This window comes from Leopardus geoffroyi, chromosome B2 (assembly GCF_018350155.1).
Source record: "Leopardus geoffroyi isolate Oge1 chromosome B2, O.geoffroyi_Oge1_pat1.0, whole genome shotgun sequence".
Taxonomy (NCBI): Eukaryota; Metazoa; Chordata; class Mammalia; order Carnivora; family Felidae; genus Leopardus; species Leopardus geoffroyi.
The window spans coordinates 69,979,207-70,267,564 of record NC_059332.1 but is presented as its reverse complement, the minus strand read 5'-3'; the positions used below and the strand labels follow the sequence as shown (position 1 = coordinate 70,267,564).

The following is a 288,358-nucleotide window of genomic DNA, read 5'->3' as shown; positions in this document are numbered from 1 at the left end:
CTGGACCTGAATTTACCCAGCTTAGGAAGTTTTCAGTTGTTATTTCTTCAAATGAATTTTTTTGCTCCTTTCTTTCTCTCTTCTCCTTCTGAGAGCCCTATAATGTGAATGTTAGTACACTTGATAATATCTCAGAAGTCTCTTAGTCTTTTTTTAAAAAAAATTCTTTTTCCTTTTTGCTGTTCAGCTTGGATGATTTCTGCTATTGTGTTTTCCAGATCACTGATCCATTCTTCTGCATCCTTTAATCTGCTGTTGATTCCCTCTACTGTATTTTTCCTTTAGCTCCTATATTCTTCGGCTCTAATTGGTTCTTTTTTAATATTCTGTGTCTTTTGTGGAAGTTCCTACTGAATTCATCCACTTCTCTCAACTTTAGTGAAGATTTTTATGACAATTACTTTGAACCTTTTATCAGGCAGATTGGGTCTCTCCATTTCATTTAGTTCTTTTTCTGAGGTTTGTTGTCTTCTTTCATTTGTAACATTTCACTTTTTCCTCATTTTGTTTGATTTTCTATGTTTTATCCTATGAATTAGGTAGACTAGCTACCTCTCCCAGTCTTGAAGGAGTGGTCTTGTGTAGGAATGTCCCCACTGTTGACTGCATATCCTTAATGGCTTTGGCTGATTGGCTGGAGCTGGAGTATGTGCAGGCTAGGAATCCTGGGGTGTTTTGCTGTGTCACCACACTGATGGGATGGCCAGACCTTCATTGGCCTTTGGCCAGATGGTCCCAGGCACTCTGCACCAGAACTGTCTTGGTGATGTGGCGTAAACTAGAGCAAATGTGGGCCAGGGGGCTTCCAGGATGCTCTGGCCAGGGTTACTCTGTATAGAGCTGGGGTGGACATACTCAGTCTGTTTTGTGCAGGGGGTACCTTGGTGGGATGGATGGGGCTTTCCTAGTGCATACCATTTTAGAGCTACTTTAGTGGGATGGATATAATTAGGGCAGAGGCCACCTTTTGGGGGATGGCTGGAGCTGGTGTGGGCTAGGGGCCCAAAGCTCGCTACAGTGGCTCTAGCAGGTAGGCTAGAGCACCTAGATAGACCTGTCCTGCGTGCACTATCAAGGTGAAGGGGAAATGTAAACCATGGCACTAACCAGCACCTTTGACCCCAAAGAGAGTTACAGCGGTTTTTCCACCACTTGGCGTATGCTCTAGGGTAAGTCATTTATAATAGTTGCCCTTTAAACTACTGTTTGTTTGTTCATTGTGCCTCAGGTTGGGCAAATCTTTGTGCAGACTCTCTAGTGATATCCCTCCTTTCTGTGGGTTGTGGCATGGGGGTTCCATGGTTACTGTGTTTCTGTCTCTCCTATCTTTAGCTATGTGGTCCTTCTATCCTTTGTTGTACAGAAACTGTTTAATAAGCCCTCAGTTCTTCAAGTGGAATTGCTCTATGTATAGGTGTAGATCGGTTGTGTCCATGGAAGTATGTGAGTTCAGAATCTTCCTATGCCCACTGTCTTGGGCTCAGAAACCCTGGAAATTAGGTTTGAGGAAGTATGATAACTTCCGATGTTCTGACTGCTGACATTGGTGTGAGTAGTAAGTTCCTTTGTCTCTAATCTAGGTGTCTTGTGTCTGTTGGTAGCATCCACAAAACGGACAGGCTGACTTGTTAACTTACAAGTAGGGTGAAACCCTTCAAAAGTTCTCTCCTGCTTTCTGATTTTTCTCTAAGTTCAAAAAGTAGCAAAATTCACTTATTGATACTTTTACCTCTTTTTTATTCCCACCAGATAGTGCTAAGGGCAGATGGAGATGAATATGAAAGAATATAAAAGGGCTCAAGAATGACAACTTGGCCAAAAAAAGACGCACAAATATAGACTTTAGGTGCTTTGGGTGTCTTACTCTATCACATGCTCTTGGAGCATTTGAGACTAATTAACCTGCTAACAAGACCCATATTCCTCTGAAAAGTTCATCTATCCCACATTCTTTCTCTAGCAAGGTCTTGAATATTTCCCCCCTAAAGCACAAGCTGACAGCATGAATATAGTTCAGTCATAGAAAATCAGGTCTTTAAAAGAGCTCTTCTGTTGAAGGATAGCAATTCCCTGGAAACCAGGTAATAAACTCTGGCTTATTTTTAGTGGCAACTGAAAATGATCTCCTTCTTAAACCTTTCTTTCATAATCCTAGATGTATTATAAAATGATACTCCTAACAGTGATCACAGTTTTTAGGTTTATATCTATAATAGCAAGTGTATTCTATAATCATGTAAATATTATTTTACCAACACCAAAACATCACTATGATTTTTAAAAGGGATAACAATCTTTATGTAAGCCAATTTGATAATAAATTATCTTAAAAATAAAAAATATAATTAAAATAAAGATCATGCTAAATAAAAATGGATCTATTTTGCTGTAGGAAACAAATAGTTAAAACATTTAGAAAAATTCTATAGTAACTTTCATGGGTTTTACATTTATACCCAAGACAACTGGTTTATTTGGGATTTGTTTGTATGGCTTTATTTAACTGTCAGAATTAAAGGCTAGTGCTCAAGTTTTCTGCACCCTCTGCACATCCAGACTATCTTGGACTTGCAAAGCAGTCCATTATGTTTCTGGAAGTTCAGTAAAGTATGCCTTTGCTGTGTGAGGTGGGGTAATGCTTGCTATTTTAACAAACCAATTCCCAGATTTTAACAAACCAATTTAACAAACCAATTCAGTGCCCTAATATAGTAAATGCTTATTTTTCACTATGCTGTGAAGGTGCTTTTGGTTACTGGGTTAGAGAATTCTACTTCATGTAGTCATTTAGACACCCAGGATATTGGAGGTTATAACATCATCAAACAAATGTCTTCCAAGATCATCTTGAATTCATATTCAGCTGGCAGAGGGAAAGAGAACATAGTAAACTATTTCCACTTCAAAACTACCTTGACCTGAAAGTGTCACATATTACTTCTGCTCACATTCCATTGGCAGGAATCAAGTACAAGCCCTACTGAGATACAAGGATGACTGGCAAGTATAATCTATGACTGAGTGGTCACTTCTTAAAGATAACTTCAAACTACTGAAGTAGGTCATGAATATCCAGTAGAGTAGCTAGCATCATTTTCCACTGTTAACCATTACTCTCCAAGCCACCTTTAGAGACCTCTCAGTATCTCAATAATATACTCATTTATTCTTATAAAATATTATAAATGAACCTGAAAATAATTGTGTAGCTATATGGAGCCACTGATTCATTATACTACAAATAAGGTAGTATAAACTTGTTCACACTTATGCTGTTATGACCAGTGTAGTCACAATGGAGCAATCTGTACAAGATAGGATGAAAATAGTAGCTCATCTTCCTCTCTGTCACAGATGGCTTTAAGTGCAATGAGATGATTTAAAGAAATAAAAATTGACAATTTTTAAAAAGTGTTTTTTAAAAATCAAAAGTGATCCGTATATTTATTATAGCCAAATATTACATTAAACTCAGTCAAACACAATTCAAACTGTGAAAATATAATCCTTAATATATGCTAAGGTCAGTGAGACACATGAGAAATTCTCAGTAAATGTTAGTTATGTAAAGTGAAGCTGTTCATACAGCTTTCATTTATTTGTACTTCTGTTCCCATGGTGAAAACATTTGATATTTATAAGTAAGTGTAACTTTTCTATTTTAATCAGATTTTCTTTGGGAGCCAGGGCCATCTTGTATTTTCACTTCCAACATGGTTATTATGTTATCTTTACAGAACTCACATGAGGAAAGGATTATTTTACTAAAATTGACTTTGAAAAGGTATTTTGTGTTGTTTTCCCATTTAAATATGGTTAAAGCTAAGTTATTTCAAGGAAAAAGCTGAGAAGCATATAGCCCCAAATCCCAGTTATAAAGCAGACATTAGTTTAGTGGGAGAAGTTCATTGGTATTCTATGTAAACAGTATCACTAAGTGAGATTAGATCTGTTAGATTATACATTTTAAAAATTCTGTAGGTGCTGATTTTTCCATTTGCATCCACAGGATACTGTCCCTTTGGAAGTAGACTTGTGGCCCAGTGAGTGTCATTTCTGTCTATAGAATTCTTTTTTTCTCATGCAAATGGCTTGCACTAATAAAAAGCAAGGCAGTTCTAAAAGACAAAAAAAGGCAGCTCTACTTCTATCTAGTAGTGAAATAGGACTTTTCTAGGGACATGACAGGGGGAGAGGAGGGAGGGAGAATCATTTTAATTGTGGCAAATCTTAATAGAAGCAGAGAGAAGCTATTATGAAGGAAAAGACATACTACGGCCTGTCCGAATCAGAAGTTTCATTTTTAGGCCAGAATCTGCAGAGTATAGAAATAGTGCTTATGTTTGTTGAAAGGTCAACATTGAAAAAGGACTTTTTCAGGCATATCTAGATTTGTCAAATAAATGCTTATAATTTTTCATTTATTCTTTTTTTTTTAAATTTTTTTTTCAACGTTTATTTATTTTTTTGGGGACAGAGAGAGACAGAGCATGAACGGGGGAGGGGCAGAGAGAGGGAGACACAGAGTCGGAAACAGGCTCCAGGCTCCGAGCCATCAGCCCAGAGCCTGACGTGGGGCTCGAACTCACGAACCGCGAGATCGTGACCTGGCTGAAGTCGGACGCTTAACCGACTGCGCCACCCAGGCGCCCCTATAATTTTTCATTTATTCTTGATGTGATCCTTTTGTGGGTTTTAAAAGCTGTGGTGTTACCAGTTACCCCAACTATTTGGCCAGAGTCCTTTTAGTAGATAAAATATTGTCTAAGGTCATGTTCACACTGCTCTTTGTTAATCCATAGTTATGTTCTTGCTATTTAATCAAGCTATTGTCTCAACATATCAAGCATTTAGCATATGCAAAAATAAATATAAAAATTATTACATCCAGTCCCTACATATATGTATCCAATCTTATTACTTATGCCATTTTAAGCTGCATGTCTTTCAGTCATAAACCTTTTTTCAAACTGAAGACTTTAGTAAAACATCAATAAATAGCATAAACATGGAAGAAGAGAAATGAAAGTAGAAAATAGGGGATACAGAAAATACTTGCTCAGTTTTTTAATAGGCATTTTATTTTAATAGTTCTAGATTTACAGAAGTTATGAAGAGTACAGAGAGTTCCCAGATATCCTACACCCAGGTTTCTCTATCATTAACGTCTCGTATTACTATAGTTAGTAATTTGTCACAGCTAATGAACCAATGTTATTATGTTATTAAATGAAGTCCATACTTTATTCAGATTTTCTTTATTTTTACCAAATAACCTTTTTCTATTCCAGGATCCCATTCCGGATACCACATCCATTTATTTGTGATGTGTCCTACTTCCTCTTGGCTGTGTTAGTTTCTCAGTGATGGGTTTTGGGGAGAAAACCCACAAGTTAAAGTACCATACTCATCATGATCAAGTGTATCTTATCAATATGACTTATCACTTTTGGTTCCCTTGAACTCCTGGCTGAGGAAGTATTTGTCATATTTCTCCACCATATTATTCTTTTTTCCTTTTTTTCCATACTATACTCTTTGGAAGGAAGTAACTGTATGCAACTCACACTAAGGAATGGGGAATTGTGTTTTACCTCTGTGAATAAGGAATATTATATAAACTATTTGGAATTCTTCTGAGTAAGAAATTTATCTATTCTCCTGATTTATTTATCCAGTCACTCATTTATATTAGTATAGACTCATCAATAATTATTTTACATTTTGTATTATCATCCAATAGAAGTGCTTTTTTGTTGTTCAAATTGTTCTAGCATTGGCTATTGAGAACTCTTTCAGTTGACTCCTGTATCTCTTTGACATAGCATCATTATGTATTTTTTTTGTTTGTATGTTTGGTTTCTGTTTTTCAGAGGGTGTTTTTTTAGCATTACAAGATGTTCCAAGTGCGTCTTTTTTTTAGTTTTTATTTAAATTCTAGCTAGTTAGCATACAGTGAATATTAGTTTCAAGTGTACAATTTAGTGATTCAACACTTCCATACATTACCCAGTGCTCATTATAACAAGTGCACTCTTAATCCCCATCACCTATTTAACCCATGCCCCCACCCATTGAGATATCACCTCACACCTAACAGAATAGCTAAAATTAACAACACAAGAAACAACAGGTGTTGGCGAGGATGCAGAGAGAGGGAAACTGTCTTGCACTGTCAGTGGGAATGCAAATGGGTGTAGGCACTCTGGAAAATAGTACGGATGTTCCCCAAAAAGTTAAAAATAGAACTAACTACCCTATAATTCAGCAGTCACATTACTAGGTATTTACCCAAAGAATACAAAACTACTAATTCAAAGGGATGTTTGCACCCTGACGTTTATAGCAGTATTATCCAAGTGCATCTTGTATATCCACTGACAGCCTTCTAGGTCATTTTGTTAAGGAGCCCTACTTCCTTTTATTGTATTAGAATCCAAGATCTGTGCCTTAGTTGTGCTATTTGCTACCTGGGTGTCAGCATTACTAGGCCCTGTCAGCTGACAGAGCAAACTATATGTATACATATTTTTATAATACATATATATGTTTATAATAATACTTATACATGCACATATCTATACATATTTATATTAAGCTACACATGAGTTCATACTGATGTCTTTACCTCATTGGTCATTCTGGACTTCTCCCCCTGCTTGTCCATAACTTCCTACTCCAACACTGAGAAACCTGGCTCCTAACATATGCCATCTGCCATTCTCTTGACTACTGTAGATTCACAAGTCTTAAAATCAAATACTGTGAGTCCTCCAGTGTTACCACTCTTCAATATTTTATTGACTTTTCTATATCCTTTGTCTTTCCATATAAATTTTAGACAGTATGTTGATATCTGTGAAATGGCTTGCTCAGATTTTAATAGTGATTATGTTGACTAAACAATTTGGGGAAAATTGTCATCATAAGAATATTGAGTCTCATTCTGGAAACATGGAATATCTCTCAATTTATTTAAATCTTTGATGTCACCCATCAATGTTTTGTAGATTTCTGAATACAGTTTTGTACATGTTGTTACATTGATACCTAAGCATTTCCCTTTTTTGTGCTATTGAAAATAGTACTTTTTGGAATTTCAAATTTCAATTATTCATATTGGTATATGGGAAAGCAACTGTGTTTTGTATACTGATGTTGTATAGTGTGATATTGCTATTATTTCCAAGACTGTTTTCTACAGATCCTTTGGGTATTTCTATACACTCATGTCATCTACAAATAAAGACAGTTTTCTTTCTTTCTTTCTAGTCTAATTTTCCCTTCTTATTTTATTGTACTAGCTAGGGCTTTCAGTAGGAAATGGTAAGATGCTCTCTTTTTCTCAACTCTTTTATCATTAACTATGATATGAAGTATAGGGTTTTTTGTAAGTATTCTTTATCAAGTTGCAGAAGTTCCCCTCTATTCTAGAGTACTGAGAGTTTTAATCATGGATGTTGGATTGTGTCAAATGTATTTTCAGCATATTTCTTTTTCATCTTTGCCTGCTTACATGGTGGGTTACAGTGGTAGATTTCCAAATGTTAAGCAAGTTTTAAGTGTCTGGGATAAATCTCACTTGTTCCTGGTGTGTAAATTTTTTTTACATATTGATGGATTTTATTACTGGTGTTTTATGGAAGATTTTTGCATCTGTGCTCATGAGAGATATTTTTCTGATGTTTTCTTCCTTGTAATGCCATCTGTTTTACATATTAAAGTAATTCTGGCTTCCGAGAATAAATTAGAACATACTTTCTCTGCTTATATTTTCCCGGAAAAGATTGTAGAGAATAGGTACATTTTTTCCTTAAATATTTGGTGGAATCCATCACTGAAAACATCTGAGTCTGGTAACTAATTTTTAAAAGGTTTTAAAATACTGATTCAGGGGCTCCTGAGTGGCTCAGCCAGTTGAGTGTCTGACTTTGGATCAGGTGATGATCCACAGTTTGGGAGTTCAAGCCCCACATTGGGCTCGCTATGGTCAGTGCAGAGTCTGCTTCAGATCCTCTGTCCCCTGTCTCTCCCAAAAACAAAAACAAATGAACATTTAAAATACTGATTCAGTTTTAATAGTAACTTCAGGCTATTTAGGTTTTCTGTGTCTTTTTGCATGAATCTTGGTAGTTTGTGTTTTTCAAGGAATTTGTTTATTTTAATGACATCAAATTTGCAAAAATAAAGTCTTTTGTAGTATTTTATTATTAGTAGTGTTGATCCCTTTTTTTGATTCTGATTTTGGTAATTTGTGTCTTGTCTCATTTTTTCTTGATGGATTAATTAGATGTTCATTAATTTTGTTAATATTTTTAAAGAACCAGATTTTTAAAACAGTCTTCTCTATTGGTTTCTTGTTTTCAATTTCATCAATTTATATTCTAATTTGTATTACTTCTTTTTTTCTCCTGACAAATTAGGATTAAAGTACCCTTCTTTCTCTAACTTCCTAAAGTTAAATCTTAGGTTTTTGATTTTATATCTTTCTTATTTTCTAAGTACTGAAAGCTATAAACTTCTTTCTATGCCCTGCTGTTGCTTCATCCCACCAATTTTGATGTTGTGGTTTAATTTTAATTTAGTAAAAAATATTTTAAGATTTATTTGGGGATTTTTGAGTCATCAATTATTTAGAAGTATGTTATTTAATTTCTAAATATTTGGGCATTTTCTAGCTCTCTATAATTTACTTCTAATTTAATTCCATTGAGGTCTGGGAACATACATTGTATGATTTCTATTCTTTTAAGTTTATTAACATGTGTTTTATGGCCTAAAATGTGGTGTATTTTGCTGAATGTTGCATGTAATTTTGAAAAAAATAAAAGCTCTGCTATTGAATGAAGTGTTCTATAAATGTCAATTAGATCAAGTTGATTGGTAGTGCTATTTAGGTCACCTATATTCTTACTGATTTTCTGTCTGCTTGATCTACCAAATAATGAAAGAGGTGTTAAAATCTTTAATTAAGTATGAATCTGTTTAGGGAGGAGGGGCCAAGATGACAGAACAGCATGGACGTTCTCTGTTTCTCTCATCCCTGAAATGCAACTAGATCAGCAGCAAACCATTTTCCATACCTGGAAAATTGATCTGAGGAATAGCATAACAATCTGCATAACTTGAGCCACAGAACTTGACCGTACACAGTGATAGGTTAACTGGGGGAGAGAGAAGCTGCAGAAGGTAGTGATCTGTGTTTGATTGTGGAGAGAGAACAGAGATGGGGGAGAGTACAGGAAAAGCACTCCTCTGAAAGCAGATGAAGAGAAAGAGTGGAAACACCCACAAGGGTCTGAACAAGAAAGGGAAAAGGAGAGGGTTTAAATACCATTAGGACTCTATAACAGGGAAATACAGAGTCAGAGATTCTGCAGCTTGATACCTGGTGGTGCTCTGGTGGAAAGGGCAAATCCCCAGGAGCAGAGAGTGAGGTCCTCAGGGTCCTGGGACCACACAGGGAGAGGAGGTTCCCCTGATGGGAGGACATTTGGTAGAAGTCATGTGGTTTGGTTCAGATTTTTCAGAAGTCATCTGGTCGGTTCAGATTTTTGTTTCTTTCTTATTCAGTTTTGGAAGATTGTATTTTTTCTAAGAATTTATCCATTTCATCTAAATAGTCCAATTTACTGGCATATAGTTATTCAGAGTAGTCTCTTACAATTTTTTGAATTTCTTTATTGTCAGCTGTTACTTCTCTTTTGTTTTGGGTTTTATTTGTTTGGCTCCTCTCGGTTTTTTCTTAATGAGTCCAGCTAAAAGTTTATCTTTAACTTTACAAAGAACCCACTCTTGGGGCACTGTGCAGGTTGAGCATCCAACTTCAGCTCAGGTCATGATCTCATGGTTGGTGATTTTGAACCCTAAATCAGACTCGCTGCTGTCAGCCTGTCAGTGCAGAGCCTACTGTGCATCCTCTGTCCCTCTCTTTTTGCCCCTCCCCCATTTGCACTATCCCAAAAATAAATATTACAAAAACAAAACAAAACAAAGAAATTGCTCTTGGTTTCATTGATTTTTTTCTATTGTTTTAAGTCACTGTTTCATTTATTTCTGTTCTAATCTTCATTATTTACTTTTTCTACTAACATTGGGCTTTGTTTCCTCTTCTTTTTCTAGTTCTTTGAGATATAAAGTTAAAATGTTTATTTGAGATGTTCCTGTTTTGAGATAGACCTCAAATTTCCTCAAATTGTTATAATTTTCCATCTTAGAACTTTCCTGGATCCTAAATATTTTTGACTCCTGTGTTTTCATTTTCATTTTTTTACATGTATTTTATTTTCTTTTTAATTTCTTCATTGATCCATTTGATGTTTAGTAGCATTTTGTTTAGCCTCTACATGTTTTTTCTAGTTTTTCTCTTGTGATTGATTTCTACTTCCATACTGTTGAGTTCAGAAAAGGTGTTTTATGTGCTTTCAATCTTTTTGAATTTATTGAGACTTCTTTTGTGACCGATTACGTGATCTATCTTGGAGAATGTTCCACGTGCACTTGAAAAGAATGTATATTCGGTTGTTTTTGGATGAAATGTTCTGCATATATCTATAAAGTCTATGTGGTTTAATGTGTTTTTCAAAGACACTGTTTTATTATTGATTTTTTGCCTATTGGATTGTAATGGGTATTAAAATCCCTTACTATTATTGTATTTTATATTTTGTATATTGTATTGTATATTATGTATATTAATATTTGCTCTATGTATTTAGGTGCCACAATGTTAGGTGCATAGGTATTTACAACTGTTATATTCTCTTGTTGGATTGATCCTTTTCTCATTATGTTATGTCTGTCTTTTTCTCTTTTTGCAAGCTCTGTTTTGAAGACTATCTTGTCTAATATAAATATATAAGAATTTCTATCCAAGCTTTTTTTTTTTTTACTTTTGTTTACATGGAATATCTTTTTCTATCCTCTTTCAGTCTTTATGTGTCTTTAGGTCTGAAGTGAGTTTCTTGTAGGCAGCCTATAGATACATGTTTTTTGTTTATTGCTTTTTTTTTTTTAAATTCAATCCCTCTGTTTTCTGATTTGAGCATTAAGACCATTTACATTTAAAACAATTATCAGTAGGTATGTACTTATGACATTTTAAAAATTGTTTTCTCTGCTGTTTGTAGCTTTTCTCTGTTCCTTTCTTCTCTTGTCCTTCTTCCTTGTGGTTATTGACTTTCTATATTGTTATGCTTGGACTTATCTTTATTTTTTATATGTATCTATTATAAGTTTGGGGTGTATGGTTACCATGAGTTTCATATATAACAGCCTAAGTGTGTAGCAGTCTGTATTATGTTGCTAGTCACTTAAAACACATTATAAAATAACATTTTTACTCACTCCACATTTTATGTATATGTTGTCATATTTTACATCTTTTTACTCATAATTTTCTTCTAATGAAGGCCTTTGCTGCTTATAGAAGTCCCTTTAATGTTTCTTTTAAGGCCAGTTCAGTGGTTATGAATTCCTTTAACTTTTCTTTGTCCAGGACATTCTTTATCTCCCCTTCAGTTCTAAATGATAACCTTGACAGGTAGAGTATTTCTGGCCTGCAAAGTTTTTAATAAAAGAATCAGCTGATAGCCTTATGGAGTTGCCATTGTATGTAACTTTTTACTGCTTTTCTTTTGCTGCTTTTAAAATTCTCTCTTTATCTTTAATTTGAAACATTTTAATTTTTGTGTTTCTTGGTGGGTGTGAACATCCTTCGGTTCATCTTGTTTGGGACTTTCTGTGATTCCTGATCCTGGATGTCTTTTCCCTTCCCTACACTAGGAAATTTTTAGCTATCATTCCCTCAGATAAGCTTTCTGCCCTTATATCCTTCTTCCTCTAGGACTTCTATAATGTGAATGTTTTTTCACTTGATGTTGTCCAGGAGATCCCTTAAAGAATCCTCATTTTTTTTTTTTCCTTTTTGCTATTCAGCTAGAGTTCTTTCCATTACCCTGTCTTCCAGATTGCTAATCCATTCTTCTGCCTCCATTAATCTACTGTTGATTCCATCTAGTGCATTTTTCATTTCAGTTACATATTCTTCAATTCTTGTTCTTTTTATATACTTTATTCCTTTGTTGAAGTTCTGAGTTTTTTTCACTCTTCTCTCCAATCTGGTGAACATCTTCATGATCATTACATTCAACTCTTTATCAGGCATACTACTTATCTCCACTGCATTTAGTTTTTTATCTGATGTTTTTTCTTGTTCTTTCATTTGGAACATATTTCTCTGTCTCCTTATTTTGCCCAAATTTCTGTGTTTGTTTCTATGAATTAGCAGAAACAGCTACCTGTAAACTTGAAAATAAGGTCTTGTGTATTTTTGTCCACTTTGTAGGCTATGTGCGCCTGGTGACTTTGGCTGACTAAAGCTGTGGCTAGTGTGGGTGGGGGTCTTAAGTCACTCCATGCTGAGGCTGCCCTTGGGAAATGGCCAGAGCTGTGGTGGACATTGGCCAGAGTGGTCCTGGAGTTCTCCATAAAGAGAATACTCTGGCAGAACAGCTAAAACTGAAGTGAATGCAAGCAAGTGGGTCCCAGGTCTCTCCACAGAGGGTGGTCTAGCAGGACAGCTAAAACTAACATGGGTGAGAGCTGGAGTTGTCCCTGGGCTCTTGATGTAGAAGGTACCCTGGCATGACAGCTGAAGCTAACATGGGTCCAAGCCTGGGTGTCCCAGAGTGCTTAGCACAGTGGGTACCCTGGCAACTGGTGCCAAGGTGGGATGTGGGCATAGGGTCTTAGTGTGCTCTACACAGGGGTGTTCTGGCAGGGCTGAAACAAAGGCAGGCACAGTCCAAGGATTCCCAGGTCACTCAGTGCAAGGAACACCCTGGTGGGGTGACTGAAGCCAAATCAGGCATGAGTCAGGAGGTCTCAGAGCTCTCTTAGCCAGGGGTGCTTTAGCAAGCCATCTGGAGCTTAAGTGGTGTGGGCCAGAAGTGTTCTGGGGTCTATACATCTGTGTCACCTTGGAAAGATGGCTGGAGCTGTAGCAAAGGCTGACCAGGAGTGTCCCAATATGTGCCACGATAGGGGTGCATTTGCAGGATGGCAGGGGCTGCCTTGGTGGAATGGCTGGGGTTGGAGTGGGCTAGGGGCCTGGGTTTCCCAAGGAAGTAGGCTGGCTGGGGCACCCAGACCCTGTTCCCATGCATGCTTTCAAGGTGGAGGGGCAGCATAAACCATGGTACTCCTCAGTCCCTCTGACTGAATGATTTCTACTAGCTTCCCCACCATTTGGCAGGGTTCTAGGGCTGGTTCCTTTGTATTGTAATTGCCCTTTAAACCTTGGCCTTTTTTTCTGTGCCTCAGGACAAACAGATCTGCTCATTATCTCTTAGAACTATCCTTCCCCACTGTAGTTTGTAGTGTATGGAGTGGGGGTTCCCTGCATTACAGTGTCTCTCTCTTGCCATTCTTTATGTAGTCTCTCTATCTTTTGTTGTGTTGTTCAGTCAGCCCTCATTTCTTCTTTAGGAGAAATTTCTCTGTATGTAGGTGTAGATTTGGTGTGTCTGTGGAGTTTAGGGTCTTCCTACGTTGCCACCTTGAACCCTACTGAAAAACTCTGTCTCTTGTATTTTCACACTCTTTTATTACATGCACACACCTTTAGGATTCTTATGTTTTCTTGGACAATTGATTCTTTATCATGTTATAATGCTCCTATTTATCTCTCAATCTTTTCTTTCTTCTGAAGTCCTTTTGGTCTGAAATCAATATTGCAACTCCAGATTTATTTTGATTAGCGTTTAGCATGGTGTCTCTTTTTCTCATTCATTTACTCTTAAAATATTAGAATCATTATATTTAAAGTGGGCTTTTACAGACAACAGATAGTTGGGTCACTTCTAATTTTAAATCTCCTACCTCCCCTCCCACATTCCTCCTCATTATCTTTGCTACTGCTTCTCTTCTTTCTCCTCTCTTCATCCTTCATTTTTTTTCTCTCCCTCCTCCTTATCTTCATCATCCTGTTTTTTTTTCTCTTCTCCTAAAAACTAAAGCACTGAATCTTCTTACCTTGGATTTAACTAACAAGATATCAAGTAGAATAGGAAGATATACCTTTGTGGCAAGACTATGAAGTTGCCATATGGGAATAAATAAAGTAAAGGCAAATGAAATAAATTAGTCAGCTGTTTACACGTGTGCTTTATTGGTGGGTGGAGTATAGTTGTTTCAAGGCAGTGGGTGAATTGGAACAGGTTTGGCAAATGTTATGCCCAGAATTCGTGATCCCCAAAGACCACTAGGGAGCTGAGTCAGATGCAAAAGCAAAAGAGCCTTTATTCGAGCTAGCTCGAGCTCAATCCCCTACCTGCACCGACGCAGTGGTGATGGGGGGTGAGGGGGAGCGAGTTTCAAAAGGGCAAAAAGGACAAAGGTTTTATTGGGGCCTAGGGGCAGTTGGTGAGGTAATGGCTGTGGCCTCAGCTGATTGGCTGGGGAAGGGTCCAAGTCCTGTTAGGCAGGTGAGCGGGAGGTTACTCAAGGGGAGGAGGCGTGGTCAAGGTGAAGGACACAGAACAAGATGGAGTCGGCAGTCGTAGGCCCGCCTTTTCAGCAAATAAGCTGTCTCTGATGCAAACAGAATTTTGAATTTTGTCAACATGTCTGGATTTATGGTTTTTAGATGATCTCTTATTGGCCTGTTATTCTTTCTAAGAGTTCCAGCTTGCTTCCAAAGGGAAAGGACACAAAGTTGAGCCAAAGTGCTGGAGGTGGGATGAGGGCAGTGTTTTTGTAGGGCCCAGACATGTGGTACGGGCATTATAGTAAAAAATGATACAATTCTAAAGAGCAGGTGAATCTCAGAGTGCCGAGTCAGAGATACTTAGCAACCTAAACACGTTTCTGTTTCTGCTAATTTTAGGAGGGTGGGTTTGGTTTCATAGTGAGTAACCCCTTACAGGAAGCAAGGAACACTACCTCAAATCCATGTTTGAATTCTGGACCACAAATAGCATTTTTATCCTTCTGAAATTACAGATATGGAAAAAATGAGTGAGCTTCTTAAAGTGATGGGATTTGAATACAAGCATGTTTAGAGAATGATGGGCATGTTTTCTTTGCACCTTAGTTACTCAAATTTTAATATGCTCCAATGCAGTACGTTTCATAGACACTTGTTACTTCACACTGGTGTTCTCAACTTTAACTGTATGTTAGCGTCACCTGAGAAATTTTTGAAAAGTGCCAGTTCTCAAGCTAATTTAATTGTTCTGGAGCTTGGTAATTTTTAAAACTTTTAAGTGAAATATACACTTAGGTATATGATTTACTATTTTAGACACTTAGAGATGTATTCCCATGTTTCATTGGAATTTCAGCCTATTGTTTGTTGGTTTGCCCTTCACAGTAATGGAGGACAACTGGTCACTAGTATCTTAGAACAGTGCTCCAAATGTTTGAAAGTATATCAACCCCTCAGGCTCTTTTCTGAGCTAAATGAACTTAGTGTCTTTTACCCTGCCTCTTAGAAGACTTTCATTATTTGTGTACTTCTTATGAGGAATTATCGCAATTTTAAATGTCTTCAAAGGTGAAAAACAAAGGTTTTTTTTTGGGAAAAAAAGACTTTAATTATAATGACAAAATTTATTACCATTTCCTGCCCATTATTCCCTTGTCAAAACAGTCTTACATTACAGTATATTAATATTTCCTATTTTTGAAGTAATTATTATCTATTCAACACCTATTATTGGTGTTCAGCTTACATTCTGATATAATTATCTGTTTCTCAAAGCTTATATTGTAGATTTTTCTAGTTTTTTTGAAGTCTTCTGCTGAAAGGAAACAACTTATGTATTTCATTAAACTTATTGGGATAAGAGAGGGCACTGTTGAGCAGTAAGTTTTAAGGAAAGATTCTGTGGAAAAAACATTTCTATCTTATTACTGTAACATTTAGGTATATTGGATTCCTGCTTTAAATTCTGCCTGAAGCTTGTCAAATGGAAGGAAAAGCAAGGGAGAAAAAGGTATCTTAAATATAAACTATTGAGCAAGCTGTAAAATTTTCCCCAAAGCAATGAAGCATTTAATTTCTACCAGTGTTATCTGGGAAATAAAATATATCAGTAGAAGAAACTTAGAAATCAGAATAAGCACTCAGCCTACAGAGATTCCAAAGAGTCTGTTTCAGGGAAATCAGAATAGAAATCTGCCTCTCAAAACAACCTTGAATGATTTTTTTTCCTTTTATTTACAAATTAAACTAAATTTGCCAAAAGAGTGACAAGAATACACAGTTCTTTGGGATTTCACAATCTATTCCAAATCAATTTAGCACTATATCTGTTTGGCAAGATTTGTATAATGAAGGGGTAAAGAAGCTTATCCTAAAATAAAGAATGGATAATATTTTAAGATGTCAAACAAATGATACTTAAAACTTACTGTATTTGCTTCTGTTAGGTTTAAAGGGAAAGAGAAAATATGCATTCACACATGTTAGCATGAGCATGTGCACACTTAGAAATATATTTTTATTATTTTTCAGATCAACCCTAAAATAAAACTTTCAGACACTGGTGAGGTGGTGAGGCAATAAGGATCAAGGAGTCACAGTAATGTTTTACCGTTAATGTTAAAATATCTAGTCACAAAGAAATATTGACCACATAATAAAAACATATTAAAATAGTCTAAATCCATTTTTTTATGTCTAGGAAATTTTATCTTGGTTGGATCATGAGTAGTAGATGAACCGGAAGAGGATTCTATTTAATGTGAGGTCTGGGTAACTTGGGGGAATGGAGAAAGTACATTAATGTTTATATAATTTATAAAATTGTAAAAGTTACTGAGATCAATATTGACTAAAGATTAGTTTGAGAATTATCCAAGATTAATTATCATATCAGTAACCTGCCATTTGACTTTAAAGAATTATTGACCTTCATATTGATGATTAAAGAGTAAAAAAAAAAATTATCATCTAACTAGAGTATCGCCATTGTGTGATATCATAACTGGTGTTAATGTCAAATCTTGTTTTAGACACACTGGGATTTAAAGTTTCCATAGATACTTTGTGGGGATCTTTCTTGTTTTTTTTCTCTAAGAACAGTCTACCCATCCATAATGGTGAGGCCACAGGAACCATAGTTTTATCACATCATACTGGTTCTCTAGCAATATATAACTGGACTGAGATGAACATCTGACAAACACTTGGTTAGTCATGTATTCCTTAGAGGATGTGAACTGAGGTACATAGAGCCTGGGACTTGGATGTCGGTCACTTTAATGATGGAACTCTAGTGAAAGGCCCTCAAACTTTTGATTCTATTAAGCCCTACATCCAGTTTCATACATTCTTAAGAGTTGCTTCTTCAATATATAAAAAATTTTGTAAAATCCCCAGTATTCTTACCATAAACTCTCTTTTAATGGTGAAGCCTTCCTCATATTCGTGTTGTTACTTAAAAAAAAATTACTAAATAAGCAGTTATGGCAGTGGAGCTTAACAAAAGGCCTTAAGGAATCAGCTAATATAGTTTCATCACTGCAGAAGAAGAAACTGACAGAGTTTGAGTCAATTGTCTAACATATAGAAGAAGTAGGGGTATGGGATAAAAACTTAGTTTTTACCTTTTCTAGGTGTTCCATTCTAGTTTCTAAGGTTTACCTAAGTTATAACTAAGGATCAGGGAATTCAAGCCTCTTGGTTTAGTAACCTCTAACCTTTATTAGAGACATAATAAACCTGTGAGTTTATTATGCTTCCTTTCCTCCTGCTAAATTTCATGCTCTTCATATTTCTGATATTTTTTATTCCTTTCACTTTATGACTGAAGGCAAAGGACCAAGGGTTTTCACAAATGCTCTATATGGCCCAAACCCTAAATTAGGCCTTCTAGATTATGATTTATAAACAAAATTTATTTGGATAAGGATAATCCAAAATAATAAACAAATCAAGTGATTCATTCAACAAATATATATTGAATCCTCAATATGGGCACTGTTCTAGTTGCTAGGGATATAATAGTAAACATAGAAAAAAAGCTGTACCCTCTTGGAGCTTCTATTCTAGTTGGGGAAAAGACAAGATATGTAAAAGATATGTAAGATATATAGTCTATTATGTTGGAATGAATACCAGTAAGAAAATACAACAGAAAAGAGAGATCATGTGTGGTGTTATATTGTAATTTTAGAGAGGGTGGCCAAACTGAGTGTGTGATATTTCAATAAAATCATGAAAGAGATAAAGTAGTGGACCGTACAAATGCCTGGAGACAAACACTTCAGAAAGAGAACAGCACATACAAAGGTCCTAAGGCAAGGGTATATCTGGTTTATGCCAGAGATGACGAAGATATCAGTATGGCTGATGCAGACAAAGTGAATAAGGGGGAAATCGTAGGAGATGAGGTTAGAAAGGTAATAGGGTCTTGATGACACCGATCACACAGGGCCATATATCCTTTTGACTTTGTCTTTTATTCTGATAGCAAACCACCATGGAAATGTGAGGAGAGGAGGGATATAGTACAACTTCTGTTTTAATTGCATCCCAGTGGTCGCTGAGGGGGACCACTAGGGTAGAAGCAGGTAGACAAGTTAAGAAGCTTTTGCAATAATCCAGGAGAGAGATAATGATGGCAATGGAGGGATGAGAAGTAGGAAGATTCTGGATACATTTTTAAGGCATTGCTGACAGGATTTATTGATGAATTAGATGTGGAGTATGTGAGTTAAATAGGAATTAAAGAGACCCAATGTTTTCCACCTGAACAACTCAAAAATAGAATTGCCGTTTACCAACAAATACTCTTAAGATTAAAACAGATCCCACAAAGTAATGTAAAAATAAGACTGTGAAATAAGGTGCCAAGGGTTAAGGATATTCCAAGTGGAAGTTTCCTAAATGTTTATCCCATGCTCAGACATCTCTAAATGTGCACTTTAAGCCTATGTCTGAGTGTGAGTATGTTTTTATCCCCAACTTCTGAGATGTTTCAGCCATTTGAAATTACTTATCAGGATGTTCTTACCACATTTCTAGGCAAGGTGAATCACATGCTTTAATTTTTTTTTTTAATTTTACAGCATAACCCAGTGACTCAGACACAGTGACATCAGCCCATTTTTCCTGATTGTCCTATCCAAGAGATTGATTCATGAGTGAAACTGATCCAATGTTAAATTTCTTGTGTCAGGGCCTGAATTGGGGTTGTTAAATGAAGTACCAAACACAATCGTGCTTAAAATGCTTTTGGGATGATTAATAATTGTGTTTAAGATTAAAGTTTATTCTTCATTGTGATTTTGCCAAATACAGCAGAAAAGCATTTGACTAATGCTTTAACAGTTAACAGAAAACATAAGGGATCAGAGAAATTGATTTAAATTCAACATGTTCTCTTTTTTGTGCCAATTTCAAGTACATCTGTGAAAGTGAAAATTTTCTTCCCAAATTAAACTATTATCAGATGACAGATTTGTCTTGTTTTATTCTACCCCAGTAATGGACCATCTGCTCCATGACCTTGACTTTCTGAAAGCCCAAGAGAGCACAGTGCCACCCACTAAGGGAGAAGATGGAGATAACTATCTCTCTTATTAAAGACATACCCATCTCCAATAAATATAAGCCATTTTTCCTTCTTGTTTCCTATAAACAATTGGTTTCTTAAAACCAACTGGTCAGTCTTTGCAAAATAAAGCCTTCTTCATGATTGTATATTCATTTAGTGTTAGGACATGAGTAGGATCTAACATTTTCAATTTTTGAATATAAAAACAAATTTGTTTCACTAAAAAAAAAAATGAAGCCTTTTCTTTTGTACTGCTGCTTGAAAAGAGGAATGCTTTCTCATCTGTTCCTTTTAACTAGATTCAAGAATCCTAAAACCCATTATCTGCTTATTATTTACCATCCCTTCCTTTCTTCTCCCCCTTCCTTCCATAAGCACATATTGAACATCTAGTATACACCAGGCATTTGCTAGAATTGAAAATAAAAAATGAATATATCAAAGTGCACCTTTAAGCACTTTACAGTAAAAAATAAATGAATAAATATAAAAAGTAAGTGCCACCATTATCTCTCAGCGGTACTAATCTCCTCTCAACCCGTCTTGCTGCTTCCACTCCTGCCCCTACTATCTATTCTGTACAGAGCAGACACATTAATCTTGCAGTATTAGACCATGCCATTCTTGTGTCCAAACCTCTCTGTGGCTTCTCTACACTTACAATAACTTTCAAAGTCCTTACCATAGTAAGGTCATCACCTGGAAGACCCTACATGATTTGACTCAATTCTGTCTCACTGCTCTCCCCACCATCACATTGTTCAGGACACATTGACTTACTTGCTCTTCTTAGAGCTCCCAAACATGTTCTTGCCTCAGGGCCTTTGCAAGTGTTTCTGTTTGAAGTAATTTTCCACTAGATTTTTTTTTTATGATCCACTCTCTTCAAGTCTCTGCTCAAATGCCATTTCCTCAGAGTCCTTTCTGTCTACTCCATCCCGTCTATAGTAATAGGGACATCAGGGAAAGAGTCTGTGATATTGTGCCACTTTATTTTTCATAGCATATATCACCATTTGATAACGTATTTCTTTCTTTCTTTTTTTTTTTTTTTCAACGTTTATTTATTTTTGGGACAGAGAGAGACAGCATGAATGGGGGAGGGGCAGAGAGAGAGAGGGAGACACAGAATCGGAAACAGGCTCCAGGCTCTGAGCCATCAGCCCAGAGCCTGACGCGGGGCTCGAACTCACGGACCGCGAGATCGTGACCTGGCTGAAGTCGGACGCTTAACCGACTGCGCCACCCAGGCGCCCCTTTCAACGTTTTTTTTTTTTTTTTTTTTTTTTTTTTTTCATATTTATTTCTTTATGGCACAATCCACTTCCTAGATTTTAAATTTCGGGCAGGAAGGGACTTTTCTTGTTGTTTTCTTTACATTGACATTCCCAAGCTTCTAGAAATGGGCCACAGAGGAAGTACTCAACTAATACTAGTTAAATGATTTCACAAATTATGAAAGCACAGATGGGCAAGTGGAGTGACTGACAAGCTGGGGAATTCAGGGAATAATTCACAGAGGTAACATGTGAATAGGGTAGGAAAGATAAACAGCGGTTTGATTGATAAGGAAGGGAAGAAAGGGAATTTCATGAAAGTTAGGTTCCCAATAATGTGATAAATTAAATTAACTCAGGGCCTGGTGTGCTTGGGGAAAATTAAATTCAGTATACCTGGAAGGTACATGTATGGTAATCACTGATGTTAGAGGACTGAGTTACAGCAGTGGAGTTTCTTTGAGGGTAAGCAGTAGGGGAAAAAAATAACAAGAATTGTCCTAATACCAAGTAATGCTTTACTTTATAGCAATCTGTGCTTTCTCCTAAACCTCTTATTGGTGACAAGTATTCCTCCATAAGGAATTTACATTCCTTTTTAAGGAGTTTATGATAAGTAATTTTAAGGTATGAAATCTTTTGTCATTTTATTAAAATTATTCATGAGCAGACAGGTGTACTCTCTACTACAAGCTTGAGATTCATTCCTCTTTATCCTTGTATCCCAGCTCCAAGCACAGTGCCTGACACATGGTGAGAAACTCAGGAAATGAAGACTAGAGCAACGAGTTTAAAATTTTTTGTTTCAAATCTAATTTTTTTATATAAATCAGGAACACTATTTAGAGAATCTCTACAGAATTTTTATAAGAGTAATCTTTAAGGTATCCATCTGAATTTTGAATCGCTGTGAATATTTAACATGGGGCTATATCTGGCAGATCTGAATGCCCGTTTATCATATTTGCAATGGTTTCATGTCTTTGCCGTCCTTCAGTGACCAGGAGAGGTGCTCCCTCCTCTGAGAGATAGTGACATTTTGTTTTCAGTCGTTGGAGCTCTCAATGTCATTGACACCATGACTTTGGTATCAGTCACCCTTCCTCCTAATAATGTAGATTTATAAATGTGTGTTGAAGATAAAGGGATAATTAAAACATTTGTTCTACCGCTTACCTGTATTTTGGATTTCTCTAAGGAGAGTAATAGCTACTCAGTCTTAACTGTATTTAAAGTATCTAGCACAGTGTTTTCACTTATTCAATTAAACACATATTTCTGAAGCTTATATAAGTCAGGCACCATTTAGCATGCTTTATATGCTAAGGAACATAAAACGTAAGACAAAGAACAAAAAGACAAAAACTCTTGTACTGTGTCATATATTCTAGTGGCAGTAGATAGGAAATAATAACATACATAAGATATGTGATGTGTAAAAAGTTGATAAATGTTAAGAATAATAAAGCAGGGAAGAAAGTTAGTGATGTTTATCACAGGGAAGCCTGCAAGTTGATGTAGGGTGGTCTGAGCAGGCCTCAGAGAGAAAATGGCATTTGTGAAGACCTCAGAAATGTAGAGCTGTGTGTTTGTCTCTAGCCATTTTCAGTTATCTGGGTACAGATAGATATTTAAGAAGAGAATGCTCAGATATGGAGAGCAACAGTGGAGAAGACCTGAGGCAAGGGCATACTCAGAATACTCTAGAACAATGAGGACAGAGTGGCTATAGCAGAGGAAGTGAGGAGGACAGGAAAAGAAATGGGGTCAGACAGACAATGGGCATCCAGAGAGCAGAGCACCTTATAGGTGATGTAAGGGTATTATCTTTTATACCAGTATATATGGGACACTGGAGAATTCTGAGCAGAGGAGTGACATGACTTGATTTATGAGCTTACTCTGACTTCTTTGCTGAGAATAAAGTGTAGGTGGCTCGGGTAGGATATATTTTATGAAGTGCTCACAGGAAGTTCATCAAACCTGGAGATCTTCACTGAAGATTGGTAAAAACGAGTGTGAGAGCCTTTGTTATTGGCTTCTGAGTTCCAGAAATCTCTTAAATTTAGACTTTTGAACACTGAGTTGCCTGCTTCTTTCATATCACCAGCCTTTAATCTATCCTGAGAGCTGAGTTCTGGCCAAGTTTTACCTCATATGGATAAGACATTTTTTACTTTACCATTTTTTCCCTTTGAGTGAGGGTAAGGCACACTAGATTAGCAAATCAAAATGTGCCAATAATAAAATATCTGTTCTAATAAAAACAGATGTTTGTTTATTAAAAAAGAATTATTTTATGAAAATATGAAATTGTGAATGAGGAAATATCTGGAGATAATATAATGCCAAGGTTGGGCCTTATGTAAAATTGTGAAACTGTCAGAAGAGTAACTAAATGAGGGTATCTTCATTTTTCATATTCCTCCAGTCAATCCCCTGGCTGCTCAGCATTCTCATTTCAGCATATTTCTATCTTCTTCACTCATATATAAGCCTACATGTTACAGCCCACTCTCTTCTAGATGCTTAAGAGTAGAGATGAGGAGGTTGAGCACAATTTGATTTAGGAAACTCGTTGACACCTTTCAAACCAGCCAGAGTGTAAATGCTCACTCAGACCAAAATAAATGACCATTATTATCCCTGGGAATATTATGCAATCTGGGATATTATTTTTAAACATAGGATTTGTTATTATTCCAGTAAGGTGAGGCCAACACATCACAGAACAACTGCTCTTGAAAAGATAGTTTATTGACAGATCCCAAGAGGGCAGAGGGCATACCATGCCATGGAGGGCTGCTTGGGGAAGCACCTGGGTCAGATAGAAAGCAGAAGGAGTAGGGGAAAACATGGGTGATAATCTTTATTGTGGTTTCCATAGTAAGAAACTGGTGAATCAGGATAAGCAGATTTAGGATTGGCTAGTTTGAACAATGTCAACAGGTTTATGGCATAGAGTATCTAGCCCTGAGTGATTGGGGCAGGTAGATAGTGAGTGGCCTGGAATGGGAGAGCCTTGTGAGAGCCCCATAAAGGAGGTGGAAGGAATATGAGCTCTCAATTAGTTGGTTTGCATAGAAAAGATGTGTTCTGAGGCAAATGATTCACTATCTCTAAGAATTGGCTAGCCATGGGATGGGCAGTCTCTCCAGGGTCCACAAGTCCCCAGAAGTCAAAGAATCAGAGATATATAGTTAATACAGGTATTGAGACATATATCCTGTCTCTAGAAGAGTTTATGTCTCTGGGTAATGGCACATATCTCAACAGAAAAAGCACAAAATGGATCTTCCTTGAGTGTAAACAGCAATAAGCAAAGCAGATATACTGGTGAGATTTTAAATTTCTTTCAATAGATGAAAGGTTTTAAGAGATTTCTGATTATAACTCTAATACCATGGAGCAAGACAGGCTGCAACCCTCTTTACCTGAAATAAAATCCTTAAAGAGATCTTTGACCTGGGTATGATGGTAGACAAGATGTGTTGCCCACAATAAACATCCAAGTAGTGTCCAAATCATATATTTGCCCCTAAAAGTTGTGTGTCATCTGAAATTCTTTATATATGTAGAAAAAATCATTGCAGATCATTCTTTAATTATACCAGTGCTCTTTTAAAACGTGCCAGAAGACTATATTGCAATTGCGTTTTAAGTTTTCTTCCTTGCTGTTTGCCACGATGCTTGTTATTTCTTTATTTCTCTGAACAATATCCAGGCAGCTTCAAGGGAAGATCCATTAATGCTTCTAAATTTGCATTTGTATAGTTTTCTCAGTTCTTCAACATAGTATGAGAAAACCTATTTATGACAGCCCCCATGCACCCTTCAAAGAAACACTGTGATGAAAGGTAAGAGCGATCTATGGAGAATTTGGACGCATTTAAAAAAAAATCACCTGTGGGATCTGCCAAATTGCTACTATCTATCCCAAACACGGTGCTCATTAACAAACCCCAATGGCTCATGATTTATTGATTGGAGACCAAATATCCTGGAAGACTCATAAATTACTCTTTGAATAGGCTTTTAAATATCCTCTCCTACATTCCATCAATGGATTATGCTTCAGATCCATATGCACCAACTTAATCTATATGAAAATTTACCTGTTCTCCTTTCTATCACATTACTTAGATTGTTATATAAATAGATCATGTACTTGGATTTATTTATATAATGGTTATTATTAACAGGATATTATCAGTCATATTAAATACTAAAAGTGATTTTCAAATAGATGTTATTTCAAGTCTAGGTTTTAATATTTGTGTAATTTTCTGAAGTGCTTTCTGTATGTAAGGGTTAGTATATTCTCATGGATTAAGCTGCAGATATTTTAAATCCAAAAGGTTTCCTTTTAATTTGAAGGGGGAAAAACCCAAGTATCAGAATTTTTGGTTTTCTTCTGTACCTCCCCAGATATAGAGGACTTTTAATAGTTTGTGTAAATACCTGAATCCAAAAAAAATATCAGCATTCTGTGCCAGCATGAGGTATGAAAAATAAACAGACCAACTCCTGGTTTCCAAACAATTAAGAAGATTGAAACTAAAATGCTTCTCAATGAAAGCAATAAGCTGAATATAAGTAGAATAAATGGAAAAAAAAAGAACAGATGGGCAGATAATGTGATGTAAACATCAAACAACAGGGCATTTTTTAATTTTTGAAAAAGCTAAACATAAACTTAGGTTAGTAGAACAATCAACAAAAAAACAGAAGTATGGTAAGGATGTGAAAGCATCTTCTAGGAGTCATTCATTCATTTACTCAACTTCAGACCCTCATTCAAAAAAATGTCACCAATTACATACATTTTGTTAGGCATCAAAGAAACAATGGCAGACAAGCCAATGTTTTCTTCATCTGGGACCTTAAACACTATTTTGGGAAAGCAAACCTCAAATGAATTATAACAAAAGGAGGATAAGAGTGAATAATAAGTGTGACCTTCTTTGGGAGAATGTAATTGGAGGATTAAAGAATAGAGGCATGTTTCCTAAGGCAGTGGTGTTAAGCAAAGATGTAAGGAATGCATGGGCATTAGAAAGGAGAGTGGGTGGATATAGCAAGATAGTGGTGGTCACAGTAGAAATGGGTGTAATGGAGTAGTTAGAGAAGAGTCTAAAGATTGAGGAAACAACAGCAGGAACATAAGCTATAAGGTAGGAAAGAGGATAGCACATCTTAAGAATGGAATGCCAGTCAGCACTTCTGGAGAAAAGAGTAAAGTTATGATGAGCAAAAGACTAGACCATGAAGAACCTTTAAGATCTCAATCAGAAGCCTCAACTTTATGCTAAGCGAAATGAGAAGTCATTGATGGTTTTAATGAGGAAATTTTAAATATTGAATAATATATTGAAAAATGAAAACATATTAGCTATAGTGTGGAGGCTAGGTTATAAGGCAGTGATAAATATGCATAAGTAGATATGAGGCTATTTCATTAAATCGTGTAAGAGTTGATCGTTTTTTGGATTGGCTATTGAAAGTGGGGTTCAGGACTATAGAAATAGAGGAACTGAAAACCATAGTACTTGGAAGTTGACAGTATATGAGTAATAGAAAACGGGAAAACTCAGGAAAGATTCTTATGTTTTTAGATTGAGCAAACACGTGATTGTCGGATTTACTAAGGCAGGAAACGCTGGAGGAAGAATAGTTTATAGAAGTGCTCATGAGTTCAATTTTGGATATATTGAATTAAGTGCTTTTGCGATAACCTTGTGTCATGACTTGTAAGCTGTTATGTATATACAATATAAAAAGTACAATTGAAGAAAGATCTGAGATTCTATCAGTCAGCATGAACATGTCACAGCAAAATTTCAGGGAATTAGAATCAGTTTCATTTCTTGCTTTTGCTACATGCCCATTACAGGTCAAGAGGGAACTTTTTCAGATTATCAATTCAGATACCCAAACTGATTGAGACCTTACTTTGTTATGATGCTACCATATCTATTGGGGGATTCAGTGTTCCCTATGGCAGCGCAAGAGAGTATTTAAAAGGCATATCAGCTCGAAAAGATTCTGTCCTGAAATGACAACTGTCACTTCCATTTACACTTCATCAGCTGAGGTAAGTTATTTGACCTCTGCTGAATTCTAGAGGGAGGTAAATGTAGTTTCCAATTATTACCTCAGAAGCGAAAGAGATCCAAAAACACTGGTGAGTAAAGTAATGACTATTACTGGATTGATGATATCATTTTAGGTGATTTTAACATATGGCTCATGTTGTAGATATTTATTGTTCATTGTGGCCCAGTATTTTCTCTACATTTTGGCAATTTTTCACGTTATAAATCTTTCTTTCCAAGGCTGAGGACAGAATAATTATATTCCCAACTTTCTTGCAGTTTTATTTATTTTTTTTTCAACATTTTTTATTTATTTTTGGGACAAAGAGAGACAGAGCATGAACGTGGGAGGGGCAGAGAGAGAGGGAGACACAGAATCGGAAACAGGCTCCAAGCTCTGAGCCATCAGCCCAAAGCCTGATGCAGGGCTCGAACTCACGGACCGCGAGATCGTGACCTGGCTGAAGTTGGACGCTCAACCAACTGTGCCACCCAGGCGCCCCTTTTCTTGCAGTTTTAGATGCAGGTATGTGACTTTATTTTCTCCAAATATTTGAATCCACTTGATATTTACACTAGAAAGCTAGCATTGTGAAAAGGTGACCATGAAAAAGGGAATACACACACTGGCACATGTAATGACAGAGACTTTGTTTTTTTCCGATGTTTGAGGGAAGGAAGGGAGTGGAGCATCAGGCATCCAATCCTAAGGGCAAGCAGTTCCAAGGGGCATGACCATGATATCTTTTCTTCAGAGCAGCCTCTATAGTGTGGTGTCATGGATCCTGTATCTTCAGAATCTTGCCCTCTGGCTCTTCTCTAATTTATATGAGCTTCCTAAGATCCCTTTAAACATTAATTTTCCCCTCAATTAGAATATTTCCTAATGTTTGCAGTGAAGAATCCTGACCAATATGGTATTTGGTGCCAGGAAAGGCAACAAGCCATGAAGAAAATAAAAATTTGTGAAATAAGCCAGGTAGAGAAAAACGAATACCATATGATTTTTGTCATATGTGAATAGATTGTTTATGCTCGTTGGGTTTGAAGACACTGAAGACACAGTACAGAACTGGGAACTCTGGTAGTTAATGGCACAGCATGTGAAAGAGTTACTTAAATTATCTTCTAAAATGAAATGGCTACTGAAGACAAGATTTTGAAAAAAAAAAACATGTAGCTGTTGATAGGAAAAACTAGGGATTACAAGGAAGAAAAGGAACGGGCTTCAACTATACTGCAGAGGTTAGCAACAGCAAATGATAATATCAAAGTTTTAAGTTCTTGGCCCAAGGCATAGTAGGAGAACTGGGGACTTCCTATGTCTGAGTCAAAAGTGTTACAACAGTACTGACATAGCCAAAAATAAAACATTCTATCTGATGCTCTGGCTTGCTGAATTGCATATTAGTCTGAATTCACATCTTTGGCAGATTTCTTAGTAACAGGATGTTGAGTAGAAAAGAGCACAACACCAGAATTAAAAAGCCATTTGGGAGAACCCCTAAACACCCTAACTTCCTGGAGTGTCTTTGCAGCAAAACAGAACTTTCCCAGTTCAGGCCTTGCCTCAAGACCCCTAAGATTAGAACCTTGCAAGGGAACCCATTTTTCTTGTGCCCTTTGCTGTTGCTTCTTTTTGCGTTCAGTCAACAGCAAATTGTAGTTGCTTTCTTGGTTGCTTGACTGAAACTTATACATAAGGTTGACCTATGCTGAATGAGGTAAATATGCCATAAAATTTCTTGAGTTAATAAAATAAATATAAAGCCAATAAATTATGGAAATTTTTGTAGTGAATTATCATAGATGGTTCTAACTCCTAAACTGATTCCCTGGTAGAACCCACAAGCCTGGAGTGCAGCTATTGATCAAAATAATTGGGAAGGAGAGACTCAGAGTTATTTAAAAGCATGGTAATGACTTTTCTTGATAGATCTTTGAAGACCTTTGAGACACTGCTTTTGGAAGGAGTTCCCTGGGGCACCTGGGTGGCTCAGTCGGTTAAACATCCAACTCTTTTTTTTTTTTTTTTATTTTTATTTTTTTAATTTTTTTTTTCAGCGTTTATTTATTTTTGGGACAGAGAGAGACAGAGCATGAACGGGGGAGGGGCAGAGAGAGAGGGAGACACAGAATCGGAAACAGGCTCCAGGCTCTGAGCCATCAGCCCAGAGCCTGACGCGGGGCTCGAACTCACGGACCGCGAGATCGTGACCTGGCTGAAGTCGGACGCTTAACCGACTGCGCCGCCCAGGCGCCCCTAAACATCCAACTCTTGATTTCAGCTTAGGTCACGAACTTACAGTCCATGAGATCGAGACCCGGGAGGGACTCTGCACTGATTGCGCAGTGGGATTCTCCCTCCCTCTCCCTATATCTGCACTCCTTCAAATTAATCAATAAACTTAATTTAAAAAAAAGAAATGAGTTTTCTGATTCCAGTGGAGCTTATATGATCACTGGATAAGGTGATAAAATAAATTAATATACGTAAAGCACTAGAAAATTGCCTTATACATATTAAGCAGTCAATAAACTCTGGCTATTGCTCCTCTTCTCCTAAGAAGCTTGTGCTATTTACAAGGCCAACTGTATACTAAAAGAAGAGAAATACCTAGACATTTCATTAAGTCTTAGACACCAATTCCAGGTTAATACTACTGGCTGAACCTAAACCATTTCTGTAATTTACTAACAATGCTGGAGTTATTAGATGCCAGGTGATTAATAATTGTCTTAGCTCAGCTTGGTTGCTATAAGAAAGTACCATAGACTGGGTAGTTTAAATAAGATAAAATTTACTTCTTACAGTTCTGGAAGCCAGGATGTCCAAGATCAAGGTGCCAGCAGATTAGCCCACCTTCATGACATCTAGACCTAATTGTTTCCCAAAGGTCCCACCTCCAAATACCATTACATTGGGGGAGTTAGCTCTTCAACATTTGAATTTTGGGAAGGATACATTCTGTCCATAACAATGGAAGCTTAGTGTGAGTCTACTCAAAGTAGGACACATCCTACTTTACAGTGGTTTACAGACACATCCTGTTGCTATTTTCTTAGTTCCTACTGATAGTTGAAATGATTATAATCAGTAACTGGAATGATTCACAGATTGGATTCATAACCCAAGGACAAAATTCTATCATGTCAGGCTAAATATATGGTCCTGGCAATCTTCAGTTGTAGGAGATACATGTATATCTCAGAGGGACAGAGGAAGGATTCACAATGGTAAGGCTTTGTTAGTAAATGCTTTAACAAAGGAAAGTCAGAGGCCTACTTGATGTACTGGCTAGAAATGGTAAAAATTATTTTGGCAGCCTTGAGATTTATTTCAGGCAACCACTTTAAAAGGGTTTGGGTCATCCGAGGGATGCAACTTTGAGCTGTTAGAAATTATGCTAGTGCTTGTTTAAGTCTTTTAATGTGGGATCTGTCTCTGTCTCTCTGTCTCTCTCTCTGTCTCTCTCTGTCTCTCTCTGTCTCTCTCTCTCTCTCTGTGTGTGTGTGTGTGTGTGTGTGTGTGTGTGTGTGTGTGTGTGTGTGTAGTGGGTGGACAAAATAATTTGTCCTGAGAGTTTATAGTCTTTGTCACCAAAGTTGAGGCCTTATCAAGAAGAGGGCTCAGAGGAGCCCAACTAGATTTTCTCTGCTACTTCTCTGTCAATTCACATGTGTGACTCTTGAGGAGGTCCTATAACAAATGGACTGAGAAGGAAATAATTTGACTCTAATTTAAGTTTACTTGGCATGAAATGCCAGCACTAATCAGAACTGGACTGTCACATTAAACCCATGCAATGGTGGCCATAAGGGCCAGTAGAAAAAGAGAATCCTCTCAAAATGTAGAAGTTCAAGGGGGGCATGTTTTGGTTTCTGCTTAGTCTAGAGACAGGTGGCTGAAAGCTAGTTCTGTACTGATTCATGAGTAATAACCAATAGTTTGATCAAGTGGTCTGAATCCAGATGGAACAAACTCAGAGGAGATTTGGGATTAGATTTATGGACCCCGTACTCAAAATGGGCTGAGATGTTGACAATATTTGCATCCCACATGAATACTCTGTAAAAGATTCCCGTTGTGGAGCAAGCTCTCAATAATCAGTTGAACAAAATGACCTGATAAATGGATGAAAGTCTGATTCCTTGACAGTCACCACAATACTTGCCCAGGACACTCAGGAATAAAATGGCCCTGGTGACAAGGATGGCAGATTTACATGGATTTCCCACAACAGGGCTGACTTGGACACCGCGACAGCTGATTACCCAATTTACTTGCAGCAGGAAACAATCCTCAGCCATCAGTAGGGTTCAATGCCTCAGGGAAAGTATCTGATTTTTGGTGGTAAATTAATTACATGGGGATAATTTCATTATGGAGTAGAAGTAGATTGTTCTTAGTAGGATAAATGCCTTCTTTGGATTTATATTTGCCTCTATGTTCATCTTACTTCCTACAGCAACATCATTCACAGACTTTATGGAATATCGTATTCATTGTTAAGACAATTCATGCAACATTTTTGCCTTTTTGAGAGTTCTTTTTTCAGTAAAAGAAATAAATCAGTGGGCCAGCTGTCATGAAATTCATTGGTCCTACCATCGGGACTATGATTAAATGGTTTCTTCTTGAGCAGGTGATGATATATTTGTTTATAGGTCATTGCAATAGGATAGGTGGAGCATGTTGCTATTTGAAAGATTATATTGGAAAGAAAGATATATATTAATGTCAAGTAGATACGAGTGACTGCAGTGGATTTTTGCCATTTCTGATCACCTGTATCTTAGAATACTCTCCCTATTTTCTGTAATCTCTGTACTATAAATCCTGTCTTCCCTTACTAAGAATCAGAAAACTCAACATTTGTTAACTCTTTGCAGTCTGAGTGAGGACAGACACATGACTTAAGTTCCTCTAATCAGACACAATTTTGAGAGACTTGGATGTATACATGAGAAATGTGAGATGCCTATGTGTAGGGGATGAAGCATAGCCGCAGGGCCTCCTGTTCTTCCAGAGTTAGCCACAGTGTTTTCATTAACACATCTTCCTAGTACAGATACTGTTTCCAAGATTTGCTTTAGAGCCTCTCAAATCTTTGTTAAGATTTTGTGAGCATCCTAATATGAACTAGCTCTTCTGGTTAAGCTAGTTTGTACACAGGTGTTTTCAACTAGATTCTCTGACCTATACAGCAAAGTTATGGTCAGTGAAACCATGGGCAATAAATATTTCTCATAGAGGGTGTACCAAAGAGAGCACCTAAGAACAGACCCCTGAGGAACTTCACATTGACTCATCAGCTGGCATAAGAAAAGTCAACAAGAGAGCAGGAGAAACAGGCATCAGAGAGGTAGGGAAACAATACAGAGAATATGCACCATTATATCCAAAAGGAACTGTTTCAGGAGGAGAGTGGTCATTCCATTGAATGCTTCTGAAACAGCAATGGGTGAATAATAGTTACCTTTTATTGTGCTTGTTACTTGATTAATTCATCTCATCATTATAAAACTTAATCAGAGAGGTATTGCCATGAATTGAGAAGATGAGGATGGTAGAAACAGTAGTAGAAATAATAGTAGGCACTATTGACAACTATTTAATTTTGATTAGAAGTGGAATATCGGCTGGAGGAAGATGTGGGGTTCAGGGAGCCTTTTGTTTGTATATGGAAAATTGGGAAAGCTTAAAGTTAAAGGAGTGAAAGTGTGGGTCAAGTTTCTTGTAGACATAGGATGTGGTACAAAGTTTAGATAGCCTCATCACCATTGATAAGAGGAGGCAAACACCTTTTTATTATAAAGTTGGTAAAGAGAAGAAAATGCTTATAGGTGATAGACAGCTTTATGTTTGGTAGCAGGAATTTAAGATACTTCCCATATTTTCTAATTTCTATGTAAGGTACAGGACAAGTTTATCTGCTGACAGTGAGAGGAAATGAGGAGACCTCAGAGATCTGAGGACAGAAGAGGTGGTTTGAACAAGTTCTTGCAGAGATGAGATTAAAGTGAGAAAACCAGAAAAGGCTCAGTGATATGGCTATGCTGAAATTGATAACAATGAATATATAATGGTACAATTAGGTCTTCCTTTGTGATTTTTCTCAGGAATGTTCAGCAAGTGGTTGTAGGATGCAGAAGATGGGTTACTGCACTCATTCTGAGTCACAGAACTGGAGATATAAGATATCTGCCACTGTATTTGTCAGTGGGACTTACATATGCACACACTCTATTAGAACTCAGTACGGGCCATGAGGGGGCAAGAACAGGAAGTGATCAGCCCTAGTGGAAGATGTTTCATAGAGAAGGTGTCCCTTGATTGAGTGCTTGGAAGACTTCAGGATTGGGATATATGTGAAGTAGAAGAGTACTCAGGACAAAGGCAGAGCTGTGGGAAAGTGTCTTGGTTTTGATAATCCACTCCGTGCATTCTGAGTAATGTAGGAAAATGGTTCATAAATATTTCTTGCAAAATAATTATTAACCTGAGTTTTCAAATTCAATTAAAATCATTTAGTAATCTTGTATTATCATCTTGTCATTATAACCAAGTGGGGAGTCTAGGCTAATTTTTCAAGACATTACATTTTAGCTATGTCAAGGAATAACAAGCACCTTGATATGATTAACAAATAAAGTTTTACTGTGCTCATAGAGACCAAGGCAGACAATAGTCATCGTGGTTACAAACCAAACAAATGAACAAATGAAAATGATGTTTCTCTGCCTATGCTGCGACTTTACTTTTCAGTGTTAGGCTAGTGCTGAGCATATCAGTATTTTACTTTCATATGGTGTTTTCCTGTATCTAAAGCAAATGAACAAGGGTATCATTTATGTTATCTGGAAAGTGGTCAAAATTTAATGTGATGGAGGTAAAAGAGAGAAAGTAAAATAGTTTTCAACAGATATTAAGTTATATTTGCAAAAACATACACAGGTTGTGAGATCATGTCTGATATATTTTCATCCATGTAGTTTTGAATGTATCCTATATTTTCACACTTAGGTTTTTTTTTCTTTTATGAACAATGAGAATAAATCTTATTTACTGTTAGGATTTAAGAAATATTTATGAGTACTTTACCAGAAGGTTAATGGACTTTAAATGTAAATGTTACAATTTCTTTTACTTTTTAACTTTAAAAATTTTTTTGTTCATTTTACTTAAACAAAAGAAAAAATGTAAAGTTTATCCATTTTTTTCCCCTGCTACCTTCCACCTCTGGTAGCCACTAATAGTTACAATTCTGTTCTCTGTATCTATGAACTTAGAAATATGTATTTAGATTGCATATATAAGAGAGATTGCATGGTATTTGTCTTTCTCTGACATATTTCACTAAGCATAATGCCCTCAGGATCTATCCTTATTTTTTATGTGGTTGAATAATATTCATGTGTGTGTGTGTGTGTGTGTGTGTGTGTGTGTGTGTGTGTGTGTGTGATGGCCACCTAGATTATTTTCATGTCTTGGCCATTATGAATAATGCTGCATTGAGTACAGGGATTGTATATATCTTTTGGAATTAGTGTTTCTGTTTTCTTTGGAGTGGAATTGCTGATCACAGGGTTAGTTTTCAATTTTTTTTAGAAATTTACTCCTTACTGTTTTCAATAGTGGCTGCATCAATTAACATTTCCTTCAATAGTGTCAAGGGTTCTTTTCCCCCCACATCCTTGCCAACACTTCCTATATCTAGTCTTTTTTGATAATAACCATTCTAACAGGTATGAAGCAATATCTCATTGTGGTTTTTTTTGAATTTGTATTTAAATTCCAGTTAGATAATATACAGTGTAATATTACTTTTGGTTGTACAATATAGTGATTCAACACTTGCATACAATGCCGGGTGCTCATCATAAGTGCGTTCCCTAATCCCCATCACCAATTTAACCCATCCCCTCCCTCTCCTTACCTCTGGTAACCATCCGTTTGTTCTCTATAGTTAAGAGCCTGTTTCTTGGTTTACCTCTCTCTCTCTCTTTTTTCCCTCTGCTCATTTGTTTTTGTCCTAAATTCCACATATGAGTAAAATCATAAGGTATTTGTCTTTCTCTTATTTCTCTTAGCATTATACTCTCTAGTTTCATCCATGTCATTGCAACTGGCAAGATTTCATTCTTTTTTATGACTAATATTCCATTATATGTGTGTATATATATATACATATGTGTATATATTTATATGTATGTATGTGCGTATATATATATATATATATATATACACATGTGTGTGTGTGTGTGTGTGTGTGTGTGTGTACACATACTATATCTTTATATCTTCTTGGTCCACTCATCAGTTGATGGACACTTGGGCTGTTTCCATATTTGACTATTATAGATAGTGTTGCTATAAATATTGGGGAGCATGTAACTCATTGAATTAGTATTTATGTATTCTTTGGATAAATACCTAGTAGTGCAATTGCTGGATTATAGGGTAGTTCTATGTTTAACTTTTTGAGGAGGCTCCATAGTGTTTTCCACAGTGGCCACACCAGTTTGCATTCCCACCAACAGTGCAAGAGGGTTCCCATTTCCCTGCAGCCTCATCAACATCTGTTGTTTCCTGTGTTGTTAATTTTAGTCATTCTGACAGGTGTGAGGTGATATCTTATTGTAGTTTTTGTTTATATTTCACTGATGATGAATGATGTCGAGCATCATTTTATGTGTTTGTTAGCCATCTATATGTCCTTGGGAAAATGTATATTCATGTCTTCTGCCCATTTTAAACTTGATTATTTGTTTTTGGGGTATTGAGTTTGATAAGTTCCTTATATAGTTTGGATACTAACCTCTTATCAGATACATCATTTGCAAATATGTCATTCCATAGGTTGCCTTTGTTTTATTGATTGTTTCTTTAGCTGTGCAGAAGCTTTTATTTTTATGAAGTCCCAATAGTTTATCTTTGCTTTTGTTTTCCTTGCCTTGGGAGACATATGTAGAAAGAAGTTGCTACAGGCAATGTGAAAGAAGTTAGTTCCTGTGTTCCCCTCTAGGATTTTCAGTGTTTCATGTCTCACACTTAGGTCTCTCATCCATTTTGAATTTATTTTTGTGTATGGTGTAAGAAAGAAGTCCAGTTTCATTCTTTTGCAAATAGTTTTCCAGTTTTCCCAGTAGCATTTGTTGAATAGACTGTCTTTTTTCCATTGGGTATTCTTTCCTGCTTTGTCAAAGATCAATTAACCAGATGGTTGTAGGTCCATCTGAGTTTTCTTTTCTATTCCATTGATCTCTGTGTCTGTTTTGTGTCAGTACCATTCTATTTTGATAACTACAGCTTTATAGTATAACTTGAAGTCCAGAATTGTGATGCTTCCAGCTTTTCTTTTCTTTTTTAAGGTTGCTTTTGGTTATTTGAGTCTTTTGTGGTTCCATACAAATTTTAGGATTATTTGTTCTAGCTTTGTGAAAACTCTTGGTGGTATTTTGATAGGTATTGCATTAAATGTGTTGATTGCTTTGGATAGTATGGACATTTTAACAATGTTCATTCTTCCAATCCATGAGCATGGAATATCTTCCCAGTTCTTTGTGTCAACTTCAATTTTTTTCATCAGTGTTTTCGTACAGACTTTTTACCTCTTTGGTTAGGTTTATTCCTAGGTATCTTACTGTTTTTGGTGCAATTGTAAATGGGATTGATTCCTTAATATCTCTTTCTGCTGCTTCATTATTGGTGTATAGAAATGCAGCAGATTTCTGTATGTTTATTTTGTATCCTGTGACTTTGCTGAATTCGTGTATCAGTTCTGGCAGTTTTTTTGGTGGAGTGTTTCAAGTTCTCTATATAGAGTATCGTGTCATAGGCAAATAGTAAAAGTTTTACTTCTTCCTTGCTGATTTGGATGCATTTTATTTCTTGCTCTGGCTTGGAATTCCATTATTATGTTAAATAACAGTGGTGAGGGTGACATCCCTGTCTTGTTCCTAACCATAGAGGAAAAAGCTCTCACTCTTTCCTCATTGATGATAATAATAGCTGTGGGTTTTCGTATATGGACTTTATGATGTTGAGGCATGTTCCATCTAACCTCACTTTGTTGAGGATTTTTATCATGAATGAATGTTGTACTTCATCAAATGCTTTTTCTGCATCTGTTGAAAGGATCCTATCATTCTTTTATTAATGTGGTGTATCACCTTGGTTAATTTATGAATATTGAAACACCCTTGGAGCCCAGGAATAAGTACCACTTGATTGTAGTGAATGATTCTTTTAATGTTCTGTTCGATTGGATTTGCCAGTATTTTATTGAGAAAATTTGTATTCATCAGAGCTATTGGCCTGTACTTACTTTTTTTTTTTTTTTTTTAGTTTTTGGCTTGTTTTACTATCAGACTAATGCTGGCCTCATTGAATAAACTTGGAAGTTTTCCTTGCCTTTCTATTTTTTGAAATAGTTTGAGAAAAATAGGTATTAACTCTTCTTTAAATGTTTCATAGAATTCACCTGTGAAGCTGTCTGGTCCTGGACTTTTGTTTTTTGGGAAATTTTGATTACTGATTCACTTTCTTTGCTGGTTATCAGTCTGTTCCAGTTTTCTATTTCTTCCTGTTTCAGTTTTGGTAGTTTATCTGTTTCTAGGAAATTATCAATTTCTTCCAGGTTTTTCAATTTGTTGGCATAGTTTTTTATAATATTCTCTTATAATTGTATTTCTGTAGTTTTGGTTGTTTTTTTCTCTTCTCTCATTTGTGATTTTATTTATTTGGGTCCTTCTCTTTTCCTCTTGATAAGTCTGGCTGGACATTTATCCATTTTATTAATTTTTGTGAAGAATCAGCTATGAAACCAGCTATGGTTTTGCAGTGAAACTAGCTATGGTTTCATTGATCTGTTCTTTTGTTTCTTTAGTTTCTAAAACTCTAATATTTCTTTCCTTCTGCTGGTTTTAGGCTTTGTTCTTTTTCTGGCTTCTTTAGGAGTTAGATTAGGTTGTTTATTTGAGGGCTTTCTTACTTCTTGATGTAGGCCTGTATTGCTAAATACTTCCCTCTTGGGACTGCTTTTACTGCCTCCCAAATGTTTTGGACTGTTGCATTTTTATTTTCATTTGTTTCTATGTATTTTTTAAATTTTGTCTTTGATTTCCTGTTTGACCTATTCATTGTTTAGTAGCATGTTGTTTAACCTCCATGTATTATGGTCTTTCCAAATTTTTTCTTGTGGTTGGCTTCTAGTTTCGTAGCTTTGTGGCCAGAAAAGTTGCATGGTATCATGTCAGTCTTTCTGTATTTGTTGAGGGCTGATTTGTGACCTAAAATGTGATCTATTCTGGATATTGTTTTATAGGCACTTAAAAAGAATATGGATTCTGCTGTTTCAGGATGGAATGTACTGAATATATGTTAAGTCCATCTGGTCTAGCATGTCATTTAAAGCCATTATTTCTTTGTTGATTTTCTGTTTAGATGATCTGTCCATTGATGTAAAATGGATGTTAAACTCCCCTAGTACCACTGTGTTGTTATCAATTGGTTCTTTTATGTTATTAATTGTTTTATATATTCAGGTGTCACTAAGTTGGGTGTATAAATATTTATAATTGTTAGATATTTTCATTGGATTGTTCCCTTTATGATTATAAAATGCCCTTCCTGGACTGTTTTTACAGTCTTTGTTTTAAAGTCTCATTTTTCTTATACAAATATTGCTACTCTGGCTTTCTTTTCACATCCATTAGTGTGATAAATTTTTCTCCATTCCCTCACTTTCAGTCTGCAGATAACTTAGGTCTGAAATGAGTCTCTTGTAAGCAGCATATAAATGGGTCTTGTTTTTTTCTCCATTCTGACATCCTGTGTTTTTGATTGGAACATTTCATCCATTTACATTAGAAGTAATTATTGATAGATATGTATTTGTTGTCATTTTATTACTTATTTTGTCATTGTCCTTTGAGATTTTTTCTGCTCCTTGTCTTTGTGACGCTGGTCTCTCCTTTGCACTCAAAAAGTCCTCTTTAATATTTCTTGCAGGGATGGTTTAATGGTCATCAATTCCTTTATTGTTTATTTGTCTGGGAAACTCTTTATCTTTCTATTCTGAATGATAGCCTTGCTGGATAGATTACGCTTGGCTGCAGATTTTCCCAGTCAGCCTTTGAATATATCATACCACTCCCTTCTGGTTTGCAATGTTTCTGTTGAGAATTCTCCAGCTAACCTTATGGGTGTTCCCTTGTAAATTAAGGACTTCTGTTGCCTTTCTCCTTTGAAGATTTTTATTTATTACTATATTTTGCAAATTTAATTACACTATGTCTTGGTGTTGGCCTGATTTTGTTGATTTTAATGGGAGTTCTCTGTGCCTCCTGGATCTGGATATCTGGTTTCTTCTCCAGATTAGGGAAGTTTTCAGCTATTTTTTTCTCAGATCAATTTCCTGCCCCCTTTTATCTCTCTTCTTTTCTGGACTAATATAATATGAATATTTTTATGTTTGATGAACATCTTCTGTTCAGCTTCATTATTTTCTCTTCTCCATTACTAATTCATTCTTCATTCCTCTGCTTCTTCCAGGCTCTGTTCATTGCATCAATCCTGTTTCCAATATCATTTAATACATTCTCTATCTCTGATTAATTCTTTTTTAACTCTTGTTATCTCTGTGGTAAGGGTTTCACCGATGTCAACTATTCTGTTCTTAAGCCTAGTGAGTATTACGATTGTTTAAATTCTCCATCAGGCATACAACTTATATCTGTTTAACTTAGATCTCTGACTGTGGCCTTATCTTGTTCTTTCATTTGGGATAAATTCCTCCATCCAGGCTTTTTGTCTAAATCTCTGCCTTCTTTTCTGTGTTGGAAAAACCAGTTTTGTCTCCCACTCCTGAAATTTATGGCCTTATGAAGAAGATGTCAAGTAGTGCCCAGGGCCTGATGCTTCAGAGAGTATCTCCAATGTGTGCTGCATGCATTCTGCTGTTGTGTTGTGGCTGCTCTCTCCTTCAAGCCAGTCATTTGTAGGAGCTCTCATTGCCTGCTGTGGGCAGTGTTTGGTCCCTGGCCTGAATGTGGCAAGTTTTAACTAGGTGTGCTCCGGTATGCTTGTGAAAGGAGACCTGACACCAGTTCCATCAGAACTGAGGCCCTGCAAAGCTCTATGGTTGGGAGACATGGTGTGGACAGGGGTTTATATTGGTTTTCTGGGGGAGGAGCCCTCCACACTGAGACAGAGGCAAGCTTGACTGAGGACAGTTCTGCTAGAGTGCAGTAGGATAGCACTTGGTGTACCCAAATTAGGCAGCCAGTGTCAGTGCTGTGCTGCTTCCCACTGGTGGCCCTATGTTTATTCTGAGGGGCAGAGAGGGAAATGGCACCAGCCAGTTCCTTTGTTCTGGAGGGGCATCTCCGTGAATATTACCTCTCAGAGACACACTCTAAGAACAGTGAAGAGTGCCCCCTCTGTGTGCCCCATGCATTCCCCAGATTACCATTTTTATGTTGTTCACCCCTCGGTTATTTGCTTGCCCTCTCTCCAGGAGCAGCACAGTGCCCTCTGAGCTCTATTCCAGTCAAGCCTGCTGACCATTAAAACTCAAGTCTTTAAGCCCTGCTGGCTGCAAGAATCATTGTTTGTGGTTTTGATTTGAATTTTCCTAATGGCTAATGACATCATATTTTCATACAGCTATCTTCTTTGGAAAAATATCTATTTTTCTTCCCATTTTAAAATCGGATTCTTCAGGTGGTTTTTTTTTTTTTTTTTTTTTGCTACTGAGTTCTATTAGTTTTTATATATTTTAGTTTTTAGCCCTTTATCGCATAAATGATTTGCAAATATTTTCTCACATTCCGTAGGTTGCCTTTTCATTTTGTTGATAATGGTTTTGGCTGTGTGAAAGTTTTTTACTTTGATGTAGTCTCACTTGTTCATTTTTGCTTTTGTTGTTTTTGCTGTAGGTGTCACGTTCAAACAATCATTGCCAACATCTATGTCAGGGAGCTTACTGCATATTTGCTCTTCTAGGAGTTTTATGGTTCATGTCTTAACTTCAAGTCTAATCCATTTTGAGTTCATCTTTGTGTATGTATAAAATAGTAATCCAGTTTCATTCTTTTGCATGTGGGTGTTCAATTTCCCCAACATTATTTATTGAAGAGACTGTTTTTTCCTTATTGTTCTTTTCCACTGACGTATGTGTCTGTTTCTATGCCAATACTATACTGTTTTAGTTGCCAGAGGTTTGTGATATACTTTGAAATCAAGGAGGATGATACCTCCAGCTTTGTTCTTCTTTCTCAAGATTGCTTTGGCTATTCTATCTGTTATGAATTCATACAAGTTTTAGGAAACTTGTGAAAAATGTGATGGGAATATTGATCGGGATTGCAGTGACTGTGTAGATTTCTCAGTAATATGAAAATTTTTAAAATAATAATTTTGATCCATGAAAATGGGATATCTTTTTATTTTTGTATTCTTCCATTTCTCTTATCAAAGTCTTGAAGTTTTCAATATACAGTCTTTTACTTCATTGGTTAAATTTATTTTTAGGTATTTTATTCTTTATGATGTAATTGTAAATGAGATTGTTTTCTTAATTTCTCTTTTTGATAATTCATTATTAGTGTATAAAGACACAACATGCCTTTGTGTATTGATTTTGTTATTTGCATTTTTATTTAATTCATTTATTTTAATCGTTTTTGATGTGGTCAAAACGTTTAGGATTTTCTGTATATAATATGTCATCTGCAAAGAGTGACAGTTTTATTTCTTCCTTTCAAATTGGGATGACTTTCTTCCTTTCTTTCTTTCCTTCCTTCCTTTCTTTCTTTCTTTCTTTCTTTTTCTTTCTTTCTAAGTATAGCTCTGGCTAGATTGTTTAATACCATTGAATAAAAGTAGTGTAGTAGAAGGAAGGAAATAACAAACATCAGAGCTGAAATAAATGACAAGAAGACTAAAAACACCACTGAAAAACCAATTACACTGAGGGCTGTTTCTTTGAAAAGATAAGGAAAATTCTCATACCTTATCTAGACTCACCAAAAAAACTGCCTCAAATACATACAATCAGAAATGAAAGAAGAGATGTTACAATTGATACCAAATAAATACAAAGGATCATAAGAGACTACTTTGAACAGTTATGTACTAGCAAATTGGACAACCTAGAAGAAATACATAGGTTCCTAGAAACATAAACCTACCAAGACTGAATCCTGATGAAATAAGAAACATGAAAAAAATCAATTACTAAAAAAGGTTGAATTACTAATCTAAAACCTCCCAACAAACAAAATTCCAGGACCAGATAACTTCACTGGAGAATTCTATTAAAACATTCAAAGAATAATTAATATTAATCCATCTCAAACTCTTACCAAAAAACAGAAGAGGAGAGAACTCTTCCAAACTCATTTTACAAGGCCAGTACTATCCTGATGCCAAAATCAGTCAAATATGTCAAAAGAAAGAAAATTACAGGTCAATATCCCTTATAAACATAGATGTAAAAATCCTCAAAATATTAGCAAATCAAATTTAACAATAAATTAAAAACATAAATTATTATCAAGTTGGATTTGTTTCAGGGACATAAATATTTGATTTCTAGTTTCATACCATTGTTGGAAAGATACTTGATATGATTTCAGTCCTCTCAAATTTATTAAGATGTATTGTGGCCTAATGTATGATCTATCTTGGAGTATTCCATGTCCACTTGAGAAAAATGAGTATTCTGTTGCCTTTGGGTGGAATGTTCTGTAAATATCCGTTAAGTCCATTTGGTTTAATGTGCTGTTTAAGGCTGATGTTTCCTTATTGATTTTCTGTCTAGATGATCTATCCATTGATATAAGTGGGACATTAAAGTCCTCTATTATTTTATTGCTGTCATTTACTCCCTTTAGGTCTATTAATATTTACTGTACATCATTAGGTGCTTTCATGTTGGGTACATAAATATGTACAATTATTCTATCTTTTTGTTGGATTGACACCTTTTTCAGTATGTAATGCCCATCTCTTTTTGTACAGTCTTTATTTTGAAGTCTGTTTTCATCCTCTATAAGTGTAGGTTCTACAGTTTTCTTTTGGTTTTCACTACATAGAATAGCTTTTTCCATCCTTTCACTTTCAGTCTGTGGGTATACTAACATCAAAAATGAGTTTCTTGTAGGCCTTATATACATGGGTTTTGTGTTTTTATCCATTCAGCCGCTCTATGAATAAAATACTTGGGAATGAACTTAGCTGAGGTGGTGAAATATCTATACTTCAAAAGCTATAAAACCACTGATAAGAGAAATTAAAGATGACATAAACAAATGAAAAGTTATTCTGTGCTCATGACTGGAATAACAAATATTGTTAAAATGTCCCTACTACCCAAAGCAATCTACAGATTTAATGCAATCCCTATCAAAATACCAACAACATTTTTCACAGAACTGGAACAAATAATATTAAAATTTATACAGAACCACTAAAGGCCCAAAGTAACCAAAGCAATCTTGATAAAGAAGAATAAAGGTGGAGGTATCACAATCCAAGATTTCAAGATATACTGCAAAGCTATAGCAATCCAAACAGTACTGGCACAAGAAAGGAAGGAAGGAAGGAAGGAAGGAAGGAAGGAAGGAAGGAAAGAAGGAAGGAAGAAAGGACACATAGATCAGTGGAACAGAATAGAGAGCCCAGAAATAAACCCATGCTAATATGATCAATTAAACTATGTGAAAATAGGCAAGAATATCCAATGGGAAAAGGACAGTCTCTTCTATGAGCGTATGAGCTCTTTTCTGTGTGATACTGGCAAGCTGGAGCAAGGAAGAGGGAGAACGCCAAGATGAGTGTCCACAGCCTACATTCCTTACAGTAGTCCATAGGTCACTAAAGGTGTGCCAAATCTGAGGCCTACTTTTTAGGCAAAAGCTCCAGGACAAGCAAACAGTTCTCCTTTACAGGATAGGAACAACTCTCTATATATAGATAATTTGCTTTTTAGTTCTATTGTTGTTTTTGTATGTTTCTTTGTTTTTGTTCTGCAGAAGCACAGAATTAAATCAATCGTGATTCTGGGGTTATGGTACCCTGTCACTGTGGGCCCATTCATAGCCTGTGCCCTTCCTTCCTTCATTTATTTCATTAGTTATCTTTTTTTTTAAATAACAGAATAACCATTGACAAATCTAAAACAAACCCTAGAAAGTCTGCATCTAACCATTTGGTTTATTTTGGCTAATGCATTTCTCTGCCTTCTGCTAACTTGAATTTAGGATTGTTCTGAATTCTATTTCATTATTTGTTACATTTCCTTTTTATATAGTTTATCATATCTATATGCATTTATAAAATATATATTTTATATTTTAATTATTTTTAAGTCTTTAAAAAGGCTTCATGTTATGTAGAATCATTACCATTGATTGATGAATCAGTTGACTTTCTTTCATATGTATTAGTACATATTATTATATTTCTTTTATTTTAACTGCTGGATAATATTTCATTAAGTGAATATAACACTGTTTACCCACTTTCTGATTTAGGAACATTTGGGTTTTTGCTATTTATTACAAGCAGTGATAATATGAACATTCTTGAATTAATAAGTGTTCCCTCTTACAGCAAATACAGTGGTTTGTTTTGGGTATATACTTAGGAATATTATTAATATATCATAGAATACTTATAGTTGTTTATATTTATTATGAATATTTGTCAGGTTTTAGTTTTTATGATTTAAAACTACCAAACTAAAACAAAGGGATTGAAAGATGGTTTCTTCTTCAATGGTGTTTTGAAAATAATATGATCTATATTTAGCTTGAAAGAGTTCAATTATAGGTGAATATAGAAAAAATTGCTCATAAATGGGCCTTCTTGTACTTTGAGAATCTCATTTTGTCATGATGCTCTTTATTTCTTTGTAGTCACTGAGAAATAAATTATCTTAATTGTAAATCAAGTGGTACATTGACACAGTTATAACCCAACTTTTGGCAGGTAAATGATACTATAAGGAGATAAAGATCAATTATATCTGGAAATATTTAAAATGCTTACTCCATTATAAAGAACAACTTTCAGGGAAAATGACCTCTGTGTTCATAACTATCCTTCTTCTTTCCTTATTACCATTTATTTTAGCATTTTAGATTTTCAGTGTTTTCTAAAATGTTATAAACTATATGCTTTTATATTATTTCTACCCATTTAATCACTTTCACAATTGCTAGGATGCCAGTGATTTTATTTTCAAATTGAAGTTGTTGAAATTCAAATTATGTTGAATCTTCTAGCAGTAGGGATCAAATCTAGTTCTTGTTATGTAATTGCCTATTCAGAAGTATACCCTTGTAAACGTTGCCTCTACAATATATGCTTTTTGACATTCTAATGGATTTTCCATATTACCTCTTAAGTAGCAGCTTGAATTGATGATAGTCCTTTGGACTATTAATAAATTCTGCCATTATTCTGCCATAATTGATCACATTTACTACTATGCTTTCCTTGCCCCATTTTGAGGAGAAAATATAGATAAAATATTTTTGCATATAATCCCTTTTAATGCACATTAACATTTGCTATAAATTTTCCTTTGTACTGTCAGCAAAAGTATCCATGAGCAAAAAAGGGCTTATCTGTTCTTTGAATGATTAAAAGGTTGAAGCAGCCACAGTAAACAGTGATTGTAGAAAGTGAAGCAAAAGTAAACTAAGCCCTTTTTCATACTCCTGATTTTCATATAGTGATGGTTTTCCCTATTTTGGTAACCACTTTTAATTCTCTTGAGCTAGTAAGAGCCATAATGTACTTTCAAATGTGTAAAATTATGTAGGAATCAGTATTAGTCTGCATTGGCTTCCTGGTCCCTTTTCCTTACCACCAAAATTACCTCATAGGAAATAATAAATGAAATCCCACCATTTTGTTCACTCATGTATTCAGTAGTAAATGAGCCCAACATGTAAGTTCTACATCCTTCTTTTCACTATGTATCACCATTTTATATATATATATATATATATATATATATATATATATATATATATATATATATAAAACTTCCTTTAAGGCATTCTTTAACAGTATTTTTAGAAAAAGATATACATGATACTTTTATCATTGATAGCTGTCCGACCCTTGATGCAGAAGTGTTCTTTAGTAACCTAGTTAAAAACTGTAATAAGTGATTGGTTGTCAAGGGCGGAAATGTTTGAAGTTCTTAGTGACAGTCTATATAATAGAAATATGTTGGGACACAAAATCTCACTTATTAGGTTAAGTAGAAAGTGAATTTATTTTGCATAAAAATTATGTTATAGATGGAGATAAGGTTTTTCATCAGGACAAAAGTCCTCTTAATCCAAGATTAATCTATTGTAGTATGTACTGTTGTTTGGCTTATAACTACTTGCAATTGGTAATATTCTTTTTTTCCCCTAAGGAAAACTTTCTGAATTTCAGCTCATTTTCTACCTGGGCAACAGCATTTGAACATAAGATAGCTGCATAAGAGAATACATCTGCCTACATAGCTAGATTGCAGATCTGCATTAGGTCATCACTTCTGTGAAGTGAAGGGCAGTTGCCTGGACTGAAAGTGGTAGTGAGTGCTTTAGACTTATATTCAAGCCTACTTGAGTGTACATCGTTCACAATTTGGGACACTGACCGTCGTTGTAGAATATTCTCCTAGGCTTCTAACTCGCATGTGTGAGAGGGAATGAAGAAATCAATAGCTATTCATGGATTAATATAGCAATGTAGTCAGTAATTATTGATCACTTACTATGTGCCAGAAACATTATTTAACTCTGCTACACATCAGGGTCAGTGTTTTGAAGGACTCTTCCAAAGTGTTCAAAGTGTAGTGGTCAGACATCAAACCCACCTACATTAATTATTTTAAAAAAGTAGTTCTAGGTTAGCCAATCAACTACGTGTGACTTGGGGTCACTGCTTAATTTTTCTGGCATGTATTTTGTCATCTATAAAATGAGTGCAATAACTAGATATTATCAAGATTCTTTTAAGTTACATTTTTTTTGATATTTTAAAATACACAAACCAGAAAGTATGAATAATGGCCCAGTGAAGGTAATGGTGCATTTCTGTAATAAGGTCTTCTGTGTTCATAAATTGCTGGATTCATGGGTAAAAGGCAGCACAACTGATGTCTGTCCACAGTTGGGGGAAGTGGACTGCCAATGAAGTTGTCACCATTTGGAATCACAAGGTCCAAGAGTCATGCAGAATTTAAACTCAATCCAGGCAGATTAGATTGGAAAATGATGTGTGCCTGGGTAGCTTCTGCTTCAAAGAGCAGTGGTCTTTAGTGCAAGGTGACTAACAAAGTGATAGTTCACAGGAACTCTTGTGATTGATGCAGGTATCCGCTAGCCAGAATGTCGTTAGATGCTAGAACTGTAAGAGAAAACTGCGGGAAGAATGGTCCAGCCATGTTATGGGGAGCATTCATAGGAACAAACAAGGGTAACAGGACCACAGTTTTATGGGCATATTAGTTAGGGATCAGCAGTTCTAAGCTACAGAAGTCATCTCTGATTAACAGAAACAGAAAAGCAATGCCATTAAAGAAAGTCTGTTAGCTCACACATTGAACTGGAAAGCTGAAGGGTCAGGTTTAGAAAAAGGTAGAAAGCAGGTAGTCTGGGAGGCTGGCAGCAAAAATTGCTCAGTAGTACCACTAGTGTGTTGCTGCTATAATGAATAAACTACAGCTAGTTTCAGTGATTCTGCACAGGATTCAGACTTTCGAGAGGGAATTTCCAAATGGCTTAACTAGTGTCATGTGAACACCTTTCAGCTAGGAATAAAGGCATTTTGATTTTTTAGTATTAAAAAAGACTGTGCACAATGGGGTAGGGACATAGGACGCAAAAGGAAATTAAGATGTTATTTCCAAAAGGAGAACTATTGTCCACTGCCCTGGTAGCATTCAGGATGAAGATCCAGATTCAATGGGGAATGAGAATGACAATCAGGAGCCAGGGCAAAAAGTCTGGCATGTGAACAATGTGCAAAGAATTTGTTTGCTGAGGGTTCAGTCAGGTGAAATCCATTCCTGAGCTCTCTGGTTGGTAGAAAGATGTCTCCTAAATATACCACTATATCTCTCTGAATCAAGAGCTCAAAGGGCTGATTTGTCTATGGCAGGACAGCAAATTAAATTATCTAATAAAGCATGTTACATAGTTTCTAGCACACAGACTTATGGCTAACATTTATTGATTATCATAATCATCATAGTCACCCTTAAATTTAAGTTGAGTAGGAAGAGATTCAGGCAGGGGTTGAATTTCTGTATGACTCAACTATGAGTTCACTTATAATTAATGTAAAAGTCTTGGAACAGCAGGAAATAAGAATAAATAACTGTTTAACACTATCTCTGTTCCTGTTTGTATGACTCCGTACCAGTCACTTAACCTTTCTGTGCCTCTTTCCTCCTTTGTAAAATGAGACTAAAGAAATGATAGTATTGCCTATTTTGGAGTTAGCTATGAGGATTGAATGAAAAAGTAACATGTAAAGCACTGAGAGGAGTGGTTGGTGCATAAAAGACACTATCTAAGTGCTCGTTTTCTTAGTTTTTATTTATTTATTTATTTATTTATTTATTTATTTATTTATTTATTTATATTTTAGTTAACATGCAGTGCAATATTGGTGCACTGATAAGAGTAGAAACTATTATTTTTTTTTACTTTGCAGTTCATAAAGTGTTTCATATTTTTATTTCATTCACATAAATAATACTGTGGTGAGATTAATCTTTTTAAAATTAACAATGAAGAAATGGAGGTTTTATTTATATAACAGGGATATAGTGATATCCTCATCTTTTAACTCTCAATTACTGGACCTTGTAAACTGTGTAAAAAAGTTTATCACTGCAGGACCTTCAGCAAAGAGACAAAACCCCCTGTGCTTGGCAATAACATTCAGTAATAATGGGTAGTTGCATTTAACGTTGTTGATCTAATCATCAATGCACACATTCTGAAGAAACACATTTCCCGAGCAGAAATACAGATACTCTTTGTTCTCTATACTTTAAAACTGAAAAACAAATGTTCTATATTATAATGAGGAAGTGAGGGTGTTGAATTACTTGTCAGGTCACAGTATGGCTTGGCCACGATGGCCCTCTGTTCTCTGTTCTTCCATTACCCCACAAGCTACAACCTGCCTTTTCATCTCTGCCTTCTACAATGTATTCTTTTCTGGGCTTCACTGTTATTTCTGTGTATTTCTGTATGGTAAAAACAGAAAGCCTCTCAAATGGAACTGGATGTAGTGCTGATTGACAAGACAGAGTGCAAGGAACAGTCCTCACATCTCTTTTCCCCAGACTGAAGGAAAATGACTAAACAAGAACTGCCTAAACTTTCTTTGAGAACATATCACTGAGATGTTTTTAATTCATTACTTATTAATATGTTTTCCCCTGTGATGTAAAGAGTTATGAAGACATTTTCTTTCTACTTCATAAGATGCTTTAGAAATGTCAAATATTGTCAACAGGATTATACTGATCAATTCTAATCATGAAATAGGGATATTTTTCTTTATAGTCACAACAAAAAAGTATGATTTTGGAGCCAGTATAGAGAAATTATGCTTCATGTGTATTATTTGTTTCCATGTCTAAGACTTAGGAATTAACTCTAATCCATACATGGTTGTCTGATCTTGATCCTTGCATTTTGGAAGATTTAACTTGCGTTTCCTTAGAAAGTGTTATACTGGCTTACAAAACAATCAGATACCAGAGTTGAATTTATATCTGTTTCAAATGCGACCAACTGGAAACCTCTTACCACACTTCTTTTATGTTTCCAAACATGACAAGATGCTTTCAATCATCTGATTTTACTTAATAGAGTGTAAATTTCCTACTACTATAATTCTCATAAGTGCATGAAGCATATGTCTAAGAACTTTTTTTAATGTTTATTTATTTATTTATGAGAGAGAGAGAGAGAGAGAGAGAGAAGGGGAGGGGCAGAGAAAGAGAGAATCCCAAGTAGGCTCCATGATGTCAGTGCAGAGCCTGATGTGGGGCTTGAACTCGTGAACCATGAGATCATGCATGACCTGAGCCAAAAATCAAGAGCCAGACACCCTACTGAGTCATCCAGGTGCCCCTAAGAAGAACTCTAAAAAGAATGAAAACTGGAGTTTTACTTCCGGGGTAACTATTGTCTGCACTCAATTTCTATTTTTGCACAGTTAGAGTGTGGCAGCTGTGGATAGTTGAGTGCTGAGAGTGAACACTGTTGACTCAGTGGCTTGTTGCTATTTTTTTTTTTAATTTTTTTTTCCAACGTTTATTTATTTTTGGGACAGAGAGAGACAGAGCATGAACGGGGGAGGGGCAGAGAGAGAGGGAGACACAGAATCGGAAACAGGCTCCAGGCTCTGAGCCATCAGCCCAGAGCCCGACGCGGGGCTCGAACTCACGGACCGCGAGATCGTGACCTGGCTGAAGTCGGACGCTTGACCGACTGCGCCACCCAGGCGCCCCATTGCTATTTTAATCATGGCTCTGGTTTCTGTTTCCAGTCCTGTGACTATGGGCAAATTGCTTACATGCTCTGTGCTTGCTTCCTCATCTAACTGGGGATAATAATATACTTAAATCAAAGATTGTTAGAAGGCTTAAGCAAAACAATAAATTTAAAGAACTTGGTGGAGTGCCTAACACATGCCAAGGGTTTATTATGCTGGGTATTACTACCAGCCTTAATAAAGTGACAGTATAAAGGCACATGGCTTATATGATATGTGTGGAACAGAATCTGTTTAAAAGCAAAGTACCTCATGAGCCAAGATCATACTAACTTCAGAAATTATTATTAAATTTTTACATAGGAATAATATCAGTATATTTATTTGGAATTGGAGTCATCCTCACATTTCTAGAGAGTTATTTCCAGCTGTTTTTTTGTTTTTGTTTGTTTTTTTAATAATTGGGAGTAACCATATTCTCTCAGTCTAGTCTCTGATGTGCTCTTTCTAGACTATATTAAGTTGCAAGATAAGGTGCATGGTCATATCCGGTAAACCCTACTTCCTAGTCATGGGCCACTGTGGAAGGGAGTAAGCCACACATTTTAAAGGCCTGAGGTCCTTCTGTTCAGAGGAATGTCCTGACTGGAGTTCTAGAAAGGAAGGTCATGACAGGGCAGTTCTGAGGGCCTCTTCACATCCTTGATGCAAGTCAGGGCAAAAAGATAACAAAGGTGTAGCCACTCCTTGTGCTGGGACCCCTTAAAGAACACAAGGTAAAATAGAAGAAAGGAAACTTTTTTTCCCCCTCCAAACTTTAGAATTCGTTTGAAAAGATTTAGATCTCTTTTTTACAAAACAAATGTTGAATTTCAGTGTGTATGTGAGAGCAAAATAACAAATACATCCTTTTCCCTGATGGTTGAATGTCTGGCCTTTCTAATGCTCCTGAAATCATTAATCATTCATGAAAATGTCTTAATGGTTAAGTTGTTAAAGTTAAAGCAGTGATAGCTCTCTGTTCCTTCATTATGTCAAGGGTTCTGTCCTTAGGCAACTTGGAGCTCACAGTAATGTGGTAAGGATGCAGCGTGGTGGAAATAAACACAAGAGTTGAGAATAAGCAATCATTTATTAACTATTTATATCTCATCATATTCCAGAAGGATTTAAAGAAGGTAGAATTTCATCTCTATGGATGTGATATAGAATAATATATTCATAACTAGGCTATATTTACCTTATCTATAAAAACAGATCTCTGGGAATAAGATGAATATTCTGATATTTGGGGGTGCCCACTTAAGAGTGAAGTACCATCACATCTGCATCTCTCTGCATTTTATACCAAAGACTAATACAGAAAGCTATAGTTAATATATATCTCATAAAGTTGAATTATAATTTTTTAAATGCCACCAATAGGGAGTAATTTTAGTGAAGTAACTAAGAAATAAATGTAAAGATGGTAACTTTAAAGTGCTGTTCAGGTTGACTGATATGTTTGTAAATTTGTTACTCATTTTAAGTGAATTAGGAATAACTAAGTTTCCTCAAATCCTACTTTGGAATTTAAGGCACATACATAGAGGGAAAGCTAAAAATTTTTCAGTTAAATAACTTGGGATGATTGGATTTCTATTTTGTGAATGATTTTTTATGTATTAAGCCTTCCTGTTCAGTAAAATCCATGATTATAGCAATGGTTCTCTACCATTAGTGGGTATCAGAATTACCTAAAGGACTTGACAAAACAGATTTCTGGCTCCACCCTAGCCTTTCTGGTTCTGTAGTAGATCTGGAGCGGGACCCAAGGATTTGTGTTTCTAACATGTTTGAAAGTGTTGCTGATAATTCTGGCCTAGGGATGATATTTGAGAACCACTGCTTTACATATAGATCAGAGACAAATGAGGTTAATGTTATCTATAAATCTTGATGCCCCCGTGGATTGGCTATGGAACATTTGGAACTACTGACTGAAATACAGCAAAGTTCACCAACCTATAAGCAACTAAAACAAAAATTATATTAAAATATCCAAAGAAAATATTGCAATATATGTACATATATGAATTATAAAATTACTTCAGTGTCTTGAATGTTAGACTTATATTATCTTTATACAAGCTTTGTTTCCTATTAGTAATAGATTCTTAAAACTAAAGGACTTTCATTTTAAACAGAAAATAAAAAAAGAGGCCAACATCATTTCCTATATGTCAATCATACTCCATAATACTCAGGCAGTTCTTAAAAGAGCAGCCTATTCATTGACCAGATAAATTTAGTGCTGTCCAATTCTATAAATAATTTAAAAAGAATGAATTGGCTTTCGATAATAAAAATCTTTTTTTTCAAAAGCAGATAAATATTTTCACTCTGATTATCTCCTTCAGAAAATACAAGCTATTGATGCTGTTGCATCATTATAGTGACCACTAAAAGAAAGCTCTGCTTTATAAATTTGCTAGAAGCTAAAAGTATGTTTATTTTTCATATGTGCAGACAACCTGTTTGTACACAAAGTTGTTGCATAATATTTGATGAATAAATGAAACCAAGTTATCATGAGCTAGAAACATCAATAGTTCTTAAAAATCTACACATTTATATAAAATTCTGGAAATGTAAATGGCTTGTTTCCTTGTCCCTCTAGGATAGCTACTCTTATCTGTAGGATGCCAACAAATATGATGGAAAAGTACAAGTTTGTGAAAAAATTGCATTATACACCACCAATATCTATTTATAGATCCAAGGATAAAACAATCAGATTTGTTTTCTCTCCCCACCAGGTGGAGCACTGTAGCCTGACAGTTACTTAGCCCATCTTTAAAGAGAGCTTTGTATTTTTTAGAACATAATTGTTTGAAGATTATCTGTAACTTACCTAAAGAGTCTTTACTATTGTAAATGCTACTATAAAAAGAATAAGAATCTAGAAAAGAATAAATAAGCTGTTGCTCCAAGATGATGGTAGATAGAACAACTGCTCTGCAGAGGCTGAAGAATCCAAAATAAGCTCATCACTGCCATGGTGTAAGATTCGTAGTTGAAGGCACATAAGGCTTTGATGACAATTGCCAAGAAGTGGTATTTATGAAACTTTCACGAAGTGCTGGCACAATTTGTAATGAGAAGGAAGTGTAGTAGATTAATCAGGAGTGTGGACTGGGAAGATAGAATTCCTGGGGGTGAAACCTGACTAAGTCTTCCACACGTGGTGGTGTAAACTTGGGCAAGTTGCTGAACATTCCTTTGCTGAGTTCCTCATCTCTAAAGTGGAGATAATAAGGTTATCACATGGGTTGTTGGGAGAATTAAATGATAAATACAGGCAAAATGCTTAGCTAAGTGCTGGCTGGCACCTACTGTATCTCTCTACATGAGTGTTATACTATATGAATGTTGGCACTTATTATCATTTTTATCATTTCTTCCATTTTTAGTATTATGTGGTTCTCTTTATTTCCTATCCTATCCTAAAATCAATTTCAGCACTGCCTAATTTCTACTGTCTCCATTATTCTTATCCCCCAAATTTTAATTGTAAAGTTAGACATTAATCAAATCTTAATTGCTACAGTGTTCTTAAATAATTTTAATTCTAGTTTAAATTATTCATTCATTCTCTGTTACACCATCTTATTGAAACAGAGATACAGATGTCTCATTTTGTCTTCTTTTCACCAACATTTTTAGACCTCAATATTGGACAGTTAACACTGTTGGAAATTGAAACCCAGGATAATGATTAGGTATCATATAATTGATTAAAGTGAACTGTTTACATAAAATTAATACCAAATGGAAGTAAAATGTACCTCCATTCTGTACATTAAATGATGATCTCAACATCTTGTCTGTTCCTCTAAAATAAATACATTTTCTAGACTAATTTTCAGATAATGAAGCTTTGAAGACTACTGGAATTAAGAAATCTGTTCTAGTTACAAAAGGCTTCTTAGGAACATTGTGTTAGCTGACTGCAGTGGAAAAGGGCCACTGCTGTTGCTTATGTAATTACCAAACTTTGTCTAATCATTAAGAGTAAGGATGGGGAGATATCATGGGTAGTGGATTTTGTGTAGTGTCATCAACTATTCAAATCCCAGGAATCAAATATTAGAAAAAATCCTCCTAAATCAAGATATGGATTACACTTCTTGTGCTCAACTTGTATGTGTGGAGAACAATTTGCCCCAATTTTCCATCCTCTCCTATATCCATGCCCTTTGCCATGTAGCTTTGCAAGTTCTCCCACTCTGGGCAGAGGGTTCTCTGTGCTTGACCATTTGGTGTACTTTGGCTTATGAATGTAGACAGATTAGTGTCACTTTCTCAACCTAGCCCTTTCCTTTCACCAATCTGTCATTGCCACAGAAGACCTGAGTTGCTGCCCTGAGTAGCTGCCTCCCTCTTAACCTGGGCCCCAGAGTAGGAACAAATGGAAGAGACCAAAGTCCAATTTATAATAAATAACCTAGCCCAGTGGGGTCTGCAACTCAAGAAGAGCTTTCCAACAGAGCCCAGTTCAGATGAGGCGATCCCCAAATGACTGACCCACAGACACCTGAGAAATAAATATTTATTGTTGTATGCCACTGAGATTTTGTAGTAGTTTGTTTCATAACAATAGGTGAATGGTACATACGTTGAGTTTCAGTATAAAAAAACAGTTTTCTACAAAGCTAGAAATAATTCCAAAAATAACTATGGTAGATGATGATATGCTTTTCTATACATTGTTTTTTTTTTTAAGACCAGTGGCATTTAAGAATGGCAATTAACTTATGAAGCAGTATCACACATAATTAAGAAAGCAAATTTGTATCTGTTGTGCCCTAAATTGCACCATAGGAAAGTGCATAATGTGTACTTGTTAAGCTAGTTGGTTATGATTTTAATAATTGAAATAAAGTCAATGTAACTGGAAAATTCAAATAAAACTTTTAATAAGTATAAATATACTTTCAGTAAGTATAAAGTATATTTCTGGACAGATGTTAGATTTGTAAAAATTTGTAAAATATTAATGACTTAAAAATACATGGTTTAACTACATTTTAATAACAGGAATATTAATATACAGTAAACAAAATGAAAACAACATTTTAAGCAATGAGTTAGTACTTTCAGATGACTTGACAGGTATGTTGATTTTATGATACTGAGGGTCATTAGGTTTATAAATGTAAAAGACTCTTCTTCTACATGACTCCCTCTAAGATGATAGACAATGATGTAAGAGAAACTATGTAAAAAAATGTTTAAAATTTTCACTTATAACCACTTAAAGACTGTGTTGATAAAGCAGCAAAACTTTTAAGATCTGTTCCCTTTTAGTATCTATTACATATAAATCTTTTAAAATGTAAATATCACTTATGAGATAGGCAATTAATGTCCACTATAGAGAATAATAGAGCTAGACTATATTGAGTAATATATTGTAAAATACAGTTACATGGAAATAAGGGCATTCTCAACTGAAACTGGCTGATTTTAGTATAGAAATAGGACTCATAATCTTTTATACACAATTTAAAACTATTGAATTAATGATTATGTTTAGAGATCCATTTAAAATGTTCATTTAAAAAACATTACTGAAAATATTTTAAGCAGAAGATCTTCATACTTCAGTATGCTTCTGACATTTAGTAAATTGCTAAGGAGGTGAGTTATTTTCAACAGTTTCAACTGAGTTCAAGAGAATGCCTAGTCTCCATAAATAAAAGGTAAATAAAGGAAATGCATCAGAGAGTTGGAAAATAGTTTCATCATGCTTTTGAAGAAATTTCTGGATTTCTTGGTCTTCAGGCCCTATACCTGAAGTGTTGCCTTCTTTGGTTTCCTTTTGAAGAAGCTGCTCCAGAACCCAGAACAGGGAGAAGATATTTTCATAGTGTGTCACATAACTGGCTTGCACCTACAAAGAAACAACAAACTCCTTTAAAAAACATATTGGTTGTAGCTCAGCTCAGACAAAGCCAAATAAAGATATTAAATTTTCAGACAAAAAGTAAATACTTGATATATTTAAAACTGTCTTCCTGTCCTTTAATTGGGATGGAGAGAGAGAGAACAAGGGAGGACATTCTTTATTTTTCAAAAACTTTATGATTTTGGTGAATGATTTCTCTTAATGGCTTACAAAGCTCCAAACCCCTTGTCTGTATTACTCCTATAATTCATTACTCAGATGAATCTGAGAATATTTGACAATGTCTTGTGTGTTGAATTCAGTGTTGTGATAAAGACTTCCGATGCATGCGAACCTTGCCAATGATAACACAAAGATGCTTATGGGTAGGGTTTAAGAACACATTTCAATGTATAACTCAGTCCTAGAACAGTTATATCTGTAAGAGACTAGACATGATCTCATTCTACACAAATCAAGGAGGAATAGGATTAGACTGTGTGGAATTGGATACATGGTCATGAGGAAAAATGTGGATGTGTCTTGTAGAAGTTATTACTTGACTCTAGATGGTTGAAAGTGGGATGAGTCAAAGTGAGGCCTAAAAGCACAATGGAAAGCATAACATGAGGGAAGACAGGAATCAGTTTTAAGATATCAACTGGCTTTATCATTTGCTTATTGAGACATGTGTTGGAAACATTCCCCAAATCTACCCACTCTAATAATAAATAAAAGAGACATTCTCTTAGAGTTCAGAGGAATGTATTCTTCAACAAGGGGGGGGGGGGTCCTTAAACAATTAAATATATACAGATATCTGATACTTTCTTTTATTGAGGTGCAATTGACATAACATGTTTCAGGCATAAGGTAATGATTTGATATTTATATACATTGCAAAATGGTAAATCTAGTTAACATCTGTCACTATACATAGTTACCAATTTTTTCCCTTGTGATGAGAACTTTCAAGATCCACTCTCCTAGCTACTTTAAAATATGCAATACAGTATTATTAACTACAGTCACCATGCTGTACATTATATTTCTATGACTTAGATTAATTTTGTAACTGGAAATTTGTACCTTTTCATTCCATTCACCCATTTCAGCCACCTCCCAACCCCTACCTCAGGCAGCTACCACTCTGTTCTGTATATCCATGAGCTTGGTTTTGGTTTTGGTTTAATTTTGTTTTGTTTTTAAATATCCCACATATAACTGCATTATATGCTATTTACCTTTGTTCTGTCTGGCTTATGTCACCTACCATACTGCCCTCAAGGTACACACATGGCACAAACGGCAAGATTTCATTATTTTTCGATAGCTGAATAACAATCCATTATGTGTATGTATGTGCATGCATGTGCACGCACACGTGTGTGCACACACTCACATACACATGTATTCTCCCTTCTGACAAAGGCCATAGCATCCCAGGCAATTTAAGGGCAAGAGTGTAAAGCAGTGAGAGTGTCTTTGTACCTTTCCATTGGTTTTGGGACTCTTACTTGGGGCATGTTCAACTTTACTTACAGGTGGACTGGGATCCCCACTGTCATGTTGTTTTGGACTTTGCTCTTACTCTCACCAGGATTTATCTGTCTTGGGTTCTACCTACATCCTAAATGCCTATACTAAATCATTTGATACATTCCTTTAAGATATTGACAGTTATAGAATATTATTTTGAAACGAACTCCTCTCTGTAGGGACAGCATGCACTTACCTAACATGCCTTAGCGGCCTTTCCTCTCAACACAACTAAAAGGGCATGTCTGTCAGGGAGGTCTTTCCTGTAGTTCCCAAATTTCATCACACTGGCAGCTGCCTGTTTTGCTTAATCATGTGCTCAGGCATTTTCTGAATTAGTGTCTAAACTGAATGAAAACTAAAATAAATGCTATTAAGACGACAATCTACTATATTTTGATGTAATTTTTGTACTCTCAGCATTAAACTGGACTGAGTCACATCAGTGTTGGAAAATACCCAACACAGGTGGGGCTCGCCCACTAGGAAAATACTCAAGTGTTTTGCCTGAAATCCTGCCAAAAGACTGAATGACCCCAGTACAGAATCAAAATGGCTGTGTGTATCTGATAAAATGCTATCAGTCTGTCTTTCTATCCAGGTCTTTTAGAATTAAGAAGCCTTGAAAGGAAGCTTTGAGAGTCCCATGACTACTTCTTAATCCCATTTTATATAATAGGAGACATTCCAAAGGGAAAATACCTTGCTGGTAGAAAAAAATCACCAGATATTTTTGCAGAGTATTTTCAGAATTAAAACAATTCTTATATTTATTTTTCTATCCTTGAGCTGGGCTTAAGAAAGCTCAAGTCTCTAAATATTTTTTCTAGTGGTAAAAAATATTAATTTTCTTTATATGCTGCTAAATTTCACTTCAAAATGTAGATTCTGAAGTTAGGCTATAGACACTAAGGGCAGTTTCTTTTTTTTTTTTTTTTCATTTTTTTTTTCAACGTTTATTTATTTTTTGGGACAGAGAGAGACAGAGCATGAACGGGGGAGGCGCAGAGAGAGAGGGAGACACAGAATCGGAAACAGGCTCCAGGCTCTGAGCCATCAGCCCAGAGCCTGACGGGGCTCGAACTCACGGACCGCGAGATCGTGACCTGGCTGAAGTCGGACGCTTCACCGACTGCGCCACCCAGGCGCCCCTAAGGCCAGTTTCTTAATTATTGTTTTAGTTGGAATTCAGTCAAGGTTAACCTGTTTTTGTAGAGACTAACTATTCTTGAAGCAGACACTGCTATTTGCTTATAAAATAGCCCTTTTACCCTTCCTTTTCATCAACAGAACCCCAGTTTTACTCAGAGTGGCAATGGATCACCTAAAAATGCATATTTTCCCAGTCTCTTTTAAGGCTAATTCTGTTCAAAGAGATGTAAATATAAGTAATAGGGTGGAGCTTCTGGGAAAGCTCTTTAATAGAAGGCAAAGTCTGGTAGAAGGCAGCTTTGCTTCCCTCTTCACCATTGTTCCTGCTTGGAAATACCCATGCAGTGCTTGGAGGCAGAGTGGCCATCTTGTAAGCTTGAGGATGAGGGTCACCCATGGATCAGTAAGAAGGGGCAGATTCTGGAGGCACGGTGCAGCTCAATACCCCTGGCAGGATGGCTGTACCTTCCTGCACTATGCTGGGGTCCCCTTCTTCCATTTTGATCTTTTAAAATTGGAACCTTGAGACTTCATTTAGGAAGGAAGGGAGCTCTGAAGGTCTCTTTGCCTTGAGTAGGCCCTGCTTTCTGCTGTCTCTGACACAGAAAGGACAGAGTTACCTAAGGGGGCAATAACAAAGTCACAGTTCTTGACAGCAGATGATGTAACAAAATGTGCTGTGTATGTGAGGTGTGGCTCACAGTTTGGATGTTTATATTTAATACTGAAAATATGAAAATGTAATAGTTCATTAAATGCAGCATATGATAATTTATGTGTGCTAGTCAAAGGTATGCAGAGGTGAAGTCTCACACTATCAGAAATAAACATGCTGTTACGTACGGAAGGGGTGAAAACACAACACAATGGTTTTCTTATTGCTACAAGCACAAGAGGTGAAGAAAACTGATCATTACAGAGCAGAAAATCAAGTCAAAGAGTACAGGCAAGTAACTAAAATGTTAAATTAAATGTTCATTGAATATAAATATACCATTGGCTCTGTATCCTTCATGCCAGAATTTATTAGACGCAATAAGTAAGGTACAACTAAAATTGGTAGTCTCCAACAGACTGAATTAAACATAATACTTTGGAGGAAAAGGTCAGTTGTCACCATGGATAATTAAGTGGGAAACTTATCCTTGAGTTTTAATAACTTAGCCTTTTTTATCTACTAGAAAGCAAAAAAGACAGTAGGTTTCAGTGAAGGAGATGAGGAGAATGAAGTTAACCCTCTATCAACAGTTTACTAAGCAGCTTGCAGCTTCTGAAGAGCAGGAGAACGTACCGGAAGAGCTGACAAATAAGCCGGTGCTTAGCTAGGGGCCCAGCACAATCCTGAGTCTCACCGTGCTAGCCAACAGTGCTTGAGAACAGAGGAGGAGAACCACGTGCACAGTATATATAATGTATGTACATATAAAATCAATGCACTCATGATTGCAGTAGAAGCACACATTCACTTAAAACTTTGTCTCCGTAAAAACTGTGTTATATGCTTTTCTGTTCCCTACAAGCTAGGTGCCAGACCGAACTGAAAGTGTATAAAGCAAAAAGGCTGATCAGAACAGAGTATAGTTAATTAGGGAAGATTTCCTAGAGATGAATTGTGAGCCAGGGCTCAAAAGGAATGAGGGTACAGATCGGTGAATCATCTTTTGATCAGATTGCCAGGTAAAGAAGAGTAAAAAGGATACAATAGGTATTAATCCAGTTTGCTTTATTCAGATAATGGTGTGACTGTCTGCCTAAAATGTTGAATCCTGGAGACTGGTTTTAAGGGCCTATTTCTAATTTTGGGAGTAATAGATAAAAAGCTCTAAACTATTAAAACTATCATCATTTGCAATCTTGCTTTTTGCCTTGTTTCCCATGGGAAATAGTCCACGTATGCAAGGTTTATACGTAAAGCTACTTAGGGGGGCACTTGGGTGGTTCAGTGGGTTGGGCGTCCCACTTCAGCTCAGGTCATGGTCTCACTGTCAGTGGGTTTGAGCCCCGCATTGGGGTCTGTGCTGCCAGCTCAGAGCCTGAAGCCTGCTTTGGATTCTGTGTCTGACTCTCTCTCTGCTTCTCCTCCACTCATGCTCTGTCTCTCTCTGTCTCTCAAAAAAAAATGAATAAATGTTAAAAAAAATCTTTAAAGCTACTTATGAATTTCATATACATAACAAAAATTAAATTATGTCATGAGCCTTATTTAAAAATGATTTTCTCATTAACCAATTGTACCTGCTTTTCTCAAATATGTTTCTTAAGGTTGAAATTATATAATAAAGTAATAGCAAAATGAACAGACTGAAAAAGAAGATGGCCCACAGTGTACAAGGAATCTGGACAAGAATCACAGAAAGGGGAAGGATGATTTGTATTTGTTTGACAAAAAGATCTAGGCTGACTCCAAACAAGAATAGATATGGCAAAGGCCCCTATGGGTTGAGATCTTTGAGAACATAGAATCTTATCAAGCAAGACTTTTTTTTTTTTGATAAAGGAAGACCATCAATTGAAAACATATTCATTGCTTATTAAATTTCAATTCTGCCATTTATGAGCTATGTGAGCTGGGAAAGTTATTTAATCTCACTAAACCTCACTTTCCTCATCTAAAACTTGGAAATAACCAGGGTAACTCCTCCCTGGGGTTGCTGAGAGAGTAGATTAAATTACATATTTAAAACACAGCACAGGACACACACGCATACTTACGTATTTAAAACAGATTTTCAAATCCGTATTATCTATTATCTGTTATCTTCACCATCATTATTATTATGTTTTTACCCAAAGTGAAAAAGAAACAGTCCCTATCTATAAGGTACTTTGCACCTGGAAGAAGGCTACTGGTATTACTCAAGTACTGTACTGTGATCAATTTTTGGAAGCATTTCAAATTGTTCATCTAGGGCTATGTAAAGAACCTAAGGATGTGTCTTCATCTACTTTCCTCTATGAAGAAAGTTGTTCATCGACAATTGTAGCAGAGCATTCCTTTTTGCATAGAAGGGTGATGCTGAGGAACCAAAATGTGTGATAATTATTTTAAAGCCTTTCTGATATTAGAAGGCCCTGAGGAAGGGTAAGTATGGGTTAAATGCAGTCTTATGGGATATGAACAACTGTAAAAAAGCCCATCAGCCCAATCCCTTACCTCTATCTAGTTCCCTAACAAGACATGATATTTAAGCACCCAGCTTGATGGTCTTTTTGAAAATGTTATATTCTCCAATTATCTGACTAGTGTGAAATAGATCAACTTGTTCAAGTCTATCCTAGAGGCAAGTTGGTAAAAATGAGTTTCTGATTCCTAATAATTTTCCCTTCTAGTGAATAACCCAATAACATCATAGATTAAATCCGAGGTACTAAAAATTTTATATTTGCACTTTTCGCTGGGGAAATATCCTGTGATTTGACTCTGATTTATCACTTTCTTGGCCATCAGAATAAGCATATTGATAGATATGATAAGATAGATTCCACATAGATTTTATTTCTCAGATTTCTTCACATAAAGAATACAGAATTCTTGGGATGCCTGGGTGGCTCAGTCGGTAAGCGTCTGACTTCAGCTTAGGTCATGATCTCGCGGTTCCTGAGTTCGACCCTACATAGGGCTCTGTGCTGACAGCTCAGAGCCTGGAGCCTGCTTCAGATTCTGGGTCTCCTTCTCTCTCTGCTCCTCCGCCACTCACACTCTGTCTCTCTCTCAAGAATAAACATTTTAAAAAAATTTAAAAAAAATACAGAATTCCTGATATATGGAGATGGCATTTTTCTGTTCTAACAGATTTCCTGAATCAACTTTAAATACTTTTACATTGAATCTTCACTGCTTTCTCAGGCTCTTTCCCTTAATTATGGGGTCATCAATCCCACTCATAGGAAAGTTGTCACCATTTTATGCCATAATATTAAACTTAATCTAAGGCTGGAAATCTCTTTCAAGTACATTTGAGAGGCAAATAGATCATTTACTATTTGGACTTCTATCACAGTAGTTTCTGACAAAGCAGAACAAACCAGACAATTTGGTTATTAATAGAAGAGTCTATTAAGTGAAAGAACAGGGTTCAGAGACTGGGATAAAAGCAGCTAAATTCTTTAAGGACTAATTCAGCTGGGAGTACTTAGCACTTTACAATTTTGTTTCTGCTTGCTTTGCACGCCTCCCTCTCTTCTGTCAGTCCTATTGCAGTTATTGCGTTCTCTCAAGTGCCATACCCTATAATAAGTGCTGCGGATACAGAGATGAATAAGACAAGATGCCTACCTCTACAGAAATTCCTAGTATGCCCCTAGGGAGACAAAGAAGTAAATAAATAATTCCAATGCAGAGTTCATGCTGTAAGGGATATTAAAAAAAAAAAAAAAACACTCTAAAGACAACTGAGTCACATGGTATGAGAAGACGCTGAACGTCAGGAAATGAGTTTAGTCGTGATGATGTTGTAGGCTCACTTCCTCCTAAGAGGATGGCAGGATTCTTTTGGAGAGATGACTTGAAAGTTATTATCAGCATAGGTAAAACACCTGTTTGGCTACTACCACAGGGGCCTCTGTTTTTGGCTGGTGAATATGTATTGAAGCCAGGGAGAGGCAGAAAGCTTAAAGGGGTGTGGGGAAAAGATGTCATTAATCTCTGCAGAATCCCTATACTTCAGCCTTCTCTAAGGCAGTGGAACCAGACTAGACTAACTGGTGTGTACAGTCAAGGGCCAAATCAGTTCTCTATGTTAACAAAATCTTAAACAGTGTATTTGGTTCCTTGAGGTCTACTGTCACTTAAATGCTTTATACTTAGCTTCATGAAGGAAGGCACAGATAAAGAAGCACATAAGTAGTATTCTTGGCAGACAATGCACTGTTTCACCAAGATAAGCCATTTTCATCATGTAATTAAGATAGAGCTTGAGAAAAAGAAATCAAAATTGGTGAAGTGTCCGATATATATTAAAAATGGATGGCCATTACTGATGTAAAACAAATGTCCAAATTGCCAGCGGGGGTAAAATCAACAAGAAACATTCTTCTTTAGGAGTCTAAATAAAGATTATCCAAGACAGCATCAACACCTACCCAACTAGGCAGAAGGCAGGGGGAGCCAGATTTGTTGGAGTAGCATCAATGACTGCCTAGCCAGGACAAACAAAGCCAGAGGCAAAAATAGTTTCCTAGAGGCTGCTTATCTAAGCTTTGATACATTAGCCAAAGTAAGCAAGAAATGTGTGTGCATGTGTGTGTGTGTGTGCGCATGCGTGTGTGTATTTAAGAGCACTGGATCCAAAGCCCAAGACCAATGACAACAAGAAGATGGGCTCATAGTGACCAGATCCTTTGCAATAATTTTGTTTGTAAACTGAAAGCCAAATCTGATTGGCCTCAGGTGATCTACTAATTATCTACCAAAGGCCAACTGAACAGGGTTGGAATCACAGAAATTAAAAGTCAACACATTCATCCCTTTTTCCTTCCTATTTTCAATATGTATCACCACTAATTCACTGAAGTGTTTATCAGAACTTGATATCGAAGGTTAAGTGAAACTGGACAACACACAGAAAAGTTTGGAAACACAATGGAGGAAAAACTATGTATTCTTAAGAACACTTTACATCGTTGAAGTGGAGCCTGGGCCTAGAGCAAAGTAATACATTCTTGTTCTTTTCTTTTCCTTACTTTTCTTTTTCTTCTTTCTTTCTTTCTTTCTTTCTTTCTTTCTTTCTTTCTTTCTTTCTTTCTTTCTTTCTTTCTTTCTTTCTTTCTTTCTTTCTTTCTTTCTTTCTTTCCTTCCTTCCTTCCTTCCTTCCTTCCTTCCTTCCTTCCTTCCTTCCTTCCTTCCTTCCTTCCTTCCTTCCTTCCTTCCTTCCTTCCTTCCTTCCTTCCTTCCTTCCTTCCTTCCTTCCTTCCTTCCTTCCTTCCTTCCTTCCTTCCTTCCTTCCTTCCTTCCTTCCTTCCTTCCTTCCTTCCTTCCTTCCTTCCTTCCTTCCTTCCTTCCTTCCTTCCTTCCTTCCTTCCTTCCTTCCTTCCTTCCTTCCTTTCTTTCTTTCTTTCTTTCTTTCCAACTCCTTTTTTTAAAATAAGGCTTTTTGGGGCGCCTGGGTGGCGCAGTCGGTTAAGCGTCCGACTTCAGCCAGGTCACGATCTCGCGGTCCGTGAGTTCGAGCCCCGCGTCGGGCTCTGGGCTGATGGCTCAGAGCCTGGAGCCTGTTTCCGATTCTGTGTCTCCCTCTCTCTCTGCCCCTCCCCCGTTCATGCTCTGTCTCTCTCTGTCCCAAAAATAAATAAACGTTGAAAAAAAAAATTTTAAATAAGGCTTTTTGAGATATATTGACCTACATAAAAATTTATTCCTTTTAAGTATGTTTATGAATGTGATAAATTACTTGTAAGAACAGAGAAATGTCATAATAGAAATAATCTCTGAATAAAGAAACAGCAGTCATGCTACAACCATGTGATATTGTTTAATAACATTTTAAATGTTACCTTATATCTAGTTGATTTTTATTAATATATATATTCATTTACTGTTATTTTCTCTACTACATGAAATACTTCTCCACACTCAACTGTAATTTTGTTATCTGATGATACTCTAGAGAAATTTTTGAAAAGAAAAGATCCACATGTAATGCAGAACGCTTAGAAGAAGGAACTAGATTTCAAACTATGAGATAGCTTTTCTGGTTTAACTATTTTCATAATCTTCGTGGTGAGATGCTGCTGGGGAAATTTATCTGTCATAAAAATGCTAGGTGACCCTATAGGAAGCCTTCTTATGTTAGGAGCATGTGAGAGTCACTATCTAATGACAGATGGGGGGTGTGTGTGAAGTACAGAACCAGAGAACTTAGGCTTCCAATGGCTCTCTTGTTCAAATAACTTTTCCTCAGTAACTACTGCCAACCACAATATGGATGGAATTTACAAAAAATGACAGGAAATATGGCTTCATATCCTTTGGGCATCACAATTCAAGGTGGAGTTAAATACATAAACAATCACAATATAATGTGATATAGAGTATAAGAGTGTTAGGTCCACAGCATTATCATAGTGGCATTGATGTTAAGTAGATTACAGTAAAAAACAAGGTGAAGAATGCACTCAGCAAATAATCTTAATGGAGAATTATAAATGCTACTGCTTGGAAAATTAAATAGCAATGGCTTACAAGGAAAATGAAATACACGATGGGAAATTCACATAGTTACTTAAATGCAGTGGAAATAAAATAAGTAGTAGAATAATTTACTATGCATATAATATGCAGGTGTGTAAAGTGTTTCTTGTCTTTTTCAGATACATATTACAAAATTAAAATCAAATATTCTGGGGAGATACTTGTATTTAGAAGATGTATCAATTAGCATACTTAACCAATAATGTAGGGACTTGGATACATGCTTTATAAGCAATTATTTTCAGAGAAAAATAATGTTCCCAATAAGTTGACTATCATTGGTTGATTTCAAAGACTTGTTTAAAATAAACACTGACTACATTTTAAATGTAATTATATTTTTTAGTTTGAATCTGAAATTCCAATAAATTTTACCTTTTTTAGGAACTATGCTGCTAACATTAGAAGAGTGATAAATTCTTTATTCAAATTCAAATGGATCTGATATAACACTGACATTAAAGCTTTAAGATGATATATTTACTAATACAACAAAACCCTCCAAATATGTAAAGAAAGGGGCTTCAGAAAGAAAAAAAATGAGTATTTTATTCAAAAGCTTTTTAGTACTCTAATTCACAACGTCTCATAAATAAGGGAATACACAGGTTCTCATAAAATGCTCCACTTTTTGGGAATAAAGCCCCACTTATCAGGATGTCTAATTTCCAAACAACAAAAATCCTGGAATTTGCAGTCCCTGAGCCAGTGAAACAGCTACCAAGAAACTATTCCTGGTAGACTGTGCATGTGACTCTGCAGGAGGGTCACTGGCTCCTCACTTGGATCTTCTCAATTCATACCATGAGCTAATTCTCAAGGTTACAAGGGCAGAGCAGGAAATGCTGCCAGAGGAAATTCAAAAATTTAAAAAGTATCTTGTTCATGTGGGAAAATTTTCTTATGCAGAATACTTAATTTTTCTAATGATCTTAGATGATATGATGTGCCATCAAATAACATCTATTTTAGCCTAACTTTAATATGTTTCTGGGATTACCCAGAGAAAATTACTATAAAAGTTACTCTTCTCAAGTATACTAGAAAGTTTATTGGTATTATCTTTTTAAAGATACAGTTTTAAGAAAACTCATTTAGAGACAAAGAGTACCCAAAGTATATATACAACTATTTTAGGAAAATGTGTGTATATACATACACACATGCATAAATATATTTGTATGTGTATACAACTGCATATAATTAATATGAACATAATTACATACTTTAATGATCCATGAGAGTATATATAATATCTTGGCAACAATACCATTTTATGTACATAGTTTTGAAGCAATTATGGGAAAACCTGTATAGGCTCTCATAAAAAAAAGAACTTTGGCTTAAAGATACGTTATTTTTCATAAAAACATAGTAAAACAATTTGGTAAGCATGTATTATAAAATGAAGAATTTGGTCTTTGTACCTCATTCCTGGAAGACATCCTATAAATCCTCACAATTTCCTTACCGATAGGTGTGTTTTTGTTTTTTATAGTGGGCCTACAGCTCACACTTGAGATTACGCTAACAAGAAGGGGCTATCACCTGAAACACCAACCATGTATTTAGAGAACTGGGGCATGAAGCCAGCCTGGCCTTTGTGGAGGGGAGCGGATGGAGACTGAATTCAGTCATGTGTCCAGTGAGTCAATCATTCATTACATAATGACTCTCCAGTAAAAACTCTGGAAAATGATACTAGGTGGATCTTCCTTATTGGCGAACACACTGATCTACCAAAAGGGTGCTGCACCTGTATTCCATGAAAAGAGAGCACATAAGCTCTGTGTTCAGGATTCTCCTAGACCTTGTGCTATGTGTCTCCACAATTGACCCGATTTGTATCCTTTGTAATTAAAATGAAATTTCCTGAGTTTTGTGAGTTATTCTAGTAAATTATTGAATCTTAAGGAGGTAGTAGGAATTCATCCACATTTGTAGCAAGTTGGTCAGAAGTACAGATAGCCTGGAGGCCCATGAACTTGGGGCTGGCATCTGAAGTGAGGGCAGCCTTGATGGGGACTATACCTCTAACCCATGGGGTTTACAGTAATTCCAGGTAATTAGCACCAGAATTGAACTGAATTGGAATATACTAGTTTGTCTTGAAGTTAAGCCACATTATGTGAAGGTATGCATAAGATCTAAGGAGGTCACAAAAATATAAACATAAATTTCACAGGATTTCCCCCTCATATTTCACACTTTTATAAATTGAGGTATAACTGGCATATAACATTATATTTGTTTCACGTGTACAATGTAATATGATTTTTATATATGAAAAATCACAATAAGTCTAGTTAACATCCATCCATATACAGTTACAGAAAATTTTTTTTCTTTGATGAGAACTTCTAAGATTTGCTCTCTTAGCAACAGTCAAATATGCAATATTGTATTTATTATAAACTTTAGCCAACATGCTATCCATTACATCCCTGGGACTCATCTATTTTACAACTAGAAGTTTATACTTTGGACCCGCTTTTCCCATTTTACCAACTCACCACCTCATGCTTCTGTCAAGCACTAATTTGTTCTCTATATCTGTGAGATTTTGTTTTTTAAATTCCACATGTAAGTGAGATCATATGGTATTTGTCTTTCTTCGGCTCAATTACTTCACTTACCATAATGTCTTCAAGGTCTATCCAGGTTACTGCAAATGGCAAGATTTTTTTAATGGCTAAATGGTATTTCTGTGTGTGTGTGTGTGTGTGTGTGTGTGTGTGTGTGTGCGCGCGCGCGCTCATGTGTGCATGCCTGTCTATATATCTCACATCTTCTTCCTCTTCTTTATGCATTTATCCATCAATGAACACTTAGGTTGTTTCCATACCTTGACTATTGTATATAATTCTGCAGTGAACATGAAGCTGCATATACCTTTTCAAATTCATGTTTTCATTTTCTCTAGATAAATACACAGAAGTGGAATTGCTGGGTCACATGGTAGTTCTACAGTTTACGTTTACGCCAAGAATGCACTAAGCATTCCCTTTTCTCTACATTCTTGGTAACACTTGTTATTTTTGTCTTTTTGGTAATAGTCATTCTGACAGGTGTGAAGAGACATCCCATTAAGATTTTATTTTGCATTTCCCTGATAATTAGTGATGTTGAGCATCTTTTCATTTACCTATAGGCCATGTGTACGTCTTCTTTGAAAAACATCTATTCAGATACTCTATCCATTTTTACTTGGACTATTTGCATTTTTTTTTCCTATTGAGTTGTCTGAGTTCTTTGTATATTTTGGACCTTAATCCCTTATCAGGTATATTTTTTGTGAATATTTTACCCCATTCATTAGATTGTCTTTTCATTTTATTGATGGTTTCCTTTACTGTGCAGAGGCTTTTTAGTTTTATGTAGTCCCATTTGTTTATTTTTGCTTTTGTTGCTTTTGTTTGAGGTGTCAGATTCAAAAACTCATTCCCAAGGCTGTGTCAGGGAGCTTACTACATAATTCTTCTTCTAAGAGTTATATGGTTCAGGTCTGATGTTCAAGTTTTTAATTCACTTTGAATTAATTTCTGTGTACGGTGTAAGATAGTGGTCCAGTTTCATTCTTCTGCATGTGGCTGTCCAGTTTTTCCAAAGCACTTAAGAGACTCTTCTTTCCCCATTGTATATTCTTGGCTCCTTTATATAACAAATATATCCATGCACATATTCATGGATTTATTTCTGGACACCCTATTCTGTTCCATTCATATAGTATCTATTTTATGCCAATACCATACTGTTTCGATTACTATAGCTTTGTAATATGGTTTGAAATCAGGAAGCATGATACCTCCAGCTTTGTTTGTATTTCTAAAGATTGCTTTGGTTATTTGAGGTTTTTTGTTGTTCTATACAAAATTCAGAATTATTTGCTCTAGTCCTGTGAAAAATGCCATTGGAATTTTGATAGGGATTACACTGAATCTGTAGATTGTTTTGGGTAGTATGGATATTTTGAAAATACTAATTCTTCTAATCCATGAGCATGGAGTATTCTATTTATTTGTGCCATCTGCAATTTCCTTCATCAGTGTCTTAGAGTTTTAAATGTATAGGTCTTTCCCTCATTTAAATTTATCCTAGGTATTTTATTCTTTTTGATGCAATTGTAAATGGGATTGTTATCTAAATTTCTCTAATAGTTCATGTTAGTGTATAGAAATGCAACAGATTTCTGCATATTAATTTTGCATCTTGCAACACTACCTAATTCATTTATTATTCTAACAGTTTTGGTTTCTGTTTGTTTTTGGTGGAGTCGTTAGTGTTTTCTGTATATGGTATCATGTGACCTGCAAATAGTGACAGTTTTAGCTTCTTTATTTCCAATTCGAATGCTTTTATTTTTTTCTTGTCTAACTGCTCTGGCTAGAACTTCCTGTATTATGTTAAATAAAACTAGCAAGAATGGGCAAAGCTTTTCAGGGAAAAGCTTTTAGCTTTTCACCACTGAGTATGATGTTTGCTGTGGATTTGTTATATATGGCCCTTATTATGTTGAGGTATGTTTTCTTTATATTCAGTGTTGAGAGGTTTTTTTTTTCCCATAAATGGATGGTGAATTTTGTCATCTAAACTGATCACAAGATTTTTACCCTTCATTTGATTAATGTGATATATCACATTGATTTATAGATGCTGAACCACCTTGCATGGCTGGAATAAATCCCACTTGATCCTAGTGTATGATCTTGTTAATATGTTATTGAATTCAGTTTGCCAATATATTTATTGAGAACTTCTGTATCTAATTTCCTAAGGGATATGGGCCTCTAATTTGTGGCATGTGGTATCCTCGTCTGGTTTTAATCTTGTAAGGTGAGTCTGGAAGAGCAACAATACGGATGGAGTTAGAGAATATATTGCTAAGTGAAGTAAATCAGAGAAAGACAAATACCATATGATTTCACTCATGTGGAACGAAAGAAACAAAACAAATGAACAAAGGGAAAAAAGAGACAAACCAAGGAACAGACTCTTAACTATAGAGAACAAACTAATGGTTACCAGAGGGAGGTAGAAGGGGGGATGGGTGAAATAGGGGATAGGGACTAAAGAGTACACTTACCACAATAAGCACTGTGTATAGAACTGTTGAATCACTATATTGTTTAAAAAAAAGAAAAAAAGGGGTGCCTGAGTGGCTCAGTCGGTTAAGCGGCCGACTTCGGCTCAGGTCATGATCTCGTGGTCCATGAGTTCGAGCCCCACATCAGGCTCTGTGCTGACAGCTCAGAGCCTGGAGCCTGCTTCTGTTTCTATGTCTCCCTCTCTCTCTGCCCCTCCCCCATTCGCATTCTGTCTCTCTCTGCCTTTCAAAAATGAATAAATGTTAAAAAAATTTTTTTAAAGAAAAAAAGAGAAGAAAAGAAAGAAAAGAAAAAAAAACAAAAAGAAAAAATGAGTCTGGAAGAGTTCCCTCCTCTTCTATTTTTTTGGAAGAGTCTGAGAAGGATTAGTATTAATCATTCTTTGAAAATTTTGTAGTATTCACCACTGAAGCTGTCTGGTCCTGGACTTTTGCTTGTTTGGAGGTTTTGATTACTGATTCAATCCTCTTACTAATAATTAGTCTTTTCAGATTTTCTATTTCTTTGTGATTCAGTCTTAGAAGACTGTATATTTTTAGAAATTTATCTATTTCTTTTAGGTGGTCCAATTTGTTGCTGTGTAATTGTTCATAGCAGTCTCTTATTATCCTTTGTATATCTGTAGTATCAGTTGTAACTTTCTTTCATTTCTGATGTTATTTATTTGAACTCTCTCTTTTTTCTTGGTGAGCCTAGTTAAAGGTTTGTTAATTTGTTTATCTTTTCGAAGAACCAGGTTTAATTTTCATTCATCTTTTCTATTATTTTATTTTGTCTCAATTTCATTTATTTTCTGTCTGATCTTTATTATTCACTTAATTTTACTAATTTTGGGCTTCATTTGTTATTTTTTTTCTAGCACTTTTAGTTGTGAAGTTAGATTGTTAATGTGAGATTCTTTTTTTAACATTTATTTTTTATTTAATTTCACCCTGTTTATTTATTTAAATCATCAATAATTATGATAATTATTTTGTCCTACATTGGCCTCAGAACTACAAAAAGTAAAGACAACTAGAACAACAGCAATGTTTTGCCTCAAAATATTTTTTTTTAAGTCAGGACCATCTTTATTAAGATAAATTTTTTTTAACTTTACTTTTTATTTTTTAAAATTTATATCCAAATTAGTTAGCATATAGTGAAGCAATGATTTCAGGAGTAGATTCCTTAATCCCCTTTACCCATTTAGCACATCCCCCTTCCCACAACCCCTCCAGCAACCCTCAGTTTGTTCTCCATATTTATGAGTCTCTTCTATTTTATCCCCCTCCCTGTTTTTATATTATTTTTGTTTCCCTTCCCTTATGTTCATCTGTTTTGTCTCTGAAAGTCCTTATAAGAGTGAAGTCATATGATTTTTGTCTTTCTCTGACTAATTTCACTTAGCATAATACCCTCCAGTTCCATCCACATAGTTGCAAATGGCAAGATTTCATTCTTTTTGATTGTTGAGTAATACTCCATTGTATACATATATACCACATCTTCTTTATCCATTCATCCATCGACGGACATTTGGGCTCTTTCCATACTTTGGCTATTGTTGATAGTGCTGCTATAAACATGGGGGTGCATGTGCCTAGTAGTGCAATTGCTGGGTCGTAGGGTAGTTCTATTTTTAGTTTTTTGAGGAACCTCCATACTGTTTTCCAGAGTGGTTGCATCAGCTTGCATTCCCACCAACAATGCAAAAGAGATCCTCTTTCTCTGCATCCTCACCAACATCTGTTGTTGCCTGAATTGTTAATGTTAGCCATTCTGACAGGTGTGAGGTGGTATCTCATTGTGGTTTTGATTTGTATTTTCCTGATGATAAGTGATGTTGAGCATTTTTTCCTGTGTTGGCTGGCCATGTGGATGTCTTCTTTGGAGAAGTGTCTATTCATGTCTTTTGCCCATTTCTTCACTAGATTATTTGTTTTTTGTCTGTTGAGTTTGATAAGTTCTTTGTAGATTTTGGATAATAACCCTTTATATGATATGTCATTTACAAATATCTTCTCCCATTCAGTCAGTTGCCTTTTAGTTTTGCTGATTGCTTCCTTTGCTGTGCAGAAGTTTTTATTTTGACAAAGTCCCCAGTAGTTCATTTTTGCTTTTGTTTCCCTTCCCTCTGGAGACGTGTTGAGTAAGAAGGTGCTGCAGGAAAAATCAGAGAGGTTTTTGCCTGCTTTCTCCTCGAGGATTTTGATGGCTTCCTGTCTTACATTTAGGTCTTTCATCCATTTTTAGTTTATTTTTGTGTATGGTGTAAGAAAGTGGTCCAGGTTCATTTTTCTGCATGTCACATCCAGTTTTCTCAGCACCATTTGCTGAAGAGACTGTCTTTATTCCATTGGATATTCTTTTCTGCTTTGTCAAAGATGAGTTGGCCATACATTTGTGGGACCAATTCTGGGTTCTCTATTCTATTCTAGTGGTCTATGTGTTTGTTTTTGTGCCAATACCATACTGTCTTGATGATGACAGCTTTGTAGCAGAGGCTAAAGTCTGGGATTGTAACATCTCCCACTTTGTTTTTCTTTTTCAAGATTGCTCTGGATATTTGGGGTCTTTTGTGGTTCCATACAAATTTTAGGATTGTTTGTTCTAGCTTTGAGAAGAATGTCGGTACAATTTTGATTGGGATTGCATTGAATGTGTAGGTTGCTTTGGATAGTATTGACATTTTAATAATATTTATTCTTCTAATCCATGAGTATGGAATGTTTTTTCCATTTCTTTGTGTTTTCTTCAATTTCCTTCATAAGCTTTCTATATTTTTCAGCACACAGGTCTTTTACATTTTGGTTAGGTTTATTCCTAGGTATTTTATGGTTCTTGGTGCAATTATAAATGGGATCAGTTTCCTGATTTCTCTTTTTCTTCATTATTGGTGTATAAAAATGCAACCAACTTCTGTACATTGATTTTGTACCCTGGAACTTTGCTGAATTCATGTTTCAGTTATAGCAGTATTTTGGTGAAGTCTTTCAGGTTTTCCATGTAGAGAATCATGTCATCTGTGAAAAGTGAATGTTTGACTTGTTTGACAATTTTGATGCCTTTTATTTCATTTTGTTGTCTGAGTGCTCAGGATAGGACTTCCAACACTATGTTAAACAACAGTGGTGAAAGTGGACATCCCTGTCATGTTCCTGATCTCAGGGTGAAAGCTCTCCATTTTTCCCAATTGAGAATGATATTAGCTGTGGGCTTATCATATATGGCTTTTATGATGTTTAGGTATGTTCCTTCTACGCCGACTTTCTGGAAGGTTTTATTAAGAAAGGATGTTGTATTTTGCCAAATGCTTTTTTGCATTTATTGACAGGATCATATGGTTCTTATCCTTTCTTTTGTTAATGTGATGTATCACATTGATTGATCTGCAAATAGCGAACCAGCCCTGCAGCCCAGGAATGAATCTCACTTGATCATGGTGAATAATTCTTTTTATATGCTGTTGAATTTAATTTGCTAATATCTTGTTGAGAATTTCTGCATTGATGTTCATCAGGGATCTTGCCCTGTAATTCTCCTTTTTTGTAGGGTGTCTATCTGGTTTGGGAATCAAGGTAATGTTGGCTTCATAGAATGAGTCCAGAATTTTTCCTTATGTTTCTATTTTTTTGAGCAGCTTGAGAAGGATAGGTATTTACCCTGCTTTAAATGTCTGGTAGAATTCCCCTGGGAAGTCATCTGGCCCAGGACTCATTTGTTGGGGGATTTTTGAATACTGATTCAATTTTTTCACTAGTTATGGGTCTGTTCATATTTTCTATTTCTTCCCATTTGAGTTTTGGTAGTGTGTGGATGTCTAGGAATTTGTCCATTTCTTCCAGGTTGTCCAGTTTGTTGGCATATAATTTTTCACAGTATTGTCTGATATTGCTCATGTTTCTGAGGGATTGGTTGTGATAAATCCATCTTCATTCATGATTTTATCTATTTGGGTCAGTTCTCTTTTCTTTTTGAGAAGTCTGGCTAAGGGTTTATCAATTTCATTTTTTCAAAAAAAACCCCAGCTCTTAGTTTTATTGATCTGTTCTACTGGTTTTTGGGTTTTTTTTTTATTCTATATTATTTCTGCTCTGATCTTTATTATTTCTCTTCTTCTGATGGCTTTGGGGTTCCTTTCTTGTTCTGTTTCTAGTTCCTTTAGGTGTGCTGTTAGATTTTGTATTTGGGATTTTTCTTATTTCTTGAGATAGGCCAGGATTGCAATGTATTTTTCTCTTAGGACTACCTTTGCTGCATCCCGAAGTGTTTGGACTGTCATGTTTTCATTTTCATTTGTTTCCCTATATTTTTAAATTTCTTCTCTAATTGCCTGGTTGACCCACTCATTCTTTAGTAGGATGTTCTTTAACCTCCATACATTTGGAAGTTTTCTAAACTTTTTCCTGTGGTTGATTTCAAGTTTCATAGCACTGTGATCTGAAAGTGTGCATGGTATGATCTCAATTCTTTTATGTTTATTGAGGGGTATTTTGTGTCCCAGTATGTGATCTATCTTTGAGAATGTTCCATGTGCACTTGAGAAGAATGTGTATTATGCTGCTTTAGGATGAAAAGTTCTGAATATATCTGTCAAGTCCTCTGGTCCAGTGTATCATTCAGGGCTACTGTTTCTTAATTAATTTTCTGTCTAGATGATCCGTCCACTGCTATAAGTGGAGTATTAAAGTCCCCTGCAATTATTACATTCTTACCAATAAAAGATTGCTTACATTTGTAATTAATTGTTTTATATATTTGGGTGCCTCTGTATTCAGTGCATAGATATTTATAATTGTTAGCTCTTCTTCATGGATAGACCCTGTAATTATGATACAATGTTCTTTTTCACCTCTTGTTACAGCCTTTAGTTTAAAGTCTAGTTTGTCTGATATAAGTATGGCTACTCCATCTTTATTTTGACTTCCAGTAGCATGATAGATGGTTCTCCATCCCCTCACTTTCAATCTGAAGGTGTCCACAGGTCTAAAATGAGTCTCTTGTAGACAGCAAATAGATGGGGCTTGTTTTTTTTTTTTCTTTTTTTTTTTTATCCATTCTGATACCCTATGTCTTTTGATTGGAGCATTTGGTCCATTTATATTCAGTGTTATTATTGAAAGATAGGGATTTAGAATCATTGTGTTATCTCTAGGTTTCATGCTTGTAGTGATGTCTCTTGTCCTTTGTGTTTTTGTAACATTCCACTCACAGAGTCCCCCTTAGGATCTCTTGTAGGGCTGATTTAGTGGTGATGAATTCCTTCAGTTTTTGTTTGTCTGGGAGAACCTTTATCTCTCCTTTTATTCTGAATGACAGGCTTGCTGGATAAAGGAGTCATGGCTGCATATTTTTCCTATTCAGCACATTGAAAATTTCCTGCCACTCCTTTATGACCTGCCAAGTTTCAGTAGATTGGTCTGCTTCTACCCTTATGTGTCTACCCTTGTAGGTTAAGCCCTGTTTGCTGCTCTCAGAATTCTCCCTTTATCTTTGTATTTTGCCACTTTCACTATGATATTTCATGCAGAAAATTGATTCAAGTTACATCTGAAGGGAGTTCTCTGTGCCTCCTGGATTTTGATGTCTGTTTCTTTTCCCAGATTGGGGAAATTCTCAGCTATTGTTTGTTGAAGTACACCTTCTGCCCCTTTCTCTCTCTCTTCTTCTTCTTCTGGAACTCTCTAATTCTCCCCTTGTGGTGTAGAATTTTTTTATCTTTTTCTCAGCTTCCTCTTTTTCCATAATTTTATCTTCTATTTAACCTATTCTCCCCTCTGCCTCTTCATTTCTCACTGTCATTGCCTCTAGTTTATTTTGCACCTCATTTATAACATTTTTTTAATTCATCCTATTTTTTAGTTCCTTGATCTCTGCAGCAATAGATTCTCTGCTGTCTTCTATGCTTTTTCAAGCCCAGTGATTAATGTTATGATTATTATCCTAAATTCTTGTTCAGTTATATTGTTTATATCTGTTTTGATCAATTCTTTAGCTGTCATTCTTCCTGGAATTTCTTTTGAGGAGAATTCTTCGCTTTTGTCATTTTGGCTAGTTTTCTGTCCCTTATGTGTTTTAAAACTTCTTATGTGTCCTGCACCTGTGAACACTACTTTATTAAAGAGGGGTCACTGTCCTCTTTAATATACACTGTCTAGGGCCTGGCCCTTCAGGAGGTGTTTTTTGGGAGTGTGTTATTTGCTCTCTGTTGTTGTGACTTTGGTTACTTTCTCTCCTTGTAGTGATGTTTTGGACCCTCCACCAGGTGTGCTTTGATTTGCTCGTTGAAGTAGCCCTGGAAAGGAAGACAAACACACACACACACACACACACACACACACACACAAAGTAATTAAAAAAACACCCCAAACCCCCAGTTAACATCAGCTACAAGTAAATAACAGGCTGGAGGTGGTGCCGATGGAAGAGGCCTTGTCCCATACAAAGAGAGAAATGACAGAGGCGGAGAAAAAGAAAAAAGAAAATTGACCAGATAAATGATATGGCTTGATCCAGTGAGAGAGAAAGGAAAATAAAGAAGGAGGTGTAGAACATGTATAAAGACAATAGATTAAATATGTCTGCTTAAACAAACTGACAACCAGAATAACCAGACTAGAGGAGGGATGAGAGAAGAAGGAGAAAAGGAAGGAAGAGTATATTATATATATAATAAGAATTGTCTGAGAGTTAAATCAGGCAATGCAGCAGCGCTGGTCTGGAGGAGGGGCTGTCTGTTCCTCGGCATCAATCCCGCTCCTGTGGATACACAGTTACCAGGCACAGAGGGGAGTGATTCCTTGTAGGTAGCAGCTTTTAAAGTGTGCAAACATGCAAAGTTCTATGGAACCGCAATCTGATGACCTCCAGGTCTCCTGGACTCTCCTCTGAGTGACAGTTGCAGGAAACAGGGCTTTAGTCGAGTATAAGCTCCTTTCTGTGAGATACCAGTGAACTGTGACAAGGATAATAGAGGACACAAAGATGGTGTCTCTCTGCCTACATTCCCTGAGAGTGCCTCTGTAGCCTCTAAATGTGCAGCAAAGCTGAAGCATGTTCCTGAAACTGAAACTCCAGGACAAAGAAACACACCTTTTTCAAAGGCAGACTGGGGATGTTTCTGTTGCTGTCTGTGTATTGTCCTGGTGTTGTAACTTGCCCAGAACTGTCTTTCCAATTGTTAGTCCCATGCAGCCCAGGAATACAAGCCCCTCTGGCTACCAGAGCCAGGTAATTGAGGGGCATCCCATGTATGGACTATGCTTTCCCATTAGCCTTAGCAATACTGCAGAAGAGTGTTGAGGACAGGGCATGTCTACAGCTTTTGTGATGCAGGGGAAGAGCACTCAGGTGAAGCACACTTGGGGTTTTAGCAAGGCCAGGAAAGAGTGCTAGGAGTAGGGCACACCCATGGCTTTAGTGAAGCCAAGAAAGAACACTGGGGGCTGGCAAGACTGTGGCTTTAGCAGTATAGGGAAAGGATGTTGGGAGCAGGGCACATCCTTGGCTTTAGCAAATCTGTTTCCATGTACACCTGCCAGCACTAGCATGGTAGAAGGAGAGTGCAAAAAGGATGCTCACTAGCACCTCTTTTCCCAAAGTAAGTCCCACCTGGTTGCTGCCTTTCTGGCATATGCTTTAAGAACAGCAAATAAATCTCCTTCACATATATTCTAGTCACCTCTCAAGTTTCTGCCTTTGTGCTGGGTCCCAGGAAATTGAGTCCAAGCATGAGCCCCCTCAGAAGCATCTGAGATCCCCAGGGCCCCCTGAGTCCCCTGGATGTAAACTTTGTTTCTAAAGCTAGACATTTTTTGGTCTTCCTCTTTCTGGTACAGGTCCCAAGAGTTGTGACATTCAAACTGGGACACAAACCCTTCTTCTTAGGCAGAAGCTCCGTAGTGTGGTTTGCCATGCCCAGAGTAGGGTTTTTGGTGAGCATGTGCCTCTGCCTCACCTACTCATCTCAAGGTGGCCTTTCTATCCCTTGTTGTATTGGGAGTTGTTCAGCTAGTTTTCAGTTTTTTTTCCCTGTGGGAATTATTCCATATGTAGCTACAGATCTGATTGGTCAGTAGGAGGAGGTGAGTTCAAGTTCTTCCTGTGCCATCATCTTGGACTGCTTCCACGATGCAGTTTTCAGAAAAGTCATACAATGGATTATCTTTTCCAAGCAATCTTTTTGTTCTCACTTAAATAATTCTTTAATTTAATTTAATTTATTTAATTAATTTAATTTATTTAAAACATTAAATAAATGTTTATGTGTTTGTGTCTCAAGAGATTTGGGATTTTTGAGAGGAGAAGCATTCTCACAACTTCCATGGTCTTTTCTAGTATTCAATACTCAGGGAGTTTTCCAAATAAGACTGTTGGCTACTTGGTTCCTGGAGCACAACATTTTTACCCTCTCTAAAATAAAACCACTAGGAAAATAGACTTAACCAAACTTCTATCAGTCACAACACCTGATATTTTAAAAACACTCATTTTTCAAATAGCTAGAGTTTGACATTTCTGGTTAATCAATATTTAATATGGTTATTCAAGTTTGAACTATGAGCCATCCATCCATTTGAGTATGGATGTGAACGAAAAAGTTTGGCAAATCTAAGTGGGTGAGGAAATCTTCCCTTGTCAGCCACCACCAACTGGATAACACTTAGGGAAAATGGCCAGATAGACAGATAGATAGATAACCCTTGAACAATGATGGTGTTAGGGATGTTGATCCCCTGCTCAATGTTAAATCCATGTATAACTTTTTGCTCACCCCAAGTTTAACTACTAATAGCCTAGTATTGATGGGAAGCCTTACTGATAACATAAACATTTGAGTAACATATATTTTATATGTTGAATGTATTATACTCTGTATTCTTATAATAAAGTAAGTTAGAGAAAAGAAAACGTTAAGATCATAAGGAAGAGAAGATACATTTAAAGTACCATACTGTATTTGTTGAAAACTATACATAAGTGGACCCATGCAGTTCAAACCTGTGTTGTTCAAAGGTTTTATATATATTATACATATATAATATATATATAATATATATATATATATAAACTGTATATAATATATATATATAAGCTCCTGTTTGTAGCTAGTAACACTAAGAATTTTTTTTTTAATTTTTTTTCAACGTTTATTTATTTTTGGGACAGAGAGAGACAGAGCATGAACGGGGGAGGGGCAGAGAGAGAGGGAGACACAGAATTGGAAACAGGCTCCAGGCTCTGAGCCATCAGCCCAGAGCCCGACGCGGGGCTCGAACTCACGGACCGCGAGATCGTGACCTGGCTGAAGTCGGACGCTTAACCGACTGCGCCACCCAGGCGCCCCAGTAACACTAAGAATTAAGAGGAATTATATTTTATGCTAACATTTGAAATTTTCATTCTGCATTTCCCATTTTCTTTTCTTTCTTTCCCTCCCTGTTTTCCCTCTATTTCACACTTACTTTACGTCTCTAATTTGAGAAGCATTCACTAAGACATTTTGTCACTTGAGTTGTGGTAATACTTTGTCTTATATTTTTCTAAGTCATGATAATTGACATTTTAATAGCTTTAATTGATCAATAAACAGATTGTCTTGGCAGCAACACTATGGATTCCCTATTATATTGGACATTATATCAAGAGAGGTGACATTTAAGGAAAGGTAGAGGATACTAATATTTATTGAATACCAGTTATGGTTCGCACACTATGCTAAAAACTTGACATAGGAATTCTTATTTAAATGACAATGGATTAGGTGGTTGTACTATTGCTATTTTATAAAGAAACCATCAAACTGACCTGGATCATGAGGGAGCTATGATTCCCTCCAGGTCCCTATGGCCCTGAAGCCTGTGTTCTATTATCCTAAATTCCAGCATCTGGTGTTATAAATTTAGAGAAGTCAGTTATATATTGATTTATATCATCACATTCCAGAAAAAGGATGTGAAATAGATATATCACCTAATCTCTCTGGATTACAGTTTGTCAAAAATGAGGCTCTCAATTTCATTTTAATACTCTGCTTTGATAGCTTCCATATGGACTAGAGCTCCCCCCAAATGCACAGATTAAGTGTTCATGCATCTCTCGTGCTGTATAATGTGAATTTTATCATAAATATGTATTTCACATTCATAAAATCTGTTAAATTCTGTTGCCACAAAACTTTATTAAGATGTTGATTTAGCATGAAACAATATGAAACAGTATTAATTCAGTGTTTGTTGGGGCGCCTGGGTGGCTCAGTCGGTTAAGCGGCCGACTTCGGCTCAGGTCACGATCTCGCGGTCCATGAGTTCGAGCCCCGCGTCGGGCTCTGTGCTGACAGCTCAGAGCCTGGAGCCTGTTTCGGATTCTGTGTCTCCCTCTCTCTGACCCTCCCCCATTCATGCTCTCTCTCTGTCTCAAAAATAAATAAACGTTAAAAAAATTAAAAAAAAATTCAGTGTTTGTTATTAAAGAAAATTCCTTCCCAAGATTTCAGAATTTCTGATCTTTTGAAACACTACAAATCACTAAATATGGCTAAAACTACTCTTTGTCCAGTTGACAGACTTTTTCAAGGCTTGTTCCACAATTTCAGAGAGTTACAGTGTGTCATGAAGGATTCTACATCTTTTACAGTTGTGTCAAATATAGTAGAAAGCTAAAGCCATAGCTAAACTACACTTTGATCACAAACAACTCCTTCAAACTTAATCACATAGCCGTTTATTCATGAAGTCACTTATTCACATAACATTTCCTAGGTGCCTACTATATGTAACAAAAACCACAGGGCCTCTTATGGAATAGTGAACCAAAAAGATACAGAAAATGCCTTGCTTGAGTTTACAGTCTAGTAAGTAAGGAAGAAAATAAATAACTAAACACACAGTCTCTCTCCCTCTCTCTCTCTCACACACACACACACGCATACACAGTGCAATGAATATTATGAAGAAAATAAATGGAATCAAATCAGGAGATGGGAGCTATGCATGATTCTGCCATCAGGGGAGTAGAGAGCCTATGGAGGAGCCACCTTTGTGAAGGGAAGTAAGCAGATCACTCCAGACAGAGAGAATAACATGAATTGGGCCGGATAACTGGGTCCATGTGGACACTTGGATAATCTGAACCCCCATCCTTTAGCTAAAAGCCCTTCAGCTTTTAAAGCAATTAAATTAAAAATAAGCAAGACCTCTACCTTCCAGCCTTCTTCAGGGCTCACAAAAGACAATTTTGCTTTTTTATATAAACATTTCTACTGAAAGTAAGTTTTTATAGCATTTTGGGGCATCTTTATTTAAATCTACCAAATTAAATTCAAAATGAACATATTCTATGGGAGCATTATAAAATTTCAAGAATCTTTTCTGAAAGACTTATGATTGTTTCTCTCTTTCTTTTTCTCTTCTTTTTGTTTTTTAATAGGACAAAAGAACAACAGAGGCCAAAAGCTTCCAGTCCTAGTCCTGTCTTTGTCACCTGCTCTATTACCCTGAAAAAGTCCTTGCTCTCCCTTGAGTTCTGTTTATCTGTAAAAAGAAAGACTGGTGGGGAGGTAAGTAAATACTATAAACCAACTCCAGCTAAAAATTCTGTCATGATCAAAAAATAAGGTAAGGCTCATGGTACTAAGTATACAAATAGAAAAATATGCACAGGAGATGTGCTATTATTACTATAGAAGTTTTCTTTAAACATAACTCATAAATATTTGCCAAAAAAAAATGATAAATTAACTGATGAAACCTTAACCAAACCTAGTGTTCAAATTCTAATCTAAAACAATTATATTGTCATCATTATATTAAAAGGAAGAACTAGTTACAATAATTTATTACCAGAATGCAATATGATGATCAGATATTCATTACAAATTCAAGACACAAGCTTCTTTTAGAAACTACACTTCTTTGCCTTAAAAAACTTTTAATAATGCAACTATTGCAAACCAGCATATCACAGCTTCGCTCAGCGTAATTACGGTTATGCTAGCTCTGTAACATTCGTGTTTGTAAACAGTTTGAATGGCATGTAATTATCTGTTTTCTTCTAATACTCTTCCTGACCCTCTGTGTTAAATGCCTAAAAAAGTCATTCCAGAGTTAAAGAAAGTCAAAGCTATATCCATTTAGCTTTATAGTTTGGACATATCGCTTTATGAAGTAAAGTGACATTTAGCAGCATTGTATAACTATTCAAAACTTAATTGATGATTCTTTTGTTCATTCTCCTTGGAATTCAAAATGTGGATTGCAAATGCATCACTGAAATGTTTACATTTGAAGAGGACCAGTTTACCCATATCCTTTCTGTCTTTCCTCATCCCATCGGTTCCTCTCCTTGTGATTAGATCCATACTGTAGCACTCGCTCCATCTCCTCTCCAGTGGATGATGGGGTTGCCCTGAGAACTGCCCTCTCCATAAAGCAGTGCCACATTTATGCCCAACCTACCCTCCAGAGCCCTGAAAAGATGGAGTGTCCAGGAGTGGTGGAGAGTTGTTGGCCAGTTCATTCATCCACATACCTCCCAATTCAACAGATAGTTCCTTTATACCCTCTTCTACCCTCCCAATCAGTCATTCATGCATTTACTAATTATTTATTCCAAGCACTCTGTAGCCTCAAGACCTTTTCCTTCTGCCTTCTTTCCCTAAAGTCTTCTTCAACTACCCAGAGTCCATTTCCTTACTTTATCCAGGCTAGTATTCAAATGTCCCCTCCTCAGAGGTCCACCATGTCCACCCTACCTAATGACATGGCTCCATAATATTCCATCTCTTCACTGCAACTTATTGTCTTCATAGAACTTATTATTTGACATTATTTATATGTATTTGCTTTTTTTCCCCCCACTGGCTCCCTACACAGGAATATAAGATCTAAGAAATAATTTGTTTTGCTTACTGCAGTATTTCCACCATGTAAACCAGTCTCTGACACAGGGTTGCCATTCAGTATATAAATGCCGAATGAGCGAGTAACTTTTCTGAGGATCTCTTCTGCATCACACACTGGGCTGGGCCAAGCAGGAGATGCATCCAAGAACAAGTCACATTCCAAGAGTGAGGGAGCAGACTCCAAGCAAGGGCATGGGCTGTATGAAGTTCAGGTGTTGTTCTTCCAATTGCTAATCCCCTCTTTCCCACTCCAGTGGCCTTGCTGTGCTTCATTTGAGCACTGCTGGTTGTAATCTCTCTTAGGGATGATCACAGGATCACTACTACTGCATAGCTAGACTAGATTATCTATATAGTTAGATTCATTCTCTGCAGAGTTTTGCTCAAGAGCTTTGTCTGCTTTTGACTTAAGGACAGGGGACAACAACTTTACAGGTGCATTCTTATCTTCATTTCTCATTATCCTCAACATCTACAGAAGTAAGGGGCACGAGGTTGGTATCAGACAGACCTGGGTTTTAATTCCCATCTGATACTTGTAACATTTTACTCTTGGTCAAGTTATTTATTTTCATTAAGCCTCAACTTTAGTATCTGTAAAATGGGGATGATGATAAGATAAATGAGAAAATGCTTATGAATCATTTAGTCTAATGCAAAAAACCTTACAACTGATATGTACTTCCTAGGAATTAGGGATTTCTCCCATTTCTGTCCTATGTGTGTCTAACCCACACACACAAATCAGAAAGAGAAGCTTCACCTATAAAGCACAGTTGTTAACATACCATAGGCTCAGCCTTCCTTAAAGTAAACATCTCGGGATGTCAATATGGCAACACAAATCATGTACATAGCTCCCTAATTCTCCCAAGCTCCATTTCTAGGTAAATAGTAAATGAGGCATATCCTCACATAAGTAGCATGATAGAGAGGGACCGTGGAAGGCTTGGAGAGGTCCAACCGACAGATGGTGAGGCAAGCTTTGGATGGAGTAATGAAGAAATCAAACCAAAGAAAGCTGTAGAGAATGTGAATATTATGAAATTGCATGGCTGTTTTAACAATTACAGAATGTCAACCTATAGAAAATACAGTATTTATTCAATTGTCTATTAAGTATTTATTAAAGCTGATCCTACATATGATATATGACTCAATATAGTAAGTAAACATTAAAAAAATATGTGGGCCCCATGATCTAACCAGAATGCAACAGAAATAGTAATTGATTATAAAAATATAAATAATAACCAAAGAATAATAGTTAGGATTAACTACGTACTACAAACATGGCTTTAGGCATTTTACTTGTATTTGTTAATTTAACGCTGCCAACCAGACCTTGAAGTACTTATTGTTATTGTCTGCATATCATAGTTGAAGAGGACAAGTGAAGCCCAGTTAATCAGAGGTGATGCCAGCACTGAATTCAGGAAGTCTTATGCCAAAACTTCCAGCTTAGCCTCTATCCTGTATTGCCTCCTGAACTCTTGGAAATGAACTTTTCTTATTCAGAAAGAAAGTTTAAAATCCAAAGACATGTAATTCAAGCAAGAAGAAAAAGTCAAAAGTTGAAATTAATGAATTAAAGAATGAAAACCAATATACTTACTAAAGCTTTAACATTCTTTTTTTGAAGTGTGAACAATAACAACTGTATAGTTAATTATAAAATAATGATGATTAGCAATATTACTTCTAGTAAAAATAGTAACAATGCAAGAGCTAACTGTCATACAGAATTTACTGTGGGCTAGCCTGTGGACTAAACATTTCATATGTACTATATCACCAATTAATCCTTGCAATAAACTTTTATGATAAATACTCTAGGAGTACTCATTTCACAGATGAAGAAACCAGGTCTTACAGAAATTAATTAACTTGCTTAAGTTCACCCAATTACTAAGTGCCTCCATCAAGTTTTGATATCATGTCTGCTTGACTCCGGAACCCAAATTTGTAATGATTATATACGCAGCTGCTCAGAGAAAACAAATATCTAAAACTAAGAATTAAAAGACATATATAACAAAATACATGAAGAATATTAAAATTTGCAAGAGAATATTAAAATTTTTGTGGCACAAGTTTAAATTTCTATTAAATGAGCGATGTTTGCAGGAAAATGTAATTGACACAAGTTGACATAAAAAGTAGTTTAAAAACCCAACAGCCATGAAAAAAGTAGGAGCTGCTGTTTAAAAACAAAATGAAAGCAAAGCCTTAAATGAAAGAACCAGGCTTAGACAGTATTATGGGCAAATTTTGTTGAGCTTTAAGAAGCAGATAATTCAGTTACCATGCCTTTGCAACCAATCAAACAGGCATTATGGAATAAGACAGACAAATGGAGATAGCATTATGGAAGAGCAAGGCCATTTCAAAAAGTAACAATGACTGTATGTAAAGATGACTTCGGCTAAGTTCTACATGGGTGATGGGGTTGAGAGGAATTCTGTTTTAGATGCTACGGCCAGGATAGCCTTCTCTAAGCAGGTGATACTGTTACTAGAGTAATACCATGTAAAATAAGCAGCAGCTGGACATGATAAAATATGGAGAAACAGCATTCAAGGCACAGAGAATAACAAGGAAAATGGTGAGGCAGGAATGCATACAGCATGAGCAAGAAAGAGAAGAACAGAAAAAAAAATATTCACAGTGAAATGCAAAGAACACGTATAAGAAAACTGAAGGAACCGAAAAAAAAAAAATTGTAGTGAAGGGGGAGACAGTATGAGATCATCTTGGAGGGGCAAATTCAGTAATCCAAGTGACACATGGTGGTAGGTGTGATGGTGATAACAGAGAAGATGGTGAGATGTAGAAAGGTTTGAACTGGATCTGGAGATACTCATATTCAGTATACATGTATAATACGTATACTGTATACATGTGTCTATATGTATATTACTCAACTCATTATAGTCAAAGAAGTATAATTAATTGTAAAATAAAATTCTTATTCTATAAGTAGTTTGATATGATGTCACTGTTAGAAACTAAGCCTGGGATAAGAGATATGGTTATTATTAAAAATTTTTTTAACGTTTACTTATTTTGAGACAGAGAGATAGAGTGTGAGCAGAGGAGGGGCAGAGAGAAAGGGAGACACAGAATCCAAGACAGGCTCAAGGCTCTGAAATGTCAGCACAGAGCCCTATGTGGGGCTTAAATCCACAAACTGCAAGATCATGACCTGTGCCCAAGTTGGACCCTTAACTGACTGAGCCACAGGCGCCCTGGTTATTATCAATGAAAAGATGCTTCTTTATGAAGTAAAATAATCATATAGCATTTCAATCCACCTTGATGATCTCCATTAGCACTTAGCTGAGCATGAACAGGTTTTTTAATAAAGTACATCGACCAAAATGCTTGGTCAATCTTTCTAAACAACATTATGGCTCCATTTTCCACTGGAATCATAAACCAGCATTTAGGTACACACAGCAGCTGCTATCAACTCTCCCCTCTGACTTTATTCAAATTTAATTTCATTTCACAGATTTTTCACAATCATTTTTTGAGAAGCATATATTATAGTAGAGAGCAGTGGGATAGGGTCAGAAACTCCAGATCCACATTACCTCTCCTGCTAATCAGTAAGGGATGCAGAGTCTAGTTTATTCATCTGTAAAGTGAGATCCCAATGCCTGTTCTACAGGTGGCCACATTATTATGAGAAGAAAATTAGTTAAGTGGCGTGAAAGGAATTTTTGGAAATTTTAAGATGTTAGGATTTGGTTATTCTGTAATAAGTTTTTCTTCTTGGAAGTACAGGAGTTTAATAATGCACTGATATCTAATGGAATAAAAGTCAGTAGAGTCAATTCATGTTTATAGGATCTGCGTCACCTTCTGAGCAAGGGCGAGTCTGTGATGTAATGATCAGCCTGGATCACAACTAAACTGCTGCCAACACACAGATGGGCCCAACAGCCTCCTCTCTAAAACGTGGGTATAGGATCTTTACGTCTTGCAGTTCAAATGGATCTTTGAGCACATGAGATCAGTAACTCAGAGGAAATCAAGAGACTGCTTTTTCCATGATTCATTGTTTTGTGTGGGTAACCTCAATAAAAATTCTTCTCTCATCTAAGTCTACTAAAATTCTACTTATTTCCCATTAGGGTTGTTTCAGAATTCAGAAAACCAGATTAGAAGGGATTACCAAAAACTGAAAAACCATCCCGCTTAAACTGTATCCAATTATATAAATTATAGGCATTTCCTTTCAGTAGGACAGGAAGAAAGGCACTGTTAGAAACTCAAAAATAACTAGTGATGGAAATATACAGAAAGGAATTAAAAAGAAAGAAATATATGCTAGACCAAATCTTACCAGCTAAAGATGTTACTTGTTTCTTAGGTTTGAATTAGACTTTTTAAAAGATACTTATATTGAGTAAATGTTTCTTCCTAACCACAGTGAAGTCCTTTAAAGGCCCTCCTCAATTTCTTTAAAAAGGTGATTGATGTTTTTTGAACACTGCAGTTAGTCAATAAGTGTTCATGGAAATCTGACCTAGCAGGATCATTCAGTATTATAATTAAATGAAAAAGAAAAAAATTCCCAGTTACTATGTGCTTATATAAATTTATTGCTTTAAAATAGGTTTAAACTGTTTATACAAATAATTAAACTGTTAATACATAATTTTTGGCATTATAGTTATTTTTCAAATAATATTACCAAAATGCTGAAAATTTTAAAAGTTCTGGACAATTGTATACATGCCTCTGACCATTAGTAAGCATATTATTCATTTGTGGGAAAGTTTTGTGTGTTATCTAACATCAGCATTTATCAGGTGACATATTTATTTTATTATGCCTTGATGGTAAAAGGGAAAAATTAGATCTTCAGATTTTTTTAAAAAGAGTTCATGGTCACATAAAATCACCATTAATCCAGTCTTTTTAATAAAGCTCAAGTCCAGTGAGAAGGGACATTCACAAGCATCATACTCTCCAAGATTGTCTAGAAAATATTTAATTATGTTGAACTAACTCGTAAACAGAAAATCTAATTAACAATTAACCATAATAGCCTGTTATTTGGATATTCCAACAAAATGTTGCATAATCTTTGAAGAATGAAAGTCATCAAAAACAGATCTTCTCTAACATAGTTATCTTTTAGATTATACTCTCTAAGCCTCTCATTATTTCAATCTGTCATCTTCTAACACAACCTAATTTATATCCTGATGCAGAAAATTCATGAGACACATGCAAGGATTCAGGTCATGTTTTGGGCTTAACTCTTCTGGAAAACACTGAACGTTAGTATTTTCCCAGAGAAAAAGAATTCTCCAGACCTTGATCTGTCATAGAGTTTCAGTATAGCTTTCAAAGCACGCTGAGCCCACTTTCATATGCTTTTCCTAGCCCTCTAAGTTATGGAGTCCATGTACATATTGTTATCTTTGACTTACAGCAAGGAATCTGAGATTCAGAGAGATCAGATGTCTTTTTTTCCTAAGGACACAAAACTGAAATTGCAGAGCCAGTTCAGCACTGGTATTTTTGTGATTAAAATGAGCAATCTCAGGCTAGTCACAGAACTCCTTGGAGTCTTTCACTAGGAAAAAATGCAGGGGTCAGTCAAGATGATCTTCCTCTTCCCCTGTAGCTCTATTATTCTATGAGCTACAACTCTCTAGAGCACACTGCTATATCCCTAATACTTAGGTATTAGGGTATCTTGTTTTGTTAGCATGAACCTTTCTTATTGGATTTACTGATCCCTATTCTTCTCCTCCATGAGCAGTTCTTAAAGTATGGTTCATAAACTGCTGGGGGCCTAAAGCCTATTCTGAAGCTAAACTACCAGAATACAATTTTAAAATTATTTGTCTTTGGGGTGCTTGGGTGGCTCAGTAGGTTAAGCGTCTGACTCTTGATTTCAGATCAGGTCATGACCTCACAGTTTGTGAGACAGAGCTCCTCATCCGGCTCTGCACTGACCACCAGGGCCTACTTGGGGCTATCTCTCTCCCTCTTTGCCTGTATGCACTTCACACACATGCACGCATCTTCTCTCTCTCAAAATAAATAAATATTTTCAAAAGCTATTTGTGTTTTTCACTGTGTTTGTGAAAAAGACAAATAATTTGTACTGATTGAATGAAAGCAATAATGGATCAATCAATCATGGGCACCTTAGCACCAAATCAAAGCAATACAAGAAACACAAGAAAGCATTATTTTCTTCATCACCTAGCATGACCATACAAACAAAAGTAATAATACAAATTAACAACAAAATTCCAGTTTCAAGAATGTCCTTGATGGAGCAGTAAAAAATATTAATTTTCTTAAATAGCAATTCTCGAGTGCACATTTTTTAATAGTCTGTGACAAAATTCAAAGTATGGATAAAGCACTCTGTTGTATGCTTAAGTATAATGGTTTCCACAAGAAAAATGACTTGGGTGATTGAATTGTGAGCCAAATTAATTTCTTTTTTTTACACGGAACACCATTTCTACTTGGAAGCTAGCTAACAGAAAACTATGAAGTGAAACTGTCATTTCAAAGAAAAAAAATACAGTATTTGTTACCAATGATAAATTGAAGCTTTTAAGTAAAAATCGGAAGTCTGAAAAACTTGTATCCACCACAGTGGGCTGGAAAGTTTCCTAATATTTAAAGACTTTTCTGATGAGATCAGTGGTAATATTAACAGATGTAATTCTTTTTAAATATTGTGCGATGAAATGTATCAACATTTAGAATATTTTTGTAACTCACTGAGCCAATATTTTCCAATTGACGAATGCATGAGTAAAAGAGCCATTCAAAGTGCAAGATAAACCAATGGATTTTAAGATAAGAGAGTATGAAAAGTTCATTATTGTGGTTTCAAACCAGTGGACACCCAGAATAATTTCTCATTTGTTTTGCTCATGTTCTTTCCCATTTCTACAATTCTCTCCCATTTTCTTTGTGTCTCTATACTGTTTTCATTCTTTAAAGTTGATCAAATCTTGGATATAGGAGGTACTAAGAAATATGCATTCATTTGTGTTATAAGCCAAATCTTTCAAATCTCAACTCGAGAAATAAGCGTTTATTGGCCATTTCCTATAAGAGGTTCAGAGGTGCATGGAAAATACTTTCTCTCTGGAGGATACAGATGCCTCCTGCACACTCTCTACCTGGAAAGGCTCTGTGGCATCCCAATTGCCTGTGTTCTTTTGCCCCACACTGTGCGCTGAATTTACTTGAAGCCTATCAGTTATTATATACTTTACAGCTCAGGAAGACTGCAAGCCCTTTGAACACCTGCCAGATTGAACACCTGCTAGGTTCTAGCACAAGGAAGAATTCACTTGCTTCCCTGCCTATAGTTTAAGAAAGAACATTTTAAAATTTCTTAGTTGTTTTTATGTAAATTTTTGCATTTATTTGTATTCCATCTTTATTCAAAAAGTTATCGAAACATAAAAAAATAGGGCAGTATATATGCTTTACTATATTTACAGTATTATGTACTATATACATAATACTGCTTATGAATGAATTAGCTGACTCATAATGAGTAGGGCTTGCTCTGCTTTTCTATATCAACATGAAAAAAATGATAGCAACTTGGATAATTCATAAGTTTCTTCAAAATGCACGAATGATACCTGCTAGAAATGCAAATAGCAATGAACTTTTTGATCCCCTGACCACAGTGGGTGGGTCTATTTTTTTGCTTTGTGAATCGCAAACATCTGATTTAGATCATTGCAGATAGGACGTACTAAATATTTGCTGATTTGGGCTCAATTCTAAAACACATATACTAGAAGCCAAATCTAAACTTGTCTCTACCTGGAGCTATTCATATTAGTTTATTTTCAAAAAAGAGAAAGCACTATGCCAGCTTTTTATGAATAAAAATATATCTTAAAAGCTTTCTTTCTGCTTTCCAGCATGAATATTTTAAGTAATAAAGTTGTCCTTAGGATGAGTATAACACCACTTGAAGACAGAAGATTAAAGTAAGATTTAATTTATGCATTTTCATTTTTAAAGCTTTTTTTTTTTTTTTTTTAACACTCGCCATATCCCATGAACTTTTGCGATTTTCTGATACAGGGAAGCGGACAGCTTCCTAACAGAGGGAGATTTCAACAACATAACCAAGCTCAGAAGGCATTTTTTATTTCTACAAAAAAGAAAACAATATTACTTAAGCTAAAGGAGCGAACTTGACTAAAATTCTACAAATGGAACTTTATTACATATTTGAATCCTTAATCTGGTCCACTTACATATAGAACTTAGTTAGATGTTGTTCTTTTTAAAAAATATCCTTTTTGCAATAAGCAAGTTAAGTTATATTTGCAAATAAGCAAGTTAAGTTATATTTGAATTGGAATGTATGTTTAGCCTATTAAAGGGTTAACCAGTTGCTATTTAATAATAATAATAATAATAATAATAATAATAATAACAAAATCTCATTGTTTTAGAAGCTATCAGCATTTTCTCCTTTCCCAAATCCCTACTTTCAACTTCCGTAGGTGCTTTTCAGTATATTCGTCCTTTAGAGGCTAGATGAAATGGAATATATAATATAGTTATCTCCTCAGATGCTTAACCATATTGTACATGTTTAAGATGAAAATGGAAATAAAATTGCTATTACTTTTTACTAAATTCTGTCACTGCTTTCACATTTTAGTATCAGATGTGCTCATCGGTGAAGGGTTTAAAATCAATCAGCCACATGGGATGAATGTTTATGGAAACACCGCCTCAAATGTTAATGTAACATTGTGTAAAAGAGCAATTCCACAAAAATGCCAGACTCTTAGGAATAAACACACACTGAGAGTCAAAGAGGTTTTCCTGTACTGCTAGAGAATCACATGAAATGATCGCTTCGGCATGCCAAGCACCACCGAATCCCCAGTCGATTCTGTATTACGCACTACGGATCTATAATCACCAGGACTATAAAGGAGAGGCCTTTCTTCATGAATTTCTTTGGCGTTAGCTTTTTCCCCTACTTGCATTCTTTGAACATCTAAGCACTTTCAGGAAAATATTTATAAAAAGCCATAAACCATGGGTTACGGTTAAAATTATAATCTCCAAGGAAGGCATTAGCAAAGACATCAAGTGTGATTTTTCCCACGGCGTACAGGAATGCACTTCTGATTTTGCCAATCCATCCTTCTGACATACCCAGGCCTCGTGCTGTGCTGTCAGTACCCTCAGCTGACCTGAAATGTTCTCCTTCAGTCCGTCCTCACTTCAGTGCCTTAAATCCTTTCTCCCCTATGAGACTGTCAGGGCAGTGCCCAGCCGACACAGTTTTATTTTTTCTTAAATCTTTTTGGACTTGCTCTCCGTATTAAAATATTAACATTATCTCTCTCTATAAATCTAAATATATTAAATGATATGAGACCTGTTCCTTCAACAATTGTTTTATTTATGTGCTCCTTCAAAATACTTATTCATGACCTGTTTTGGTTTGGATGTCACAGCAAGCATTTATCTGTCCAGTTAAACTGTAAGTGTTCCACACGTTTCACCCTCCAGGGCGTTCAGTACCAAGACTTGCCTCATGGTAAGAACGCAATAAATATTAGATTAATAATATTGACAGCAATAAAGCTGTGAAAGAAGCTACAGTTCATGTTCAAAATAATGTGCTTAATAAATGAGAGCAGAAGTACGACGGTATTCTGATTAGTAGTGCAAATCATGATTATAGAGACTAACTTCTGCCCCCGTGACCTCACAGAAACCTGGCTCTGCACTTAACTGTGGCAACTCTAGAGTTTCCTTTAAAGAGGAGCTCAGATGGTGCCAATCTATTTGGGAAGGGGGTTGGACAATATGGCAGAAGAGAGGAGCATGCTGTATCACAACCATCAAACACAGCTTCCCAGAGATTGTGGGAGAGTTGAGCCCATTGCCCACAGCAGGGACTTTAATAATAAATCTTTATACCAGTGTTTTTCTTCTCTACCTCTCATCCAAATAATTCATTCTTTCATTCATTTGTTGACATAATATATGCCCTACACTCCTGTAGGCACTAAGTGTCAGGCATCTTTCTCTTAGGCCCCTTTCCTTCTGCCTAACATGCTGCTGTCATCTTGAATGATTCTTATGCCCCTTGGATGAACCATCCAAGGCCCCTGACAATGTCTTGTCCTATTCAACTGCACTGAACTTGACACCCACTCCATAACCAACAGCTAAAAGGGCCTCAATTCTAAAATCTTAAATTCCAAACTTCCACAGACAGAATACAGCTTTCCTTCTGTCTTTCTTTTATTCACTGGACTTGTCATTTGACAGCTCTACGCTATCCAGAACAACTCTATCACTATACCTTTTAGTAGCTTTTATTCCCCCTCCCCCCATGTTATGGCAATATAATTGACATTCAACTTTGTATTGGTTTAAGGTGTTTAGCAAAATGATTTGATAGATGTATATATTGTAACAGGATTACCAGAATAAGTTAACATCCATTACCTCACATAGCTATAAATGTTTTTTTTCTTATGATAAGAACTTTTAAAGTCTACTCTCTCAGCAACTTTCAAATATACAATGTAGTATTGTTAACTAGAGTCACCATGCTATACAGTATGTCCTTAGAATTTATTTACCTTGTAACTGGAATTCTGTACCTTTTGATCACCTCACTTATTTCCCCCACCCTCTACCCCCATCTCTGGCAATCATGTTTTCTGTGAGTTCAGTTTTCTCAGATTCCACATATAAGTTATGGGTATTGGTCTTTCTCTATACGACTTATTTCACATAGCATAATGCCCTCCAGGTCCAACCACGTTGTTGCAAATGGCAAAATTTCTTTTTTATGGCTAAATAATATTCCAGTGTGTGTGTGCACGTGCACAAGTATGTGTGTATCATGTTTTCTTTATTCATCCATTGATAGACACTTAGGTTGTTTCCATGCCTTGGCTATTGTGAATGAATAATGTTGCAATAAACATAGGGGTGTAGGTATTTCTTTAAGATCCTGATTTCATTTCCTTTGGGTATATACCCAGAAGTGGATTGCTGAATCATACAGTAGTTCTATTTTTAATTTTTTTGGGGACCTCCATACCCATAGTAGCTACACCAATTTACATTCTTACTAATAGTGCACAAGAATTCTTTTTTCTCTACCTCCTTACCAACACTGTTACCTCTAGTCTTTTTTATGATAAGTCATTCTAACAGGTCTGAGGTGATCTCTCCTGATTGTGTTGATTTGCATTTCCCAGAAGATTAGTGATGTTGAAAATTTTTTCATGTACCCATTGTCTATTTGTAGATATCCTTTGGAAAAATATCTATTCAGTTTCCCTGCCCATTTATTATGATTTTTTATTAATTTTATTTTTTTAATATACACCCAAATTAGTTAGCATACAGTGCAATGATTTCAGGAGTAGATTCCTTAATGCCCCTTCCCCATTTAGCCCACCCATCCCTCCCACAACCCCTCCAGTAACCTGTTTGTTTTCCACATTTAAGAGTCTCTTATGTTTTGTCCCCGTCCCTGTTTTTATATTATTTTTGCTTCCCTTCCCTTATGTTCATCTGTTTTGTATCTTAAAGTCCTCATAGGAGTGATGAAATGAAGTCATATGATATTTGTCTTTCTCTGACTAATTTTTCTTGGCATAATACCCTCTAATTCCATCCAGGTAGCTGTAAATGGCAAGATTTCATTCTTTTTGATTGCCAAGTAATACTCCATTGTATATATAAATCACATCTTTTTTATCCATTCATCCATTGATGGACATTTGGGCTCTTTCCATACTTTGGCTATTGTTGTCCCAGCCCATTTTTTAATTGGATTGTTTGTATTTTTATTATTAAGTTGTATGAGTTCCTTATATATTTTGGATATGAACCCCCTAGCAGATATATAATTTGCAAATATTTTCTCCCATCCCATTTCATTTTGTTAGTTTCCTTTGCTGTCCAGAAGCTTTTTAGTTTTATGCAGTCCCATTTATTTATTTTTTCTTTTGTTGTCAAATTGTTGTTTTCCATTCCTCCAGTAAGTGCTTTTTAATGTAACAAATTTGTGCCATACACATCCCACCTTCTTAGAAAAATATCGAGAGCCAACCATTCATCTTTTTCCTGGAATCATTCTTTTGAGGCACTCAAGAATTTGTGCATAAAGTGGACATGGTGAAGAGGTGTAAATTCCAATGATCTTTTCTTCCCCTTTTTCCTTTTCAATTCTGAGAAAGAGTTTACGAAAGAAGTGATGTGAGTTTCAGGGTCATGACAGTTGTTCACTGTGGCTTGCTTCCTTTATATTTTTTTACAAATTGATTTTTAAAAAATGTTTATTTATTTATTTTGAAAGAGAGAGAGAAAGAGTGAGAGAAAGCACATGAGCAGGGGAAGGGCAGAGAGAGACAGCAAGAGAGAGAATCCCAAGCAGGCTCTATGCTCAGAGCATAGCCCAATGTGGGTCTTAATCTCACAACTGTGAGATCATGACCTGAGCAGAAATCAAGAGTCGGAGGCCTGACTAAGCCACCCAGGGCCCCTGGGTTGCTTCCTTTCTGTTTAAAGTGAAAAGTTCTCATTCAGTCAACACACATCTTTTTTTCATAAGTGAGTTATAGAAATAAAACTATGGATAAGACATTTTTCACTAGCCTTGGTCCAAAGAAAAACACATGAAAACAATACTGGATTATAATTATTTCCAATAAAATGTGTGAATATCTCCCAAAGGTAGATTCAGTAAGGACATGGGTGTTCCTGCCGTGGTGATTAGGTTACAGAAGGCATTAGATTTTAATTGCGTCAGAAAATTGTTCAGAACAAATATAGTTTTACTTGCCACAGGGAGCAAAAGAAAAGCAATCAGGAAAAGATACCTTATTGAAATACATGTGGAATTTTCTCAGGACACCACAGTGACTCTGATGATTTCTTTCAGTACCAATAGACCTCATCATGACAGCCATTAAAACTGCAGCAACACAAGGGGCGCCTGGGTGGCTCAGTCTGTTAAGCGTCCGACTTCGTGATCTCGCGGTCGGTGAGGTCGGGCTCTGTGCTGACCGCTCAGAGCCTGGAGCCTGTTTCAGATTCTGTGTCTCCCTCTCTCTGACCCTCCCTCATTCATGCTCTGTCTCTCTCTGTCTCAAAAATAAATAAACATTAAAAAAAATTAAAAAAAAAAAACTGCAGCAACACAATCTCATGCTTGTTGAAAAAAAATAAAGATTAATCATCCTTAATTGACATTTTGTTGTTACCATAGCCAAATACAGAGGGAATAATTGGCTTTATTTTCTGTACTTAATCAAAACTTCTCCTAAATTAAATATAAGCTAAGGCACAGAACTGTGACAGCAACTGTGCACCTGGCTCCCCCACTATTTGCTCCTGTACGTAATGATTCTGTGCACCATTTCACAACTTGTAAAGAGAATACCACTGATTCTTTTATTTAGGCACATTTTTCATTTTTCATTAACTCACCAAATTAAATAAATAAGGAAATGTTCCCTAACTCCTTTCAACTTCTAGTAAGAGCACAGAAACCTTAAAGGTGACAGGAATTCTTGTTAAAAATGATTTTCCTAAGAGTCCTCCAGTTTCTCAGAGGAACTCTGAGCCAGAGGCTGATTGAAGTGGATAGAAAAACATAATTCAGAGCCCTCCGCAAATTCTCCTGTTGTTGCCAAACAACAGGATGGGGGATCAAGGAACACTGATGGAGCAAAAGCTTTGGAAACTGTCAATGTTTAGCGCTCTGATCTTACTGTATCTCATAAGCTCATCTAAGCTCAATGACAGGCTTCCATGTTGAGGTGAAGAGAAAAGTGCTGGACACAGGTGCCACAGTCTCTCCACCAGAATAGTGGAATGGGAGGGGTATTATCACCTGAGAGCACAATGACCAGGAGCAGAGACAACTGACATGGGCATGTGGGGAAATCTCAGTCAGATCCAATAATTTTCTCATTAGGAGATAAAGGCAAAGACAGGGCGCTTGGATGATTCACTTGGTTAGCATCTGACTTTGGCTCAGGTCATGAATTCATGGTTTGTGGGTTCAAGCCCCGCGTCATGCTCTGTGTTGACAGCCCAGAGCCTGGAGCCTGCTTCGGATTCTGTGTCTCCCTCTCTCTTTGCCCCTCCCCTGCTCGCTTTCTCTGTCTCTGTCTCTCTCTCTCTCTCTCTCTCTCTCTCTCAAAAAAAGGTAAACATTAAAAAAAGGAAGATAAAGGCAAAGGGAAAAGGCAATTAAACAAACAAAAACACAGGTACCATGAGAAACACAGATGATACAAGAAAAAGACTAGTGTTCTAAATATGAGGAAGACTGAAACTGACTTACTAAAGAAACCAGAATTAACAGAGGGAAGATGGTTCGGCCAGTTTGGTGCATGTCCATTACAAAAAGGTGAAAGCCAAGAAAAGATAAAAAGACAAGCATATTGAATTCTAAAAAAACATAAAGAGTGAAATGAAAGTGAAATGTGGTCAAATGAGGAAAAATCAAAAGATAACTAAAATCCCCAAAGAAAAACTGAAGTCCACACTGAAGATAAACTGAAGAAGAAGCATTGCACAAAACTGCATGAAGAGCTTGAGAAGTTTGCATATACAATGGGTAGGGACAAAGGGATGGGAATGATGATAAAATATTATAGCATAGAGAATGTGAGCTATAAACCACAATCACTGGTCCTTTTGAACAAATAATTTTATTTTATTTTTTTAATTTTTTTTTCAACATTTATTCATTTTTGGGACAGAGAGAGACAGAGCATGAACGGGGGAGGGGCAGAGAGAGAGGGAGACACAGAATCGGAAACAGGTTCCAGGCTCTGAGCCATCAGCCCAGAGCCCGACGCAGGGCTCAAACTCACGGACCGCGAGGTCGTGACCTGGCTGAAGTCGGACGCCTAACCGACTGCGCCACCCAGGCGCCCCTTGAACAAATAATTTTAAAAGATGTTTCCTCAGGAAAAAAAAAATGCTGTTTTAAGGGCTCATAGCATTCAACAAAAATTATCAAAATGTATACGGTTTTATTTTTGAACTTGAAAACATTATTAAAGGCATTCATGAGTATAAACAGGAAGAACACCTAATAAAAGGCAGTTATGACAATCAGGCATTACAATATATAACTTAATGCTAAAATAACTCGTGTGGTAGCAGTGTGAGAACTGACAGGGAGGTTAATGAACAAACAACATACACGTGAAAACTAAATACATAATGAAGCATCACGAAGGAACTGAAGGAAAAGAGTCAGAGATACTCCATAAACACTGGGAAGTTGGTTTTTTTTCCACATAGAGCCTCACCTCACTCCATGCACCAATATCCTTTCCAAATATCCTGAATAAGTGTAGAAAATTGAGGTATAAATTGATATTGATTCCCAGCAATATGATGAACCGGGTGACCAAATAAGCCCTCATGCTACAGGATACCTAAAAGTATTAAGTAAACACACTCCCCCTCACAGACTCATGAAGACACGCAGACCTAAAATTGACAAGAGTAGAAGTACTGAGCTGTCTGGAAGATAACGATCATCTCAGACTCAGGAATCAGAAAGGCTGAATACAAAGAGATGATCTGTTTGACAGGGCTGGAGCTGTCCCCTCAGGAGAATTTGCCAGTCCTTGCTGAGCAACATCTTGGGTTTCACCTGGCTACCTCTACACAGGGTGGAAGACAAAGTCCGAGGCCTGGATAAGGTCCAATTTTGGAACTGAGGCACCCATGTAAGGCTGAAGCCATCAAAAGTCACTGCGAGTAGACAAACTGCAAGAAAAAGCCCACAAACTCAAAGAGCAAAAGTGAATTCCCACCTGCTTCACCTGGTTCCCAGTGGATAAGGAAAAGGGCAGGTACTTTCTAAACATTTGGAGTCAGAAACCTACACACGATGGAGATGCAGCTCAAATCTATTGTAAAAATTTTAAGATGGTCTTATTAAGCTACGTAGTCATAGGTAATAAAGCCATTTTGTATATGACACATTTTTCTGAGAGGCTAGGGAAAGGGTATAGAGATCTCAGACTCCCTTTCATTTTCTATTATCCATATAATACAAATATATAAATTATATTACATTGTGGTCATATATATATTTATATATTTATAAATAATCACTTATGCTCATCACAAGTGCACTCCTTAATCCCCATATATTTTATATATAAAATTAAAGCCATTGCCTTTAACTTCTTTTCTCAAATGTGGCAAGAACTGGGGGATGCATTCAGGCATGGTCACTGATAAAAATGTAACAAAAAATATACTCTGATATGCTCACTGCATAATTTAAATTTTGGAATCAAAACATTTACCAAATTACTGACTTCTGTGTATTTATTTAGTGGTTTGTATTCACCCCTTCAGTCTTTAATATAAAGATATCAATTGGCAATACAAACTTCTGAATTCATAAAGTAGAAATTTAGAGAGCTGAAAAAGTTTAATCAATTCATGGAGAAATAACTAGATCTTCAAGATGAAGATGCACGCTGCATTCACTGCATTCACGCATTGCTGGAAGGTTTCTGTTATGTTTTTAACACTTTGGAAGATGTTTTGCTGCGACTTTTCAAGGTAGCAGAGAGTCTTTGCTTGCAGGTATAAAAATAGTCAGGAATTCCAAATCCAAATTTTAGGACATGCTTCGTGATCACAAACTGTTCTTAAAGAGTTATTCATATCATGATTCACAAACCTACAGATAGTGACTGTGTCAAGAAAAAGGCAAACACAAACAGATTCATGAACCATTCAAACAAATACCAGTAATGTTGCTATGCTTTGTGTGGTCATCTGCTCTACGTTACCCGTGAGACATTCTCCAAACTAAAATGGTAAAAAGGCCAGAAAAGTGGGTTGATCATGATGCAATATGTGTGAAGAGTACCCATAAACCGCATGTTGGATTGTCTGCCATCCTAAATCTTTGATTCAATTGCCTGGGATAAAAAAAATATACTTCCCATCATATAGCAGCTGCATGGCTCAGAGTGGTGGATTTTCCAAAGCCACTAAACTAGTTAACAATAACTAGAATAGTGGGAAGCCTCAGTTGCTCAGTCGGTTAAGCATCTGACTTTGGCTCAGGTCATGATCTCATGGTTCTTTAGCTTGAGCCCTGTGGACTCCCTGCTGTCAGCACAGAGCCTGCTTGGGACTATCTTTCTCCCTCTCTCACAAAAATAAACACCAACAAAAAAATAATAATAACTAGAAAAGAACCCAGGGTTTCCAACTGGCGCTCGATTCTCTTTCTAACCATTTTGCCAATTCTATTATATCTCTGTTTTCAGCCATGATCAAATCATGAATTAATTACTTTAGACTGTCAGCTTATCGTTTTTAAGAAATCATAAAATAATTCATTTTCATATTTTGTGTTGCCTTGTCACAGCCTTTTCAGATATGGCTTCTGAAATTAGGGCACAGGGACCATTATAATACAAGTATACAGTAATGTATGGCCTTTAGTGAGAAATCATCCTGTTCTTTATCTTTGATTGATTATGCCCTCTAGCATGAACTAGGTAGAGATTCAAATGGTTGGTCTGAACCACCTGTTCTTTAATAGCTTTGAAAAAGAATAGCCTGACTATATCTTTACAACTTTCTCCTTGGTTGTTTTTTCTCAACAAGGGTGTAGCTTTGAACTGAAACAGAAAAAAAAGGGTAATTAAAATCACCAAACATTTAGTGAGAATATTATGGTAATAGAGAAACTTTTGCAAAGTAAGTATTTTTAATTGATCTAAAGATATTTGCTTTTAGGCAAAAATAAAACTAAACTTCCAGTGTTAACTTCTCAGCAAAATCATCTAAGTGGAAGCTTAGTATTTCCACAGAAATACTGTGATGGTGTTTTACTTTTTGTATTTTTTAAGTTAATTTATTAATTTCCAGAAGCCAGAGCAAGTGGAGAAAGGGCAGAGAGAGAGAGAGAGAGAGAGAGAGAGAGAATCCCAAGCAAGCTCCACACTGCCAGCACAGAGCACAATGTGGGGCTGGAATTCGCAGAACACACAAGACCATGATGGGATTCGAAACCAAGAACTGGAGGCTCAACTGACTGAGTCACCCAGGTGCCCCATTATTCTGTTTTTTTTTTAAGTTTTTATTTAAATACCAATTAGTTAACATACAGTGTAATGTTAGTTTCAGGTGTACAACACAGGGATTCAACACTTCCATACAACACCTGGTGCTCATTGCAAGTTCCCTCCTTAATCCCCATCACCTATTTCACCCATCCCCCCACCCACCTCCTCTCTGGTAACCATCCATTTGTTCTCTACAGTTAAGAATCTGTTTCTTGGTTTCCCCCTCTATGTCTCTTTTTTTTCCCCTTTGATCGTTCGTTTGTTTCTTAAATTCCACACACGAGTGAAATCATATGGTATGTGTCTTTCTCTGATGAATTATTTCTCTTAGTATTATACTCTCTAGCTCCATTCACATCATTGCAAATGGCAAGATCTCATTCTTTTTTATGGCTTCATAATATTCCATTGTATGTATATATAACATTTTCTTTACCTATTCTTTAGTTCATGGACACTTGGGCTGTGTCCATAATTTGGCTATTGTAGATGATGCTGCTATAAACATCAGGGTGCATGTTGTCCCTTTGAATTAGTATTTTTCTAATTTTGAGGCAAATACCTAGTAATGCAATTGCTGGAATTGCATTACTACATGCCACTGACATGCCATTCAACCTTAAAGCATTTATCTGAACTAAGCATAGTGTCCAAAATATCAATAGATTTCTAAAAGGCTGTTTTTTAAAAATTTTTTAATGTTTATTTATTTATTTTGAGAGAGAGAGAGAGAGCGCAAGTGGGGGAAGAGCAGAGAGAGAGGGTGAGAGAGAATCCTAAGCAGGCTCCGGGTGTCAGCAAGGAGCCCAATGCAGGGATCCAACTCACTAACTGTGAGATCATGACCTGAGGTGAAATCAAGAGTTGGATGCTTAACTGAGTCATCCAGGCACCCCAAAGGCTAAGTAATTTTTTAAATCAACATCCCACCACCCCAGAAACTTGCGATAGTCAATTTTGTGAAAATCGACCACAAAACAGAAAAGAACATGATGCCTATGTCTCTAAAAGATAATCAGAATTTATATATCCCCACCCCTATCCTCTCTTCTTTTTCCTCTTCTTCTTGCCAAAAAGGCTTAGGTTTCTCTCAGAATTTTAACCATTCCAGCTACTCATGCACAGTTCAATGACCATGACCCCTACTGAAGGGCCTGGAGAAAACAAAAGCAAAAATGAACATCTTAAGGATTCCTGCTATAGTCTCCAGCTCACAAAGGCTCATTTCCCAGTTTGCTTGCCAGAAGACCTGTTTCTGTGCAAGCTCTTGTTATTCTCAAGCACTGTATACTTCCTTGAGTGGGGCTGCTCTTGGATCAAATCTGGGAGATAAGAGAGAAAAAAAAGGAAACATATTCCATACATTTTTTCCTTCAAGTTTTGTCCTACTTAACAATTCACATACTATTGTTTGTACATTTCAGAGTCCTCAGGTAGTTATTTATTGTATTTCTTTTCAAAATTTTAAGTTTTAATCAGTGGGAGATAGCCTGTAATGATGTATACCATTTCATCCAGCATCGTAAGTCACATTTTGGAAGGCAGCTATGCTCACACTATACCACCAATGCAAAGTAAGTCACATTTTAGATTATGAACTTTAAGAATTTCAAATATAATTCATTATGCAAAAGCAAAATCATAAAGCAAGAAAAATTTATTTTCTGACCTCCCATGACAAATCTTTCAGCCCTCTTCATTTTCTCAGTGCCATAGCCAACACAAGGAAATTCAGACATTAGCAGACTAATTTGGCACCTCTTCAAAGTGTTTCTTAAATTTTTGTCCAATGTTTATATTGAGCAGAAAGAGTAAACAACAATATTTATGGTTACCCATGCCTGTCTTCCACAGAAGATGGTTTAAAGACCATGAGGTGTCAAACATAATACTTGAAACACTGCCCTTGAAGATGATTCTAATATCATTCATTTTTATAAATGCAAATTAATATCAGAGGATTTTTGTTATTTTAGGCTTTATATAATAGCCACTGGACACTAAATGCAAATATGGATTCTTTAACGAGACCCACAAAAACTATATGTGATAGATACTATTGCTGTCAATACTTAAAAGAAGAAAAATTCAGGTTTAAAGCATTATTATTTTTATGTTATTTAATCCTTAAATATTTAAAATTTATTTCTACAAGATAAGGACTTTTTTTTTTTTTTTTAAATTTTTTTTTCAACGTTTATTTTTTTTGGGACAGAGAGAAACAGAGCATGAACGGGGGAGGGGCAGAGAGAGAGGGAGACACAGAATCGGAAACAGGCTCCAGGCTCTGAGCCATCAGCCCAGAGCCCGACGCGGGGCTCGAACTCACAGACCGCAAGATCGTGACCTGGCTGAAGTCGGACGCTTAACCGACTGCGCCACCCAGGCGCCCCAAGATAAGGACTTTTAAAAAACATTACCACAATAATATTCCCACATTTAAAAATTTAACAATTCCTTAGTATCTTCATATACAGTATTCAACTTTCCCCAAGTGTTTCATAATTTATTATATTTTCTAGCTTGTTCAAATCAGTTCTACAAATAAGATTCATATGTAGCAGGTATTGGCAAACCCTTTTGGTATAGTACCAGATGGTAAATATTTGATGTTTTATAGGCCATATGGTCTCCGCTGCAACTACCCGACTCTGCTGTTTGGGTGCAAAAGCAGCCATAGACTAATCATAAATGAATAAAGATGGCTGTGTTACAATAAAACTTTATTTACAAAAGCAGGTGGCAGGCCATATTTGGCCCACAGGCCACAGTTCATTAATCTCTCATATACAGCAATAGGTTAATATGCCTCTTTACTCTCTTAAAATATAGGCTCCTTCTCCCCCAACGCACTACTTTCTCATTATAATGCAGTCTATCTGTTGAAGATGATATGATGAGTTATTTTTCCTATATAGTCTGGATTTTACTGACTGCATCCTCATGGCTAATTTAACATGTTCCTCTCTTCTGTATTGTCTTAGTTTGTCATTCATTCTAAGGGCCTTTGGGTTTGATTTGTTGACAAAAGAAACTACTTCGGAGATCACATGCCATTTTAACCAGGCATCTGATTCCAAAGCTCATGCTCTTAGCCACAATGATTTAGCTTACTCTTGGAGACTTCTGTTAAAAAGATCTAGCCTATGTGTGGCAAATGCCCTAGCGAACTTTCAACTTTGTTGCCTGCTGAGCTCACAGATAGAACTTTTTTTTTAAATTTTTTTTAACGTTTATTTATTTTTGAGACAGAGAGAGACAGAGCATGAACAGGGGAGGGGCAGAGAGAGAGGGAGACACAGAATCTGAAACAGGCTCCAGGCTCTGAGCTGTCAGCACAGAGCCCGACGCGGGGCTCGAACTCACGGACCGCGAGATCGTGACCTGAGCCGAAGTCGGCCGCTTAACCGACTGAGCCACCCAGGCGCCCCGAGATAGAACTTTTTCTTAATAAGCATCAGCTTCAAAAAGTCATTCAGCAACATAGAAGTATTTAGGTCAATAGTGTATTTTGGAGAATTTTACAGCTTGCTTCATCCATACCTAGTATTTGCATCAAAACACCAGTAAAGGAGAAACAGCACTAATTTAAAATAGAGCTCATTATCATGAATTTCTCATAAGTTCTTGTTAAACAATCCAAAATAAAAAGGGAAAAGCCGGTGCTGAGAGCCCCTAATCTCTATATTGTCCACTTGAGCAGTTTGCTACAAACTGCGATCCCTAATGGATTGACTGCTGACAGCCAGGCTTCCTAGATCTTAGATATGATCGAAATATGCATAATTTCAGAAAATAATATGGTTCCCCCCTTAACTGAAATAGGTCAGCTGTTTCTTGCTCAGAGCTATGATTACTTTTCTCTTCTTATTAAAAAATGCTTATTTTGTTGTTATGTTTTGCCCTGATATAGAATATTAGTTTACTTTGGAAAAAGTATGTACAAACTCATTCAAATTCAGAATGTTTAATTTGCATGTTCTATTTTTATAAATGAATTGATTAGCTTTTATTTTATTTAACAAGTTAGTTAAACAGACATCTGAATAATAAAACTGCTCCCTGATGTAGGCAGCAAAGTTTTTGAGTTTTCTTCTGCTAATATGCTTTTCTTCCAATTCAAAAAAAATCCATTTTCATGTAGAAATTTCATCTACTTTGTAAACATTAGGTTTCTGAAGTATTTAATGTGAATATGTATAGGATACTCTAAATTCAGATTTCACCCCATCCTTATTATTCATTTTTAATAGCTTGGCTACTATACCCCAAAACATGCTGATTTGACAGAAGTATGAACTGTATCTAAGGAAAATATATTTCTGTAAGGAAGCCATTAAACACTGAGGCTTCACTTTAAATCAATATAGTTCTGGGGCGCCTGGGTGGCGCAGTCGGTTAAGCGTCCGACTTCAGCCAGGTCACGATCTCGCGGTCCAGGAGTTCGAGCCCCGCGTCAGGCTCTGGGCTGATGGCTCGGAGCCTGTTTCCAACTCTGTGTCTCCCTCTCTCTCTGCCCCTCCCCCGTTCATGCTCTGTCTCTCTCTGTCCCAAAAATAAATAAACGTTGAAAAAAAAAATTTAAATCAATATAGTTCTTATACCCAGGGAGACTTTTTATTTTAGAATCTGTTTTACATTTTTAATTCTTAAATATTTTTCAACATAAAATATTTCACATGTGCAAAAATAATACATAGCATTTGAGTCTACATACTGTAAATTTTCAATGCTCGTTAATAGTTTCTCACATTCACTTCAGATTCTGTGTCTTTACAAGACATTTTAAAAGTAGGGACTCGGGGCGCCTGGGTGGCGCAGTCGGTTAAGCGTCCGACTTCAGCCAGGTCACGATCTCGCGGTCCGTGAGTTCGAGCCCCGCGTCAGGCTCTGGGCTGATGGCTCAGAGCCTGGAGCCTGTTTCCGATTCTGTGTCTCCCTCTCTCTCTGCCCCTCCCCCGTTCATGCTCTGTCTCTCTCTGTCCCAAAAATAAATAAACGTTGAAAAAAAAAAAAAAAAAGTAGGGACTATATTCGCAAATCTATGTGATATATCACATTAAAAGAAGAAAGCATAAGAACCATATGATCCTGTCAATAGATGCAGAAAAGGCATTTGACAAAATACAGCATCCTTTCTTAATAAAAACCCTCAAGAAAGTCGGGATAGAAGAAACATCTTAATATCATAAAGACCATATATGAAAGGCCCACAGCTAACATCATCCTCATTGGGGAAAACCTGAGAGCTTTCCCCCTGAGATCAGGAGCACGACAGAGATGTCCACTCTCACCACTGTTGTTTAACATAGTGTTGGAAGTCCTAGCCTCAGCAATCAGACAACAAAAACGAGATAAAAGGCATCCAAATTAGCAAAGAAGTCAAACTTTCACTCTTCACAGATGACATGATACTCTACATGGAAAAACTGAAAGACTCCACCAAAAAACTGCTAGAGCTGATACATGAATTCAGCAGTCACAGGATATAAAATCAATGTACAGAAATCGGCTGCATTTCTATACACCGATAGAGCAGCAACAGAAAGAGATATCAAGGAATCGATCCAATTTACAATTGCAACAGAAATCATAAAACACCTGGGAATAAACCTAACCAAAGAGGTAAAAGATCTGTGTCCTGAAATCTATAGAAAGCTTATGAAGGAAACTGAAGTAGACACAAAGAAATGGAAAAATATTCCATGTTCATGGATTGGGAGAACAAATATTGTTAAAATGTCAATACTACCCAAAGCAATCTACACATTTAATTCAATCCCTATCCTTATAACCCCAGCATTCTTCACAGAGCTAGAACAAACAATCCTAAAATTTGTATGGAGCCACAAAAGACCCTGAATAGCCAAAGCAATCCTGAAAAAGAAAACCAAAGCAGAAAGCATCACAATCCCAGACTTTAGCCTCTACTACAAAGCTGTAATCATCAAGACAGTATTCTATTGGTACAAAAACAGATACATAGATCAATGGAACAGAATAGAGAACCCAGAAATGGACCCAAAAATATATGGCCAACTAATCTATGACAAAGCAGGAAAGAGTATCCCATGGAAGAAGACAGTCTCTTTAGCAAATGGTGCTGGGAGAACTGGACAGCAACATGCAGAAAAATGAACCTGGACCACTTTCTTTCACCATAGACAAAAATAAATTGAAAATGGATGAAAAACCTAAATATGTGACAGGAAACCATCAAAATCCTACAGGAGAAAACAGGCAGCAACCTCTTTGACCTTGGCTGCAGCAACTTCTTACTTGACATGTGTCAGAGGCAAGGGAAACAAAAGCAGAAATGAACTATTGGGATCTCATCAAGATAAAAAGCTTCTGCATGGTGAAGGAAACAATCAAAACTAAAGGCAACCGATGAGAATGGGAGAAGGTATTTGCAAATGACATATTAGATAAAGGGTTAGTATCAAAAATATATAAAGAACTTACCAAATTCAACAGCCAAAAAAAAACAAAAAAACACCAAATAATCCAGTGAAGAAACAAGCAGAAGACATGAATAGACACTTTTCCAAAGAACACATCCAGATGGCAAACAGATGCATAAAAAGATGCTCAACATCGCTCATCGTCAGGGAAATCCAAATCAAAACCAAAATGAAATACTACCTCATACCTGTCAGAATGGCTAAAATTAACAACTCAGGAAACAACAGATATTGGTGAGGATGTGGAGAAAGGGGAACCCTTTTGCAAACTCGTGCAGCCGCTCTGGAAAACACGTAGAGGTTCCTTAAAAAATTAAAAATAGAACTACCCTACAACCCAGCAATTGTACTACTAGGAATTTATTCAAAGGATACAAAAATGCTGATTTGAAATGGCACATGAACACCAATGTTTATAACCATGCTATCAACAATAGCCAAATTATGGAAAGAGCCCAAATGTCCATCGACTGATGAATGGATTAGGATGTGGTGTATGTACCCATATATAGGTATATACATAATGGAATACTACTCATTGATGAAAAAGAATGAAATCTTGCCATTTGCAACAACATGGATGGAACTAGAGGATATTATGCTAAGTGAAATAAGTCAGAGAAAGATATCATATGATTTCACACATATGTGAAATTTGAGAAATTCCAGATGAACATATAGGAAGGGAAGAAAAAATAAGATAAAAACAGAGAGGGAAGCAAACCATAAGAGACTCTTAAATACCGAGAACAAACTGAGGGTTGATGGAGGTGGGGATGGTGGATGGGTTAAATGTGCGACAGGCATTAAGGAGGGCACTTTATGGGACGAGCACGGGGTGTCATATGTAAGAGATGAATCACTGGGTTCTACTCCTGAAACCAAGACTACAATATATGTTAACTAACTTAAGAGTAAAGAAATAAAATAAAAAATAATAACTAACTAACTAAATAAATAAAAGTAGGGATTTACTGAAAGAGTGTCTCATGTGGGGGGTGTGTGTGTAAAATTTTTTGTATATATAATTTTCAAACTTGGCATATTTGGGTAGCTTTATTACTTCAATACTTTGTTTTTACTTCTAACTCAACATTACAGTTTTCAAAATTTATCACCGTTAATACATGAAAACCTGATTTATTCACTTTAACTGCTAGAGAATATTCATATTTAATATACCACAGCCAGCCATCTTTTATAAATGGACACTGTTATTTCCAATTTTTAGTTATTATAAAAATGTTAAAATGAGTACAGATCTCCTTTGTCTAGTAGCCCTGTTTAATATCCTAGAAAATACACATCTTTAGTTTTACTCAGTGATAAATTCCATTTCCTCACATAATCACTACCACCTGATATTGTTGTTAACTTTTTTAGCTTATGTCAATATAATCAGTATGAAACATCCTATTGCTTTTTAAATTTGCATTTCCCTGTTACTGCTGAAGTTGAATATCATTCATGTCAATTTATTTTTCATGTTTCCTCTCCTATTAAACTGCCTTTTCATGTTGTTAGCTCACTTTTCTATTGGATTGTTTGTCTCCTTTTCCTGTGGGTGTGTGCTGCATTATATAATCTTAGGATTCATCTTTTATTTATTATAAATTATACAGACTTTTTGAGGGAAATATCATAAACCTATTCATCATGTCAAAAGCTGAAATACACCTTTATAAAGAATTTTCTTTCTTAGGTGACTCACGTTCATAAACAATTCTCCTAGCATAATGAGGCCTCAGGAACTTGACAGCAAGTTTAGAGGAAGAAATAAAGCCCCTGGTACTAACTGGGAATATGCCACAGGGTAACAAAAAGGCTGATGACCAGGCCTATCTCCTCAAGTGGACCTCCTGGGATTTACTATCAGGAGGAAATTTTATCTATTCAATGTCCTTAGAAAGTTCCTATCTAGAGGCACCTGGGTGGCTCAGTTGGTTAAGTATCTGACTTCGGCTCAGGTCATGATCCTGTGGTTTGGGAGTTCAAGCCCCTAATGGGGCTCGCTGCTGTCAGTGCAGAGCCCCCTTCAGATCCTCTGTCTCCCTCTCTGCCCCTCCCCCGATCACTCTCTCTCTCTCTCTCTCAAAAATAAATAATAATAAAAAAAGTTAAGACAAACTTCCTAGCCAAAGAATAACTTACATTAAAAAGACTCAGAATCTATGATACATGGCTCCTTGTATATTCTAAGCTCCTTCTATTCTAAGCTATAGAATTCTCTGGGTTATGAAATGGAGATACTTAACAACTTAAAACTCCCTCCCTGTGAAAAACCCTGCAGAATCTCACTTGGGGGACCTCATCTGTCATTTAAGGATGGAGAGACACGTCTCAAACAAGGACCCTGGGAGCCAAACTGATGTCCCATATCCCTTTCTACTTCATTTGTGCCCTTTGATTATCTATCTCTTTAAAATTTTACTGAAGCTGGTATTGAATAATATCTCTCTGATTCATAGAATTCAATTTGACAATTCAAGTGTAAGTTTCACAAGTGTTGGCAACTATTTTGCCAGGGCTAAGAATGATCCCCACTGAACCTCTACATTGTCTGCCTCTTGTCTTGCTTCTGCATTGTCTGCCCATCCTGTTTTACTTGACGCTCTACAGAAACTGTTTTTTTCTATTGATTTAAGCTTCTTTATAAAATCTTATGTTTGCTACCTTCCTACTTCTCATCTCAAGGTGAGTTGTTGGCTAATAGGGCCCAGATTGGAGCTAGATTTGAGTTAGTATTCTTTGACATTCATATAAAGTATGAACTAAACATCTATACTTCTTTTTTTTTTTTTTAGTTTTTATTTAAATTACAGTTATTGGGGCACCTGGGTGGCTTAATTAGTTAAGCTTCTGACTTCGGCTCAGGTCATGATCTCATGGTTTGTGAGTTCAGGGCCCTGTGCTGACAGCTCAGAGTTGGGACCCTGCTTTGGATTCTGTGACTCCCCTCTCTCTCTGCCCTCCTCCACTTGTGCACTGTCTCTCAAAAATAACCAAATATTAAAAAATAAAAATAAATACCAGTTAGTTAACATACACGTAATAGTAGTTTCTACTGTAGAATTTGGTGATTCAACACTCACATACAATACCTGGTTCTCATCACAAGTGCCCTCCTTAATCCCCATCACCTGTTTAACTCCAACCCCTACCCCCCCCCACCCCCACTGTCCACCTCCTCTCTGGTAATGATCAGTTCTTTCTCCATAGTTAAGGGTCTGTTTCTTGAATTTCCTTTTTTTTCCCTCCTATGTTCATTTGTTGTTGTTGTTGTTTTTTAAATTACACATATGGGTGAAATCATATGGTATTTGTCTTTCTCTGACTTATTTCACTTAGCACAATATTCACTAGCTCCATCAATGTTCTTGCAAATGGCAAGGTTTCATTCTTTTTGATGGCTGAATAATATTCCATTGTATGGATGTATACCACATCTTCCTTATCCATTCATCAGTCTATGGACATTTGGGATCTTTCCACAAATATAGACACATAGATCAATGGAACAGAGTAGAAAACCCAGAAATTAACTCACAACTATATGGTCAATTAATCTTTGACAATGTAGGGAAGAATACCCAGTGGAAAAAAGTCTCTTCAACAAATGGTGTTGGGAAAACTGGACAGAAACATGCAAAAGAATGAAACTGGACCACTTCCTTACACCATACACAAAAATCAATTCAAAATGGATGAAAGACCTAAATGAGAGACAATGGTCTCTAGAGGAGAACACAGGCAGTAAGCTCTTTGACACTGGCTATAACAACTTCTTAATAGATATGTTTCCTGAGGCAACAGAAACAAAAACAAAAATAAATTATTGGGACTTCATCAAAATAAAACACTTCTGCACAGCAAAGGAAACAATCAGCAAAACTAAAAGGCAACCTAAGGAATGACATATTTGCAAAAGACATATTGGATAAAAGGTTAGTATGCAAAATATATAAGGAACTTATACAATTCAACACCCAAAAACAAATAATCCAGTTAAAAAATGGGCAGTAGATGTGAATACTTTCCCAAAGAAGACATACAGATGGCAAAGACCCATGAAAAGGTGCTCAACATCACTTATCATCAGAGAAATATAAATAAAAAACTACAATGAGATATCACCGCCCACCAGTCAGAATGGCTAAAGTTAACAACACAAGAAACAACAGGTGTTGGCAAGGATTCAGAGAAAGGAGAACACTCTTACCATGTTGGTAGGAATGAAAACTGGTACAGCCATTGTGGAAAACAGTATGGAGGTTCTTCAAAAAGTTAAAAATAGAACTATCTTACTATCTAGCAATTGTACTACTAGGTATTTACCCAAGGAAATGTATGTACCCACGGAATACAAAAAATATAATTTCAAGGGACACATGCATGCTGATGTTTACAGCAGCATTAGCAACAATAGTTGTGCTTGTTTTTCCATGTCACCTTTCCACATAAACACTCTACTTTTGTTAAAATTTAAAAATAAAATATATTGGGGCACCTGGGTGGCTCAGTCGGTTAAGCTAGGGTCATGATCTCACGGTTCGTGAGTTCAAGCCCCACATCCGGCTCTGTGCTGACAGCTCAGAGCCTGGAGCCTGCTTCAGATTCTGTGTCTCCCTCTATCTTTGCCCCTCACATGCTCATGCTCTGTTTCTCACTGTCTCTCAATAATAAATAAACGTTAAAAAATGAAAAATAAAAATAAAATATATTGATAAATCAGCTTTCAGCAGTATAACATTTTAGTAATGACTGACCAAAAGGTTAATTCTATGAAATTTAGTAAAGGCTAATTCTATGAAAATCACAAAACATCTAGATATCCAGAGAAACCGGTAAACTTATTAACACAATTCTTATAAATAAAGCAGAAAATTTACTAGAACCATGTCTGTTGCTTTTGATGGAGATATTTACCCCATGGATGCTTTGTAACTATTTGTTTACTGACTGGCTTTTCCTAGATGACAGCTGCTTGAAGAGGAAAAAAGTCATTCAAAGGAGTTGCTCACAAAGCTCTCCAACACAAGGTCCCAATGGCATAATGATTGAAAAATGAAAATCAATATCTTGATTTTGTTCTCAGTTTTGAAAAGCCAAACAATTCAGGCCCTTAGAAACTCAGTATGTCAGCAGTCTACGGAATCCTACAGAAGCCACTTTTTAAAAGTCATTTTCAAAATAAATATAAGCCAAGGTAATTGTGTTGCAAGATGGTAAATCTACAATAACTGTGATGAGAAAATTCTGTCACTCCAAACAAATAAATACTCTTAATTCTAATCCGTTGATAAAGAAAATACTCCAAACAGGTGTATACAAAATACACATCTCTCAAGATATTGGGAAAGTGTTATCCTTAGCATCATATAAATGATTTTTTCAAGACCCAAGAAAACTTCATTTAAATAAGTATAGCTATGGAAAAGGATGATAAGATAGAGGATACAAACCTGCTTTCTCAAACATCCGGTTCAGTTGATTATGGAAGAATATATTAAAACTGACACAAATATATTATCTACTATAATTTTACTTATATAAGAAATAACTGGAACAATATACATATGAGTTGCAGAGGACAAATTAAAAGATAAAACAATGTCAGTTAAATATAAAGAATTAAGGTGGTCAGTCAGTAACAGAAAATACTGCATAGTTCATCATCCAGACTCTGGAGTCAGACTTCCTGAGTCCAATAACCTGGTGCTGTGCTTACTGTGACCGTGGACTGGTTACTTAAAGCCTCTAGTCCTAATTGTTTTGTAAAATGGCAGCAATACTACTTAACAGTGTAGTTGGGAGAATTAAGTGACATAGCCAAAAAATCAAAATTAGTAAATATCTACTGTAAACAAACAAAAAAATATATATAAAAGCCTTGGAGAAGTCGAAAATGTTTACAACAGTGTTTGCCACATAAAGCCACATTATTACTTATGGCAAAAATGATGAGATTTCTCACTTATTTTTATAAAATAGGATCCCTCCTGCATCGTTAGAGATTGAATCAGATCCATATGTATTATATTATTGTACTATATGTTCTTTTTGACTTAGTGATTATTTACAAAGCTTTCCATCATTAAAAACTTTTTCTGAAACTCCACATATGAGCGAAATCATATGGTTTTGTCTTTCTCTGACTGACTTATTTTGCTTAGCATAATACACTCTATCTAGCTTCACCCACATTGTTACAAATGGCAAGATTTCATTCTTGAAATGAAAGATTTGATGGCTGAGTAATACTATTCCATTGTATATACACACCACATCTTCTTTATCCATTCTGAATTCTACTCCTGAAACCAATATTGCACTGTATGTCAATTACAAGTTAAATACAAATGTAAAAAACCCTGTTTTCATACAGTTCTTGATGACATGTTAGCATTCATTATGATATGAACAAAAAATAGTCTTTAAAGTGAGCTAAAAAATACAGTATAAAATCAGTAAGAAAAATTATATCATTATATTTATTTGGGGTTCAGATAAAAAAATACTTAGATTTCAAAGCATATATTTTAAGTGAGGTATAATTCACACACAATGGAATGCCCAGATTGTCAGTGTACATTTGGATAAATAGTTACAATTGTATACACTCATAAACACACACCCCAACCCTGTTTGCCCCTTTCTAGTCTCTCCCAGGCCCACTCCCTAAGTCAACCACTACTGCAGTATCTTTCACCATACATTAGTTTTGTCTAATTTTAGAACTTCATAGAAATTTAATTATATCATGTATATTCTTTTGCGTCTGGCTTATTTTTCTTAGCCTAGTATTTTTCAGGTTCATCCATGCTGTTGTATGTATCATTGATTCAATACATTTTACAGTATTCTACTGAAAAGGTAGAAGATAACTTGCTTATTGATTCTCCTGTCAATGGAGATATGAGTTACTTCCAGATTGATACTCAAAATTAAAAATGCTATGTACATTCCTGAACAGCTGTTTATGTCAACATAGTTGTTGAATTGCTCAGCCATATGGTAAGTGTATAATTAACTTTCTGAGAAACTGCCAGTCTGCTTTACGTTCCCAGTAGCAATTTATGAGCTCCTGCAACCCCACCAAAATTTAGTATTAGTCTTTGTAATTTTAGCCATTCTGGCCAGTGTTCGTTCAGTGCGTTTCTCTGATGACTGATGATATTGTGTGTTATTCATGTATTTATTGGCCATTAAAATATCTTCTTTTCTGTGTTCAAATCTTTTGCTTATTCAGTTGTTTTTGGTCCATACTTTCTCAATTGGATTACCTTAGCTATGTCTAAAATTCATTAACCATATGTGGGTGGTTCTATTTCAATATTATCTATTTGGTAGCTTTCTGTAAACTAAGATTTTCTATATTCCTGATCATGTTGACTGTAAATATAGTTCTACTTCGTCCTTCCTAAAAGTACATTAGCCTAACTGAAATGGCTGGGATCTCTAGCACAGTGCTACATAGAAGTGATGAGAGAGACTATCCATACCTGATTTACAGTTTTGGAAGAAAAACATTCAGTCTTTTTTACCACTGGGTATTTCTGGAGGTTTCTCATAGAAAAAAACTTTGATCATGTTTAGAAATTTTCCTTCTATTCTTATATGTTTTGTTTTTGTTTTTGTTTTTTTAAGTCATAAAAGGGTGGTGAATTTTGCCAAGTGCCTTTTCTGCATATACTGAGATCACATGAATTTTCTTGGTAAGTCTGTTAATACTGTGGATTATATTCATTGTTTTATGAATGTGAAAACAACATTTAATTCCTGGGATAAATCCCACCTGATCATCATGTATTATTCTTTTTATATGTTGCTGGATTCTGTTTACTAATATGCAGTAAGGCTTTTACTTCTATGAATATAGAAGATACTGGTCTGAGTTTGTGTTTTTCTTGTGATGTCTTTCTTTTTGATACTGAGGCAATGCTGATCTCATAAGGAGTTAGGAAATCTTCCCTACTCTCTCTTGTAAAAAGTTTGTGTAAGAGTGCTATTATTTCTTCTTCAAATGTATGATGGCAGAATACATTTGGCACTAGAGTTGTATTTGTGGCAAGGTTTATAATTTTAAATACAATATTTAATTAGAATAGGGTAATTTATGTTTTCTACTACCAGTTTTGGGAATTTTAATCTTTCAAGGAATGTGTATGTTAACCTAAATTATTGATTACTGGCAAAGATTTTTTTCATATTTATACTGACCTGTTATGTTTTTAATAGCTTTATCAATATATACTGCTCTTATTTTTATATTTAAATTTCCTGTTTTTCCCCTTATTATTCATGTTTTCTTCTAACATATTTATAAGAGCTGTTGGGACCTGTATGCCAATTCTAGTATTTCTGTCCTTTCTGGTTCTATTTCAATTAACTGATTTTTTTTTCTCATGGCTGTGGGTTATACATTCTTCTTCACATGTTTAAATTTCTGAATGGATGCTAGACATTAATGATATCATGTTGTCGACTAGCTGTGAATCAGCAAGATCCTTTTCAAAGTTTGTTTCTAAGCTTTGTTAGAATCATTCTACCATAGCTTTTATCCTACGGCTATACATTACCATATGGTTAAGTTGTAAACTTTTAGGGTCTCTACTCAACGCCCAGAGTATTAAATAAGGTCTTGCCATTATGGCTGGATAGAATGTGGATGGTCCCAACCACTTGTGTGTTGTTCAGTTCACAGCTTCTTGGCAGTAGTTCTTTTCTCAGCAGTTTTTCCTTCTTTGGCCTTGTGGAATGTCTTCCTGCACAGGTGCAACTTAGTAGTCAACGAATAATCAAGAAAGCCTCTATGTAAATTTCTCGAGCTCTTCTTCACAATTTTCTTCTCTCCATGACCATGACCCAGAAATAATACCTACATCAGTACTCCTGAACAGTTCAACTCCATACTGGGCTAAAACTTATAAACCATGAGATCATGACCTGAGCCAAAGTTGGACAGTTAACCAACTGAGCCACCCAGAAGTCCCTCACATTCTCTTTTAGAACCTCCAAGAAATTATATTTGTTTTAAATAATTAGGTATTTTGATAGCTATGCTTTTCAAAAAAAAGAGATATGCTTTTTTTTTTTAATTTTTTTTTAACGTTTATTTATTTTTGAGACAGAGGGAGACAGAGCATGAATGGGGGAGGGGCAGAGAGAGAGGGAGACACAGAATCCGAAACAGGCTCCAGGCTCTGAGCAGTCAGCACAAAGCCCGACGCGGGGCTCGAACTCACATACCACAAGATCGTGACCTGAGCTGAAGTCGGACGTTTAACCGACTGAGCCACCCAGGCGCCCCAAAAGAGATATGCTTTTTTAAAAAATCACCTTAATATGCAAGTTTGGGGGGCAAATCACCAGTTAAGAGTCGCATGCAGTTAAGACTAAATAAATGAAGAATGTGAATAGCATAAAATACTATTGAGTCACTAAAAATCACATTACTTTAGGCAATCAAAATCATGAACAGTGTTAATGATATACTTTTACACAAGAAAGCAGAATACAAAACTATGTGCTGTATGATACAAATATTTTGGGGACCAAAAACTCTTAAGAGTTAAAAAGAAAACTGGAAAGACATAAAATGTGTAGTGTGGTATTAACATTAATATTTTTACTTATGGATTTTCTGCATAATCCACATTATATGAAATAAATATATATTACTGTATATTTGACAACAATTTTATTTTACTTTACATTTATTTTGAGAGACACAGAGAAAGAGAGAGAGAGAGAGAGAGAGAACGTGTTCACATGAGCATGGGTAGAGCAGAAAGAGAGGGAGAGAGAGAATCCCAAGTAGGCTCCACTCTAAGCCCCAACATGGGGCTCCATCTCATGAATCTCAAGATCACGACCTGAGCTGAAATCAAGAGTTGGACGCTCAACTGATGAGCCACCCAGAGGCTCCTGACAAATATTTTAAACCACTTAAGTCTGACATTTAACAGCCATCTAACATACATATTGAAATAAAGCTTGTCTTCTTTTCTTTGTTCATATATTCTTTCCCATTCCACCTTACTTTTCTCTGAGACCCTGTTCTCTTTCTGACTTCATGATTGCCATATATTTGTGGTATTTCCCAAATTTTTAGGTATGCCCCTTTCCTTTCTTTCAAATTTTAATTTCATATTTCCCTGTGCCTACATTTAGATTAATTCAGTTTTTCCTCAAATTCAATATATCTAAACTAAACTTATTCTCTTCACGAATAAACATTCCTTCCTGATTACCTAATTCTTCTCAACAACATCATTTTTCTTATCTCTTAGTTTTACAGTATTAACTTTTCCAGTGATTCTCCTCTCTCCTTCACATTAAATTTCTCCTCAAGTCCCTTTGGATAACACCACTTATATACAGTGGTTATCTCTTTTGCTGCTTGTGGAAGCTTTATTGTATTGACAGTCCCAAATAAATGGCTTCCCTCTATTCACACCCTTTGCCCTGTGTTCTGTGTTCTGCCCTGTGTCCTACTCTGATTCCATCTCTTAAAAGAATCTTACTGAATCTCTGAACCTTATATATGGACTTATATACTGGACTGACTATATCAATAGCCATTCTGTCATCTTTTTAGAGTAACAAAGCTGAAAAAGCATAAACTACATTATCTTTTTTAGTTGAATTATAATAGACAAACAATGGTATATTAATTTCAGATAAACAAGACAGTGATTTGATATTTTTTTTCATTAGGAAATGATCATCATGATAGGTCTAGTTACCATCTATTACTACATAAAATTTATAATATTATTGACTATATTCTCTATGTTATACATTACATTCCCATGACAAATTTATTTCATAACTGGAAGTTTGTATCTCTTAGTCCCCTTCACCCATTTTTCCTGTCCTCTCACCTCCCTTCATTCTGGTAACTGCCAGTTCTCTAAGAGTCTGTTTTTGTTTTGTTTGTCCATTTGTTTTGTTTTAGGTTCCATATATAAGTTAAATCATACTTATATGATTTTATCTGTCTCATTTGTTTCACTTAGCATGATACCTTCTACCACCCTCCCTGTTGTCACGAATGACAAGATTTCATTCTTTTATTTTTTCCCGCTGAGCAATATTCCGTTGTGTGTGCTGTGTGTATACCAGCTCTTCCTTATCAATTCATTTATCAATTGACACATATGCGGTGTTCATATCTTGGCTATTGTAAATAATGCTGCAATGAACACAGGGATATATATATCTTTTCAAATTAGTGTTATCATTTTGTTCAAATAAATACTCAGAAGTGACACTGCTATTCATACAGTAATTCTATTTTTAATTTTTTGAAGACCCTTGATACTTCTATCCATAGGCGTTGCACCAACTTATATTCTTACCATCAGTATGAGAGAGTCCCCTGCTTATATTCTCAGCAACACCTGTTATTTCTTATCTTTTTGATACCAGCCATTCTGATAGGTGTGAGGTGATATCTCACTGTGGTTTTGATTTGCATTTCCCCAATGATTAGTAATGCTGAGTTTCTTTTCATGTTGTTGTTGGCTATCTGTATGCCTTTTTTGCAAAAATATTTATTCAGATCCTATGCCCATTTTTAAGTGAGTATTTTATTGTTGCTATTGAGTTGTGGGAGTTCTTTTGATATTAACACCTTAGCCAATATATCATTTACAAGTATCTTTTCCCATTCAGTAGGTTGTTTTTTCATTTTGTTAATGGTTTCTTTCACTGTGCACAAGCTTTTTGTTTGATGTCGTACCATTTATTTTTTCTTTTATTGTGCATGAGGAGACATATCCAAGAGAAAACTTCTTAGACTGATGTCAAAGCAGAAATACGTATATTTTCTTTTAGAAGCTTATTTTTTCAGGTCTTACATTTAAGTCTTTAAACCATTTTGAGCTTATTTTTGTGTATGGTGTAAGAAAGAGATCTAGTTTCATTTTTATTAATTTATTTATTTTTGAGAGGGAGAGTGAGCACAAGCTGGGGAGGGGCAGAGTGAAAGGAGACAGAGAATCCCAAGCAGGCTCTGTGTTGTTAGCATAGAGTCCAATACAGAACTCAAACTCATGAACTGTGAGATCATGACCTGAGCCGAAATCAAGAGTCTGACACTTAACTGACTGACCCACACAGGAGCCCCTAGCTTCATTATTTTGCATGTAGTTGTCCAGTTTTCTCAACACCATTTATTGAAGAGACTGTCTTTTCCCCATTGCATATTCTTGTCTCCTTTGTGGTAGATTAATTGATCATATAAGTGTGAGTTTATTTCTGGGCTCCCTATCCTGTTCCATTGATCTATGTGTTGCTTTTTATACAAGTACTATAACTATTTTGATTATTATAGCTTTGTTAGTACAGTTTGAAATCTGGGAGTGTGACACCTTCACATATTTTTATTTCTTGAGACTACTTTGGCCTTTTGGGGGTCTTTTGTGGTTCCATACAAATTTTATGATTACTTATTCTAGTTCTGTGAAAAAATTCATTAGAATTCTGATAGGGATTCCATTGAGTCTACAGTTTGCTTTGAGTAGTATGGATATTTTAACAATATTAGTTCTTCTAACCTATGGACACAATATATCTTTCCATTTATTTCTGTCACTTTCAATTTCTTTCACCAGTGACTTATATTTTCAGTGTACTGGTCTTTCACCTCCTCGGTTAAATTTACTCCTTGATATTGTATTCTTTTTGATGCAATTTTTAAATGAGATTGTTTTCTTAATTTCTCTCTCTGATACTTCATTATAATTATATAGAAACACAGCAGATTTTTGTTTATTGATTTTGTATCCTACAACTTTACTGAATTCATTCTAATAGTTTTTTGGTAGAGTCTTTAGGGTTTTCTATCTATAATATCATGTCATCTGCAAATAGCAACAGTTTTACTTTTCCAGCTCTAAGTTGGATGTATTTTATTTCTTTTCTTGCCTAATTGCTAGAGATATAACATCCTACAGTATGTTGAAAGAAGTGAATAATGGGTATCCTTGTTCCTGATCTTAGAGGAATAGCTTAGTAGCTTTCAGCTTTTCACCTTTAGGTATGTTAGCTGTGGTTTGTCATACATGGCCTTTATTATGTTGCAATGCATTCCCTCTGCACCTACCTTTGTTGAAAGTTTTTAATCATAAATGATGATGAATTTTGTCAAATGCTTTTTCTGCATCTATTGAGATGATACGATTTTTATACTTTGTTTGTTAATGTGGTGTATCCCATTGATTGATTTGTGGATGTTACACCATCCTTGCATCCCTGGAATGAATCCCAGTTGGCCATGGAGTATGATATTTTTAATGTATTGTTGAGTTTGGTTTGCTAACATTTTGTTGAGGATTTTTGCATCTATGTTCATTAGGAATATTGGCCTGTAATTTTCTTTTTCATGTGTCTTTGTGGTTTTGGTATCAGGGTAATGCTGGCCTTGTAAAATGAGTTTAGAAGTGTTCCATCTTCCTCAATTTTTGTAATAATTTGAGAATATGTATTAACTCTTCTTTAAATGTTTGGTAGAATTCACCTGTGAAGCTATCTGGTCCTAGACTTTTGTTTGTTGAGAGCTCTAATGACTAGTTTCGTTTTGTTACTAACAATTGGTCTGTTCAGATATTCTGTTTCTTCCTGATTTAGTCTTGGAAGATTGTATGTTTCTAGGAATTTAGGCATTTCTTCTAGTTTGTGTAAATTGTTGGTATATAATTGTTCATAGTATTATCTTATGACCCTTTGTATTTCTGTGGTACTGGTTGTAATTTCTCTTCTGTCTGTTTTTATTTATTTGAGCTCTCACTCTTTTTCTTGACGAATCTGGGTTAAGGTTTGCTAATTTTATCTTTTAAAAAATGAACTCTTAGTTTTATTGATGTTTTCTCTTGTGTTTTCTTTTGTATCTATTTAATTTATTTCTATTTTTATTTTTATTATTCCCTTCCTTCTACTGACTTTGGGCTTTTTTGGCTGTTTGGTTCTTCTTTTTCTAGTTCCTTTAGCTGTAACGTTAACATTGTTTTTTGAGATTTTTTTTTCATTTCTTGAGGTAGGCCTGTATCATTATGAACTTGCCTCTTAAAACTGTCCTAAATATTTTAGAGCATTGCATTCCCATTGTCATTTGTCTCTATGTACTTTATTTCCTCTTAATTTCTTCATTGACACATTGGTTGTTTAGTAGTATGTTGTTTAACATCCACAGGTGTGTTTTTTCACCTTTTACTTAAAATTGATTTCGTTTCATACTGTTTTGGTAAAAAAAAAAAAAAAGATGTTTGATATAACTTCAATCTTCTTAAATTTATTAAGATTTGTTTTGTGGCCTAACATGTGATCTGTCCTGGAGAATGCTCCATGAGCACCTGAAAATAATGTGTTTTGGATGGTGTGTTCTGTATATGTCTATTAAGTCCATCTGGTCCAAAGTGTCATTTAGATCCTCTGCCTCCTGATTAATTTTCTGTCTGTATGATCTATCCATTGAAGTAAGTGGTCTCTTAAATTTTGTTGTTCAGTTTGTATGATTTATACTACCCTGTCTTTCAGATTGCTGGTCCATTCTTTTCCATCCTCTAATCTGCTGTTGATTCCATCTAGTGTATTTTTCATTTCAGTTATTGCATTTTTCAGCCCTGATTGGTTCCTTTTTATATTGTTTGTCTCTTTGTTAAAGATTTCACTGTGTTTATCCATTCTTCCCCCAAGTTCAGTGAGCACCTTTGTGACTCTTACTTTGAACTCTTTATAAAATGGAGACTGCTTATGTTAATTTTACTTAGTTTTTTCCCCTGAGGTTTTGTCTTGTTCTTTCATTTGGAACATATTCCTCTGTTTCCTCATTTTGCTTGGCTCTCTGCATTTGTTTCTATGTCTTAGGTAGTCAGCTATACTTCCTGGTTTTGAAAGTAGTGTACTGATGTTCAAGGCATTCTTTGGGGCACAGAAATGCAATACTTCCTGTTCTTCAGAATAAGGCACTCCAGTGGGTGTCGTCTGTGTGGACTGTGTGTGGTCCCCAGTGGCTGGTTAAGAGTCCCAGCTGCAGCTGCTGTGGGCATACTGATGGGTGGGTTTAGTTCTTGGTGTTGCTGGCTGGGATGCCTGTCGGCAAGTGTTGTGGATTTGTTGCTGGGTAGGGCTCTTCCTTCCTTCTCTGAGGCAGAAGTTGCTTTGAAGGAGTCCTGATCCTGGATAAGGCTGCCCACCATGTATGGCAGGGTGGGAGCCACGTTGGAAGGACAGCTGCCAGGGTAGGTGGGTTTGGTCAGGGCAGCCACAGAACACCAGGGTGGGTCACACAGTGCTATCAAGGTTGATGGAGAGTGTTCAGAACTGGCATGGGCCAACTAGGCTGAAGAAGGATAAGAAAAATTGTGCCTGCCAATACTTCTGTCCCCAGAGGACGTTCCTACAGATCCCTGACCCTTCAGCATGCCCTAAAAGTAGTCGATAAATGTCCTTCACTTAAGGCCCAGGTACTTTACAAACTGCTGCCTCTGTGTTGGGTCCAAGAATGAGTAAGATTGTCTGTAGGCCAATCCTACAGGCCTCCAGCTCTCCTGAAGCTAAGCCCTACTGATTTTCAAAGCCAGATATTAAGGGAACTTACCTTTTTGGTACATATCCTTGAAGGGAGGAGGTGCTCAATGTGGACTTTAACTTCACTCCAGGAAGGACCTCCACACCTGTGATATCTCTCCCATTTGTGGGATGGTGTGCTGGGGGTCTGGGTCCCAACCAGACTACCTCTCTGCCCCTATTCTTCTTGATGTGGCTTTTTCTTTATATCTTTAGCTGTGTTAAAGTTGTTCTGATAATCTTCAGTTTCTTCTCCAACACAGTTGCTCTATATGTAGTTATTGCCTGGTGTGTCCATGAGAGGAGGTAAGCTCAGGATCTTCCTATCTTGACATCTTGAACCTTCTCCTCTGTATTTTGTTAAACTATATTTCCTATACTCTCTTGCTGGTAGGGTTATGAATATAAAGTTGGTTTAGAAACAAATTCACTCACAAAAACTTTGTAGTTCAAACTGAATCACATAGTGAGACAGGTACAGCACAGGTCACACATTTGTCTGTTGTACATTCTGGCAGGACTGTTTTCTGGAACCTGTGACTGTAGCAGCATCTCCTTGATTTATTAAGAAGCTTCCTGGTCATGATGGCAAAGGCAGCAACTCCTTTGGTAGTCAAGTTCTGCTGTGTGATTATGGGAGTCATTCATGAAAGTACAGCCTGAAATTTCTTTCCTCAGCCCTCTCAACAATCCATAGCTACTCATGCATCCTTTCTGCTTAAAATGGCTAAAGTGGATATTGTCATATACTATAAGAATACCAACTAATGGTTTCCTTGTCTTTAAACAAGGAAACCAACTAATTGTTTCCTTACCAACTAATAGTTTCTTTGTCTCCTTGATGGAGAAAATTTATGTAAAGCATGTTAATACCCTATTTATCACCTGCCATAAAGTAGTTATTGTTCCATTGTTATCCTTCTTCCCAAGTGACTTAACAATCAAGATGCCTGGGTTTGAATTACGGCTTTAGCATATGTTCTTTCTGCAATCTTGGTCAAGTTGCTTAACCACTCTAAGGTTTTATTTCTTTATCTATATATTAGGTAAAAGGTACAATTACTTCATGGAGATTCGTGAAAATTAAATGAGAATATGTAAATAAAAATTTCTTGTCTGTACTTCGTTATTTTCCATACAAGCAATCTAATTTCATCAAGTCATTTCCCACAAGGCTTCCTGTTTTTAAATTCCATGACCTTACCTTGCACTTTCAGAATGCTGGGCACACATTTTAAAAAGTACAGCCAGTGCCTCTATTTTCTGTTATCTTCTGCTTTTCAAATACATTTTTCAAGTTGTTCCTTTTCCATGACATCTTTTCAGGGACCTGCAACCTACCTTGATCACTTCCTTGATGTTGGAGCTTCTACAAACACCAGCAAGTGTTTTAGCACTTCACTGTTTTTTTTCATTTAGTAAATGTGTCTTCTTTCTTTCTCAAATGCACTTTTAGCCCCTTAATACCAGTAACAATTACTTAAAAAAATCTAACAGAGCACTTAAGAGAGTTTACCATTTAGTAGTCATCTAGATGATTTATCATGTCACTCACCGAATTCAATTAGATTAAATGGTATTTTTGGAATATATTATTAAATGTAGGGAACTTAGACGTAAGCAATTGGTGAAATATTATGTAAAATTATATACATATTTTTCTAATTAAATTTTTTCTTTTTTACCCAAACGTTTCTTCCTGTCTCTGATTTCCTTTAATTGTGCTTCATTCTATCACAGAAACAGTAATGGTATTAAAAATTGGCAAAGTGAACACATGATATACCAGTGTCAACATGAAAATAAAGGAATGACTTCTGTTCCTTAGACACGTTTGTCAGCATTGATGTAAGAGTTTGCACAGATAAGAGAGCTGAGAGCACGGGTTTTCAACCCTGGCTGCAAATTGGGATGCCTGAAGAGCTTTAATAATACCAATACCTGCATCTTAAATCCAGATACTTCCTTTTGACCAAACTAGCATATGGCTTAACAATAGGGTATTTAAAAGTTAACCAGATGATTCTCATGAGCAATTAGAAATAAAAACCACTGGTTAGAGGCTGTTCTTCATACAGCATCCTTTCCTATTCACTTTCCTCTCAATGTTTTGCTCTAGGAACATGATGCCTGATTAGAGAGATTTAAGGCCATTCATCTAAGCATTCCTTGTCACCAGTGGTACCTTTGGCACATATATGCATGTAAGGGTGATAAGATGGTATTATTTTGAAAACTATTTTCTGAAAATATCTTTACAATTTTAGTAGACAGTAATTTTATTCACATACTTTGGGGAAAAAAGGTAATGAAACTAAAATATCAGCCGGGCAAGAAGAATAGAGAGGAGAAAAGGAAAGAAAAGTCTATAGCTGTATTAAATAAATAAGAGTTACAGTTTCGGGTTACATGTACCTGATTGATGGTACCCAGAATGTCAGTGAAGCTGTTTACTTCTGATAAAAGCTGAGATATTATAGATTTTCTCAACAAGCTGCAACTTCCCAGGGTTACCAGACTCTGAGACACATGGTGCTGCACCTGAAACTAAAGATAAAAATGAATAGGTTTCTACTTTCTATCAAGTCAAGTCAAAATATATTTAGTGGGCATTTTCTAAGACTTCATTACTGAATTCATACTGTCAGGAGTATAAAAAGTGTCAACATAATTCTGGGTCAGTCTTAAGCGAAATTATGAAATAGACACATTATAACTATATAAGTAATAACATCTTCTATAGCAGTTAATATTTTGAAATGTATGACAAAGTGCTGAAATATAAGTTTTAGCTGAAATATCAAAATAAATAATTATATTTTGATGATAGACCATATATAGAATGAATGAATAAAAAAATAAAAGAGATGATAAAAGTCTTAAGTGCTTATCTATTAGATATAAGGATAGGTATAGATATATATAAAAAGTGAAAGAATGGAGTTTGAAAATGTCTTTTGGGATAGCTGTTGGTGCACTGAATCCTAACTCCACACTGGAGAGACAGGTAGAAGGACTTCTCTATTCTCCATAAGTCAGGAGAGAGGCATTTGACAGAGAGGAGAAAAATGTAGAACTATAAATTTTCATCCAGAGGCAGCAAAAAGTACTCACGACTAAACAAATATAAAAGGACATTAGGAGACAACAAACTATATCCCATACAATTATTAAGAGAAAGGCCATCTGATTATAAATCACATTAAAGTTATATATAAATCATAGCTGGAACTTCATTAAATATACCCTTTAATATATTTTGGAGAAAGGAAGCTTCAGAAGTATCTTAAAGAAATAGCACATACCTTGTCATGTTAAAATCATATTAAGGAGACATTGCTTTTGTATATAAAATGTTTAAATGATAATGTTAAGTAAATAATGGTCTATGAAATTAGGAAATATCACCTGTGTCCTTTAAGATAAACACTTAATGTAGATATTTCTCAAATAGATATTTTAATAATATACCTTAAAATTTAATCAATGACAGTAAATGGTGAACATATTAGAGTTCAAAAGAAATTTCTATTATAAATACAGATTTATGTAACTAGTTCTTAGTAATAGTTTCCTAAGTCAACTTGTCAACTCAATACTAAAACCACATTGATTTGTTACCATAAGAAATCATAGTTATTTATCATTATTATTTCTTAATAATGTAACTGGCTAAGACACCCTCTGTAGCTCTCCACTGCCAGTTTTTTGCAGATTTTTCACATTTTTGTTTGTACCTGAAAAAAGAATACTCCTATATAAACTCTAAAAAAATATTCGGTTGAGTATTCCACTGATGCTTTAGTTGTACTTATGTCTTTTCTTAATATTTAATTCTTTAGGAGATAAAGTGCAGAAAAAATTCACAGTAAAATAAAAGATACTTTAGACAGTGGGAATGAAATTACGAGGGTATTAACAAGGTTAGGTTTGTGGACTCTGGAACCTAACTGCCTGAGTCAAATGTCACCTCTACTGCTTATTAACTTTTACTAGCAAGTTACCTTTTTTAATGTTTGAGCTTCCACACCTGCAAAATAATGATTGTGATAGCACCCACTTCAGCTGTTGTGCATATTAATTTAGACAGTAAAAATGGCTAACACAGTGCCAGGCATTTAATAAGTGTTCAATAAGTGTCACATGTTATAATGTAAAAGCACTGAAGGATACAGAAATTTAATTTATTGAACCCGGAAAAGTTAAATACTAGTAATAAAATAAAAATAAATGTTTTTTCTAGAGTTAATACAATCCTATTAGAGAACACTGATAAGAAGAAAAATTCATCATAAACACCTTTTCCAGAATCTAGATAGGAATTGTTACTGTCTCCCCAATATGACTGAGGTTTGTAAGAGAACAAAGACTAAGTATATAACGGTTAAGGTAATGTAAAATTCTGTTAACGTTTTATAAAAATGGCTTCTATACTTCTTTACATTTTAATTGACACTTGCCCTTTTGAAAACACAGTGGAACTTTGAAAGAGGCTGGCATGGAGGCTAGGGCTTACATCATACAATATACAAGTGGCTACTGTGGTGGAAAACATGGAAGGTCTCACTCAATACTTACGCTATCTTTTTCTACTCTAGCACATCTTCCTGTATTTCAGGGACTGGAAAGTTATTAATAATTTCCCCCAGATTCCTGTGCAGTTAGAATTTTGGATATTATTTGAGTTCTGCCCATCGGAAGTACTCACTTGAGATTTTTATTTAGAAGAACATTACGGAAGAAGAGAAGCAGGGCAGCATGCATTCTGTTAGTGACGACTGGCAGAGGGGACATCGTTTTGGCTCATCCTGCAGCTGGTTCAAAGCTTCCTACTTTTGCAAATTCTTAATCCTGATGGAAGCAGTAGGATGCTACCTTGGTGGCTTAGTGGTTTGGGAGTCATTCCGGTAAACTCAGCCTTCTCAAATAATTGTGAACTCAGCCAAATCAAACGTGCGTTGATCTACATATTCCACTGGAGGATTCACACAACCCAGTGCTGACATTTAAGTCTTGAAATATGCAGAGGCGGAAATTCCTACCACATGTTCAATACATTTGCCTATCTGATCTGTGTAAAAGATAGAAGGATCTTGGAGAATGGCAGTGAATTAGCACAGATTTCATCAGGGGTAGTTCTACTGTTCCAGTTGTAGTTTCTTTCTTAGCACAATCAACACTGCTTCTGATATTGTTAGACAGGTCTTAATCTGGGAATATATTTTATTATCCCAATAAGGATAGAATGAAGCAGCTTGCATTCACCTAATGAGACATTCAGTATAATTTTTCTGTCCTATTTAAGGCCATGTCAACTTGCTGGGCTCTGTGTCATTACTTAGTTCATAGGACTGTGATCATGAAAACATTCCACAGAACATCATGCTGGTGTACTGTATTGATATCATGCTGATATGGCAATTGTTTTAAAGTCCCTGGTAAAAAAAAACATGCATTACAAGAGTGGACCCCAGGATTCAGGTACCTGATACACCTGGGACGTTTCTGGGTCTGATGCATGTTAGAATACCCCTTCAAAGTGAAAAAACAGATTGCTTTTGTATGTATTTCCTATCAGTAATAAAAACATATTAATACTTGATGGGAATTTGTGGATATTTGGGGCAGCATATATTCATTTAGGCTTACCATTTGGATGGAAACACTGAGTAAATCCTGTCTATAAACTTTGAGAAGAGCCCAGAGTCATATAAAGATCTCTAGCTGGTCTAAGTTGAGGAACAGGAAGCTCTGCCACTTGGGCCTTACGACAATAATATCTAACGTTCTTGGAGTTCATCAGTAACTTTATGAAGCCTGTAGCTGATTGTAATAAGAAAATCACAAAGAAAATTACACTTGGTTTGGGAAGAAAGTCAAACCTTTCTTGGCAAATAAGTATAATCTTACACACGCACACACACACATACATACATATAACTATTTGGTCCTACAAGAGATTAAATAACTGCCTGATCATGGGACACCGATTAGTCACATATGCCCAAAGCTGCTCATTTGAACAGTGGTACCTAAAGTCAGTTATACACAGCATCACTCTGCCATCAAGTAGCTACACTATATATAAAATCATGATCAAGCAGGAAATAAAAGCAGAAGTGGTACTTGAACAGTTAGTTCCAACTAGAATACCACTCCTTATAAGGTTGAGTTATAAGAAATTTATGTTCTAAACCAGTGACAAATATATGATGCTCTTTCTCTGATACCCAGAATACATGAGTTCAGGAACCAAGGTATGAAAGAGACTGAGAACTCTCAATATTACATCTAATGATTCATTGGTAAAGTATTCTTTACACCCTTGTGACTGGATTCTGGTTTAGAAGTCTAAATAAACAAGTAAGAATGGTTTCTACTAAAGAACGCCACAGGGGCGCCTGGGTGGCACAGTCGGTTAAGCGTCCGACTTCAGCCAGGTCACGATCTCGCGGTCCGGGAGTTCGAGCCCCGCGTCAGGCTCTGGGCTGATGGCTCAGAGACTGGAGCCTGTTTCCGATTCTGTGTCTCCCTCTCTCTCTGCCCCTACCCTGTTCATGCTCTGTCTCTCTCTGTCCCAAAAATAAATAAACGTTGAAAAAAAAAAAAAAAAGAACGCCACAATTGTTTCATGAATTGCAGGCTGAAATTTCCACCTGGCTATATGAAGTTCTTTGTGCCACCCTATCAATAGCAAATAGGACATTCCTATGTTGGCTAGAGCAATTGATCTCTGGTTGAGGAAAACAGGCATTTAAAACACAATGGCAGCAGGGAAGATTGTATTTGGAAGCCAGGCGTTACCTGGTATGAATGTCCAAGTAATATAAGCAAATAGAATATTATAGCAACCTCATGAGGCAAGACCACCAAAAGGCCAGATCCTTCAGAGATGAAACTGTGGGTAAATCCAATTAATTGAGGTTCTGGCTAAGGACAAGTGGAGGGTATAACTTCAGTGGAGGAAGAAAGTCAATATAAATCGTAGATTTATAACTAGTTGTACAACTGAAGGCCATAGAGGGTTACTTTTCTCTTCATGTGTGTGTGTGTGTGTGTGTGTAGGTATGGCATTTTGGCAGTGGCTCACTTTATAATTTAGTCCATGAACTGCAACCTATTGTGATGGAACTGGCATAGGCATGATTATCACATCATCACATAAAATCACATCACATCACCTCATATCACATGAAATGATTGACTCTTTGTATCTTTCCTTTTGAGAAGAGGTCTACAGATTTTTGTTTCTATAGAGAATTGGTACATTATGTCTTCCAAGTACAGTTTTTGCTATTGATAGTTTGGGGAAGTTTGAACAAGGGAAAAAGCTTTATTGAATTCATATGTAAGTAAGTATATAAATAAATAAACCTAAATCTCTCTTGTTTGCACATGCTCTATCTCTATATATATAGATATACACATATTACATAAAAGAGATCAGACTCTGAGGCCAGACTGCCTGTTCAAAACCTAACTCAGCAGTTTACTACCTATGTGACCACTAGTAATTTACTATACTTCTCTGTAGCTTAGTTTTCTCACCTGTAAAAGGAGGGTAAGAATAGCTACTATTTCCCAGGCTTGTTCTGAAAAATAAATGAGTTAATACATGGAAATATTTGTAATGAATGTTAGCTATTTTTAACTCTAAGGAAAGAAGATAACCAAATAGAAAGATCTCTCTCTCTCTCTCTCTCTCTCTCTCTCTTTCTCTCTCTTTTTCCATCACATCTGCAGGAGAGCTCATACCTCCTCCACCCCATTGTTTCTTTCAAGGAGAAGCACAGGTATGACTGAGGTCTGGACTAACATGCCAGAGGGAAAACACTATAGGTAAAGACTGGCAGAATCTTTCCTTAGGCTTTAGTTGCCAAAGAATTTAATCTCTTTGTGACTACAGTGATAAGAGACTCTAAGAGTGTGCCTATCTTCTAAGAATACTTCTCAGTTTAAAAAAGAAAAAAAAATAAGTGAAAATTAGGAAAAACAAGGCATTGACCAAGAATGCTTAGATCAATCTCTATTGTTGGTCAAAACTATGACTGACACATGGTACAGTCCAATTCTTTAAGGCAAAATTCCAAGTAGGCCTGTATTATACTAGGGTTTTGCTCTAAAACGATGTATAAAACCAGGGGCAGTATTCCAGAAATCTTCTCAAAGGTGTCATTAAGTGGAAATCTACAAACTAGAGAGCTTGGCAGTTTCCAAAGGGAAGACCTGGGCTTTAAAAACACAGGGAGGAACTCCTACGAAGTGTGTTTGGAAAGACAACAATAGTAGACAAGTTCAGCCCACATCAGAAGAACAGCAAGAAGTAACAGGCTCCCTGGCAAGGGAGTACAACAGAAGAAAGGAGGCTCTGAGAAAAGGTCACGTTTGAAGACCCATGATCTGTCTGTAGACAGCAGGGTCTCAGTTTTAAGTAGCTGGTAAGAAACTGGGAAGGCAGACAATGCAGAGAAGCAAGAAAATGGAAATAAGACAGGAACTCTGTTTCCATGCCTGCCAGATAGGGAACAAGGCACAGAAAACATTTGTTGGGACTAGAATGTAAGGTAGGTCAAACTTTTTAGACGCATTACTAATCTGCTAATTTGTAATGAAATTATCCATGGCCCTTTGAATCATTGCCATGGTACAGGTGAGAGCCCAGAGCCTGAGAAAGAGTTGAGCACACACGTATGGGTCAACTGACTGCTGGAAAAAGAGGTATAAGGGGAAAAATTAAACTATGTAAGGCACTGATATACATCAGGATATATTTATCATTGAGCTTCAAAACAAAGCAAGACTTAAAAAATCAAAAGGCAAACAAATATTTGCTTAGGTTTAGAGCAAGGACGAGATAGAGCAGTCTCATGAAAAAAAATGATATGGAGTTAACACATGACAAAAAAAAATCTATTTTATTCTCACTTTTCCCATTCAAAGGAATGATCTTCAGTCTGGAGATAATAAACATAATAAATATAAACGATAAAGCAGAATTAAAGGTTCAAATTCAATGAGTATGTAAGAATCTAGTTACCTGAACTGAACTTAAAGTTGGAAGAAATTTATCCTAAAGTACACAAAGTACTTGTAGATGTAATTAATAATATATTCCATTATAATTACTGAGAAACCATACAAAAGGCAACAAAGGAATGGAAGTAGGAAGGGCTATGTGAATTTTTTAAAAATGAAAGTAGTTGTCTCAACCCACGGAATAATATATGTGGATTCTAGCACAATTTTAGGATGCTGCTGTGCAGAAAATTTGTCAGAAGAGCATACAGAGTCATTAGGAAGGTGCATCAATTAAAGAATAACATCAGGCCACACTAACTTTAATTCCTGTCCTATTATGATAGAGTTGCTATGTTTTATCAAAAGAAGTCCCAGACATAGAATCCGTTGATTTCAACAAGAACTCTGAGCAAGCCCTTAGGATTTCTTTTAGATACAGTAGGGACCACGTAAGTTTCAGGATGAGTGAATCAACTGCTCCTAAAGAGAATGGATTATAATTTGCATGGGTTCTTCTAATAGCAGATCATAGTACTTGGCTCTATAGAGTAACAGAAAAGAGGTGAGTGCTCGGAAGGTCACAAGTGAATTCTGTGAAATAAATGTTAAGAAAACACTTTCAGATCAAAGGTATATAATCATGACAGAACAAGTGACAGAAACTGGTCATGTGGAAGGGCTGCCTAGGGACACGCCTTGGAAAGTTCATGCATTCCCTCTGTTTCTATTGTTATTTACTCATCGCACTCTACTAATGAACAAAATCAAGTAAAACCAACTAAAAACTATGGGGACAGTAAGAATTATGTGCTTTCTTCTGCCTAGACAAAAGAGTTGGGACACTCCATCTAGTATCCCAACAACCTGGATAATTACATTTCTCATTTTTTAAATGGAAGGAAATAACACTCAGACATGTTAAGTTCACATGGTGAGGGGCAGAGTCTAGTGTTAGGTTCAGATTTTTTTTAACTTGAATGCCTATTATCTCTTCTGCCAGTGAAGTAAAACTTACAGGAAAACATGGCAACAGAGGAGCAGAAAACAGTATCAATATAAATATACTATGATTCATTAATATAATATGGTTTATTTTGCCTTGTGTATAATTCTTAGTGTTTATATATCGTATCACTGAATCCTTAAAATAACCCTATGAGGAGGTATAATCTCAATTTAAATAACAGGGACCCAGGTATAGAGAGAGTAAGTAACTTGTTCAAAGTTAGACCAAATATACATAAGAATCAGAATTCCCTTGTGCTGTTAACCATTATATATCCAAAGCCATCACATCCCGATCTCTCTGAAAGCCCCCAGGAACACTTATGGAAAATTTCCAACCACTTGCCAGATTCTGATTACAATGTTTATCGACTGCCACAGTAAATGAAGGAAACACAATTGCTAGACGGTGCACCATCAATTTCTGTTAGTGAAGCAGCACTGGAAGCAAACTGAACAGGAGGGGAAAAGAGACTCAGATATACAGGGACAGATGGTACCAGCCCTAAATCTGGGTAGACAACGCACTAAGTGTTCTCTACTTTCTTTTTTTTTTTCCAATATATGAAGTTTATTGTCAAATTGGTTTCCATACAACACCCAGTGCTCATCCCAAAAGGTGCCCTCCTCAATACCCATCACCCACCCTCCCCTCCCTCCCACCCCCCATCAACCCTCAGTTAGTGTTTCCTACTTTCAAAAGCATCTAACGTATTCCACCCCTTTATTTTCCTATTATTCTATAATTAATATTAATTAATTGTATAAAGAAAACCAAAGTACTTAGGACAAGGAAACAATATTTTAGGGGATGTTACTTCTGGGAAGTGGGTAAATAGATAGGTATGAAAACCCTTTTCCCATAAATGCTATAAGTGCACCTAAAAACTTCTGAAACAACCCAAATCTTCAGCAATATCAATCATAGCTATTAATTAAATCTGGCTTATCAGAATGTAGATGATCACAGTAGGCAAGCAATTAGCAGACAGTAATGTCCAGAAAATTGACCTCTGGAACTAATCACGGCTTTAAGCAAACCAGCATGAGTAAGGGGCTGGGCCACTCCCCTAGCTCTCCGGATCAGAGCAGTGCCAATCTGTGCTGTAGAACAGAAACTGTTGTACAAAGATCTTAAAACTTCAGTGCATTAAAGTTAAAAGTAAATTATCCAGACTCAATTGAAAGTGAATCAGGAAAAAACCAAAAAACAAACAAACAAACAAACAAAACGCTTTTTAAAAGCTCTCACTCAGGTGAAAAAATATATACTACAAAAGTAAATATGTTACATAGTTTAGAGTAAAAGTTACTGTTGCAATTACTTACATAAAATGTTTTAAAAATAACTAGATGTATTAAGATTCTTATAAGGTAGGCAATCATTCATGAACAAAACATGATTCTAAAGAATAGGACACAATAAAATTAAAGCTATCAGAGCCAAATGTAAATGGTTCTACATTCATTCATTCTTTATGGCAAATATTGACTGAGTATGGTCCATGTGCCAGTGACTGTGCTAGACCCCATTATCACTTAGATTCAACGAAGAATAAAATAAGATTACTTTTGCTTCAGTAGTTACTTCTGCTTATGGTTGGCAAGATACTTTAAAACGCTATCAAAATGCAATTCAGCTAGATCCTGATGTGAAAGAATACTTTCCAAAAAGTTAAAAATGTGACTCTCATACAAATTTAGAGTAAATACATGTCAATGGTGTATTTATATTATCAGTGAGGGTAAAGAACACTTAGGAATTGAGTACTGGATTTAAAGAAAAACGCTGAAATAATACTGTTAAGTTAGATACACAACTGGTTAGTATCTGACAGGATAAACCCCTAACATAACCTTTGGGGATGCCTGTGTGTGTGTGTACACAGAATTTTTTTTAAAGGTATTTTTAATGTGTTCTTTAGTTTTGAGAGAGAGAGTGAACGAGTGTGAGCAGGGGAGGGGCAGAGGGAGACACAAATCCGAAGCAGGCTCTATGCTCTCAGCTTTCAGCACAGAGCCCGACACAGGGCTCGAACCCATGAACTGCAAGATCATGACCTGAGCCAAAGTCAGATACTTAACCCACTGAGCCACCCAGGTGCCCCCAGAATTTTTATATATAGAAATAGTTTACATCTATACCAGATAAGAATTATGGGTTAATCTGGAACTTCACAGAGTCCAAATAAGTCTGACAAAATACACCCCCAGACATTTAAATAATCCTTGGGTTAGCCTGCTAAATAATGGCTTACAGTGTCAGAGAGGATAAGTTACCAACATCTTGCCTTAGTTATAGGATCACGATAATGTATTGTAACACTAGATAAAGTAACATATATTAGTGTATCACTGAATTCTTAAGAAAAAAAAGGAAATCCTCAGAAGCCAAAAGAAATAGAAGAAATAAAAATATGATGAAATCAAACAATTAACTTTCAGGGATGGATAAGCAGGGGTTGCCTTGTCGGCAAATAATATTAGCAGCACAGAACCCTCAACTAAGGCCTGGACCCTTCCAAAGTGGCAAATTGTCTAATTTCCCTCAGGTTAATCTTACAGAGCTAAAGTACTAATGGAAGACAGGCTGATAAACATCTGTGTGCCAGCAAAAGGAAGGAACGTCCAAGTTAGTAAGAATGGTACCAACAGCAGAACAAATCATAGTCACCCGTGAGAATGTGCAAAGTCAGCCATGTCTCCGTTGGGTCTGCAATTCAAATTTACACTACTGAATACGCCAGGACCCCAAGCTGAGAAAGTAAGCTTTTCTGGAAACTAGAAGATGCAAATCTAAAACCACTCTTCTCTTTTCAGCTTTATTGAGATATAATTGACATATGACATTAAGTTTAAGATGTACACTGTAATGATTTGATAACTTACATGTTGTAAAATGATTACCACAACAGGGTTAGTTAAAACATCCATTGCTTCCAATAATTTCTTCTTTGTGGTAAGAATGTTTCAGATCTACTCTTAGTATCTTTAAGTATATAATACTGTATGATTTTTTAAATTTATTTTTTATTAATTAATTTATTAATTTACATCCAAGTTAGTTAGCATATAGTACAAAAGTGATTTCAGGAGTAGATTCCTTAATGCCGCTTACCCATTTAGCCCATCTCCCCTCCCACAAACCCTACAGCAAGTTTGTTCTCTATATTTAAGACTCTCTTATGTTTTGTCCCCCTGCCTTGTCTTTATATTCTTTGCTTCCCTTCCCTTATGTTCATCTGTTTAGTATCTTAAATTCCTCATATGAGTGAAGCCATACGAGATTTGTCTTTCTCTGGCTAATTTCACTTAGCATAATACCCTCTAGTTTCATCTACGTAGTTGCAAATGGCAAGATTTCATTCTTTTTGATTGCTGGGTAATACTCCATTGTATGTATATATGTATGTATGTATGTATAGATAGATACCACATCTTCTTTATCCACTCATCTGTCGATGGACATTTGGACTCTTTCCATACTTTGGCTATTGTCAATAGTGCTGCTGTAAACATTGGGGAGCATGTGCCCCTTCAAAACAGCACACCTGTATCCCTTGGGTAAATACCTAATAGTGCAATTGCTGGGTCATATAATACTGTATGATTAACTGTAATTGCCAAGCAGTACATTAGATCCCCAGGATTTATTCGTCTTCTAACTGGAACTTTGTATACTTTGACGAGTATCTCCCCATTTCCTATACCCTACAGCTCTTGGTAAACACCATTCTATTATGTGTTCAGCTTTTTAAGACTCCACATATAAGTAACATCAATAGTATTTTTCTTTCTCTCACTTAATTCACTTTACTTAATGCTCTCAGAGGTCCATTTATGTTTTGTAAATGTCAGGATTTCCTTCTTTCTCATGTTTCAATAACATTCCACTGTATTTATATATACCGTATCATCTTTATTCAACTACAGATAGACACAGGTTGTTTTGATATCTTGGCTATTATGAATATGCTGCAATGAACATGGGAGTATAGCTATCTCTACAAGATCCTGATTATCATTTCCTTTGGAGATATATACATACGTGTGTGTGTGTATATATATGTATATATATACATACACACACACACACACACACACACACACACATACATACATACATACATACCTAGAAGTTGAACTGCTGAATCCTATGATAGTTCTATTTTTAATTTTCTGAGGAACCTCCATTCCATATCCTGTTGTGACTGTACTGACTGATGTTCCCAGTGCTCAACAGCTCCTTTTTCTCTATATCCTCACAATGCTTGTTATCTCCTCTTTTTGATGACAGCTCTTCTGACAGGTATGAGGTGGTATCTCAGTGTGGTGTTGATTTGCATTTCCTTGATGCTGAGTGATGTTCAGCATCTTTTCACACACCTGTTGGCCATGTGTATACCTTCTTTGGAAAAGTGTTTATTCAGTTCCTCTGACCATTTTTTAACTGGACTGTTTGTATTTTTGATACAGCTGTAAGAGCTCTTTTTCTATCCCATTCTGGAGGCTGCCTTTTCATTTTATGGATAGTTTCTTTTGCTGTGCAGTTTTTCCGTATGATGGTCCCATTTGTTGAATTTTGCTTCTGTTGCTTGGGCCTTGTTTTTGTTTGCATGCTTTGCAAGTGCTCAGTTCCAGGTTCATCTCTACATGTCTTTTGTTATCAAAGAATAACCAATCTACAATATTATATTAGTTTCAATTATGTCATCTATATTATACTACTTATTTATATTATATACTCTACTATATATAGTTATAATCATTATATTGAACACAGTGATTTGACATTTATACACACCGTGCAATGATCACCATGATAAGTCTAGTTACCATTTGTCACCACCCAGGTCTTTAAAATATTATTGACTATAATCACTGTGCTATACATTACATTCCTGTAACTTATTTATGTTATAAATGAAGATTGTACCTCTTAATCACTTTCACCTATTTTTTCCAGCCCCCAACCCTCATCCCTGCTGACAACCATCAGTTTGTTGTCTGTATCTATGAATCTTAGATACAGATAAACAATAGTATTATAGTTTATAATCCCCATGTTGTACTTCCCAACCCAGTGACTTATTTATAACTGGAAGTTTGTACTTCTTAATCTCCTTTATTTCCCCCAAATCCCTCAACTCTGGAAATGAGCAGTTTGTTCTCTATATTTATAATTCTGTTTCTGTTTTTGTTAGTTTGCTTGGTTGTTTACCTGTTCTTTTGTTTTAGAGCCCTCATAAAAGTGAAATCATATGGTATTTGTCTTAGACTTATTCCACGTAGTATAATGTCCTCTAAGCCTATCCATGTGGTCACAAATGAAAATATTTCACTCTTTTTATGGCTCAGTAATATTCCATTATATTTATACACCACATCTTCCTTATCCATTCACCATCAGTGAGCCTTTTGGCTGCTTCCATATATTGGCTATGATAATTAATGCTGCAATAAACATAGGGGTGCATGTATCTTTTTGTTTTTTTAATTTTTATTTAAATTACAGTTATTTTATACATATATATATACACACACGTATACATATATACATATATATACATATATATACACACACATATATATACATATATGTGTGTGTATATATATGTATATATATTGTAATATTAATTTCTAGCATACAGAATACTGATTCAGCACTTCCACACAATACTTGGTGTTCATCAACGTGTGCTCCTTCATCCCCATAACCTATTTAACTCATCCCCCTGCCCACCTCCCTCTGGTAACCATCAGTTTGTTTTCTGTAGTTAAAAGAATAGGGAAAAAAAGAGAAGGGGGTATGCCACATATTCTTTATCCATTTATTAGTCTATGGACACTTGGGCTGTTTCCCTAATTGGGCTATTGTGGATAATGCTGCTATAAACATTGGGATGCATGTATCCCTTTGAATTAGTATTTTTTTACTTTGGGGGTAAATACCTAATAGTTCAATTGCTGGATCACAGGGTAGTTCTATTTTTAACTTTTTGAGGAACTTCCATGTTTCCCACAGTGGTTGCACCAGTTTACATTCCCACCAACAGTACACAGGGTCCCTGTTTTTCCACATCCTTGCCAACACCTTTTTTTCTCACGTTGCTGATTTTAGACATTCTGATAGGTGTGAGGTGATATCTCACTGTGGTTTTGATTTGTATTTCCCTAATGATCAGTGGTGTTGAGCATCTTTTCATGTGTCTGCTGGCCATGTCTTCTTTTGGAAAAATGTCTATTCACATCTTCTGCACAATTTTTAATTGGATTAGTTGTTTTTTGAGTGTTGATTTTATAAGTTCTTTATCTATTTTGGATACTAACCCTTTATCAAATATGTCATTTAATAAATACCTTCTCCCATTCTGTAGGTTTACCTTTAATTGCCTCTTAGTTTTGTCAATGGTTTCCTTCCCTGTGCAGAAGCTTTTTTATTTTAATGAAATCACAATAGTTTATTCTTTCCTTTTGTTTCCCTGTCTCAGGAGACACACCTAGAAAGAAGTTGCTAAAGTAACGCCTGTATTCTCCTCTAGGATTTTGATGGTTTCAGGTCTCACATTTAGGTCTTTAATCCATTTTGAGTTTGGTGTAAGAAAGTGATCCAGTTTCATTCTTTTGCATGTTGCTGTCCAGTTTTCTGACATCATTTGTTGAAGATACTATCTTTTTCCCATTGGATATTCTTTCCTGCTTTGTCAAAGATTAATTGACCATATAGTTATGGGCACATTTCTGGGTTTTCTATTCTCTGCATCTATTTTTGTGCCAATAACATATGTTTTGATCACTACAACTTTGTAATATAACTTTAAGTCTGGAATTGTGAGGTCTCCAACTTTGCTTCCCTTTTTCAAAGTTGTTTTGACTCTTCGGGTTTGTGTGTGTGTGTGTGTGTGTGTGTGTGTGTGTGTGTGGTTCCATACAAATTTTAGGATTGTTTGTTCTAGCTCTGTGAAAACTACCAGTGGTATTTTGATAGGGATTGCATTGAATATGTAGATTGCTTTGGGTATTATTGATATTTTAACAGTATTTGTTCTTATCTGTGAGCACGGAATGTTTTTCCATTTCTTTGTGTCATCTTTAATTTCATCAGTATTTTAATTTTATCAGAAATTTAATTTCATCAGTATTTTATAGTTTTCAAAGTACAGGTCATTCACAAACTCTTTGGTTAGGTTTATTGCTAGGTATCTTATTGTTTTTCATGCAATTGTAAATGGAATTGATTCCTTAATTTCTCTTTCTGCTGCTTCATATTGGTGTATAGATGTGCAACAGATGTCTGTATGTTGATTTTGTACCCCGTGTCTTTACTGAATTCATTGACCAGTTCTAACAGTTTTTTGGTGGAATCTTTTTTTTTAGTTTTTAAAAAAAAATTAATGTTTATTTATTTTTGACAGAGAGAGAGAGAGAGAGAGAGCGAGCATGAGTGGGGGAGGGTCAGAGAGAGAGGGAGACACAGAATCCGAAGTAGGCTCCAGGCTCTGAGCTGTCAGCATAGAGCCCCATGCAGGGCTCGAACTCACAAGTGGTGAGATCATGACTTGAGCCAAAGTCTGAGGCTTAACAGACTGAGCCACCCAGGCGCCCCCCACCCCCGCCCCGCCACTTTTTTTTTTTAATTTATTTTTTTTTCTGGTTTTCTATATAGAGTATCATGTCATCTACAAATAGTGGAAGTTTCATTTCTTCCTTGACTATTTGGATGCCTTTATTTCTTCCTGTTGTCTGCTGTGGTTAGGACTTCTAGTACTATGTTATATAATAGTGGTGAGAGTAAACATCCCTTTTTCCTGACCATAGAGGAGAAGCTCTCAATTTTCCCCATTGAGGATTAGCTGTGGATTTTTCATATATAGCCTTTATTATGTTAAGGTATGTTCCCTCTAAACCTACTTTGTTGAGGGTTTTTATCATGAATGGACGTTGTGCTTTGTCAAATGCTTTCTCTGCATCTACTAAAATTAGAAGTTACTGTGTCCTCTAGGTTGCTCATTCATTCTTCTGCTTCCTACTGTTTATTCTATCTAGTGTGTTTTTAATTTAATTCATTGTGTTCTTCATCTCTGGTTCTTTTTAATATCTTTGTGAAGGGTCTCACTGATGTCCTCCAGTCTTTTCTCAAGTCTAGTGAGAATCTTTATGATTATTACTTTTAAATGCTCTATCAGGCATATTACTTATCTCTGTTTTGCTTAGGTCTCCTGCTCTGATTTGGCCCTGTTCTTTCACTTGGGACATATTCTTCAGTCTCCTCATTTTGTCTAACTCTGAGTCTTTTTTCTGTGTGTTACACATGTCAGCTATGTCACTTGCTCTTAAATGTAGGGGCATTATTTAGAAGAGGTGCTGTAGTGCCCTGCAGTGCAGTGTCCCCTGTTCACCAGAGCCTCGTGTTTCAGGGCTATCTTCTATGTGTTCTGTGTGCACACTGCTATTGTGGCTGAGTCACTTTTTCCTTCGGTCCAGTGGTCAGCAGTGGCTCTCTTTGCTTGCTGTGGGCAGTGTTATGTCCTTGTATAAGTGAGACAGTCTACGGGTCCACGTTAGGCTTCAGTTGAATTAGACCAGGCTTTGCCAGAGATGCAGTATCACCCAGCTACAGGGTGTTGTCCTGGGAAAAGCTTTCATTGTTAGGTGGGGCCTGTTGTCAGCCCAGCTGTCTGCCTCCATCCCACAGCTGGGGTTGCAGTCTTACTGGTGTGTTTGGTTATCATTCCCTCTCCCCAGTGCAGAGTCATTCTGGAGTAGTGCTGACCCTTGTCAGAGCTCCTTGCACACTGCCAGGCTTGTGGTAGCACTTTAGATGGTCTCTGGTCAACAGTGCGTTAGAAAAAGTGAACCCACAGTGTGCACAAGGGGCTGGGCTCACATTGTTAGCAAAGATTGCATGCAGATACTTTGCAAGAGGGGACCCACTGCAGTAGCCAGGACCAACGCTGTCCAGGTTGTAAGGGATGGATCCACAAAGTGTGCACTGCAAGGATCTCTCCCCCTCCAAGCTGTGCTCTGAGATAAGTAAACTACTCTCCCTCACATATGCTCCAAGCATTTTTCAAACTGCTGCTTCTATGCTGTATCTCTGAAGGCTTTTTGTTGTGCCGTGTCTTTAATGGCTGAGACTCAGTTTCCTCTCACCCTCCTGGCTCTCCCAGAGCTGAGCCCACCGTTTTTTAATATTCTGGGTTTTAAGTTCCACTGGTTGTAAGAACTCATGAAATTCAGCCCCTCTGGATTTCAAAGCCAATATTATGGGGATTTGTCTTCCCTGTATGGGGTCCCTGGTGCAACAATCTGTTTCTCTCCCCTTTCTGTGCCCCTAAGTCCCTCCCTCTCGAGGACAGTCCCACAGGTGTGTTTAGCTCCTGACCTGTCTCTGCCCATCCTACTCTCTTTTTTCTTTCCTACATGTTTTTTTCTGCAAGTGTGGAGTTTTTTCCATGCAAGGCTTTGGGTTGTTTTCTGGGTTATTTACACTGATATATTATCTAGTTTTATCTGTGGGGTGAAGTGAAATTAGGGTCCTCCTCCACCATCTTCCCAGTGATTCTGACTTTACTACTTTTGTCCTTTAATCTTCATACAAGCTTTAGACATGATTGCTCTACTAACTTTGTTTTCTTTTATCCTTGAAATTTTTTCCTTTCATAATTTTCTTCTAATTTGGCCTTTTCTTTTCCACCTAAAGTAGCCTCTTTAACATTTCTTTTGAGGCCAGTTTAGTGGTGATTAAACCCTTTAGCTTTTCTTTGGGAAACTCTTTATCTCTCCTTCAATTCTGAAATCAGTTCACCTGGTCCTCTCCAGGGCAATGAGGATCTTTGTTACTATTACTTTGAACTCTTCATTTTTCTGAGGTTTTGTCTTGATTTTTCATTTGAAGCATATTCCTCTGCCTCCTCATTTTGATTGACTTTTTGTGTTTGTTTATATGAATCAGATACAACTACTTCTGAACTTGAAAGAATGATCTTGTGTATGATCATCTCCTATGTAGACTGTGTGACTGGTGACTTTGGCTAGCTGATCACAGCTGAAGTGGATGTGGGCCAGGGCAGTCCTGAGGCTTTCCATGCAACAGGTGCCTTAGCTGGACGGCTGTAGTAAAGAGGGTGCAAGCCATGGGGTCCGAGGGTGCTCCATGCAAGGGGTGCCTTGATAGGGCAGGTAGAGCTGAGGCAGGAGCACACCAGGGGGTACTGGGACACTCTGGTCAGGGGCAGCCTGACTGGAGCTGAGGTGGTCATGGGCCATGGAGTGTCTGGGTGCTCTACTCCAGAGGTGCTCTGGCAACTTATCTGGAGCAGAAATGGTATAAGCCTTGAGTGTTTGAGTGTTCTGAGGTTCTCTGTACCCATGTCACCTGAGTGAGACAGCTGTAGCTGTAGTGAGCACTGATTTGGGGTATCCCTGTATAGGCTATGCTGGGCATGTGTGGGTTAGAGCCCCAGGGATCACTGAAGTAGTATCCCACTTAGGGTGACCAGATCCTGCTCCTATCCACGCTATCAAGGAAGAGGAGAAATGTAAACCATGGTACTTGCCAACCCCTCCAATCCAGAGAATGTTTAAGCAGCTTTCCTAGAGTTCTAGGGCTGTATCCTTTATATCCTAGGTATTCTTTCAAACCGTGTTTTTTGCTTGTTTTTTCTAAGCTCAGGATATCTGGAGTTGGTGTGGGCTAGTGACCTGATGCTCACTGAGGTGGCAGGATGTTTATGGCACCTGGAACCTGTTCACATCTGAGCTATCAAGACAGAGGGGGTACATAAGCAGTGGCAATTGTCAGCCCCTCTGACCCACAGAGTTTCAATAGTTCCCCCACCATTTGGCAGGGTTCTGTGGCTGGTTCCTTTACATACTACTGCTCTGTTAAAACATGGCTTTTTTTTCCTTTTCTCCAGGGTCCTTCAGTACCATCTTTCCCCACTGCAGTTCCCAGCATCAAGGATCTCTCTCGTAATTAAAACAAAAATGTTGTTTTTTGTTTGTTTGCTTTTTAATTTTAGGGAGAGAGAGACAGAGAGGGGCAGAGTGAAGAAGACAGAAAGGGAGAGACAAAGAATCCCAAGGAGGTTCTGGCAGTCAGCACAAAGCCCAATGCTGGCCTCTAAGCCACAACCCTGGGATCATGACCCAAACCAAAATCAAGAGTCTGATGCTCAACCGCCTGAGCCACCCAGGAGCCCCTCTCTTGTCATTCTTTTTATGTAGCTTTACTTTTGTTGTGCAGAACCTTTTCAGTCAGACCTCAGTTCTTCAGGAGGAACTATTTTACATATATATATATGTGTGTGTGTGTGTGTGTGTGTGTGTATACATATATATACATATATATATATTTATTTAAGTATAGATGTATACTTTATATATATATATATATATATATATATATATATATATATATATATATATAAAGTATAGATTTGGTGTGTCCATGAAGAAAGTGAGTTTAGGGTCTTCCTACATTGCCCTCTTGGTTGGGTACCTCATTCAGAGCCCTCTTTTGCTCCAAACAAATATTATTTGTTGTAGTTCTGTGAAACATGCCACTGGAATTTTGGGAGAGATTTTGTCGAATCTGTAGATTGCTTTAGGCTGTATGGACATTTTAACAATATTAGCTCTTCCAATCCATGAACACAGTATTTCTTTCCAGTTGTTTGTGTTGTCCTCAATTGCTTTCATCATATCTTATAGTTTTTAGAGTACAGGTCTTTCACCTCCGAGGTTAAATTTATTCCTATGTATTTTATTATCTTTGTTTCTGTTCTGAATGGGATTGTTTTCTTAATTTATCTGATGGTTTTTATTATGTATAGAAACACAACAGATTTCTATATATTAATTTTGTGCCCTATAATTTTACTGAATTTATGACTTCTAATAGTTTTGGTGGAGTCTTTAGGGTTTTCTATGTATAGTATTATGTTATCTGCAAATAGCTTCACTTCCTGCTTTTTAATTTGGATGGCTTTGTTTCTTCCTCCTGCTGCTTTGGTTATGACTTCTGATACTCTGGTGCATATAAGTGAGGAGAGAGGGCATCCATGACTTGTTCCTGATCTTAGAAGAAAAGCTTTTAGCTTTTCACCATTGAATATGATGTTAGGTGTGGGCTTGTCATATATGGCCATTATTACATTGAGGTATGTACTCTGTATACCCACTTTGTTGATAGTTTTTTTCATAAATGGATGTTGAATTTTGTCATATGCATTTTCTGTATCTATTACAATGCTAATAGGATTTTTATATTCTGTTTTATGTATGTGATATATCATGTTAATGACTTACAGAGATTAAACAATCCTTATATCACTGGAATGAATACTACTTGATCATGGTGTGCGATCCTTTTAACATATTGTTTGATTTTGTTTGCTAATATTTGTTGAAAATTTCTGCATCTATGTTAATCAGGGATATTCAATATAATTTTTTCTTTACTTTTTTTTTTTTGTAGTTTGTCCTTTTGGTTCTTTTTGTGTGTGTGTTTTCCTGTGTTTTGTATCAAGGCAATGCTGGCCATGTAAAGTGAGTTTGGAAGCGTTCCTTCGTCTTCAATTTTTTGGAATAATTTGAGGATACATGTTAACTTTTCTTTAAATGTTTGGTGTAATTCACCTGTGATACCACCCAGACCTAGACTTTTATTTGTTGGGAGGTTTTTGATAACTAATTCAATTTCATTGTTAGTAATTGGTCTATTCAGGTTTTCTACTTCTCTATGATCCAATCCTTCTCTAGGATCCAACATTCCTATATGTTTATAGGAATTTACCCATTTCTGCTAGGTTATCCAATTTGTCAGTACGTAATTTTTCTTAGTAGTCTTTTATATTTTTCTGGCATTGGTGGTAATATCTCTCTCACTTCTGATTTTATATATTTGAGCCATCTCTTTTTCTTGATGAGTCTAATGGTTTATCCATTTCGTTTATCTTTTCAAAGAGGCAGTTCTTAGCTTCACTGATCGTTTATTGTTTTTTGGTGTGTGTGTGTGTGTGTGTGTATGTGTGTGTGTTAGTCTCTGCTTTATTTATTTCTATTCTAATATTTATTTGCTTCCCCCCCTTTGTGTTTTATGTTTTTGATATAATACTTGACACCTTTTTATATTGTATGTCCCTTAACTAATTATAATAGTTACAGTTGATTTTTACTACCTTTGTCTTTTAATCTTCATACTAGTTTTATAAGTGGTTGATCCTCCTATATTTATCAGTGAGATTTCTTTTATATATTTTTTATTTCTAGTTAAGATCTCTTCTGTTCAAAATCTATTTAATATTTCTTATAATGTTAGTTTTGTGGTGATGAATTCCTTTATCTTTTGCTTGTCTGGAAAACTCTATCTTTTCTTCAATTTTGAATGATAACCTTACTAGGTAGAGTACTATTGATTTTACGTTTTTTTCCTTTCAGCACTTTATATATACAATGTCACTCCTTTCAGGCCTACACAGTTTCTGCTGAGAAATCAGCTAATAGCCTGACAGAGGTTGCCTTGTACATAACTAGTTGTTTCTCTCTTGCTCCTTGTAAGAGTCTCTCTTTAATTTTTGACATTTAATTATAATGTGTCTTGTTATCAATATCTTTGGGCTCATCTTCTTTGGAATTCCCTGTACTTCCCAGACATGCACATGTTGTCTTCCCTAGGTTAAGAAAATTTTTAGCCACTACTCATTTCTTCAAATAACTTTTCTTCCCTTTTTACTCTCTTTCTCTCCTTCTGGACACATGCAGTACAAATATTAACATGCTTGATGCTGTCCCAGAGATAATGCAATGGCAGAGGCTGTGGAGTGGCTGAGGGTGGGGCTTTCTCCCCAGCTGGGATGCTTGATTTACCACAGCTGTAGCTGGGACTACAGAGATGGGAGGTGCTTGGTTGCACCTGTCACAGCAACTGTAGCACTGGGCAGGGCTCTCCCCTCTCTCTGTCTAGTGCTGTGGCAGTGGATATGGCTTTCTTCCAGCTCAGCTGGAAGAGCTCTGTGACTGCCACCAGGGACCAATGTAGTGGACAGAGCTCTCCCCGACCCACCCACACATACAACAGGCTGGTGGAGGTGCTGTGGTGGCTACTGCAGCTATGGTAGCTGGTGGGACTTTTAATGGACTGTGCCTGCCAGCATTAATAGGTAAAGGGAGAATACCAAAATGGTGCTTGCCAGTGTCAGAACTAGCAAGGTAAAATGTAATCACAAAAATGGCATCCAACTGTGTCTCCATTCCCAGACAGTGTCTCAGCAGTTTCTTGCCCTCTTGAAGATACCCGAGGACTAGTAATTGGGTCTCTTCACCTATATTTTTGGCAACTTTCCAACTGGAGTCTTATCATTGGGTCTCAGGTGAGTGAGACTGTGCTTAAGCTCTTTAACAGCAGTTTCTCAATTCCTATAGCTCTGTGGTTTTTCTGAATGTAATCACTGTTAGTTTTCATAGCCTGGCTTTTGGGGGACTCATCTCTTCGCAGGATCTAAAGGTTGGAGTGCCTGCTATGGAGCTTCAACCTCTTATTATTTAGGGAGAAGTTCCATATTTTTGAGAGCCCTCCCAATCTTGGATAGCTGTGCCTGGGGTAGGGCTTTTCTTTTTTTGGAAAGACGTTGTCTTTATCGCTCATTTGTGGATGCTCTGTTCATCCAGATTTCAGGGCTTTTAATGAAGACATTATTCCATATTTAGTTGTGTATTTCTTGTTTCTGTGGGAGGAAGTGAGCTCATGATCCTCTTTGCTGCCATCTTGAAACCCCTTCTGTTGCTTGTGCTTCTGGTGTAATCTCCAAAAACTCACTGCCAAAACCAATGTCAAAAAGCTTCTTCCTTATGTTTTCTTCAGGGAGTTTTACAATATCAGATACTTTCTTTAATTGTTTCATCCATTTCAGTTAATTTTTGAGAGTGGTTTAAGAGAGGAGTCTAATTTTATTTTTCTGCATGTGGTTATCCAGTTTTCCCAGTATCATTTGTTAAAGAGATTATCTTTTCTCCATTGAATGTTCTGGCTCCCTCATTAAATACTAGTTTACGTATAGGTGGGGGGTTATTTCTGAGCTCAGTATTCTGTTCCATTGATATACATATCTGTTTTTATGCCAGAAACATAGTGTTTTAATTACCATAACTTTTTAGTATTTGAAGTTTGAAATCAGGAAGTGTGATGACTCCAGCTTTGTTCTTTATCAAGATCGCTTTGGCTACTCAGGATCTTTTGTGGATCCATACGAATTTTAAGATTTTTTTTCCTATATCTGTGAAAAATACCATTGGAATTTTATAGGGATTACACTGAATGTATAGATGGCTTTTAACAATAATTCTCCCACTCCACCCAAACAGCCAAACATCTTTTAGAAAGAAGAACAAAGCTAGAGGTATTACAATCCCAGATTTCAAGCTATATTGCAAAGATACGGTAATCAAAAAAGTATAGTACTAGTTAAAAAAACCAAAAACAGGTACATAGGTGTACAGAATAAAATAAAAAGCCCAGAAATAAAGTCATGCTTACATGGTCAATCAACAAAACAGGCAAGAATACACAATGGGGGGAAAGACACTGTCTTCAATACATTATCTTGGGAAAACTGGACAACTACATGCAACAGGATGAAACTGGACCACTTTCTTACATCATATACAAAAACACCCTCAAAACGTATTAAAGACCTACATGTGAAACCCAAAACTATTAAAGTCCTTAAAGAAAATATAGGCAGTAGACTCCTGGACATTGGCCTTTGCAACATGTTTCCAAATATGTCTCCTGAGTCAAGGGAAATAAAACCAAAGGAAACTATTGGGATTACACCAAAATAAAAAGTTTGCACAGCAAAGGAAACAATCAACAATACAAAAAGGCAACCTCCTAAATGGGAAAAGATATTAATATCCAAAATATTAAAGAACTTATATAGTCCAACACCAAAAAAGAAAAACAAAACAAAAAACAAAATAAAAACAATCTGACTAAAAATGGGTAGAGGACTTTAATAGACATTTTTCCAAAGAAGACACACAGGTGGCCAACAGGCACATAAAAAGATGCTCAACATCACTACTCATCAGAGAAATGTAACTCAAAACCACAATGAGACATCATCTTATACCTGTCAGACTGGCTAACATCAAAAAGAAGAAATAACAAGTTGTGTTAAGGATGTGGAAAAAAGGGAACCCTCATGCACTGTTGGTAGGAATGCAAATTGGTCCCATCACAATGGAAAACAGTATGGAGGTTCCTCAAAATATTACAAATATAAATACCATATGATCTAGTAACTCCACTACTGGATATTTACCCAAAGAAAATGAAAACACAAATTTGAAAAGATACACACACCACTATGTTTTTGCAGAATTATTTATAATAGCCAAGATATGGGAGCAACCTAAGTGTCCACTGATAGATAAATGGATAAACAAGACGTGGTACATACAATGAAACATTACTCAGGTATAAAAAAAGAATGTGATCTTTCCATTTGCCACAACATGGATGGACCTCAAGGATATTATCCTAAGTGAAATGAGTCACACAGGGAAAAAGACCACATGATTCCACTTATATGTGGAATCTAAAACAAGATCCATAAATACAGAGAACAAACTGGTGGTTGCGGGGGAGCAGGGAAGGGCAGAATGAGTGGAATAAAAAAAAAAAGTCTTCCTATCATTGAACATGGGATATTTTCTCATTTATTTTTATCTTCATTTTTTTCATCAAGGTTTATACTTTTCAGTGTACAGACCTTTCACTTCATCGGTTAAATTTATTCCTGAGTATTTTGTTTTTAATGCTATTGTGAATGGGACTCTTTTCTTTATTGCTTTTTTAGATATTTTGTTAGTGTAGAAATGCATCTGATTTCTGTATGTTGATAACATACCCTATGACTTTTGAAAATTCATTGATTAGTACTATTTTAGTGGAGTCTTAAGGATTTTCTAAATAGAAGATTATTTCACATCCAAACATAGAATATTTCTTTCTTTCTTTCCCATTTGGGTGCCTTTTATTTCTGTTTCTTATCTACTTGCTCTGCCTAGGATTTCCAGTACTTTTGAACAGCAATGATTGGAGTTTACACTTTTATCTTGTTCCTGATTTTAGAAAAACTTTCAAACTTTTACCATTAAGTGTGTTGTTAGCTGTGGACTATCATATGTGGCTTTTATTATATTTGAGATATGTTCCTTCTATACCCAATTTTTTGAAGTTTTTAAGATGAAATGATGTGTTTGTCAAATGCTTTTTCAGCATCTGTTGAGATGATTACATTGTATCCTTAGTTCTATTAATGTATCACATTTACTGATTTGTGTATGTTGAACCATTCTAGCATCACAGGGGTAAATACCATTTGATCATGGTGTATGATCCTTTTTTTTTTAAGTTTATTTTGAGAGTGAGCAGGGGAGAGCAGAGAGAGAGAGGGGAAGAGAGGATCCCAAGCAGGCTCTGTGCTGCCAGCGCAGAGCCCAATGCATGGCTCAAACTCATGAACCTGAGATCCTAACTTGAGTAGAAACCAGGAGCTGGATGCTTAACTGACTGAGCCACCCAGGCGTCCCCATGGTGTATGATCTTTTTAATGTGCTATTGAATTCAATCTGGTAATATTTTGTTGCGAATTGCTGCATATTTATAACAATTACATTTAATTTTTTTTAATGTTTTAATTTACATTTAAGAGAGAGTGAGAGACAAAGCATGAGCAGGGAGGGGCAGAAAGATGGAGACAGAATCTGAAGCAGGCTCCAGGCTCTCAGCTGTCAGCACAGAGCCCAATGAGGAGCTCGAACTCACCACCAGTGAGATCATGGCCTGCAGACTCAACCGACTGAGACACTCAGGCACCCCTTAAAATTTTTTTTTAATGTTTATTTATTTTTGAGAGAGAGCGCATGAGCAGGGGAGGGGCAGAAAGAGAGGGAGACACAGAATCAAGAGCAGGCTCCAGGCTCTGAGTTGATGGCACAGAGCCCGACGCAGGGCTTGAACCCACGAACCATGAGATCATGACCTGAGCTGCAGTCTGACACTTAACCAACTGAGCTACCTAGGCACCCCTAGAATTTTTGCATTTTTAATTATCAGTGATGTTGGTCTGTAGTTTTCTTCTATTGTAGTGTCTTTGGTGTCAGGGTAATGGTGGCCTTGTATAAGTCTGAAAGTGTTCCTTTCTCTTCATTTTTTTTGAATACTTTGAGACAGCCTGACATTAATTTTTCTTTAAATATTTGGCAGAATTCTCCAGGAAAGCCCTTGCAAACCATCCTTGATGAAAACATTCCAAGTTCAGTTTTTCAGAATATCCACAGATAAAATTCAGAGAAACATGGGATAATTAAACTTGAAAATAACAAACCTGGATCTCCAAATACTTCAGCTATTAATTAGGCTTATCAAATAGCTATGATAAGCTGATATATGTATATATGTATTATTTTCTGGCATTATCAGAAATGATAAGATTTGAAAAAAAAAGCAAATGGAACTGAGAAATAAAAAATCAAAATTAAAACCTCTATGAATGGGAGAATATCTGATTAGTGACAAGTAAGGGGAAAAGTAGTAAGCTGGAAATGGATATAAAGAAATCACCCATAATGTAGGAAAGAGACAAGATGTGTAATACATAAATAGAAGAGACTTAGAAAATAGAATGAGAAGGTATAATATGTGTTTATATACAGTTTGTTTTTTAAAGAGAGACATCTGGAGAACAGTGTAGGAAAACATAAAGGACAAAAGTATTCCAGGCATAAGACAAAAGAAAAATTCACAGATAAAGGAAGCATAATGTATAACTAACAAAAGAAAAATTCAACTGGCAGCATAATTCCTCAATAGCAACAACAAAAGCCATAAGTCTTTACTATATTATCATCAAAATATTTAGAGAAAATATTTATTAATCTAAAATTATATAGCTAGTAGAACTATTCTTAAAGAGCAAAGAGAAAATAAGACATTTTTGTAATGAATAAAAAATGAGTTAGTTCGACACTTGGAAAGCCGTACCAATGAGGCCTCTAAAAGACTTAAAGAAAAATGGATCTAGGAATCTTTTATTGTTTAGTACTGAGAAGAGGCCTGGTTCCCTTTTCTAATGTCTGTTTTAAAGTTTTTTTTTTAGATATACTTTTATATTTCATGTTAATCTGCATCAAAAGAATTCAAATCCTGATACTGACATTTGTTGGATGTGTTAGTACAACTACAGAGTGCATAGCGAGGAAAGAAAAAAAACATACGGAAAATGAATAACATTTGCTCTCCATAATAATAAAAAGCTAACTCAAATGTAATCAGTGCATGGAGGCAATAAATGCGGGAAAGAAAATAAGAAACACAGGCACACATAAAAGTGAGATATTGTGAAAATCAGAGCTTCTTGAAGAAGAAAGTTGAACAAATGAATCAGAATAAATCTTCAGAGTTCAAAGTAATCTTCCTTGAACCAACAGAAGATCAGATATAGGAAACAGAAGGACTTCTTCAGGTTTTAAACAAAACTGATACATTGAAACCAACACCATGATATATATAGGAAATACTAAATCCCAATTAAAAAAAGGGCTCTTATTATTTCCTAAGTCATTAACTGGTAGATGTCTTTATAACCCAGTAAAGCTACGAGCCAAATTTCAGTTCTACATCATCACTTACAAGAATTTCCCATATCAGAGGGAATCTACTCACTGGGGGAAGAAAAAGGCAAAGTGAAGAAAACTTTGCATGGAAAGAATTTGGGGTGTTCACAGGTTAATCATAATATTCACATCAAATTGAATTAAAAGTAGATTAAAAGGGGTTAAGTTTTGTTGTTGTTTTTTAATCCTAGGAAAAAATGCCAGAAAATAATACATATATACATTAGAGTTCTGTACAGGTCATAATTTTTCTAAGTTTTGGGAAGTAAAATGAATAAGACAAAAAATATGAAAAGATTAAGCTACGATACCAAAACTTTAAGTAAACTGAAAGTGAAAAAAGCATTGTGAGGGAAAAACCTATTAAATATGACAAAAAAGAGTCAATGATAGTGATCAAAAAATGTTAAGCCAGTTAAAACATTACTGAGCATCCAACAGATTAATAGCAAAAAAAATTAATAGGTAATTCACAAAGTAAACAGAAATAGTAAATAAATATATGAAAAAAAATGCTCTACATCTCAAAATAACCAAATCAAAAATTTTAAGAAGGTATCACCTTATACTCATTCAATTAGAACATAATATTTAAATAATGTGAAAGAATAAAAAATACTGTATGTTTACATTGAAATTGTATTTTTTCAAACAGCTAAATATCCAACAGTGTGTAAATAGGTAAAAGTGGGTTGCATCCACTAAATACATATCACAAACATCACAATTATGTAATAACATAGAACACTTAACATTATAATACACATTAAAAAGTATTAAAATATAAAGATATAAAAGAAAACAAGTGATGGTTTTACAAATTTTACAAAGAGCAGGAAGGAAATTTTAGGTTTCGGAAGAAGAAGGATCATGAAAATTAATTCCACTTAATTTTAGAGTTGTATTGATATTGGTATTTGTTTAAAAAGCTTAAGAAAACATGAATATAAGAAACCAATTAGATTGATACGTAACTCATGTACTGTTATACTTTAATGGGACACCTGATTTTTTACCTTATGAAAGATTTGCAAAGTAAAGCTCCTATTTTGAAAGATCCTCTAATGCTTTCCAGATATGATCTAAAGGAAAATTAGATACAAAAGAAACTTTTCCAGGGACACTAATTTTAAACATTAGTTTCAAATGAAAAGGCAACAAACACACAAGTACCAAAATACATTGAAAATTCTGAAACAGAGGCTATGGAGCAATATAAATTGTCCAGACTTACAAGGGTAGATGGCAGCAATCATATTAAAAAACAAAAACCAAAAAACCCAATTTAATAACACTTTGAAAAAGCCCTGTTCTATTGGCATCTGATTCTAATCTGCTGTAATCATTTACGGATTCTAACAAGTAGGTTCTTATACACTGGCTAAGATATCTGCAGTCCGTGAACAATGCACTTCAAGTCAGTGTCAATACAGCAAGGACAGTGAGCCGATCATAGACACGGCCGGAGTGAGAGAGAAGCAATGCAGAATGCTGCACTTAAAGGCATGGTAAGCTGAGGGAAGCATGGGGTCTTTCTCTCCAGGCCTGGGCCCTAAAAGCTAGTCTGTCTGTATCATTCTGGCCTACCAAAAAAAAAAAAAAAAAAAAAGGAGAGAAAGTAAAATAATTTTTGAAGAAAAAAAAATTCTGAGAGTAATAAGAGTGAGATTAGAGAAATAAGATTTTAGGGTCTATAAAGGCTAGTTATTGCTTTCTCTGTGATACGTGGCAAACTTCCTTCAAGATGGTACCGGGGTGCTGCGTGGCTTAGGCAGCTGAGCATCTGACTCTTGGTTTCAGCTCAGGTCATGATCTCAGGGTTTGTGAGTTAAAGCCCCCCATCAGGCTCTGCGCTGTCAATGTGGAATCTGGTTGGGATTCTCCCTCTCTCTCTCTCTCTGCCCCTCCTCTCCTCATACACACACACACACACACACACTCTCTCTCTCTCTCTCTCTCTCAAAATAATAATTAAAAAAAAAAAAGATGGTACGGATTTATGGGGAATGAAAAGAGCACACGCAAAGTCTAGAGACAACCTGATGTGCCATCAGCGACAGTCAGAACTGGGGTCAATAGAGGTATGAGCAGAGACAACCCTGATGAGGATTCAGGATCAGGCAGTTCAGGTCACCCTGGATATAAGAAGTGAAATCCAGAGCCTCTAAACTCAAGGATGGTCCTTGCCACTCAGGGAACTTTGTAGCACAAAGAGCTACATCTTTCAACAGAGTAGAGTACAGCAGAGAAGGACAGCTTCTGTCAAATTTCTGGTTTCTGGGGACTTCTCTGAACCTAACCTGTAGAGTGGAGAAATGTTGTCTTTATTGACTTTTTTTCCACCCCAGTATCTCACTTATACCAAGATAACATATGTACAATCAGAACAGAATTGAGCTAAAGATAAAATGCTGATAAGCATGAGTATTTAAGAAAGTGGGGGGTGGAGGGAAGAAACACATATATACACAGACCTTGGTGTCATTCAGCAATGAATACAGGACAAATCACAGCTTTACTCAATCTGATTGTATCTTACAGATAGAACACTGAGCAAAGCAAGACACTAAAGAATATTTGCGATTCTAAAGTGAAAATACGATCTTTAGGGACACATACACACAGGTGATATAACTAGTTCAAAAAAGGGAGTTATCAACATAAAAGCTAGAAAAGTGTTTAGAGAGAGAGTTACACGGAGTTTATTTGTTAACCATTTGTTAAAATACGATGTGTGTATGTATAACAAGGCACTTTTCTGTGTATGAGTTATATTCTGCAATAAAGAGGTCTAAAGAGTCATCCTACTCTTGCAAACACATAAGGAAATGACAGAAATTGAGCTTAGGAATGTATGGGTCATTATAAAAAGGGTAATCAATAAGACATTTGGTAGAAGATTCAGGCCTTTACCGCATTCAGTAATGGGTTTTCTGGCAATGTGATACTGAGTTTTGTCCTGAGGAGGAGAATAAAAATAGGGATCCTGTCTAGGAGTAGAATCAAGTAAGAAACCATATGGGAAAAAAACACGTATATGTTGGAAGTTTAGGGGCACGTTCTTTTGGATACCTCGAACACATTTTGCCTATGGTGTGAATCTAGAATTTTGGCAGGTATAGTGTTATTTCACCTCAGTACTCTGTTGCCCCTTCTCCACCCCACAGAGAATGGCAGCAATTGGGAATCTGTTTATAGCTGGACTGTGGTCTAGCTGTTTCCAAGAGCCTATATATCTTTTAATTAGCACTCCCTATATATGGTCCCTTATATTTTCACAGATGAGAAAACATAAGAAAATGGTGATTATAGGAAAGGAAGTAATGGAGGCTTCTCTAAAGTATCAATAACTTCTTTTATACATCGAGGATGCGGCAAAGACAGTCAGGGGTCAGGGGCTCCCGCAGTGTGTGAAGGTACTCAGTAGAGAATGGCCTGAGAGGCCGTGTCAGGAGAGTGGCATGAAAATGCCTCGAGATGATTTCCTTCTACTCTTGGGGCTTGATTTGATTTTGTTTCTCCTCCTCTGGGTCTTTACTTTTCTTTGGTCTGTGGGCTGATTTCTATGGAGCTGAGGCAGATTTATTGTCCACCAGAGGCCAAAACTAATTTCCAAATGTGTCTTACTATATACAGCACTGGCTAGGAGTCCTTTAGGGCGTCTCCTTAATACCTTTTATGTCACTTCTGTTGAACACTTGAAGTATGGAGCTAATATTTTATGACCAAGACGTTTTTATTAACAAAAAAGGGTTACTGATTCTTTTCTTATTGACATTTTAGACTAGGCAGTTCTCTTTTTCTTATTTATAAAAGAAGTTTGCTTTGTTTTGCCCTTCATTTCCACTTATTCTAGAGTAACAACTGATCACTTATTCTTTTCCTTCTTAATGTTCCTATAATTGATCTTGCTGTCTTCATCTAGGTAGCCTCCGTTTTGTTTTCTCTTCCTTACCCATACTTAGCTATATGTGTCGTTAGTCTCCTGTCTATAGACACTTAACTGTAAATACAATGTAACTTCCTAAACAATTTAAGTAGCTGAATTAAGCTGAAACACTGCCTTGCCTACATGTTTTAATTGTCTACCTGACTGGATTTTTATTCATTCTAAGTATATATTTTAAGTTAGCAGTAGTAGTAAACATTTAAACTATTACTGGCAATTTTTTAGCTTAAAGTTGATCATTTCAAAATTGACCCATACCTAATCCAATTTGATTCTGTTATTAAAAATACTAAGTCAGGGCCACCTGGGTGGCTCAGTTGGTTGAGCGTCCGACTTTGGCTCAGGTCACAATCTTGCAGTTTGTGAGTTCATCCGTGCTGACAGCTCAGAGCCTGGAGCCTGCTTCAGATTCTATGCCTCCCTCTCTCTCTGCCCCTCCCGCGCTTGCACCCTCTGTCTCTCAAAAATGAATAAACATTAATAAAAAATTTAAACAAATACTAATCAAAGCTTCAGATTAAATAAGAGCCAAAGATAGATTGCTAATGTAACTCTAACCTGACTTGAAGTAAACATTTGAACAATTTACTCCCTAAATGATGCTCTGAGCTGTAAGCTTATTGTAATTGTGAATCCACTGTTTGGAATACTCTGTGGCTTAATGTTCAATTCCATTGAACATTGGCCTGAGGAAATTCTTGCCATCACCTGAATGCCACCTTCATCGTATTTATCTTTTAAAGACTATATTTGCTTACCCTTTCAGGCAATAATTCATATTTTAGTTCTTTTTCATACAAAATCAAGGACACAACTTATTACCAGGCTAGAGACTACACAGAGTAAACAATAAATATTAACTTGCTATTCAGTGTAGATCCCTAGGCACCATTACACTTCTGGGCATTATTTTATGAATATAAAAGAATGTAATGATGAAGAATTCTGGGGCAGAAACTTCCTACCTGCTCACCACATCCCTTTTCTTTTTGTCCAAGCACAGAGACCATATTTGCCAACTTCCTCTGCAGTGGGGACGCTCTGGCCCATCAAACATGCCACATATCTCTCCACCTCCCTTCTGGCTGCATGCAGAGAATCTGGCAGAGGGCTCCAAGAACTGAGGGGATGTGAAAGCACAACAAAGAAGTTCAAGTTCCTAAAGAACCATCTGTAAAGCTGCTCAAACCTTCTGATTAGACACAAAGAATGCAAAGACACAAAGAACAATCTTGCACTGCACTAAACCACCAAGAGTTGAGGATTATTACACTAGTCAACCTATCCTAACATGAATTTTATCACATTTTCTCCACTCGGTTATGAAGAACTCTAACCAGATTATTATGGGTCTTTTCTTTTTTAATTAAGTTACTGAGGATTGCATTTGAATTTTAATTACATTACTGAATTGATGGACTTCCACAATAACTGTATTTTTGCAGCCTTTCACTTGAAATACAGATCATAACGCAAATAAAGACTGGCAATCCTGTAGGTGCTCAGATATCTAATTGCTGACAAGAATCTGCACCAAATTGGAAGGCTGAGGTGCCCTAAGTGACCTTATCTTTTAAAACTGATGAGTGTTTTCACTGGCACTAGCTTTTGCCATAACACTAGTAGCTGAGCAAAGGTAACCAAAACAGATACTGATCCATCAAATGCCTTTAGACTGATATACATCGGCCAGAATATCTAATATTTTTACTCAGCTATACTACTCAAAATTAATGCTCAGCAAGGCTGACTATACCAGGGTTTTGGTATCAAGTCTTTTTTTTTTTTTTTTTTTTTTTGGAATATAAAGGGGCATAGCAACATACTGTACTATCTATAAGTTTAGAGTTAAACTAAGGGGATAAGGGAGACAATAAAAAACAAAAGGTTCTGCCAGTGACTGCTGTTGAATTCTCTTCATTCTTTCTTATGCATCCTTAATTGAAAAGGTTCTAAGTGTGAGCCTCTTCCAGTTCCCAAGGAATTAACCCATGTTAAACATTATGCTGTAATCCTGTCCACCAACTCGCTTTAACAATTGCATAGAATTGCGTAGAATTGTGGAGGCTTAAAAAGATGGCCCCAAATTCTCTGAAATTCCTTCCACTGAGAGGCCAACTTCTGTGTCCCTTTCCCTGGAAACTGGGTAGGCTGTGTCTAGCCAATCAGTAAAGACAGTAATGCTATGTGAATCCAAAGGATAGATTTTAATACACCATGTAGCTTCTGCTTTGCTCACTGGAATACTTACTCTTGAAACCTTCAGCTACCATGTAAACAGTCCAACTGCCATTAAACCACAATGCTGTGAGAAAGCCCAAATGAGACTACACGCAGAATCCATATACAAACACTGAAGACAATATGAAAAGAGAGACTCCAAGATTATATGAAGAGCTAGTTACCATCTGTTCCATCTCCACATCATGTCTGATTGCAACTTCATGGAAGGCCTCAGAAACTGTGTGAGATACTACAAGGATGACTATTGTTTTAAGCCACAAAGTTAGGGTGTTTTGTTAAGCAGCATTCATAACAGAAATAAGAATATCTAGTCATTGAAGAGAAAATCTCCACTGAATTCCAGCTATCAGTCACTAAGAAATCTTTTTAAATTTGATACTATCCTTTTAACACATGTTAGTTTTAGGAATTTCAATATATTTTATATAAAACCAGCTAGTTTTAAACATAACCACTAAAGATAACTAAGCAGAGCTTTATTTCACCATGAAAAAAAGCTAAACACAACAAAAGTATGGGGTTCTGGTTCAAGATGGCAACATAGGAAGATCCTGAACGTACTTTCTCCCATGGACACACTGAATCTGCAGCTATCTATGGAACAGCTTCCTCTAAAAAAACAAAAACAAAAACAAAAAACCTAAAAACAGGTGAAGCAACTCCTTCACATCAGGTGAATAAGAAGGAAACCATATTGAAACAGTAGGAAAGGTGGAGACACAATCTCACCATAAACCCCATACCTGCAACTATGAACCACAATCATAAGAGAACTCAAAACCTGGAGCTTCTCCCTGAAGAACAAAGGGCTCCTACCCTACATCAGACACCTCAACTTTTAAGGCTGTCACCTGAGAAAAAAGCCCCCAAAACATTCAGCTCTCAAGACCCATGGGGCTCCTGCTCACAAGACCCACAGGGCTGTGGGGAACTAAGAAACAGCTTGTAAAGGACACGCAGGACTCATTGGCTCCAGGGCCTGGTGCAGAAGCAACCCTTTGAAAAATGCCCAGACTTTATGTGATAGAGACTCATTTTCTAACCTGAAAGCATTGGTCTGAGGAACAGGGGTCTTCTGAGATATTCTCTTAGATGGAGGCTAGTGGATGCCACCTTCCTGCTCTCCCTCTGCCTTGCTAAGTCCAATGAATGCCTTATCTCCCCCTTTCCTTTTCCTCCCTTTTTTTCAGTGAGTGTTATTTTTGCAAACCCCTTATGCCACACTCCAGAGTACCAGTACCTGCCAGGGGGAGCTTCTACGCACAGTGGTGCCCCAGTATTTACATCTGGCTAACTGGCCTTTGTGGCTGCCACCCAGAGGACACCCCTTCACCATCTGGCTCTGGGTGCATGGGACTATAACAATCGGAAATTCAGCTCTTGGCAGACTACCACTCACTGGACATTATACAGATAACGGACTGAAACATGCCCCCAGCCTTTCTTAGAAAGAGGTCCATTTGCTACTTGTTCAGGACCTTTGGCCTGAGAGCAGGTTTCTGGCTTGGCACATGTGTAGGGACCTATGGACATGCTCTCCGAGAATGGAGGCCAATGGACACAATCTTTGTGCTGTCTGTATGCTTCACTCCAGCTAGCTGGTATCTTCCAGAAAGGATCTTACACCCATCTCTGGTGCCCTGATTCTAGCAGCTGCTGCCAGGAGAAACCTCTGCATTATCTGCCTCTTGGTGGACATTTAGGCTTATGCTCACAGGTCCCACAGGACTATAACCAACAGAGAAAGAGTTACCACACCCTGAACACTGTAAGAGGCAGCAGACCCAGGTGCTTAATCTTTCAGTGAAAGAGGCCTATTAGGTTATCTTCAGTAGTTGCAGCCAGAGGGGCAGGCTTCTAATTTAACACACATCAAAGGGCTGACTGAGACCCTTAGAGGGCTGGAACTGTTTTCACACTCTCCCTCTGCTCTGTGCCAGAGTGATAGCATCTCCCAGAGTGGAGCTTTTACATATGTCTGGGCCCCAGTTTTTAGTCTGCTGCCAGGGCATAACCCTTGACTGCCTTGCTCTGGTGGCCAGGAGGGTTGGCATTCCTGGGTCTCCAGGACTACAACAATCAGAAAGACAGTCCTTAGCAGGTACCAACCCCAGGGCACTAAGAGCAGACTCAAATACCATCAGTCTTTCTGTTTTAAAAACAAACATAAACAAAGAGAAACAGGTTCTGCTGGAACTATGAGTAGAAATGTTTAATGTCAACTGTGAAAAGAGAAATGTCAAGAGCAGAAAGAGAAAATCATTTGCAACACTCAAAATCAACCACTATTAGGTCTAGTTCAAAGGAAGGGATTCTTGGGGAACGGAGAAGGTTACCCTGATCATAAAGATTCCTGCATATTTTGAGGACATATTTCAAGGGCCCTGTCTGGTTTCAGAGTAGGTGGCCCCATAAGAATGTCCTAAGGACGGTACTGGGCCAACACCATTGGGAGAGTTAAGAGACAGAAAAAGGAAGAAGGGAAGAGTATAGTTGTTTTGTTTATTTGTTTGTCTTGGACACAGGTTTGTATCCATATGTGAATTTAAGCCAGAAAATGCAAGGAAACTCATCTCTAGGTTCATGTGGAAAACTAAGACCAAGAGTTAAGCAGCTAAGCAATACTGGGACCAGGCACAATTTCCTGACCCTATGGTAAACAACATGGTTACAAAGACTTCTTCTCTGTCCCTATATTAGAAAAAAAAAATACCAAGTCCAGTTATTAAAAAACTTAACTGCTTGCTCCAGAAAATAACTGTTTCCAGAAGATAAGATTGTGTTCAACCAAAATAATTTGCTTAAGAAGACTTGCTTAGGGGGCGCCTGGGTGGCGCAGTCGGTTAAGCGTCTGACTTCAGCCAGGTCACGATCTCGCGGTCCGTGAGTTCGAGCCCCGCGTCAGGCTTGGGCTGATGGCTCAGAGCCTGGAGCCTGTTTCTGATTCTGTGTCTCCCTCTCTCTCTGCCCCTCCCCCATTCATGCTCTGTCTCTCTCTGTCCCAAAAATAAATAAACATTGAAAAAAAAATTAAAAAAAAAAAAAAGAAGACTTGCTTTAGGATCCTCACCTGCCTATGCCCGAGAGTATAAAACTATTACATCACAGATACTTTCCAGTCCCAATCAGCTCCCCACTTGGCCAAGACCTACCTGAACATCACTGACTCAGGCTCTAAAGTTCCTTTAGAACTTCAGGAAATAACCTTCCTTAATTTTCCCATTTGGAAATACTACTATGACTCTGTCAAGAGGATGTTAGTAAAACTTCGCTTTGTTTTATCAATAGTTTTATTCTGGTGGTCTTTTAGGGATTTGAGAATCAACAGCCCATGTGCGTCTTGACCTGCTCTAATGAGTAGACACCACTACACAGAAAGATCCACGGACTAGGAAACACAAAGGCTCTCTTTTGCCATGCTCTGAGGAAATTACCAGAGATCTGCTCAATCTAGGCAACCTGATATTTACACCTTGCTAACCCAACTCACCCTCTACCTCCAGAGAGTCAAACTTTGTGTCACCACTGGATGCCCTACCTCAAGAACAGGTCATTTCCACTCCTCCTGACTACAGGAGAAATCAAGGACAGCAGCTTGCCACAATTCCATACAGCATAATGTATATAGAGACTTTAGTATAGTTATTTATTTTCTCCTTCACAAGTCCTACCTGCTTAATCTTTTCCTTGCCAAAATTAATATATTAATAATCACTGAGTGTTGTATGTGATAATCACTGAATTCTACTCCTGAAACTAATATTGCACTCTATGTTAACTAAATTTAAATAAATATAATAATAATCACTGAGAAGAATGAACTACATACTGAAAATAAATATTTAGTATTTTGCAAAAACTTGTGATAATTAAGGAATATAGAAAATTTTTCTTTGTGGATTCCCCAAAGAATAGTAATTGATATGAGTTCATGACAGTTTTTTATATATTCCAGTGTTGATCATTTCAAGAATCATTCATGAACATTAGCTCCAAATTAAAAAGCAACTACTCAGGAGAAAAACAAAAAATAGCAAAAGGTTTCAGCTGTAACTTCATAGAAAAAGATTGTTCAGCGGGTCTGACTCCCTCCTGCTGCCACACGGCCCCTCCTGAAGTGGATCACCTAAGGAGAAGCGAGCTAAGCCTGCCCCTCCTGCCCCCGTGCACCTTGCCTACCCACCCCAGCTAATACGCCAGATCCCCAGCATCACAAGCCTGGCAGTGTGCAAGTAGCCCAGATGGCCACGCCACCCCACGGTGAATCCCGCCCCTAGGAGAGGGGAAGAGAAGGCACACACCAGTCTGACTGTGGCCCCAGCGGTGGGCCGGGGGCAGACATCAGGTCTGACTGCAACTCCGCCCACCAATTCCAGTTATACACCACAGCACAGGGGAAGTGCCCTGCAGGTCCTCACCACGCCAGGGACTAGCCAAAATGACCCAACGGAAGAATTCCCCTCAAAAGAATCTCCAGGAAATAACAACAGCTAATGAACTGATCAAAAAGGATTTAAATAATATAACAGAAAGTGAATTTAGAATAATAGTCATAAAATTAACCGCTGGGCTTGAAAACAGTATAGAGGACAGCAGAGAATCTCTTGCTACAGAGATCAAGGGACTAAGGAACAGTCACGAGGAGCTGAAAAACGCATTAAACGAAATGCAAAACAAAATGGAAACAACGACGGCTCGGATTGAAGAGGCAGAGGAGAGAATAGGTGAACTAGAAGATAAAGTTATGGAAAAAGAGGAAGCTGAGAGAAAGAGAGATAAAAAAATCCAGGAGTATGAGGGGAAAATTAGAGAACTAAGTGACACACTAAAAAGAAATAATATACACATAATTGGTATCCCAGAGGAGGAAGAGAGAGGGAAAGGTGCTGAAGGGGTACTTGAAGAAATAATAGCTGAGAACTTCCCTGAACTGGGGAAGGAAAAAGGCATTGAAATCCAAGAGGCACAGAGAACTCCCTTCAGACGGAACTTGATTCGATCTTCTGCATGACATATCATAGTGAAACTGGCAAAATACAAGGATAAAGAGAAAATTCTGAAAGCAGCAAGGGGTAAACGTGCCCTCACATATAAAGGGAGACCTATAAGACTCGTGACTGATCTCTCTTTTGAAACTTGGCAGGCCAGAAAGAATTGGCACGAGATTTTCAGTGTGCTAGACAGAAAAAATATGCAGCCGAGAATCCTTTATCCAGCAAGTCTGTCATTTAGAATAGAAGGAGAGATAAAGGTCTTCCCAAACAAAAAAAAACTGAAGGAATTCGTCACCACTAAACCAGCCCTACAAGAGATCCTAAGGGGGATCCTGTTGGGCAAAGTACCAGAGACATCACTACAAGCATAAATCATACAGACATCACAATGACTCTAAACCCGTATCTTTCTATAATAACACTGAATGTAAATGGATTAAATGCGCCAACCAAAAGACATAGGGTATCAGAATGGATAAAAAAACAAGACCCATCTATTTGCTCTCTACAAGAGACTCATTTTAGATCTGAGGACACCTTTAGATTGAGAGTAAGGGGATGGAGAACTATTTATCATGCTACTGGAAGCCAAAAGAAAGCTGGAATAGCCATACTTATCAGACAAACTAGACTTTAAATTAAAGGCTGTAACAAGAGATGAAGAAGGGCATTATATAATAGTTACAGGGTCTATCCACCAGGAAGAGCTAACAATTATAAATGTCTATGCGCTGAGTACCGGAGCCCCCAAATATATAAAACAATTACTCACAAACATAAGCAACCTTATTGATAAGAATGTGGTAATTGCAGGGGACTTTAACACTCCACTTACAGAAATGGATAGATCATCTAGACACATGGTCAATAAAGAAACAAGGGCCCTGCATGACACATTGGATCAGATGGACTTGACAGATATATTTAGAACTCTGCATCCCAAAGCAACAGAATATACTTTCTACTCAAGTGCATATGGAACATTCTCCAAGATAGATCATATACTGGGTCACAAAACAGCCCTTCATAAGTATACAAGAATTGAAATTATACCATGCATACTTTCAGACCACAATGCTATGAAGCTTGAAATCAACCACAGGAAAAAGTCTGGAAAAACTCCAAAAGCATGGAGGTTAAAGAACACCCTACTAAAGAATGAGTGGGTGAACCAGGCAATTAGAGAAGAAATTAAAAAATATATGGAAACAAACGAAAATGAAAATACAACAATCCAAACGCTTTGGGATGCAGCGAAGGCAGTCCTGAGAGGAAAATACATCGCAATCCAGGCCAAATACAAAATCTAACAGCACACCTAAAGGAAATAGAAGCAGAACAGCAAAGGCAGCCTAAACCCAGCAGAAGAAGAGAAATAATAAGGATCAGAACAGAAATAAACAATATAGAATCTAAAAAAAACAGTAGAGCAGATCAACGGAACCAAGAGTTGGTTTTTTGAAAAAATAAACAAAATTGACAAACCTCTAGCCAGGCTTCTCAAAAAGAAAAGGGAGATGACCCAAATAGATAAAATCATGAATGAAAATGGAATTATTACAACCAATCCCTCAGAGATACAAACAATTATCAGGGAATACTATGAAAAATTATATGCCAACAAACTGGACAACCTGGAAGAAATGGACAAATTCCTGAACACCCACACTCTTCCAAAACTCGATCAGGAGGAAATAGAAAGCTTGAACAGACCCATAACCAGCGAAGAAATTGAATCGGTTTATCAAAAATCTCTCAACAAATAAGAGTCCAGGACCAGATGGCTTCCCAGGGGAGTTCTACCAGACGTTTAAAGCAGAGATAATACCTATTCTTCTCAAGCTATTCCAAGAAATAGAAAGGGAAGGAAAACTTCCAGACTCATTCTATGAAGCCAGTATTACTTTGATTCCTAAACCAGACAGAGACCCAGTAAAAAAAGAGAACTACAGGCCAATATCCCTGATGAATATGGATGCAAAAATTCTCAATAAGATACTAGCAAATCGAATTCAACAGCAAAGAAAAAGAATTATTCACCATGATCAAGTGGGATTCATTCCTGGGATGCAGGGCTGGTTCAACATTCGCAAATCAATCAACGTGATACCTCACATTAATAAAAGAAAAGGTAAGAACTATATGATCCTGTCAATCGATGCAGAAAAGGCCTTTGACAAAATCCAGCACCCTTTCTTAATAAAAACCCTTGAGAAAGTCGGGATAGAAGGAACATACTTAAAGATCATAAAAGCCATTTATGAAAAGCCCACAGCTAACATCATCCTCAACGGGGAAAAACTGAGAGCTTTTTCCCTGAGATCAGGAACACGACAGGGATGCCCACTCTCACCGCTGTTGTTAACATAGTGTTGGAAGTTCTAGCATCAGCAATCAGACAACAAAAGGAAATCAAAGGCATCAAAATTGGCAAAGATGAAGTCAAACTTTCGCTTTTTGCAGATGACATGATATTATACATGGAAAATCCGATAGACTCCACCAAAAGTCTGCTAGAACTGATATATGAATTCAGCAAAGTTGCAGGATACAAAATCAATGTACAGAAATCAGTTGCATTCTTATACACTAACAATGAAGCAACAGAAAGACAAATACAGAAACTGATCCCATTCACCATTGCACCAAGAAGCATAAAATACCTAGGAATAAATCTAACCAAAGATGTAAAAGATCTGTATGCTGAAAACTATAGAAAGCTTATGAAGGTAATTGAAGAAGATATAAAGAAATGGAAAGACATTCCCTGCTCATGGATTGGAAGAATAAATATTGTGAAAATGTCAATACTACCCAAAGCTATCTATACATTCAATGCAATCCCAATCAAAATTGCACCAGAATTCTTCTGAAAACTAGAACAAGCAATCCTAAAATTCATATGGAACCACAAAAGGCCCCGAATAGCCAAAGGAATTTTGAAGAAGAAGACCAAAGCAGGAGGCATCACAATCCCAGACTTTAGCCTCTACTACAAAGCTGTAATCATCAAGACAGCACAGTATTGGCACAAAAACAGACACATAGACCAATGGAATAGAATAAAAACCCCAGAACTAGACCCACAAACGTATGGCCAACTAATCTTTGACAAAGCAGGAAAGAACATCCAATGGAAAAAAGACAGTCTCTTTAACAAATGGTGCTGGGAGAACTGGACAGCAACATGCAGAAGGTTGAAACTAGACCACTTTCTCACATCATTCACAAAAATAAACTCAAAATGGATAAAGGACCCTAATGTGAGACAGGAAACCATCAAAACCCTAGAGGAGAAAGCAGGAAACGACCTCTCTGACCTCAGCCGTAGCAATCTCTTACTCGACACATCCCCAAAGGCAAGGGAATTACAAGCAAAAATGAACTACTGGGACCTTATGAAGATAAAAAGCTTCTGCACAGCAAAGGAAACAACCAAGAAAACTAACAGGCAACCAACGGAATGGGAACAGATATTTGCAAATGACATATCAGACAAAGGGCTAGTATCCAAAATCTATAAAGAGCTCACCAAACTCCACACCCAAAAAACAAATAACCCAGTGAAGAAATGGGCAGAAAACATGAATAGACACTTCTCTAAAGAAGACATCCGGATGGCCAACAGGCACATGAAAAGATGCTCAACATCGCTCCTCATCAGGGAAATACAAATCAAAACCACACTCAGATATCACCTCACGCCAGTCAGAGTGGCCAAAATGAACAATCAGGAGACTATAGATGCTGGCGAGGATGTGGAGAAATGGGAACCCTCTTGCGCTGTTGGTGGGAATGCAAATTGGTGCAGCCACTCTGGAAGGCAGTGTGGAGGTTCCTCAGAAAATTAAAAATAGACCTACCCTATGACCCAGCAGTAGCACTGCTAGGAATTTACCCAAGGGATACAGGAGTACTGATGCATATGGGCACTTGTACCTCAATGTTTATAGCAGCACTCTCAACAATAGCCAAATATGGAAAGGGCCTAAATGTCCATCAACTGATGAATGGATAAAGAAACCGTGGTTTTTATACACAATGGAGTACTACATGGCAATGAGAAAGAACGAAATATGGCCCTTTGTAGCAACGTGGATGGAACTGGAGAGTGTGATGCTAAGTGAAATAAGCCATACAGAGAAAGACAGATACCATATGTTTTCACTCTTATGTGGATCCTGAGAAACTTAACATAAACCCATGGAGGAGGGGAAGGAAAAAAAAAAAGAGGTTAGAGTGGGAGAGAGCCAAAGCATAAGAGACTCTTAAAAACTGAGAACAAACTGAGGGTTGATGGGAGGTGGGAGGGAGGGGAGGGTGGGTGATGGGTATTGAGGAGGGCACCTTTTGGGATGAACACTGGGTGTTGTATGGAAACCAATTTGACAATAAATTTCATATATCGAAAAAAAAAAGAAAAAGATTATTCATTACCATTATGTAAGTACCTTCATAAGATGTATTTCTCAGGATCCTAAAATACACAACTTCATATACTATAAGAGTTTATTAATTACCTGAAAAACGATCTTAGAAATCAAGTACACACACCAAATAGTTATTGCGAATGTCCAAAATTAGAAAAAAAATAGCTAATTGGTGCATATATTTATGTGTATACAAATACCTTCCTATTATCTATCAAAATGTTAAAATGTATTATTAAGACATACTTCTAAGATGATTATTTCAAATGTTATTTTATTAACTATTTCAAAATTACCTCATCATTTACAGAGGTATCAATCTTACCATAATTTTATGAACAGATAATAACAATAAAACATACTTTTTAGGGTTTATCATGCTAGACAGCATTCTAAATAAATTTTCACAATGACCTCACAAAGAAGGCATATTTATTCACCCTCTTTTACAAGATTAAGGAACTGAAGTTCAGGAGGGTGAAGTGACTTTCTCAAGGTCGCACAGCAAAGAAATAGGGAAGCCAGGACTAAACCTCAGACCATTTCACAAGCTGATACAAGTCTGCATTCTTAACTACATGCCAAACTACCAAATACACATGCAGGCTTAAACAAATTTGTTTTCCAAGACTGGAGATGCATATAAACAATGGAATGATGTCTCTGATATCTATTTACACAGTTTTAATCAATTGTTAAAAGAAAATTAGAGTACAACACAGCTTTAATTAAATACTCTTGAATATCCAATCATGCAATCAATTTCAATATAAGCAGTTCTGATTTTAAGTAGATTTTTTTCTTTCTCTTTCTCCTCCCAGCAAGAGATCTAATCAAGAAGATATATTCAAATGCATTAATCTGGAGACAGATCATGGATTCTTACAATATAAAAAGAAACCATTAAAACATCCAAAATACAAATAAGGATAGATAGTGCTGCTTATGTAACAGGAAAAAAAATGTATTTCATTTTTTGTGATCCTCTATATTTTGTGATCCATTTATTTATTAAACTTTGGTTAAGAACTCAGGGGGTCTATGACACATATTTTCCCTTTAATAGCAGTAAGATTCTATTTATAGGGCGAAATACTAAAAAAGTTCCCAAAGCCTCAGTTTTAATTACTTTTTACATTATTAAAATAACAGTTTAGGGGCTTAATATAAGCTTTACATGAACACTTCTATTACAACAAATGTTTGTGAAATGTATTGATGAACTTATCTTTACCTTTTATTCTCTGACACCAGGCAAATGCCTTCTTTACCTCTTGTCAAGCCCACAAACAGTTTTACTTCCATGATCAAATTCTTAAAAATGCCTTCTCTGGACAGCAGCTGGCCATGTCTAATCATGGTGAACTGGGACAAACTGCTCCTATTCCCTTTTTTCCAGAACATTTACCATTCTGAAGCCTAAGCAGGCTTCCAGAGTCCCCAACAGGTGGCCTAGAGGAAGATTTGAAGATCCATTCGAGTGTTAACTACACATTTTTGCTGCTTGGCACTACAAAACGCTAGACCATCTGCCAGACACACCTCTACACTCATTAAAACTATCTTGTCATGTCTCTTCTCTATGTGGGAAGATTGGGGTGGGTGTTAATGAGATTCCACATCTCAGGGTGGGCAACATATACCATATACACCAGACTTGCTCAGCACGTATTGGTTTAGCTCATTTTAACTTACATTCATTTATTCATGCCCATCAATATAGGTCTTACATTTGGCAGGTCAGGTCTTACAGTGTGGTCAACTGCACATGCTATCAGGGATTTTTTTTTTAAGCACCAACTATAAAGGAAGCTGAGACTCACTGTGTCACACAAGAGCTGCCAAATGTATGAGATTAAAATACAGGAAATACAGTTGATTTCAATGTAAGATAAACAATGAATAAGTTTTTAGTATAAGCATATCTCAGATATTTCATCTGGCAACTCTACATGCAATGTTATGATGATTTGAATTTGATAAAAGGTATTTAAGCCCTCCCTATTATTATCAACCATTTGGTTGGTCACCTTACTTGAAGGAAAGACCAGGGAAAGATATTGCAAAAGATGCGATTCTTAGCCTCATTTCACCTCCTACCACACTTTGACTGGTTATCCTCTAACCTTTGAAGTACCTCTTTCCAGTACCCTTACTTATAAAATGGGGATAATAACACTTTCCCTGTCAACCTTACAAGGCTGAGAATCAACTAAGTGAACAGAAGTGAAAGAATTCTAAAAACTGAATAGAAGACAACTTTATCTGTGAGTCATTATTAATCAGTATGTTTTTAATAAAGGAAGTTGATTCTATCTTTTCAAATAGAAAGAAATCACAACTTATGCATCTGAAAATAACATTATTACATTCATTGCTCAAATTACTCCAGTCTGTTTCTACATACGCCACTCCACTAAACTACTATTGTAAAGGTCACAAAGTCCTCTTTAAATAAGTAAATCTCAACTCTACATTCTCCATTACTTAACTGTTTGTGTAGTTCACGACACGTATTACAAGGTGTAACAGTTGTTTTACACATTTATCTACCAGCACTTAGTTCACTGCCTGGCACATTGTGATGTTCCGTAAGTATGTTGAGTAAGTAAACAAAGATCACTCATTGGTCCTCATATAGCTTCCCTGTGTGGTAGACACTACAATGGGCCACCCCAAATCCCTGTCCAATGAAGCACGTGCTGCCCAAGCTGCTAGGAGTGCTGTCAGCAGGATAGCCTTCAACTGCCAGCTCCTTCAGACATTTCCTCAGCTGCAGAGAGCCACCTTGGTCCAAGTCATACCCTTCCTTAGTGTGACCCACATTCCTGTGGGAATATAATGAGGGGGGCCTTTTGGTCCAACTCAGGACAGCTCCTAAGGACCATTCTATAGCTCCAGAGTCCCCTGGGGTGTCAGCTAACATTGCCACTGGGCTACACCACAGCCCCACTTCTCCCTCCAAACCTTTCTTCCACAGATGTTGATCCCAAAGGTCTTCTAGATAAACACCCTGCACATTACACTTCTTCCAAGAATCTGCTTCTCAGGGAATTCAACCTGTGACATCTTCACAAAAGTATTTACTAGAGATGAAACTCCCTCTTTGAAACAACCTCCTCTCATAGTTTTCATCCTTTGCCAGTCCTCTGCTTTTCCTATTACAAACATTAGATGCTAGACTGACTCACAGCCAGCCCTGGTCCTCTTCTTTTTTAATACTCCCTCAGTTGACTTCAGCCATGTCAGTACTTCTGGAAGCTAAGGGTTCCCATGGTGACTGCTGATGAATCCTACTCTCTGAATTTCACACTTAGATAGCCAACAGTTCATTTGAATGGCATCCCCATTTGGAAGCTGGGACACTGTTGTTGCCTTCAATCAATTCTTCATATCCTGGTCACTAATCTTTTATAAACATAAAATGAACCACATTAGTCTTCTGTCTCGGTGGCTTTCTGTTGTATTTTCAGACAAAAATTCAAATCCTTTTCCATGATCTAAAAGTCCACTGAAAACTCTTCATATTAGAGAATGTTCATTTTTCATATTCAATCATATCCATAATTACCAAAACTGGGATCCTTTTGAGAGTTAAACAGAGTGCTGTTAACAACTACTCCAGGACAACAGACAATAACCAGAACTAACCCAGGCAATGGGAGACATATGTTCATACTGTGTGTAAGGCATCCACTGCACTGTTTTCAAACTTTCTAAAGTTCCAGAAGGCCTACGCATAGTCTAATGTTCTAATGCTCACAGCCTTAGTATTGACAGGTCCCAAAATGATGTAATAGCCAAAAACTTAGCTACATTTTGTGAGACCCATAGAGACATCTCATGGTACTATGGTATTTGACTAACTTGGTGCTTCACAGCCTTTGGTGCTCATCAGCATTACCCCTGGGACATTTTCGAAATACATGACTGCAAGACTTTTCCAGAACCACAAAATCAGAATGTCTGGGGATAAATCCAGGAATTTGTATTTTGGAAAGCCTTCCCAGGGTGAGAACCATCATGCTATTCTATGACAAGCACTGTTGCAGCCACATTTTAAGTTAAATGAGCAAACTAACAATGACTATGTACCCTTACCTGCAGAAAAGTATCAATAGCCTTAGCATTATTGATTACCCTTAGATTTGCACTTATTTTTGATTTAGAATACTCCAGAAAAAAACAGTATTTTATTAGGAGGACAGAAAAACATGATTGGAAAATGTTGCTTACTGTTGAGATGAGGGAGTCACCACATGGTTGTTCATCCCTACTTTGGCATATATTTAAAAATTTCAACAGGGGTGCCTGGGTGGCTCAGTCGGTTAAGGGTCGAACTTCAGCTCAGGTCATGATCTCATGGTTTGTGAGTTTGAGCCCCACACTGGCTCTCTGCTGTCAGCGCAGAGCCGGCTTCAGATCCTCTGTACTACTTTCTCTCTCTGCCCATCCCCTCGCTTGTTCTCTCTCTCTCTAAATAAATAAATGAAAACTTTAAAAAATAATAAAAAACTAAAAAAAATTTGATAATAACAGATTAAAAATAAGAGTCATTGGTAAAACAAATAAATGACTGGTTTACTAAAATGATTAAGTCATGGCCAGCTAATTCTATTTTTTTTTTTTTAATTTTTTTTTTTCTACGTTTATTTATTTTTGGGACAGAGAGAGACAGAGCATGAACGGGGGAGGGGCAGAGAGAGAGGGAGACACAGAATCAGAAACAGGCTCCAGGCTCTGAGCCATCAGCCCAGAGCCCGACGCGGGGCTCGAACTCACGGACCGCGAGATCGTGACCTGGCTGAAGTCGGATGCTCAACCGACTGCGCCACCCAGGCGCCCCTCTATTTTTCAAATAACTTTCATTTAGACCCTCTCTTTACTATTTCTCTTGCTAATCTCCTTATTTCAGGACTTTATTATTTCTCACCTGAAATCTGAATTTAATTTTGACTGACTGTGCTATGCCCTAATGAATATATTCATTCGTTCACTCATTCATTCTTCAAAATATCTTTATGAAGTACATCTATTTGCAAAGAACTAGGATATGACAAGAAACCGGTGTCTTCTCTGTCTGCCAAAGCCAGTTTTGTAAGTCATAAATCTGATCAGACTATTCCCCAGGGAAAACAAAGCAAAATTATCATCTATGACAGAAGTGGTCAAACTTCTTCTGTAAAGGGTCATATAATAAATGTTAGGCTTTGTGGTCCATAAGGTCTCTGTTGCAACTACCCAATTCTGCCAGTGTAGTGCAAAGTAGCCACGGATAATACATAAAGAAACGTGTGTAGATATGTTCTATTTACAAAAACAGGTGACAGGATGGATATGACTAAATAGCACAGTTTTCCAATCGCTGAGCTATGTTAAAAACCAAATTCCTTTAAAATAGTAAAGCAAAGTACTTAATATGACCCAAACCACCATTATAGCTGTATTTCTGACTAAAGCCCCATGCTCTGGAAGCTTCATATTTTTTGCATTGAAACAGACTTGGTAAACCTTTGGCTGAGGACATATTAATACTCCAATACCAAGAACAAATATGACTCTGTAGGTGAAGGCTTCCTTATATTCTATGCTTACCCTGAATCTTGATAGCGTTAACACTACCCCATAGATACATGTATATAATACTGTGAATGTACTTATCACATATTACAGATTCCCTAAGTTATATATCCCCACCATTACTGCCCCTGCTGATTTGTAATCAAATGGTCTTGAGGGCATTTCTGGATCCTCCAAGACACCAAAAATCACAGTATTGTGAACACTGCCATTTCAGCCTCTCAGAGCAGAAACTGCATTTCTAGGGGGAAAAAATGAACAGTACAAATAAAATCGAAGCTTATCTCTTTTTGTTAAAGTCCAAAGCAATAAATATGCAGAAACAGGACTTCATAGAAATTAACAGCATGATTCATATGTATGTTATGTACATGCTTTGTTCTCAAGTTATTCCTTTATTCCTTTTTTCTTTTTTTTTTTTTCTTGACAAGACCTTAATGATGTTTCTGACCGTATTTTCTACTCACACACAGCACCTTGCAACAGGCCAGAAAAAAGGGACTGTTAGAGGTCAAGTTATTCATCCCTCTTCTCTGAGGAAGAAGAATTTGTAAAATACCAAGAAAAGGAGAAATGATTCTATTTTTAGGGACCTCAAGGGAAAGTGATTTTACAACCTCCCCTGGTATCTGTTCTAATGCTTAACAAATTTTGCTCTCAGAAAATAATTTTCATAAGTCCCTTATGCTGTAGAATAAAATGATTTTTTCTTGTCCTGTTCTCAGGAGAGATGGAAAATAGCATACATTACCTGTGTAAGAGACATGAATATGTTTAAAAACTTCATAAAATTATCCCTAACCTATCTGCCCTCATCCTTTCAGAATTTTCATTTCTTGAAGCAGTAACCCCGGTTTCAAAACCTGCAAGGTATTTGAAACTTAATTCCAAATATTCATTTTTCTGATCTAACCTACTAGTGCTAAATAACTGCTTATACTAGCTTTCTTTCCCTATGTGTTATGGAAATAAGAATTATTCATCAGAATATAAAATTCTAATTATTAAATAGAATTTAAAAAATTAGAATTCAAAATTCAGCTCCTATCTTTTGTTTAGCCCTTGAACAATAATGTTCCTCTAACAATTTTTTTAACCTGGTTATGCATAGAAGATTCTTCAAATATCCATTTTTATATAATAATATCTAATTGAAAATAAATAAACATAGCATTATCTAAAGTAGGAGGTTCACAAGCTCATGAAATTGTAATGATTCACTTTGAATAAGAAAAACATATAGCAGGGAATGGTGATAGTTTGCAGAATGCTATTTCATTCATATTCAAAGCACTACAGTTCAATTTAATCTAAAGGATGAGGTGATGACACAGAGAGAAGGAATTCTTATTTGTGTCTAGGTCTTCTCATTCTTCACGTATTTAACTTTCCAACTGAGGAAATTTTCTCTTTAATAGAATAATCTTATCTTTCTCATCCCAGATCAAAATATCTTCTATTATTTTATTGTACATCACTGTATAAAAACAAAAGCTACAAATAATACTTCTAAATTGGATTTCAAAGCGAATTTTTATTGTTCAAGTGTCATATGCTTAATAGCGATGCTGAAAGTACAGATAAAACCTGCTGACAAAAAATCAATGACACATAAAATATATATGATTGGCATATTTTACTAAAATTAAGACATCTATAAGTGTACATGTGAATAAAACTCTACTAAATAAAATTAATAGATGACTCTTACCTTGGAAGACTAGAAAACTATCAATAACTCTCAAAGTTGCATATACTTCAGAATCACCTGGGAAGCTTTTAAAACTATACGGAGACCTGAAGCTCATCACCCAGATATTTTTGATTTGTCTGGGTGCATCCTGGACATCAGTATGTTCAAAAGTTGGCCAAATAATTCTAACACACAGCAAGTGATATGAACCACTGCTGGGACAAGATAACAGAGAAGGAATTATATAAAACATACAAAAAAGAAAGGTTAGATTCAAGATGGTGGCATAGCAAGATCGTGAGCTCACCTCTTCCCATGGACACAACAAATCTACAACTACCTATGGAATAAGTCCCTCTGAAAAGGACCTGAAAATTGAATGAACAAAGCCTCCACAACAAAGAATAAAAGAAATGGCATTGAGACAGGAAAGAGAGGCAGGGACACAGACCCACCAGGGGAAAAAAATCCCATCTGCAATGAGTCACAGTTGGGAATAATATCAAAGGTATGAAACTTTTCTTTGAGGAGCAAGGGATTCAAGTTTGAGAGACCCCAAGCATTAGATCCTGCAGAGGCGAGACAAGCCCCCAAAACAAGCCCCCAAACAAGCCCCCTGTATATTTCAGGTTTGAAAATCAATGGGGATTACATTCAAGGAAACTATAAAGCTGTACAAAATGGAAAACCACCCCTAAAGTGCTCATGCACAGATTCCATCAACCCAGAAACCAACACAAACACAATGAAAAGCTCATAGATCACAGATCATAGATCCATTTACTAAACTTAAAGCATCTTCCAGAAAGGCAGGAAACACTCCCCAGGGATGGAGACACTGGCAGGAGCCATATTTGTAGTCTTAGTGTACCTTACAAATACCTGGCTGGTGAGGCCATTTTGAAATTCTCCCTCTAACCTACTAGCGCCAGTAGGCAAGCCTCATGGGAACCCCACCAAACAAATCACCAGAGCAGATGGGTCTAAGGATCCAGCTGGGGTAGAGACCAGCCCTCATCCCTAAAATGCCCTAATAATTGTGACTGCACAGGGAAGCCAGGCCAGAGCTCAGCCCCAACCACCACCCAGCCTCATTCACCAAAGCACTACATCAGTGGCCTTGCCACAAGACGGCACACAGAGTCCACATAAAGGATACTCCTGAGCTCCTGGCTCTGGTGACCAGGGGAGATTCACTTCTGGGCACCACAAGACATCTACAAAAGGGCCCTCCTTTAAGACTGGCAGAGGTAGCTGACTTAACTAATACATAGAAACAAAGAGTTAGACAAAATGAGCAGACAGAGAAATATGCTCCAAATGACAGAACAAGATAAAACTTCAGGAAAATAAATAAACAAAACAAAGATAAACAATCAACTTGATAACAAATTGAAAGTAATGGTTATAAACATGCTCATCAAACTCAGGAGAAGAATGGATGAACACAGTGAGAACTTCAACAAAGAGATAACAAATATAACATTCCAAACAGAAGTTATAAATGAACTGAAAAATAAATTCAAGGGGTTCAATAGCAGACTGGATAAAGTACAAAATTAGATCAGCAAGCTGGGAAACAAAGCAATGGAATTCAGTCAAAGGAGCAAAATGAATATAGAATTAAGAAAAGTTAGGGGCACCTGGGTGGCTCAGTTGGTGAGTGTCTGACTTAATTTCAACACGGGTCATGATCCCAGGGTCATAGGATTGAGCCCCACATTGTGGAACCTGCTTGGGATTCTCTCTCCTTCCCTTTGCCCCTTTTCCCTGCTTGTGCTCTCTCTCTAAAATATAAATAAACTAACAAACAAATAAATAAAAGCTCTCAGTTTAAAAATATATACATATATAGGGACTCCTGGTGGCTCAGTAGGTTGAGTGTCAGACTCTTGATTTCAACTCAGGTCATGATCTCATGGTTGTGAGATCAAGCCCAGTGTCAGGGCTCCACACTGAGGGTGGAGACTGCTTGGGATTCTCTCTCTTCCTCTGCTTCTGCCTCTCTCCCACTTGCATATTCATGCTCTCTTTCTCTCTAAAAAAAGAAAGAAAGAAAGAAAGAAAGAAAGAAAGAAAGAAAGAAAGAAAGAAAGAAAGACTTCAGGGGCACCTGGGTGGCTAAGTCAGTTGAGCCTCTGACTCTGAATTTCAGCTCAGGTCACAATCCTAGGGCCATCGGATTGAGCTCTGTGTTGGCCTCTGAGGTGAGCATAGGGATTGCTTAAGATTCTCTCTCTCTCTCTCTCTCTCTTTCTCTCTCCCCCTCTGCCCTTCCCTTCCATTCACACACTCTCTCTCTAAAAAATAAATAAAAGTAAAATAAAATAAAAAAGAAAAAAAGGAAAAAAGAAAAGTGAAGATACCCTAAATGACCTGTGAGACAACTTAAAATGGAATAACATTCACATTACAGCAACCTCAGAAAGAAGAGAGAAAGAAAGGATCAGAAAAATTATTTAAAGAATTAATACATGAACCTAGGGAAGGAATCAGACATCCAGGTCCAGGAATCCCAGAGAGTTCCAAATAAAATGAACTGAAAGAACTCCTCACTAAGAAATACTACAATTAAAATGGTAAAATTAAAGGATAAAGAGGGAACTCTACAGGTAGTGAGAGAATAAGAACTTATTATGAACAAGGGAAACCCCGTAAGGCCATCAGATTTCTCAGCAGAAATTTTGCAGTCCAAAAGCAAGTAGTGTGATATATTTAAAGTGATGACAGGAAAAATAACTTACTGCCTAGACTACACTATCTATCAAGGTTATCATTCACAACTGAAGGAGAGATTAACTTTCCTGATAAGGAGAAGCTAAAGCAGCTCATCACCACTAAATAGGCCCTAGAAGAAATGTTAAAGGGACTTCTTTAAGTGAAAAAGAAGTGGCATTAATTAATTAAGAAAACATATGGAAGTAAAAATTGATAAATAAAAGTCACTATTTGCAGATAACATGATACTGTATATAGAAAACCCTTAAGAATCCACCAAAAACTGTTGGATGTAATAAGTGAATTCAGTAAAATGGCAGGATACAAAATCATTAAAAAAAAAATCGGTTGCATTCCTATATAATAATAACAAAGTATCAGAAAAAGAAATTAAAAAACAGTCCCATTTATAATGACATCAAAAAATAAAATACCTAGGAATAAGTTTAACAAAGGAGGTGAAGAATTGTACACTGAAAACTGTAAGACACTGATTAAAGAAACTGAAGAAACATAAATGGAAAGATATTCTGTGTTCATGGGGTAAAATTAGTATTATTAAAGTATCTACAGTACCCAAGGCAATCTACAGATTTGATGAAATTCCTATCAAAATACCGATGGTATACTTCACAGAACCATAACAAATAATTTGAAAATTTTTATAAATTATCTAAAACCATAAATGATCCTGGATATCCAAAGCAATCTTGAGAAGAACAGAGCTAGAGGTTATCATGCTCCCTGATTTCTAACTATACTACAAAACTATAGTCATCAAAACAGTACAGTATTGGTACAAAAACAGACACACAGATCAGTATAACAGAATAGAGCTCAGAAATAAACCCAAACATATATGAGCAATTAATCTATGATAAAGGAGTTAAAAACTTACAATGGAGACAGTCTCCTCAATAAATGGCACTGGGAAAACTGGATAGCAACATACAAAAGAATGAAATTAGACCACTGTCTTACACTGTGCACAAAAATTAACTCAAAATGCATTATGGAGTTCGATGTGAGACCTGAAATCATAAAACTCTTCAAAGTAATATAGATGGTAAGCTCCTTAACATCAGTTTTAGTAACATCTATGTGGCTCTGACTCCAGAGGCAAGGAAAACAAAAGCAAAAATAAACACAAATCAAACTAAAATGCTTCTGCACAGCAATGAAAAACATAATCAAAATGAAAAGGCCACCTACTGAATGGGAGAAGATATTTGCAAACCGAATATCTGATAAAGGCTTAATAGGTAAAATATATTAAAATAAAACTAATATAACTAATAATAAAAAAAACACAATCAATTAAAAAATGGACCGTGGATTGAAACAGACATTTCTTCAAAGACGACATACAGATTGCCAACAGGCACATGAAAAGATACTCAACACCAATAATTTATTATGGAAATTAAACCCAAAAACACAATGAGATATCACCTAACACCTGTTAGACTGGCTTTTATCAAGAAGACAAGAAATAAGTGTTGGAAAAGATGTGGAGAAAAGCAAACCACTGTATATTCTTGGTGAGAGTGTAAATTGGTGCAGCCACTAAGAGAAACAGTACAGAGATTCCTTAAAAAAATTAAGAATAAGGGGCACCTGGGTGGCTCAGTTGGTTAAGCGTCTGACTTCGGCTCAGGTCATGATCTTATGGTTTGTGAGTTCGAGCCCCACGTCGGGCTCTGTGCTGACAGCTCGGAGCCTGGAGCCTGCTTCGGATTCTGTGTCTCCCTCTCTCTCTGCCCCTCCCCCACTTGTGCTCTGTCTGTATCAAAAATAAATAAATGTAAATTTTTAAAAATTAAGAATAAAATTACCATATTACCTAACTATTCCACCCTTGAGTATTTACCTGAAGAATACAAAAACACTAATTTGAAAAGATATCTGCATCCCTATGTTCATCACAGCATTATTTACAATAGCCAAGATATGGAAACAACCTAAGTATCCATCAACAGATGAATGGATAAAGAAGATGCGTACATATACAATGGAATACTATTCAATCATAAAAAAGGAATGAAATCTTGCCATTTGTTACATCATGAATGGACTCTGAGGAGCAAAATAAGTCAGATGGAAGACAAATATTGTATATGTATATGTGTGTGTATAATCTTAAAAAATAAACAAACAAAATAAAACAAAAACAAACTCATAGGGAACAGACAGGCAAGTGGTTATGAGATGGGAAGTGGGTTGGCGGGTGGGAGGAATGAGTTAAGGGGAACTGTTTGGTGATGGATGGTAACTAGACTTGTGGTAAGGATCACTTTGTAGCATATACGGATGTTAAATTATAAAGCTACAACCTGAAACTTATTTAATAAAAAAAACCTTACTTTCTCAAAAAATGCAGAAAAAAAATTAAGGAAGGAAGAAAAAGAGAGAAAGAGAAAAAAGGAGAAAGAAATCGTTTGACAGGAAAGGAATAAATGTGTGGTGTGTGGATAGGGCAAATGTGCTGAAAGAAGAGGCAGGCCCATGAGAAAGTCGTCAATGGCGAGTTTTTCCATCTCTGTTGGGAACCACTAGTTTTAACTGTTTCTACTTTTCTATTCACTGCATTCTCGTCTCAAAAATCTGTATTCTACCATTTTCCTGCAACTCAACATTTTGTTCAATCCTTAGACTGTATGACTCTGAAGCTCTATAGTGTTCACCATCAATGAACTCAGGCTCTTTTTTAACTGTAAATTCCTACGAGAACAAACCTGTCTGTCTCTGCCGGAATTAAGTACCCTTCTCTGGTAAACTTATTATTTGCAACCAAGAAGAAAGTAAGTACAAAACATGGCCACCTAAACCCATTCTCCAGAATGACCTGTGGATAGAAGATTTTCTTAAATCTTATGTTAGAGAGACTAACTGGAATCAGAGGGTTGTTTCTAATTCTCAATATACTGGTTTAGCCAGAGTGGGTTTGTCTATTTCACCAAATTTTGTTATTTATGTTTGACTTTAAAGTTCATAGAATACACAATATGTATAAGCACTTGGACTCTGCAAGCTCAAAAGGCAGTATTCCAGGTGGGTCCATCCATGGTTAAGCATTCCCAAGTGTCAACCATCTCTTGCTTAACTCTTTGGCTTTAATTTCTTCTGCTTATGTTCTCAGTTATTAGAACTCCTGTAAATTGCATAAAATCTAGTCCAAGAGGGCTGGAATGAAACCAGAATGGCTGTAATTATGGTACGCGGCTTGCACTAAGGCTTACGTAGTCACAGCTCAAGCACAGAACATTTCCATCACTCCTGAAAGTTCTATTGAATGGTGCTGTAATCCTTTTCTTTTTTTTTTTTTATATGAAATTTATTGTCAAATTGGTTTCCATACAACACCCAGTGCTCATCCCAAAAGGTGCCGATAAAGGACCTGAATGTGAGACAGGAAACCATCAAAACCTTAGAGGAGAAAGCAGGAAAAGACCTCTCTGACCTCAGCCGTAGCAATCTCTTACTCGACACATCCCCAAAGGCAAGGGAATTAAAAGCAAAAGTGAATTACTGGGACCTTATGAAGATAAAAAGCTTCTGCACAGCAAAGGAAACAACCAACAAAACTAAAAGGCAACCAACAGAATGGGAAAAGATATTTGCAAATGACATATCGGACAAAGGGCTAGTATCCAAAATCTATAAAGAGCTCACCAAACTCCATACCCGAAAAACAAATAACCCAGTGAAGAAATGGGCAGAAAACATGAATAGACACTTCTCTAAAGAAGACATCCGGATGGCCAACAGGCACATGAAAAGATGTTTAACGTCGCTCCTTATCAGGGAAATACAAATCAAAACCACACTCAGGAATCCTTTTCTATTAGCCAGGCAGTAGTATTCCAGGTTTCCCACCATGTGCTTAGGTATCCACATTCATTTTTATTTCGGTTACCATACCAGAACACAGCACAAATACAAAATGTGGGAAATTCCTGGCCTGGATCTGATTAATTCCTGGTATTTTATATGGATATCCTGAGAGCTATGCCCAAACGATTGTCCAGTCCATAAACACCTTTTCTGATAGTACAAGTAACTAAACTGATGATCTCATATCTTTGCCTAAATAGTAGGAAATAAGCACTCATATTATTTAACAGTATTTTCAGTATATACTCTTCCCAGAGTATCACAGGCCACTGCTATATTTCTTCAACTAGAACCTAAATGGCAACTTCTCTCAAGTCTGCAATAAAAATCAGATTTTTTAAAACACTTGTCAAATAAGTAATATGACAGTGGCTAATGTCTCACTTCCAAGTTGAATTGTAGCTAAATGCACAGCCATAATTTCTTGAAAATATGGCACAAAATTTTTACCACCTCTATATTTCTTATATCCAAAACATATAAGGAGTATATTCTGAATAATGTTCAGCCACTGAATTTCAGTATTAATATACCAACTTGATTTCATTAAAAAGTAAATAGGATCGGGGCACCTGGGTGGCGCAGTCGGTTAAGCGTCCGACTTCAGCCAGGTCACGATCTCGCGGTCCGTGAGTTCGAGCCCCGCGTCAGGCTCTGGGCTGATGGCTCAGAGCCTGGAGCCTGTTTCCGATTCTGTGTCTCCCTCTCTCTCTGCCCCTCCCCCGTTCATGCTCTGTCTCTCTCTGTCCCAAAAATAAATAAACGTTGAAAAAAAAATTAAAAAAAAAAAAAGTAAATAGGATCACTCTGAATGTTACTATCAAAATCTAAAGACCCATAGTGAATAATATTAAATTATGGAAAAAGATAACACTAAAGCTATATACTTTAGAGTGGTAAAAAAAAAATTGGGAGATAAGTGAATCTGATTATTCCCTGTTAAAGAAATTTCTTCCCAAATATGTAAGTAATATTTTGAACCAGATTTTTTTCCTGTCTGACTCATGTCTCCTTATTTTATTTTACTTTTTATTTTTTTAAAAAATGTTTTTAATGTTTATTTATTTTTGAGACAGAGGGAGACAGAGCATGAGTGGGGGAGGGGCAGAGAGAGAGGGAGACACAGAATCCGAAACAGGCTCCAGGCTCTGAGCTGCCAGCACAGAGCCCGATGTGGGGCTCAAACCCATGAACCTTGAGATCATGACCTGAGCCGAAGTTGGATGCTTAACCAACTGAGCCACCCAGGCGCCCCTGTCTCCTTATTTTAAATTTGGAACATACCATTAACCATGACAGAAATAAAAACATGATAATACTATTAATAAATATTTGTACAAACCTGATCCTAAATTAAAAGTCATGAATATGGTGAAATAACCATAGTCAATTTTTAAAAGCTGATTTAAAGTTGGGGAAAGGGATTGGAGTTAAGTTAGTAAGACTAGGCTCCATCGATTTGAACCTTTAGTTAATGACTATCAAAGACTATTTTATAAAATCCATCACTCTTAGTATCAAAATAGATCATTTCTATTCCAAATAATTCTGTTAAAGATACAAAGCATTCAATCCACACACATTCACCAGCAGCCCCACTGGTCTGCTTTCAGTCACTACAGTTTTGCTTTTTTCTAGAAATGTCATATAAGTGGAATCATGTAATATATACTTTTTTGCCTGGTATCTTTCACTTAACATGGTGTCTTTAAAATTCAGCTATGTTATATACAGGTAGCTTGGAACTTTTTTATTCATAGTATTTCATTGTATGGATATACCATACTTTGTTTATTCATTCACAGGCAAATGTTCATTTGGGTTGTTTCTAATTTGGGGATATTATAAATGATGATGTTATAAAAATTCTTCACAAGCAGGTACTTTTAGGGTCTGGTGAATAGCCTATGTTCATGAATGTTTTATGTGTACTTAAAAAAGAATGTGCATTCTGCTGCTGTTGGCTGATGTTTTCTGAGTCAGTTATATGAAGTTGCTAGATGGTATTTCATATGCTTACTGAATTTTTACCTACTTAATCTATCATTTATTGCAGGAGGAGTATTAAAATAGTCTATTACTCCTATTCTTTCAGTTTTGTGATTCTGTTAGGTGCACATACATTTACATATATCTTCCTAATATATTGACACTTCTATACTTTTATCACTATGAAACGTCCTTCGTCTTTCTAGTATTATTCTTAAAATCTATTTTGTCTGATATTAATGTACACACTTCAGCTTTTTAATGCTAACTATTAACATTGGGTATCTTTCTTTTTTTTAATTTAAATTAAGTTAGTTAACATACAGTGTAGTATCAGCTTCAGGAGTAGAACCCAGTGGTTCATCTCTTACATATGACACCTAGCGTTCATCCCAAAAAGTGTTCTTAATGCCCATCACCCATTTAACTGATACCCCACCAACCTCCCCTCCAACCTTCAGTTTGTTCTTTGTATTTAAGAGTCTCTTGGGGCGCCTGGGTGGCGCAGTCAGTTAAGCGTCCGACTTCAGCCAGGTCACGATCTCGCGGTCCGTGAGTTCGAGCCCCGCGTCAGGCTCTGGGCTGATGGCTCAGAGCCTGGAGCCTGTTTCCGATTCTGTGTCTCCCTCTCTCTCTGCCCCTCCCCCGTTCATGCTGTCTCTCTCTGTCCCAAAATAAATAAACGTTGAAAAAAAAAAAAGAGTCTCTTATGGTTTGCCTCCCTCTCTGTTTTTATTTTATTTTTCCTTCCCTTCCCCTATGTTCATCTGTTGTATTTCTCAAATTCCACATATGAGTGAAATCATATGATATCTGCCTTTCACTGACTTATTTCACCTAGCACATATGTGTGTGTATATGTATACACACACACACACACACACACACACACCGCACATATTCTTTATCCATTCTTTATCCATTCATCAGTCAATGGCCATTTGGGCTCTTTATATAATTTAGCTATTGTTGATACCACTGCTATAAACATTGGAGTGCATGTACCCCTTCAAATTAGCCCCCTCCATACTGTTCTCCAGAGTGGCTGCACGAGTTTGCATTCCTTCCAACAGGGCAAAAGGGCTCCCATTTCTCTGCATCCTCACCAACATCTGTTGTATATCTTTTTTGTTTTAATCTGTTACTTTCCATACATTTTTGTCTTTGAATTTAAAGTTCCTCACTTCTAGACAACATACAGTTATATTTTATATTTTTTGTCCAGTATGACCATCTCTGTATTTTAATTAGATGTTTAGTCTTTCAAATGTAATATATTTTAACTATTAGCTAATATTTAATTATTTTACCGGTTAGATAAATAACATGCAACATATAAAAGTAATTATTTAACTGATTATTTATATGTTGGGATTTAGGCTTGCCATCTTGCTTTTTGGTTTATATTTGTCTCCTTTTTATTCTATTATTCCTTTCCTACTGTCTTATTTATGTCAAATGTACATATATTTTTTAATTTATCTGTGAATTTTTAGTTATATTTAAGTTTTTAGCATTGTGGTGGGTATTAAAATAAGTATATTTAATTTCTCATAATCTCCAAGTTACTACTGATGCATCTTCAGGAAAATACAGTAAACTTACTCTAGTTTAGCTTATTTACCCTTCTTCTACTATTATTATGTGTTAAATTTATTTATATTACAAACCCACAATATAGTATTTTGTGTATTGTGTATCTATAATTTTTCATTTACAGAGTATTTTTTAAAGAAATTAATAGGAGAAAAAATAAAAATGTATTTCCTTACATACTTGCCACTTCCAGTATTCTTCACTTTCCCTCGGATCCAAATTACCAGTCTGCAGCCATTTCCTTTCATTTCCTTTCAGAATTTCCTTTAGCACTTCTTGAAGTGCAAGTGAGCTAACAACAAATTTCCTCCATTTTACTTTATCTGGAAATGTCTTTATTTTGCCCTCATTTAAAAAGGTAAATCTGCAGGATATAGAATTTTGGTCATTGGTTGTTTTCTTTCAACACTTTGACTATGTCACTCCAGGGCCTTCTTGCCTCAGTTGTTTTTGATGAAAAGCTGGATGTTCATCTTACTGTGCTGTCTTTCTTCTCTCTGCTCTAAATATTTTTCTCTTTGGTTCTGATCTCAGTAGTTTCACTATATTGTCTCTAGGTGTGTCTCTCTTGTATTTACCTTATTTAAAGTTCACTTATCTTCCTCAATGCATAAATTAACTTTTTTTTTCATCAAATCTAGATGTTGTATGTAGAGGATAGAAAAGCTCCATTACCAGAAGTAGGAAGTGACTCCCAACATTATGACTGAAATCTTTTATAAATTAATCTAGTTCAGAGAACATAAATTTTCACTATATATATACACCCACACACACACCCACACACACACACACACACACATAGATCTAGATATAGATATATAGATAGAGGGAAGGAGAGAGGGAGGGAGAGAAGGAGAGAGATATCAATTTGGAGAGAGCGGACATCCTTACCCTATTGTTTTTTCTTTGTTAATGTTCTTAATTTTTTTTTCCACAGAGATCTTACATATCTCTTCTAGGTTTATCCATGTATATTTCTTATTGCTATTAAGTAAACTGTGAGTTAAAGAAACATTTTAACTAAATAATTTCCATGCAATTCCTTTTTTTAAAAATTCTTTTTACTTTGAAACAGAAATAGTGGATACTTAAAAAGACATTTAGGTATGCTAAGTCAGAGATTTGTCAAAGGTAAAAACAAGATTAAACACCAGCTGTGCCTCAGATGTCTTTATGCTACTCATTCAAAATGAAATATATACCACAGGTACCATCTAAGATTCTAACACTGTAAATGTAATGGGAGCCATCTGGGTAATTCTGATGTCTAGTGAGAACTGAGGATCTCTGGGCAAACCAAGAAAGCTGATGACTACCTACATACACACAACTATGGTAAGGAGAATGACAGCTCCTTGCTCAGTTCCTTGTTTCTATCTAGCTGCTTCTTTCTCCACTTTTTAATAATCCATTTCCTCCAAGTTCTTTTTGCTAGGTTATTCTTACCCTGGGGACCAAGGCCTTCCTTATAAAGAAAAGTAAATTCAAAGCTCTACTCACCTCTCCCACCCCCAAAATATAATGCTGGCAATTTCTCCCACATCTCATATAAATAAATCAGCAAACTCCAGTGGCACATACATACACAATCCCCTACATAATGTCTTGCTTTTACTTGTCCCTTCCAGATAACTCCTTTACAGAATCATGCAACAGAGTCAGATGAGAATGAAGGAAGGAAGAATGAAATGTGAGAAATTTCTAGTCAATGTCCTACCATTTTCCTTCTCAGTGGCCTCTTATTCTTCTACTATGCCTTCTCTCATTCCCTAGTGTTTACTGCAAATATATAAAATATGATACCTCTGATACCAATCTAGGCCTATTATTTCCTAGCTATGATCTGTAGTTGGGATTTTAATGATGAAGGTGGCCTTTATATATCCTTTCCCACTTCAGAGAGAGCTGAATTTAATAATAAGATAATAGTATTTGCATACAGCTTCAAATATTTACAGTGCTCCCTTAAACATTTTGTCTTCCCTAATCCATTTTCTTTTTTTTTTTTTTTAATTTTATTTATTTATTCTGAGAGAAAGAGAGAGAGCATGAGCAGGAGAGAGGCAGAGAGGGAGAGAAAGAATCCCAAGCAGGACTCGAACTCACAAACCTCGAGATCATGACCTGAGCCGAGACCAAGAGTCAGATGCTTAATCGACTGACCCACCCAGGTGCCCCATCCCTAATCCATTTTCAAATGACAAAATGCAATTGCACAGACATTATGTGATTTTCTAGTAAGTGAAATATTCTCAGTCCCCACTCCAAATCCCTAGTGATTTCTTGTATTCTATATTATCTCAACTCAAATGTTTATCTGAGGAACTTTAGTGCCAGTGTGTTATTCATAAAAGTACCTGGAATGGAAGGAAGAAATAATGACAACTTCTAATAAGCTCCAATCCCTGAGTAAGCAATGTGCCTTGTAGCTGATATCCTGGAAACTCTGGACAAGTAGCTCATCAGAAGGTGAGAAGGAAAAATAGGAGTAATAAGGGTTGCCTAGGATGGCAACTGAACAGAACCAAGTTGGTCAATTTATTTTCCTCTTTATCATGGAGTATAAAAGGAGAAATTATGCAAGTAAATACAACACTCTGAGAAACCAACCCAGGGCAAGTCCATTTAATTTGACATTTACATTTAACAATGATCAGCATCTAGCCATTTGCTGTTACTCACCAAACTGCAAACTTTCAAAGAGCTTCTTAATAACCCCTGTGATTGAACTGTCGTTCTGCCAGCTTTAATTGATACTCCTGCACCTAAGAATGTACAGTATTCTTCAGTATTAATTCCCTTGGTATTTAATTAATTCGTAGAGAATAAACTTCATGTCCATAAATTAAAAATGCATCAAGGAGATACATTAGTCTATTTTTAAATAGCATTTCTCCATAAACAAGAAATCTCTCCTGGTTGCTGAATCAGGTTATGTCAACCCCAAAGTTGCCAAAACAACCAGCATGAGATGGGCTGCTCAGCTCACATAGTTTCCTCCGTAACAGCTGAAACTGGATGACACATAAACATCAAACTGAAAGATAGTGCTCATTCCAGCACTTGAAAACTTCAGGACCCACACTAAATCATCTAAAAAATATATATTTTGGTGTTTCAGTTACTAAATGGTGTGTGTGTGTTGCTTTTGAAATATACTGCCCCTCTAACTTACTGGTTCTCCAACATATTAAGCATTAGAATCACCTATGAAACTTTTAAAAGCATCAGATGCCTAAAGATTCCATTTCAATAGGCCTGGTGGGAATTCAGGCACCAGCATTTTTTTTAAATAGGCTAATGACTACTGCTAATTTCATGTCAGTTAGTAGAAATTATTTGAAGACAAATTCTACACTGAAGTTCCCTGTAACTCTATCCAACTTGATTCCTCTTAATTCAATTATTTAAGATTAGTTTGCTATAAAAAGGAAGTTTCAGTACTGCTTTCTAGAGAATCATCTCTTAGAAAAAGACTGAACCAAGTAAACATCAGTAACATATATTTACAACTAACTACATACAAATCTTGGTTTAAAGGTAGCAGGTAGTAGTGTTTAAGTATTCTGATTTTATTATTTGAATTTACTAAGAAGCGATGAAAAGATCAGGCTGGCAGTATCTACTTCCTAGTATTTTGTTCAATCTGATGAGTCTCAAGAAAAATTGCTTATCATAAAATAAGAGAAATATTCATGAAAATGGCTAAAATAAAAGAAACCTTTTACTTTGAACAAAAATTGATCTCATATTTCAGAATAACTTGCTTCCACAGTACAAGGTAAAACTCCCAGCAAAGGAAATTAAGAGACCTTTCTAAGCCTATTCTGGTTTCAATTATTTACAAGGCCAGAAATGGAATATATATTATTATTATATGTCCCATATTCCTTAGCGTCTGAAATTATTATAGTCATGTAGAGAGATCAGCCTCATCAGATTCTTCATGGTTTTTATTAAGACTCATGGAAAGAAAATGAACACATGTGAAAAATAAAACAAGCTATATATAATGAAGGAAGGTATATTTTTAAAAATCATTTTGCCATTTGTCCCTTTTCTGCCCTTAGATATATACCTGTCACAGACTAAGCATATATTTCTATATATATGCTCACCTGCACCCCAACTCATACTACTGAATTCCTTGTCTTAGATAAACCTAAATTCATTGTGTTTTGTGATTGCTAGGGAATCAGGAGAAGAAAAAGCCACCATCATTGAGATGGTGTTCACTGGAATCTAGAGAAAAGCTCAATTTTTTTTCTGTTTCCCAGACAAATACATTCTAGAAGGCTAAACAAAGCTGCAACTGACTACAACATAAGTGTGGGGGACAGATTTACAAAGAAATTTAATAGTCCCTTCTGAATTTCCAGTGAATTCCCTATGGAGAATTACCTCAACTTAAACGGTAGCTTGCTACAGCACTGCATGTGCTATACTTACTCAGCCACAGACTGCTATAAATATGAAATTTCTAGGCCCTTGATTAAAAATAGTAAGTAAGTTTACATATCTTCACTAAGTTATTCTTCAAAACCCGTATTAAATTTGCTAATTCAGGGCAATGCATATAGAAGCCATGATCCCACGTCCGGTTCAATCATAGCTACATGCAACTACCATTTTGATTATAGATAATAATAAAGAGGCTGAAACAGTGAAATTAGAGAAGTTGCTCCAATCTTCCTTTATTTAAATCTCATCTGTATACTTCCCTTTCCCCATGAAGGCCATCTGTGACTTCTTTCTTCTAGACCTCTTCTCTTATCAAAACAGGTGGGAGGTTTTCAGGTAGGAGGGTTCAAGATGCTGGTATAGGAGGATCCTAAGCTCACCTTGTCCCCTGGGCACAACAAATAAACATCTACATATGGAATGATTTCCTCAGAAAAGGCCCTGAAAACTGGATGAACAACTTCCACAACAAAGGATAAAAGGGTATCACTGAGCCAGGTAGGAGTTTTGGAGACAAGGCCTCACCAAAAAAGAAAAACCCCACCACAGCAGTGTCTATCTATAACTGGAAAGGATCTCAAAGACATGGAACTTCTCCCTGAGGAGGAAGGGTTGAAACTCCACAACACATACTCCAACCCTTAGATCATGTATAGGAAAGACAGGGCCCCAAAATGTCAGGCTTTAAAAACTAACAGGGATTGTGCTCAAGAAAACCACAGAGCTTTAGGGAATGGAGCACTTTGTATTAAAAGGGCTAGTACAAGGTCTCCTTTGCCCCAGAACCAAGTGATAAACCACCAGCTGGAAAAACACCCAGAATACAGGTAAAGGAGACCCACCAGCTAACCCTGGAGCATCTGCAGGAGAGGCAGGGAACTGCTGAAGACACTCTCTGGGGAAAATGACACTGTTGGGTGCCAGTTTTGCAAAAACATTCTACCCTGCTGGTGCTGAAGTTGGTGGGCAACATCTTGGAACTCTCAGTCTAACCTGCTGATGTTGGCAGGCATGCCCCCACTGAGAAGCCTGCCTCATGCCACAACCCTAGCCAGCCAGGCAGGGAGAGAGCCCTGTCCATTGTCACAGCTGCTAGGGTGGCCATGGAACCCCACACAGCTGGGCAGCAGAGAGAGACCTGTCCACCTCCACAATGAAAGCAGCAGCCATGGTACTCCAGAAAGCCAAGATGGGGAAAGAGCTCTAACCAGCACCGTGCAATAACAGGCAGGTGCACACAGCTCACACAGGGTACAACCCTTGAGCACATAGCTTGGTGGCCAGGAAGTACTGTGCTTCTGGCTCCAGAGGTTATCTCCTACACAAGTCTACTTCTTTAAGACAAGGAGAGGTAGCCGATTTGCCTAATACATAGAAAAAAAAAAAAAAAGAGGCAAAATAAAGTCACAGAGGAATATATTCCAAACAAAGGAGCAAGACAAAGTCTCAGAAAAAGAACTTAATTAGATAGAAATAAGCAATCTGATAAGGAGTTCAGAGTAAGGGTCATAAAGATGCTTACAAAACTTGGGAGAAGAATAAATAAACACAGAGAAAATTTTAACTAATAGATAGAAAATATAAGACATTATCAATAACAGCTGAAGAATACAATAAATGAAATGAAAAATACACCAGAGTGAATCAACAACAGATTAGAGGACACAGAAGAATGGATAGGCAATCTGGCAGACAGGGTAGTGGACATCACGCAGTCAGAACAGCCAAAAGAAAAGAAATAATTTAAAAAAATGAAAATAGTTTATTATAAAAAATGTTCATGATAAAAAATGAAGATAGGACCTCTGGCTATACCAAGTGTACTAATATTCATATTATAGGAGTCTCAGGAGGAGAAGAGAGAGAGAAAGGGGGCACAAAATTGACTTGAAGAAATGATGGCTGAAAATTTCCCTAGCCTGGAAAAGGAAACATACATCCATGTCCAGAAAAGCCAGAGAATCCCAAACAAGATGAACCCCAAAAGATCCACACCAAGACATATTATAATTAAATGTTAAAAGTTAAAGATAAAAAGAGAATCTTAAAGAAGCAAGAAAGAGAAAAACAACTACTTATGTACAAGGGAACCCCCGTAAGGCTGTCAGCTGATTTTTCAGCAGAAACTGCAGGCCAGAAGTGAGTGGCAGGATATATTCAAAATACTGAAGGAAAATACAACCAAGAATACTCGACTTGTCAAGGTTATAATTCAGAATTTGAGAGAGTTTCTCAGACAAACAAAGCCTAAAGGAGTTCATCACCAATAAACTTGTCTTATGGTAAATGTTAAAGGAACTTTTTTTAAGTGTAAAAGAAAAGGCCATAACTAGAAATAAGAAAATATTTCAAAGAAAAAAATCTCAGTGGCAAAGGCAATTATATAATAAAGATAATGGATCAACCACTTACAAAACTAATGTGAAGGTTAAAAGACAAAAGTAGTAAAACTAATTATAACTACAATAATTAGGTAGGAATACACAATATGGGAAATGTGATATCAAAAACATAAAACTAAAGGAGGTGTGTAGGGAAAGCGCTTTTAGAATACATTCACAGTTAAATCGCCATCAACTTAAAACAGACTGCCATATATGTTGTTATATATGAAGTTCACAGTAAACACAAACAAAAACCTACAATAGATAGACAAATAGATACACTAAAGAAAGGCATCAAGCCACAAAAGAGCAAGATAAGAAGAAAGAAATAGAGAACAACAAAGACAACCAGAAAACAATTAACAAAATGGCAAAGTACATACGCATCAATAATTATTTTAATGTACACTGACCAAATTCTCTAATCAAAATATAGGATGGCTGAATGAATTAAAAAACAAGATTCTTCTATATGCTGACTATAAGAGACTCACTTCATATCTAAAGATACATACAGACTGAAAGTAAAGATATGGAAACAGATATTCCATGCAAACAGAAGTCAAAAGAAAGTTGGGGTAGCAATACTTATATAAAACAAAATGGACTTTAAAGCAAAGACTGAAACAAAAGACAAAGTAGGCATTATATAATTACAAAGGGTCAGTTTAACAAGACAGCATAATAGATGGCCAACAGGCATATAAAGAAGATGCTCAACATCACTAATCATTGGCAAAATGCAAATCAAAACCACAATGGGATATCACCTCAAACCTGTCAGAATAGCTATTATCAAAAAGACAAGAAGTAATAAATGTTGGCAAGGACATGGAGAAAAGGGAACCCTTCTGCCTTGTTGGTAGAAATGTAAGTTGATGCAGCCTTATGGAAAATATTATGGGGTTTACTTTAAAAATCAGAAATAGAATTACCATATAATCCAGCAATACCACTTCTGGATATTAATCCAAAGAAAACAAAAATAGTAATTTTAAAAGATATATGCACCCCTATGTTTACTGCAGCGTTTTTTACAATAGCCAAGATATAGAAGCAACCTAAGTGTCCACTGATAGATGAATAAAAATGTGGTATATATATGGAATATTCCCTAGCCTTAAAAAAGAATGAAATCTTGCTATTCGCAACATAGTAGGCCTAAGGGTATTATGATAAGTGAAATGAGTCAGACTGAGACAAGTACATTCACTTAAAGGTAGAATCTAAAAAGCAAAACAAAGAGACAAACAAAACAAAACAGAAACAGGCTCAAAGATACAGAAAACAAACTAATGGTTGCCAGAAGGAGGGGAGGATGGATGGAACAGGTAAGGTGATTAAAAGGTACAGTCTTACAGTTTTAAAATTAAATAAGATATGGTGATGTAACGTGCAGCACAGGGCATATATTCAGTGATACTGTTAAAACTGTATATGGTGACAGATGGTGATGAGACTTATGGTGGTGCTCATTTGTAAGGTATATAAATAACTGTATCAGTGCTGACAATACTGATTCCATAGTTGGCCTCCATCTTGTTCATGTCCACTTGATGACTCCTCTTGGAGGTACATGTTCACGCCCCTTGGAGATTAATATACATACCTGGTATAATAAATGTCTGCTAAGACCAGAATATGGAGGAGGGTTGTTTTGGCCTCCCATGACTCTGTTAGAGATAACATAGTCTTTCCCCCTCCTGATGCATAGATAGCACCACAAGATCTATTAAATGTTAGCTGTCAATTAGGTGCATGCAGACCCTTTGAAAAAGTGCATGTGAGTGCTCTGATCTCACTACAATGCCCTCCTTCACATCCCTTCACTCTATAAAGTCTGTAGAATAAGATCTGGACTTTGCATAGAATAGCTGTGGAGTGGGGCACCTGGGTGGCTCAGTCGTTAAGTGGCCGACTTCAGCTCAGGTCATGATCTCGCGGTGAGTTCGAGCCCTGCGTCGGGCTCTGTGCTGACAGCTCAGAGCCTGGAGCCTGTTTCAGATTCTGTGTTTCCCTCTCTCTGACCCTCCCCTGTTCATGCTCTGTCTCTCTCTGTCTCAAAAATAAATAAACGTTAAAAAAAAAATAAAAATAAATAAAAATAAATTAAAAATTAAAAAAAAAAAAAAAAAAAAAAGAATAGCTGTGGAGCTGTCCATATCATCCTCTGCCTGACCCTCTTTTTTACTAAGTTAACCATGAATTAAGCTCTATGTACACAGTATGGAGCTGGTGATTTCTTTTTCAATCTCAAAATGCCTTCTTAGTTTGGAAGAAATCCTCACCTTCCAAAAATATGAAGTTCCCTATTGTGGAGCGCCTGGGTGGCTCAGTTGGTTCAGCGTCTGACTTTAGCTCAGGTCATGATCTCATGGTTCGTGAGTTCGAGCCCCGCGTCAGGCTCTGTGCTGACAGCTTGGAGCCTGGAGCCTGTTAGGATTCGGTGTCTCCCTCTCTCTGCCCCTTCCCCGCTCATGCTCTGTCTCTCTCTGTCTCTCAAAGATGAATAAATGTTTAAAACAAAAACAAAAAAAAACCCCTCGGATTTAAAAAAAAAAAAAAAAAGTTCCGTACTGTATCATTTGGCCAAAATCTCATAGTGGTGTAAACTCTCCCACAGAGTTTCATCTTTGCATTCTGTAGTATAATAGTGTTTGTCTCCCATGGGAAAAAAAATCAGACAAAACTGAGTAGATGAAAATTTATCAAATTGTTTGTGTTAAGTATGTGCAGTGTATTTCATCACTCAATAAAGCTGCTTTAAAACCTGAGTAAATGAAGAAAATATTTTTTCTGAGATGGATATCCTTTCCTTATCTCTAAATTCACATGATGTCCTAAGCTGATACTGAAGATTCACCTATCTTCATTGTTTAGGGTGCCTAGACCAAAAGGGACCCAGGGTGATTCTCCTCTTCTCTCATCTTTCCCTTAATCCTAACTGTTCGACTTTTATTTCCCAAAGGAATTCCACATATCAGAATCCAGATGGCATTCATAACATTCCTGTCTTTCCATCCATTGTGAGTCTTCCCCAGTGGCCCGTGCCTCCTCAGGGCTGACAGACAACAGACACAATCCCTGAATGTGGCTTTAAACCCTCCGGTAACCAGGGCAGAGAGAAGGCAAATATTCTTCCAAGAGATTTTTACAGTTAGGGTGTGGGGGAGAAAGAGATTCTCTGAGCTTGAAAGACAGATGCCACCCCAGTGGAATACACAAGGTCTGGGCTAGCAGGAGCTGGCAGTAAGGAAATCATAGCTTTAGGAAGGTAGCTACTGTTTTGCTGGAGAAGGGAGCCTCTTGAGTAGGACTGCCTGTGTTAGATCCAGGGTGTGCCCACCTGTGCTCACAGAGAAGTGATTTTACCTCTTTATGTGTCAGTTTTTCCCTCTGTAAAAGAAGGATAATAAAAAAATAAATACTTTTCTGGGTTGTTACAAGGATTAAGTGAATTGATCTCTGCAAAGCACTCAGCAAGAACTCAGTAAAGGCAGGCCTTAATTAGTGGGGAACTAGAATCAAAATTTGTCTTTTAATGCAGTGTTCCTCAAACTTTAATATGTATCTGAATTACTTGGGGATCTTGTTAAAATACAAAATCAGACTCTGTAAATCTGAGATAGGGGTCTCAGGTTTTGCATTTCTAGCAAGCTCCCAGATGATGTCACATGGCATGGCTGGGCCCTGCACTACATTTTGAGTAGCAAGGTTTTAATATATATAGGAGTAAGCATTCATGTGTTGTAAGAGAGAACAGCACACAATATTTGGGAAATCTAACTACACTGATGTGGGCAAATCATAGGCATTCAAAAAAAAGCAAAGTAAAGGAAGGAAATGTCTGTTTAGCTTTATAAAAAAGCAATCTGGAGATACAGTGTCAGTATATACATTTGACTATTGGATTAATTTTACCAGGATGTACCTTATTTTAAAAGTAAATTTTATGTAAAAGTATTAATCTTCATATGTGAGACTTACAGGAACATGTTTGGTGATTCTGGCATTATGCTCTTGATAAACATTTTTTTTTTAATTTTTTTTTCAACGTTTATTCATTTTTGGGACAGAGAGAGACAGAGCATGAACGGGGGAGGGGCAGAGAGAGAGGGAGACACAGAATTGGAAACAGGCTCCAGGCTCTGAGCCATCAGCCCAGAGCCCGATGCGGGGCTCGAACTCACGGACCGTGAGATCGCGACCTGGCTGAAGTCGGACGCTTAACCGACTGCGCCACCCAGGCGCCCCTTGATAAATATTTTTAACAGAGGGAACATTAGCTACTCACTCATTAATTCGCTTATTCAATACAAAGAATATATATTAGAATTATTTAATTCAATTAGACTATAATATACTAGGGGATGTGCTAGGCCCTTAACTTGGTTTTAAGCATGAGGGAACTGAAAGGTCATGATACAAAGACAGATAAACAATAAGCCAAAATTACAAGGTCGCTAAAGAAGCTCATCACTGGAGCAACAGCCATATAACTTAAAAAGAAAAACCATGAGGGGATGAGAAAATACCCTGACCCCTGACCCCACAGCTACCTGTGGCCAGCCTGTCAACCCAGTCTGCATCCAGCCTTATGATAACCTGCTTTTTCGGGGGCGTCTGGGTGGCTCAGTCAGTTAAGCGTCTGACTTCAGCTTAGATCATAATCTCACAATTCGTGAATTCGAGCCCCATGTCAGACTCTGTGCTGACAGCTCAGAGCCTGGAGCCTGCTCCAGATTCTGTGTCTCCCTCTCTCAAAGGGTAAGAGTGAAAATGAATGCTGTGTAGGTGTGGTAGGCTGAAAAATAGTCCCCAGAAGATATTCACATCAAGTCCCTGGAACCTGTGAATGTTAACCATATTATTTAGGTAAAAAGGTAAAGGGGTTAACCGTATCATTTAGGTAAAAAGGAAAAGGGTCTTTGCGGAGGCAATTAGGATAAGGATCTGGAAATGAAGAGCTAATTCTGGGTTGTTTATATAGTTGTGGTAACTTGTTTCAAAAGCCCTAAGAAATTAATACAGCAGGCGCCTTACCAATCCATTACAATCCGTATTTTTCTACTCATTATGCAGTTCTCTGCCTTTCGCTTTCTCAACCTGAGCACACCGCCTCGCTTCAAGAAATTACTCAAACAGGGGTGCCTGGGTGGCTCAGTTGGGTAAGCATCTAACTTCGGCTCAGGTCATGATCTCACAGCTTGTGAGTTGGAGCCCTGCGTCGGGCTCTGCGCTGACAGCTCAGAGCCTGGACCTCGTCTGGAGTCTGTGTCTCTGTCTCTCTCTGCCCCTCTCCTGCTCATGCTCTGTTTCGTCTCTCAAAAAGAAATAAATATTAAAAAATGTTAAAAAAAATAATTACTCAAATACATCCTGTCTCAGTAGCACATGTTATGACCACTGTCTTGAGAGCCCTTACTCCAGACCCCTGTTCCTTCTATTTCAAAGCTACTTCCTCCGTGAAACCTCACAAATATCACCAATCTAAATTATGTCTATTCTTTTATTCTCTCCCATTGTACCCTGTTAATTTTTACATCAGTTTACATCACTTGTTCATTTATTCAATGGCTATCTGGATTATTAGTTACCCTTGGCAGGGACTCATTAGTCTACCAGGCTATATCCAGCATCTGTGACAGTACCCAGCACATGAGAAGAGTCCCATGTTTCATTTTAGAGACCTAGCCCTGGAACAGCACCATGGAGTAAAAGAGTAAGTGGGTTAATGGTTAATCTCTGTATGCTCAAAATGTTCTGCTTTAAAACCATTATGCCTATAAATAAATGAGAAGCAATTTCATGTTCTCAGAAATGTTTGATTTTTCCAGGCCTCACATCTGATAGCTATGTATTAAGTTTTTCCAGCTCTTAAAAGTATTGATAACTATGGGCAGAGCAGGGAGGGGAGTTACTTTAAGCAGATTCTGAACTCAATGGAGAAACTGAACTAAATGATAGCTTCAAAATCTCATTTATAAAGCTTCAAGAAAATTTAAAATGTATTTCACAATATTGTTAAAGCAGAGAGGAAAACATTTTTATCTTTATGTAGACATAACCAAAACCACAAAGTTTATATTCAATTAGAAACTAGAATCTATATGTGGTTATAAAGTTTTCAACAGATATGTTATTTATAGCCAAAAAAGAAAATGAAAACAAGGAACAGGTGATCCTACAATGTAATACACAGTCGTAGTTTTTTTTTCTTTTATGCTTTCTGTAAACATAAATCTCTGTACTAAATAAAATGCAGCAACTTACCCAAACAAACTATAAATATTCTCATTATAAAATTGTGAGACATATTGGTAAGGTCTTTGATTTCTAACATTTTTAACCCATAAATTGAAGTCAATTCATTTCTTTTGCATTTGGGACAAAAGTGTATGGATTTTTTTTTTTAATTAAGATGGAGGGGCACCTAGGTGGCTCAGTTAGTGGCTTGATTTTGGTCACTATCTCACTGTTCATGAGATTGAACCTCATGTGGGGTTCCGTGCTGACAGCATAGAACCTGCTTGGGATTCTTTCCTTCTCTCTCTGCCCCTTCTCTGTTTGCTGCTTGCTCGCTCACTCTTGCTCTCCCCTCAAAATATGTAAAAATTGAAAAATAAATTAATATGGAAATAAGATATAGAAGAATGAGGGAGGTATCTGTAGTCACATACAGAGGTTTGAGACCCAGGTCTTCCATGACTGGTTAAGTAATTTAAATGAGTCCTTTAACCTGCCTGCCCTCAATTTTTTCATCTATAAACTGAAGATAGTATTAATACCCATGACACAAAGTTGTTGCCTGAACAAATAATAAACTCCAGATAAAAGTGCTTTAAAAACCATAAAGTATAATATGAAGGTAGACTGCTATTAATTATCTCAGGAAGAGATGTTGGATTATAAAGTATACCTTGAAAGAACCAAGTTCTGCTGTATTGTTCCTTCCTCTGCATCAGCACTGAAAGTGTTCAGAAACACTGTTCTGAACATCCAAAAACTGTTTGATTTATACACTGATGCAGTGATCAAAGTAAGTATTAAGATTTGTGTTTGAGTTTATGATACAACTTGTTTCAGTACATGCTTATTAGAGTACAGCTGTAGTTGCTTTCAGCAATAGCCAAATTATGGAAAGAACCTAAATGTCCAACTGATGAATGAATAAAGAAGATGTGGTTTATATATTCAATGGAATACTACTTGGCAATGAGAAAAAATGAAATCATGCTGTTTGCAGCAAAGTGAATGGAACTAGAAGGTTTATGCTGAGTGAAATAAGTCAGAGAAGGACAGATATCATATGTTTTCACTCATATGTGGATGTTGAGAAAGTGAACAGAAGACCATGGCGGAAGGGAAGGGTAAAAAAATAGTTACAGAGAGGAAGGGAGGCAAACCATAAGAGACTATTAAATACAGAGAACAAACTAAGGGTGAATGCAGGGGTGGGGGAGAGGGGAAAATGGGTGACTGGCATTAAGGAGGGCACTTGTTGGGATGAGCACTGGGTGTTGTACGTAAGTCAACTTTACAATAAATTATATTCATAAAAAAATAAAGTACAGCTGTAGGAATGTTAGCCCAGATTTTTCCTTCTTTATTATTTCTTAATTTAAATACAGCTCTGCAAAAAGACGAGATCAAGCATGGGGCCTCAACATTCAATTCCACTTTTATTTCCCCAGGAATATCCTAAAACAAAACAAACTGTGAGCAGCCTTAAAAATCCTCGAGGCAAACTGCAAGAAACTTATCAACACCTATGACAAAAACAAAAGCAGCAGACCATAAGGCTCTTTGGAAAACTCAGTGCAGGAGCAAAAGCCTATGTCATTACTAAAATGATGTCCTAACTCACAGCAGAGAAATCAATAACAAATATTGCTACTGGAACAGAATTAAAAGTTAATAGGTTCTACAGGTTGATACAATTGTGGCATGAATGAGCTTTAAGATACAACTAAGAGGTACACACTGGTGAACAATACATTTGATTTCAGGAACTGTATCTTCAGATTTACCCATATACTTCCTGAAGGCCATATCACTGGTGATCTAAGCAAATATGGCAGTCTAAGAGGGACTTGTCGACTACAAAATCCTACAAAATCAACTACAAGATAAGAGATGCGACCCAACGGAGCTCTACAGGAAGGGATTGGTGCAAAGGATAAGTGAAACCATGACACTCAAATAGTCCATTTACAATGGATTTTCTGTAATTAAAATAGAAAAAAAAGCCCATGATGCCTACTAAGCTCATCAGTCAGTGGGCACCTGTGATTGGGGCTGGATAGTGACATCACAAGATGATACCAGCTATCTGGTACACAGAGGTGTTTCAGGAATGCTATTATAGTGCCAATAACACAGAGCTGCCATAAGGCAGGTCCCATACACAAAAATTTGACCAAAAGTCAGAAGATGGTATTTAAAGGTATAAGGACCTATGAAGTATTACTTGTCATTTACTTTGTCTTATTTTCATTTCAAAAAATACTTCATTTGGAGGGCACTGTGATGAGGGAGCATGGGGCAAGCTGAGGGCAAAATACTGGCTAACAGCATACACCAAGACCCCCAGGTGGAATATGTGTGATAGTTCTCGGACACTCCTGGCTACCCAAGAACAGAAGAAAGGGGTTTAAGTGTTGCCATGGTAATGTGGGAAACTAAGGCAAATGAAAAATTAAATTCTCTTACTGCCTACAGCACACTGACAAGTCCTTGAGATGGGCAAAATGACCTCCCTCTAGGACCTCAGCTTCCTCGATGATGACACTTTGCTGGGGGCAAAAGAGAATCTTAGTTTAACACTATCCCAACCTCGAGGATCCTGTAAGTCTGCTTCCTTTATCTTAACTGCCCCCAAGATATATGCTGGTAATCTTATTCCAAACTTATGGCCCCCCAATATGCATCTGAAGGGTCTCGTGACTGAGGTTTCATTAAACGGTAATAAATGGCATTTCCATAGCAACAGCTAGCTCCTCAAGGTCCCGGAAACCTTGCTTCCAAAATTCCTTAAAGACTTCCTCTATCCCTGACCCCCTCCCAACCTGAGTGTATATAATGTGTTACGCCTGGCAACCCCAGTGCATCTCTTCCTGCCCACAGGTCCTGTCCCCATGCTTTAATAAAATCACCTTTTTGCACCAAAGATGTCTTTAAGAATTCTTTCTTGGCTATTGGCTCTGGACCACTCCCCCCCATCACCCCAAAACTTCATCACTAGGAGGTAATCATATTTATTATCTCCATTCGTAGATGTGGAACTTGAGGTTAGTTAACTTGTAAGGTGACAACCAACAAATAAAAGTTGGGGATTCTAACCTAAGCTATTAATCTCTGTGATGAAAACATTTGAAAAGTAAATATTTTTTCAAACCAAGTCATATCAGATAAGCCAAAATAAGACAGCATGTGGCAAATTGAAAAGTGAATATTGTAGATAATAATCACTACAGAAGTTTAGAAGAGAGGCCCATTTTTGGATCAGATTGATAAGAAATAATTTATGAGTAAAGCAAGAGTTGAGCCATGTTTTGAAAATTGGGTAGAACTGGATGAGAAGAAACGATTCATTTCAGCAAAGTGTGCCAATCAGTCCAAATGATTTCCTAGATGTTTATTTTGAGGATCACAATATCCTTTCAGAATCATATAAAAACTATAAGCACCTTCCTAGGAAAAAGAGCACATGCTTCTATATACAAAATTATGCATGCAGTATTTAATTGTACACCTCAAGACACTCAAATATTTAACAAAACATACAAGAGCCTTAATGACCTGGTCCTTCTCCATCACATTAGGCTCATTCATTACTGAGTTCCACTCCTTCCCAAATGAAACCTGTGGCCATTCCAGGGCTCTCCAGGCTTTCTCTTGCCTCACTGGCTCTTCCCAAGCAGCTTCCATACCACTCAGCACACTTCTACAACTTATCTGTCAGGTGGCCATCTTACGTCTAACCCATCTTTCCAGATTCGCTCAAGGCACCATAAAACCCTTAAAAATGAAGATTATATCAACTGAGATAGAGAAATCAAGACTAGAAGAAAATAGACTCAAAGCAGGGAGCAAAGAAAATATACACATTTTATATCTTATTGATATAAAACAAGAACTGGAGGCCATCAAAAGGAACAATCAAGAGAATAAGAACTCAGAGAAACTAAAAATATTTCAGCAGAAATAAAAATTTCAATAGTTGGCTAGAAGAAAAAGTGGAGGAAATCTCCCAGGAAAAAAACAAAAATTAAAAAGAATAAACAGTATAATAAAAGAGAAAAGAAATTTTCTTGGGGATTAGACCAAGAGGTGTTCTAGAGAAAGGGAACAGAAGACAGAATTATATGAGAAAAAACTTAAAAAAAAATTCAGAACCAAAGGATAAAATCCCAGATTCAAGGACTTACTAAGGACTCAAGAAGAAGAATTTTAAAAGACCCACACTGAGGTACACCATCCTATAGTCACAAAACAAAGGAATAAGAGAGATGCTAAATGCTTCTGGGGGTACATGATGGTGTGGACTAAATCACATTCAAGGAATTAAAATCACAATTACATTGGAATTCTCAGCAACACGGGAATCTAAAAGTTAGTAGAAAAATGTCTTTTTTTAAATTTTTTTTAATATTTATTTATTTTTGAGACAGAGAGAGACAGAGCATGAATGGGGGGAGGGTCAGAGAGAGAGGAAGACACAGAATCTGAAACAGGCTCCAGGCTCTGAGCTGTCAGCACAGAGCCTGATGTGGGGCTCGAACTCACGGACCGTGAGATCATGACCTGAGCCGAAGTTGGATGCTTAACAGACTGAGCCACCCAGGCGCCCCTGAAAAATGTCTTAAAATATATGGAAAAATGATTTCCAACCTGGAAATCTATCCTAATCCATCAATAAAGTTTGAAGTTGGAATACAACATTTGAAGTAAACAAATATTTTAAGATTATATCCCATGAACCCATTCTAAGTCAGCTCATAAAGAATGGGCATCACTAAATGAAGTTATAGACCAAGAAAAGTAATAGATGACATCCAGAGACGACAAGACAGGACACAAGAAAGCAGCAGAAGGAATTCCAGGTGGTGATTAAAGGAAAAGGAGTCCCTAGAGTAATGCCGAGCAGCAGACACAGGAGCATTGGCCCAGATTAGAACAGGAAGATGGAGGGCTCCAGAAGGTGTTTCTTTAAAAATAAAAGATCAAATTGATAAATGGCTTACTTTGTTTGGCCACACTAAGAGGATGTTTACAATCCTAGCAAAGTATTTGAAAGAAGAATCAATTATGGGTACATAGAAAACTAAGCAAATGGGGGGGGGGGAATTATTCTAAGCAATTATCTTTAAAAAAAAAGTTGTACAAAAAGGAAATGAAATCATTCTGTATTATATGTCTCAGTGCTAATAAAATCACATACTTAATATAAATATGTAATACTGATTTAACGAAACCTATGCTTGGAGAGTAGGTAGAGGAGGGCAGTGACATAAGACATACATTTTTGCCTTCCATGATACAAAGTGAACAGATAAAAAATAAAATAACCATGGTTCCTGGCTGGCTCACTAGATAGAGCGTGCAACTCTTGATCTCAGGATTGTGAGTTTGAGCACCACATTGGGCACAGAGGTCACTAAAAAATAAACAAAAATGAATGAGCGAATGAATGACCTAAGAAATAGCAGTGTAAGACTTTTATTTTTTTAAAAAAAGAGGTGTAAATGGTGGTAGAACAGAAGTAAAGATCTGGTAGTTCTGGTCTCTGAGCAGTGCACTAAGGAGCTGGAGTGGGGGATTATATAAGCAATATCTGCATATAAGCAGTATCTGCATATATCCTAGAATTTTACCAAATTTGAGGGTTTTGAGGAGGGAGAATGAAGAGGGAAAGCACGGCCTCATTCAAATCTCATACTAGGTGTTAGCATTCACAGTGCTAACCAGCTTGGTGGCCTTGGGCAAATCTCTCTAAGCCTCATTTTTCTTATCTAACAAATGGCAATGATGCCCATCTCACAGAGTTATTGTATAAATATATAATGACATGATGGATGTGAAAACACTGTAAAAATAGTGTATTATTTCCTATCGCTGCTGTATCAAACTACCACAGTCTTAGTGCTGAACACAATACAAATTTATTCAGCCACGGTTCTGGAGGTCAGGAGTCTGAAGTGTGTCTCACTGGGCCGAAGTGAAGGTGTCGCCAGGCCTGCATTCCTTGTGGAGGCTCTCAAGACGAATTCATTTACTTGCCTTGTCCAACCTGCATTTCTAGCTCATGGCCCCTTCTGACTTCTTTAAAGTCAGCATCTTCAAATTCCTCTCCCACCTGGACGACTCTCCTGCCTCCCTCTTTCACTTACAAAAACCCGTGTAAGTATTTGGCACACAGGATATCCAAGCTAATCTCATCCCAAGGTCAGCAACCTTAATCCCCTACCCCCAACCCATCATGCAACATAAAAGATTCACAAATACCAGGCAGGGATTAGGATGTGGACATCTTTGGCAGACCATTATTCTGCCTACTATACATGTGAAAGATTCTAATTTAATATCTACTTGACAGTAAATTGTTTTATTTTTTTTTCAATTTCACAGCTAATATGTCCAAGAGTTGTTTTATGGTTTAAGAAATAAGAAATTGAAGACAAAGTTTTCTAGGTAATTCACTATTATACCTCTAAGATTTAGCAATAAATGCTAAGTACCTGAAAACTCAAAGATAACTATACCTTTTGATATTTACCTTAATATAATCTTTCCCATCTTTCAAAACAAAGGAAATTTAAGACAAAGAGACCATTGCTAAATCTAAATAGAATCATAAGCATTCTGTTGTTAAACTTCTATGATAGTATCCTGGCCTGTGAAAAAATAAGTGGAAGAAATACCTAATAGTAGAAATAAACACATTTTGGGGTCTGGAAATATAGGAAAGGTCAGGCTATCAGTCAAGCAAAGGACATTAAATACCTCACAGGCACACATTCCTGACCCCAAGGCAAATATGCAAGTGAGAGGTACTTGCCATGCTGGCGCCTATAAGTAGAAGAAAAGTTAAGTCAACACTGCTTCCCAGAACCCCTAGAGCAAGCCTACTGCAGACCTCTGTAAGCCATCTGGTCTCAAGATACATATCTTCTGTACCTGTCAGATATGTCATTGTGAATTACACCTTCTAGTCCCACACTAGTGGTTATCCTAAAAATATGATGCAGGCATAGCACTAAGATAACAATTCCTAAACATTTGTTATTAAATAAATATAGTATATATTATAGCACAAAATAGCACAAAAATAAATAGGATTTATCCTAATCTGAAAAACCGCAAATCACATATATTTACCCCAAACTTACTAATAATTTCAACCAAGCTAATATTAGGGAATTATTCAAGACAATTTCCATGGTGTCTCATTTCAACCTCCTATCTCTTGAGTATATACAGCCCCAACATAAGTGACATTCACAATAATAACCTCGAGATTTTGAAAGATAGCAGCTTCTTATTGATCACTAAAGAAAAACTAAGCTATGGTCAGAATAATTTTACTACTATATGTATTGAGAGCATGTAAAAGATACATATTTTATTTAAAACCTGGCTATAGATGAACTGTAAACACATGAAATCCCTCTGTCAGACTCAATTCATACCACAACTTTTCTTATTTCCTATCACACTGCACAAACAGAAGTTTACTTTAACAAAATCGATAGCAGGGCTCAAATTTCTAAGCAATACAACTTCCAATCTATGGGAACACTTCCAATCTATGGGAACAGGTTTTTCCAAAAAGCAAAATTTTTTCTGAACTATGTTTTTTTTTTTTGTTTTAATCAATCCAAAATAGTATCAGTGAAAAAATGCAATGATAGGAGCTATCTAGATTTCACATCAGAATATATTCTTTCTTCAAACTAAAAAAGAAAGACAAAAAAAAAAGCATTTGTAAGAGCAATCATTAGTCATTTTTTCTAATAAAGAAGCTTTATGAACATATCTGGACGATGATGATGATTGCAATAATGACAACAAAAGTTTGAATGGTTTTATCTAAGAAGCTTTTACTGGTAAGAAAAAAAAAACAGAGACAGTGTCATTAAAACTTATGTATAAGTTATCATCCTAATTGCAAATGCAGTGAGCAATTTTATGATTCTACTTTCTCTAAATACAACAATTACCTCTCAAAAAAAAAAAAAAAAATACCAAAGCCATTCATTCACTCACTCCCCCACTGCAGACCAACTATTCAACAACAGCTGGAACCATGACAAATGGTATAGAAAATATTCTTCAGATCCATCTGTACCAACACAAGATTCTTCTACATACTCCTTTCCTTCCACACAAGTCCCAAGGCTACTCTTGTGTAGTCTAATCCTTAAGTGAAAGACTAGACTGAAAAAAATACATATGCTTCATCTGGTAATTGATAAAGAATCAATTCCTTCCAATATCTGGAAAGTTCCAAGTCAATATAAAACCTGCTTAAAGTAGTTTTAAAAGAATGCAACAATATATTAAGAAATATTAAGTATGAGATATTTATTAATGGTTAAGAAACAGATTATATACCTCAGATACTACTATGAAAAATCTGATATTTAATTCCTGATTGGCCATATCAGGTAGAAAAAAAATTTAGTTTGCCAGACAGAAAATTCAGTATCTTTCACAAATGCCAAAAGCTTAATTGTCAAGTTTTCTATAATATTGGTCAAATCATACATTAACAGAGACGAAAAAAACAGATGGATGTGCAACAATTAGGCGACAACTAGTTCAAATTTTGTCAGTGTCTTAAAAATTCAGGTAAAGCCTACACTGTACAACATTCAGATAAGGGCACTGAGGACAAACACTTGACAATGATGTATCAGAAGAAACAAGGTCCAACAACTTTCTTCCTACAGTGAAATACAGTTAGTAAGTTAGATAGACCTTTTAGTCTCCTCTGTGGTATTTTTAGTAGTCAATTAGAAGGATTAAAATGCATTTGGAGTTTCCCAAATAAAGGATCAGATAGGAAGAAAGATAGGAAGTAATACAAAAAAGAAACCATCCATTATGTCTCAAGACCCAAACCACAAAACGATGTCAGGTTACCTCAATGTCACTTGTGAAAAAAGAATCTCTGAGTCAACCTTACTAAGCTTTGTTAAATAAATAAGAAAAAAAAATAATAAATCCATATATTATATGTTCTTCAGCTGATTTACTCATTGAATCCACAACTGCAGAGGGTCCATGAGGTATTATACCACTTACAATGAAATTTCTAAAAGAAGAGAAAAATATTCTTTGACCTCCAGGCATCTGCTAGTCAATGCCAGAAAAAGAACAAATTCAATACAGTACAGGTAATCCATCATGAGGAATTTAACACTCAAGAGAAGTTATAGATTGGGAAACCGTAAGTGCTAGTGGTTTTCTGAAAAATATTGAGATTTTTTGAGCAATAGGAAGTAAATGTAGGCAGGGGGAAACAAAAGAAGATAATAACTCAAGTATACCAATAAAAAACAAGGCATATAACTCAAAGTAGAGATGCACAAGCTGGAAGTAGGCACCTAGGTAGAGAATGATGCTTTAGCAATCAGAGGCCAGAGAAGGGGACAGGACAATGGGTAAGAGCTGCAGATGGCTGCAAAAGAAGGTCTTACCTGGAGACTCTGAGCCACAAGTCTAAGGGACAGCAATTGATATTATCCAATGGGAATGTTCACAAGAAATATGGACATATTATTTCATGAATAGAAGATATTTTATACTTACCCGATTTATATGGTTGCTCCTTAAAATAACCTGTAGTAGGGTTTTCTCAAATTCTTCCAACTTCTTGGAACACTTTTTAAGAATATGATTAGATAAGTTACAATCACTGATCAGTCCAGCTAAAGTATCAACAGCTTCTGTCCAAAAGCTCGAAAAAGGAAATTTGGGTTTACGGTAAAAAGTGATCAGGCCATCCAGCAACTGACAAACAGAATGAGATACTGTGGAAAAGTCATTTTCAAAGTGGCTTAAGTCTGTTTTCAGACTCCCTGATTCTGTCAAGTTCTTCAGTTCAAGTAGATGTTGCAAGAATTGCATGTGGGAAGACAGAGGGTTTTCCAGAGTGGCACAATGTCTTCTCACAATGGGGAGTGGTAGAGGGGGTGTGGGGGTGCAGCTCTCCACAAAATTCTGGGACATCTCTGAAGGTTCACTTCTCTGCTCATTTGATAAATCACACCCAGAATCTTCCAGCAGATTTGATGTATTTTCAGAACTGCTAGGTTCCTGAGCTTGAAATTGGGAAGATGGGTCTCCTGGAAACAGAAAAGATTAGAAGTGTTACCTTTCTATTGCTAAAATTTCTTCATATAAACACTAGACATTGATTTTCCTAACTTAAAATACTAAATGAAACATGCAGATACATATTAAGCATTTAAAAACCAGGGGTGTAAAAAAATCAAATAGAAGAAAAACTGTGACAGAAATTGCTTAAGCTGACCATAAAAAGATCTTTCTCTTTACTAATAGAAATCAAAGGTGATTCCCCCATATATTTTCAGGTCACTATCTCTCATTCAACTATGTGCCATGCTTGAAAGATACAGAGAAGAAACCACAAGACCTGAAGGAGGTAACTAGAAAGCAATATGGTGTATCCAGAGATAGAGATTTACTCAGGGCACTATGAAAACAGGAGGACCACTGAACAGCACACCCTGTTGGATCAGTGCATCCTGGAAGAGGAGATAGTGGAACTAATTTATAAAGCATAAGTAGGAGCTCAAAGTGAAAAGTTAGGGAAATGCAGGAAGAGAATTCCATATACCAAAGGGGTAAGAGCTAAAGCACAGATTTAAGAAGGAAAAGAAAAGCACTGTGTATATAAGGACCCACAATTGGTTTGATACTCCTTTACAGAAAAATATAAGGCAAGATACTAAAATAAATATGTAGAGGCCAGTGTAGAGTGAGTGTAATTCCAACTTGAATTATGCAAGACCCCTTTGGAAAAATTATATACACATCCACACATATACCTGATATACAAAAATCAGTATCTATAAGCAACTTCTGTATGTATACGTACTTATAATTATTCAAGTATACCCATATCTGCATGGAGAGATAAACAGATGGATAGATAGAACTCGATCTCATAGATCCTTGAAAGTATGTCGTAAAACACTAGAATCTTCTGACGTTGGCTGAGAAATACTGCAGTTAAAGCTAACTTAGTAATTTTAGGTCATTCTTTTACAGAGATGTCATCATAAGCACAAATAAGGTTATCATCTGTAAAATGATTATCAGTAAAATATACATGCAAAATTGAGAAATTCTCATTGAACATTCTAAAGCACATGCATATGTCTATGAAGCCAAGTTTGGGAAATATTGCTGCCAGCAAGGAAAGAAGGAATGGGACACTAAATGGTAATGCAGGAAAGTGAAATGGTCTTATTTTTCATTTCACGGATCACTCACTCTGTTGGCTGTATGAAGGGCAGATTTGAGGAGGACACAATGACACTGAAGAACCAGTTAAAAGGCACCTCTATTAGTCCTAATAGCCAATGACTAAAGAAATGAACCAAGCAGTTGCTGTGGAAGAGGAAGGGAGGAACTGACTAGGGAAATAAATACAAAACCTCAAACTAGAACCTAGAAGCCAGCGGTTTGGCTGGATATGCACAATGAAGTGGGAGTAGGAATAAATGCATCCTTTGTTTCTGACTCAGGTGGCTGGGGAGAGGACAGTGTTACTAACTGAAATGGTAAAAATACAAACAAAAAACCTGGCTTAGGAGAAATCATGAGAGTTCAGGTTTGGTCTTGTAAACTGTGAAGCAACTGGAGGAAGTCTAGGCAAAGAGAGTCACCTGGAAATTGGCCACATGAGCCTATAGGTGGGGAACAGGTCTAGACTAAAAATACATTTCAGGAGTCATCAGTGTGTAGGTGATATCTGCAGTTATGAAAATGGCTATGATCACTTGGACAGAGTATGAGCAGTGACTAGAACACAAGATCAAACAAGGACACTGAGGAGTATCAATATTTGAGGGCTGAGTAAAGAAAAATAACACAATTACTAAGAAGACAGAGAAGGAACAATTAAAGAGGTACAAAAGGAATAATAAAAATGATTTTGTTATGGGGTGCCCAGGTGACTTAGTCACTTCAGTGTCCGATTCTTGATTTTATCTCAGGTCATGATCTCAGGGTTCATGAATTTGAGCCCCACATCGGGCTCTGTACTGATAGTGCAGAGTCTGCTTGGGACTCCCTTGCCACTTGCATTCTCTCTCTCTCAAAAATAAATAAATAAACATTAAAAAGTGATTGTGTTATGAAAGTCAAGGAAAAAGTTTCAAGAAGAAGAATTACATATAGTATAAAAGTCCATAAAACAAAAAGCTGAAAAAAATATGCTGGAATCACTCATTAGAAAATCACCAGTGATTGTATCCACAGAAACTCTGGCCAGTCACGGTGGTGGACAGAGGCCAGAGTGCAATAGGAGTGACTGGGCAGAAAGTCTGAGAAGAAAAGCCAAGGCTTCTGAGGAGTTGTATCAGTAGAGTATAAAATGGGAGAGTAATTACAGGCAAATGTTGTATGTCAAATTGGGAGAAACTCAAGCAATTAACAGACTAAGAAGAAAAAAAAAAAAAAATAACACAGAAGCAAAATCTGGAGATATGAGAAAAAATTAAAAATTCAGGTGGGGTGCCTGGATGGCTCACTTGGTTAAGTGTCTGACTTCAGCTCAGGTCAAGATCTCACGGTTCATGAGTTCAACCCCTGCTTTGGGCTCTGTGCTGACAGGTCACAGCCTGGAGCCTACTTTGGATTCTGTCTCTCTCTCTCTCTGCCCCTCCCCTGCTTGCGTGCTCTCTCTCTCTCTCTCTTTCTCTCTCTCTCAAAAATAAACAAACATTAAAGAAAAAAAAAAAGCCAGGTGGGGCTTGGCCCTGGGAAAGGCAAAGGGAGACAGAGTCAAAGACCCCAGTGAATGGGTTGTCCTTAGCGATGGAGAAGTTTTATTTATTTTCTTCTGAGGCTGAAGGAAAGAGAATGAGAACGTATAGGGATGAGCAAGAAAACAAAAAACAAAAAACAAAAAAAAAAAAAAAAAAAGAGAAAGAAACCCCTAGCATACAGGAAGTTAAAAGAGATCTCACCTAATAGTCATCTTTTAAAGTTAAAGACAGGGGGAGACTCATTGAACAGGGCATGGGAAGAATAATGAAAGGAAAATCTACCCTCCCACCTTAGATTTAGAAATCTACTTGATTTGTTGCTCTTTCGTCCTTCAATACAATTAGAAGGTGATGATGAAGCAAAATCGGAAGATCAGGCTTTAATTTAGACTTCATTCCATTAACAAGTGCCTACTATAACCAAAAATGTGGCCATAACCAAACGGTAAACTACCAGCAAAACTTTTAACTACGTGTGGCTATTTCTATACTAAAAAAGGCACACAGTCTGCTTGTTTTAAGCCAACAGTTTCTTTATCTTATGAGCAAGAATAAATATTTGAAATGACTTCTCACTCTTCACAAAAGTAAAGGGTGGGGATGACAGTAATTATTTAGGTAGATTATATTTTTCTGGAATTCAAAATGGTTCTTTACTAAGAAAATGAACACAAATTTAAATATTTTATGAACCTACTCAATTTTCCATCAAGTAAGCTGAATGAACTTCATGGGTGATGATTTCAGGGAAGACATCAAATGAATTCGCCTAACAACTATACCGGGAAGCAAAACACTGTTTTATTTCTGCTTTTTACTCCGCAGTGGTGCACCTTCTGGCAAGTCACAACCACTCCATCTCATCTCTTTCATGTGCTGATAGGTACATATTTGCAGGGAGTGGTTCTACCCATGCATGTGCTACGGGCATAGAAATGCACAAACTGACCGTCATTCTTCCTGGCTGTTCAGAAAAGGCTGATGAGGGCATATATTGGAGACACCAATGCAGAAAACCACACAGAGAGGAATGTCCTTTCAGTGCCCAAAAGGAATGCACAAACTCCTCAAGAGAGGGCCACAGTGAGATTTTATGAAATATAGACTTAACAGTATTAAAGTCACTTTGTCAAAGTGAATACAAGAATCTTATATTCACATTTCACTTTACAAAGCAGTTTCATGATAATAATTCGATTGTTGTTTCAAACAATCTTTGAACATGTGTTATTATTATCCCTAATTTAGCAATAAGGAAACGCAGGCTCAACTTGATTAAGAGGTCTAATTAAAGCCACCCAGGGATAAGCAAAACCAATTACTCAGTTCCAAGTCCAATCACTTCTAACCACACCAAAAGGGTCCCTGTGTCCCCACACCAGCTTCTGTACATACCTCCTTAAAGGAGCCTTATATAACTCATGCTACTCAGATGCTACTCACTTGCTTGGATAACTTTTCTCAAAGTAAATCTCGAAATTGGACTAACAAAGCATCAGACCCAAAGGAGAAAAGAGAAGATGAAGCCCTGCTACTTACTGCAACTTTCTGTAATTCCTGTTTTTTTCAGGAGGGACTAAGGTGAAGCAGAAATCAAATAACGCTTCTCTCTTAATTTGTTATTGGGCTGAAGGGACAGAGGGCTGTAATTTCTCTCCAAGTCATTTGATATGATCCAACCAACATGTGTGTCATTAGATTGAAAGAGATAATAAAGAATGTGCACACACATCCTAATTGAGCAGAGTCCAGCACATATTAAGTGCTCAGAAATACTACCCATTGTTATTAAATGATAATAGGCACCAAGAGTCTAAATTATGCTAAAGTGTGACATCAGATGTCAAAGTACATAAAATAGGATACCAACTAAAACTACAGATTCTGTCTAAAATATCCTGTAGTCCCTCTTCTATCCTGGACCTCAAAGACTTTCAATTCCATTTTATGGGGCCCTTGTCTCTTCCATCTTCTTTCAGTTATTAAATTCCATCCTAACCCCACTTACCATTTAAGAGTGGATCTCCAGCATGCTCAACCAAATAGAGCTGGTGCCCTCCTGCTACACAGCCTACCCCAGAAATGCCCACCCCTGAATCAAATGTATTTTCTGCAGCCTCCCAATTTTTCACATCCACATCGATTCTTGCATCACTTATAAAATTACACCATAGAGGGGCACCTGCATGGCCCAGTCAGTTAAATGTCTCACTCTTCATTTCAGCTCAGGTCATGATCTCACGGTTCCTGAGTTCAAGCCTCGTATCGGGCTCTGCACTGTTAGTGCTGAACCTGCTTGGGATTCTCTTTGCCCCTCCCCTGCTCCCATTCTCTCTCTCTCCATCAAAATAAATAAAATAAAACTTAAAAAATAAAATAAAATAAAGTAAAATTAGACTCATAGAACCAACTGTATAAAAGGCATCTTTTTCTGTACAGCTTGAAAATCCCATGAACTTTCTATTTATACAGCTGTACAGATCATCTTCATACACTGCACACATAAACATACAATTCTTGTTCATACTGCATACTGCCAATCTCAGCCAATAGCAAGACTATTCCTCCAGCCATAAGGCCCAAATGAGGAATCACCCTTGGCAACTCTCTTCCACCCTCCACATACAGTGAAATACCACGTTATGCTGATTCTACCTTCTGTACCTGTATTAGTCAGGACCCTCCAGAGAAATGGAACCAATAGAATTTATATACAAAGAGATAGGAAGAAAAGAGATTTCTTATAAAGCATTGGCTCATGCAATTATGGAGGCTGAGAAATCCCAAGATCTGCAGTCAACCAGCTGGAGACCTAGGAGAGCAATGGTATTATAGTTCCAGTGCAACTACAAAGGCCTACAAAGGAGAGATGACAGTGTAAGTTCCAGTCTAAAAGCCAGCAGGCTCCAGCCCCAAGAAGAGTCAATGTTTCAGGTCAAGTTCAAAGGCAAGAAAGACCAATTCCCAGCTCAAAGGCAATCAGGAAGAAGGAATACACTTTCACTCAGCCTTTTTGTTCTCTTCGTGAGTTCAACTGATTGGATGAAGTCCATCCACACTAGGGTAGGTGGTCTGCTTTACTCAGTCTACTCAAATGTTAAGTTCATCCAGAAACACCTGTACAGACCCATCCGGAATAATATCTGACCAAATATCTGGGCACTAGGTGACCCAGTAAAGTTGACACATAAAATTAACAATCATTATACATGTGAACCTGTCCTTCCCTGGTCCTCTCCCTTGCTCTAGCTCACAACATTATCATCTCTTTCACTGATTACTGAAATACCCTTGCCTAAGTGATCTACCTACCTCTGGTTCTGTCCTCTTCTAGGCCATATTCTGAACCTGACAGTCACCCTGCTGAAATACTAGTTTGATCACAGGATTGTCATCCTTAAAACCTTCCAAAGGCTTCCTTTTACCAGATAGAATCCTTCAAGATTGGAGCACCTGGGTGTGTCAGTCAGTTGAGCATCTGACTCTTGATTTCACCTCAGGTCATGATCCCAGGGTTGTGGGATCAAGCTCCATGAGTCTGCTTGACATTTTCTCTCTCTCTCTTTCTGCCCCTCTCCGCTGCTCTCTTTCTCTCTTTCAAAAAAAAAAAAAAAAAAAAAAAAAAGAAAGAAAGAAAGAAAAAGGATCCTCAGTTTGGCCCACAGAACCTTTTACTGTGTGGCCCTGCTTACTTTTCCAACCTTGCCTCCATTCTCACTCTTATTTATGCGTAAGTAAAAGTGAGCCCTCACAGTTTACCAGAACACATACCATGCTAATTCATACAACTATGCATTTGCACAAGTTGTTCCCACTACATGGTGTCTTCTTATGCTATAACCCAGAGATGGACTGATTCTTTAAACCCTGATTCCAGTTCTCTGTGAAACCTTCCCTGCTCTGCCCAGAGCAGATGAAAATCACTCTGCATCTGGGCTATCATGTACCATAAACATACTTCTATCACTGCATTCATCAACTTGTTCTGAGTATATGAGTGACTCCCTGTTGGAAGGGAGAGAGTCCTGAGGGCAGACAGAGTTTACTAATCTAGGAATTTCTGTTGCTTGATGCCTGCCCTCCTACATAGTTGGTGGGTGAATACTTGTTTAATACATATATTAACAAAAAGAGAAATCAAGTAGCATCTCTTCAAATGTACTGAAATGTCATCACAGACATACAGAACTTGTCACTACCGACTAGGACTTCTTAGTATTAACCGTCACACGTACTGATGAATTGAACTTAAAAGTAGTGTTTACGCCACCTGGTGGTCAAATAGAAAATGCTATTTTAAAGTACCATGCAATTCTGAAATGATGGTGTTTCACTTGTTACCATGAGCGCTGGGTGTTTCATGTAAGGGATGAATCACTAAATTCTACTCCTGAAACCAATATTATACTATATGTTAACCAACTTGAATTTAAATAAAAATGTGGAAGATAAAAATGAAAAAAAATGTCTTCCACCTTTGGAAGGATGTATTTTGGCATACTAAAAAGCATATTTGAGAAATGCTGACCCAAAAAATGCGTGCAGTTTGGTTTGAGCCCACTGTAGCAGTTGGCACCATAATTCCAGTTTTGAAAGCACCAAGAGAGACGGCAATGTCAAATGCATGAAATGACAAGCTAATGGAATGATTGGGCTTAACAGAATTGTATCCACTGCATCAGGCTCATGAAACAAAACAGTGTGTTTATGTGTCAGCTTGGTCCAGAACTACTTGACAGTACGTTGCCTCCCAAGTTCAGTGCTCAGACCCTGAGCTTCCCTGGTTGTCCCCATCCCTCTCTCCCAAGCCAGCCTCTCAGTTTGCCAATTTAAACCTTCCTCATTGTTGTCGTTGGCTTTCTCTTCATGTTCTAAATTCCTGGATGTCACCACCTTTCCTAGAGCCTCAAAGGAATCTCTTAGGCAGATGATTCACAAATTTCTATCTCTAATCCTACCTCCTCTCCCAAGCTCAAGTCCCTATGTATCTCAACATGACTTGGTCTCAGCACTTTAAACCACATATGCCCAAAATAAACCACATCCTTCACTTACACTTGGTCCAATTCCCTGATAACACCGCTACCATGGTCTGTCTCCAACGTTTGAAACCTAAGGGTCAACTGTGACTTCTTCCTTGACCCCCCCTCCCATATATATTTCACTGACAAATAATATTGATTCTGCCTCACCCTTCTGTTTCTTAGATTCACTACATCTGTTCCCATTTTAGGGCCTTTGTATTAAATATTCCCTCTGCCTGCGATGCTCTCCCCCCACCGAACCCCAATTTTCTCAAGGCATGTTCCTTGCTATCTTTCAAAGGTCTCTTAAAATGTCACTTCTGCAGAGAAGCCTTAGGTGACCACCCAATCTAAAGATGTCACCAGAGCAGTGTCTGTCACATTTCTGTTTTAATTCTCCAAATCTCACTTGCCACCTCTTGATCATTTCCTGCCAGTATAATCTGTCTCACCCACAAGAATGTACACAGTATGGCAGTCTTGGACTGCCTGATTTACTGCCTAGCCCACAGCCTGGAGTACAGAGTGAGAGCTCAACAGATATTTACTCAGTCAATAAAAACCGTTTTTTATATCACCTCTTTTTCCCCATGCCAAAATAATTACATGTAAGACGTGGGCCAGGACTGTGATGTTCCTGTCTCCAACTCCTCCCTCTTCCAAACAACCCTAAACACGATGCCCAATTATTGTGTCCAAATAACATATGCCTCACCTAAATGCACCACTTTCAGAAAGCATACTGCTTGGCACATGCATAGCACACACCCAATAAATGCTACTTTTTCTTCTCTTTTCCTGCTGGAAAATCTCCAAAGGCTCCTTGCTGCCTACAGAACAAAGAATGTTTTCCACTGGCTGTCACACCTCTTCTTAATAGGCTCCAACCTAGTTTTTCATCTTATTTTCCAGAACACCTCTTCATGCTCTGTATGCCATAGTCAAATTAGACCATTTGCCAGCAGATTCCTGTGTCTGTGCTTTACACTGTTCCCTCTTGCCTGAAATTTCCTCATATCCACAGCTTTCTAAATCTTACCCATCCTTCAAAGTCAGCAACACCCTCAAAAAAAGACTTTGAAAAGTCCTTTCTCTAAGGCAAACACTGTCTATTCTATACATTCATATCTTTCTCTGGACCATAGTTTCATTGGGTATCATTAGTGATGTGGTCTTGCTCCCAATAGACTCTGTGAGCCCATGGACAGGACATAGACCTTATTTCTCCTTACATTCTCCACATTGTTTGTGCTGAACAGCTACAGAATAAAAAGGGACTGAATAAATGCACAACAGACTTTCTCTAACAGAAAAGGATTTTTAGGACAAAATTAGAAGCTGATAAGAAAATGCAATTTCTTCTTGGATTCAGTTATTTGGGGGGCAAAGATAGCAATGTAGGTAAAAAAGCATAGTCCTAATTTCATTTTCTAACAAACAGCAAATACCATGGTGAGAGACCATGAACACACATATAAAAGCCCTACAGAATAACATCAAGTCCCTGAAAATACAACCCTCTACCAAATGAACCAATGAATCCACCTGCATAACTTCCATCCATCAGTGTGAGGATGTCATGAATGTCATGCAGAATTGCTAAAAACAATACAATCACTGACATCAGCAATACACCACATTCATTGGCCTCCCAATGCTGTGAATGCCCAATGACACAGCTCTCTACAATCTAGCCCTAATTACCTTTCCTGCTGAGATCATACACATCTCCAATCTCTCCTGACCAAGTCTCTTTCCAAAAGAATTTGCCTGAATCTATTTTCCACCAAGCCCTTGATGCCACTGCTTTGACTTCAGCTCTTCACCATAGAGTTTCAACAGCTCACATCTGTACTGCTAAGATGTTACCTTCAAGCTGGCTCGGTCCCTCAAGCTCACCCTGCTAGACAGCTGAGGCTGGCATTCATTTCCAGTGATGTGCCCACTTCACTCTCTTTATCAAAAATCAGAAGCACTGAGATCTTTTACACAGTACAATTTTTCCCAACCTATATCACCATAAGGGGAACATATTAAAATTAAGTATTCCTAGGCACAATAAATCAGTGTTTCCAGGAGAGGGCTCCAGGAACTTGTAGCTTAAATAAACATCTCAAGGGAGTCTTATAATTGGGTAAGTCTCAAAAACACTGCTCTGCACTACTCCCAAACTTAGGCACTCAGCCGGCTTCATGTGTTTCTTGCTGGGCTACAGTTCTCCTACTTATGAGATCTTACACTGGTGGTTTTCAACCTTCCCTGCACATTAAAGTGACTTTGGGAACATTTCAAAACTCCAATGCCAGACCACATCCCATTCTAAGTATCATACCAGAATCTCAGGGGTCTATCCCAGATGTCAATATTGTTTTTAAAGCTCCCCAGGTGATTCTAGTGTGAGAATCACTATCTTAGATTAATTTATATTTGTTCTGATTTCTCCAGATAGCAGAGAACTGGACTGTGGCCCATTCCTTCATGCCATTGCCATTTCCATCTTCAAGTCTCCCAGAAATATCCATTTCCAATTCTTTATGTGTTCATGTTTAATTCACATTTAATCTTTCAGAGTTCAGCTGGAATCCCACTCCCTTTTCAGGGTCATCTTTGCCACTGCATCTCCTATTTTGCAAAAGTAGAGCCTTCTATTTTCTATCTGTCTCCTTCTCACCTTATCTAAGCCAGCATCACGTCCCTTCTGGACCACAGCCTTGGACTCCTACCCGGAAGTCTGCTTCCCCTCCCACTTACATTCTCCACACAGCAACTGCAGCAAAAAGTTCAGAGCTCCTGTTTCATGCTCATCAAAGGATTCCCACTGTGCCTAAAGGCCTACCCACTGGAGCAAGCCCTGAGTCGTCAGCACCCCCGCCCTCTCTCTGGTCTCATCTCACTCACTGTGCTCTCTTTCTGCTCACTAAACGTGCAAGCTAGTTCTCGCCTCAGGGGCCATTCAGATGATGCTGCTCCTTCAGGAGTCAGCTCAAACACCTCCTTCTCCATCAGGTCTCTCGGATCACCCAGTCTGTTAGTAGCCCTGCCCCATCCCCAGGCGCTCCATCACTCCAACCTGCTGTATATTTTTTTTCCACAGCTTTTAACACTCTCCAAACTTTTCCTGCTTATCAGTTTACTTGTTATTGTCTGCCTACTCCACAGGAGTATTGATTCTGTTTCTTCATTCTTTTTCACCACAACCTCCAGAAATCACAGCTTCTGAGGAAATGAGTCAACTAACGAATGAGTGACCATGAATAGATATAACCCAAAACGAAACTGTATACATCATATGTGGTTCTTTATATGTGTCCATCTCAGGAGATCTTGCCTCTCCAACCAGACAATAAACTCACAATAGGTAGCAAATAAACTTCTTTTTTTTTCCAATCTTGAAAGTCAAGCACAGTACTGAGCAAATATCATACATTTAAGCACTTACTTGTTGATTATTTTGGGCTATTTTAGAAGATCTTCAATATTGGATTGAAAGAAAAAGATAAGTGTTTTTTTTTAATGTTTATCTTTGACAGAGAGAGACAGACAGCACATGAGCAGAGGAGGGGCAGAGAGGGAGACACAGAATCCGAAACAGGCTCCAGGCTCCAAGCTGTCAGCACAGAGCCCAACACGGGGTTCAAACTCATAGACAGCGAGATCATGACCTGCGCCAAAGTCGGATGCTCAACCGACTGAGCCACCCAGGCACCCTGATAACTGTTTTTTTTAAACTTTCAGTGTCCTACAGTCTTTTGACCCACAGGCATCCACACCTAAATGATAATGTGTACTATATCACACCCGAACAAACACAATACGAAGTCTCTCATTCTAATTCACCCTCCAATTTTTTCACGTTTCAATTCCATTCTCTACATTACACCCATCTTATAAAGTACCATCCAACTTGTAAATCCATGATTGTAGGCTTTGCCTGTTTGTGGCCACTGAATTGCCTGGTACAGAGTCAAGCCCATTTTTGTCTGACCGAGGTACATCTGTGCAGATCAAGCAGAGAGAGATCTCAATCAGGTAACTGCTACAGGGATGGTCCAAGTCTCAGCTGCATCTCTAGAAATAAGGCCTTCCTCTGACTAGAACATTTTTTAAAGCCTTCTTTGTATAGGCCTGTGGTTACAGGCTTTGGTTTCAAGATTTTATTATTATGTACATATGACATATCAAAGCCAGTCCTTGAAATCTAGGTTTTGTTCAAAAGCTATCAAAAAGTTGGGGCACCTGGACGGCTCAGTCAATTAAGCCTCCAACTTCGGCTCAGGTCATGATCTTACAGTTTGTGAATTTAAGTCCTGCGTCAGGCTCTGTGCTGACAGCTCAGAGCCTGGAGCCTGCTTCAGATTCTTTGGCTCCCTCTCTCTTTGCCCCTCCCATGCTCATGTTCTCTCTCTCTCTCTCTCTCTCTCTCTCTCTCTCTCTGTCTCTCAGAAACAAATAAAAACATTTTAAAAAGCTATCAAAAAGTCACTCTGCACTACTAAAACCAATGTTTAAAATCTTACTGACAATCACAAATACTAAGGAAATTGCTTTCTATGAACCAGAGGAAAAGAAAACACAAAATTTAGGTGATCACAGTTATTTTGCTAGTATCACTTAAAATAATATTTTATTTATACCCAATGTGGGGCAATACTACCTTCCAACATCACTTTCTTATTTATTTCAGAATCAATAACAGTTCAGTCTGTCCCCAGGTAAATGTGAAACATATATCTTCAAATAACTTAGGCTTTCCTAAGTCTTAGGATACACACAACATTTATAAAATCCCCTTTAATCTTCAGTTCTGGTGACTAAAGATAATGTTCCTCCCAAGTGCTGAAAATTATAATAACAAGCCATGGTACAAGCCTGTCATCCTACAAGTGCCTTTCAAAGCCTTGATGTATTTACCTATTATCTCCCCAGGGTGCTAGCAGTTCCCATAAAGTCTGTTAACCCAGGTGAGGGGATCCTGCTCCAAGACCCTCACTGACCCTTGCAGGGCTCAGAAATCACCACTCCTTTTCATACAAAGATGTCACTCCAAGAGGAATCCGATAATGGATCTTGCAGGTACCAAAAAGAAATTATAAAATGTTGGCTCATTAAATGCACATTCCCTTTCTCTCCCAAAATGCAAAATCCTTTTTGACCTGATCATCAGCAATTTCTGCTAAGTGAATGTTATAATAGCATTATAAGAAAAGCATTGTAAAAGCTCAGAGGTGAAGATTATTCCATTGTAGAACCACATACATGACCCTTTTCTCTAAAAACTCACAAGACTTGAAAATATTGATAATACCTTTAGACCGACAGACAATCCAGAAATAGATAAATACTGTAACTGGCCAATTTTGAATCTAGGAATGAGATGCCTTTCATTTCACCATGGAATACAACATTTGATGGATGACAGAATAGCTCATCATATGCCTTAAGTATATGAACTAATTACCAGCTTGTTATGAAGACCAAGAATCAGTCACGTGGCACTGTTTGGAGACATACGCATTTCCATAGCAAACATTCTCTTTTAAAAGTATAGTCTATCTGTCAGTAAATCCCCAAATGACAACTTTGTAAGAACATACGGATGTGGCCAAAAGTCATATACTTAATTCCATAGAATCTGTTCTTTAGCAGAAGGAGACAAAGCAAAAATATTCTTAATTCCGAAAAAAGAGGCATAGCCAGAGACAGCTTGGTAGTCAATTATCACACTGCCAATTATGATTAAAATATATTCTTGTGAGTAGTAAAAAGGAGAGCTCAAAGTCAATTTTCTGAAGACACCACATTACTAACCAAGCAAAACTCATTTCCACTGATAGTCCTGAAAGTAAAGTCCATTCTCAGAGGTTCTGGTTTTCTTAACTTGTGAGGCCGAGTTACAGAGCAGGACAACACAGCTTTGGTATTATGGTCCATTCATTCATCACTTATTATAAAACTCATTGGCCTAGGAAATTAAGTAAACTTGACCAAAGAGCAACATAATCTGTTAACATTAAAAATGAAATTAAGACACATTTTTTTTTTCAGGGAGAAAATAAACCACACTAAATATATTCTGCCTTGCCATAATAGATGATTCCACAGAACATATGCTGTATTCGATGCTACAATATAAAGGCACTGGAAGAAGGGCTGAGAGGACTCACATGGTAAATAAGAACATATGGATATAGCCAAAAGTCATAGACCTAACTGTCATGCCTCCTACCATCAAAGAACTAAGAAAAAGGCAAGCCAACAAATACCTCTGCTACATGGCAAAAGTAGTGTCAAGCAGAGGTACCGAGGTAGAGGGGATTTGTTATAGAAACACAGAGGAATTAGTTCAAACTGGGGGAAAACCTGAAAGATTCCATAGAATACGAGAGTCAAGGGATCGACGACAGTGCTTTCATTAGGGAGGCCTTTCCTACCAGGAAGGTGTGTGAGCAAAGGTAAAGCGACAGCGGTCTGAGCAGTGGCTCAGAAAGGGTGTGGCTGGAGCAGAAGGAAAGCAGAGGCATCCAAGAGTACGGTACGGGGCTGAGAAAAGATTCCGAGTTCACAAAGCAAAGTTCACAGTTCCGAGTTCACAATGGCAAAGAACTTGAACGCAACCTGCTCCTAGACAACAGAAAACTATCCACTGCTTAAAACATGATCTAAACTATCTTAGAAGAAATCGCAGAGGCAAAAAAATAAATAAATAAATAAGGTGTGTGACAGATAACCTATAGAGAAACCTCTTGAAACAGTCAAGGAAGGAGTGAGGACATTTTCCTGATGAAAGAAAAATCACAGGGTTCATTGTGGAAGGAGAACACATCGAATTATATGACTGAGAAATCAAAACAGGACAGAAATCAGATTAGAACTTTTTGTAACAGTATAGAGACAGAGTAGAGAATGAAAATCAAGTTTCATTAATGTATCTCTCAAAATAATTAAACAGAGTAGCAGCTGAATTCCTACAAAATTTTCTAAGCAGTTTACTGAAAGAAATCAGGCTGCCAGGCCTGAGGACCTTCCACATTTGCTACTGGACTGGAACTGAGAAAAGTTTTACTACTGGAAAGAAAAAACCTTAAACACCTTAAACCTTTGTTCTTTTCTTTCCTACTAGTAGAATCTGCTAAACCAGATAGATCCAGGTCTTTGCAAGACAGATTTAAATAATAAAATTCTCATGTCCAAAGGAAAAAAAAAATAGGTTCGTCTGCTGCTAAGCAATCAATGGCAATTCCCAGCAGACTACCAAGGCCAAGGAGGAAGGAAACATATTTACTTTTTGTCCTTGCATCAGGAAGCTTGGTGCCAAGCATTCCCCATTAACCGTGATTGCTCATCTTTATCCTTCTCATCATCATCCTCATTTTATAGAGGAGAAAAGTGTGTTTCGTGTGAGATCTGTGATTTGCTTAAAAGAACTTAGTTAATGTTGGTAGAGCTGATATTCTACCCAGATTCATCTAACTCCAACCCTCTTGCTCTTCCCAATGAGCAATCTACCTCCAGAGTTTGCCCTCGGCAACCCTTCCCACCATCAATAACACCTCCGTGCCCTCTGTTGGATCTTTCTTCCCTCATTTATGATTGTGCATTCTTAAAATAATCGTTGAGTATCTCCTGCATGCTTGACCTTGATGATGAGCATTCATTAGTGCATTAAATTGTTATATGTTAAGTATGGTGCTCTAGGCATCACCCTTTCTTTATTCAAACGTGTGTCAGTATGGATGTTACAATCACATCATTTCTATTTTCTTCCAAGATGCCTTCTGGTAAACAAATAACTCCATGATATTCATGCCATACAAACTGTACTACTTCCCAATAAATGTAGAAAATTTTAAATAGTTGGAGAAAAAAAGAGTATTTACTATGGAACTATTTAAAATATATTTTCTTAGTTATCTGAGAAATTTTAATAGCTGAGAATTCTTGGTAAAGTTAACACTGTTAACAAAATCCTAAATTACGACCATGCTGCCACAAGGCTTATAGTGTAACAACTAAGGGGTGTGTTTGTGTGTAAAAGTAAGTGCCCTGTTACTTAAATATTTACTGACAAATCACACAGTAGAAAACATCTCTGCATCAATGGATATAGGATTTCTCAGAAAAGTCTCAAAAGTATTGCCAATAAGATTTTATAGCCTACTTACACAAGAAGTCACCTATTACACGTGAATTGACCTTTCTCCAGAGGCTTTTTGACTCATCACAGGCTGCTAAGTATTACTACTAACTCAAGGACTCTGAACAGTAATGAAATAATGGCAATCACATAAGGAGATCCATTTTACAAGTGCACCACAACCTGTTCGATAAGCTACCTACTATAATAAACAAATAATACTGAAAGAAGAACAGAGATACAACTATTCCCTAATTTTTAAAAACAAATGCCTTATGACATTGCTTTTACAGGGTAAAAGGAGCTATCTGCTCCTATTTACACTTACAGGAGAAGAAAAAAAATGGATTGGAACAAACGCCAGTTTTCACTTTATAGTTGCTCACTATTCACACAAAAAGGCTTGAGATGCCCACCCAGGACCCAACTTCAAACCCATCCATGTTGCGAGCATACCCAAACATGTATGAAGACAACTAAACGGTCCTTCCCCCAGCTGCCCACAGACCCACTGTCCCCTCTCACTGGTTTCAGGACATTAATGTAGACTAATTTTATAGTCAGGTGTTTCTCCCCAGTGGGCCAAAAGCAGTGTCTTCTACTCTAATAAAGATTTGCAGCATACCACAGAGATAGCCCTAGTGAAATAAGGGTATTAAAACTAGGTAGGATTAACAATGAAAACGGGTAATATGAACATTTGAGTTAAATATAGAATATAAAAGTTTGCCTTAGAGACGTCTGGGTGGTTTAGTCAGTTAGGCGTCCGACTCTGGATCTCGGCTCAGGTCATGATCTTATGATTCATGAGTTCAAGCCCTGAGTTGGGCTCAATGCTCACAGTGCAGAACCTGCTTGGGATTCTCCCTCCCTCTTTCTCTGCCGCTCCCCTGCTGGTGTGTGTGTGTGTGTGTGTGTGTGTGCGTGCGCGCGTGCACGTGCGCACGCATGAGCGTGTGCTCTCTCTTTCAAAATAAATAAACATTACAAAAGTAATAATAATAAAAAATAAAAGTTTGCCTACACCAGTGGTTCTCAATCCTGAGGGTACTTTAGAATAACCTAGAGATTACTAAAGAATACTGATGCTTCAATCCAATCCACAGAGATTATGATATAATTGGCCTGGGGGGAAACCCAGGCATCAGGATTTTTAAGAGCCCCTCAGGCGATTCTAAGGCACAGGCAGGGTTCAGGGCCACCGTCTGAAACTCTAGCTTCACGTCTACAAAGAAGGCAAAGTCTTTCAGAAAGACACTTTAAAAATAAAAATAAAATTTTAAATTTAAAGTTGCATATCTGACTAATGGTACTTTTCTTTTTCACATGGACCTATAGGTACAAAAGGCCTAGATTCATATGGCATTTGCTGTTAAAAAGGTAAGTGAGCGGTTAAGTTTGTTATCACTGTGTTCACCATCACAGACGTCTGTACACGGACGAAGCACTTCTTTAAAGAAAAATTTCAGAGGAACTGGAAAAGTACAGATCACTGAAGCATACAGTTCTCCAGGTCCAGCTCCTGCTGTATCTCTCGCCCCATCAGACATCAGAGAGCTGCACAGCCACACAAAGCAGCTCACCAGCGTGGACTTGGCCTACTTTGGACTGACTCCTGCTTGGAAATTACCGATATGATGAGACACCTTGCGGTTCACAGGATAAACACTTCATAAAGTACACAGGTAGAAGTAACTTCAGAGTTATTAAAGGCACAATTATTAGCAAAACAGTTTATTAAAATATGCAAAATATCATCTAATTTGTATGACCTGGGTTGAAGAATAAGGTCACTTTTCCTGTTACTGGAGTATCAATGGAAAGGAGAAAGGGGCCTAAATTCTGTATATTCTGCTTTATTGATGAATTAGAAAAACTTCAAATATAATAAAAAGTATGTAGAAGGATCAGAAGCATTGTTCAAATTTTTATCAGTTACTTCTACACCACCGTGGTTAGTTGTCAAACTGATATAAAATGTTGACATTTTGTATGTCTTATATTGCATTTTACATAGAAAACCTGGCCTTAGGTCACGAAAATTATTTCTGCTACAAATATTTACAAGCCTAACCAGTAGTGATAAATCAAATATCAAGCCCAGAAACATCTTTGAAAAACCACTGTGTGAAAGATCTTGCTGAATCAAGCACCAAGGGAGGGCACAAAAGCAACTTAGTCTTTGTTCTTCATGTGACTTATTAAATAAAAGAGTAATGCAGAATTGTTACAGCTAGGCTTCTGCAAGCATGAAGAACCAGCTTTCTCTGGAAGCAATCTTTCCCTTCTTTATTTCAAAGTGTAAAACTTGGCAGACATGGTCTGAATGTATTAAAGACACATAGGCAATCCTTCTCTCTGACTCCGAGAGAAATGGGAGAGACTGAAAACAAGAAAAATTACCACATGCTCACTATAAAATAATTGATGATGGAAAACAATGGATTCACTGAATAGTTGAGAGCGGCTCACAACCTGGGTCTCCCTCACAGCCCACATACCCCACAGCTGAGTGCTCTCTGATGTATTTTTTTTTTCATGCTAACTCTAAGAAATGCTTGCAAGCAGTTTAAATTTTAAAATTCACATAAATGAGGTTTCCAAAACAGGAGACCTGAGTGAAAAGACCACCATCTCCCTGCAGTATAAGGAAAGCATAACGAGGCTCCTCCTGGTAATGAGCCCTCCCACATAAATGATAGAAGAGCTAAGGGTGGTCCCCCGTGCAGCCCCTCCCCTACACATATTCACTCCCCAAGCGCAGTACTTTGCTGCTGGTTTTCTGCCACTTTCACTGAGACCCTTGCTTTGTCTTCATATTCAATTTAGGAATTCATTCAAATTCATTTTGTACTGAAGTTTAGCTATTTACTTCTCAGTATGACCAAGAATATAATGCAAGTGTGTGTGTTTATTGTTCCACAGACATGATACGAGACTTTATTTATGAGTAAATGTGTTTTGTCTTATTGCCTGGAAAACGCTAGCATTCATTTGCTGCAATACAGTTCTTTTTTTTTTTTTTAATTTTTTTTTTCAACGTTTATTTATTTTTGGGACAGAGAGAGACAGAGCATGAACGGGGGAGGGGCAGAGAGAGAGGGAGACACAGAATCTGAAACAGGCTCCAGGCTCCGAGCCATCAGCCCAGAGCCCAACGCGGGGCTCGAACTCACGGACCGCGAGATCGTGACCTGGCTGAAGTCGGACGCTTAACCGACTGCGCCACCCAGGCGCCCCTGCAATACAGTTCTTTTTAGCTATGTTACTTTATGTACTTTTTAAGGATTGGTAAAATAGTATAATCAGAATTTAAGGCTTTCTACTGAATTTTAGGATAAAGCATCCTACATTTCTGATCCCAAAATTTTCCTCTACAAGATGTATTCAAAATTACTTAAAACAGATATTAAAAAGGATGTTTCCCCTGCAAAAAAGGGGAGGGGCTATCTTACACAAATGCACATCTTATATACCAGGATATCTGTATCGAGAATCTTCTATGATAGCACATGCCAGCGCTTATGAGGATGGGATGAGGGAAGTAAGGATGGAGGGAGGGAAAGAAGGGCAAGGGGATAAAGAAGGAAGAGAGAAGTTCTCCTACATCAAAAATCAACAGTATACATTCCTTGGATTCCTATTATATTTATACACATATTTCACTGAACAGTATGGAACAGTATGAAACACAGTTGTTAGAATGATGTCAAGGTTACTAGTTTTTGTTTGTTCATTTTCTCTAATTTCTACTATCTGTCAGAGCTCCTTCAGGCTCTCAGTGAACACTTTCTCAATTCTTGGGTGACCAGGGCCAAATATTATCTATCGGTATTAAGAAATCTTTCAGAGGCTAGCCTACAAATCCCTCTTGATTTATCACTTACATGTTTTGAACAGGGGATGAATAGGTTTCTACTGACCCATTTTCCGGAGAGGTCTTATTATGTTCCCTGAACATATATTTCACTTTAATTTATTTAAACCAGGGGTTCTCAAACTTCGGTTTTCATCAGAATCAGCTGGAGGGTCTGTTAAGCCACAGGTCGCTGGGCTCTACCCCCAGAGTTTCTGATTACGGTAAGCAAAGGGTGGGACTGAGAATCTGCATTTTTAACAAGGTCTCACCTGATACTGATGGAGCTGGCCTGGGGACCACACTTTGAGAACCACCAGTTTAAGAAAACACCTCAAAGTACTAGAAAAGCACTGTTCCAGAATTTTACAAGAATTCCACTCCATTTACTATCTGTTTGACCTTTGGCAAGTTACTTAATTCTGCTTTCCTCATTTAATTTTCTCCAACTGAGGCACCAGGTGGAGATGACCGAGACAAGAGTTGAAGCAGCAGGCAAAGAAATGCGAGAATGAAAATCCAAAAGCAGTTTGAAACAGCAACAACGAAACAGTGGGACAGATTTGAGACTAAGGGGCGCTGGAGGAGGAGAAGGGAACAAAAATGAACTTTACATGACAGCTGCCAGGAATGAACTCAGCAAAAACATGAATCAAGGGGCACCTACTCCTACCTTCAAAAGAGTCTCAGAAGAAGAAATGTTGGCCCCTTATTGAGGTCCAGGGCCAGGCCCAACACTTGTGCTCCATATTTCTTCTGGGATTCGGGTCCCAAGCCCTTGTGATTCCTTTACTGTCCCCTTCCTACCAAATCTTCCACTGTCCCCTCTCTACTAATTCCTTCCTACCAACGTACCAGCGTGCTGATGTCTTTTCTATGTTAACAATAAAAAACTTTCTCTCTACTTTGCCCCCTCTCCAGCTACCAACCTACCTCTTCTCCTTCCCTTCACAAACAAACTCCACCCCAAAATAGTCCACAGTCCTTTGCTACTCAAACTCTAGTCCTCAGACCAGCACTATCAACATCACCTGAGAGATTATCAGAACTGTAGAATCTCAAGCCTTCTCCCATTTACCCTATTTACCCAGTTTCCGTCTTGCTTTGATAATGAAATTGATATTACTCCATTAATTTTCCCAGTCTAAACAACAGTCCGCGGTCATCTAACTGGATTCTACTCACTCCACAATGAATTTATTGTAAAAAATAAATTTCAAGATGTCTAGGGTCAAAATATTAAACTCAGAATCCTCAATGATACCTTTAGATTTCTAACAGAATCTACAAAATCAAATCCAGAGAAACAGCAGGGCATTTAAAAACACAGACAAAACCTGCAAAAAATAAACATAATCCTAAATATAAGGGCCAGATTAAAGTTTACCACAGGTTAAACTATTCAAAAAAATTACACTGAAAAAGATCCTGGAGTTCAAAGGTATTTTGAACAGTTTTAGCTTTTGTTCCATAGATGAGAAGACAGAATTCTCACTCTCCATTTCTCCAGTTCTGGTCAAACTATGCACACATGGCTCCCTCAAAGGTAGGAGCCCCGACACTCACCCTACCTTAGTGAGTATCTCCCTCCCTAGGATGCTTTGGTCTTGCTCTCCTGATCCTCCTCCAGCACTATAGTGGTTTTGTAGATACCCAGAAATGACAAATCAGCCAGGCCCCTTTGTTCCAGGTAATAACACTCACATAAACCATGTCTAAACTTATTCATTCAACAAATATCCCCAAGTTCCCCCACCCAGCCGCCCACCACCTCATGCCAGGCATGTGCTAACCCTACAAATACAGCAGTGATGAGAAAAAGCACACTCCTGCAAGCATGGGCTTTAGGTCCTACAGGGAAGACAGGCTGCTTAAACAATTACAATTTGGCTCACAAATGCTGTGAAAAGTACAGAATAGTATAGTGCCCCAGCAGGAGAATCTAATCTAGTCTAAGGAGGCAGTCAGCAAAGGCAGAAAGGGTATTAAAACTACATCAGAAAAAAAGAATACCTCACAACCAGACAAAAAGGATTGGAAGAACATATCCTACAGAGAGAAACAACACGTGTAAAAGCCTAGAACTGAAAGAGAACAAGGTGGATTCGAGTAAAGTGAAAGAAATTGCGCGTTTCAGTGCAGAATGTCGAGGACATAGTGATGACAGGTTGGGCTAGAGAAGAAAGCAAGCGCCAAATAGTGGAGAAACTTGCAGCCTATTTTAAGAGCTGTAGATTTAACCTGAAGTAAATGAGAAGACTTGAGTCTGGGCTGCAATCTAGCTTTGAAAGTGGCAAGGCTACAACTCTAAACATGGAGTCTAACTGGGATAAATCAGGCAGGACCAAGGTCAAGGCTGCAACTCTAAACACGGAGTCTAACTGGGATAAATCAGGCAGGACCAAGGTCAAGGCTGCAACTCTAAACACGGGAGTCTAACTGGGATAAATCAGACAGGACCAAGGTCATGGCACTGGACTGGAGAGAAGTAGAAAGAATCCAGAGATACAAAGTAGAGTCGCCCTAATTAGGGGATTACCTGGACATTCACGATACCTCCCTGGAATGCAGCTCAGACAAAGAAGATGGTTGTGACACACAGTGAGATTCAGAGCCTCATACGAGGAAGAGCAGGGCTGATGACGTCCACCTGGAACACTGCCCTCACCTGAGCCCAGCCTCCGGAGCTCCTTGTTTCTTTCAGGCCCAGGCCCTCCCTGGTATTCCTGTGGCCCTTCCTGCTCCCTCTCTCCACCCCCATTCCTATGGGAGCCAGCTCTTGTGATAACTGAGATGTTTACATGTCTAAAGGATTGCCTTGTCACTACTAAAGCCATTTACTATATTCTGAGCTTTTTTTAACCTTAATTTCTCTGTATGTTGATGGTCTCTAATATCAGAAGATTAATTCAATTTTTATGTAATAAGTAAAGCATCTCTGATGTGTAATTATAAATGTACTTTATTTTGGAGCTTCTCATTAGAATCCATATTAAATTAGAGGCACATTTTCTAACATTCATGTACATTATGCATGTATGTTTCAAATAAACTGCAATTTTAAGAAAATTTCCATTATATTTGATAATTTATATCATAAAAGCCTATGTAAAAACTAAGATGAGAAATACTTATGCATTCATTTTCCATGCTCTTTCAGCATCCGTAAAACAGTGAATGCCCCAACATATAAACACTGAGCTCCAAAACCGTGACTGGATGTCAGTTATTTGTGATGTCTCCTCAGTATGTGGTTTGGGACAGGGTGGCATGGGACAGAGGCTGAGTAAGCCGGGACCAGAAAAGTAGCAGCAATCAGGAGACAAAGACAAGCTCCGTTCTGGGTCTGGCAAAGTGCACACAGGTCACTACGATGTCCAGCCCCTTCCTGACCCCTCATCAACACCGATGTAGCTAAAAGCCTTTTCCTGAATCCAGGCTCATACAACATGAGAAGTAGGATCTGGGGCAGGTAATGGGAGTACTGAGGATTGGATCCTCAGAGTATAAAGCAGTAAAGGGGACAACAGACCAGGGGGTGGGAAAACTTAAGCATTGTCAGCTAGAGGGAAGGGAAGCTTCTAAAGCCATCTAGTCAGTCAATTGTTTCCCAGGACCCCAAACTTAGAAAAGCTAAGTCCAACTGAAAATAATAGTGCTGCTGAGCACACCACCACCACCCACCCCCAAACACTCTAGATATGAGCTCTGCATTCAGTGAACATTTACTAAATAAACATGGAAATCAATGCACTAATCTGGTTTCATTGTCTCTCACTTTCTTTTCACTATAGCCATCTGCTCATCCAGGGCCTATCTCTCATCTATGAAGACAAAATTGTAGGGGGGAGTGGAGCGCCTTGGTGGCTGTGTCGGTTGAGCATCCGACTTCGGCTCAGGTCATGATCTCACAGTTCATGGGTTTGAGCCCCGCATCAGGCTCTGTGCTGATAGCCCAGAGCCTGGAGCCTGCTTCAGATTCTGTGTCTCCTCCTCTCTCTGCCCCTCCCGTGCCCATGCTCTATCTCTCTCTGTCTCTCTCCTGGGTGGTTCAGTTGGTTAAGTGACTGACTTCAGTTCAGGTCAAGATCTTGCGGTCCATGGGTTCAAGCCCCGAGTTGGGCTCTGTGCTGACAGCTCAGAGCCTGGAGCCTGTTTCGGATTCTGTGTCTCCCTCTCTCTCTCTGCCTCTCCCCGGCTCATGTTCTGTCTCTGTCTCTCGAAAATAAATAAACATTAAAAAAAATTTTAATTATAGGGGAAAAAGCATATACCTGACACTTCATCTATCTACTTCCCTCACATGAATGCCAAATTACTGTATAATTGCAACTGCCCAGATTCCCCTTGCTTGTCCCACCTTCACGCACACATATACACACTCAAGTTTTAATCCTAAATCTGCTCATTGAAGTTCAATGCCATTTATCCCACTAATAAGGCCCTGCTCCTGCTACTATGTCCTCTTCAATCCCTAGTCAACAATTAAGAACACCCACTAATGCCTGTTAGTGGCCAGTCTCTATGCTCTGGGTCTCCCTCACTTACCTACTCAGACACATGAAATTCTTGCCAACGTTATGAAGCCATCTTTAACAGGAAGCTGTTGTAGAACAAAGAACATAGTTTTTCTCACTCATTTCCTCCCCTATAGATCAAGAAGACTCTCGGCTAAAGAAAAAGTAGCGCTGGTCTAATTTATTCATGACCTCCACCCCTTCTCCACTCTACAAATTAGGATGTGCTCAGATACAAGGAAGGAAACACATGGACACAATGGATTAAACCCTTGTTTGTCTTTTTAAACATTCCTAATAAAGTAATCCTAGTGTTGCTTTAATTGCTTAGCAATGTCAGGAAGGACCCAGGTTCTTTTCACCCAACTATTTCACTATCCTCAATGTGCTGGCATTAATTTCTCAATATTGCCTCACAGTTGCAAACTGGCTACCACAGATCCAGGCTCCGTATCTTCAATTGGCAGTGCCGCATACAGGAAACAAGTGGCTGACATAAAAAAAAAAAAAAAATTTAATTGCTCTCTTTCATGAGCCTCAGTCTATTCATACAAAGAGGCAAATCTTTATCAGAAGCTCAGAAGATTGCTTTTTACCTTTCACTGGCCCCTGCCCAACCTTAGAACAATATTGACAAAACAAATCTAAGCCCTTCATGGATTAACCCACTGGGAATAAGCACATCTCTTCAAAACAAAATTGGAGTGCTTTAGGAAGGAAACAGAAAGCTAAATATTGAGTAGACAACTACCTGCACCTGCCACACATCACCCAAAATGATTTTGGGAAATGTGTCAATGGATTATCTGGGCTTCTTTGATCCTTCCTCCCTTCCTTCCTCCCACTACTAAGGAGCATTTAAGTAAAATTACAATGTAGCAGAATTCTAAGAACAAGTTCTATTTATCCCTTCTGTGTACAGTCTGTGTATTGTTATGTTTAATAAATATAATAAAGAAGTATATCTCTCTCTAAGAAGCTGTGGGAAAATAAATCAGAATAAAGACATAGCTGAGCTCCCAAAATGCTGGATAAACTATATCATACTTTCTTATTTGTTTACTTTGCCATTTCAGCTCTGCTTTATTGAATTCTGGGTTGCTCAGTTGTTTCAATGGATAGTTGATGCTATAAATTAAGTTCCCCAGCCTCTGTCAATCTGTCAAGAAGCATCCCATTCAACATTTATTGAGGGCCTGCTGTCTCTAAACACTTGAGAACAGTTGCATATGTAAAGCAATCCTGAAAATCCCAATCAACAATATTTGACAATCTAAATATATCTAGGAGTGCCTGAGTGGCTCAGTGGGTTCAGCGTCCGACTTCAGCTCAGGTTATGATCTAATGGTTTGTGAGTTCAATCCCCTCTTTGTGTTTTCTGCTGTCAGCGCAGGGGGCCTGCTTCAGATCCTGTCTGTCTGTCTGTCTGTCTGTCTGTCTGTCTCTCTCTCTCTCTGCCCTTCCCCAGTTCATGCTTTCAAAAATGAATAAAAATGTTAAAAAATTATAAATATATCTATGATATAGTTTTGAATCTCAGGTATGGAGTTTTCTTAGAGTAAGTTACATCAGTCTTTCATATTATATGTCTTTATCTTTTTTAATGTTTTGACAGAGAGAGAGACAGAGCATGAGCAGGGGAGGGGCAGAGAGAGATGGAGACACAGAATCCGAAGCAGGCTCCAGGCTCCAAGCTGTCAGCACAGAGCCTGACGCGGGGCTCCAACTCAAGAACTGTGAGATCATGACCTGAGCCGAAGTCGGACACTTAACCGACTGAGCCACCCAGGTGCCCCTCAAATTATGTATCTTTAAATAACAGCTGTGTTCCTTTTTTATTTTCCTATCAACCTAATACCCCCCTTTGTTAGGTTTTGTTCCTTCCCCTTTAATAGCGACTCTATTTATCTCAATCCATCTATTTATTCTTCATTTTTCAAGTTTAAGCTAACAGATGGAGAGACAAGTTACTTCCAAACATCTGTGTGGAAACACTTTACCTATAGCTCCTGCTGCGAGTAAAACTGATTTTAATTGTAAGGTAGTTGAAGATTTCTCTCACAGGCATTGTAAGTGAAAGTTTTCGGTGTGAGAACAAGTTCTCACCTAGGTTCTCACTGTCAGGCATACTCATGTTCCAAACAAATCATGCACACCACTAGAGCAGCGGTATAAACAGACCCTTGATGGTAAACAACGGTTTTGATATCACAGATGTTCTTAAGAGTCTGTTTAAGATTACTGGAAATGTTTGTGTGCCATTCTATTAATCATATAACTGCACATAAAATAATTAAGAATATTGATTGTGTTTGTATTCATTGAGTACAAAGAGCCCATTACCTAGAAAGACTCTAGAGAGACTAAAATGCGGCTATAAATTCTATAACACTATTTTCACTCACATAATAATGAGATTTTAGTAACATCTGTGTATTAGGTTAGCAGATTTTCCTGATAATACCCAAAAGTAAAGTTAGTGAGTACCCTATTCCCCACAGCAATCATATGTGTAATACACCTGCTAATGTGTAGTCATTAGGTGACATTCCTAATGGGACAGTCATATTCTTTTCATGGCTCGTTTTCCCATGCCCACCCCTGGAATGTTGGGACCCACAACGCCCCCAACCTCCCAGCTCCGTCCTCCCTGCAAGTCTCATCCTTGGCTGAGACTTCAACTATTACTTAAATGTCAGTGGATCCTAAGTCTATGTCTGTATTTCCAGCCTGTTCATCATCCCCTTTGACTCTAAGAACCATCCTTCCACCTTCCTTCTACATAATCCCTACATATTCAGGAACTAGCCTATACTCAGACAAACCTTAACTCCACATTTTATCCTATAAACTTATTTCTGTGTTCACTTTCAAGATTCAAAGCATTGCAATAAATTCAATAAACAGGGATTGGAGACCTCACTATCCCAAATGCCTCCATGTCCCTAATCACTCTCCGACATCATTTACAAATATCTGAAGTGTCTACTCTGAAATCATTCCTAAATGTCTCACCTCCTTTCAGTTCTATCATGGATTGATTTCAATTCATCATTCTTCATATGGGTTTTGGTAAAATGTTTAAAACTGGTATCCTTCCCTCGAATCATTGCTATGACCCGAAACACCTTCTTTGCTCCATGGCCATGTGACAAATATTTATTGAGCACCTACTGTGTGTCAGGCTTTGGGGTGGGCATTTAGTAGAGGGTGCTCAGCAAATCAAAGACCCACTCCTCATTGAACTTAAACTTTAGTTCAGGAGATAAGGCACCGACTAGGTAAACAAACAAATAGTCCACAGGGGATGTTTGGGTAAAAAAAAAAAAGAAACTAGTGGGGAATGCTATGTGTATAGAGTGGTCATTGAGGAGGTGTCATTTCGATTTTTAAAAAATTTTTTAATGTTTATTTTTGAGCGAGACAGAGAGAGAGAGAGAGAGAGAGAGAGAGAGAGAGAGAGAGAGACAGCATGAGTGGGAGAAGGGCAGAGAGAGAGGGAAACACAGAATCCAAAGCTGTCAGCACAGAGCCTGACATGGGGCTCAAACTCATGAACCTGAGATCATGACCTGAGATGAATTTGGACGCTTAACCAACTGAGCCAACTAGGCACCCCCAGGAGGTGTTATTTAGAATAAGACCTCTAGGAAGGGAAGAAGCCAGTCACAAAGAGAGTCAAAGAGACAAACATAACAAAGGTCCAAGGCTGGAAGGAAGCCCATGGTAACTAGGGCCTAATGTATGGGACATAAGGTTGTATGGGACAAGGTGGGAGAGGTAAATAGAGGTGAAATCACCCACAGCATCACAGGCCATGATCATAAGTCTGAATCTAATGTGAAGCATGACTGAAAGCCAGGGAGAAGTTTTCAGCAAGGGAGTCACATGATCTGGTTTACATTCTTTAAAAATCACCAGAATTGTTTCCCAGTCCCAAAACAAGGGTCAATTCTGTGCATCAAAAAAGTTGTATGGCTCCTGATGAATGGAGTAACCACAGGTTCCAGCTTGCTCAAGTGAGTCCTGGTTTCTGCCTATTGTCCCAGTGTAATTATTAAGACTTCCCTGCTTTCAACTCTCACAAGGGTGGTAGGGAGACCATAAATCACACAGTCAACTTACTATAGGGAATAAAATAAAACAGTCCTTGGGTTGACATTCAAGGCCCTTCTGAACCTGGTCCCAATTCACCTCTCTTCCTTTCTCCTACATGGTGTTCTGGCCACTTCTGAAATGTAATGCTGCAAGTATGCTAAAAAGGCAAGTATCCTGCCTTTGATTATGTTCCTGCCTGTTGCTGCACATTCTGTGACCACTGACTAGTAGATAGATCCTTGAGGGCCAGACCTGAGAAGTCTTTCCAAAAACCAGGCAGAACGAATGGCTTCCTCCTCTGTGCTTTGTCAATATCTTTATTAAAGTATTTATCATACTGAGTAAATTATTTAAAGGTCCATTTTCCTGCAAGAATTGTAGGTACTCAATGGTAGGACAGCACCTTAAGTGGTTTTTTTTGGGTCCTCGCCACCCACTGCATACTGGTCCATTGCTGGTCTTTGATATATGACTGCTGGATGAATTATTTAATATAAGTGTAACATAACATACATAGTAAAATGATAAGGTTGAGTAATGAGATTTTAAAATTTTTTTATCCAGTAAACTTAAAACGTTACTGCCTTCACATCTACATTACTTTCATTCTCCAACTCCACCCCAATGTCTAATGTAGCCCCATTCATTAGGAAGTAACAATAAACTTTTAATGAACAACTACAAATAAAAACATCTTTATAGGGCAAGAAGAAGTCTAGTTTTAGAAAACTAACCAATTTCTAAATAATTGTGAAGATTAAATAAAACAGAATTGGTATAACCACTGTAGAAAATGGTATGGGGTTTCCTCAAAAAATTAAAAATAGAAATATTATATGATTTAGTAGTTCCACTGTTGGATATTTACCCGGAGAAAATGAAAACTTAGCAAGAAAAGATATATGTACCTCTATGGTTTTTTTCAAGTTTTTATCTAAATTCTAATATATATATATATATATATATATATATATATATATATATATATGGTTATGGTAAAATTGCTTTCAGGTGTGGAATTTAGTGATTCATCACTTACATATAACCCCTATGTTTATTGCAGCATTATTTACAATAGCCATGAAATGGAAGCAACCTAAGTGTACATCAATAGACAAATGTGTAAGGAAAATGTTATACACACACAAACAGAGAAAGAGAGAGAGAGAGAGAGGAGAGAGAGAGAAATATTATACAGCCATAAAAAGGATGAGATCATGTCATCTGAGGTATGATACTACCCTAGAAGGTATATCCTAGGGCATTACACTACCCCCCCCAGGGTATTATATAAGTGAAATAAGTCAGACTGAGAAAGTAATTACCATCTGATTCCTCTCATCAATAGAGTCTTAAAAAAAAAAAAAGAATAAACAAACAAAAAGCAGAATCAGACTCTTGACAACAAATTGATAGTTGCCAGAGAGGAGGGGGCCAGGAGACTAGGTAAAATGAGTGAAAAGGGAGGGAGATACTGGCCTGTGATATGCATTAAGTCACAGAAATAAAAGACACAGCATAAGGAATAGAATTGATAATATTGTAATAGCAATATAACAGGAGAGATGATGGCTATACTTATGGTGAGCACAGCATAACATATAGAGCTATGGAATTACCGAACTGTACATCTGAAACTAATGTAACATTGTGTGCCAACTATACTCAATTTATTTATTTATTTATTTATTTTTTAAGAAAGAAAGAGAGTGAGGGGAAGAAGGGCAGAGGGAGAGAAAGAAACAATCTCAAGCAGGCTCCATTCTCAGCCCGGTAGCCCAAGGCAGGGCTCGATCCCACAACCCGGAGATCATGACCCGAGCAGAAATCAAGAGTCAGACACTCAACCGACTGAGCCACCCTGGCACCCCTACACTCAATTTTTTAAAAAATTATACTAAATTAAAAATAAACAATTAAAAAAACCAGAGTGATATATTACCAGAAGACAATTTCATACACTCACCAGTCTCAAGCAATCCTGAACACATCCTGCTCAGAAGAAGTTTTTGACGTAATTGCAGAACTTCAGTTTCCAAGGCTTCGACTTTTGATCTCCATGTTGACTCCTGCTCAGACACCACCTTCGCAAGGTGCTCTGTGTATTCTCTGCTGCTTTTGTCTGCTGGTTTTGAGCGGATAATGGCCACAGCCAGAGCCAGCTTTGAAGTTCTCAAATACCATGCTTGATCATCCATCCTGGCTTTTGTCCCTATGAGTTAGTAAGGAAAAAAGTTACAGAAATTCCTTTTAACTTTTGGAGTGCATTTCATTTGCTCAAAATTGATTTTGCAGAGTACCACTAATTAGTAAGTTTGTAATACAACTTGACACCAAGTAACAGAAAAAAAAATTTCTCAGGAACTGAAAAGAGCACGAAAAATATGCAAAAGTAAAATGCACATACATGAATACTAAGTGTATAAAAATTCAAAACCACAGGTTCAGACAATCTGACAAATTCTTGGGGTCGAAAAAACACACATTAATTCATTTAGTGTTTTCTAACCAGAGGCACACTTCAGAATCTCTAAGGGAGGTTTTTTTTTTGTTTTTTTGTTTTTTTTTAATTTTTTTTTTTTCAACGTTTATTTATTTTTGGGACAGAGAGAGACAGAGCATGAACGGGGGAGGGGCAGAGAGAGAGGGAGACACAGAATCGGAAACAGGCTCCAGGCTCTGAGCCATCAGCCCAGAGCCCGACGCGGGGCTCGAACTCGCGGACCGCGAGATCGTGACCTGGCTGAAGTCGGACGCTTAACCGACTGCGCCACCCAGGTGCCCCTCTAAGGGAGGTTTTTAAATACATACATTTACATATATTTGGTCCCAGCTCCCCGAAATTCAGATCTACCAAAGCTGGGATAGGCACTGAGGCTCTTACATTTTGAAGGGTCTACTCTAATCAGAACCACTAAATTAAACCATTTCTTTAAACGTAAGCCCTTCTGTTCCAACTCATTCTGCTAAGTCTCACAGTCCCTGCTTCCCGATTGAACCATTAACTACTTACTACTACATTGCTGCCTTTAACCAGGCCCCTCCAATGATACTGAGAACAATCTTTAAAATATTTGCATTGTTTAAATTGTGGCTCTGCTCTGATTCTGTGCCTCCAAAGATTTCCAACTGCCACCATGAGCGTACTTTTCCAAAGTAGTACTACATCACAGTCTAACTATAGGAATGTATCTGTGAGGACACACACTGCCTTCACTGGATGAATACGACAACCGATACCGAAGTATAAACCCCTTGTGGACCTCCACAAGGGGGAGTTTGGCACATAAAATGTGCTGCATAAAAATTTGTAATGAATAGCACAATGGTCCAGAAAATTTAGGACTTTGGTTGCCACATCTATTCCACTAACAAGTTCAAATTCTCTACTCCACATCTCACACTTTATTTTCTTCCATTTCTCAAGCCTATCCTTCCACTGTGGTTAAATCATATTCATACAAACAGATGCACACAGTCTCAGCTCGTTCCCATTCACATCTCTGCTCTGGAATTTTCCCCAGTTGTGACACTATGACTCTCACAGCTGCCAAGGTCCTGCTGTGCATCCTTCAAAAAACGATTCATATACCACCATATCAAATCCTTTCAGATTTATTACCACCCACAAAACTGTGTATCTATCTGATATTCTACAGTTTACACTGAAAATACACAGTCTAAGAGGAAGCATCATGCTGTTTTATTATAATTAAGAGCAACACAGAAATGTATGTATGATATGCTCATAACAGAATAATTTATAATTGAAAACTGGGGCTAACAACCAAATAGTTAATAATGATACGACCATTCATATGAATACTATCTATCCAAATAGGGTTTTCAGAGATATTCTTTATTAGCATGAGAAAGTACTAATGATATGCTGACTGTAAAAACAGTGGGGGCATAAAATTATATATATGTAGTAGGATCCCAATTATATAAAAAATGGGAAATACAAAAAATGTAAATAGGATTTATCTCTACTATAGAGTGACTGATTTTTATTTTCTTGAAGATACTTCTCTGAATTTTCCTAATTTTCACCAATGAACATATGTCAGATTATAATTAGAAAAAATTATGAAGAATAGATTTCCAAAAGAAGGTATACCTGCTATACTTTTAGCCTTTCATAGCTGTATAATACACCCAGGACTAGATACTGTTAACATAGACAAACTAATTAGAATTATAGCTCTGCATATTTTAGCTTTCACAGAGCAACCATTTCACTTGGCTGGTTCATCCCTCATCTGCTGTGTCAGCAATGGTGAACAGCACCTCTCAGTGCTTCAGGAAACACCTGTGTGCCGAGAGCACAGAGCATGGATGACCCTCCCCAAAGAAATAAGCCTACTGGGCACCTGGGTGGCTCAGTCGGTTAAGCCTCTGCCTCTCGGTTTTGGCTGAGGTCATGATCTCAAGGTTTGTGGGTTCGAGCCCAACATCAGGCTCTGCACTGATAGCATGGAGCCTGCTCGGGATTGTCTCTCCCTGCACCTCCCCTGCTCTCTCACATGCTCTCTCTCAAAATAAATAAACATTAAAAAAAAAAAAAGAAGTAAGCCTACTATCAGATGTAACAGTCCTGACAAAAAATAAAAATAACAATAATGAAAATAATAAGTAACTTAAAGTATTTTGGTTAGAAAAGGATCTGATATTCACTTGTGAATGGTGGGAATCCAGGCTAAAACCTGAAAAGAAAAAAAAAAAACCTGTTTATTAGCACAAGACAACAAAGTTCTCTGGATAGCAGAAAACACAGCAAACTCCCTGTTGTCTTGCAAAGATATTTAATTAATTGATTTAAGCAAGCAGATTAATTAAATGCTCTGATTTTTAAGTTATCATATGTGATTTGTTAATAGTCTTCAAACCATGCTGAATATCAGTCAACAACATAAAAGGATCAAATTATAAAGTCCTTCTGGATTAAAACTATCCCAGGGTCACTTGTCTGAACATTAATTAGAATTGTACCACAAATGAAGAGAAACAATTGCTAATAGATATGTTGGAACAGCCTTCTATCATATAAATTACACTAAAAAAACACAAAATTACAACCTACAGCTGGACAGAACCTAGACAGAAGCTTTTTAAACTGCTTCCTCGTATTTTGGAGTGTGTGTGTGTGTGTTATAAACATGTGCTGTTTTTATCTAAGAAGAGCATTCCTATTCTCAGAGTGCCATTTGCAAGGTAAAGATAATTCTATTTCCCCTGAAAATTCATGGGAAAAAAGATGAGCTTCCCAAACACATTCTATACTTAATTGAAGAAAGATCAGTAGTAACTTTCAGAAAGTCTTTTTAAAATTCAATTTATGTTCAAATAATTATCGTAAATAATTAAAACAAACATTTAATGTTCCCCAAGAAGGTATTTAGTGTCTCTGAATTCTTAACAGCAGAAAACACAAAATTTTAACAGTGTTTTTAGAATAGAACATTAGTTCAAAATGAGCTTTCTTTTTCTTTACAATTGGGAACAGACCTTACCATGGCAAGGTCCCCCATAGGGCTACAGAAAAATCTAGTCACATTCCCTAGGACCCCTGTATTCTCCTTCTGGCAATGCATGCAGAAATGGCTACTCTGTAAACAGTACTCTGGCGATGTTTACCTGCCCTATTTCTCCTGCCCTCATTTTCCCCTACCAAACTTTGCATCAACTAACCAATTCTCTCAACTGTCAAACAGTTTTGAATTAGAATTCTGAATTCTTCTTTTAAAGATTTTATATTTTTAAGATTTTATTTATAATCCTGAATTCTAAAGTTTGTTCATCCCTAAGATCACTGATGAAAATTCCATAAACTAAAGAGCCCCAGATAATTTCTATATAAGAAGTGAAATTTTAAATTTAGGTAACCAGAATATTTCCCTAATGTGTATCAAACACCTTCAAAATACGTATCCCCCTTTAGGCCAGCAATACAAATTCTAAGATTTTATCTTAAAAAAATGACCAGGACTACATATAAAACTTTGTGCCCATAGATGATCCTATAGGATTATTTATAACTACCAAAACAAAACAAAACCTGTCACCAGCTTGAACACTTAACAAGAAAGTGACATAATGCATTAAATTGTGACATAATGTACAATTGAACTGAAAATGTTTTTTAAAACATTTAAAACTATGGGAAAATATTTCCTACATGTTGTTAACTGCAGAGTAAACATAAAACAGTAAGTGAAGTAAAACTGGAAACTGGGGGAGAAATCCATAGATTGAGATTGATATACTGATAGAGGTAGAGATAGGAAGGAGGAGGGGAGGAGGAGGGAAAGAAAACAGGTAAAGAGAAAAGGAAGAGGGAGGGAGATAGATTAGGGTTATTCACCAAAACAAACAAAACACTGACTGTGAATTGAGTAAGTCTGATTTCATTTTCTTGTTTATACTTTTCTACAGTTTCCAAGTTTTCCACAATAAATATTTATAAAACATGTTATATACAACAGAAAAATGTCTACTCATACAAATATATTTCCTATCCTGTATTTTTCAAATTACATGTTATATGAAAAATGAAGACGCGTTTTAAATGAAGCCTCAAGTCTACAACCTGTCATTTTATGGTTGTGATGAGAGGCTCCGGCCTGTAGAGCTCACCTCAATTCTGAGACATCTTCAACTGTAAAATACACCACCAGTTCAACTACAGCTTGAGAGAAGGGGAGTGGGATAAGAATGAAATCACAGCACACTAAACCTACTCAGAAATTTTAAACTAGGAGAGTACCTTCAGAATTGAGGAAACGCAGTTAATGGAATGAACATTCTGTTCCATAAATTCTCAAATCTCCATCCCTCATCAGCTTTCCCCAAATTCCACCAAGCCTGTGGACTTCAGACCTTTTCATGTCCACAAGTAGATACATGCCCCTTCATTCAGATGTGTTTGGTGTTACTCCCACTAATCCAAAGGACACCGTGGATTTTGGAGGTGGGGCAGAAAAACTTTATTCAATATGACTAACCAGCAGGCTACTAGCCATTTTACTCCCAATGCCATGAACGCAGACTGGCTACTAAATACTTGAATGAGTACATGAGTCAGTGAGTGAATTAATGAATGAATATATCAGTATAGGTCAGGCAGTCACAAAAGGCTGCTTGACCAGCTCTTAACCCTGGCTCTCATAAGAAAGTCTTTGTTAATCACATACTAGGGAGCATGGCACTAGAGGGAGAATGGATTAGGAGCGTAATTTTTAGTTAACCTGAAGGGTCACATCAGTTTCTCTTGACTCTGTGACACATCCTTTCCTGACTACTTCCAGTGAATCTACTCCCTCTAAACTTACACGTTTCTACAGTATACCCTTAAACTTTCACCAAAATAATCCTTGAGTAAAGAAAATACAAGAGGGGCACCCGGGTGGTTCAGTCGTTTAACTGTTCAACTTCAGCTTGGATCACGATCTCCTAGTTCTTGAGTTGGAGCCCCATGTCAAGCTCTGCTTTGACAGTGCAGAGACTACTGGGGATATTTTCTCTCTCTCTCTCTCTCTCTCTCCCCCTCTCTCTCTGCCCCTCCCCCACTAGTGCATGCGTGCACTCTCTCTCTCTCTCTCTCTCTCTCTCTCAAAATAAATAAATAAAAACATTTGGGGCGCCTGGGTGGCTCAGTAGGTTAAGTGCCCAACTCTTGACTTCAGCTCAGGTCATGATCTCACAGTGCATGAGTTCGAGCCCCATATCCGGCTCTGCACTCTCAGGGCAGAGCCTGCTTGGGATTTATCTCTCTCCCTCTCTCTCTCTGCCCCTCTCCCACATGATTGCATGCTCTCTCTCTCTCTCTCTCTCAAAATGAATAAACTTAAAAAAATTATATAAAAAAAGAAAATACAAGAAAGCTAAAATCTAGTTCATACACAGGTTTATATAAGAGGGTAAGCTATAAGGGAAAAAAGCCAGATTTAATGTCATGTGAACCCTATAATAAATACTTGCCTTCCTCATAAATCAAGAAATGGAAGAACATTCCCTAAATCACTGAGATGAATATGATAGGACAAAGTGAGTACAGGAGGAAGTTCCTATGTACTATGATGATGGAATATGCAATTATCAAGTATCAGTCCGGGACAGAGCAGAGTTATGGCAATGCCAGAACAGTGAGATATCACAAGACTTTTTGGATAATTAATTTCAGTAAAGTTTGGACAAGGTCTGACATCTGATTTTTGGATTAGATCCAGCTGAAAATTCTCTAATTATTGTTATAGTTTCAGCACACACTTACTGTGAAGTGCTCAGCAGATTAACATCACGTGAAATTTTACATGAAAGAATCAGGAGTTACTCAAGATTTCAAATCTCTCCACTTTATTAAGGGGGCCTTTAAAACCCTTCCCAGCAAAGAGAATCTGTTGAGGACAAGAGGCAAGTAAAGATAAAAGGATCCTTGCATTTTCCTCTTGCTGAAAAAGTTAACTAATCCTAGATTTTAATTGTCTCCAGAGTCTCTTCACACTGTTTTCTTTTTATGCAAATCCCACCCTCCCTTTTGACGCCTCAATTTTTTTTTTTTTTTTTTTTTTTTGTCACAGACAAGATTTTCTCTGGATTCCAGAAAGAGATGTTGCAGAATTTCATGTGGGAAAAATGCATCACACACATTTTATAAGGCAGCAAAAAGTACACTGATTCAGAAATGCAAAGTCATGTATATATAGCACAATCCTCAACCATCTTCCACTGCATAAATTCTCAGAAGGGAAAAGGACCTGATATCTACTATTAACACATGTTTTAAAATATAATTCAGAAGGACTGCAGGTGTTTGCTAGTTACACTGGTATTTCACACACGGATATGGACATAATCCTCATCACAAAAACAAACCTCTTGTTCTCACTGGGTATATTAAAAAATCTGATAATCTACAGAACTCAAACTCATAAGCTCCACAAATTTGGAATCTGTATGTGGCTATACTCTGGAAATAGAAAAAGTTATGTGTCAGAAAATGAGGAAGACTCTGGGATGAAACCAGAAGCCAAAGAAAGAGCCAGAGGACGCAACTGAGAAAAGGGTCACCGAATACCAGGGGAGAGGAACAGCTGGTTGCTGGAGACCCACGGAGCCAGGGCCTGAGCTGCAAGGAAAACAGAAGACTAAGGAAGGAGGTGGTGAGGCAGAGTCTCCTGGAAGAAGTAAACAGCCCTATCCAAAAAAGTCCCATTTTGGAAATCAGATTTGTTTTCTAACTGCTATAACATAGTATCTTCTATACTTCCCATCTGTGCATACTTAATACGTGAAGCCAAGAAAGTGCGAGAAGCTCCACAGAACTTTCCTCAAGGCTGAAAAAGTGCCTCAATTCTCATCTCTCTCCCTCACTGAAATCTCACCAAGGTGACCACCACGAATTTCAGACAACTGACAATGCTTCATGCTCCTCACAGGCTTCATTTTACAAATAAATCGAATACTTCTGCTACATTCTACTTAGATTTACATTTAATAAGGGTGCCCAGGTGGCTCAGTTGGTTAAGCATCTGACATTGGCTCAAGTATGATCTCACAGTCCATAAGTTCAAGTCCTGCACTGGGCTGTGTGCTGACAGCTCAGAGCCTGGAGCCTGCCTCATATTCTATGTCTCCCTCTCTCTCTACCCGTCCCCTGCTTGTGCTCTGTCCCTCTCTCTCTCTCAAAAATAAATAAACATTAGAAAGTAATAGAATTCTACTTTTATTAGCCTAAAATAACCTACTAAAAGAGAGGGAAGGCTTCACAAATACTGAGCACATTGATTCTCGACATCCTCTCACACATGATGTCCTCTGAATTTTTGTTGCTTTAAACTCAGCCCCTCGACATGCTCCAGACAATAAACACACAAAGCCTTTGTTGCAGGCAAGCCATCACTAAAGACTGGTCTTCAGGCTTTCATCTACAACTGTTTCATCAACATCCCACCTGCTCCAGCCCAGACTCTCAACCTAGTCCTATGGCACTGTAGACTCTGAAATCAGACACAACACAGAATGTGCATCCTGTATCAATACAATGCTCTTCTCTACCAAGAACCTGTCAGTTCACTGGATTCATGTCGCCCCACTTAGTACCACTACAACAACTCCTAACCAACTGAGGAATTTCAGAAGAAACTGCAGGCCATCCCAGAAGATCAGCACAACAAAAAACAGCATAAGGCACTTGTCCCTGGCACCAGGTAATGGCATCTGGAGCAGGAATGGGCCCCCAGCTTTCCTTCCACCATTGTAACCAATACCTATCTCCACTCATGTAACAGAAACCATTCAAGGTCAAAAGCGTCGGCAGTCCTGTGGCCTAACTTTTGTCTACTTTTCCCAGGCAGCTATATCAAACTTCCCAAACTCCGTTTCTTCTACCCATCAGAACTTGCTGTCCTCCTTAAAATTTAGATCTGACCAACCCGAGATTACCAACCCAAATTCATGATAGCCAAGAAACGGCCTCATAATGACACCATGGCCAGGCTTGAACTTTGGTGTCCATGGAAAATATAGGCAGAACACCACTGCATGGGTGTCTATTTTTTCTTTTTTAAGTAATGCCATTTGTATTAAGAATTTCTAGGGGCACCTGAGTGGCTCATTGGTTAAGCGTCCAACTTCGGCTTACTTGCAAGCACCCAACTTGCAGTTCACGGGTTCGAGCCCTGCGTTGGGCTCTGTGCTGACAGCTCGGAGCCTGGAGCCTGCTTTTGATTCTGTGTCTCCCTCTTTCTCTGTCCCTCCCCCGCTTGTGCTCTGTCTCTCTCTCTCTCAAAAATAAATAAAGATTTTAAAAAAATTAAAAAAAGAATTTCTAGAACCTTTTTAACATGCTATTTTTTAACCACGAAAGAGGTCTTTCATTGAAAATAATAGCAATGTATTTCATCTTATAAATGGGATACTCATTTGGTTACTAGCCTTAGCTGTATCAGTAACCAGCCTTAGCTATATCAGTGTTCAGTTTTACTCCAGGGTAATCAATTAAAGTTCTTTGTTTAAGCCATAGGAATTTCTCAAAGTAGCTCATGCTATAAAAGAAATTCAGATCTTTAACTCGTCAGACTTTCTATGCCTAAATCTATTTGTCCTTTCAATTACTACAAGAAAATAGTCAGAGTTGAATTTTATCCCCTTACCAATTTTACTGAAATAGAGAAAATAAAGAATATTCACTAACTTACATATATATTTGGCAATTTATCTCAAAAGAAAACTTCTACCTAGATGCTCTACCTAAGTTATTTGATCTGTGTCTGAAGGGCTAAAGTACAAATATGTAGGCTAAGGTAATTAACTTTTTTCAGACAAGGATGGATTGAAAATACAAATAGCAAACGTAAGAAATATGGACTGCCTCTATATCAGACAAAAGAAACTTCATGACAAGAAAATATTACCAGAGATTAGAGAAACATTTCCTATGATTTTAAAAAGGTCAATTAATCAGGAAGATGAACAATCCTAAATGTGTATGCACATAATGGCAATAATAGAACTTCCAAATACATGAAGAAGAACTGAAAGAATGTGAGGGAGAGTGACAAATGCACAATCATATGTGAAGATTTCAACACACTTCTTTCAGCAATTGATAGAACAACTAAATCCTGAAGAGTAATGATGATGATATAAAAGATTTGAAAAATACTACCAACCATCCTGAACCAATTGATGCTTATAAAAGTTCACATGGGATATTCAACAAAGCAGATCATATGCTGAGACAAAGCAATTCTCATTAAATTTCAAAAGATTGAAATCTTAGAAAACATGTTCTCTAAGACAAGAAAAACAATTATAAATGTCTAGAAAAATCTCTCAAATATTTGGAAAACAAACCACACATTTCTAAACAAAATAAGGGACAAAGAAAAAATTACAAACAGAATTAGAGTATATTTAAAACTGAAGAATAATGAAACAACTTATTAAACTTTAAGAAAGGAAACTAAAACAGCTTTTAAAAAAATAATAGCTTCAAGTATCTATTTTATAAAAGAAGAAAGGTTTAAATTCAATGACCTACATTTCTACATTAGAAAATTAGAAAAATAATAACAAAAAAAACAGAGGAAGTGAAAGGAAGGATGTCATAAAGATATAACCAGAATGCAATTAAGTAGGAAATTACAATCAAGAAAATTAACAGGCAAAGTTAATTTTTAAAAAAGATTAATAAAATTAATAAATGTCTAGTGGCGCCTAGGTGGCTCAGTCGGTTAGGTGTCTGACTTCAGCTCAGGTCACAATCTCGCGGTCTGTGAGTTCGAGCCCCACATCAGGCTCTGTGCTGACTGCTCAGAGCCTGGAGCCTGTTTCAGATTCTGTGTCTCCCTCTCTCTCTGACCCTCCCCCGTTCATGCTCTGTCTCTCTCTGTCTCAAAAATAAATAAACATTAAAAAAATTTTTTTTTAAATTAATAAATGTCTAGGACTTATCAAGAAAAAAAGAGAAATAGCACCATCATACCAAGATCAGGAATAACAGAAAGAATTTCCTGTATATCCTCTAGCGATTAAAAAATGAATGCAGGGGCGCCTGGGTGGCGCAGTCGGTTAAGCGTCCGACTTCAGCCAGGTCACGATCTCACGGTCCGTGAGTTCGAGCCCCGCATCAGGCTCTGGGCTGATGGCTCAGAGCCTGGAGCCTGTTTCCGATTCTGTGTCTCCCTCTCTCTCTGCCCCTCCCCCGTTCATGCTCTGTCTCTCTCTGTCCCAAAAATGAATAAACGTTGGAAAAAAAAAAAAAAAAAAAAGAGAAAAAAAAAAAATGAATGCAAAATTACCAAAAATAATAAAACACCTAGCAATAAACTTAACCAAAGAGGTGAAAAGCCTCTACTCTAACACTGATGAAAGAAATTGAAGATGATACAAACAAATAGACATTCCATGCTCATGGATTGGAAGAACAAATACTTTTAAAATGTCAATACTATCCAAAGCAATCTACAGATTTAATGCAATCTCTATTAAAATACCAACAGCATTTTTTACAAAACTAGGACAAACAGTCTGAAAATTTGTATGGAACTACAAAAGACCCCAGATAGCCAAAGCAATCTTGAAAAAGAAAAGCAAAGCTGGAGGCATCACAATTCCAGCCTTCAAGTTTATTACAAAGCTATAGTATTCAAAACAGTATGGCATTAGCACAAAAATAGACACATAGGTCACTAGAAAAGGATAGAAAGCCCAGAAACAAACCCATAATTAGATGGTCAATTAATCTTTGACAAAGGAGGCAAGCATATGCAATGGGAAAAAGACAGTCTCTTCAATAAATGGCTTTGGGAAACTGGACAGCTACATCTACATACAATAGAATGAAACTGGACTACTTTCTTACACCATACAAAAATATATTCAAAATGGTGATATACCTAACTGTGACATGTGCAACGTAAAAATCCTAGAACAGAGCACAGGCAATAATTTCTCAGAGATTGGCCATAACAGCATCTTTCTGGGTATGTCTTCTGGGGCAAGGGAAACAAAAGCAAAAATAAATTACTGGCACTACATCAAAATAAAAAGCTTCTGCAAAGCAAATGAAACATAAAAAAAAAACTAAAAGACAACCTACTGAATGCGGGAAGATATCTGCAAATGACGTATCTAATAAAGGATTTGTATCTAAAATATATTAAAAAATGTGTACAACTGAAAACCCCAAAAACAAATAATCCAATTTAAAAATGGGCAAAAGATGTGAACAGACATTTCTCCAAAGGAAATAGATGGCCAACAGACACATGAAAAGATTCTTAACATTTTCCATCATCAAGGAAATGCAAATCAAAACCAAAATGAGATATCACCTCAGACCTATCAGAATGCCTAAAATCAAAAACACAAGAAACAAGTGTTGGCCAGGATGTGGAGAAAAAGGAACGCTCATGTACTGTTGGTGATAATACAAACTGGTGCAGCCATGGTGGAAAGCAGTATGGTAGTTCCTCAAAACATTAAAAATAAAATTATCCTACTGGATCTTTACTCAAAGAATATGAAAACAGTAATTCAAAAGGATATATGCAACCTTATGTTTACTGTAGCATTCTTCACAATAGACAAATTATGGAAGCAGCCCAAGTGTCCCTTGACAGACCAATGGATAAAGAAGATGTGGTATGTGTATATACATATATGTGTGTGTGTGTGTGTGTATATATATGTGTGTGTGTATTTATATATATATATATGTGTGTGTGTATATATATATATATATATGTGTGTGTGTGTATGTGTATATATGTGTGTGTGTGTGTGTGTGTGTGTGTGTGTACAAAAAGGAACAAATTCTTGTGATTTGCAACAACATGGATGGATGTAGAGAATACAATGCTAAGTGAAATAAGCCAGTCAGAGAAAGACAAACACCATATGATTTCACCGATATGTGGAATTGAAGAATCAAAACAAACTAACAAAGGAAAAAGAGAGAGAGAAAGAGAGAAACCAAAAAAACAGATTCTTAAACACAGAGAATAAATAGTTCCCAGATTGGAGGTGAGACGGGCAAATAGGTGAAATGGATTAACAGTACACTTATCCTGATGAGCACTGAGTAATATATGTAATTGCTGAACCCCTATATTGTACACCTGAAAGGAATAGAACACATATGTTAAGTACATTGGAATTAAAAATTTTATTTTTTTCAAATGTTTATTTATTTTTGAGAGAGAGAGCGTGAGTGGGGAAGGGGCAGAGAGAGAACCCCGAGTAGGCTCTGTGCTGTCAGTGCAGAGACCAGTGCAGTAGGGCTCAATCCCACAACTGTAAGATCATGACCTGAGCCCAAATCAAGAGTCAGGTGCTTACCTGACTGAGCCACCAAGTGGAACCTCAGAATTAACATTTTTTAAAAACTCATGCAAAATTATGAACAATCTATGTTAATAAATTAGAGAATTTACAGTGAAATATACTGACCAACACTGACAAAAGAAGACAAAGAATTCTCAGTAGCCCTCTGTTAAAGAAATTGAACATTTATTAAAAATCTCACCATACTCAGAGTGCCTGGGAGGTTGGGTAAGCATGATCTCATGGTTTGAGTTCCTGCATTGGGCTCTGCACACTGGCCTGCAGGGAGCCTGCCTGAGATTCTCCCTCTCTCCCTTTCTCTCCCCCTCCCCCACTCGCGCTCACTCTCTCTCAAAATAAATAAGCTTAAAAAATTAATTAAAAAATACTAAAAAGTAACATTTTAAGAATACAGTATATAATACATATAACATACAAAATATGTGTTAATCGACTATGTTATCAGTAAGGCTTCTAGTCAATAGTAGGCTATTTGTAATTAAGTTTTGGGAGAGTCAAAAGTTATACTCAAATTTTCAACTGTGTAGCAAGATCAGGGCCCCCACTTCCCACATTGTTCAAGGGTCAGCCATATACACATATTAGAACTGTTTTTTAAAAGGGTCCCAAAAGGGGGCGCCTGGGTGGCTCGCTTGGTTAAGCGTCCGACTTCAGCTCAGGTCATGATCTCACGGTCCGTAAGTTCGAGCCCCGCGTTGGGCTCTGTGCTGACAGCTCAGAGCCTGGAGCCTGTTTCACATTCTGTGTCTCCCTCTCTCTCTGCCCCTCCCCTGTTCATGCTCTGTCTCAAAAATAAATAAACGTTCAAAAAAAATTTTTTTTAATAAAAAATATAAAAATAAAAATAAAAAATAAAAAAGGGTCCCAAAAGCCCTTTAAAGATAAACAAGGCTAGAATTAGGGTGCCATTCATAAAATTCTTATCAGAATCTGAACACTAAAGGATACAATGTGTTTTGGCAAAAAGCTTATACATCATTTAAGGCATAAGCCAAAGTCCACTTCTTCCAGAAAGCCTTCCCTAACCACTTCAGCCCATAGTAATTCTCCCTTTTTCCAACAACTGGGGTACCTGTCAACCAAACCACTCATGCTGGCTCTTAATCAATAACCACCTGCTTTTGTCTTTTCTTTCTGGTAGGTTTAAGTTCCTTGTAACTCAGGGCCTATGTCGCCTTCCCCTTTATCACTCCTCCACCCACACCCCCAAGAGGGTCTGAATAAGTAGGTATATTCTCAGTTGGATTGGGTTGCAGAGCCAAGGCCCAGACTTCAGAATGAAGGGACTGCAAGCTGAACCCAGCTCTGTCCTTTGCCAACTGAATGACAAAGTAATTTCTGTATCTCACGTTATCCATAAAATGGAAAATATATTAGTAATATTCTCATATGACTGTTCTGCAGACTCAAGTAAAACATGATTGTAAAGCATATGAGATAGTACCTGGCATATGGTAAGCACTCAAGGATTGTTATTTTTATCACTACTAGGACGGTTACTACCATTACAGCTATGCCATTACGCTACTATTTATTAGGAGGGGAGAAATGAGTCTTGGAACCACATGATTCCTAATTTTGTGCTCTCCTACCCAATTTTATTAGTTTAACCATTACATTGATCAACGTCTCCTTGACATCCAATTAGTAAGCTGGAATCCAAATGCAGTTCTGGTATAACTAGAAAAACAATTAGTCAATTCTGTGCCCAAACTGTTCACTCCCCTAGACAAGGGTAATTGTTTACTTAACAAAAGCTTTTATCATAATTGTTGTTATTAATTAAAAGTTTACATTGGCCTTGTACCTGTGATGTCTCCAGTGGAATTATTTTTGTTTCATTCCCATATTTTGTAAAATCATAAAGACAGTTTCATACCACAAATACAGATTCTTCTAAAACATATTCCCTTTCCCATTTAAAACATGAGACATAAAAAAACAATGCATTCATGTGGACATTATTTTCCCATGCCAAGTGTATTTGCAATGCTTTGGTATTTAGCAATGATAGATTTATAGCATTCTGCTGAAAGCTCCTTTGTGATTCAAATACACTTTAGAGCAAATTAAAAATAAGTTCAAATAAGGAGCTGCGGAATTTTTCAGGCATTCTTACCAAACATGATTCTGCAGATTTCAAATCAGAAGAGTTGGACCCAGCACTAGCTGCTGACAGCATTATTTGATCTCAGTAGATGTGCAAACGCTCAACAACAAGAAAGCATGTCAATAATTCATAGATCTAGAGTCAACTCTCCTGGGTAAGGAAAGAGTATCTTTTTTTTTCCCCTACATCCCAAGACACGACTCTGCTGTGTGAGAGGAAATTCTTCCCTCTTCAGCCTGCCAGTAGACGCATCACCTGTTACAATCAGATGTTTTGCTGACTTCAATTGTTTAGTCCATTAAGACCAGGCAACCAGTTAGCTCAATGTACAAGTCACTAAACCACAGACGACAACAATCAGTCTGGAAATTCAGCACTCCTTGCAACCCCAGGAATCTTAACCCCACAATCTACTTCAAATAGATGAATAAGGTTTTACTAACCCAACCTTGAGATCCATGTCTAGGCAGGTAACATGGTTCCTAGATTCTGTTCACACTGGGAGGCAAGCTGAGATCCCAGCACCTCTCTGGCCCTACTTAGTCTCCTATCTGTAGGGCCTAAATACATCTGCACTTCTGTCTTATCCTCCATCCATGAACTCAAAACAAAACAAACAAAAACATATTAATGCAGAAACAGCCAACTAGGTAGGGCTGTGTACTTTGAGACAAAAGTTGTCGTTGTAAGATACACTATGGATCAGAAATCAGGATGGCGAATAGCTATAGTGAGCACATTAACAGGAAATTCAGTGAGCAATTGCTATTTTAAAATAAAAATTTATATTCATTTACCCACCAAACTATAACCCTGAGTTATTAAAAACTGAAGACAGTGATAATTTTTTTTTTCATTTTCAGTAACATTTCTTAATTTGAAAATTCTACTATTTTACTCCAGGAGTCCAGCTCAGATAAGTGTTCTGTCAGAAAATACCCTTGTAGCACAAGGAAATTAACTGACCAATTAATTTATGAAAGTGAAACATTAAAATAACAATTAAGGGGTGCCCGTAGCTTACTCAGTTGAGTGTCCAACTCTTGATTTCAGCTCAGGTCATGATCCCAGGATCGTGGGATCAAGCTTGAGATTCTCTCTCTCTCTCCCTTTGCTCCTTTCCCCCACTCATGCTCTCTTTCTCTCTAAAATAAAAATTAACAAAATTTTTAAAGTAAAAATTTTAAAAGAACAATTCATAAATGTGCCAACTATACTCTACACCAGAAACAGAAACATGATGGTAATTCATTCATTTATTCACTAAGTATTTTTCGATTGCCTGCTATGTCCAGAGAATACAGCAGTGATGCAAACAGGTGAGTTCCTGAGCTCACAGTCTAGTGGACGGAGTCACAAAATAAATAAGTAAAATACATGTGTGCCAAATTGTGATGAACACAGCTGAGAGAACTCATGCAGGTAAGATGGAGGGAGACCATAAGGGATTGATTGCAATTTTAAATACAGTAGTCAAGAAGGGCCTCAATTGGCAGATGACTTTTGAACAAAGATGCAAAGGGAGGTAAGTAAACAAAGTTATGCTGACATGGAAGAGGGTAGAAGAAGAGGCCAAAGAGAGGGAAGTTGACAGGCCTGAGGGCAGGGCCATGATACACGGAGCTTCTTCCCAGCACCATACTGCTGTATTTTAAGGAAATTATTATTCCTATGTTATGAATGAGGGTCTGAAGCTCAGGTCTTTTGCCACTTGCCCAAGGTCACACAGTTAGTAGTGCTGACACCTTAACCTAGGTGCTACAGCTCAGTCCAGAAGTCTTTCTACTGTACCACTTGCCACACTGCTGCGTCCAGTTCTATATACCACAACTCATCAGCAGCAGCCGATGAAACAGGATGGTCAGAACAGGTGATTGCAAGAGCAAGGGCTCTGGAGACAGCACATGGAGTTGCTGTAGAAAGAAAAGACTCTAGGCACAGCAGCATCTGAAAGGCTGCCAGACCAAAGAGGGAAGAGAGGTGTTCAATAACCCTCCAGAAGGCAGAACTAGGACAAGTGCATGGAAATTACAGGGAGACAAGTTTCCAACAAATAGATGAATACTGGAAGTGCCAGTATAGGAGCTGTCCAACAATGGAATGGGCTCTCCTGTGAAGTTATGAAACTCCAATTACTGGAGTTACTCAAGCAGAGGCAGAATGGCCATCTGTCTGAGATGAAGACAGATTTCTACACTGATGTGAAAGCTACGTGGATTGACTGGTTTTACCCAATTCTGAGTCCGCAATTATACAAGCATCGGGGCAGTGTGGTGTACAGTGAGAAGTTCCAGCTGTGAAATCAGACAGCTTCACTAAAATCCAGTCTCCACCACTTATAAGTATTAAGCTTTGTGCACTCAACCCCTGCAAGCCTCAGTTTGCTTATCTGAAAAAAAAAAAAAAGGCAAATACAGAAGCTGCTTCATAGGGGTTATTGAGAGAATTCAATGACATATATAACCCATGTAAAGTACTTAACACAGTGCCTGGCACAGAGTAAAAACTCAGTGACATTTAGCCTAATAGGTAAGTATACTGGTAAGCCTGTGTACAAAATGTATATATATAAGATGTGTGCAAATTTCTCTCTCTGTTTTAATCTTACTCAGTGGCAAGAAGAGTTCAATGTCCAAAGCTGAATTGTAACAGCAGAGTAAATTACTACATGATGATACTAACAATAATAGTCATAATAAACACATAAACAGTCAGCCTCTTAGGCTAATCATTTCATATTATGTCTCTCTTCATTAACAGGAAATATACAGAAATCTTTTAAACATTTGATACACGAATTTAAAACTAATGAAAGAAAAATTAACATTTTCTTACTTAAAACAATTATGAAAAATTTAGAGTCTTTCAGCAGGAGAAAGAACACCTAACAATCTGCAACCGTATTCAATGTGTGTGTGTATATGCAAATACTCAAGTGTACATGTGTGTGTACACACACATACACACACACATTTACACAGGCTTTCTTTTTCAAAATTAAGGAGCTAAACTAGGAAACTCAGGGCAACTTTTAAATTACATATTAATGAGCATAAGTATTCCAGATTTTTATTAAGGCCAAGTATTTTATGCATATATGTCTGTATTAATATAAAGTGAAGGAGAAATAACCACAGAAAGTAATATCTGTATGCTGTAATCTGGAGATGCCTCTAGATGGTGGAGAGTGAGTTACAACTTTAGATTAACTTGCAATCACTCCTTTGCCCTTCTGGATAAACTGACATTTATTATTCAATGGGAAAACATTCAAGAATAGACCTCAGTGATGAAAGGAAGCCTCCACTTTAGAAAAAAACTTGGGTGATGTCACTATATTTTATTTCTGGGTGCCCAGTGCTGTTAGAAAGTCATAGTAAGTAAGACACAATACAGAAAAGGAAAAAAAGTACTTTCACTAACAGTACTTGCATGATGCAACAATATATACATGGATTCATATCCATCATATTTGATCCTTCCCATAACCCTGTGATATAACTCCTATTATCCCTGCTTTTTCAACATGCAAATGGGCTCAGAGAGTAACTTATTCAGTCACATAATATTATGGAAATGAAGATACAATTTGATTCTAAAACTTTTCATCTTCCCATATTGTCTGTCATGTACACACATTAAATTAGTATATTTTGACACAGATCATCTATTTTAATAGATTTCAAATATAATAAAATATATTGAATACCAAAACAGTGTTGAACATGTGTAATGGACTCCTAAGAGCTTGGTGTCTGAAGAAATGATCCCATCTGTCACCCAATGACGGAATCAGGAGTCCAACTTGGTCCCCACGCTCATTACAGTATTAAAAATCGGATTACCTAATGGTCAGTTCTTAGAAACTCCTTCCAGACACTCTATAACTTCTGCTTATGAAGCCCAGGTCCACTCTTGAAAGCAAAACAATATAAAGCCGACTTTCCTGACTCACCCGCCAAGGATCTGAAGTAAGTAAAATCCTGTCAAATCTCCTATACCCATCATAACATCATAACATCATAATATTGAGCCTCTTTTGATTATTCTCTGACTCGGCAAAATCCCTCTTCAGTGGCACTCAGCACTTAGCCTCCAATTTGGCAATGAACATAATCAGTCACAACACTTGAACCTTTCTCTTCATGCACCCAAAATAGTATAAGTTGTTGGTCAGTCTCCATGATGGTTCAAATGGACATAATGAAGAAACAATTCAACATGTATTTTTTTTTTTCAAAATTGCTTTGAAGCTAGATCTGCCACACAACTGATTTGTTGAAAACCAAAAACACTGCTACCCTCTAGCTTGACTTCTCTCCCGTGCCCCTGGGCAATTAGCCACAGAGGACTTGTGGCTTCAGAACAAACCTCATACTCTCATGATTATGCACCTTTGTCCATGATGTTCACCCTCTGACAGAAGCACCCTTTCCCCATCCCCTGTCTGCAGACTCTCCCCTCACCCTTTAAGGCCCCGTTCAACCGCCAGTGTCTGAAATCTTCTAGACTTCCTGTTCCTTCCTTCCTCCCCCTGGCTCTGTTAACTGTGCCCTTCTCTGCATTTCCACAGCACTCTGGAAATCTTACCATAAAGTAGTATCACCAGTCATGTGGGGGTCTCTCTACCCTGACAGCAAGTGAGCTCATCAGAGGCATGGACTGGGTCTTCATCTTTTATTATTTCTAGCACTGGGCTCAGTGGGAAAGATGAAGCCATACTGTACACAGATGACTACGATAAAGAGGTCAGAAGTGAAATACTTCACAGAAAGGGGAAATTAATTCCAGCCAAGGGGTTGCAGAAAGCTTCATGAAGAAGACAGTACCTAAGAAAAGACAGGAGAAGTTAAGGAGATTTTAGCAATGTGGAAATGAGGGCCTGCTTGGCTATAGAGACAAACGGAAGAGCATCAGCAGAGATCAGAAAAGCCATGAGCCTGGATGGAGTATGGAGCCTCAAAGGAAAACATAAATACCTCTTGAACACCTCTGCATAGTAGACACCGCGCATTCACTTTACATCCTGTACTTCATTAAATTACCTCATTTTATCATCTCACTTAATAATTCTGTCAAGTACAATTTAGTCTCACTGTTTAGAGCTCAGGAAATTAACATTCAGAGAGGGGGGCTTTCTCAAGGATATCCAGTTAACAAGTGGTAAAATTGTATTTTTTAATATTCATCTTTGTGCACACATTCTTTCTACAATATAGTTTCCAGGTTTGAGAGTAGGAATTAAGTGTAACCTGGAAAGGCGTCGGCCCCCCTGAACTACCTTGTGCCTGCCTTGATACCCATCCCAGCTTGTCACCACAGCAAAACACGCACACACACAATGCATAGGCAGGCGCACTACCTCTAAACTCACTGTTAGATTTTCTTCCTCCAAAGACTGCTCAGTGAGACAGGAAAGTGTAATATGCATATCAATAAACGCTAAAAATCCCTATCAAATATGTCATTTCAAATATGTCTTCCGAGGCAAGAATAGCATAGGAGAGGGGCAAAGAGAGCAGGTTCAGGAGCCAAGCTTCCTAGCTCTGCCCCCTTCCTGGCTGAGTGACTTTGGACAGGTTGCTCAACCTCTCTGTGCCTCAGTTTGCTCATCTGTAAAGTGGGAATCAAAATAGTACTTTTTAAAAAATGTGTATTTTTGAGAGAGAGAGCGCGCACGCACGAGCGGGGGAGGGGCAGAGAGAGAGGGAGACACAGAATCTGAAGCAGGCTCCAGGCTCCTAGCTGTCAGCACAGAGCCTGACACAGGGCTCGAACCCATGAACCGTGAGATCGTGACCTGAGTCAAAGTTGGACACTTAGCGGAATAAGCCATCCAGGTGTTCCCAAAATGATAAAATCAGTTTAGGCACGTGACCCCTATGAACTCTATCATGAACATAGTAAACACTCAATGCAATGTTTGGTCTACTTGAGACTAGTACATGGCCATGACTCAATCCCAGGCCCACTGTTTCCCAAGCCTGCACTTCCACGTGGGTCTGACTATAAATCTATTAAGAGCTCAGAGAAGAGACACATGTAGGCTAACATGAACAGGAGGAGAAAGACTCCAAAGCAGGCCTGGGAGATCTGAAGGATGAGCAGATTTCAGAGGGGCAAAGAGCAGGCAAAAGAGCACTTTAGATGGAGTCAGTAAGCAGACAGCAGATAATGGCATATATATTTATGGGAGAGGAGTCCAAGAGACTAAAGAATAAGGTATTTTAGGGAATAATGGAAAGCAATACAAGATAGGGAAGTTGGGATCTTGAGAGCCAGTCAGGAAGTGCTGACCGGACAAATGGAAACAGGCATAGTCTTCTGAGTGGAGGAGTGAAATGATCCCAACCGTGTCTTAGGAAGTGGATGGTGCTGGGTAGGAAGGAGCTCAGGATTATTTTTACCACACACGAAAGAAGGGCTGGAAGGAGAGCTAGGCCAGGGCACTGAAAGTGAGCACACAGAAGACCAGAAGCTCTGGAAGATGTTTATGGAATGGTAGGGCTTGCTGCCAGACTAAAGAGAGGGAGAAAAAGTGAGGGAAGACTCCAACACCACGCCAATATTAGGCTGGTGAAGAATGGACTCTAGTCAGAAATCCATACTAAATGACTGGAAAGTACAAAATGTACAAACATTTACTCAGACCACATGAACTACGCTCTGAAGTTGTTTTTTAATTCTGTTCTAAATCTTAGCTTTTTATCAATGAGGCATGGTAATGAGGTAAGCACATTAATAATTACAGAAGCCAGCCTCCTGCTATGTGCTTTGCATCAGTGCCATTCCCAGTGATTTTATGCCGGAGTCATATTTTTGGAATATACTGGGAAACTGGGAATTTGACTGTTATTTACCATCAGCTATCTAGTACAAAATGTACTGCGGGGTCTTGGAGCTGAAATGGTTGCTCATTTGCAATCCACAGTTATGCCATAGTTACTTGCATGCATGAAGCACGCAAAGCACATAATTTTGGCTTGGGGAAACTGATTCTGATGAAGAAAGCTTATTGGGAATATGTAATTTTTATAATCTATTCATTACATACACGAAATAGTGCTTAGTAATTATCAAATAAAAGGATTATGGATGGTGGACTTTTTTTTTTAATTAAAAGACAAAACAATCTTTATAAAACTGGATAATTTAGGACCCGTATTTATAAGAGAAATGTATTTTTTTTTAGGAAGCAGCAACTTCTTGAGAACTACCTAAGTGTTTTGTGCACTGTTATAAAATGGCAGATTGTCATGATCCATTTATATTCTGCTGACAAATGTTGGGCCAGCCATTGGACCTAAGTATGCCCCTTCTCTTGGAGCTTTTCTTCTACGGGGGGAGGCAGACAAATAAGAAAATAAATAAAATACACGCTAATGCATGAATAACAGAACTTCAAATAAAGTATACAAACAGATCAGAAGAGAAAGTAGCTTTCTCCTACCATTGTTCTAAGAGATAAAAAGAAATGCATCATAAGCAATCAGCTACTGTAAAACCCATTTGAGGAATCTGAAAAGAATCACAAGTATGTTTTGTTTTTTAATCTTGTCAGAAACAGATATTCATGAAAATAGAAGGAAGGCATGGGAAAAGGAGCAATCAGCAAGCAGCCTCTGAAATATATTTCCAAGCAATTTTATTAAAAATTTAGAAAGTCACGTCTCTCTCTCTCTAACAATCAACATTACTTTCTAATGGGTTGTTTTCATTCTTCTACTCATCCAGCTTAAACCAAAGCACACATTAAATACAAGAGGATTTATTTTCCTGACTTCTGCTGCAGTGAAGCCAATCTAATCAAAAATGAAATGGGGAATGAGCTCACTGAATAAATCAGAAGGAAGAATTAAAGAAGCTGACAGATATTTTGGAGGCTTGTTAAAAAATAAATTGGACTTTCATTATAAAAATTGACTTAAATGAATGATATACTTAAGAACCTACTTCAGAGCATTTGCTTAAAGTCAGTTTGATTAGCAACCAAAAAATACTGCATTTCAATAGTTTGTTATATTTCCAAAATGCAAGAGATATAGTAATTGGCATAAGTGAGAGTGAATGTCCAGGAAAAAAAAAAAAAAAAAGGAACAAAATGCTAAAAAAATCTGTGAGTCTGGTGATATATGCTGTTCAGATTTGAAACCTAAATGAAAAGTTCAGTAAGATACTTTATTATTTTTTTAAATGTTTATTTACTTTTCAGAGAGATAGAGAGAGAGTGTGAGCCAGGGAGAAGCAAAGAGAGAGAGGGAGACAGACCATCTGTAGCAGGCTCTGTGCTGACAGCAGAGAACCAGATATGGATGGGGCTCGAACTCTGGAACCATGAGATCATCACCTGAGCCAAAGTCGGACACTTAACAGATTGAGCCACCCAGGCGCTCCAAAAGTTCAGTAAAATACTTTAAATAGTACTCCCTAAAATAATTAAATGATGATCAATGTACTTTTGATATTTGAAGAAAAGCAAAAGGAAACTGGGTAGTAGACATAGCCCTCTAAAGATCTACAATTTGTAAACTACTTTACTCCCTTGATAGACAGTCTTTAAATATAAACTCAATAACAAGGAAAAAAATAAGCCATTGTCAAAGATAGCTGTTTACATGACATGTAACACTTAAATTGGCAGAGGTGGCGAATGTGGAATGGAGTCAGATCACGTTCCCTCTTAAATCTCCAAAACAAGGAAAGAGGACATATCGATCCTTCTATTCATCGGAGGTAGTAAGCCTTCCACGGAAAGTTATCATGCTCATTCCCAACTGAGCATGATCAGACAACAGATGGAAAAAGAGATTCTGTTCTAGGTACTGCTTGTAAACAGATAGAGATGGTAAAGGAACTCAGAAACCTGCTGTCTGAAGAAAAGAGGAATGGAATGTAAACTGGACTTATTCCATGGAACCCCAAGGAACAAGACAAGGACAATGGATGGAAATTAACTATACATATTCTACCAGGCAGTTGTGGCTAAAGATGTGTGAGAGAACATTAAGAGTAGTGAATTCTGTGGAAGGTGTTCAGGTACAATGAGCTCTGATAAGGATGGGGCAGAATGCACCCCAACCCTGAACAGAAAAGTTACATGGCTCACCTTCCAGGATCACTTTCACCCTGAGATCCTGTGATTGTAAAAAATAGAAGCCACAGTCACTGACTTTGGGGGACTTAAAGTCATTCAGTGACATATAATAGGTGCCATTGAAAATGTGGTAGGAATACTGTATCCACCAGGGTCCAAGCAGAAAGCTAAGGGCACCACAATTTGGGTAATATAAGGAGAGTTTAATAAAGACACTGTTTCTATGGGGTGCCTGGGTGGCTCAGTTGGTTGAGCGTCCAACTTCGGTTCAGGTCATGATCTCGCGGTCTGTGAGTTCAAGCCCCACGTCGGGCTCTGTGCTGAGAGCTCGGAGCCTGGAGCCTGCTTCAGATTCTGTGTCTCCCTCTCTCTCTGGCCCTCCCCCGTTCATGCTCTGTCTCTCTCTCTGTCAAAAATAAATAAACATTTAAAAAAATAAAAAAATAAAGACACTGTTTCTAAAAGTGTGGACCTAAGGGGGAAACACAATATCCTGGTGGCCAACAACAGAAAGGGGCAAGGTCATCCTTCATTTACTCCAGGCCTAAGGGGATGAGAGGAGGAAGCAGTTACCAGAACCAGGAGAGAGAGCACCATGGGGAAAGGACCACCTGACAGAAGCTGTGACCTTTCATCCTACAGGCCATTGTTAGGACTGTGGAGGGAGCAGAGAGTGGTATGAATCAGCAGAATGGAGGGGTGGAGAAATTTGGAGGACCAAAAGAGGCTATCTAGCATAATGCTAGTTAGCAAGGCACACAAAACAGGGCAAATAATGAAAGCCCTAGCCTGAGTAAGAGGTTGGAATATATTCTCTCTCAGGTCCCTTCCAAAGGATATAGTATGTATTTTTATTGGTGGAGACTCATAGACCTACTGTTCTTTACCATCATTTTGTATCACTGGCTCTTTTACATTTTGCAAGCATTCCCTGGATTTGTTCTCCGAATTAAGCACTCAACTGCAATATATTTGCTGTACCCAACATGGTAGTACCATAGAATACATGATGTGGAACCTGAAAATCTGAATATAGAACCACTTACCCCACCTTAGGTAATTTTCCATCAGAGAGCCTTGCTACTCCTTCCTTTATTCAACACATATGTTTAATCATCTCCTACTTGTCAGGCACTGTGTTAGACACAGGGACACAACAGTCAATGTGACAAGTCCATCTCTGCCTTCATAGAGCCTGGAGCTGAATATCAATCACTCTAATCTATAACATCCCTAGTGTGTAAACGATTCTCAGAAGTGCTATAGATCAGAGGCTGGCAGACAATGGCCCACAGGCTAAATCTGGGTGGCATTGCTTGTAGAAACCATGTTTTATTGAAACAGCCATGGCCATTAGCTTATGTATTGTCTATTGCTGCTGTAGTGCTACAATTTCAGAGTCATATGGTTGCTACAGAAACAGCATGGTCTTGCAAAGCCTGAAATATTTATATCTGGCCCTGTAGAGAAAAAGTTTGCCAACACTTGCTCTAAATAAAACCTAATACTTTAAGGATGTAGATTTAAGGACACATATTTTCACTTGTAAAACATCCCTGAGTACTGCAGTTACAAACCAACTGGGGGTTGGCTTTCTGAAAGATTGTATTTCTACTTGGTTTTGTGGGGTTTTTTTTCCTTCTTTCATTGTAAAAAAAGGTACCATGTGGCCAATGTCTTCTATCAACAGCTGTCTTTAGATGATGTTCACCCTGTCCCTCATTATTTCTAGTCTTTTGATCAGTTTTTCCCCATCACAGAAGGCCAGTTTTATAAAAGATTCCCTTCCCTGAATAACACCAAACAAATTTTGACAGGGGTGACTGTAGGCTCTCTTTTAAACTGAATAATAAAATTGATTGTAAAAGCACTTAGCTCACACTCAAATGCTATATAAATGCAAAATCATAGCAGCAAGAGGATGTTCACTTCCCTACAGACAGAAGCATAAGTAGTTGCTTTTTCCCCAATCACTTGTCCAAGAGAACATTAAAATTTTAAATCAAAGAAAACAAAACCTAGGTATCATTGGCAGTTACCAAAAATTCCTAATAAGTGTCAGGATCTGTGCTGCTTGTGGTTCCTCCAAAGGATGTTAAGAGGCTAAGTCAGTGGTGGCTGTGGCTGACCATCAACTTGCCATTGCCCAAACCCTCTTCTTTCCCTAACGGTAATCAATATAGCATGAATAAAATTAAATGGCCACTTAGTTCATATTTAGTCACTAAGATGCAGCAAACACTAGATGGAGAAAAGATCCTTGCCAAGTTTTGTTTCCTGAAAGTTTTGCCAACCCACCAATCCACTGATAAAATATAAACCAAGTGTTCAAGAGAGGGGCGACTGAGCCCAACAATGAACAGAGAACTAAGAGATGACTAACAGGGAAACAGCAAGAAGAAGGACTGGCTCACAGGTAACAAGAGTGATCTCTTCTAGATTCCAGCTTAAACGTTCTATCCTTGAAAATGCCTTCCTTAGGCCATGACAACTTCCTCTAATACATATGCTTTTAACATTCCATAGTCTTGTTTCACATCAGTTATCACAACCACAACTGGATAATTCCCTATTTAATTAGTTGTTTAATGTCTATGTCCCTCAGTGACAAGCAAGCTCCACTGAGCTCATTATCTGTCTGCTCAGAGTAGAAATCCCTACAGCTAATACATGATGCTCAATGAAAAATACCAGGAGACTGACCTAATGAATGAATGGATAGGTAAGCAAGCTAGATCCTAGATACTCTGCAAGCATATAAGAAAGCTCTGGTTTTTCTGTGATATGCTACTGAAAAAACAAAATAGCCAACATCTTCCTGTACTTATGTACCATACACAATGTTCTAAGAATATGCACTATTTGCATACCAACTCTTCTCTTTCAACCATCTCTCTTCTCTTTTAATCTCTTTTTCTGTACTGACTTTATCTCTCAACATACAACCATGCTCAGGTTGCTTCCAGCTTTAAAAGAAAAAAAAAAAAGCCCTCTCTAATCACCCCCACTCAACCTAGCTGTTCTTACCAAGGTCACAAACGGCATCCTAATTGTCAAACCTTATGGCTATTTGCAAATGCTCATTCTATTTCTCTGCATCATCTGACCACTCACATGATCCTAATGACCACTCCTCTCTTCTTAAAAACTTTGCTCTCTGACTTTAGTGACACTACTCCCCCAATTATCCTTGTATACAATTCCCTGTCAATTCTATAACCTAATCTAAAGATGTGTCTACTTTTTCTTCAAATCACTAATATATCTTGCTTTTATTACTGCATCAACCTTCTGACTGATCTCTTGGCTCCTTCCAATCCATTCTTCACAGTGCAGTCATATGCCTTCCTCAATAATGCTCCAAAGTGACCAGGCCTAATTTAACCGGCTCTATTAAATTGTGACTCTTGACCTTCAACTTCTAGTACCTTTTTCAAGAAGTTTAATGCATATGTGACATACACATGCCCCGTGAAAGAACTAAAATATTCTCTCCGATCTTCACCGCAATGTCCACTGGACTCCTAATATCTTTATATATGCAAAAACATATTTAAGATAGTATTTTCTAAGCTTTAACAAGGCCTCCAAAATACTGGTTACTGGTTTTGGAAAGCTGGTTCCAAACGCTGGTATTCCCTCCATCATTCATGAAAAAAAAAAATAAAAAATAAAAAGAATAAAAACGATGCTTATCATCAGTTTGTGCTCCCGACCCTCACTCCCATATTTTGCCTCTGAATTTTGTCATTTTGGTCCACTTCCCTGCTCTGAAAGTCATCCAGATTATCCATGTCCCAAATTATACATGCTCTTTATTGCACTTGATCTAAAACCCTTCTAAAGCAGTAAGTCTTCCCAAATAAAAACAAGTAGAATAGCAGATAGCAACTCACAAATCTTTGCCAGGCGACTCTTATTGCAGTCACATGATGCACTGTAAATTCTCGATTTTAAATAGGAAAAAGGAAACACAAACAAGCCCAAGAAAGTGATCAATGTGCATGCAATTAATTTGGCAAAAACATCGCTATTGAAAAATATACCCATCTCGTGAACAGAGTCCATCTTATTATGTGTTTTTTCAACATTATGAGCATTCTACGAATACTAAACACAGTACATTTCTTTATAATCTATGGATCCTGATGGAATCCAAGTCCAAAAACATGTTTCCACAATTCCAGACTACCAAGCTACCAGAAGCCTTTCATAATTCAGTCCAAGCAACTTCTCCTGCCACTTCAAACATTCTAGACACACTAAAGCATTCTGTTTTCTCCATGCACGCCTGACTTCATGCCTTTACTTACTAACCCCTTCATCTGTAATGAATTCCCAACTTCAGCCCCTATTTCCTAAATATCTGGTACTTATCCCTCCTTAAAATGCCCCCTTTTCCATGAAGCTTCTCTGTCCTACAGCATTTTATCTGATCCTTCTAATGCAAATTCACCCTTTCCTCTGAATGTTTCTCGGGCACCTGTATATCCATCCCCAGGACAGGCCTGTGAGGTCCTTGAGTGAGAAAGCCATGTGTGTACCAATTAGATACCTACAGGACTTCATACAGTTCCTCCAATATAGTGGGTGATCAATAAAAGATCTATTCCATGAATGATTTGACATTCCCACCAACAGCTTCAAAACACAGGTCCCTCCTTCTCTACGAAGCCTCAGGAACCATTTCGGTGGTCAAGCTAGGCTTAAACATGCCCAGAGGCGTGGAACAAAACACAGAAATCCATAGATTTCTGCGCCAGTGCTCCTGTAACCCCAAGCACTTGAATGCAGGCGCAATCGACGTAATTAAGTGAAGGGAAACCCCAACAGCGTGCGGAACTCCACACAGCCGTGTGACTGGCGTGAATGTACGTCCAAACCCAGGGCCATGGGAAAGGCACCGGCGGGCCACCTGGGCAGAGAGCACGGCCGACGAGGCTGGGCAGGGGGAAGATTGAGGGGCGCTTCCCCACCTACCTTCGGGGCTCCAGCAGAGGAGGGAGGGCGCCCTCCGCCGGGAGCCAGTGCAGGCGGGGAAGGAAGCGCTGGGGCTGGGACTCTGAGCCCCCTCTCGGAGCGCGGGAAGCCTGAGTGCCCGCCCTGGCGGCCCGGCGCCGGACCGGGAGCCTGGAACGCTGCCCAGCTCGTCCTCCCTTCTACCCTTAGGGGTGGAGAGCAGGGCCACGGCCCAAGACCACAAGCCCCAGAAGGCCCCGCGGCCGCTCGCCAGGAGAGTGAATGGGAGCTCGGTCACCCGGAGCGGGCTCGGCACGGCGCCCCGAAGCTCTCTAAGGAGGGCTCGGCGAAGGAAAAGGACACGCCCCGTCGCTTTCCGAAGAAGTGCGCCCTCTGGAGCTTGCCAGTGACATGGAGGCCTTGAGGAGGAAGAAATCCTTGCAGAAACTGTAGGACAGAGACGCATTGATGCCATTGGGGGAGGGGGGAACTCGGAGAACTGAGGAAAAACTGAGTTCTAAAACAATTTTTTTCTTTTTCCCAAGGTGAAATTAAATTTTTGTCTCTTGCAAGAAATTATGATTATTATAAATGGTTTTGCTCACTTTTTACCTGTTAGGTTGCACATTTAGTCTACGTTCTTAAATCGTTTTTGCCTTATTTCTTTCTAAAACTCATATTTTAGAATCCCAAATGGATTCTAAGCATACTGAGGACAGATTCTTTGTTATTTTCTTTGGTATTACACACAATACTTGGTTGCTATTGGGTAGAAGTTTCATTTATAGAATCAATCATCGATCATTTCTACGTGGAGTTCTGTTCAGCTTACTTTTCTAAATGGATGAGCCTTCTTTATTAAGACATGCATTTGCATGCAGTTATTGTAAATTTCTTTAAAACATTAAGTATCAATGTTCTAACCATCTGCCCGTGAAAAAGAGTCAATGATTTCAAGTCTATTGTAATTTGTTTAATATCTAATCCTGCAGAGGTAAATTTCAGATAAGCCAAGAGTGAATTATCTTGAACTCCAAATTAATGAACACTAGACTAATGGTTTACTGTATTTGCAGTTCTTATTTGAGAAATGTAAAATCCAGTCATAGTTCATCTATCACAGAGATGATTAAGAGTCAAATAGGGTAAATGTTGCAAAGTTGCCTCTTGTACTGCATGTGTGAAATGCACTTCATTTCCACTTATTCATTCATTATGCAAATTGGATTGAACTCCTATTTTGTGCCAGGCACTGAGTGAGGCATGATTATTGCCCTTTACAACTGTAGTCTGGTAACTAAAACAAATAGGTAAACAAACTATCAAAATAACTGCAGTCACTGAAATCCTATTGGAAAACTGCTGTCAGTTTCAACGAACGCATATCCTTTCTCATTAAGCCTTACATAGATATTTATTAACTAGGGTATATTTACAATTTTCTTTGAACTCCTAAAGATGGAATGGATTTTACAAAACCGTATAATGTAAAATAACTGTCATGAAAATTGTACAAGTTTTTATACTAGTTTTTATACTAGCTTTACTCATCCCTAATGGGAATATGTAATAAGTAATCAGTACATGTTTGTTGAATAAAAAAAATTAATGGATTCCCATTATCTTAAAACATTTAATTTATGCCTTTTAGAACTACTTTTCTATAAATGTTGTGATTCAGCTATTTGTGTCATGGCCCAAACAACTTTTCTAAAAGAGTTTATAAAGAAGGGTAAGGTGAAAGTGCAAAGATGTGCCTAAGATCTCTTATCACTTCAGGTTGGTCGCTGCATTTAAATGCAAAATATTTGAAAGGAGCTTGGGTAAAGAGGCAGAACAGAATGTGTTAGAAAATCATGTTTCTCTCACGTAACAGATTTTTTTAAGAAAGGAAATTCATTAAATGCCAATCTGTATATATAGCAAAGAAAATATTAATGGTATCTATGAAGAAATTTTTAAGATCTATGTAAAAACATAAAAGAAAATGGTTTACCTCTACGCAAAATATAAAACCTTAGATGGAGAATACTAAGTTATTATTAGCCAGTTTAATGTAAACCTGAAATAAGTAGATGGATAAAACGAATGCAGCAAATGTAATCAAAAAACAGTATTAATTTTAAAAGGCTATTTTAACCATAAACAAAATAACTCTCATAAAATTTCAAATAATATATAATGTGTATTTTAAAAAGCCTATAGTTAGAAAATGCTGTTGTTGGGAAAGTAATTTGTATTATTTTATACTATAAAGTTGTGGAAATAGTAGTAAGCCTCTCTATCAAGAAATAGAAACTTCAATAATCCCTAGGCCAACACCCATTTACACAGAGAAAATTATTAACTCTGTGTTCAATTTAGCAGTTCAAGAAACATTTATCATGTTAGGTACCGAGTATAAAAAACTCTTCCTCCTAAATGATCTTGCTGTGCAGTAAGGGAGCCAAGTTTTATTATCAAGACAATATAACTAGTAGGAAACTAAACATCCCTACTATGCCAGGTAATCATGGGCTACCTTGTTTAATTAATCTTCACAAAATCCATATAGGCCAAGTACTGTTTTTATTCCTTATTTTACAAGGAGGAAAATAAACGTTAGATTGGCTAATTCATCCAAGGACATTCAGCTTGTACACAGGGTAGCTAGGATTCCTACACCACACCCTCTTACTCCAAAATGAATAAACTTAAACTCTTTCACTCTAGCACAACCAGGAAGCCAGTTAAGTCCCACTTTAGCTGCTGCCTTTAATTGTAGTCCTTATCCAGAATGTTCCATCAACTAACACCTTAACATACTCAGTGGCATCTGGGGCAGCTAGTTCTATAAGGCTTTTGTGTTTTTGAACCATTCATCAGACTTCTTGGAGCCAGGTCCCTTGGTTAGATTTCACCCTGATAACTTTAACACCTGCTTCAATTTCATTGACAATTTCATATGTCACCACTCACCATTTTAGCATCCCTAAGTTTCTCAAATTGATCTAAAACCCTAACATAATTTTCAGCAGATTATGATCTTATGGTCATTAGAATTAACATTATACTATAGAATCCTTCCTACCATTGTCTTCAATTATTCAATTACTGTTAACATAAAATTAGTAATTCATACTATTACTTATATAATTATTAGCATAGTCCAGATGACATCTTACAGTTTCCCAGCCTTTGCCAAAGTGGTTGGTATCTTTGCTTTAAGAAGAGCAAAATCCGTGAAAGTTTCCAAGTGTTTAAGACCACTAAACTACATCAATTTCATGAAAAAAAAAAAGTTTGTTGTTGAGTATGTAATTTTGAATCTTAAAGTTTCAAATTGTAGAAAAGTGGAAAGATTAAGAATATGGCTGAGGATAGGAAGCTTTTACAACTATGAATTACATCTTTTTAACATACCTAAAATCACATACTGTAAAAATAATTATTCCCCAAATTAAAGTATGTTACTTTACTTAAATATTTTTATTAAAGAAAATTTTAAAAAGTATTTTCTAGGAAATTTATATTCTGAATTTACAGAGAACATTAGGCTTTTAGAAGAAATAAGCTCCCCCAAATCTATGTGTGAAGTGAATAATTCTTTTTCATATGAATATTGACTCCTAATTTATGTGACCGGAAATTCTGTTTTTAGTGTTGTTTTCTCAGAGCAGTGCATTACTGAATTTCTGTGCCTTTTTGATTGAAAAGATTCACAGTTTTACCACCTGAATTGATGAAAAGATATAAACTACAACTCTTGATTTCGGCTCAGGTCAATGTCTCATGATCATGAGATTGAGCCCCCACGTTGGGATCTGCGATGACAGCAGGAAGCTTGCTTAGGATTCTCTTTCCCTCTTTCTCTGCCCCACCCTTACTTGCGTGAGTGCACTCACGCTCCCTCTAAAAATAAATAAATATTTTTTTGTTTGTTTTTTAAGAAAGGCTTCTGTGGAACTGAAAGGAAGCTTGCAAAAGTGCAGACTGTTCAGTTACCATTGGATTTATTGTGACTTACTGAAAGACTAGATGACACATGCTGGCAAAGAAAGTTAAGGCAAAATAGGTGCTATGAAAAAGATGCACACTTAAAACATTAATTTTAAATGAACAAAATATAAGAATCAGGCAGAAATATTCAAAATTGAATGCTGGTAAGGTGAACCATTAAAAATGCAAACAGAGGTGCCTGGGTGGCTCAGTCAGTTAAGCATAACCAACTTTGGCTCAGGTCATCTCACGGTTCATGGGTTCGAACCCCGAGTTGGGCTCTGCACTGACATTGGGAGGCTGTTTGGGATTCTCTCTCTCTCCCTCTCTCTCTCTGACCCTCCTGCACTCATGTTTTCCCTCTCTCTCTTTCCAAAAACATATAAAAAAATAAAAATTAAAAAATACAAAGAAATTTGATTTAATGATGGAAAATTTTAAATTGACGATATTTTGGTCATATTTAATGATAGAAATATTAATCTGTGTAGAACAGTTATGGTAAAATGTTAAAGAAAGGAACATTAAGATTATTTGAAAAGAGGAAAAACTTATATTCCGGGAAGAAAAAAGCAGAGTAGTAGCCAATCTACTAGAGGGAGAGTGTGGAATTGACTACATAGACACAACACTAAGATAAGTAAACTGCCTAACGAGTCAGGAAGATAGATATTAAAAACACTGAGGAATAGAGTAAAGCCCATCTCTTACATCATTTTATCTAGGAACACATCTGTTTTACCCTCAGTTGAGATGAACTTATCTGTTTGTTTGTTTTTTTACATTGATAGAAGGTTAGATAGTGTTGTGAATGGGAGCATGGGCTCTGAATTAAGACTACCCCCCTTGGTTCACTAGTTTGCCTCTTAGTGGCAAGTGACCCAAGGTAAATTTGCATGGCTTTTAAGATCTGAATTTCCTAACTTATAAATTTTAAGATCTCAATTTCTTAATCAATAAAGTGGAGATGATGATAATTGCACTCATATTAAATGATATGATTCATACATAACACCTCAGTTTCTACCACACACTGTTTTAAATAAATATTAGCTATTATTATCACTTGAATTTCTATCTTCCTTGCATTGTGATTTTTTTAGCAACTCCAAACAAGACAAAGTAGATTACTGTAATTTATTGCAGAGTTTTCTCTGCCCACTAGCAAATGAGTATAGATAACTGCTATCCATAAGAAAACCCTCAATTCCTTGTATCCTCAGTAACAAGAATTTATAAGTAAATTTGGATCTCCCAAAGGAACATAATTTTTCCAGTAAACTTTTCCCAACCTCTTTCCTATGCACTGTGCCTCCAAAATCACATGGAAAACCATTGCCTTTGAGCACATCTCTTCCAAATAAGGTTTATTATAGAAAGGTGAGTACCAGTTGAAAAAATATCACAACCACTCCAAATAACCTTCTTTTTGTGTCCTCAGAATGTAAATTTTAAAAAGCTCTATTAAGATTATCTGAAATCCAGTTTTTATTCAGAGAGATATTTGGATAACAAGCAGTATCAATTTTTTTATATGACATACAGCCCAAGAGAAGAGGAAGAAAAGAATCTACACAGTTACTATGTGTTGAAGATAAATTATACATATTATTTTTTGCTTCATTGTCTGTTAGGTATTTATTTGGGTGCAATCTTCAACCAAGGCTGTTTAAGCTGCAAACCTGAAATATGAATACAATCACAAGTAACAACAGTATCTATTGTTTATTGATGTCTCAGTCTTTGCTAAGGACCTAGCATGCCTCTTCTCAAATTTTTTAGGAAAAAGTGTTCTTATTTTATTTTCCTTCCAATACCAAATCACAGAAGTAACATACCCAAAATCACCTAGGCATTTTCAGTAGCAAAACCAAGGCTCCAACCCATTTCTGACACCCCTTTACTCCTCTGAGAAGATACTTTCTGGCTTCAGGTTTATTTCTTCCAGTGGAAACAAATGGTCTCCACCCAATGAACACTCACACACACATACACACACCCTGACATTTGGTGACTTTTGAAACTAACTATACCCTAAAACTATATCCCTATGTATTCTATTAGTTGGCTAGCCCACATTCATTTATATACCTTCTTCCAGATGATCTTATGTAAAGACTTATTCATTTTATTCTAGTGGTATTCCTTTATTATAGAGGAAGAAATTTGCATCACAAATGGCAACAGATGTTTTCTTCACTTACATTATATAAAGCAATAAACATATGTTGCTCAGATTGCTAACCTGGAGCCAGAAACATGCAGTTTCTATTGTCACTGTTGAAGGCTCTGTGATATCCCAGAAAAGACATTGGATTTGGAGTCAGAGCACCTGGAATTTAATCTATATTTTGCCATTTATTGCACTGTGGGACCCTGGGAAAATCACTTTACCTCTCTATAAAATAAAGTATTTGGGCAAGGTGACCTCTTAAATTTCTCTCTGTCCTAAAATTCTATTTGTGTCTCAGACCATATTACTAATTTTCAATTTGCTTCAAATTTCTGAAATTGTTTCTTTATCCTTCTGCATAGCCTCAACACTATTTTTCTAGAAAAAAAAATTTCCACTTTCCCTGTTTAAAAAACAATAAGTTACATATGACCTTATTACAAGAAAAACTGATAAATGCATAATACAAAATGTAAACAGAATTTAAGTAATTAATTGACTACTGATCTTGAAGTGTTTTGGTATATCACGTGTAAGAATCAGGCTGCTGGGGCACCTGGGTAGCTCAGTTGTTGAGCTTCTAATTCTTGATTTCTATTTAGGTCATGATCCCAGGGTTGTGAAATCAAGCCCCACATCAGGTTTTGCACTGAGAATGGAGCCTCCTAAAGATTCTCTCTTCTGCCCCCTCCCCTCTCATGCTCTCTCTCTTTGTCTGAAAGAAAGAAAGAAAGAAAGAAAGAAAGAAAGAAAGAAAGAAAGAATCACACTGCCTTAGTTGTTCCTGGAATATATAACCTAAAACTGTTGTACCATGGGGCATCAGTGAGATTAAAAACCCTTTATTCACTTCTTGGTGACCCATACTGGAAAATTGATTGAAAACCTCCGAGGTGTCATGCAAAACATGACAATGAGACCAACAATGAAGAAATTGCCATTGAGGAACTCACAGTCTCTTGGGGATCACAGACAGTTAACAAGCATCACAGTGCAGCATGTATTTAGTGGGGGCCAACACTGGGTGCCATGGGAAGCCTGCGAATGGACACCAGACTTAGCTGGGGGGGGGGGGGGCGCGGGGTGGTTACAAGTGGCTTTTTAGAAGAGGCAATGTCAAAAGTGAATTCTGATAAGACAAGTAAAGTTATGCCAAGGGAAGATAAACAGGGGAGAAAATGCCCAGTCCGTAGGCCAGATCCTGGGTCTCATGAGGTCTGGTGTAGCTGGTTTTGTGTCAAAGTGTATCTACTGGTAATTAAAAAAAAATTTTTTTTTAATGTTTATTTGTTTTTGAGAGACAGAGAGCACAAGCAGGGGAGGGGCAGAGAGGGACAGAGATGCAGAATCCAAAGCAGGCTCCAGGCTCTGTGCTGACAGCTCAGACACGGGGCTAGAACCCACAAACAGTGAGATCATGACCTGAGCCAAAGTGGGATGCTTAATGGACTGAGCCACCCAGGCGCCCCTCTACGGGGAATTTTAATATGCTGTCTGTTTGAAACAAACCAAAAAAGCCCCAATACTTTCCAATTCATATCCCTGATAAATGTTATTAAAATAAACTGAGCTAAGCTGATAGGTTAATAACATCTGAGTGTTCATTTTCTTACCTGCTAGTTAGCTCCCTGCAAAAGTTATCTCCGATTATTTATTGTGAAAAGACCTTTGGGCCCTTGTATGTTCATCAGAAATTAGAGTATTCTTATTTATTCTAATTCTTACCTGTCCTTTCAAGATGTTCTCTTTAGGCCAAAAATCAGTAGCTTTTGTTCATGAATAATCATTCATTTTAAGAGTTAAAACTGAAGGTCTGATACTGTATCTTGAGATAACTAAAGCTCTTTGTCTTCAATGATTTCACTATTTGATTATCTTTTAGAAATGCTACCCTATTGAGGATTGCTTTTTATACCATCTAATGCCTCACCCAGATAAACAAATTTTAAAATGCCAGCTGGAGGTGAGTGTTTGCCTTCATGGTAAACTCATCAGAAGCCTATTGTCTTCTTTCTTTTCTTGCTCTTGCTTTTAAATCCATCCTCAAGCAACTCCTCTCCTCTTGTTTGTTTTTCGGTTTGATAGGGCATATTAATGGAACAGATGCAGCCACCATGTGAAAACGTATTTGAAAGAGCTACAACTTCATTTATAAATGTTCCTGTCCTAACACTTCACAGAGTTGCTAAGTCTCTGTGCATTATTAAAAGAAGCCTCTGACATCCATAATGATCTTTTCCAGTTTTGAGTGACATGGTATACCGGCCTGGCCTGTAAGTAAGCCATGCTCACTTCAGCATCTCCATAAACGAGAGGAATAAGAAACAGGAAAATATTCATTGAAATATTTATGCATGTGTTTTAGACTTAAGGAGTAAGGATATTCTGGAAACTACTTTTAATATCAAATCTGTGTGGGGTGCCTTGGTGGCTTAGTTGGTTGAGCATCTGACTTCGGCTCAGGTCATGATCTCACAGTTCGTGAGTTCGAGCCCTGCATAGGGCTCTGTGCTGCTGACAGCTCGGAGTCTGGAGCCTGCTTTGGTTTCTATCTCCCTCTCTCTCTGCCTCTCCCCACTCACATTCTCTATCTCTGTCAGAAATGAATAAACATTAAAAAAAAATTAATATCAGATCTGTGCAAGTATTAATATTTTAATGTGTTGCTCCAAAATAGGAGTTCTGTCTTTTAAAACATCTAATTTCCAATTGAAATATTTGATGAAGTAAATGTAGTGAGTCCTGATAAAAAATAAGAAAGTACCTCAGGGGCGCCTGGGTGGCTCAGTTGGTTAAGCAGCCGACTTCAGCTCAGGTCATGATCTCACAGTCTGTGAGTTTGAGCCCCGAGTCGGGCTCTGTGCTGACAGCTCAGAGCCTGGAGCCTGTTTCTGATTCTGTGTCTCCCTCTCTCTGACCCTCCCCCATTCATGCTCTGTCTCTCTCTGTCTCAAAAAAATAAATAAACGTTAAAAAAAAATTAAAAAAAAAAAAAGAAAGTCACTCAGGATTTTTATAAATAAGAAGAAGAAATAGTCGTGGAGGTTGAAGAAGCTGGTAAACTGTGATATTAAGGATTATTCTTTCATTGATTATATTAACTTTTGTCCAGATGTCTTTAGAATATGAGTAATAAGACAGAAATGCTTTCTGAGACTGTTAAGGGAAGTATGGAAAACTCTTGCTTGCTTGCTTGCTTTTTTTAAGAGAGAGAGGGAGAGAGTGAGAGCAGAGGAGGGACAGAGAGAGGGAGAGACAGAATCCCAATGTCAGTGCAGAGCCAGACACGGGGCTTGAACCCATGAACTGTGAGATCATCACCTGAACTGAAATCAAGAGTCGGATGCTTAATCGACTGAGCTACTGGGTGCCCCTGGAAAACCCTTTTTGAAATCCAATCTTGCTTTAAGCTTCAGGCACATGTATCTTTTACCCAAATAATTACCCACCCCTCTAAATGAGTTATTTAAGAGTTTCAAAGGTACTGAAGACTTTCAGCACTGTGGTCAAATGTGCAAATTCTAGATCAACTCAAATGCCAGCTTTGCCACTCCCTGGTTATGTGATCTTGGAAAACTTAACCTCTCCAAGTCTTTTCATATCTATAAAACAAAATGGTAATACAGTTATTGTGAAAGTTAAATGAGAATAATTCACTTGAAGCATATAGCAAAAAGTCTGGCACACTGAAAATGTCCAATATGTTAACTACCATTAACAGATAAAGAAGACATACTAATGTCCTTACTATACTCAAGACTCTCACAGAATGATTGTGGTGCTTGTCCATTAGAGCCATCAGTAGTATGTGGATATGTCAGGATGCAGGTATATATATTAGTGGGGAAAGCAGGTAGTATCATCCCTAACTTTACACCATCTATGGTTCTGTATTCAACTTTTTCTCTGGACAATACATTGGATTGTGGGTTTTGTTTACTATGTTCACAAATCCAACTTATTTTAGAAATTTGGAGTTGAAATATTCTTTCTAAATTTAGGACAGAACAACAGAAGAGAAAATTAGGTAGAAGTATTTTGTACTTCAAAAATTAATGCCAGAAGCATATTATAACTATGAACAGAAAAATTGCTATATTAAAAATTCATAACTCAACACATTAAGGTTTTATATCGCCTAAGTAGCTAATTAATTTACTGAATCAATCCAAAAGTACAGATTGTTAAATATGAAATATGATTAAATAGTCATGTTTTAACATCAAATTTGATAAGCTATAATTCTTTCATTTGCTTTGAGCTGCAAATTAAGACAAAATATAAATAGTCAAAATGCTTCCGTTAAAGTGTAGAGAAGGCAAAATAAATATGCTTTAGATTGGTGCCTTGCACATCGTACATTGTTAGTAAATATTTGCTAAACTAAATTGAAATACAAAAAATGAGGTTCAGAATATCTAGAGAAGATTGAAGAACAGTTAAGAATAAAGATGGTGTCTTATTTAAAGATGTGAGCTTAGGGGGGCACCTGGGTGGCTCAGTCAGTTAAGCATCTGACTCCTGATTTTGACTCAGGTCATGATCTCACAGGTTTGTGGGTTCAAGCCCTGCATCAGGCTCTACACAGACGTGTGGAGCCTGCTTGGGATTCTCTCTCCCTCTCTCTGCCCCTCCCCTACTCGCTCACCCTCTCCCTCTCTCTCAAAATAAATAAATAAACTTAAAAAAAGTTAAAGATGAGAGGTTGTTTGGAGAAGTTTTAAAACTGGACCCATATTAACCCCTGTCACATCAAGAACATTGAACATCTAATTAAATCTCTAATTTTGCAAAGAAAGCTGCCCTGAACATGCATTATTTTAACTTTTAAACAATTATCTGTGTTACTTTCAATCTTGTAATGTAACCTCACCAGGTTTCCATATTGTTTCTTCTGTAAAAGGAAGATGGCAAATGGCAAGAGTCTAGAGAGTATTATGCTAAGCGAAGTCAGTCAGTCAGACAAAGACAAATACCATATGATTTCATTCATACGTGGAATTTAAGGAACAAAACAAATGAGCAAAGGGAAAAGAGAGAGAGGCAAACCAAGAAACAGGCTTTTAACCATAGAGAACAAACTGATGGTTACCAGAGGGGAGGTGGGTGGTCTGGGGTGGATGGTTAAACAGGTGAAGGGGATTAAGGGGGGCACTTGTGACAAGCACTGGGTGTTGTATGCAAGTATTGAATCACTAAATTGTATACCTCAAACTAACATTACATTTCATGTTAACTAACTGGAATATAAATAAAAACTTGAGGGAAAAAAAAAGAAAAATCTTACAATGTGAATAAAAGGAAGTATTAAAAAAAAAAAAAAAAAGGAAGACAGCAATAATGTTCAGTGCTGTTGAAAACCCCCTGAATCGGGGCCAACTGACTGACCTTGTCAAACAAGCACATCCCAGGGCCCATTACAGACCTCCTGAATCAAAAGGTTAGAGGCTGGACCTGGGAACCTACATTTTAAGAAGCACTCCCGCCCCATGTGGTTCTTATGCAGATTAACCTCTGAGAACCACTGGTCCTCACAGTCCCTATACGGATTGGTTGAGGAAAGCGGCAGCTGGTAGCTTCAATGAGTGGAGATCGGGCATCCTTTTCTTTTGGAACAGTATTCAGATATATGTTGTTTTCTAAAAATTAGAAGATAAAATAATAAAAAGTTATTAAACAAAATAAATAAATAAATAAATAATAATAAATTATATATATGGAAGTAAAAGTAAATAAAACTATATAGTAAACTGTTATGTATTGTCTCCAGAATCAAGTAAAAAGTAATGGAAAATATATTTGCTCATGTAATTAGTATATCACAAATTTAGAAATTCATGATTATTTCCTAGAATTTAGGCCTCTCATACTATCTCCACTACGGTGTTTATATTTTTCATTTTCAAATCGGACGTTGTTATAAGCATGCTACAGATTCTGATAAATTTAATAATCAAGCAGCAGATAGTCTGTTTTTTTTTTTTTTGATGTGAGTTTCCATATGTAACATATGTTCATACTAGCTTATCAAAAGAAGGATTAATAGAAAATGAGCTTTCTTCACACAATATCCTCTCTTCAAAATAGGAATATGAGCAAAAGAATGCATTTCTGTTTGAATCAATTTTATTTGGCTATTTGGCTGCCTTGTTACAGTAAAAGTGAAAAGACACACAAAGTTATTCATTACATTTAGAAAAGAAAGCCCAGGATACAAGGGAAAAATAATTCAAAAAGTATTAATCTTAGAATGCATTTTCTAGGAAAAATAAAAAAAAATACTGAGAAAATTTAATATTCTAATATTCCTGGATTTTTAAATAGTAAGTGGTTTGGATAATGATTTTACCCAAATCTTTTTGAATTTTTTTTTCTTTTCAGAGTAGAATATACTATTACCACTGGCTCAGCTCCAGGAAGATTAAGGAGAATCAAATTTGCTTGATGTAGCAAAGGCCATGAATGTAGTTACCAAAACTGTTACATACTTTGTAGGGAGTCTGACTACTTCTGAGCAGCAGCACAAAAAAGAAACCTGCAAGTGAAAAAAAAATACATTAAAATTTTGAATTAGGTCAAATGATTTTGATGCTGGCAAGTGTTTCCTGTCTCCTTATAATAGAAATATATTTGATTTTTCAGAACATCAGTGCATACGTCCATTACCTTTTTACCAAAGACACGCTTGAGTGTAAGCAGCTCATTGTGTTCTAATAGACGTGACACTACTAAACTGGAGTCTGAAAACAAGGCTGGCTGGCTTGCTTGTTTTTTGTTTTTTTGCCAGTTCTGTTGCCTCACAAGTCATCTGGCTCTTTTGATCCTCATTTTATAATCCTCTTTGTTCACTGATTCAACAAATAGTTATAAGCTTAACATATGACACTATGTTAGCTATAGTAAGTAAAAGAAAAAACAACAACAACATGTGTTCCTTTAAAGAGTTGATCCTTCAATACCCCCAAACCTTCCAGACTTTGCTTTAGATAAATCAGATAGAATCAACCAGGTTCAAGGCACGTCATACCAAATTCTAGCCCATGTTGCTTTTATTCCCAGCACTAATCTGATGTATAACTCTATCCTATATTTTCATATGCCATGCCTGTACATTGAAATCATTGCATTTTCCAAATAGTAGCCTTATTTAGTGAGGGGAAAGTGTCTTTCAAAAGCAGTCAGTACTCCTTACTAACAATCTCTGAACTACAAGTAAAATGGCAAACTATACAACCCAATGCATATTTCTTTGGAGTTTTGACATGCAATTAATATATTTAGCAATTTTTTAGCCATCTATACCACATAATCATAAACACTTTTCAACCTATGTTACCAGTATGTTGCTTAAGCTTATTTTCCATCAATAAAAATATTGCTGTTTCAAAATTAATGATAGTAGGAATTAAACTTAAGCTTTTAACCAAATTTTCAAAAGTTATGCTTTTTTAAAAAAATTCTCTTTTTAAGTTTATTTATTTTAAGAGAGAGCACAAGTAGAGAAGGAACAGAGAGAGAGGGATAGAGAGAGAATCCCAAGCAGGCTCCTCTCTGTCAGCACAGACCCCAAATTGGGGCTGGAACCCACGAACAGTGAGATCATGAACGGAGCTGAAATCAAGAGTCAGACACTTAACCAACTGAACCACCGAGGTGTCCCTGGAAACAGTTATGCTCAAATAATGAAGGATGGTTATAGATTTTCTTCTCTCAGCAGATTATAATCAGTGGTCCCTCGTGGACCCCCTAACAGCCTGGACATGTTTGAACCACCTAGAGAACGAATCTGATTTTACCCAGAAATGCTGAAGTGACTATGCAAGCAAGTCCTCAGACAAAGTAAGGATCAGAGCCGTGGAGTCTAAATGGCCAAAAGCAGGAGCAGGGCCATGACGAGGAGGTGCAGCTGAAGGTTAAGAGCCAAGGGAAGCTGTAAAAAATAGAGCAACTCAGTAGTAAGCTGGACCAAGGTTCATAATCATCCAAATCTTGTCCTGAATGGACATTAGGTGGGGATATTGGGTTGTCTTACAGGAAAAGCGCTTAGTGTGAATATTTTCAGTCTACAGCCACAGGATAAGAGAGTAAATACTGGTCTTGTTAATGATATCAGTAATAAAGGATATGGTCTTACAAAAAATTATACAATCATTTATTTCCTGTTACAAAATGTAAACACATTTTCTATCATTTTTTTCTTTTTTTTAATGTTTATTTTTGAGAGAGAGCAAGTGGGGGAGGAGCAGACAGAGAGAGGGACAGAGGGTCTGAAGCAGGCTCTGTGCTGACAGCGGAAAGCCAGAGCCCGATGAAGGGCTTGAACTCACAAACTGTGATGTCATAACATGAGCCAAAATTGGATGCCTAACCAACTGAGCCACTCAGGCACACCTATGATTTTTTTAAATGGTGCAATAATACCAAGTTTTCTAGTCATTTGTTAGGATAATCCACCTTACTTAACCATACCACCAATATTCAAACTAGTGTGCTTTGAGGTGAAAAGACTGAAAAGCTACCAAGATCCAGAGGTAACAAACCTTCAAGGCAATGATACAACTATGGCTCTTCCCTGTTTGTATTCCAAGAAAAGTATGTTGCTTAATAGATATTTACATTTGTAAAGGTCTACAGAGCTTAAGTCCTGTGTATTTTTAAAATCTTATTTTGCTAATAAAGGTACTGAAAAAATATATTAAAGAGAGAATAACCTTGCCATTCTCTATTGCCATTAGACCAATATCTAATTATTTTAAGATTAAGGAACATTTATTCTTTGAAATTAATATCCATTCCTCTGTCTTATTGATAAAAGTGTAAATACAGAGCTTCATGCACTAAAATTACAATAATAATTTTATTTCGTTATATGTACCCCAATCCTCATCTATTTATTTTTCTGTCCATTAATAACTCCTAGTAACAAAAATTTCTTGTTTATAAGAATAAGAAAATCCAGTCCCCACACCTTTCTTCCCCAGTCCCACCAATAGGTCTTAAGAACCATAGAGTATGTTAGGCTTAGAATACTTTACTAAAATAATTTATTCTTGTTATAGCATTCCTGATTTTATTTTTTGAAGCCCTTCAGTATGCCTCCTGAGACTCATGGGGCTAGCTCCAAGAGTTGGGCTGCATTGGCCTCCTGTGACCCCCAGGCTTAGTAATCCAGGTGTCTGGGGGTCTCACTTTTTTTTTTTTTTTTTTTTTTTTGTAAATTTTTTTTTTCAACGTTTATTTTTTTATTTTTGGGACAGAGAGAGACAGAGCATGAACGGGGGAGGGGCAGAGAGAGAGGGAGACACAGAATCGGAAACAGGCTCCAGGCTCTGAGCCATCAGCCCAGAGCCCGACGCGGGGCTCGAACTCACAGACCGCGAGATCGTGACCTGGCTGAAGTCGGACGCTTAACCGACTGCGCCACGCAGGCGCCCCTGGGGGTCTCACTTTTGACTCTCCAACCTCTGCACTTCTGTTCCCCACAAGTTCTCTAACTCACCAAATTTGGTTAGTTAAAATGTGCTTATTTGAAAACAACAGAAACCCCAACTCAAAATGACTTAAAAATAGAAACAAATAACATAATAGGAGGTTCATAACTAAAGTAGATTTCAGAATTGTTTGATTTAGCAGCTGAAAATGTCTTGAGGGAACCAGATTCTTTCTGTCTCTCCATTCTCCTCTCCCTAGTCAGCTGCAGCCAGAGTGTGTGGTTATCAAACAGGTGTCATAAAGAATCAAGGCTACACAGTTTCTCGTTCAAGACCAGCTAGGATGAAGTTGACTTCTTTTCATTTAAGATTCAGGAAGAACTTTCCCAGATGCCTCCAGAAATCTCTTCTTTCTTCTGTGCTTAGCCCTATACATTGATTTTTTCATTTAATTTTCACAACAACCTTATCAAATAAATACTATTCTTTTTTATTTCTTTTTCTCTCTTTTTAAAAAATTTTAAATCCAGTATAGTTAACATATGGTGATATATTAGCTTCAAGTATACAATATAGTGATTCAATTTCTGTACATTGGTCAGTGCTCATCACGATAACTGTGCTCTTAATCCCCTTCTCCTATTTCACCCATCTCTCATCCGTCTCCCCTCTGGTAACCCTCTGTTTTCTATAGCTGAGTTTGTTTTTTGGTTTCTCTCTCTTTTTTTCTTTGATTTGTTTCTTATACTCCACATATAAGTGAAACCATATGGTACAGGTCTATCTCTGACTGACTTATATTAGTTAGCATTATATCCACTAGGTCCACCCACGTTGTGGCAAATGGCAAGACTTCATTCTTTTTCATGGCTAAGTATTATTCCATTGTATACATACACCACTTCTTTTTTATTCATTCATCTATTGATGGACATTTGGGCTGCTCCCATAATTTGGCTATTAGAAATAATGTTGCAATAAACATAGGGGCACACACATCTTTTCAAATTAGTGCTTTCATATTCTTTGGGTAAAGACCCTGTAGTGGAATTACTGAATCATATGGCAATTCTATTTTTAATTTTTTCAGGAACCTCCATACTGTCTTCCACTGTGGCTACACCAGTTTGCATTGCCACCAACAGTGTATGGAGGTTCCTTTTTCCCTACATCCTCACCAACATTTGTTGTTTCTTGTGTTTCTGATTAACCATCTGACTAATTGATTAGCCATTTATCAGGTGTGAGATGATATCTCATTGTGGTTTTATTTGCATTTTCTTGATAATGAGTAATGTTGAACATATTTTCAAGTATCTGTTGGCCTTCTGTATGTTTTCTTTGTAGAAATGTCTGTTGATGTCTTATGCCCATTTTTTTAATTGGATTATTTGTTTTTTGGGTGTTGAGTTTTATAAGTTCTTTATTTTAAATACTCTTTATCAGTCATGTCATTTGCAAATATCTTCTCCCATTCAGTAGGTTGTCTTTGAATTTTGTTTCCTGTTTTCTTCACTGTGCAGAAGCTTTTTATTTTGGTATAGTCACAACAGTTTATTTTTGCTTTTGTGACCCTTGCCTCAAGAGACTTATCTAGAAAAATGTTGCTATGGATAATGTCAGAGAAATTACTACCTGTGCTCTGTTTTAAGCTTTTTATGCCTTCAGGTCTCACAGTTAGGTCCTTAATCCATTTTGAGTTTATTTTTCTTTGTGCTGTAAGAAAGTGGTCCAGTTTCATACTTTTGTATGTAGCTGTCCAGTTTTCCCAGAACCATTTGTTGAAGGGACTGTCTTTTTATGCCTGTATATTCTTGCTCCCTTTACTGAAGATTGACCATATAATTGTGGGTTTATTTCTGGGAGCTCTGCTCTGTTCCATTTATCTGTGTGTCTGTTTTTGTGCCAGTACCATACCGTTTTGATTACTACAGCTTTGTAGTATAACTTGAAGTCTGGGATGGTGATACCTCCAGTTTTGTTCTTCTTTTTCAAGATGGTGTTGTCTATTCAGTGTCTTTCATGGTTCCACACAAATTTGGGATTATTTGTTCTAGCTCTATGAAAAATGACAATGGTATTTGGATAGAGATTGCGTTGAATCTGTAGATTGTTTTGGATAATATGGACATTTTAATAATATTTGTTTTTCCAGTACATGAGCATATCTTTACATTTGTTTGGGTCATCTTCAATTTCTTTCATCAATGTTATGTGGTTTTCAGAGTACAAGTCTTTTACTTCCTTTGTGAAATTGATTCCTAGATATTTTATTATTTTTGGTGTAATTATAAATGGAATTGTTTTTCGTAATTTCTCTTTCTACTACTTCATTATTAGTGTATAGAAATGCAACAAATTTCTGTATATTGATTTTGTCTCCTATGACCTTAATGAATTCATTTATCAGTTCTAGTAGTTTCTGGGTAGAGTCTTCAGAATTTTCTATATGTAGTATCATGTCATCTACAGATATTAAAAGTTTTACTTCTTCCTTGCCAATTTGGATGCTTTCTATTTTGGTTGTTGTTGTTGCTGTTGTTGTTTTATTGCTGTGGTTAGGACTTCTAGTACTATGTTGAATACAAATGGTGAGAATGGACATCTTTATCTTGATCTTAGGGGAATGGCTCATAACTTTTTTACCATTGAGTAAGATGTTAGCTGTGAGTTTTTCATAGTTGGTCTTTATTATGTTGAGGTGTATTCCCTCTAAACCTACTTGATTGAGGGTTTTTATCATCAATGGATGTTGTGCTTTGTTGAATGTTTTTGTGCATCTATTGAAATGATCATATGGTTTTTATCCTTTCTCTTGTTCATGTGATGTATCACATTGATTGACTTGTGAATATTGAACCACCCTTGCATACCAGAAATAAATCCTACTTGATTGTGGTAAATGATTTTCTTAATGAACTGTTGGATTCTCTTTGCTAATATTTTCTTGAGGCTGATACTATTCATATCACCATTGTGCAAATGAGGACACTCAGGAACAGAGAGGTT

At 37.1% G+C, this 288,358-nt stretch overlaps 1 protein-coding gene across 1 annotated transcript; it reads right to left on the bottom strand.

The window, feature by feature from the left end:
- Nucleotides 1–55,053: 55,053 nt before the first annotated feature.
- On the bottom strand, nucleotides 55,054–270,065 carry MEI4 (meiotic double-stranded break formation protein 4). Its single transcript, XM_045498835.1, has 5 exons — nucleotides 269,789–270,065; nucleotides 240,721–240,966; nucleotides 209,917–210,452; nucleotides 126,872–127,003; nucleotides 55,054–56,411 (listed from the first exon to the last, which is right to left on the bottom strand). The coding sequence occupies exons 2-5, from the start codon at nucleotides 240,950–240,952 to the stop codon at nucleotides 56,151–56,153; spliced, it is 1,161 nt and encodes a 386-aa protein (XP_045354791.1). The 5' UTR covers nucleotides 240,953–240,966; nucleotides 269,789–270,065; the 3' UTR covers nucleotides 55,054–56,150.
- Between the last annotated feature and the right edge of the window lie 18,293 nt (nucleotides 270,066–288,358).

Excerpts from the sequence above, each read along its gene's own strand:
- MEI4 (XM_045498835.1), bottom strand. The coding sequence starts at position 240,952 with ATGGATGATCAAGCATGGTATTTGAGAACTTCAAAGCTGGCTCTGGCT. Across the intron at positions 127,004-209,916 it reads GGAGCAACCATATAAATCGG|TTTCAGGTGCAGCACCATGT; the intron begins GTAAGTATAAAA and ends TTTTATCTTTAG. Across the intron at positions 56,412-126,871 it reads TTCTGGGTACCATCAATCAG|GTGCAAGCCAGTTATGTGAC; the intron begins GTACATGTAACC and ends GTTTCTTTGTAG.